General features: G+C 37.7%; 7 protein-coding genes across 16 annotated transcripts; 3 read left to right on the top strand and 4 right to left on the bottom strand.

Annotated features, from left to right (window-relative positions):
* Nucleotides 1-24,357: 24,357 nt before the first annotated feature.
* Nucleotides 24,358-36,154, bottom strand: tm2d1 (TM2 domain containing 1). The gene is made up of 7 exons (XM_082138668.1): nucleotides 35,983-36,154; nucleotides 35,384-35,457; nucleotides 34,182-34,290; nucleotides 33,979-34,070; nucleotides 30,902-30,975; nucleotides 26,870-26,989; nucleotides 24,358-24,747 (listed from the first exon to the last, which is right to left on the bottom strand). Exons 1-6 carry the CDS (start codon nucleotides 36,114-36,116, stop codon nucleotides 26,879-26,881), a joined length of 594 nt encoding a protein of 197 aa, XP_081994794.1. The 5' UTR covers nucleotides 36,117-36,154; the 3' UTR covers nucleotides 24,358-24,747; nucleotides 26,870-26,878.
* On the top strand, nucleotides 36,091-155,432 carry patj (PATJ crumbs cell polarity complex component). 9 transcript variants are annotated; one of them, XM_082138661.1, is made up of 49 exons: nucleotides 36,091-36,185; nucleotides 36,740-36,886; nucleotides 37,504-37,558; nucleotides 37,650-37,828; nucleotides 41,295-41,468; nucleotides 41,734-41,873; nucleotides 42,807-42,987; nucleotides 47,858-47,986; nucleotides 52,602-52,838; nucleotides 54,111-54,213; nucleotides 54,318-54,406; nucleotides 54,682-54,823; nucleotides 56,020-56,151; nucleotides 59,933-60,012; nucleotides 60,419-60,475; nucleotides 61,145-61,279; nucleotides 62,152-62,328; nucleotides 62,485-62,553; nucleotides 62,961-63,188; nucleotides 68,925-69,134; nucleotides 69,458-69,565; nucleotides 71,819-72,103; nucleotides 73,742-73,814; nucleotides 73,895-73,991; nucleotides 75,272-75,349; nucleotides 75,658-75,729; nucleotides 80,660-80,837; nucleotides 81,323-81,433; nucleotides 83,444-83,503; nucleotides 88,943-89,069; nucleotides 119,255-119,451; nucleotides 124,918-125,009; nucleotides 130,130-130,202; nucleotides 130,527-130,628; nucleotides 131,668-131,754; nucleotides 135,119-135,187; nucleotides 135,435-135,561; nucleotides 135,866-135,972; nucleotides 137,401-137,484; nucleotides 138,035-138,228; nucleotides 139,137-139,284; nucleotides 140,805-140,891; nucleotides 141,200-141,323; nucleotides 142,986-143,023; nucleotides 143,108-143,230; nucleotides 143,419-143,523; nucleotides 147,330-147,433; nucleotides 147,537-147,660; nucleotides 153,345-155,432. In XM_082138661.1, the coding sequence occupies exons 3-49, from the start codon at nucleotides 37,537-37,539 to the stop codon at nucleotides 153,489-153,491; spliced, it is 5,805 nt and encodes a 1,934-aa protein (XP_081994787.1). In that variant the 5' UTR covers nucleotides 36,091-36,185; nucleotides 36,740-36,886; nucleotides 37,504-37,536; the 3' UTR covers nucleotides 153,492-155,432. The 9 variants fall into 9 exon arrangements, with proteins under 9 accessions (XP_081994787.1, XP_081994788.1, XP_081994784.1 ...); XM_082138662.1 differs by having other exon boundaries at nucleotides 88,940-89,069; XM_082138658.1 differs by having other exon boundaries at nucleotides 75,272-75,352; nucleotides 88,940-89,069.
* pdzk1ip1 (PDZK1 interacting protein 1) lies at nucleotides 154,761-158,067 on the bottom strand. The gene is made up of 4 exons (XM_082138669.1): nucleotides 157,854-158,067; nucleotides 157,620-157,734; nucleotides 156,749-156,829; nucleotides 154,761-156,492 (listed from the first exon to the last, which is right to left on the bottom strand). The coding sequence occupies exons 1-4, from the start codon at nucleotides 157,918-157,920 to the stop codon at nucleotides 156,420-156,422; spliced, it is 336 nt and encodes a 111-aa protein (XP_081994795.1). The 5' UTR covers nucleotides 157,921-158,067; the 3' UTR covers nucleotides 154,761-156,419.
* Nucleotides 158,068-162,799: 4,732 nt separating this feature from the next.
* tal1 (T-cell acute lymphocytic leukemia 1) lies at nucleotides 162,800-169,691 on the bottom strand. Its single transcript, XM_082138666.1, has 4 exons — nucleotides 168,919-169,691; nucleotides 166,820-167,384; nucleotides 165,695-165,786; nucleotides 162,800-164,509 (listed from the first exon to the last, which is right to left on the bottom strand). Exons 2-4 carry the CDS (start codon nucleotides 167,269-167,271, stop codon nucleotides 164,073-164,075), a joined length of 981 nt encoding a protein of 326 aa, XP_081994792.1. The 5' UTR covers nucleotides 167,272-167,384; nucleotides 168,919-169,691; the 3' UTR covers nucleotides 162,800-164,072.
* Nucleotides 169,692-182,566: 12,875 nt separating this feature from the next.
* Nucleotides 182,567-193,681, top strand: LOC309475780 (uncharacterized protein). 2 transcript variants are annotated; one of them, XM_082138671.1, is made up of 5 exons: nucleotides 182,567-184,272; nucleotides 189,247-189,311; nucleotides 191,704-191,765; nucleotides 191,899-192,059; nucleotides 192,879-193,681. In XM_082138671.1, exons 1-4 carry the CDS (start codon nucleotides 184,217-184,219, stop codon nucleotides 192,034-192,036), a joined length of 321 nt encoding a protein of 106 aa, XP_081994797.1. In that variant the 5' UTR covers nucleotides 182,567-184,216; the 3' UTR covers nucleotides 192,037-192,059; nucleotides 192,879-193,681. The 2 variants fall into 2 exon arrangements, with proteins under 2 accessions (XP_081994797.1, XP_081994796.1); XM_082138670.1 differs by having other exon boundaries at nucleotides 191,899-193,681.
* A 134-nt stretch (nucleotides 193,682-193,815) lies between these two features.
* Nucleotides 193,816-195,472, bottom strand: ier5 (immediate early response 5). Its single transcript, XM_082138667.1, has one exon. The coding sequence runs from the start codon at nucleotides 195,162-195,164 to the stop codon at nucleotides 194,337-194,339; it is 828 nt and encodes a 275-aa protein (XP_081994793.1). The 5' UTR covers nucleotides 195,165-195,472; the 3' UTR covers nucleotides 193,816-194,336.
* Nucleotides 195,473-197,865: 2,393 nt separating this feature from the next.
* stx6 (syntaxin 6) lies at nucleotides 197,866-203,441 on the top strand. Its single transcript, XM_082138003.1, has 8 exons — nucleotides 197,866-198,063; nucleotides 198,817-198,986; nucleotides 199,072-199,166; nucleotides 199,325-199,387; nucleotides 199,475-199,603; nucleotides 199,727-199,833; nucleotides 200,366-200,460; nucleotides 200,943-203,441. Exons 1-8 carry the CDS (start codon nucleotides 198,029-198,031, stop codon nucleotides 201,017-201,019), a joined length of 771 nt encoding a protein of 256 aa, XP_081994129.1. The 5' UTR covers nucleotides 197,866-198,028; the 3' UTR covers nucleotides 201,020-203,441.
* Nucleotides 203,442-204,880: the final 1,439 nt, after the last annotated feature.

Below are 204,880 nucleotides of genomic sequence, written 5' to 3'. Positions count from 1 at the left end.
TATCAGGGTAATATTCAATCATGAGACATTTTAAAATGTAAAAAGCCAAAAACACAACTAAATCAAGTATACGCCCATTCACTGCTCTGGAAAACTACAGGTTTGACTACAGGTAGACTGCTACTTTTTTATTATGCTTAATGCTTAGCAAACCCATATTTCACTCTGGGGTTCGATTGGCCCTATTAAATCAAAAATGGTCTGCAGAACGGGGCCCGATGAGGACCTTAAAGGGCCTGGGATGACATAAACATGTCAGCTTCATCATACCATGTATTTAACCCCATCATGCATCAGTGGCAGGTGGCTTAACTGCACCGAACGGTATCATCACAAGGTGCTAAATCTCGCTAAAGTGGAGGCTAACTGGAAACGAGCCTGCTTTCTGATAGCATAGCAGTGTAATCCGCATGAGAACTATGCACTGACGACACGCTAATCTAATCAGAGTCTGGTAATTGCACCTTTGCCTTCCTCTTTTTTTAAAAACTTGTATCGAAATCAAAGGAATAATGAAACTTAAAGCAAACCAGCATTTTACCTGATGTATTTAAAAAGATCAAATGTAGTGCCTGTGACAAACTATTATATCGCTCTCTGAATATCAAACCAGTTAACAGTTTGTAATAATTTCAGTTTTCTTGACACCAGTAGCCTTTTCTGATTATAGCTGTTCAGTAACCACACACTATAAACTGCATGCGCCTCCATAACCAACTGATATAAACATGACTCGATGATCTAACCCAGCTCTGCTACCAGTCGTCTTCTCAAAACTTCATGTTCCAAACCAGTTCGTCCTGTAGTATTATTGCATAATGAAGTCAAGGAAGTGATGTACACCTACTAAAATTTGGCGTCCACCTAAATTCTAGGTTTTCCAGGTCCATGTCCTGCTGTAGCCCTCAGTGTATCCATTATCTCCAACAACAATCATGAAGGTCTGTGTTTCCTGGGGTTCCCACACTCGACAATCGATACTTGCTGTAGGTGCAATTCACAACGTCTCTCAAGTTCTGGAGTTAAAAACGAAAGACTCTTTGGTGGGGATGAGAATCGTTAAGAGTTGAATGATCCCGACTACTTAATGGTTCCTTTAATGATTCTTCTAGTAAATAGTAAAATATTTGCCATTCATTCTACCCAACAATACTTAATAAAAATGAGGTAAAACATTCAATTCATTTTGTTTTTTTTTATAAAATATTAGACAAAATGCATGTGTATCTTTAACAACAATCTCGTGAACAATCAGTCAGCAACTACCGATTTAATTATCACAGTTGTAAACTGTATGTTTCATTCATTGAATCGTTTGTTCGCGAATCAGAGTAGCCTACACTATTTGTGATGTTTTTGGTTCACAAAAAAAGAACCATTTCATTTGACGAATTCTTTAGGGAATTGGACTACACTGACGTCGAGCTGTATGATTTCGATCTACTAAAAATATGTGACTCAAAGAGTCATTCATTCATTCAACAATCAGAGTACACTATTTGTGCAGTTTTCGATTCACTAAAAATAATCGAAAGTCATTCTTTCGGGAATCGGACTACACTGCACTGTTAAAAGTGATCAGTTGACTTAACTTAAAAAAAGGTGAGGAAACCCATTGCCTAAAAAAATTAAGTAATAAACTTAATGCATAATTGAAAAAATTAAGTTATGTGAACTTGACAATTCCACATAACTTAATCTTTTCAATTACGCATGGTTTATTTACTTAATATTTTTAAGGCAACAAGTTTCTTCGCTTTTTTTAAGTTAAGTCAACTGATCTCTTTTTATAGTGTGTTTGAGCTGTAAAGACTAAAAAGAACCACGCATTTGACAGTCTAACTCACTCTGGCCCTCGAGATCCACTTGGTTGGAGAGTTTACCCCCAACCATGATTAAACTCAACTGCCTGCAACTTTCTAGTAATCGTGAAGACCTTGATTCGCTTGTTTGATGAGCGTTGGAGCAAAACTCTCCAGGAAAGTGGATCTCGAGGGCCAGAGTTGAGAACTCCTGGTTTGTGTATTGTTGCAGAAGCCTACCGCTGAATAAGTAGTGCAGAAACTGTCCAAGTATGTCAGCAGAAGAATTCACATGCGAGAACCATTACCGGGAACCGATTGAGTTTAGGAAGGTCCTTTAAAAGAGACATTTGACTTGGAGAAAACTAAAGGGTAGGGTTCAAACTTCAGGGAGAGTGTTGAGATTTGAAAATCACACGAAATGTGAGCATAGTTTGTGTATCTACAACATCCAGGGCCATCAAATCCAACCCCTAGGACATGAGGTCTTAGTTGTCAATAATGGTTATGAACGATTAAAGCGTTTTCTCTTTGTTGGTATTGATTATCAAATACCTTAAGGTGTTTTTGAATTGTAAAACCACATTTTTGGAAACGGATGTGCTGTGTGTGTATAGTCCGAGGACTAACGCTTCTGAACGTGTCGGATTCTGTTCAAAATTAACCAGCACTGCGGCCCTAATCGTAAAGAAGACAATCCCGGTGGTTATTGTGAAAGATTACACATAAATCACTGATGTAATGTTACCAGACCCCTTCAACCAGCTCCATCTCTCCAAATCTTCCATGTCCATCATCATCATCCTTCGTATATCCAACCCGACCTCATGAGAAAAAAACGTGACTATTTTACGAAGTGGCGATGTTGTATCAATTCGTACGATTTGATTCGTACAAAAACGCATGATTTGTTTCGTGTGAAAATGTACGATTTTTGGGAACAATTAAGAAGGTCCACCCCTAAACCTAAACGCCAGTGGGGGGCAAGCATATCGTACAAAAACGTACGAATAACATGAATTACCCACCAAATTCGCCAAAGCGTAAATTAGTTACAAACTGCCATGAGAATGTTGGTATATCTCATACAGCTCCATCTCACACCGCAGAATCACCGTGTACGTACTACGTTTTAGATACAATCTAAAGTAAAATGTAAAAAATAAATAAAACCTTGTGCCTCTAATACATTTCCTGAAGAAAAATTCACGTTGTATTGGTACCAGCTCCATTAACTAGTTCCATGGAGCTTCTGTATTTGAACTGTGAATAATTTTGTTTGCTTTTGGGTTCTTTCTCTGAACTTTTCTCCTTGTTTTCTGTGTGTAGTGCCATGCCTCTTTCTCTTGGAGCCATTAGTGTCCACCTCCATCGACTCAATTACTAAAAGCAAGATGTGCATTTCCTATGCAACGACAAATGAGAGAAGAAAAAAAAAACTGAAATAAAAGACGCTAATGCTGTACACCTCCATGTCTGGTTTCATTTCTTCGCAGGTTCCAACCCATCGCCGTCAAAACCGCCTTATACGAGGGATCCAGAATGAGTTACTGATGTGGATGGTTTGATGAGTACAAAGTGTGCAGTGTGTTGGGAGGCTTTAAGAGATGTTGTGTGTAATCCAGGCACTTTGTGGTTAGTTTGCTGATGCCAGCTGTCTGAGCGCAGATGGAGGCCTGGGCCGCACTGCCGGCGTTCTCTCTCAGATGCCGGTGTCTCGTGTTCATGCCTCGTTTGATGTTGAAGTGCCCCGTGGCCTGCTCTCCGAGAGTTGGTTACGGCTTGAGGAAGTGGAATGAAAGCACACTCAGCACAGGAGCTCATCGATACCTCGAGAATGTGTGGAAATAAATGCCTCAATAACATCAACAGATTACCAGAGGTTTTAATGAGGAAGTGATGTAAACGTTTATACTGAGAGCATTTAGCACAAATGAACTCTTGCAAATGGCTGTGGTGCAAAACAAGCTGTCACTGTGTTGTTATCTATTGGTGGTCATTAGTATACACATATATAAAGGTAAAAAAAAGTATTTAAAATAAATTTTTACAGTATTTATTTTGATTACTATATTACTATATTATTTATTATTATCAGTGTGGTTAATGTTAACTAAAACTAAATATACTAACTAAATAGCTGAAATAAAATAAAAATGTTGCCTTGGCCACTAACTTAAGTTTACGTTGAAGTACTATAATTAAAACAAAAACTGAAATAAAAAAATAAAGCCATATAGAAAAACTAATAAAAATGACAAAAACACATAACATAATTATTACAATATAATTGTAAATGAACATGGACAATTTAAAATAAAAGCTTATTTTAAATATGAATAAAAACATTAGTAAGTAAATAATATGAATAATATTTTTTTTTAATTTAAACTGCATTTAATTATGGTTTTAAGAAAAATACCAATTGATTCATAAAATACAGCTTTGAGTCGAAAAGGTTTAAGTTTGAAACACATTTTTGTCATTTTGCAACTAAAATATTAGAGTATCAACTAATATTCTATGCTATTTAACTGGCTAAAATGAATGACATGATGAAATATTCATTCATTTTAAAGGACATATTCCTTTAAACTAAAATAAAACTATGACTAGGATACTAAATTGTGCAAAAAAATTAACACTGCACACACTGTTTCAAATCAGGCGTGGTGTAAACATTATTTTAAAGTGGATATGGCAACAACAACAACAACAAAAAAAGTTTTGCTTCCTAAAAAATAATGCTATTCTGTTCTCTACATGGCTCAGATCTCTCCTTCAAAATAGGTGTAAGGCTTTTCTTTCCTGGTTTATTATCCAATGCGTGTCACTGGTGTCAGAAATGTAACTGCATACTTCTCAACAAGTCGCACGGTTTCATTCATGTCTAGTACAAACGGATTACGAGTTATGCAAAAAGTTTAGTAATAGTGATGCTATTGCTATCCTTAGCAAACACCACTGATATCAAGCACTGTCTCGGTTTTAAAAACACACTGTAAGAACAGCTTACTGTATGCTTACTGTATGTAAGAACGAAATATAATGGCGCCTGAGGAGAGTTTGATTACTACTGTCTTCAGAGTTTAAAGAGTTTCCCGCTCTTTTACGGCACAGCTGACGCATGACTGACGTGAACTGACTTTGGTTTGCGGTCACGAGCGCCTTAATCTGATCAATGCAGGTTCACCCCGGCAGACTTCCACCTCAGCAGAGCTGCTGACCGTTCCTCTACCTCTCCCTCGCTTTCCCTGAGAAGTGGTGTGACAGTGAACTTGGATTCCCTCAGGGGAACGGTGCAAGCGAAGGATTGGGTTACAGGGCGAGAGACAATCCCGAGACGAAACCGCAAGAGCCCCGTGAATAATGCACAAGCAACACGGGGCTTCGGGTTTCCTCGCCGGGATCGGCCCGTCTGCATTCGTCCTGCCCGCCGTGCGAGACGCGCACACACCTAATCTCCCAAGGGGCCAAAGGTTAGGAGGTCAAGGCCTTCGGTGAGAAAGTCACTGCTACATGAACACCTCAGGTGAACACACATGTACGTAATCACTCTCTAGCATGCATACTTGAATTACACTCTGACAGGCCAGACATACGCCTCAACTAGAATGTATCACTGACATTTTTTTTATTAATTTAGAGTGTTTTACCATGGTGTGATGAACTATGAAATATTGTATACTACTCTGTCATACTATAAATTACATAAACACACACTTATGAACTGTAAATACTGTTCTGGCAACCTTGTTCTCCTCACACGAATGCAGGTCAGCTGATTATGACAATGATAAGAGAATGCACATCATATAAATTATCGGCTATTATGCAATAAAACAAGCCAGAGCCGGCCCTACCTAATAACTAATGAATTTTTCAAAGATATTGTTGAAATGGCTGCTGTGTCAGTGAGGTAATGAACATGACTCAAAGAATCATTCATTCAATCGATTCGTTCAAAACATTCATTTAGAAATGAAACCAGTTGCTGTCTTTATCGGTGAGTCATTGAATCATTCATCAAATTATTCGCTCAAAATACTCATTAAGTGAGGAACAATCACATTGGCTTTGTTAGGAGTGATTAATCAAATCATTTATCAAACAATTTGTTCAAAAACACTGATTCAATCAGAAAAGATACAAGTGTCAGTCTTTATGAAGGAGTAATTGAATCATTCACTCAACCGATTCATCCAAAAGCATTGATTCAATCATGACCGAAAAAACACCACCACTTTATGTTGCTTGGAGATAAAAGGGATTATGATATACATTTTATATAATATAAATATTATATATTAGGCCTAGTTAGAATTTGTTAAGCGTTATAATGTAATTAGTAATGTAATGTATTAAATGATAAAATCTAGCGTGGAGTCCATGAGTTTACGAAGGTTAAAAAAGTCCTGCAATAAAACGAAATGATATTCTTAATTAATAATTTTATAAATATATTAATGTTAATTAATTATTAAATTTAAAGTTTATTAAAAAACTTATTGTAATGTTGAAATATTAATAATGAAAATTGTATATATAAACTTTATGAATGAATTGACTATGTTTCCTTTCCTCTCTCCTCCTCTCATATTTCGCAGGGTGTGCAGCCCAGCGCCTCATTAAAACCATAGATCATAAATTGAACACTGACTTAGAGGGGCTAATCTGGGATTTAGAAGCCATTCAGTGAAAAAAGATAATTAATTTCACTCACATTCGTCGACCACATACTGGGCGAAGAGCTTAGTGAAGATGCACATGAATTAGAGCAAGCCTTTAGAAAGTTCTAGGTAATCCCATGCAAAATGACTTTAGGAACGGTGTTGTTGACATGGTTGACTGCGGCCTCCGAGCAGGACCGCTTCACACACATTAATGCAGTGAAGGAACTGAACGCAGCGTAAAAGAGGAATTCTGAAAAAAATAACAATCTACTGCCCCATGCTAAGCTGAAACTACATCCGTAACAATCATGAACAAGCAGCAATGTTTTCAGTGAGCACACTGGTAGGCGGAAAAAACACTGATTATAGCATTTATAGCAACAATGAACAAAATGTGATGGAACATATCATTTTGCAACAATGCGAAATCATACAGTCATATAATTTTGTCTTTTATGGCACTATATTCTTAAGGAATATGAGGGCTGATGAGAGCCGACACTCACTGTTTGCCGATATTTTGTAAGACATTTATATTTTATAATATATATATATATGTATATATATATATATAGGCTATATATATATATATATATATATATATATATATATAATTAAAGTTAATGTATTTAAATGCTCTTCAAACAATCAGTGTTGGGTAAAGTAATCAGATTACTTTTTTCAAGTACGAGTAAAGTATTGCACTACTTTAAATTAACAAAAAAATATCTGAGTAACTTTTTGTTTGACTTTTTTCCCACATGTATCGACTGACAGCGTTTTGTCTCCATGTTGAGAGAAATAGTGAGTAAGCGCAGAGGCTTTGTGTGTGAACATGATGCTTATTGTAGTTCTAGACTAAAAATGTGACCCTGGATCACAAAACCAGTCTTATGTTGCACGGGTATATTTGTGGCAATAGCCAACAAAACATTGTATGGGTCAAAATTATAGATTTTTCTTTTATGCCAAAAATCATTAGGATATTAAGTAAAGATCATGTTCCATGAAGATATTTTGTAAATTTCCCACCTTAAATATATAAAACATTTATTTTTGTGAATGGATGCAGCAATATCGCCAATAGAAATGGACAACTTTAAAGGCGATTTTCTCAATATTTCGATTTTTCTGTACCCTCAGATTCCAGATTTTCAAATAGTTGTATCTCTGCCAAATATTGTCCTATCCTAACAAACCATACATAAATGGAAAGATTATGTATTCAGCTTTCAGATGATGTATAAATCTCAATTTAAAAAAAATTACCCATAAGACTGGTTTTGTGGTCCAGGGTCACTAATGTGAATATGCATTTACTCATCTCACTTGAACAAAAAAAGATTTGGTATTCTTCAAAATGAATAAAAACAGTGAAACAAAAACTCAAAATATTACGCAAACCTGCAATAATGAAATGCTAAATAACAAAAATATACTTCATGTATTTAATCTCACTTTATTAACCAATGTCTTTGCTGCTTACCTTTAATGATCCAATTCAACCATATTAAAAAGCAAAAATGACTTTAGATAAACATCAAATGTTTCTTTTTTTTTTCATTGCTGAAGAACTTTCTTCTCCTGCGCCCCTATTCTTCTGTGATCCAGAATGACAGCACAGCTGAAAGGTTTGTTTGCCTTATTCATGTCACTTTCGGTGTGAAAGGGCCTTTTCGTTTAGCCAAAAATAGAACTTTTGTTATTTTTTGTTATTAAAAGACCAACAACTGATTCCATTACAAGGTTTTTTTTAGGGAGTAACGCAATTGTAACTCATTGCTTTAAATAGTTACATTAAGAAGCAAAATGCTTATAACGTAGTGGGCTATGTGCTTTTAGAAAATGTTTTGTTGCTTGGCTGGTTAAAAGAAATGATCATTTCTTTTCATATCATTAAAGTGCCCAATTATGTCTTGTAAAATCTCGGAAGTCAATGTACTTTTAATACTTAAAAATAAATGCCAAAACACAATAATAGCCTAGTCTATCTCATTGGGTGTGACATTAAAAATCTGGTCTCAGTTTAGTAGCCTGTTGATGACACAAATACTCATCCCTTGGATGTTCTAGAACATGTGATCACCGAAGTTCTGATTGCACATGTAATCAGAAAAGAGGGACACTTGATGTTTGCGTTTCCACAAACCATCCGCGTGAACTCCAGCGTGTCGTCATCCTGAAATCCAAAACAGATGTCACCTCATGACTGGATGAACTGTTTATAGCGATAGCGACCGAAACATATTCAAACAAGTACATTATTCACACAGACAGAAAATGGAGTTCTGAAGTTTAAATAAATACATCAGGAAAAGGGGAGTTTGAGATTTGGCAAAAAAAGCAAATCCGAAGGGAGTCAAAGGCAGTCCAAGCTTATTTTTCTTAATTTGTTTGGTTAAAGTTCACTATGGCGTTATATAAGATGGTTAAGTTAATTTAAGTCATGTGGGATTCGGTGTCTAAAAAGTATTAATCATTGGCGGCAAAGCAACAATTACACCTGTGCCTTTTGTGTTCAGCACACAAATGAAAGCTCCTGTCCCAAGTCCGTACTGCGTGTCCGGGATTACCGTGGCTCGTTAATCAAAGGGCTCCCGGCAGGACGGGGCAGGCCTCTCTCCGTGGCAGAGAAAAGTTCGCCCTGGGTGATAGCAAGCCTATTATCATATTATCGCCTCAGGCACTGCTATTAAACTGGAAATTGCAGACCAGGTTTTTTTTTTTTAAAAAGGGACATTCATGTGGAGATCAGTGGAACAGCTTGTAGCCACTTCAGGCCTCTCTTGTCCACGATTTCCTCTGTTTTGTCTACTCTTTCTCTGCTTTGCCGTCGCTTGGTTTGACTGTTTTTGATTTTTGATTTTTGCTGTCTCTATCTTTGATTTTCTTGAACTCTCAACGTCAGTGTCTTCGGCTCGTGTCAAGCCTGTCAATTGGAAGAATTAGATGTGCTGTCTGGCATAACATCGGGTCAGCGGTCTGGCCAAATCCTAAAATAAATCAGTGCTTCTGCCATTACAGTCTCTCCAACTGTCTCGTATCCAAGTCAAAAGCAGTAAACTCTCAGCCGAAAAGTGCACAAGAACTGAATTCACGTACGCTACGAGGTAACATATTTTATTGTTAAATTTTGACAAAATACTCCACTGACTAAATTAATAATAGCCATATGAGAAAAAAAACAAAAAAAAACACTCAGTGACTGATTTTGAATCTCACAGTTAGTTGCTGTAGGTTTTGATTCACTAAGAAGAACTGGCTCATTAGAGTCATTTGCTTGGGAATCGCACTAAACTGCTTTTAAATAAAAACGTTCTTAATTGGCATCAATGAGGAACCATTTCTTAATTTTACAAAACATTCTTTGTTCTTCACACTAAGAAAAAAAATCTTTATTTTTAATTGGTTGTGCTGCATGTTTTTGATTTGTTAAATAGAACTGGCTCATTTGAGTCATTCATTCAACTTTGAACTGCACTGTATTACGCTGTATGTTTTTGATTCACGGCAAAAAAAGAAGAAGAAGAAGAACCGATTCATTAGAGTCGTTCGAGAATTGGATTAAACTGTTTGGACTGTTTGTTGTTGGATGAATGCAAAAAGAATAGACTCATTCGTTCTGGAATAATGCTACACTGGTCGCGTTGTATGTTCTTGATTGATTGCAGAAAGAACCAGTTCAGAGCTTGTTTTTAATTCAACACAAAAGAACTGGTTCATTAGAGTCATTCTAGAACTGGCACATTAGAGTCATTTGAGAATTGACTCTACTGTTTGCACTGTTTGTTGTTGGATGAATGCAAAAAGAATAGACTCATTTGTTCTGGAATAATGCTACACTGGTTGCGCTGTATGTTTTTGATTCATTGCAAAAAGAATCAGTTCAGAGCTGGTTGTTCATTCAAAAACAAAGAACTGATTCATTAGAGTCATTCTAGAACTGGCTCATTAGAGTCATTCTAGAACTGATTTATTAGAGTCATTTGTTCGGAATCCCGCTACGCTGCTTGCGCTGCATGTTTTTACCCTCCCTAAAAAGAACTGGCCCTAGATTTAGCGTTTTTTTTTCTGAACGAATAGAGGAAGGAAACTAGGCCTATGTCAAAGCATTTTGGTATGATGTACAGAAGAATGCATGTCAAAGAATGTTTAGCAGAATCAAACCTTTATCTAATTTCTTCTCAGATAAAACTTTCAAAGTTCAACCTCAAATCGATATTACATATATATTCATTTATATATCTGCTATTCACGCTGGGGTACTTTATTTAATATAATAATGACTAGCGGCCATATCACACAGGCCATACTCCTTTGCCAAATGGCTAGCTTTTGGCTTTCTAAGTCTCTCATTGGATAAATTACCCAGTTTCTGGTCAGTGTATCACACATTACTTGAATAATACCCCTCAGAGGAGTCCATATCGAGTCCAGCCCACTAATGTGATACATGAATAGGCATGGAGGCATCCACACCTCCCCTGGCCACAGCTAAAGCGGAGGTAACAAAGCCCAGGGTGATGGAGGGCCCAAACCACGCCTGGCCCCATAACGAGCGGGTAATTAGCGAGCGGGATTACAGCCCTGCCGTCCACTGAGAAATTAGCATTAATCAAAGAGTTGGTCAGGAGGAGAGAAGTATTGGTCACACCGGGGTCTGATGGTCCTGCTGGACACTGAATGGCAATGAGTTGCCTAAGGCACGGACGCAGCACGAGACCCTTTAATTGCCACCAGTGTTTTAGAACCGGGGCGACAATCAATGGCTTCCCATTGCTTAATGGGGCTGGGATGGCGAGAAAGGGGAAAGTGTGAATGCTGGCAGGTGCTGAGGCCCAGCAAATGGACTTCGGGGAAACATGATCTCACTCAGCTCTCCATGTGCTGTGCGTTTGGTGAATAATGTGGTCGGTTATTGCGTGAAGTTTATATTTGAGGCCTGACCTTGGCTGGAACCTCTCAGTGATTATTATTCTGTCTCATGCTTACTTTTGGCACGTAACAAAATACATCTGTAAGTTGACATGCTGAAAAGTCCCTTCAAAGTGTCCTTATGTAAACCCATTGGTGATGGTAATCCATGTGGTGATTTCCGTCCACGTTTGTTGGCGTGTTTTAGCATCTGTGTTATGAATCAACACAGCAATTACTGTAAGCCTTTGTCGCTTTGCAAACTATAAATGTGTAGTCATTTTAACAAAATGTGGTGAAATTTCACAGGTAAAATGGTCCTTTGTTTATTGTCAATAGTGTAGCGATGCATAAGCTCACACAGAAGTCACAACTTTCTACTGGTTAAACGCATGACCAACTTTGTGAAATAAGTGTGGGGAAATATTTCATCCCGTTTGTATGAATTCCTATTGAAATGACCAGATTTCGGCTGCAAAATTCGCCAAACATCGGTGACCACTGTTTAAAATAAAGTCATAATGTATGGAATATTGCAGTATTTAATCTAATTGATATATTCATGCACATCATCATTTCTTTTAATATTTAATCAGAAGAAGTTACCCTATTGCAATGGCATCTCTTCTCTGATGACATGTTTACTGGCTCAAGGGCGGGACAACCTGTCACTCACATGAGATCGACCAATAGAAAACCCCCAATGATCCAACCATCCAATAAATTCTCAAAGGACAAAATCAAGTTCCGCCCTACATTTTTTTTCTTGTTCGAGAAGCCGTTTACTTATACATCACAATAGGGAAGAAATTTTGTTTAATGCCAATTTTAAAAACATGTTCAACTGCATTTGCTTGCAGGATACGTTAGTTCCTTCATTTGCTTTGCCTTTAAAAACAATTCAGCCATAGCGACGTTCTTTCACTATAATTGAACTGCGCTGCCTGTGCTAAAAATTAAATGCGTGTTTCATGTTTCACGCTAACGACGGACAACTGAACACAACAGAATCCCTCAAAAAACTCACACCAGCCTGAGCCACCACAGTCCAGCGTACATCTGACAGTTTGTGTATGTGGGTTTTCCTTGATTTATAGGTGGATGACCCACACAACGTCAATTTCGCTGAAGCGCTGTATATTTATGCATGCTTTTAAAAACCCAACCCAGCTGGCCGGTAATTATGTCGACTTTGGGTGATATTCTAGTGAGAAGGGATCCCTGCTGCGGTCAGCCTGGATCCAACCTGAATCCAGTCCACTGTAAACACAGCAGAAGAGCACAGAGACATCTCTCTGTCTACTCTCTTACACTACATCTTGAGCTAGATTAAAGGATAACACACAAAATATGCCTGCTATCTGAGATATATAGGCCTTCTGAGAAAATAAACCTGTCCCTGTAGAACAAAAAGTCAAGGTTTTACATGTTAGCATGACTCTGTTCGCCCCAGCTAGTTGATAATGTAACTAAACAGCCGTGAAAAACATATTTTTCCATTTAGAAGTAGGCTAGTTGTATATAATATGGATGTTAGATATAGCCGAGCAACTCTCAGATGAATGGGAATGCTAACAGATAGCTTGCTTCAGTGATATAGACCGCATTGCTGTGATTTTTTAAAAATCCTGTCAGAAAACTAGCCAATAGAAACATTCTCTGCCTGTCAATCATTTTGTGCTTTCTAGATCACTGACATCAGCAGGGGCCAGACGTCCTATGTCTTAAGAAGTAAAACTAGCAGTTAGTTATCAAATTAGACCAATCTACGTGTTTATGTAACTACCTTAAAAAAGTTACAGTCTTAAAGAAAAATGTATGACTTACTTCTAAGACTAGTCTTAGCAGTTTATGCAACCGGCCCCAGGTCGAGCCTGCATCCATTTGCATCGAGCCTGAATGATGTCTTTTTTAAAACAAAGGGTTAGCAGTTCACTTTATTTATTTATGTTACGTCACAAAAGCCAGTATATTGCAAAATAGTGTGTTCTTAAGTTTACAGAGGATTGTATTCATAGTATCTGCATTGCAGCCTGTTAACGCACCGCTAACATTAAAGAGGCTTTATTCTTTACCTTTTTGTATTATCATTTTATGGAAGGTTGTTTCCATCACGGAATAAAAAAAAAGGTAACTGCATCTTTTATCTCAAACTTCATCTTGCAAAAAAAGTCAGAATTGTAAGATTAAGAAGCTTTTTATTCTGTGGCAGAAACTAATAAGATTCCATATTACCCGTTGCTGAATTCGGAACTACACTGTGAAAAACACTGTGTTGCTGCCTTAAATTAAGTACAATCAACTTGGATGTTTAAGTCGTTTCGACTTAAATTACATTAAACTGACTTAAAAAATTTGGTGAATCTTGAATAACGTATAAAAAAGTTATTTTGATGAGATAAAACAATGTCAAAACATATGTTGTCATAACTTATAGATCATATCATTTTTTACAGTGTAGCATACTACTCTTACCATATCTTTCTATGGCAGGAATAGAATTCCAAATTCCAAAATTAGCAAGGTTTGCTTCTGTCACCTAATGAAATTTAGGTGATTTTAGCTGTCTGCTAAACTTCCTGTCCTCTCTTACTGCTTTTTTTTTTTTTTTTTTTTTTGCAGTCTCACGGATCCCTCTCAGTGAACAAAACCTGAGACATTGCAGCAAAATCCCAAAACTCAGCACAGTCCACATCAGCAGTATCCCGAACAGGATCTTCCTATCTGAGGGTGCGACGCACAGCGGTGGAGGACACCAAGCAGGTGTGTGTGTGTGTGTGTGTGTGCGCGTGTCCCTCCGGTCAGGCATCATTAACTCTCCCAGTGGCCTTGGCTCTTAACCCTCCCCCATGCCTGGGGCCAGGACTGTGACGGCACCCTGACAGCGGGTGCATGGTGTCGGGGCCGAGCCCTCATGGTTTGTGTGTGCCGTTCACGCTCCACTGATGCACTGCGGCCTGACAAATGAGAGCCCTACCCGTCTCTCCATATCTCGCCCCCATCCCACCACCCGTTTGCATTCTTAGCCCGATTGAGTTACGCCACCGATGAGCAGTCAATAGAGTCAGTGTTCGGCGCTTTTGTGCAGTATCATTCCAGTTGGAGATAGTGTGTGTGAGCGTGCTTGTCGTATACCAAGTGCATCCTTTTTAGTCCGTAGGCTTTTGCCATTGTGCCCTTAATTGTTCAAATGGAGGATGTTGTTATATGAGGTGTCTCATATATTGGACTTGTCTTCCTCCATAAATCCTTTTTGGGTGACATACGACGGGACGCTGGAACAAAGCAGGACTGCGGCCAAGAGACCTCTTACTTTTGACAAAGTGTAGAAACACCGCCTCCTATAGGTCAAATGAAGAGCAGTACTTCAGCCTGCTCAAGCATCTTGTGACAATGCTGTTATAGCAATAAATAAAATAATGCAAATACATGAAAATATAATAAATTAGATATAATATAAAGATATAAATGATCTAAAGAGGGTTGATAAAAAAGCATTCTGTTATGACAAATTACATGTAATTAAATGAAAAAATATCTAAAACATTATGATTTGTGATATATATATGTATGTCACTGTAAAAAAAAGTTGCTGCCTTAAATTTTTAAGTACAATCAACTTGGATGTTTAAGTCATTTCAACTTAAATTACATTAAACTGACTTGAGTTGAATCATGTATAAGATAAAAGAAAAAGAAAAATGGCTTAACTTATTTTGATCAGTTAAAGCAATGTAAAAACATGCTGTCATAACTTATTGATCATATTTTATATATATTTATATATATGATGAATGATGGCTCAAATCATTATTTTATTTTATTTGATCCTTTTCTAAGAATTCAGACACGCGATTTTTCGACTGGCAGACAATCAAATTGATGAACATTCCCAAGATTTACTTTGAAAGATAGAAACTGAGCCAAATTTAGAGGCCAAAATATCATAGAGATACATTTGTGGGCTCTTTTGACTTGAGCCAGTATAGCAAGGCATCTTTTACACAAGAACTATTCAGAAAAAAAGTAAGAAAACTCTGCTTTTCTCATCAACAAATCTCATGAAATGAAACAACTGAACTCTCTATCTTTTTCTGAGGCTACAATAAGAGTGAACTGGTTTTTGAGTGGTCTCCAACTGTTTCCTGATAGCTTTGTTGGACGCGCACAAACCTGTGTTTAACGCCTCTTCACCGGCCAAGCGATCTTCGCAGTGAGCCTACTGTGATCCCCGGGACACATTTGAGCATTTATCTTATTAACAGGAGCCATTCACATCTCTTCAGCCTTACTCATTGTTTCTTGTCTCTTCATTGCATTTCATCAGATGGATGCCAAATGCTGTAAAGCACAAACCATTAGTGTTTGAAATGATCCAGGATAGTGACTCACCGGCCTCAGTGTGAGTTGCATCCATGAGGACGGATATATGAGAGAGATTACCACACATACAAACTCACAAACTTGAAACCTGCGTGGAAACTCACTGACTGGCTGGGCAGCGAGAGGAAGAGGTGTTGCTGAACAGGTGCTGTTCATTTCACGCAGACTGCCCTGTTTTAAGTGGATTGGCAGACACGGAGCGGATTACATCCAACAGCCCGATAAGACTCTTTCCTCGTTGAGTTGAGTCAGGGTCTTACATGTGGGCTTTCTCTGTGTGCGTGTACGGAGTCCTCGTGCTGAGCCATTACGGTTATGGCTGTATGGCTGATTATGCTCAGACATTATTCTGAGACTGTACAGCCAAGATACAGGCAGTTCACATGACATATCACCACAATGACAGCAGTGAGCTGCGGTGTCACCATATAACACAGTTTTACACTATAAATGAGTAGATATTTACATTTTTTGCACATGTAAAAGATGCCGGCATGATGCTAGCGGGGTTTCTATGACATTTGTAATGTGCTTAAATAAAAAGAAGACATTGAATATATATACAAATTTTTTACATTTTTAAATATTAATGTAATAATAATTTTAAAAAGTATTACATTTATAATTAAAATGTATTTATAATATATTCAGAATATAATAATTATAAATATATATATAAAACATTAAAGTAAATTATCAATATTAAAAGTTAATATTTAATATTGACTTGAGTGAATTGCCAGAAGCAAATAGGAAATTAAAAATGCGAAATGTAAAAGAACCCTTACCCTAAATTTTTTCATTTTTAATGTTCTAAATATTATATTTTATTTTATTTTTTTAATGAAGTGTTTGTGTCAACATTTATAATATTTTAAAAATTGTAATATAATTATAAAATAAAAAAATAAAAAAAATAAAATAAAAATATTACAAAGATATTTAAATAATATTATTAATATTATAATTTTTAAACAAATATATTTAGACTACTTTAGTGAATCTCCACAAGTAAAAAGGTCATTAAAATGCAAACCTTAAAATAAATAATGGCCAGTCAAACTAACACTCACACAAACCCTTTTTACAATTTTTAGTGTTCTAATGGTTGTATAATATTTTATTTAAATATATATAAAAAAATAGTAATATAATAATTGTACAAATTATAATAAAAAATATTTCTTATTTTATTGAATATTTAAAATAAATGCTAAATTATGTAAATACTTTATTATGATAATTATAATATTTCATATTATTATAACTTAAAAATATCTATATTTGTCAGGTTGCAGGAAATTAACAAAAGCAAACAAATAATACAAATATATACAATAGAAATAATGACCAGTCAAGTTTAACACTCACACAAACTTATTTTATTTTATTTTTTTATTAAGAAATCGTTTAATAAATTGGTAACACTTTACAATAATGTTGAATTTTTTAACATTAATTATCAACATTAGTTAACAATCTAACAATGAACAATACTTCAAGCATTTATCAGTTTTAGGTCGTTTTAATCCATTTTTAAGATATTTTTAAGATAAAAATGTGTGTGTCACAAACACACACACTCTCAAACCTTCTGGAACACACAAGCTCTCCAAATGCCAGGCGGTGCCCGTCCATCCTGGCAGGGAAGCCGAGCATCAGCTGAGAAACTCACGGCTGAGCCAGCGTGAGAATATTGGACAGGCTTATCGGGTGACACGCCAGCACCAAACGTGAAAATTAAAATAAAGGATTAGAGGAGGGGGGTTGGAAAGGTCTGGCCTCCATATTTATTTATTTCTCAAACACCATTTCATGAAGCCTGTCACCTTATCATTAATTCCTCTTGACACTTTCGGTTCCAAGCGACACAACTGTAATTTCATGGGCTCATGTAACCTGGGTGGGCATGCTGGGATGGTGGAGGTGGGTGTGCTTGTGAAAGAAGGTCTTCCTCTGCCAATATCATAGTGAGTGGGCATCACTTTCACTAATAGACACGCGTTCGTGACGACAACATGAGTGTTTTTCAATTAAAAAATGTAAACTTTTAGTCGTTTCAAAGGTTTTAAAGCCTACTGTACATGAAACCATTTATCTGTCATAATCTGAGTGAAACAGTATATTCAGGAGAAATATATATACTGTAAGGCGAGACTTTATTGGACTTATATTCGCAACTGTGTGTGTTCTTGTGGTGCCATCAGCCAATCAGCATTGTCACGGCGGCTTTTTCCTGCGGACATAGAGAGATTAGTCACATGACATTGATTACGCTTTGATAAAAGATCACAAAGGCAAACATTTTTCTCTCTAGAATAACGTGCACTAATGAATCATACACAATAAGACCAGGAACTGAATTAAGAAAATAAATAGGGTCGTTTTTGATTTCATATTGACTTTTGGGATGACCAATGTAGTCTGGATGAGGTCTCGGGATATTCATCTTGGGTAAGTAGATTACTCTAAATATTAGATTGCATTCACATCACAGTTTAGTTTGAAATAAATGTTAGAAGCTGCTAAGTCTTACAAAAAATACTGGTGGTACCATGGTAATACCATCATACTTATATATGTATATTAGTGCTGTCAATTGATTTAAAAACATTAACTAGATTAATAAAAAATTAAAATGATTAAAAAATTTTTTTTAAAACAACGTTTTTAATATATTTATAATGTAATAATTTCACAGTTAATCTCTAAATTAGTGTAGAACCAACATAAAGATGGTATATTTTAAATTCTTGTTTAATGGCATCTTTTTATGAAGGCCAGTATCACTGATATTAACACAGCTACTGATGTCTCTATGAAAATTATTCACAATTGCAGCTCAATTATTATTGGTGCTCAATTATTAATAATGGTTCTTAATATCAATGTTATGTTGAAGAAAAAAAACTGAAAAAGCAATATTGCGGTACCATTCAGCAATGGTACCAGATGGTAATACTATGGTACTATGACATTTTTGGTTCTTTTTTGTAAGGAACTATAGTGCTACCTTTGTTCTGTGCCCAAATAAAACCTACTTTTAGTACTTTTTTCATAAGCATAGAAACCTAATACAATCAGATCATGACTTAAACTCAAAAGCAATCTGAATGTAAATCTAGCAGCAATGAGACATGACAGCACCGCCACAGCGCTCACAACACGCCTGACTCCAAAATCACCACGACCTTGACCTGCATCCCACAGGACTGATCAGAGTGATTTTTGAAACGTGTGGAAAGATAGAAAACGAGAAAGAAGGAGACGCTGGACTCCAGCACAGGAAGCTATTTATCATAACATGCTAGGGAGATATTGGCTTCATACTGAACCAATTAGGGCTGGGGCCTGTTTCATCATACTTCATAACCTGGGCTGTGGGGTTTTGGAGCGTGGTGCGGCACAGTAATTGAATTTTGATTAAACACACATGACGCGTGACCCTGAAAAGCTATAGTGAGCGCCGGACCAGAGTTTGCGCGAGATCTCCCAGCCAAGAACTTTGCAAAAAAACAGGATGTACTTTAGAAGAAAAGGGTAAAGGTGGGGGGGAGATGTATAAAATGTTTGCAAAATCAGGGACAGCTGGCGAACAAAGATTTCTCTATTCTGCCGTGGCGTCTCCGTCAGCAAGGATGAGCTCTGCCCGTGCCGCCGGGGTGTTTGACTCTGAGGTGAGACGGCGCGGTACTCCAGCGCCATGAATCTTCCCCGTCGTCGTGCTGCGTCCACAGCTTTATTGCAGTGGAGCTGCGCGGGTGACGGGAGACGATGACTGACTGTATTTCTGCTGAGTCATAGACTGCGTCGAGAGCCTCGGCACGGTACTCGATTTGTTTCAAGCAGGCTAACCCAAACACACACACACACACACAAGCAGATTAGCTTACAAGACTACGCTTGGATTGAAGGTCATACAAACGCACACACACACTTCATAAACAGTGACGATTGAGAATCTGACCAGTTAGTGTGTGTGACTTGCACTTGTTTTTGCACAACAAACAATGCGGTAGCACTTTATTTTACAGTCCTGTTTCGCATGAGCATACTAAGTACTTATTGCAGTTTTAATTGGTAATAACTAGGTACTAACCCTAAACCCTACATTACTCTGTACTTTTGTGGGTAAGTAAGTACACTGTAAGCACATCGAAAGTGCACATACTGTAAAATAAAGAGCAACGAACAATGTTTTGAGACTGTTTTGACACCATCACACCGTCCAAATAAGGCAGATGTCGCCGTAATGCAAGAGGTCATGACTCATGAGCGCAATTTGACACCGTTGAAGAAGAAACTCATTTTAACTGATTGCTTTTGCTCTCATGAGAAATTCCACCTCATGTTTTTCATTTTCTTCTTGGATTCCTGTTGCCGCCTTTAGAGCAAAAAATAAAACATTTAATTTTGAGATGAAGTTTAAAATAAGAAATGAAGTCACATTGGGGGAATATAAAGTCACAAATGTGAGGTATAAATGAACAATTACGAGAAGTGTTTTAGAAATTACTAAAAAAGTTGCAGTTACGAGAAGTAGCCTACAGTAGTTTCAATTTTGGAATATAAAGATGAAATTATGAGAAAAGTGTCACTTGAGAGAAATAGTTGTAATTTTGATAAAGTTTAAAATAAGAGGAGTCAGAATTGTGACAAAGTGACAAATGTGAGGTATAAATTCACAATTATGAGAATAAAGTCACAGTTGTGAGGAAAAAAGATACAATTTGGAGAAAAAGTCATGAATGAGAGAAATAATTGCACATTTGTGGGATATAAATTAGAAATTTCTAGGAAGTGTTGCAATTCGCAATTACGAGAAAAATAAATTAGAAATGATAAAAAAAAGTACAAGTTAAGAGAAATATAGTAGTTGCTATATTTGGGTCGCAAAGTCAAAATTGTTAAAAAAAAGTAGCAACTGAAAGAAACAGTTGCAATTTTGAAAGATATCTTTGAAAGAGTCACATTGGTGAGAAATTAAGTTGCAATTATGAGAAATAAAGTATACATTACGGGAAAAAGTAGCAATTACACACAATTAGTGTACTTGTGAGATTTAAAGTTGCAATTTAAAAAATAAGTTTTTAGCAATTAACAATACCAAAAAATTAAATAATTTTTAACTGAGTCAGAAACAGGCTTTGACTTCAGTATTAACACGTGCAAAGCTTTGATCAGAAAGCATTTATCAAGGAGGCCAGAAATTGGCGGTGTAACAGAGCCCCGTTACAGAAGGAACTGGTTCATCATTTTCTTTACAGGCTGTCGAGAGTGACAAGGACAGCTTGCTTGGCACAGTGTCAACGAGAAATGCTTGTCAATATCACGAGTGTATGAACGCTTCTGCACTGCATCTGCACTTCAATGCACCACACTTTTAGAGACGAGAGAGAGAGAGAGATTTCATGACTGTTGAATTCTGGGAAGGGAGCAGAGATGTTGCTCTCACAGTGGGATTTCGCAGCTGTGGACCTGTCTACTTCCTATCATGTCAAACACACAGCCTTAAGTCTAGTGGCCCCAAAACATATTTGGACACTGAAGTCACATTTAAAAATGTCTGACTATTATTAAATTTAATCAACTAGTGTCAATTTTTAACTTAAGTGTGGCTAAAGTGTCTAGAAACCTTTTGGGGCCGTCGAATGACCTCACAACCTTCCATTAGGCTTATGCAAAACGTTAAGGCCCCATGATCTCAGCCGTTTCCTGTTAGCACTGCTTAGTCTTGTCTTGCATATCAGACGCTTTAGGTGGACAGAGGGCAATGACTCAGTTCAGCCTGAGGCCTTTGACATTTCAAGGACATCCATGTGAAGCAAATCTGCCCAACACTCATAAAAACACTTTAGTCATGTCTGAAGTTGTGTAAATAGTATTGTCGGCCATTTTGTAGTGATGTTTAATTTGTAAATTAACAACTACATTTTCCAAACTATTCATTATTTTATACCTACAATGCACTCTGATTTGTAGTTAGCTTGCTGAACAATCCAAGGGGGAGAAGGCTGCTTGTTACGAGTCCGCACTTTTGTGACGTAATGCCGCTTTGACTTTTGGCCAGTCGTGGCCTAATGGTTAGAGAGTCAGACTGGTAACGTGAAAGTTGCGGGTTTGATTCTCAATACTGGTAGGAAATGACTGAGATGCCCTTGAGCAAGGCACCGAAACCCCAATTGCTCCCCGGGCGCCACAGCAAAATGGCTGCCCTTTTCTTCACTTTCACTAGCAGTCTTGCAGTGCTCGCTTCATGTTCGGGTGGTGAATATCACCCGCAAAGGGGGCGCTGGCGCTCACAAGCACCCTTCTGAAACCTATAATGACAAAAGGGGGTTTGTCCAAATACCCACACTTGTCTACTTACATGACGTATTTACTGTATTTTTTTTGCAGAAGTGCTCAAGACTGCAAGTGTGTGTAGAACTTTTGATTACCCGATGGGACACAATTATAGTGTTGTAAAAATGCAAGTGTTTACAGAGTTTCATTTTGATTTTCAATACTTTGCATTTTAAAATAAACTTCCAAATGTCTGTTCAGTAGTCCCTATGTTGCAGACAACACTATTTAGTAATTGTGGTGCTTCTAATAAAGTGATAAAAAGCCGGTACAAATGTACAGAATATACACTCATCTTTGCACCAATAAAATGTGCAACACGTTGTTTTACAAAGCGAGTAAACCGTGAGTTTCTGAACATGATGCATGATGGGATATGCTTAGTGTGCATTAAGGTCACTGAGCTTTGGCGCTTTTAAGACCTGGGACAGTCTTGCGCACGTGTATGTGCTCTCAAGTGGCCAAAACCGTAAGTGTGGGTATTTGGACAAGCCCGGGACACCCTATGGTCTAATGGACTTCACAATTGAGCAGTGGCCATTGTGTCCATCTTTCTTGACTAATTTCCTGAGGAAGTATAATTGTAAACCAAAATGATTTTACACCGAGTAAACTATAATTTCGTGAATGATTCAAATATTCGGTCACCTATATAAATCACCTTATTTTCCAAAGCAAGGTACATATATAGAGCACTTTCCAGTGCATATTTACATCAGCCACCAAATTCACTCACTCGTTTTCATTCCATCCTTATAGCGACACGCACCATATAGGAAATTAGTGATAGAGTAATTGATTCTGGACCCATTTCCCACCTGATGCAGCTGCAAAAGGAATCAATGTGGTCTGCAATGCAGGATTATTTGACCCCTCCTTTGGGAGTTTGTTGTTTTTGGAAGGGTAAATGAAAGGGAGCACCCCACGCTGCCTCCAAACTGTTTCCTCCTCTTAATTTTTCTCCATCTCAAAGGGCCCTAAAGCGGGAGAGGGAGAGATGGAGGTTGCACCTATAAAACACCAGGGCCGGATGAGGAATGGCCTCCTCCGCACTGAGGGAGGGTGCAGTCCCAGAGCTGCTGCTCTCTCTTGTGGGAAGTGCACTATAAATCTCTGGTCTCTTATCCGGCTGGTCTATTGATAAGCCCTGCACTGCTGGAGAACAAGAAAAGACCTCGAGAGGAGAAGAGAAAAGATGTAAAAGAAAGGGACGGAGGGGGTTAGGAAAACATCTTGCACAGTAATCCCTTTTTTCATTTATATTAAAAAGTTTGGGATCAAAGTTATCTTATTCTCCTTTTTAGGGAGACATTTAACAACACTGACAGCAATATGACATGCTATACTTAATCTAAACAAATTATCAGTGCATTATTATTATTGCACATTCTTATGGTCAAGGATTAGTTCAAATCCCTAACCCCAAGTAGAAAACTTCAGGACTTAACTCAAACTGTTAGTGCTACGCACATGAATGATACTTCAAATCGAACCATGCAATTGCTTTTCAAAGCAACTGAACATCTTAAAACCAAGCGAAACCATGCTGTCCAGACTATTGTTTCATGGAGATTTATAGAGATGCCTAAAGCAGGCTCAGGAGAGCTTAGGCAGAGTCCCAAAGCAGCACTGGTCACCCGTCATCCCGGAGGCTGGGGAACGGGCTAAATATGTTTTTACATATCCAAGCAGAGTCGTACGTGTTGTAGCAAGGACACTGCAGCTCATAAGGAAGCATGCTCATACGCACGTGCGCGCACACACATTGGCGTAGTCGGGCCTGCTCCGCAATCACTTCAGTGTGATGAAGAGCCTCTACAGGAGTCTGTATTAATGGCAATGTGACGGACTGAGGCAGGGCAGACAAGCAGAAGCACTCGAGTGAAATTGAAGGAGCACTTGACATTGGTCTGACACAGATTGTTTGAAGATCAGAAGGGATAACGACGGGCCACTTTTACAAGACGGCTGAAAAGTGTAACCACCCAATATTGTATGATACCTAACAATCAGAGATTATTTTGACCGATACAGATATTATTTTTAATATTATGGCCAATACAAATATGATGTCTGACACTAAAATAAATAAATACATTTACAAATAAAGTGTGTTTTTATATCGGCCAATTTGGCCCAATGACATAAAATAATATCCGCTAATATTGGCCGGATCCAATATTGAAACCGATAAGTTGCACATCTCTACTAACAAAGCAAAGTACAAAACATGTCAGCACTGAAAGTGATATTAAAACTTTATTTACAGTGTTTAAATAACATCAAAACATCACACAATGTCCAACGATGTGAAGCTAGTGTGGGCACGGAATGAAAAGAAACAAATGATGGACTACATTCCTGCAACATGACTCAAAGGAAGAGATTGATGATTGATGGGAGGGAGAGAGAGCGAAAGAGCAAGGTTCCGAGCAGAGCTTGGAGCAGTGGGACCAACGCAGCTCAGCACATACATGAGCTGTATTTGCATGGACTAGTCTTTCCCAGAGCGTAGTTTGGCATATCCATGTGTCTTTGTGTTTGGAAACGGCAAAGGCATATCCAAAGAAAAGATGGCATTTACATAACACGATCCTGTACATTTGGTGAGTCATCTCATTGGGATCCACCTGAAACGGCAGAATGGAAAGAGTTAGTTCTGTTTGGGAGCAGGTCCAGGACAACACAAGCAGAAGATAAATCAGTCTCTTCCCACACTGAAGACGACACATGTGGCAGGGAACGTTTCCAATGCTGAAATGGATCAGTATCATTTTTCCTATACGAGGAAGAACATCATTTGGGTTTCTGGATTCATTCCAGTGCTGATGTAAACATGGGAAACTATGTATAAGGTTGAAACAGAAAAACAGAAAAAGGATTAAGAAAGTTGTTGGTTCTAGTACATTTATTGGAGGTTTTCATGCCCTGTAGATTTTCAGGTTTTTTTGTTGTTTTTTTTACCTTTAGGAGGTACTACTCTAAGGTACTAATTTTGCACCTTTTAGGGGCAGATAAGGTACTTTAAGTGTACTACCCCAGTGACAATCTTACTTTTTTTTTCAGTGTACAAGGACTGCATTTGACTGGATGTATTAACATGTGAGCAACACAGGATATTTGTCTTAATCTGGGTGTAGATCATCATAATATGAGTTGTTCAGTCTAGATCTAGGTGTAGATCATCATAATCTGGGTGGTGTGGTCTAGACTAGCCCTAAATAATCTACATCTGAAGTACTTTATCTAGATCTACCTTGGGATCTTCCGGGCTGTTTTTTCTTGTTATAGCAATTGATCTAATGTTAGATCAACTAGTGTGGATCAGGCTGCAAGGCAATAGCAGGGATGATGGTGTGAGGTGATGGCATGATATTTTTAAGTCAAACACAGATAAACCTGGTCAGTGACAGTTCTCCACTGAAAATGCATCTGCATTTGCCTGGAAATCCAGACCTAAATCTAAAAGATTAATGGTCTGGCGTCGACTAATGAAATCGGCCAGCTCGAGGGGCGGCACCAAACATGCATTTGAAAATCTCACTGAACGCAATTGGATAACACTACGACCAATCACAACAATAAACCCCATACGCTTAGCTACCAGCGGAGCTAACTGGTAGATTATACTCTTACCGTATCCGGTCGGCAAAACAGCAAAAACGTCCTTCTTGCAAAGGAACAATTCGAGCGGCGTCTTCTGTTCCTGTTTTAGATAAAAAGCCAAGTCTTACTCGTTCATTGTAGCGGCCAAAGCCGTTTCAAACAACTGGTATTCATCCATAGCCATCTTGCAATGTTTACTAATGACTTCGACGTCACAGCGCTGTCGTCATCTCGCCTCTGGCCCACCTATATCAGATAACCCGATGTGATTGGTGCAGCTCAGATCGAGGGGCATATTTAATGAGCATCATTATTCGACACCAGAGTAACTCGCTGAGCAAATTCAACTTGTGCTCTCGCGAGAACTCTGGATTTCCAGGGTACCTCTGCATTCAGTCTAGACTTGCTTCGTAAAACTGTCCTAAGGAGATAGAAGAAAGACTAGGAGATGTGGCAAATGAATGATGTGGGATTGAGACCTTGTATCTTCGGAGGCTTATGCTGGAACAATGTAAACACAGGAGAACAAGTAATGGTCTCCACATGGGTCCCATTCCACATAACACCCCTGTCACCGCCATTACCCCTGCTGCACCTAATGTTAACCAGAGAACCGCACTGGCAGGAAACAGAAACAGATAGGGGAAAGACACAGATATAAGTAATCGTCTAGAACGCGGCCACTATTTTCTTTTGGATATGGGGATGTCTGCAAGAGCGTGTGTGTGTGGGATACCAGGACAAAATTCAACAGATGCAGCCCTGGTGCCAGCCATAATAAGTGCAATCTCACGACCGTTTTCCCAACGTCCTCTCGGCACGTTTGACATTTAATCGCTCTCTCCCTAGAGCAGGGAGCCCCTTCTGGGGAACAAGAGAGTGAGGGGTGGTGGACGGGGGCTTAGATCAAGCTGAAGGTGTCCTTGGTCTGCCAGTTTGCTTTGATACCTCAGGAGGTCACTTGAGATCACCATTGACCTTGAGTCAGCGCATTATTAAGAAGTCTTTGAAGAACTTTCAAAATATGCCACTTACCCATACGCCCCTTTTTCTGTTCTCTCAACACTGCTGTATGACAAAGTTCATAACCCTCCTGTCCAACCCTGGATAGATACGTTTTTACAGCTTTGACAAATAGATCCTCACCTGGTGTCTTCACGGAGAGAGCTGCGTTCTTCTGTAGGTCTCATTTGTTATCGAAAGACGGGTGAGGCGTGCCCCGTAGTAGTCCACGATGTAATCCGACCCGTCTGATGGACCCACAATCTATGCCAGAGCAAACAAAATGAGTCTCGAATGTCAAAACGGCGTAGGGAGACATACATAACAATGTAATCTTTCACCAGACAATTACATGATTCCACATTACACAATGATGAATACCAGGTGGGCTGGTTGGGTCTATCGTCCTCCTCAGATGGCTCATGCTCATGCAATTGAATTATAAGACAGTAATGCCGAATTGGAAGCAATTTAAGTTTAACCCCAGGCAGTGCTGTAATTGAGGTTGCTTTCTGAGTCCTAGTGAGGAGGAGTGTCCCAAAGGACAGTCCCCAGATCAGAGTTTCAGCAATGAGCCTAGAGCCCAAACTGGGGCCCGTGCCAGTTCTGAGATCAGCTTCTATACGAGCAACATGCTTGGACTGACGCACAAAGACAGTGTAATGGCTTCCTGCAGGCGTGCGTGCCCAACACCTGGCTATGCCGGCTCTGCTCCGCTCCACTCTGGGACGGGATGATAATGAGAACACACATCTGGTGGAGGGAGAAAAGCCCCACCAAACACAGACACTGTGTTCTACCATATCAAGATTAGCACTCATCTGGCAGTGGCCCAATACAAGCTATTTCCTCTCGCAATGGTATCGGCCGAGAGTTGTCTAGATCGGTGTGGTGGTCGACTAGAGTTTCTTGAATACACACGTTCATCTTCTCTCATTCCATTAACATTCGATCCATCAAACTCGATTGATTCCTCCACTCTAAAACATTAAGTTTCACTGTGCCGTTGTATTGCATCACTATAGGCCGAATTGTGGCACGACTCGCAGGAAGGAATATTGATGAATATACATTACAGTAACATGTCCCAGGTGTTTATTTATAAGTTCTCAAAGATGCATTTACCGAACGACACCGCTTTTAGTGAAGGTAGTTTGGTGTATAAAATATGGGGTTTTAGAAAGGAGCGGTGAGCGCAAATGGGGTCTCGAGGGAAGGGGATACTCTTTATCAAAAGTGTCACAATTTAAAAACGAAGAGGCACGACAGTCGACAGCTAATTGAGAATGTTAGCGCGTGACAGCTTTGGCTGCCAGAGGCACTTCTTAAAAGCATTGCTCTCCCAGGGCCTTCAATAAGACATTAAGAGAACAATAAACACTGCAGTGGCCCTGTTAATCAAAGCCGCCACGGCCATTTAAAAAAATAAAGGCTTGGTTTATTTATCCACTGCGGCTAGGAAAGAGCGGGCGTTTCTGAGGAGGAACGCAAAACAACTGAGGGAGTCATGATAAACCAGCAGAAGCATGAAATTGTCAATGAATGGACAGGTATTGTTTTAAAGCAGTGCGCTGCAAGCGACTACGAATAATCAAACTAGGTACAGAGGACTTGAGGCACACAGTGTTTATGGAAGTCAGTAAATTTGAAAGAGATTGAAAGGCCAGAACTTTTAAAGCTTATAAATGACAAAAGGTCTTGATAGATATCACATTCTTCAGATAAACTACGAATAAGGTATCGTAACACGCTGTCCTGTCCTGTTGAAACATGTTGGAAAACATCAAGTCATTGTTCCCCCAGCGTTTAGTAGTTCAGACACACATTTTTTTTGTTTTCACTAGCAGCAGGGGACGCAAACATTTCCAACATATGACGTAGCAGCCGAAGGATTTCTAAAGTACGTGTAATAATTATTCCTGGAGCCATCTTTCAACATGCATAAGAGCTTGCCATAAATATCTGTCATTGGTGGCATGTGGAAGTGGCAGCGGTGAGCAAACATCTCTCTTGTATAGCTTCATTCAGGCCTGTGAGGCCTAATGAGAGTGGAGAGGGTGAGGTTAGGCCTAACAAGATGACAAATGGAGCGTCTTTTTTCTCCTGTCAGGTGTAGGGGGCCTTTAATGGAGGTTAGGGGAGTCCTGTGGGAGTGTGCAGCTTGGGACATGAGGAGGAGGAGGCGAAAACAAACGAGGCTCTCATTAGCTCCTTTCACAGTGCTGGAGCCACCGGAGGAGAGACACAGGTGCCACTGAATACAAACACAAGCATTCAAGTACAAGTCCGTGCTGAGTCTCTGCAGCTCATTTACAGGATTGTGGGTAAAGTGCCTTCCCTGGTTACTGCTCTAATATGCTAAATGTAAGGTAGTATTCATTTAGCAGACGCTTTTAAGCCTTGCCAATTTAAACATTCAAGCAGAAAAAGATGCTAAAGATAACTCGCTAAGTTTTGTGTGCGCAAACTTGACATCCAAAGCCACGTCTGACAGCACGTGACGTGAATACAGAATTGTGCTCCCTTTCACGTTTTTCAATTTCACACAATATTATGTCAAAATGCTCATCTTGGTGAGTATTCTAGTAAACAGTCGGTTGCGTCTTAAGTGAACGTAAACTGTTGAGAAAGAAAATACATTTGTACAGTATCAGCATATTGGATCTGTGCATAATGTCTTAAAAGTGACAGCATCATAATATTCCTGCTGCTGTCTTTGTTTTTAATGTTAATCAAACAACAGATTAACTGCAAGAAAAAAATTAAATAAATCACCCAATGCTCTTGACTGAATAACTTTTGTAACTTTAATAAGGATTCTATATATCCATATTTAATTATACAGTGAATACTATGCAGTGTTATTTTACATTTGATTGCTTTATTCAATTTCTGTACATAATCTGCCTAATCTGTATCTATCTACTGTTAGATCTACCTGAAAACCCTACAAAAACAGTTTATTTAATTTGTGTTCTATTGTGTTTATTTGTGCTATTGCTAGTAGTTTGATTATTTGATCTAATTTTCTTAGACTATTCACTTGACTTTAATAGTATTTGAAATGTATATTATATATTATAGTAAAAAAATTGTATTCTTGATTACTAGCCTTAAAGGAACACTCCACCGTTTTTTTAAATAGGGCTTATTCACCTTCTTTCCTACATTTAGATAGGTGGGCAAATGCATTTTTGTCTCAGTGCATGCATTGTTTTAGTTTGACAGGGTCGGCGTGAGCTTAGCTTAGCATAATGAATGGAATCCTTTGTTGCCAGCTAGCATGTCCTGAATAAAAGTAAAAAAAAAAAAAAAAAAAACGTACCTAATTCACAACAAGTACAAATAGCGATGAAGATTAACACTAGGCGATTTCCTAGGCAGATATTGACTTATATATTAAGGACTATATTAGGGGGAAGCACAGGCGAAGCACTGCTACTAGGGCGTGATATCTCTGCGCCCAAGTAGCAGTGCTTCGCCTGTGCTTCCCCCTAATATAGTCCCAAATCAAAATCTGCATAGGAAATCGCCTAGTGTTAATCTGCATCGCTATTTGTACTCGTTGTGAATACGCAGGCCACAAGAAGTAATTAGGTGGGGTTTTTTTTTTTTTTATCACTTTTACTCATGACATGCTAGCTGGCAACAAAGGATTCCATTCATTATGCTAAGCTAAGCTAGCGCCAACCCTGTCAAACTAAAACAATGCATGCACTGAGACAAAAATGCATTTGGCCACCTATCTAAATGTAGGAAAGAAGGTGAATAAGCCCTATTTCAAAAAACGGTGGAGTGTTCCTTTAAATGACTAGCCAATGTCTGTAGAGGGTTGCTTTAAGACAAATATAATACTTTTCAAAATAAATTATTTATAAATAATAACATTTGTTTTTTCAAATATAAACCTTACGTGTCTTGACAGTTTTTGTTAGAACCAACTAGATCTGACACAACATTTACAAACCTTAAATACTTTTTTCTGCCCACAGCGAAAGCAAAATACAGTGTGAAAATCGCAGCCAATAAAAACAAAAACCCTAATAACTATTAAATTAGGTATAAGTAACCAAAAATTAAAAAGAATAAAAATGGATCAACTTGCACCAAAAAGAATGCAGAAGGAAAAGTAAACAAGTATAAAAGGGCCAAAACCTGGAAATTAAAGTCTCTTACCTGCATGGATATCAACATGAAGTCCACTAAGCTTCCAATTCCACAGAACCCCACTGTGCAGAATTTCAGCAGGCCTGGGAATAAACAAAGAGTGATCCACACGTTAACCAAGAACACACTGAAAAGCTTCCCATCATAACCACTTTGTGTCCAAAAACACTTTCTCTCTGGCTTCTCTGTATGACCACAAAGAAAAACAATTTTGAGGGCAAAGCTATTTAACGTGCACCTATGAAAATGTTTGTTTTTCATTCTTGCATTAGTGCAGGCTGTTTTTGAAGTTTTTAAGCCACTGTGCAAGGCTGTAAGGTCAACTTATAATAATCAGCCAATTCATAGAACTGAATTTTGTGCATTAGAGACTTACCTGCCTTCCAGCAAATAGGTAGGACTGCCAATTAATATTCATGAGCCAAGTTAAAATGTATAATGCCCACACATAATTGGCACAAAATAAACAATTATGGTTTAAATTTAAGTAGTACTTTGGATGTCCATTGAGTGATCATTTGAAACACCATCAGGAGCCCATGAGATCTGCAGTCAATTAAAAAAAAAAACCTTCCATCCTGCGATTCAAACATAATTGCTGCTAATCATCCCTAATATTACTTATAATTGGTCATTGAGGGGTTTAGGCATGTTGATTCCAGGACGGCTATCAAAGAAGCCACCTGCAGAATGTCTTCTCAACAAGTCCAGGCCTTCCTTTGAGGCACACCTGGTCTGGACTGACCCCAGAGCTGCTGGGCTATTACGCTCTCAATGAACAAGACTATACAACTGACTCCAGCGCGGTGTGAGTCTGCCTTTCACAAACTCCTGCGCTCCTCGCACAAAGAAGCCAGGAACAAGGGGGACCTTCAAAGGCCCAGGGTCTTTTGTCCTAACGCAGGTGCTTAATTGATCAGGAAGTCCTTAAAACGTGGAGAAAGGCAGAAAGACGGAGCTTCCCGCTGTATCCAGCCTAACCTTGGGATTTAGATGTGCGACTTGAACTCATCTGCATGCGATGACAATAATTGCTCCATGGGATAGATAGACTAACACCATGAGATCTGATGGCAAAGAGAACTGTTTTAGTTAATTAGCTGTCGCGTGCAGACTTGTTTTGTTAAAACAGTTGGCACCAAAAAAAAACGAAAGAGCAAGGTGCTCAAAAAAGGGTCATTGATGGATTTTCACATGTTCTGAAAAGCAGAACATGCAAGGACTGATAATGTTGGCCTCACATGTGAACAGCATGTACCTTTTCTTAAAAGTGGGAAAACTTGTTTCATGACTTTGGTGATTTTTGTCTCAGGAGTTTATTTTCAAAATATGCGTAGATATGTTGGGGATGGTTTATATTGTGGTTAAAGTTTAAAAAAAATTAAGATAATTGCACATTTTTATTTCACAATTCTGACTTTTTTTCTCTCATAATTGCGAGAAATAAACTCGCAATTGCAAGAAAAAAAGTCATAATTGCGAGATATAAAACCACAATTCTGACATGTTTTCTGAGAATTGTGAGATATAAACTCGCAATTGTGAGCTATAAAGTCCAATTCTGAGGAAAAATAAAGACTTTTTTCTCTGAATCTTGCAATTCTGACTTTATATCACGCAATTCTTATGTAAACCCGCAATTGCAAGAAAAAAAGTCCGAATTGAGAGATAAAGTCGCAATTATCCTTTTTATTTGCGGAAACAAGCTGTCTCTCTAAATTCATAAGCATTTTTTATTTTATATTGCTTAAAGATATAAACCAGTTTTTTTTTTTTTTTTTTTTTTTGCATTTAGACATTAATTTCATGACAATTAAACATTTCCCCCCTAAAATTCTCTCCAAATTTATGACCAGATGCTTTAGTTTTTTTTTCTTTCCGTAAACTGAATCTCATAAATGTAAATGTAGTCATTATTTATTGCACTGTAGTAAAATTCTAATTTGCCCTGCTAAGTCTACCAAACAGATCAGTGTTGTAATCATTATCTAAAACTATTAAAACATTTTTGTTAACTGAAATAAAATAGAATATAAATAAATAAAAATGATTTTTTTTTTGCCTTGGCGACTAAGTAAAATAAAATAAAAATACTACTAACACCAAACACTAATAAAAAATAAAAAATAAAATAAAAAGTTAACTAAAATGAAAATGAAAAATATAAAAGCTAATTCAAAATATTAATAAAAATTATAATAGGATACTGTATAAATAAAATAACACTGAAACAGATTAAATTTTTAATGAATTTTGAAGAAATATTGTGTAAAATAAGTGCTAACTTAAAGTCTGTAATTTTGTCTACATCTTATTTGCTATCATTAAACTGTGTAAAAAAAAAAATATTCAAGATTATATCTGCCACCCTAGTCTATAGATTTCATTACCAGGATTGGCCTTTAAAAACACATATTAGTCGACCACTAATCTGTAATCATATTGGCTACTGGCTATAAATACCATCTTCCTATTATTATCGGTATCAAATCAGATTTCCAGATGACCATGTCTATATATATGCCTCTTCAAATCAATATTAGAGCAAGAAAAAGATCAAGATCGGTGCAAGAAAATCAGTCCGTGTGATTCTCACTCAGAGAACATCTGGCGAAAAGGTGTGTCCTTGGAAAGGAGGCAAGAGATGATGTCAACAGCAGAACATCCAGGACTGATTCTGTCTGTTCTGAAGGTCTCTTGTGTTACAGCGCAGCACTCGCACTAGAGATGTGCCTGATAATGGCTTCAAAATGAATAACTGCAGAATAATAGAAAAAAAATTGGCCTGACAGTCACTCCTCCTGTTTGCTGGATAACAGGTGAGCCAGGGGAAAGCTCGATATTATTCATAAACAATACAGATATAAATCATTTTGAGATTGTTACTGATACAGAACAGATAAAAAAATATATGCTCTGCTGCACACTCCTATTTTCATGAGTTACTGAAGGGTAAATGGGTGCCAGAAAGAGGTGATTTCGGGGCAACGGCACACAGCCAAAGAGAAAAACATGCAATGTTGGATCCATAGCCTAGTGACCCACACATTTAGCCAAGTTCGATTTAGCCGACAGTAGTTTCTTACCTAAGGCAGGGTATCCCAAGTAGAACCGATCCGCCCCGATCCATCCCAGGAAGAGTGACAGAGCAACAGCCACTTTGTATGAGTAACCACTCCTAATGCAAGACAAAACAATAGATGTTAACAGATTATTTACTCACAAAAAAAAAAAAAAGTAAATACATTCTTAATGTAAGGCCATGTCATGAAGGTAAAGTTTGACTTACACATTTCGACATGGGACGCTTTTGTTGAACCCAACCTCTTCACCGCTGAATTTGAACTGTGTTCCATTTGACAGCCGACAGCTGATGTTTGGAGCGGGAAGGCATTCCACTGAAATGACAACACAGCCTTAGATTCCTCATTTAATATATCACAAGTCATAACTGGTATCAGGCATATTCTGGCAATTATAGAGACATTTATTTTTTATTATAATAATACTATATATATAGTATAATATATTAGACATTATTACAATTAAATGATATATATATATATATATATATATACACACAGTATACAGTATATATATATCATATCAGTATATATATATATATATATATATCATTTAATAATATAAGTTATTTATATTACATTATATATTAATATATAATACATTATAATTGTAATATATTATTTATAAAATGTATATTAAATGCTACATTGATGTATATAAAATATTATACACTTTTTGTAATACAATATATATTACGTTATGTAATTATATAATAATCATAATATATTATTTATCAAATATATATTTGCATCAAAAATACATACACACATAACATTATACATTACATATAATATGTATGATACGTTGTTTATATATTATCTTTATACATTATATTATACTCTACACTGTTATATACAGTATATTAATATATTATGTATGTTACAATAAATTATGAATAATACATTTTTCATATTATACATTACATATAATGCATAAAATAGGCTACTAAAATAAAAATATTTATTATACATTATTTAATACTTTGTTTATATACTATCTTTACTAGATATATACTCTACACTTTTATGTGTATTTTTGTGTCTATAACAACTTTTATGTGTATTTTTATTTGTATGGTGTGTATGAATATTTTGTCTAATTATTTTTTAATGTATCAGGTTTTTGCGAAATGCTGACTATGGAGTCCATTACAAATTTCCCTATCAGGGACAATAAAGTATATTTCATTTCATATACATAATACATATAATACATTATGCATAATTGATTGTAATATGTACATAATATATTTCATCGATTTTATATATATATATATATATATATATATAACATAAATGTAATATATTATGTATATATTACAATCAATTATGCATAATAAATATTTCATTATAATATGTCGAAGAACGTAGAAGCATTTTAAATAGTGAAACATAAAAGCAGACTCACCCCAGGCCAACCGGTCCTTGCAGTTTTCTGGTTCTTGAGTTGCATCATCTATTTTGGGTTCTTTACACAGATACCTAAGCACTGTTAAGGTGGAATCAAATGGTATTTAAAGCAACATTACTGATGCTGATTTCAATTCTAGTCACCTTTATCTAGTGCTCTACACAATACAGATTATTTCAAAGCAGCTTCACAATAATAAACAGGAAAACAGCAATCAATAATCGAATATGAGTGACATGAGCCATCATAGATCATGTCGTCCATTATTATGTCCGTTTAACATATAGACACAGATTGTAATTAATTTACGCTTATGTATAATAAAAACACATCTGAAATATTCCAAAAGGTCTAACAAAGCAAACAGATATATGCTATGTAGGTCATAAATAACGATCTATATAACTCTATACACTATTAAATCACAGATCTAAACACAAAATCGTATTCACTGTACCGTAATTATGTAAAATAATGATTTATATGTAAAATTAGCACATTTATGTTATGAACAACCATCAATTGCAGCCACAATGCTATCTAGCAGGCTACTAATTCACCGATCCCAATATATTAAGGCGATTTTCAAAGGATATTGTCCCAAATGCAGTTTATCACAGTTGTCCACATCACTCCCCAGGCTGTGGATGACAGTCAGGCAGAAGGCGAAGATAATCAGCGGCCGTGTTGATGAACGAAAGCGCATCAAACTCTTCCAGTGTAACGCCATGTTGAACGGTCACGTGACTGCTGGGGCTCTTAAAGAAACAGTGCACAAGATTCGCCGCGCACATAGCACGTAAGTCTCTCAGAATTCTCTTATTTAACGCCTTTAACTTTATACATATACTTAGTAAAGCCGGATTGGTCTGTATAGCAAGTTTGCACGCAAAACCAAGTATCGGTTAAACTTATTCACGGTGTTTAATGGTAATAATCAACTTTATAACCGGCTAACAGCGCTAGCCTGTGTCACAATAATAGGGTTTTGTATTGGGAAGCAGGAGCATGTTTGTGTATTATGTTGTATGTCATTCTTTTCAAGTTATGGTTAATATTTTAAAACAAAGCTCTTTTCGATTGATAGAATGATTCTTTAACGTATTATTTACACTGTCACGAAGTTTTCAGCACTGATTTCAGTGATGACTCAGTGTTTTACGCCTATGCACCTGTTTGATTCCGTTTATATCATTTATATTTTATGATATAATTTAAATAATGATTGAATTATAGAGTTGACGTATAAACACATATTTACCCTTCAGTTACATAATGGTTTCGTTGTTATCTTGTGTTTAACTTAAATAAAGTTCACTGAAACTTGAATGATCACGCACTTCCTGGTTTCAGGTGAGGCTCGCGCAGGTGTAAACAGACACACGTACAGACAAAACAGCCCTAAACAACACTTGAAATGCTGGATTGTGTTTTATGAGAGAGTCTAAGTCGACAGAGATATAGGTGAACCTCAAGAGCAAGTGTATATGGACATTGTAGGTAAGTAAGGGTAAATACTCCCACTTTTGCTTTGATGGCTGCTCACGTGAACAGAAACTGCTGTCTGATAGTATAAGGATATTGTTATTATAGCTTATAGAGTCTTAGATTAATAAGATGCCTTGATTTATCTTTGATCATATGAAAATAAACACATTATATCAGCATACATTTCGAATGAGAACCATTCCAGGGTTCCCACTATTATAGAAAGTGAAAAATGTGAAAATCAACATTTAAAATAAAAAAATAATAAAAAATTCAGTAGTGTATACATTTTTTAGCTATGCTAAATTATTTATACACACACCAGTCCTGTCAAACTTATATTATATATATATATATATATATATAAATATATAAATTCCACATACACACACGTATACAGTATATCTTTGTAAGATGTGATTACATGTTATTAATAGATTTGACTGCATTAATATATATATATATATATATATGTCTACATAACAAATTTGATAATTTACAGTGTTTGATCAGTCTTATCCATTAAATTATGATTATGATCATTATTATATTTGTGCAAGGACATAGACATTTAAGATCAAACTGAAGCTCAAAAATGTACAAATATCCATTTTCATCCACTTTCACAGATCAATCTGCACTGAATTATCGAGAGAACGACAATGTATGAGAACTTACCGACAGGTATCAGTAAATGTAATTTTCATCCACGTAAGCATGCTCTGTGTTTAATCCTTCTTTGCATGGTTAATATCTTGACTGTGTGTGTTCTCAGTGTCTGCTTCCGAGCGGCAGCAGGTGCTCCAGGCCTTGGAAAGGCTGCAGTCCAAGCTGGTGCAGAGAGAAGAGTGGACCCACAGCGACAGGCTCGGCACGCTGAAGGAAGCCCTGCAGAGCCCTCTGTTCGGCCACATCCTCACCCTGCAACACTCCGTCAAACAGCTGAAAGACCAGGTCAGACTTGCACAACATGCATTAGCGTATAAACCTTCAAAGACACTCCTACTGTGAGCTCCAAGGCCACAAACTACTTGTATATTTGTGTCTGTATATTTGCCGTTTAAAAGAACTACTGGCAAGATTTCAGTGGTGTTAAGTATTTGAGTAAGGCCCTGTCCTACATGGAGCCCTAAGCCCTTGTGATCTTCCTCTGAGTCCGCATTTCCGTAACATAATGTCGAGCATGTGGGCTTTGCAAAAGTGTGCATCGAGGGCACATATCAGCACCCTTCTGAAAGATGAAATGACAAATGGGACACCTTACATGTGCAAGTGCACATGAAGTGTACCAATTGAGACTGGAATTAGTAACTGTACATAAGTATCTTTTTGGCTACTTTGTAGTTTTACCGAGTATTATTAGCAATACTCTGCAAGTATATGTACTCTTTACTCCAAAACATTTGTAATGAGTAATGCGATTAGTTACATTTTGCATGGCACTTAACTTTTTCTGCAGCAGTTTATTTCTGCTACAAAACAAGCGCCATCTACAGGGCAGTGAAGGTACTACATCTTGTGCGTTTTGCCCTTACCCAAACTTGTCAACAAGGCATTAGCAGGTTGTTGTGAATCACAGGCGTTGCATATATGAGATGAGGATATAAGAGTTTTCCTTTCAGACGCAATATTTATGGGAGGAGAGTATGTAAATAAATCACGCAACGTGATTTACTAAGGATTGCGATAGTCAATTTACTCATTTTGCGCTTGACATGCTTCGCTAGTTGCTGTAGAAGGCACCGCAGAGGACGAATTTTCTCCACTCGTGTTCATTTAGGGGCCGTTTACACGACTCCGTTTCCTACTAAAAACGGAAAACAGTTTTGACGGTTCATTTACACGACAAACTTTTAAAAACGTGTTTCAAAGTGCAAGTTTTTTTTAAACGATACTGTTATCGTCTCTGAAAACTACAAAAACGTGAATTCGTGAAAACGGTGACGTCATGTGTATTGCGTGTTTAGTCTATAGGTGCATGCGTTTCATTATAAAGTGACATCGCCAACTACTGGCCTGGCAGCAGAATACAGCATCTCAGTTGTTTTCGCGGATCCGTGTGAACCGTGATTGTTTTGGCAATGTTGTCGTCTGTCTGCGAAACTTCAAAAACGCAAAGGACTTGCGACAAGATGTTTTCTGAACATATCGTCGTCTGAGCCATGTTATTTTTTTTTATTTGCTGTGTTTATTGTTTGTAGATCACATTCACCTGATTATAAACAGCTCTGCTTGTTTGTGACCCTATGCTATTTTGCGCTGTTCTTGGTAGATTCTGTTGCGTCTTCGTTCTTCATTTTGCGCATCAGTATTATTGATGAAAGTGATAAGCAGTCCTCATGTTTCAGTTCATCAAAATTGTAAAAATATCAGTATTAATGTGTATTCATGATGCCAAATCAGGCTAAAATCACATTATTTAGTTAGACTCAAACAACTTTTAAAATCGAACATGTTTATTTTGCATCCATCCCAGAATGCAGGCCGGTGACCATGTGTTTCTTTACCGCATACTCGGCATGCTGAAAGTCCCTCGTCCCTATTTGTATTCAGTCTGAGTTTTTATTGACACAAGAAACCTCTTTACAATAAACAATCCGCACACCAAATTAAGATAATGGCAATAACGGAAGCTCGCCTTCATATTCTAAGTGCTGGGAAGGTCAGACGTGCGCCTATGAATGCGTCAGGTGAAAAACCTATCAAGTATGTCGAGGCGGGCAACAGTCGGAGTTTCTATCAAGCCTTAATATCCACTGTCTCAGTTTGAGTAACTGCCTTGTCGGAGATGTATCGATGAAATAGGCTGGAACCTGCTCTGTCAGCCCGGACTAAATAAGCACAAGACTGATAAGTTCCCACAGTAAGAGTCTAAAGGTCATTAATACATTACCTGTTGGGGACTAGCGAATACTGCAGAGGAATCTATTGATTTTTCCACCTTTTATTTTTTCCTTCCTTTTCTCTGCCTGTAGGACATGGTTGCTCCTTTGTGGGTTGTTATCTTTGGGATGAACAGTAATATATATATGTGTGTGTATATATATAATATGAAACATTTAAGTATTTATTACAACTCATCCATTAATAAAAATAATTATTATTATTAATAGTAATTTAATTGTGCCTGTTTATGAATTTGTTTGAAATATATTTTTATAATAACAATACAACTGTAATTATTGCTACTATTATTATATTTGCATTATTTTATTTTTAGTAGTATTTTTCAAATGTATTTCAAACAAATGTGTTTATTCTTTATCTTTTTCTATTTCTTTCTTCTCTTTTTCTTTCTCTCTTTCTTTCTTTTTCTCTTTTTCTCTTTTTCTTTCTCTCTTTCTTTTTTTCTTTCTTTCTTTTTCTCTTTTTCTTTCTTTCTTTTTCTCTTTTTCTTTCTTTCTTTTTCTCTTTCTTTCTCCTTTTCTCTTTCTCTTTCTTTCTTTCTTTTCTCTTTCTTTCTTTCTCTTTCTTTCTTTTTCTTTCTTTCTTTCTTTCTTTCTTTCTTTCTTTCTTTCTTTCTTTCTTTCTTTCTTTCTTTTTTTCTTTTTCTCTTTCTTTCTTTCTTTCTTTCTTTCTTTCTTTCTTTCTTTCTTTCTTTCTTTCTTTCTTTCTTTTTCTCTTTCTTTCTTTCTTTCTTTCTTTCTTTTTCTCTTTCTTTCTTTCTTTCTTTCTTTCTTTCTTTTTCTTTTTCTTTCTTTCTCTTCTTTTTCTTTCTTTCTTTCTTTCTTTCTTTTTCTCTTTCTTTCTTTCTTTCTTTCTTTTTCTTTTTCTTTCTTTCTCTTCTTTTTCTTTCTTTCTTTTTCTTTCTTTATCTTCTTTTTCTTTCTTTCTTTCTTTCTTTCTTTCTTTTTCTCTCTTTCTTTCTTTCTTTTTCTCTTTCTTTTTCTTTCTTTCTTTTTCTTTCTTTCTTTCTTTCTTTCTTTCTTTCTTTCTTTTTCTCTTTCTTTTTCTTTCTTTCACTTCTTTTTCTTTCTTTCTTTCTTTCTTTCTTTTTCTTTCTTTTTCTTTCTTTCACTTCTTTTTCTTTCTTTCTTTCTTTCTTTCTTTCTTTCTTTCTTTCTTTCTTTCTTTCTTTCTTTCTTTCTAAGGACCTCCACTAAACAGATGTTTTGAGACAAATTCATAAATGGGCAAAATTTATATTTGTCTACATAGCTATATTTGCATTATTATTTTATTATCAGTAGAAGTAGTAGTATTTTTCAAATATATTTCAAACAAATTCGTTAATGGAACAATTGTTTTAAAAATGATTATTATTAATTTTAAAGAATTTTTTTTTAATTTGATTTGTTTTATTATTATTATTAATAATGGACAATAATAACACTTAATGGATAACAATAACACTTGTAGTTGTGGAAATATTATTCTTTTCCATATATCTTTGGATCTGACTGTGTGCTCTGCTTTGCAGTTAAACAGCTTGCCTCCGGACACATGCAGTGAGTTCAGTTTCTCCAGAAAGGGGCAGCTGATCGTCAGTGCCAGCCGTCCGTCCAGTAGCCTGGGATCAGTGGTGTCCAATGGAACAGCTTCAACTAACGCCTCTTCTGAGCAGCTTCAGAGATGGATGCATGCAGCAGCAAAGGTGGACATGCAGCAGCGATATCTTTTGTGTCATTTTTCTCTGCAGAAACATTGTTTTTGTTGAAAATGCACTGCTTCTAAAATCAACTACTTCCCTACTCTATAGTATGCGAAAAACAGTACGACAAAAGAGTACTATGTGTGAATACATAGTAGTAGTACACAGTAGGTGAAAAGTCCCCAGATGACCTACTTCTTCCGCTCAGGTTCTGCCAGTTAGTATGGATGGTGCATTCTCATCTGTATTAATTTGGTCTTTAAAGCAGGGCCGGAGGACGGAGCTCATCAGCTTGCAGAAGCCGTTATCTGGAGGTCTGGGTTTCAGTGTGGTGGGCCTGAGACCAGAGGGGGTGGGCGGCCATGGCGTGTTCGTCAGACAGGTGCAACCAGGGAGTGTCGCAGACAGGTGAGACCTCTCTCCTTTATTCATATATCATAAAATATATTTTATGTTGTTTTAGATAATTTTCTATTTAGCTCCTCCTTTTTGCAATTGCAACGAATTGTTTTGTCTTAAAATCTGCTTAATTAGAAGGCATAGATGCATGCATTTTTTAAATTAGTTTTGTAAAACTAATAAAATATAAATTGTGCCTAATTATGAATTAGCATGATAATAATAAATGTATTTATTTACTTATTTTAATTTAGATGAGATGGATAATAATAAGATTGATTAATTGATTGACTGGATTAATTGGATGACGGATAAAATAATAATATAAATAAAATAATAAACTTTTTACTTTATGGCATAAGTTGGATAATGGATGATAATAATAATAATACTCCTATTGATGTAATTGGTATTTATTTATTAATTAAAATAAATTAAATGGAAAATAATAATATTATGGATAATAATAATATGGAGATGATAGTAATAATAATAACAGTTATAATAATAAAAACATTCATAATAATCATCAACATCATAAAAACATTTTAAAATAGTTAATAAATAATAATAATAAATAATATACTTTTTAATTTTATGGGATGACTTGGATAATGGAAGAAAATAATATTAAAAAAATTATTATAATAATAGTACTCCTTATTGATGTTATTGTTTTTTATTTATTTATTAAATTAATTAAATGGTTAGTAATAACAGTATGGTTATGATATAGAGATGATAATAATAATAAAAGTTATAATAACAAAGATAATAACACTAATAATAATAATCATCATCATATAAATATTTAAAAATATTTACTTATTTACTATTTAAATCGGTTAATGTAAAATAATAAATAAAGTAGTAATTGTTTTTTTATTTTTTATTACTGGTATTTTGACTGGCAAGTTAAACTGTGATAATTCTTATCTCCAGGGATGGAAGACTGCAGGAGAACGATCAGATTCTTGCGATTAATGGGATTCCTCTGGATCAGAGCGTGACGCAGCAGCAGGCCATCGCTCTCCTCCAGCAACAGAGAGACCGAGTGGAGCTGGTGGTGGCCAGAGACGCCGCGGCCAAACCCCTACTCTCCACATCTGGACCCGTTCAGACGGTACGTCCACATATTTAACTATGACTAGTATCTCTCATAGTTCTTCAGCGGTTGTGGAAGCTACTTTGAAATTAGCTTGCCAAATTTCTAATCAAATATGGCATCTATGGCACTTGCTTGTTGTCAAATATGTTATCAAATGCCATTGTCTCATGACTGAGACTCAGTCTCATGACTCAGTCTCATGACTGAACATCATGGTGTCAAACCGTCACCATATTTGATTAAAAATCTCCAAATTGTGGCCTGTGATCACTTCAAACTATCATTAACTTGGAAAAACTTCAGCATTTGGGCTTGAAACGACGACTTGGAAACATACTTTAAGTATTAGCAGTAAATCATTTAGTTTCTTTTGGTAAGATTTCAGATACATTTTCAAAAGCATTCATGAGGTGCAGATGTCATTTTTGGCTTTAGCATGGTTTTCATGTCACCTATTTAATATTTCCTGAGGCCTAACAAACTGAGCTTAGTTTATATTGGTGATGGTTTAATTTCGACCAGTTGCACGAACATATACAGATTATCAAATCCAGCGGCAGAATGTATAACAAATTGCTTAAGCATTTTGATTTAACCTGCCTGAGGTATAAACAGCAATTCGGCCTAAGCTAAGAGCCTATTTATTTGTCCTGTTCCCATTATTACAATGTGATCCTCAGGAAAATAAAGCCCTTAAAACATCCTGTTATAACCGGAGCGTCTCTAAACCAAAGACAGAAGAATAACGAACTGCATAAACTTTCTCGGGTTCATCCGAAAAGACCTTTCTATCATTGAAAGGAATAAACTGGGAAGAGGAGAAAATGAGACTGGAAAAGACCAACAGCCAGTAGATGAACTGCATTAACCTAAGCCTTCAACAATAAACACAACGCTTCCCTCTCGTCTACTTTAATTAAGTACCTCAAACTTCTCAAATTAACGGCGAATGCACACAAAGCGAGTTCCTCATGCTGGAAAAAATCACATTAGTTTTGATTTGGTCTTTGCGTTGCAAGCCAGGTTGTGTATTTCTGCTCTGTCGATGCTTATTTTTTCAATTTGAAATGTTTAATATCCTTAATTCAAGGCCATGTTCTGCATATCGAAACCAGACTTTGGTTTAATTCATGTGCTGTTTCACTCGGGATTGTGTTTAATGGAGCAAAAGTCTGGTTTTCATCTGTCACCAGATGTCAACAAGTAGTCTGTGTCGCTGAACTTGTTTATAAGTCAGATTGAGTGTCTGTTTGTTGTTTGTTGCGATAAAAATAAAATAGGCTTTATCACAAACATGACTCGACACCGTAAAGGCAGAAGGCAATGGAGGGTGCAGGAAGCATTGCAAAGATGTGATATTGGTGATTTTGGTGGTTACAATGTTTTAGTTTTTTCCCTTTTGGGTGAATGGCCAGGTAATGCTTCGACTCAAATTCAAAAAGTTTTTCATAAAGGAAACAAACCCCTATTTTTTTCATAATAATAATAATAATGAAATATATACTTATGTATATATTTTTTAACATTTTGCATATATTTATAATACATTACATATATATGTATTTATTTATAATTGTGATTGATTATTATCATAGTCTTATCATGTAAATTAAGATTTTGAACTGATTGTCACTCCAAATTTATTTATATAATTTATACATATTCATAGTATTATACACATTTAATTTACACTATTCAGTTTACATTTTCAAACATTCCTTTTGCCATTAATTGTAAATAGAATTGACCAATTTACTACTATGACATTATTTTTTAAAGCACTTTGCAATATTTTTATACAAGTGCCTAAAACATTTCACAGTACTGTAGCTTTGCAGGATGGTTTCTTCAAGTGTCTTGGAGATGTTGCCGCAGTTTTTCTGGATGTAGTCTGTCAGTTTTAGGTGTCTTGGACATTTTCATGAGATTCACTCTTTTCTATCATGTAAAATTTAAACCCTTGTTAAGTAAAACTCCAAACGCGTATTTTGTTATTACGTTTAAATACCTGTCAATCTGAAACTTGAGTATTGCTAATGTCAATCATCATATGTCGGCTTAAAAGCTTAGCAATGAAGACGTCACTCCGAAAGCATGTATAATGTCCTCTCGCTAACCCCGTATTCAAACAGACCCCCACCTTCCTTTCCATTTCAATCTATTCTCTTATCGTTTAAAGCTGAGAAAATATTTATCTGTTTAAGATTGCTCAGACCCCAAGGGACCACTGCTCCGTTCCTTAAATGGAGGAGAGCAGGAGCAAATGAAGCAGAGGTATATTTTTCCTCACTTCCCCTACCCTTCTATCTCTCTGTAGACACAGACATCCGAAGGCCTTGAAAATATCTTGAATCCTAATTTTACTCTATTGGAAAGTTTCATGGAGGCCAGACTTGTGATACTCTGCTCTGGGATTCCCACTACTGGAGAAATAACATCCAAGCCTTTTCCCAACGGAGATGTTTTCCGGCTTTCTCATTATAGGTCGCTAACGTATAGATGTTTATGTAAGCTTTGTCCCTGAAGGAAATACGGCTGTTTGTGGAAAGAAATGTAGCTGTATTTCTTATGTTTGGGACATCAGTGGGGAACTTATTCAAATTTGCTGTTTTAATTCTGCAACAGATTTACTATATGATTGTCTGGTCTGTTCTTAGGGACTAGCTCAAAGTAGTATAATTTAAAGAGATAGTTCACCCAAAAATTTTATTTATCATTTACTCACCCTCAAGTTGTTCCAAACTTGTATGAATTTCTTTCTTCTGTTGAACACAAAAGAAGATATTTTGAAGAATTCTGGTAACCAGAGAGTTGACGGTAGCCATTGATTTTCATATATATATATATTTTTTCCTACTGTGGAAGTCAATGGCTAACATCAACTGTCTGCTTTCATACAGGGTTGGAACAATGTAAGGGTGAGTAAATGATGACCGAATTAAAATTTTTGGGTGAACTAACCCTTTAAGTTGCATAATTGCAAGACATATGCTTTAATCATGAATGTCTGGTCATGGACATTCATTGGTCAGAAAGGGTTGAAAACATACTATTTGCCCCAAAAAAGGTGCATACCCATTTTCAACTTTATAACAAATAGATGTTATGCCAACTTCTGCCTGAAGGAAATACGGCTGTTTGTTTTAGCTGTATTTCTTATGTTTGGGTCATCAGTGTGGAATCAGTTCGTCGTCGGTTAGGAACCTGGGTGTGCTCTTTGATACCAATCTAAGTCACGTTTCTAGTATCTTTAAAACCGCATTCTTCCATCTTAAAAATATATCTAAATTACGACATATGCTTTCAATGTCAAATGCGGAACAATTAGTTAATGCGTTCATGATATCAAGGCTAGATTATTGTAATGCTATTATGGGTGGTTGCCCCGCACGCTTAATAAACAAACTACAGCTGGTCCAAAACGCTGCAGCTCGGGTTCTTACCAGAACCAGGAAGTATGACCATATTAGCCCGGTTCTGTCAACACTGCATGGGCTCCCTTTTAAACTATTAATTGTATACATTTTAAAATATTGCTGATTACTTACAAAGCACTAAATGGTTTAGCTCCCCATTACTTGAGCGAGCTCTTAACACATTATAGTCCTTCACGTCTATTGCGATCATAAAATTCCGGCCAGTTGATAATACCTAGAATATCAAAATCGACTGCTGGCGGTAGATCCTTTTCCTATTTAGCACCAAAACTTTGAAAAAGTCTTCCTAACATTGCCCGGGAAGCAGACACACTCTGTCAGTTTGATAACGTTTTTCAAAGATTTTCAACGCTTGCACCTTGGAACCTTTTTCCAAGTTTGCGTTCTCAAGCCGCCAGGCACTGTTGTTGTGCAGATTAGCGGGCTGGAGCGCTTTAAGGGTTTTCTGTTAGAACCGGTGTCGTGTAAGCGGCCCCTAAGTTAATAACCAATGATCTTTGCAACAGAAGTCAATCAATCAAAACTAACTTTAGCTGGACAATAACTTTATTCTAGAGCTGCTGTAAAGCCAAAACAATCTCTGTTAGTTTAATTTTCTATTATCACTGTAAAGCTGCTTTGAAACAATCTATATTGTTAAAATTTGCTATATAAATGAAGGTGACTTGACTTGGAACATATTAAAATTTGCTGTTTTAATCCTGCAATAGACTTACTTGGAAATTGCCAGGTGTGTTCTGAGGAAAGCTTATGTAATATTTTCCCCCTGAATTAATGTGTGTAAAGAAAGCAAATTCGGTCAAACTTGTTTTCTTGTTCACCTTCCTCCAAACCATTCTCCACTGAACTTAAAAGAGGTGAATTTTAACCAGAGTGAGTTCAAGTCTCTGAAAAGTCAGAAAGGGACTTCTTATCTCCGAAATGGTTTTTTTTCTCCTCACCGCGGGATGAGCGCTAGTCTAAAGCTTTGTTTCGAAAGAGCGACTGAGCGAACGGCAGAGGAGGGGTTTCATTAGATAGTGAGAAAATTGCAGAGGTAGTCAGACGGCAGATAACGGCCTGGTAATAAGAGAACAGAAATGTACTGATTGCAGGTCCTTTATATGAGCCCAAGGAGACTTGGGTGATTAGGAGCACGGCTGACGTGAGATCACAAAGACTCTCGTGGGCTTTCCTGACCCTGACATTGATCAGCCACTGCAGGATCACACCGTTAACACGTTCATTAGCATTTTGTGCCCTATTACGACTCCGCCGCAGGATGTAGTCACAGGTCTTGGGTCGGCAATCGCTCCATATTTGGACAATCAAAGGTGATTGAATGGATCTTTATTCTTTAAGTAGACGGTTTTGTGGCTCAAAGTAAATTATGACTGATGCTCACTGACCTCTAAATGTGTCAGACAAGACAATGGATTGAAGACTGTCCCCTGTGTGTGTCTTTGCAGGATCAGTGGGGACACGTGGAGGAGATCGAGCTGGTGAACGATGGAACCGGCCTGGGATTTGGTATTGTTGGAGCCAAGGGAACCGGAATGGTGGTCAGGACCGTGGTGCCAGACAGTGTGGCCCATAAGGTTTGTCTTTGCGCATCCTACGCGTTTATTCAATGCATTTTGGGGAAAATATGGGTAATTTCTGAACCGTTAAGTTGTGTTAATATTTATGATTTATGATTTTTTCCCCCTCAGATCTTAGAAATGATTTATGTTGATTTGAGCAATTTGTTCTTACATCAAACTGAATGGGTCTCATTGACTCATTGAACCCTCTTTTGGTCATGAATAAATCATGTTGATTAATATCAAGAATGTTCTTTTTTAGAATAGCAATGTCTGATTTGTGAATTAATCGTTGTGTTGAGTCAACTATTTTTAATGAATCAGGTGAACTAATTTACAAAACCGGACTGAGCCAACAACTTACTGAACTCATTCTTTTGATTAATCTTATTTTGATTTATGAACTAATTGTGCAGAGCAACATGAATTAGTTGTAAATCAGTCTCACAGACAAAAACTTTCTCTCTTTCTCTGAACAATTTGTTCATGAATTTTACTGAATTGTTTTAACTTTTAGATGTGACTGAAAAACTCATGGTAAATGATTTGTTAACTAAATTGACTAAATCAGTTTTCGGTGAAACAAAACTTTCAGAAATGTTCATTAATCTGTGTTAAAAATTATTCCTTTGAATCCTTTTGTATTTTTGCCAAGGAATCCTATTTACTCACACACATTTGCTGGCCACTTTATTAACATCTGTTCCAACTGCATGTTGACGCAAATATCTAATCAGCCAATCACATGGCAGCAACTCAGTGCATTTGGGCATGTTGTCCCATCTGCTGAAGAAGTTCAAACTGAGCATCAGAATGGGGAAGAAAGGTGATTTAAGTGATTTTGAATGTGGCGTGGTTGTTGGTGCTAGATGAGCTGGTCTGAGTATTTTAGAAACTGCTGATCTACTGGGATTTTCACACACAGCCATCTCTAGGGTTTAGAGAGAATGGCCAGGAATAGAGAAAATATCCAGTGAGCGGTAGTTCTGTGGGTGAAAATGCCTTGTTGATGCCAGAGGAGAATGGCCGGACTGGTTCAAGCTGATAGAAAGGCAACAGTAACTCAAATGACCACTCATTACAACCGAGGTCTGCAGAAGAGCATCTCTAAACAAACTGTACGTCCAATCTTGAAGCAGATGAGCTACAGCAGCAGAAGACACACCGGTGACACTCCTGTCAGATAAGAACAGGAAATTGAGGCTACAATGTGCACTGGCTCACCAAAATTGGACTGTAGAAGATTGGAAAAAAGGTTGCCTGTTCTGATGAGTCTCAATATCTGCTGCAACATTCAGATGGTCGGGTCAGATTTTGGTGTAAACAACATGAAAGCATGGATCCATCCTGCCTAGTATCAACAGTTCAGGCTGCTGCTGCTGTAATGGTGTGGGGGATATATTTTCTTGGCACACTTAGTACCAACTGAGCATTGTTTTTAAAAGCCTCAGCCGACTGTAGTAGCCTACAGTATTGTTTCTGACCATGTCTATCCCTTAATGACCACAGTGGACCCATCTTCTGATGGTTAATTCCAGCAGGATAATATACCATGTTACAAAGCTCAAATCATCTCATAATGGTTTCTTGATTGTGACAATGAGTTCACCATATCAAAGACTATAGATATAGAAAGACTGTTCACTCCTATTACATATTAATGGGAGAAACTGCAACTCGCAATATTGTGAAAAACGTCCTGCCTTCTAAGTAAAAGAGCCAATTGCTGATTGGTAAAGTCATTGTTTCATTGCAGCTGCCGTTCGAAGCTCCGGTTCCCATAGAAACCTGAAACTCGTGCTTAGGACTGCACATGCGCATTGGCTGATCTAACCTGAAATTTAAGCTTTTTTTAGCGTTATTTGAGCATAAAAAACAACATTTTAGGGACAGTTCATGTCAGATTTTGTTGTTGATTTGAAAATTGTGAGTTTGGCAAGCAGTTTTTGAGCAGACAGTTTTCCCCCATTCAAATAGATAGGACTTGGTCTTGGATGCCAAAATAGCTTTCTGAAGGCGTTGCAAATATGGCCGCTGATTGAACAGACTTTTCTTGAAAGGGACTTTGACCATACTCAAATGTCCTCCACAGTCATCAGATCTCAATCCAATAGAGCACCTTTGGGATGTGCTGGAACGGGAGATTCATGCCATGGATGTGCAGCCGAAAAATCTGCAGCAACTGTGTGATGCTATCATTCCAGTATGTTTCCAGCATGCCATGTAGAATTAGGGCAGTTCTGAAGGCAAAACCCCGAACAGAGTGTTTTTTCTTTGTCAGTTTGGTATGTTATAAATGTTTAACTAAATGTCAACATTAGGGGAACAGTTACACGATACAAGAGCGAAACTTCTTAAGGTAGGATGCGTACAGTATGTGTTTGCAGCAATTCCATTTAGAAGACTTTTTTTCTGTCCGTTTCTTCTATAAAACCTTTGAAGTGGGAACTTGAAAAGCAGATTGTTCAATACACACCTACTGATGTCAGCTTTACTCTCTTCAATGCTTAGCCAGGAGGGACAGAGACTGGAAAACAACCTGTCCTGGTTTAGACCCCTCACACACACACACACTCACACACACATATACACACACCTCCTCTTCTCTCCCACCCAGTGTCCACAGCTCAGGCAACAAACCCCTTCTTGTTCAAAAGGCACATTGCTTGCATTTCACACATCAGTGGATCTTATGCTCCAAAAAAGCTGTCAAAATCAGGGCTTTGTTATCCCTGGCGTTTCCCATTTCAACCTTTAATGGCTGCGGTGGGCTTCAATGCACCCCCGCTGTCCCCAGCACAGTGGCAGGAACAAGCTGCCGAGATTTTCCCTGAACAAGTTGATGTATCAAACGCCTTTCATGTCTCGCGCTTCACAAAGACGGCTGTTCTCCTCTCCGCGCTTTGTGTAATCACTCTTTAGTCCTCCCCTTCCTCTCGCCGTTCATTTGGCCCGTCTGCCAGAGTCCTAGAAAGAAGAATACGTCTCACAGCTCAAGCGGACCGGAAAGGGCCGTTAGGAAAGGCCACGTAAGAGTGACACGGTTATTGTGGATGTTAGACTTTTGGCTCCTGCACCTGTGGATGATTGAAACAAATTAGGTTGTAAATGTGAGATTTGGCTCAGGCCTGCGTTTGGGAGGTAAATTATACTTTGGGGTCGGTGAAAATGACATAATATGGACTCCAATTGTTAACTGGTAAAATGGGTTTATGTCTATGCTGGTACCTGACAAGTTTGTGCCATATGTGTCATGGATGGTAGTATTTCTATATAATAACAATAGAAAAATTCAATATACAGTTAGAACTGTAAATATTACTTTGTTAAACATATTATTTTATTAAACATTTAGATACAATTTAGTTTAATATAATTACATTTTAATAAAATTGAAATATAGAGACATTTAATTTTATTATTTTATATATTCTTTTTTAAATTTATTATTTTTAACAATATACAGTCATGTGAAATAGAAAGTACACCCTGATTGAGTTCTATGGTTTTACGTATTAGGACAATAAGAAATCGTCTGGTCTTTTGTAGGTCATAAAATAAGGTGAAGAACAACACATGACATATTACACCGTGTCATTATTTATTTAACACAAATAAGGCCAAAATGGACAAGCCATGAGTGACAAACTAAGTCCACCCTATGATTCAATTGCCTGTAGAACCACCTTTAGCAGCAATAACTTGAAGTAATCATTTTCTGTAAGACTTTATCAGTTTCTCACATCGTTGTGGAGGAATTTTGGCCCGCTTTTCTTTACAACGTTGCTTCAGTTCATTGAGTTTTGTGGGAATCTGTTCATGCACAGCTCTCTTAACGTCCCGCCACCGCATTTCAGTCGGGTTGAGGTCTGGACTTTGATTGGGCCAGTGAAACACCTTGATTTTTTTTTTTCAGCCATTCTGTTATAGATTTGCTGGTGTGCTTGTGATCATTGTCCTGTTGCATGGCCCAGTATCGGCCAAGCTTTAGCTGTCGGACAGATGGCTTCACTTTTGACTAGATAAGACTTGACTCTGGAATACAGAGGAGTTAATGGTCAACTCAATGACTGCAAGGTGCTCAGGTCCTATGGCTGCAAAACAAGCCAGAAATCATCAACTCTCCTTCAGTGTGATGGACAGTTAGTATGAGGTGTTTGTGCTGCTATGCTGTTTGGTTCTCCCCACATGTGGCGCTGCGCATTATGGCCAGACATCTCCACTTTGGCCTCATCTGTTCAAAGTACTGTGTTCCAGAAGTCTTGAGTTTGTTCAGATGCAACTTTGCAAACCTAAGCCGTGCTGCCATGTTATTTTTAAAGAGAAGAAGCTTTCTCCTGGCAATCCTTCCAAACATATCATGCATAGTCTTTTTCTAATTTTACTGCCATGAACTTTAACATTTAACATGCTAACTGAGGCTTGTAGAGTCTGAGGTGTAGTTTTTGGGTGTTTTGCGATAATGGGAATTATAATCTGGATGCTTTACAATATTGTCTTTTTTACATGATAGTAATTTGGGGAGAGGGTGCACTCAGTTATTTTTAATTTTTTTGGATGGATGGATAGATTCACCTCATGTATGATGACTTCAACTTCCTCCTCCATTCCTCTCATTTACCCCTCCCAGGACGGGAGGCTGAGAACAGGGGACTACATCCTGCGGATCGGTGAGACGCACACTCGAGGTCTGGCCAGTGAGCAGGTGGTGAAGGTGCTGCAGTCCTGCGGTAGCCATGTGCGGATGCTGGTCGCACGAGACCCGCTGGAGGAAGCCCAGCCTCCACCTCCACCTGCCCCTGCCACAGCTCCCATCACCTCCCTGCCACCTCTACCTCCCGTGCCAGCCCGCAGGGGCAGCAAAACGGTACGAATACACCAGCTTTAAAATTACTCAGGGAATGGTTGATTGATTGTTATTATGATGATTAGCTTTACCATGCAATGTCACATAATACCAATCTTTATACTAAATATTTTAATATTGAATTATAGACTCTCACAAAACTATCATATTTTACCCCATGACCAATATATTTAAAAATAATAATAATGTTTTCAACTTACTTTTTTTTTTATCACAACATTTTTTTATTATCAGTTAAGCACCTTTAAACCTACATTCTTATTGCTGTAATGCAAATAAAATACAATTTAAATATTTCATAATAAATATACAGGTATTTAAATTACATTTTATTAAATTAGTTTTACCACATGTACTTTTTTTTTAATAAAATGTATAAAAAAAAAAAAAACATTATACTACAATAATAAAAATCATCATTAAGAGATATGAGAATCTATATAGAATATTCAGTAAAATAATCATTGAAATAATGTTCAAGTAAAATATCCAGATGTATTACTGCAGTGAGAAATTGAAGGACAACATGCTTTTTTTAATTAAAATAATGTTAGAGCAAAAAAAAGATAACGGATGGATGGATGGCTGGATGGATAGATAGAAAAATATTTTTTTAAGGTTTTATTCTCTATTCTGTCACCTGATGGAGTTTTGGTTCCTTGCCACTGTCACCTTTGGCTTTTGGCTTGCTTAGACACTTAATATTCAACAATATTATTGATCTGCCTCCATTGACACCATTATATAATAACTGAACTGAGCTGGACGATGACATCACGGTTTTCTCCACAGCGGCTATGTATATAAATGAACTAAATTAATAACTTTTTTACAACAGAAATGAAACATCACTGAACTTGCTTAAGCTGGACTGTGACACAATTTTTTTCTAGATCTTTATTTTCCTGTCATCTCTGTAAAGCTGCTTTGAAACAATCTGTATTGTAAAAAGTGCTATATAAATAAACATGGATGGATGGATGGATGGATGGATGGATGGATGGATGGATGGATGGATGGATGGATGGATGGATGGATGGATGGATGGATGGATGGATGGATGGATGGATGGATGGGTGGATGGATGGATAGATAGGATTCCCGATGGATAGATAGATGGATAGATTCCCATTAGATTGGAAAAACAAACTTATTGAAAGAGCGGGTACAAATTTGGCTGAACATGTTTTCATAAGATTCACCTCATAAATGTACAATGTTTATAAACTGTTTCTACACATAGTGTCAGTTTCTGATCTGTTATTTATGCAGCCGAATTTGGAGGGATACGAAATCCACGAAGTTGCTTTAAAAAAGAAGGAGGGCCAGAGCCTTGGGATCTCTATAATCGGATACAACGCTTTGACCACTGAGGGTAAGAAACATATTTTGCCTTGTTTTTTTCCCAGAAACCCAACTACTAATCAGTTTGCTGTTAATTATTATTTACTCGCATCTCTCGTCTCTGTTGCATGTCAGATGCGGTGGGGGTCTTCGTGAAGAACGTGGTTCCAGGCAGCGCCGCTGAGCAGAGCGGGAAAATCCATGTCCACGACAGGATAATAGCAGTGGGTTCTTAATCACTTTTTAATGAGCTCTACCTTAATTAGCCCCGTGTCCGTACGAGCGCTCTGACAGAACAGGACGCCAACTAAGCGAGACGTCTCTTTCATCTTGCATCGATTCACAGTTTAATAAGAGCGGGTTTGAGCGTAGACGTGGTCAGCTGTCATGCTCTCCCCAGCCTCACGCTAGGCTAATCAGTCCCGGTGAGGCGAATTGGAGAGCCCGGTTAGCTGGGCCTACAGTGACTTCTTGATTGTCTTTGTGTCTGTGTGCACAGTTGGATGGCGTGAACCTTCAGGGATTCACCAACCAGGAAGTCCTGGAGGTAATGAAGCGGACAGGCGATATCGTACACCTTACCCTCATTAGGAAGATCATCTCACCCAAGAGAACGGGCGTAGAGAAATCGCTAGATAAAGGTAAAGTGACATGTTTGGAATTTGGATCAGATCTGTACATCGGGGGAAAAAAAGTTAATTATTTTATCAAATTTTACATTTAGTTGTAACATATTTAGTTAATTGAAGAAAACAAATAATATGTGAAATTATTGGCCTTTCAAACTGCATCAAATCTGGAAGTTCAAACAAATATTTCTATTATATTTAAATTTTAATAAACACGTTCTGTTCATTTATAAGAAAACAAATAATATGTAAAGTTATTGGAGTTTCAGATTGCATCAAACACAAATATTTATATTTAATATTAAATATTTAAATTTCACTTTTATGCATTCCGTAAATTTTTTTGAAATAATGTTAAATTATTGGGCTTTCAAATTGCATAAAAACAGGACATTTTTATTTAAATCTGCATAAATTCAATAATAATAACTTTCCCTACATTATCAATTTCTTTAAAAAATTTACAAATAAAAATGAATATTCAATTTTATATTAAATGTATATTTAATATATATATTTGAGATTTAGAATATTAATTATACAAATTTATTAAATGTTTTATTTTATTATTATTTTTATAAATGATTCATTTCGTTCCTAAAGTAAAGAAAATAAATAGTATTTGTAATTACTGGGCTGTCACACACACACACACACACACACACACACACACACACACACACACACACACACACACACACACACACACACACACACACACTCATAAATTACAAAAAGTATTTAGCTCTTTAAATGTCATGCCTTCTTGACTCTTACAGCACCACGAGTCCAGATATCTTCCACAGGTTATTTTGCACAATGTTTAATCAGGAAAACCACAGGCCTGTGTGGTAAAACCCTGTAAAATAGTTCTATGGGAGCTCGTCTCATGAACAGGATACAGGAAAAATCTGCCCACGGTGCTCAGTCAGGACAGACATGCTGTTGACATGTGTGAGCGTGTTTGAGTTTCCATCAAAGAGCTTTTATTACTGTAAAAATAAAACTTTAGGCCTACCTAACATTATTGCTTTAGCTGTGTCAAATCTGACCGTTTTTATGATCTTCAGTAGTCTTGGATTGACTTTACAATTTGATATTTTTTATATGCATTTGAATTTTTATAAATTGCTGTTATAGTCTGGTTACAAATATGATTCAGAATTAAATGTACATGTTTATATACTTGCATGTCTGTGCGTACACAGTCCAGAGAGAGTCGTCGCGTGTGTCTCTGAAGAGATCGTCTGAGATCAAGGCGCGTTCGGATCAGAGGGGCTCTGTGGTGGAGTCGATGGACCCTGCTCTGAGTGGGATCAAACAACAGCTGCAGGAGAAGAGTGAGTCCGTTCACACACATACAGGTGCTCAACAATACTGGGCGGTATCGCAGATGGCAAATGATATAAACCCAGCCTGACAGCAGTTGTTCCGCTCTCGTAAAGACATCCTTAACTTTGTTTTGATTGGCTTAGTGGTTTACACTGAAATGTTGGGTGCTCATGCACTAATTAAAGGCCTGTTCACACCAAGAACAGTCACTAAGATAACAATAACCAGGGCTGCACATAAACGGTGCGTATGCCTGGTAAAAATAAACAATGCTCATCAGAAACAGGGACACGGACACGTTTACTTACTGGAGTAGGATTTTTCTCCATCTCTGGTAAGATAGCAATCATGATAACAAGTGTGTTCATTAATTATTAGGTGCGCAACGGATCGCAGTTGATCCGTGATCCGTACGGACCAGGCCCCACGGTTCAGCACGCGTGATTTGCGGATTAACTGTTAAGTTTAACTATCATAGAGTGAAAGTTTATCATTTGGATGTGTTTTGTCTCACCAATTTACACATTCAAACGATTTTAAACGCAGAAGGTGAAAATCGGGACTCTCGAGCTGTTATCTGTGTTAGAGAGCGAGAGAGAGGCACTTTCAGACAGTGCACGAACACCGAATTGATTCCTCTTTACTTGCACTTGAACGAACACATACACAATAATGTCAAAATACCCGTCTCGACAAGTATTCTCTCGGTTATGTGAAAAGTGAACAGTTGGGAAAGAAACCGGATGTGTGTCAGTATATGATTGTCCCGTGCATTCAGTCTTAAAGTGACAGCAGCCTAATATTCCTACTGTTGTCTTTGTCATTAATGTAAAAAATAAATAAAAATTCAAATCATCATCATCATCTACCATATTCGAGAGAAAAAAAGATTGTAAGGAGAGCAGTCAGGAGGAAATTGATGACGACAGCTTGTAGGATAAGTGTGCCGCGTAAAGTGTGAGTACCCAGCAGCATCTCCAGGTGCTCCCTTGAGAACCAGACCAAAAAAGTTATGTTCTGACTATAACTCTATATATGAGTTCCCACCATTAGGATTTTACATCACGTACACTGTATTCTAAAAAAACGTAGTATGCTTTGGGCTTTAGACTGAGGAATCCGGTCCGGCTGCGCTCCCCTCTGGATGGGGGTCAGATTCAGGCCAGCTTATACACCGAGCTTAGCAGGCATTGTTTCAGCCTTGCTAGTCGGCAGATATAAATATGGCGATAGGCGTACTGGAAGCGGAAGAGCAGGCCTTGGCTGAGGCCGAAGCAGCCCGGAGCTCTAGTTACATTCTGCCCTAATTAATCCGGACAAGACCCGGTACCTGCCAAACTCCTAAATAAAGCGTTCTGTTGCACTGGGCCAATGCATGCCCGGGATAACAATGATTGGTTGTCAGGGACTCATTTCCCAAAGCTGGAATCATAGCACGTGTAAAATGATAGCCGCCCTCTAGTCAAAACACACACCGCTTTAATCATGCTTTCACCTCCAACTTTTTTTCCCCTGTGGTCTTAGAAATTGTACTGCCATGTGAGCGTGTAGATGTTTAAATATTTTCTTTATGGATAGTGCTTGACTGTTTTGGTACATTGATGTGTCATTTGATAAGAGTGAACTGAGAGGTTTCGCTAAATTTCATTTTAAAGATAACTACCCTGGAAGTGCCATTAAATGTGTTTCTTTTGTGTCCTGTAAAGTTGAAAATCTCTGGAAACAGATGTGTTTCAGCCCTACTATTAAAAAAAAAAAGTGGACAACACGGACTAGTTGCTGCCGGGTTTTCTGCACTTTTTCCAAGTTCTGTCACACCAGTATTTTCGACCCATTAAAATCAATCGAACGTTGACACAGAAGAACTCTCAATCAGAGAGATGGTTGACAATCGGTCCATGTTGGTATAATTATAGTCCACAGTTGCTCCAGAAATGCCCACAGCAGTTAAAAACCATAGGAAGTACTATGTAAAACCTAATTTACTCAACTTTTGTGGGTCTGTAGTAACTTTTCCCATGTGATGCCCTCTATTGAATGTTGAGTGACGTTTGGATAGGCGGTGGACATTCTTTCTCAGTGTCAGCAGAGTTTTTCCTGATACATAAACATAACAAGCCATTGGCGTGATCAACATTTCCCCTGTTCTCCATATTTTCCATTGTGCCGCACCTGGGCTGCAGATGTTGGCTGGGGTTTGACGTCCCACGTGTAGAAGCGATGCATTGCTGTATTAATGTACTCAAACATTTGTGATGAATGGTGTTGCAAGTGAGGCGTTAGAAATGCTAATTTAATCAGGTCTGCATCCATTGCTCTCACTCACTCACTCACTGACTTTACTTTTTAATGTAACAAGCATTTTTTTGTTTTGTTGCTTTTTGTACAAGTGGTCAGTAAAAGGAGCTTATTTTTCATACATTTTATATGAGGCTTTCCATTTTTTGTTTTTAATAAAATATAAAGTTTGGGGTCGGTACAATTTTTTTTAAACAAGAAATATATATTTTTATTCAGCAAGGGTGCATCAAATTGATCAAAAGTGACAGAAAATATTTTTTTATATTTACGAAACACTTGTAATTCAAATAAACGCTGTTTATTTTTTTATTCCCATTCTTTAAAGAATTCTAAAAAGCAGCAAAAACTATTTTCAGCATTAATGATAACAAGAAATGTTTCTTGAGCACCAAATCAACATATTATAATGATTTCTGAAGGATCATGTGACACTGAAGACTGGATTAATGATGCTAAAAAAGTTGCCATCACAGAATAAATTTCATTTTAAAAAATATATTCAAATAGAAAACAGTGGCTACAATATATTTCACATTATTATTGTTTTTGATCTAATAAGTGCGGCCTTGGTGAGCACAAGAGACTTTCAAAAACATTAATAAACCTTACCGACCCAAAACATTTGAACGATTATATATATATATATATATATATATATATATATATATATATATATAATTTTAATTTTAATTTTTTTATTGTTTAAATTACAGCTAAATATTGTTTTTGGTAATTAAAATGTAATCATTTTAAAGCATTAGTTTTTACTTTGATGAAATGAATATCAGTTATGATATTGAATATCAGTCATTATGATGTATGCTTTTAATCTGTAGCATACAACTAAAAAGATTAACAACAGGCCAAAATCTAAATTTTAAGGTGGTATACTGATAATTGATGCTTTTGAAACGAGCTTCTTTTCATCTTAGCTAAGTTTTATCAACATATTTAATAGGTCTCACAAAAAAAAACATGGGATTTGTGTCTATTATTATTATTATTATTATTTTATTTTTTTTATAAAGTGGGACACCAAATTGTACCTGATTCATGGCAAGTAGTACCTGGTAAATTTACAGCTTAGACTACAGAAGAACATCTTTGTTTTCTTACCGAGAGCACATTTTCTCTGAAATCCCACACTACACTCACCCCATATCATAGTTAAGGGTCACAAGTGCTCATAATAGCTGTTCCACCCATTTACTTGCCTCCATTGCCCTTTGGGCTTTCAGCCGATATTGTTCCCTGGCGTCCCGTTGTCGTTTTCTGCAGTATCACTGCTGACTCTTCTCTCAACTCTTGCCCTCGGCGCACTCTCAGCCCTCTGATTATATTCATCCGTCAACCTGACATCAATCCCATGCTAGTATGCGGCACCTGACATTAATGTCATACGTTTCCACTCACTCTGTCACGGACAGTGGGCACCCAAATGGCGGTAATTGACTTTAAACGCTGCTCTCATTATTGTGTGTGTTGTAGTGCAAGAGCCGGCCCCGCTGACGGAGATGGAGCTTCGTGCTAAATGGGAGCAGGCGCTTGGTCCGCATTACGATGTTATGGTAAGCAAAAGCGAAAGGGAAGTAATGTTAACAGATGCTAAGTGCGGCTCTCAATTAAACATGAAGCAAACTGCACATCAGCAAGAACCGCCGGCACTTACGCATGCTGTGATAAGAGATGTTCGATCGACCAGCTAAATCTGGCCGTAGATTGCCTCAGTTGACTCTGGATTTGAGTTCATGTGCTGACATACTGTTGTTTGGGTTTATTTACCATAAAGGGAGTGTGTTGACCGCAACAGGTTACCACTATGGAGTTTTTTTTTTTTTAGGATTTAGTTTTTTTGTTTTGAGTTTTAGTTTTTTGAGGTTTTATTTATTTATTTTTAAATGTGTTTATATACATATAGATATATACATTTATTTGTTATACTGTTTTATATGTATTCTGTTTTATTTTTTACAGGTTGTACAGCTTGACCCTGTCATAGAAGATGATATTGAGCTACAGAAGTACTCCAAGGTAACGTGGAAACAGCAGTCACAATTTATGATTCATTCATTTGTTCATTCAGCACTATAGTAGGGCTGGGCGATCTATCAAATATTCATAATATATAGTGGAGATGGAAGCAAGTTAGTCGCACGCAATCCTTCTTTGTCTCATGACTTGCAAGCATGAGAGCATTACAATATTAGATTTCTTTTTTTTAGCTCCTCACAAGTTAAGTTCAATTCATTTCCATTAATCAATTTGTTTCAATGGATCTGTTCATAACCCTGAACAATTTGTATGCATGATCACACAAAGAGATAACCCTGAACAATTTGTATGCATGATCACACAAAAAGGTCTGTTGAAGTCCTCACCTTGCTTTTAATATTTTATGTTTTAGTAAAAATATACGTAGGTAAATTCAGCTATACAACCATGGCTGTTTGGTTGTAATGATGATTCCTTCTAAAGGGTTCGTTCACCCAAAAATGAAAATTCTGTCATTAATTACTCACCCTCATGTTGTTCCAAACCCGTAAGACCTTCGTTCATCTTCGGAACACAAATGAAGATATTTTTTATGAAATCTGAGAGTTTTCTGTCCCTCCATTGAAATATCAAGATATATATTTAATCTACACCACACTCTGTAGTGACCCGCAACGTTTGCGTAATTGTGAAATTATGTTTCTACAGCTTCTCCCAATACACACAATGCGCTTGGGCGTGGAACTAGATTCTTTTGATGGACACCACTACATTTCTACAGTGGCTCCTGAGGGCCCTGTGGCAAAACATGGGCTACTTCGACCTGAGGATGAACTTCTGGAGGTAAAGTAATATTAAAGCGCATTACCCAGCATCTACACTGGCGACGTGGGTCTTCCCTGCACCCTCTCTGTTTGGCATTATGGTTAGGTGGGCTCCCAGTGTTTGGCCAGCCTGCAGTTTTGCTTTTGGCTTGCTTTGGTGAGCCTCTTCTCAGTTGCCTTAATAACACTGACCTTTGCATCCTGCCAGCACCAAGCCTCCAGGAAGGCTTGCTGCTGCTGGCTCATAGATGTTCTGGCAGGAGGGCTCCTGAGTCTGACCGAGGCCATCTGCATGACTGTCCCCTGCCCTAACCTCCCCACTGGCCTTGCTTCCTGCCCCCTTCCCTCTAAACTTCCCCCTCCCACCTGGTCTGGCGGCCGAAGGCCGGATGGATGGTTAAAGTAGGGGAGATTTGCAGGGCTGCAGGGGAAGTGGCTTATAAGATGTGGCGTACCTCAAGGATCCATCCTGGGGCTAATGCATTTGTTGAGGAACCTTTTATGAAAATCCCAAATTTCAGTGGAACCAGTATCCTAATATACTTTTCTCGGTCTTGCTAGATGCTTGCAAGCCCAATGGTGCAGCAGTGGTGTTGGTGTGTGTGTGTGTGTGTAAGGGAAAGCATGTGTGGAGCCTATGGCTTCCCCCTGGTTTGGGCAGATGGCACAGTGCCGCCCCCACTAGCCATAGCAGCTCCAGGCTTGCCCACTCCATGAAATGCCAATCAAAGATGACCAGTGGATGTCACAGAGACTATTTTTGTATTAACTATTATAAATGACCATATTTTTAGTACCCCTACTGACTGATCTGGGAAACTGTGCAGTGTTACATATTCTTTATGTTTGTAAGTGAATTTTCTCCCAATAAAATGTGTATTGTATTTGCAGGTGAATGGCGTGCAGTTGTATGGGAAGTCTAGGCGAGAGGCTGTTGCGTTCCTCAGAGAGGTTCCTCCTCCATTTACTTTGGTTTGCTGCAGACGTCTCGCTGAAGAGGGCAGCGAATACCAACCTGAATCTGAAGAGTGGCACTCATCCAGCCCCTCAGCCAGCCTACAGGAGCAGGTAATAGAAACATTCATGCACAGGGTCCAAAATTAACACTCAACAACTGCCAAATATTAGTAAAAATTGACTTTGGGAAGTTACTCGGAATTGACCAATACTTTAAAAAGAACTGCAAAATAATAAATGCTTGCTAATTTTGTATTAATTTTACAGATTGAGAATAACCTCTCCATGTTGGCCAAAGATACAAGTCTACGCAACAGCATAAGGGAAGACTTACAGGTTTGTCCATATCCTCTAATAAAACATTACTACTCTATTTTAGCTCAGTAGTTCTCTATTTTTTTTTTTTGCTTCAGGATCTATATTTTACATTGGATATCATGTGGCACCAAAATTGTTTATCATACAAAAGTAAAAATATATATTTTTTTACATCAAACTAGGTTAAAAATGTAATAAATTATATTATATAATTAATGATATTTATAATTTTTATCTCTGTAAGCTCATTTACAAAATGAAGAAAAATTGTAACATGATCAACTTGTTTTTTTATAGTTTGTTTGATTTGAGCATTTGATTGTTTAATTGATCTCATCAGAACAGACCTGCAACCCATTTTTGGGTCACGACCCACCAATTGAGAACCCCTACTAGCTCAATATGATTTGTGTTTTTCTTTTCAGGACCGTCAGGCATTTGCAATGGAGCAAGAGGTTGAAGATGAAGGAGAGCCTACAGAGTCAAGCGGCCCTGAGAGAGAGCAGATGGATGAGGAGAAGGATGATGAAGAAAAAGAAGAAGAGGAGGAGGAGGAGGATGAAGGGGAAATGGCTCTATGGTCTCCGAATGTGCTGGTGCTAGAACTAGAGAAAGGAGAGCGAGGTCTTGGCTTCAGCATACTAGACTATCAGGTGGGGAATTACCTCATTTCTTTTTACTCCTAAATTAATACATAAATGCAGTAAATACAAGACTAATCACAATTCAGTATGCAAACAGATATAAGAAAGCGGTTCAATCACAACTCAATTTACAAATATCATGGTAATGTCTTTATGATCCGTTACATTTTAAATGTTGAACATATTGATAGAATGTAACGGATCATGAAGAATTAAGTAAAAGGGAGATTTTTAAACTAACTCTAGTCAAATTTGCAAAACACAACAACAAAAATGGATTACATATTAAGGCTGAAAATATCTTAGAAACCTCTTGATTGCTTGGAAACCTTATGTTAAGTAGTTTAGAGTAAATTAATGGCGGAAGTTTTATACGTCTGCAGTTTAGAAAACACCCTGACCATAATGTTTAATGAATACTGCTGCCTTGCGAAAACTGTAATATATAACAAATATCAGACCATAAAATGTTACATTTTGTTCAAAAACAGTACCATTGATCCATATTTTGGACAAAATCAGCTTTCCTTTAAGCAGGAGGAAAAAGGAGACCGGACTCAATGAATCCCCCTTGACTTTACTAAAGTGTGATCACAGGAAACTTGCATTGATGTCACAAGTCTTTGGACACTGAACAAAAGAAAACAGTGAAACCTTTCTGACTACGGCCGCTGTTTATCTGGCCTCGTGCCAACCGTCAAACCCTTTGCTCTGCTCACTTAGTACGTAAAGCTGCTTTCCTCCTTCCTTCATTAGCCCTCTAATCAGGGTTAGTACATAACTGCACGTTGATCCTGAATCAGAAGTGATCATGTAATGAGGCCACTTAGAATGCAGAACCTCTCCCGCAGACCTGCTCTCCACCGCTCCTGTGGGACGCCTCGTGTTTTATATTATCCAGCCATGGGTTCCAATTGATTTCATGCAGGGAAATGGTATTGGCAGGAGAAAAGCATGCCCATTCTTTTGCAACTTCATCAGGACTATAATAAATGGCTGCCGCATCATGGCGAAAGTGAACGGGGGGATCATGTTTTAATGGTAAGGTATGCTTCTTTCCTCGTCAGAGGCTGCCATGAATGATGGGGGCCGTGGCGACATGGACCGAATTACATTGCCGCTTAATAGCGATAACCTGAGCAGTGATCCCTTAAATTCTTCCTTTCTCTTCATCTCTCTGGTAAATGAAGGAATGAAAATGGAGGAGGGAGGAGGGAACTAGGGACAGTGTCCATAGGCTCTGAGCTAGAAAAAAATATGTTTTGCTGACTCAAAGTCCTTTGTTTTCTTTTTTATTGCTATTACGAGATTGTATGAGGCTACGCTGGGGTTTTTTGTTTGTTTTTGCAGCATGAACAAGTACAAACGAATTGCATCGATACCACATCGATGATCTGAATTTGAGATGATCTCATCCCCACCAAGGCGAGAAGAGAAGAAATTCACAGTCCTGCAACTTGAATCATAGATCATTGTCATGAAGAGTCTGAAGTACTAAAGCTTACTTTGCAGATCTTCTGGAGGAGTTGCTGGTGCATCCTGGGGTTTATTGGAAGCCATATTGACCTGTGCAGCTCCCCCTCGGTCGAACTCACCGTCTTCGTGCTCTGCACCAGCTGAGCCCCCTCCACCTAGCCCCGTATGTTTGCTTATCTGCACCGAAACGAACGCTTTTCAACCCGAGGGCCTCATGCATGATGGGTGGGAATTGATTCAGAGGAGGAGGGGGTGTAGGCACTTGCAGAGTTGTGAAAGAAGTGTTAAAATGTCCATAAATGTATGAGCTGTAAGGAATTGCCAGAAATACTAAAGCGCAACTCCCACAATGCAATGATGGGTATGGTCTTCTACGGTCTTCTAATGGAGAAGGAATCTCTCAACCTTTCGTCTTGAGTTCTTTTCTGTTTCCCGCGGCAGACGAGCCAGGGTCTCTCCAGTCTGCAAAGGGGGAAATTGATTTTGCCGTTCTCTCCAGTAAGAGGCCTAAGTTGATAAGGCCGCGTCGAGACCTGCAGACATGCTTGGAGCCTTCGAGAACCTTCAGTCTCCCCCTCTTTCTACCGCCCTCTTTCTACTCTTCTCATCTCAACCGCTAATATTACCCCCAAAGCAAGGAGACCTTGTAACCGCAGCTAGATTGATGGGAGCCCACGGTCACACTGACAGCTGGAAACCAGGGAGTTTTTCTTCCCTAAATGACACCCCTGACTGCGTGAGTGACGTGAAGTGGCGACGACAAAACCATTTGGAGTCATGGCTCGGTTTTTTGCTCTGGGATCTCGAAGTAAGAAGCACTGCGTGGCAACATGAGAAGGACCCCACTGGTCGTCCTAGCCATCCTGGTAATGGAGATTAATGAAGGTCATCTTGATCTGAAGAGTCTTGAAAGTCAACTGATCTGAAGAATTGAGCTGTGACGGTTTTGTTTTAAGCGGGATTACAACATGGCCATTTAAAAGTCATTACTAAAAGTTCTGACTAACAATTGAATTTGTCTATGAAGTCATGGTGCTGCCAGGCTGAACTGAAGTATTATTGAGCAGCTTTTCTGCAAAGGGATCAGGATAGATGTAGCTTATGTGAAGCTAAATGTTATGTTAAGCTAAATGTAGCTTAACATAACCCTCTGTTTGGGCAGCATGTCGGCCCTACAACAGCTTCAAAAAGGAAAATGTCTCTGTTCACAAAAATAATAAACTTGAAGTGTAAAATAATAGCATGAAGAACATGCAGAATTTGAGCTGCAACATGTTCTCAGAAGGGTCTTGCGCCTGCAGATGCCATTTTGCAAGTGGGCTGTAAACTCTCTCTCTGCAAAACAAGTTTATTTGTTACGTAGGTTGTGAATGCTTGGCTCCAATAATAATGTCCAAGGAGAAGAGATCTGAGAGAATGCATTTTTGAATCATTTTCGATGGTTCAAAGAGCCTAACCTGCACATCAATACAGCATTTAGTCTCATCCAGTGAATGTTTTAAAGGAGAGTCATAAATCATCCCGGTGTGTTATTATTTATTTATCGTTGTTTATTTATTCTGTGGCCCGAAGCTGCAGAAACTGACCAAGGGCTGTTTTATTACCCTTGCAGGAAAATAAGCTACCAAATCGACTGCAGACACCATCCTAAATGTTAATATGTTGAAGAAGAATATGCATTATGATTTTCAGCCATGAAAAATGTATGTAACATCATGTTGTTTCTCAACGGTGTCTTCCAATATTAGGATCCGATTTGTAGCAGATCCAAGGGAGATTTGTTTGGATTTACTGCCATTGTCATTTCTGCACCGTCTATGCCACCTGTTCCTAAGTCAAACAGCTGTAAGTTTTATAATAAACAACGGCTGATGCATTGTTCCTCCTCCTCGTGTGACTCTTTACATGACTAGCATCAAGACTTCAATGCACCGCGCAATATTAACGTCATAGCTAGTAGCGAGAAAACGGTAAGTGAACAAATGTCAAAACAAATAAAGTGGATAACATTTTGCCATGCATTTCTTTTTCCTTTGAATGTCATGGTATATTTTGAATTGGAACAGCAAAAAGTTGAAATTGTCTGAACTTGGAGCTTCGTGTTACAGTGTTTGACCTTTGTTTGCCATGCAACCTGAGGTAATGCTGTAGCTTAACTCGTCACTTTGTAGAATTATTTGCATTGGAAAACATTGATGTGAGTCATTTAAAATGGCCTTATACCTAACCAAAGTTATTTAAATTTTTTAACAAAAGTAACATGAAGCGAGGCAAACATACTTAAGCAGACTATTCTTGTGGGATAGTTTCGAGGAATTGATGTGATTGTGCAATTTGCTTGTCCGTGGAAGTGGCATCCTTTCTCCTCTCAAGGCAACTATGGTCAGAACAACCAAAAAAAGAGAAAAAGCAAGAAACCGACGTCCTGGTGTTCCTGGTATTCTGTTCAGCAAGATTGAAGGTGAGTCGGAGCGAAACAGATGACTTGGCCTGCCGTTGATTCCTGCAAAACAGCAGATTTACTGTCCGCCTGACACCACACTGAAGAATTTCAATCCGTTTGACAAGCAGGGCCAGCAAAGGGAACGCTTGGAGGAGACGGTAGTAAACCTAAGCCAGCAAGAAATATGGGAGATCCATTCTGGGCAGCCAATGCTAATGCCCATCTGTTAGCTAGCGGAGAGTTTCGACCATTATTAAGGTTATGTAGACCACAGGAAAACATCATGATGGAACTGTTACCGTTGCCATGAACTCATTTAATCCAATTCTGACTGGCTTTTTTTAGCTGCCGATGGTTGTGTGGAAATGTTGTAATGTGCAACACCAGCCAGGAACTTCTGGGATTTTTGTTTTCTTTGGATCCTGCGATGTTCCTCACACCTGTAGCATGGAAGACAGCTACTCTCCCAATAAGCCATGTACTGTACACCATCTAAATCATATGAACACTCGGATGGAAATGCAAATAAGAAATGGAGCAACCTAGCTCTTTCTTTCCATCTCTCATGCAAACATTCATACTGATCACCGTCTTTATTCCGTAGCAAGGTGACGTATTGTCGTATTAGGAGCCCCCTGTGCTAGCTAGTTCCTCTTGGCTTTTTTTTTTCCCATATAAAAGCTGCTCTACTGACATCACTGGCCATGTGGGATGAGAGCAGGGCTTGGAAAGCAAAGCATGCTTGGCTGGAACCCGGCAGCCGGACAATGCAGCCTGTGTCCTCCTAAAGCGCCAGCTGGAGTGGAACTTCAAATCCTCTCTCCAACTTTTTCCTGTCTTTTTTTCCCCCCTCATTCTTTCCCTTCTAGCAGGCCTCAGTTCCTCCAGCTCTGAAATTGCTTTTCTCTTCTCGTCTGCTTACCGTACAGCAGTGGCTCACTGGGTAATCAGGAGGCAGTAATTGCTGGGCTTGCTGACCCACTTTTTATGTTTGGGCTGGGTGAAGATTCCTGGTCCACTGTCCGCAGTTTCGCTCGGGGGCTCCACTGAAGTTCATTGTTAAAAATCCTTGTCAGTAATATGTTATCTCCGTGGTCTGAGGGGTCTTTGTGATCTGAACCTGTCTTTTGTGGTCCTGTCCGAAGATGGGGTCAACTGCAGAACAGATTCATGTTAAAATCTGCAAAATTGCAAAGATTGGGTGTTCGGCCGGTCTTTTGACATGGTTGGTCGTAAATGTTCATGGGCAGATAGATGAGATTACTAATGACTGCGCGCCCGCTTCAGTTTTTACTCTCAAATAACTACTTGTTAATCACTTTTATATTGTCATACGCCACATAAAAGCCGCCCATATGGGTCATGAAATATATTGTTGGAGACATCAAATCGGTTGAATTGCAGTTTTATGGCAGAGCTCCCCAGAGATGTGATTGATACTGTGGCACTTGGGTTGTTGGAGTGGGAAGTTGGCCTCATTTGGCCTTCCAGCAAGTTTGTCATGCTCTTTTGCAAGTAGATTTTAATGCGTGGATCCCAGAGTCATTTCTGTTATGAAGTCATTTCAAATTAGTTCAAAAGGTACTTTCTAACTTGAATGACCACAGGAATGAAGGCTGCTTGTTTGCAATCTTCTATTCTCTGCTTACTTTGGTTCAGTTTGAAATGTTTGTGTTAAGTTTTAAACAAATAAATGAAACTTCAAAAGGCAGTCGTTATGATCTGCTTTTTGATGTGACTGTGACGTATAGGTTAAATCACGGTCACTATTGCTCCACTCTGCTCATGTTTTTTCTGTTTGCTATGGTCTGCATTGCCCTCTGCAGGACCCTCTGGATGTTGCACGCTCTGTGATCGTCATCCGCTCTGTGGTTCCTGGAGGGGTAGCTGACAATCACGGTGGGCTTTTCCCGGGTGACCAGCTGGTTTTCGTCAATGACACCTATCTAGACACATGCTCTCTGGCCCAGGCTGTAGAGGTTCTCAAATCTGCTCCACCTGGGATAGTCTACCTTGGAATCAGGAAACCCCTGGCGGTATGTAATTATGGCCCCATAATATTAACGTTCAGTGCTGGAGGTGTTTATTTGGGTAAATATTTGAGATTGGTGGGTATTTCAACCAAGCTCTCAAACTAGTCCACCACAATGTGACTATATCTCACAGTATGACTTTATTTCTTATTTTAATCTTCCTCACAATTATCCACTTAATTTTTTTCTTGATGCAGCTTGCCAAACAAGATTGTTTGGCTTGTAGCTAAATAGTTAACTCCTACTAGTGGCAAAAGGCTACATGTGATATGTCCGTATATTTTGTATTGATTTTTTGCATTCTTTTGTTTCTATGAACTATACAGACAGAGGACAGAGGTAGTGAGCAGCTGTCCTCTTGGCCTGTAGAGGGCGCCGATGAGCAACCAGCGGCAAAGCAGGTCATCAGCCACACTCTCCCATCTATGCCAGAGGTATTCAGAATACGCCTTTACTTAAATTATTTTGCAAGCAGTTAATCATTTTATTCAGCAAGAATTCATTAAATTGATTGAAAGTGTCAGTAAAGATTTATATTTCAAATAAAGGCTGTTTTTTTTTTTTTTATCAAATCATCAAAAATTGCTGACAGTTTCCACAAAATATTAGATTGGTTTCTGAAGGGTCATGTGACACTGGAGTAATTATGTTGAAAATTCAGCTTTGCTGAATAAATGGCATTTTAAAATATATGAAAATAGAACGTTATTTAAAATTGTTATATTGCACAATATTAATGTTTTTACTGTATTTTTGATAAAAAAAATGCAGCCCTGGTGAGCATAAGAAACTTTTGAACCGTAGTGTTATATATATATATATATGTGTGTGTGTGTGTATATATATATATATATATATCATATTTATTGTAAAGCAGATTCGCCATATATAGATTGGTCTGAACAAAAAAAAAGTGTGAATTTTTTTAAACAAAAATGCAAGTAAATTTAGTTACATTAGCAGAAGTTAATAAAATAAAGTTAGACTAAATGTTTTGTTGTTGGTCCTTGGCATGAAAAAAGTTTAAGACCCCTGCTCTAAACATCTGCAAACAGGCTAATGTCCATCAATATGTAGGAAGGAAACCCAACTACAGTTGTGATTTAACAAAGAGAGCATGCACTGAAGCAAGAAAGAAAAAGAGTGTGAGGAAAAAGAGGAGCAAATGAGCGAGCCTCCTGAGAGGGATCTTTTTGGAGGTGATGCATGACCCCCTCTATGGGCCTTTGAAATGTACCGTATTATCCTTGAATTTTAGCAAAGATGTAATTGAGGCGGCCGAGTCAAGTGCTGCCGTAAATCTACTCAAAACGAGACTAATTGCACCATTAAGATTTTAGACTCTGCACATTTTTCATGGCAAATTGGTTCTGCTCTCCGCAAGGGTGGGGGGGATGAGTGAGAAAGGAGCTGAGTCGGCTTGTTGGAGCGTCGCGGGGGAAAAGTGCGCTTTCAGCTCTTATGATCCGTAAGTGTGTGGAAGAGGGAGAGGAGGACAAGCTCCGGCACCCTGTTGCAGGGATAGAAAGAGCTGCTTTGTATGCGGCAGACAGACAGGAGGTGAGATGTCTCTACCTTACACGCCCCCTCCAACATCAGACGTTTCTGTTAGCGGATGATTTAGGGGGGAAGAATGTTAAAAGGGGTATAAAGTAGCATAGGGTTTCGTTATCAAGAGTTTCTTTATGGGGGAATCAACTCAGAAACTGAAACCAAGTCGGATAGATTTTGACTGAGTTTGGTAAAACTCTTGGGCCTTGTTTTGACTAAAGATGATGTTTTTGAGCACTATTGATATTAACATTTTAGCTTGTATTTGATTTATCTCACCTTGTGGTTCAAGATTTAGGTTGGTAGGTGGGAGGTTACAGGTTTAAATCCCACAAGAATTTGTAGTAAACCTCTTGGACCTTGTTTTGACTACAGATGACATTTTTAAGCAATGTAGATGTAAATATGAACTTTTTAAATTGTATTTGGTTGATATGGCCTTGTGGTTCAAGATTTAGGTTGGTTGGCAGAAGGTTGTAGGTTCAAATCCCACAAGAATTTGTAGTAAACCTCTTGGGCCTTGTTTTGACCAAAGATGATGTTTTTAAGCAATATAAATAAAAATATGAAAATCTTTACTTGTATTTGATAAATTTTGCCTTGTGGTTCAAGATTTTGATTGGTCAGAAGAAGTTTGCAAGTTCAAATCCCACAAAAATCGGTTAATAAACTATTATCAGTGTGCTGTTAAAGGGATTTTTTACCCAAAAATTAACCCAACCAGAGACCATTACAAAGTCAGACTGGGTCTAGTAAAACTTTATAATAAATGTTTTGACTAAAGATTCTTTTTCTTTTTTACCACTATTGATATAAATATGAACATTTTAGCTTGATGAATTGGTCACCAGAAGGTTCAAATCCCACAAAATTTGGCGGTAAAAGCCATAGTTCAGCCAAAAATCTAATCCTCTCATCATTCACTCACCCTCATGTCATTCCAAACCTTTATGTCGTTCTTTTGTGGAACACAAAAGTAGATGTTTAGCAGAATATTTACACTGCTCTTTTTCTGTCTAATAATGCTCGAAAAATACACCATAAAAGTGGTTCATACGACTCTCTTGATGTGTTCTTAGCTTTGTGTGAAAAACAGATGGAATTTTAAATTGAAAAGTCATGTTCTTTGTGTGTAGGACTTTGGAAATGACTCTGTCTTATCTGACGACCTGGACGAGGAGCCCGAGCTAATCCTTGACGCCGAGCCACGCTATGCCTCTCCCCTCACCACTGACCTCCTGCCCGGCCTGGAGCGAGAGATGGCTGTGGATGAAGATGATGAAGAGCAGGAGATGGACACCATGAAGGATCAAGGGAGCGCTAGTCTGCCTTCATACCTCAGCGAGAAGACTCGTTCCTGGGAAAAACCAGCGACTTCCAACCTCTTCCAGTTCAATGCTCAAGCTGATTCGCAAGAACAGGTGATGCATAATGATACTCCGATGCCAAATATGATTTTGTAGGTTTTAAAGCCATACAAAGTGTTAAAATACCTTTTGGCTTACATTTTTCATTTTCATAACTGTAACACTGGGGGCTGAAATGACCTGGCCTACTTCTAGACTTTCATTAGATTTTCTTTTACATTTATGCATTTGGCAGACGCTTTTACCCAAAGCGACTTACATTGCATTTCAAGGTACACATTTACATTCTTATCAGTTCTTGCTTTCCCTGGGAATCGAACCCATGACCTTGGCGTTGCAAGCGCCAACGCTTAACTGTTTAATAAATACAGTAAATAAACCGCGTTACTAACAGCGTTATTTTTTTTCAGTTACGAGTAATCAAACGAATTACTGTTTCCTCTGTTACAACGCCGTTACTGTTACTGACAATAAAATGCGGCGTTACTATAATTGATCTCACTGAAGCGGTTTTCATCCGAGTAGGCTCTCTCTCAGCCATAGGGCCTGCAGAGTTTTTTCTCTGGTGTGTGTGTGTTTATGAGGCGCTGGACTGGACAAAAGAGAGGCGAACGCCGTGAGCAACAGTGCACAAGAGAAGGCAGAGTGTGTCCGAGCATAATATAGTTTGTTTATAAATAAATTACACATTTCAGCATTAGAATAATCTCTGTAGCATATTGGTATCATCTGCAACGTTTAAATTAGTTTACATGGTTATAAAATGAAACTCCAAAATAACCTGCAGGGAATGTTCATAGAAAACATCTTTGTTTGACCGGTTGTGAACACGTGCGGCAAACACGACTAGAATTTGGCTTAAATAACCTCTGATGATGACTTTCTCTGTAGGTTATAAAAATAAAACCCAAAAATGTTATATTTTATTATTATTATTTATGTTGGTACATTGTTCAGTATTATATTTAGAGCACTTTTTGTTAAACTGTTTACTTTTGTGAGGAAGAAAATACTTCAAGTAGGCTATACAGTATGTCGACCAGTTGTAAAGGTGTGTGTGTGTGTGTGTGTGTGTGTGTTTTATCATTTTAATTTGCATTAAAAAGAGTGTATGTGTATGTATATGTTTTATTTCTATTTATTTATTGGTACATTTCTTAAGAAGCATAATTTATTTTTAGACTTATTTGTTGGCCAGTTGTGGTCTGTGCAATACATATGAAAAGTTCTAAACCATCTATTGTGTTTTGTTGTTCCACTATAGTAATGATAATATTTTAATATTAAAGTTAATAGGTGTCTCTTACATTAAAATAGTATAGATTAGTGTACAATGTTTTATAATAATAATTTATTCTATTTAGTGTCCATTTCATTCATTTAACATATTTAATATTGGGAGTATCCAAGTTATTTTACATATTTAAACTCTTTTTTTCTTTTTTTTTCTTCTTTTTTTTTAAGTAACGGAATAGTTACTTTCCCTGGTAATTAGTTACTTTTGTAATGATGTAACTCAGTTACTTTTTATGAGAAGTAACTAGTAACTATAACTAATTACTTTTTTAAAGTAACTTACCCAACACTGGTCATCAAGTTCACAGCATTAGATTTTTTATTTATTTTATTTTTATTTAAGATCAAATCCCACAAGAATACGTGATTGAAACTCTTGTGTTGTTGCTGCCACAGTTCCCTGCGGTGAACGATGATCTTTCCACAAGCTTTGAGAAGATTCAGTTGCAGCTCTCACAAATTCCCCTCGGTGAGTGTTTGTCTTTAAAACAAGGTTTATTTAAATAAGTACAGTTCGGTACAGTTTGATATTTATACGTCTGTTCTCAGGTCAGCCTGCCTCATGGTTGGAGGCAGCGGACAGCGAGGCAGACTCTGACTCCAGAAACGAAGGCTCAGAACTTACCTTGACCGACACGGACACTGAGTGAGTCTCCAGCTGTAATAAATACACACCCCAACTATATCCATCACTTAACTAACTTCTGTTTACAAACAAAATTACCATGTTGTCATTGGTTTATTTTTGAGAGTACAGATGCATATAGCAGGTAATAACATTTTAAAAACATATCTCTACTAGCTAATACACACCTTAAAGTCATTAAATACGTTTTTTGTAGTACCTGTGTTCATAAAGATTGATGCCTTGTGAGGAATTGTAATTACCATGTTTTCTAATAGAGCCATAATGCCACCTGCTGGACAAATGTGCAGCTTTAATTCTTAGGACAGTTAAAAGACTACATTTTTAAAGATGTAAAAATAAGATACTCAAATTATTTTGAGTGTTTAAGAGTACTTTGAGAGAACAAAAATTTGTGGTGTTAATCAGAAATGAGAGATTTATGCTTTTTTATATGGTACAAGTATTAGAAAATGATCATGTTTATCTTAGATTATCACAATTAACTCTTTTTTTTTTAAATAATTGAGCTACCACTGCGTTATAACCCAGGTGTGGTAGAGAAATTGAAGAAAAGTGAGAAACGGATATAAAATGCCGTTTTGAGTCACACAATGAATGGTGTCAAATTGGTGTGAAACGCAGCTGAGACTCGGCCAGCTGTTAATGGTGTGTGTGTGTGTGTGTGTGTGTGTGTGTGTCCTTTTGGTTTGTACACATACAAGATGTTTTTTAAAATTAATAGCCAATTAATGATTGTATTTACTATGCACACAGTATTGATGTTTAGACTGTAAAAAAAAAGATTATATTATTAAATTAAATGAATATAATGACCAAATATATTACGCAACATCATTAATCATAACTAAAAATAATAATTTTATACTATTATTATTGTTGTTCACATTCTAGCTTTGTTTTTCAGTATGTAGCTCAGTTGACCTTAATAGAGACAGGAAGTGATGCGTTGATTTAATTTTTTGTATCAGAGATTTTAAGTCAAACAAGCCTGTAGGATGACTGAATTCTTTATTTGTTATTAATCCAATTCAAATCATACTTTATGCTTTCCTGCTTTTACACTGAAATTCATTTGTTGAATTCATCAGATTAAATATTTCAAAAATAGTGTCGCTTGCTTTTTGTGAACTGTCAAGACAGATCTGAGATGATTAAAGTCGGAATCTTACACACATTTTATCTGAACTTGATGAGTTTGATTCAGTCTATTATGACTCTGTGACTGTTATGCATCTATAACATGTTATGCATCTATAACTTACTGTCTTGCTCTGCAGATCTGCGCAGCGGACTTCTTCTCGCAGCAGGAAGAGAAGAAACCAGGGCGCTGCCGGTCCAATCAGAGGAGGCCACAGGTAGCAGTTAACTTTTTGGCGTTACTGATCATTAATACTGAGAATTTGATGGTACACTGTAAAAATGTAGCTGCAATTCTTAACTTAAAATTTGTTGAGAGAACTTAAATAACCAACTAAACTAAAGTTAACTAAACTTAATATTTTAAGTCAAGCACAAACAAGTACTTTTTTAAGTTGAAACAACAAATTACTTCTTATTCAAATGTTGAATTTTAAGTTGTGATAATCACAGCAATCATTTTTTACAGTGTAATTTAAGAATTTTGGTTACTATTCTAACTGTACAGTAAATCTATTGTCCGCAGTGATCTTCCAGAAAGAGAGGAGGGAGAAGGTGAGGAGACGCCGGCGTTCAGTCACTGGGGTCCCCCACGCAGGTAAAACACACTAAATACACTGAAGTTGTGTGTGGTTCAAGAGATTTCAATAGAAAGGTGGAAGTAACAAAAAATGAAAAAGTATTGACATAAATAATTGACACCTTCGTAAAATAAAACAAATTTATATATTTATAATAAATTTAAAGTAAAAAATACATAAAAATATAAAATGTATTATTTAATTAAATTCACATTTATTTGTATAGCGCTTTTCACATCGTTTCAAAGCAGCTTTACAGAAAATGCAAGATATTTGGCATACATAAAGATCAAAGTAACAAACATTTTATTTTATTCTATTCTATATACACATACATATATAGAAAGAGAGATAAGCTAATACTACTATTATTATTATTATTATGATAAATGTTGTTTTTGACAACCACCTTCTATACTTAATAATATATATATTTTTTATGTTCTATCTCTGTATCAGAGTTTCCGCTAGAAAAAAATGGTGCCGGTCAAAGTGACCGGCAGAGATTTCGTTTTCCGGACATTTTGATGATATGCCGGTCAAATATTGCCTCTTAATTAGTCAAGTTGAGGAAAACTGGAGGCAGGCTATGTAACTTAAAAAAATTACATAATCAGGCCATATAGAAAGCAACATGTTTATTAGCCTAACTTTCAAATAGACGGAAAAAAAACATGAACGTCCGATTGGCGTCAATCAACGCCAATTGTTTTTACTATGGTTTCACATTCTTAAGCCTGGAACACACCAAGCCGACGGTCGGCCGTCGGGCAGTTTCCGTGCGTCGGCCGACTAAATCTTCTCAGTGTGTTCCGCACCGTCGGCTGAAATTGGTCCTCGTCGGCTTTGTAACGGCCGATTCGACATGTTGAATCGGCGTCGGGCCGTCGGTGAAAGAGGGAACTCTGATTGGCTGTTCAGCCCATATAGAGAATAATAGCAAAATAGCGGGCAAAGTCAAAACGGTACAGATAGAAGGCTGTTCTAATGATATGTCATCTTATCTGAGTGTTCCTTGGCGAATATTTCAATATTAACACGAGAGGAGTGGAATAAAGACAGTGTTTAGCAGGATTGATATTCAAAACGGTAAGCACGCACTGCTTTGTTTACGGTTTGTGTAACTGCAGCCGGCAGCGCCGGTTTCCCTTTTTGAATGACGAATATAGACGAATATATCTGCAGAAATAGACAGCTGTCTCATTTACACGCAGGCGCAGAACGCGCATTCTAGCTGACAGTCGGCTGTAGTTCTCTCGGTGTGTTCAAGTGCAGCTTTTTACCCCGACGCGAGGCGACAACACAGTCGGCTTTCATCAGTGCTAGTTCGTCTGCGTCGGCTTGGTGTGTTCCAGGCTATAGTTTAACAAACCAATCCCCCTTCCCCACATAAAATATCTGAATATCTCGCGGTGTAAATAGTAGGGGTGGCACGGTTCACAAAACCCACGGTTCGGTTCGTATCACGGTTTTTGGGTCACGGTTTTCGGTTCTGTACGGTTCTTGTTGTTGTTTTTTCTTTTAATCTTTAACACTCCAAAAATTTACTTCAGCATATGATATATAGCTGAATTATCTAATTATTAATTAATTTATTTCATAAATGGGGTGTGTTTGCAAAACGCAGCTTCTCATTTCCCGTGCGCTGTGTCGGACAGTTATTTGTCACCACTTTTTGCCAGGGTTGATATTATGTCCCAGCACGGATGTACCAATACAAATAAATAAAACATTTCCAGTTAACTAGCAAAGTATTCGTTTCGTTCGTTTGTTAAATAAGAAGCAATCTAGCGCTGAAATGTGTTTTTTTTAATCAAGTGATCAAAGTGCTCGTTGCCGTTGCGATCAGTGGCGCTGATACAGTGTTCTCGTGGCTCGCGCACACACCGCAGCGGCCGCACATTCTTCACTCAGACGCGCGCTTCAGTCCGTTGAGGAGACTCTAGGCTACTCTATTCGTTCCGATGAAATCACAAAACAAAATTCATACAAATCTGTCCCTGCTTGATATACAACCGCTGATAAACATAATCGGTTTTGATGAAAAAGAAAAATATATACGAGTGCAGATTAGAACTCAGAACCTTTGACACGCTTGGCAAGTTCTGCCACTGGACCATTAAAGTACATACCGGTACGTGGAACAGTCGATCTATGTAGCCTATTTATTCACGTGAAAAAAACAACATATAGCCTAGTGGAGTTGATCTCATTAAATGTCTAGTAAACCCAGTGTACTATTTAAATCGATTGCTGGACATTGTAATGTTATTCTACATTTGTCTGATTTATGATTTAGCATTGTATTAGCAGTAGCACGGGCACAAGGCTACATTGCGCATGCGTCGAACCGTGCGAACCGCGCGACGCACACACGCACCGAACCGAGACAAGCGAACCGAACGGTTCGGATGTTTTTTCATGTACCGTGCCACCCCTAGTAAATAGCCGCATTTCCATTACAGATTTGCGCAAATGTTTTGCGCTATTATCTAAATATCGATAAAAAACTATTGCGAAATGACGGCGTTTCCATTAACAGATGTTATATGCGACTAAAACGTCCTTTTTTCTCTCACGATAAGTCATTTTAAAAATCACGGCAACAGACGTTGGTTTATATAATATCACAGCCACCGCATTAGACATTATTATTATGATTAATGGAAGGAGACGTGGCGTGTGTTATCCAAGCATTAATGGCAGAGAAAGACCCTTGTACTGCGAACGACACATAAGGAGTTTCTGGGTGTTTCGCCCTCATTTCTGCTCCGAGGTTTTGATTGTGGCATTTATTTGAGATTTAGAATCCAGTATTCCTATAGGCTAATTATTGTTTCTTTTATGAATTTAATAAAGAACTCTGTCTCGTATTCTGTCCAAACGATCCATGTAGGCTACTTTTGTCCATTCGTTTTTCCTTTTTTAACCCGTAATTGAAAAACGAAAAATGAACGGTTGTCTTTTTAAAACGCAAAGTTGAACACCAAAATTTTTATTTGAACTGGCTACACAAACTGCTGCGCAAAAAAGTAAATACCGACGCATTTTCTGATTTTTGTTTATGACTTTTTGCCCCTTTATTAAACATTTAAAATATTCACAAATTAATATGGAAAACATGTCGATTTTACTGGTTTTCAAAGGCCAAATTAGAACCTGGAATTGATGTTTTTCCTGCAGTGCTGAATGAGAAGAGCCATTAATATTATGAATAAACTATTGTTTTCTAAGTGTTGGCTAAAATCACATCTCCATCTCCGCTGTTAAGCAGATGCGCTTTTAGAGAGAAATGCACCTTTCATACGGATTAGGTACATAATCAGAAGGTATTAGCTTTCGATTCGAATTTGTTCATTTTAAAGTGGACATTTCAAGCTTTAGCCTACATAGGCTATATTTTGTTTCAGTTCTCACGCTCCAGTTTATGGAGATCATGAAAGTGCGTCTGATTGTTTTATTTTATTTTACAAAAGCACAACGTTTTCTTGTTATTGTGAGTTTACACAAATAAAAGTAGTTGAGAATAATGTATTATTATTTTTCTGTATGACCAGAAATGATAGAGTATTTTAAGTTGTTTCCACTGTTAATAGGAAAATGCAAGTGGTCACGCCCGCGCCTCCGTGCCATGCAGTGCGCGCTCCACACTCAGCTTTGTTCCTTTTTTGCATAAAAGCGTCTTCTAAATATAGCTTATTAAATGTTATAATATAATAAAATAATATAAAATTATTATTATTTGCGTAGCTATACATGGACCTCAAACACACCGCGTCTTCTAAGTCAGGTGACTGCAAATGCGCAAAAACTGTTTCCATTGCAGTTTTGCGAAATATTCCTTTTTCGAATTGCCTGAAAAACCACCTCATGCGGAGCATAAAAACGTTCTTGCGATAAACGGGAGTTTTTGCGAAATTAACGTGTTTCCATTGTGCGTATTTTTAATTCGCAATTTCAATTTGCGCAATTTGAAGGGTAGCCTAATGGAAACGCGGCTAGTGTCTCTCCACAACTTGCAATGCGCATAAGCCACGTAAACTTGTTCTCCGCAAGGCGACTTCGCTGCTTCGTCTTGATCCGATTCTGCTTTTTCTCCGGTGGTGGTGGAGCTGTCTGGACATCTGAGGCTTCAGGCGTTCCTGATTCACCATCGTCCGTCGCGTCTGGCCTCTGAAAAAAGCTTTTACGGCTAGTCTGCCTGGGCCTGGCCATATTTGAAACGTCTCACTCATTCGTTCGTTGTTTAGGTCTATATTACAGCCGTTTTAGGCGTGCGCTTTATTTGAAATGCAGCATGCGATGTTGTTTAATAACTTTCAAACGGTAGAGCCTGTTCCTTTATAATATAGCCAAAGGTTGGTGTATTTTTGTTTTATACATTTTAGGCTTATTCTCAAATTCAGATTGTGTTAGGGGGGCGGGATTATTAGGTAATTTTAATCGGACAATTTGACCGGAGAGATTTAATTTTGTCGGACATTTAATTTTTTTTCCGGCCAATGTCCGGCAATTACCGGACAACGGAAACCCTGCTCTGTATACGTTGCTCAGTTGACTGTAATAGAGACAGGAAGTGATGATTTAATGTTTTTGTATCACAGATAATAAATCTAACAAGCCTCATTAATAAGAAGTATATTATATTATTTTATTTTTTACTATAGTAGGCTATATCATTAAATATATACACTACCAGTTAAAAGTAAAGACATCATCAAAGGATCCTGAAAAAATGGTTCCACAGCAAAACTGTTTTTAGAAGTATCTCTGGAGTAATGATGCTGAAAATTCAGCTTTGCATCACAGGAATGAATTACATTTTAAAATATGTTCAAATAGCAAACCATTTCACACCATTACTTTCTTAACTGAATTTTGGATCAAATAAATGCAGTCTTGGTGAGCAGAAGAGTCTTTCAAAAACACTTATTTTTTGGGTCTCAGAGTGGAGGTACGGCTAGAGACGCAGGAGTCTCTGGGTATCAGCATAGTGGGCGGACGCACCGTTATAAAGAGGCTGAAGAACGGAGAGGAGCTGAAGGGCATTTTCATCAAACAGGTGCTGCCAGAAAGCCCAGCTGGACGCACGGGTGCCCTTAAAACAGGAGACAAGATCTTACAGGTCTGAGAAACACACACACATGCATGTTCAGATGCATTTGCTGTTGCTTATTAGTACACCACTACACCCATTAATATTATGGTCTTTTCTGCTTCCTAACCAATTTAAAGGGGTCATATTCTTTGTTTTGTAGCATTTTTATTCATCCCTGAATCTGTAATTAAGTTTTTCTTTACTGTTTTTGCTACTGTACGTTTAAGACAATATATAAATGACATATTTTATTATTGGCTAATGTCTTTGCATATAAAAACGACTGGCTTAATTCACTGTCATTCAGTTTTCAGCAACTTGACACTCCCAGATGAACACACATGTTGATATGTAAATGTGGGCGGGCTTATTTGCACATGGTTCTGACATCGTAACCTGTTTTTTGCTAAATAATCGTTTTCAAATGCATGTCCCCTTTAAATTCTCTATCTCTCTCTCTCTCTCTCCTCCCTCTTGTCCTTTGTCCTTCCGTCATCCTGTGTGATAAATAGGTTTCTGGAGTGGATTTGCAGAACGCCAGCCATGAGGAGGCAGTACAGGCTATCAAAGCGGCGTCCGCTCCCGTAGTCTTCGTCGTTCAGAGCCTGTGCTCCACTCCACGGGTAAACCTGCCATTTCATTTAAAATGCCATCATCTTCTCCTGCCACTGTGCACCTCAGATATGACCCCCCTGTCCATGCCTGAGTGCTCTCATTCTTGAAAATGGGGCCAATTCATTTCCAGTTCAACAATAATAATTCCACTCAGTCGCTTCTGAAGTCACTGGTAAATGACGCCGCACTCTTGGGCCACTTCCTCCCGCAGCTCTGCTGTTAAAGGTCTAGCATTCTTTCGATTGCTTTTAGTCCCCTGTTGTTTTCCATAATGTGCCTCTATTTTGAAGTAAACATTGTTCTTGCATCCTTTAACTGTGTCATCCAAGTTTTGTAACATATGTGCCCTTTACTTTGCATAAGGGGAAAAAAGCACAATGAAAACACAAATAAATGTTATAGTTGTGGCCACACACATATTACTGCTCATCACTATTGTTTCCTCATGCAGATGTGCATTATTTCCTGTTATCTCTGCTCTTTCATTGTTAATAAAAATGGAACCTTATTATTATAATAATAATAATAATAATAGAAGTATATATATTTTAATATTGAATTTAATATGCATACATTTAATGATATTATAGTTTATATTATAATAATTTATGACATTTAGATAGTACAGTAATATTTAGATATTGTAATACAATTATTTTCATAAATAATGCATGTAATAATTATAATAAATAATCATATGCATTTATGTATTTTATTAATAAGTACTCAAATTACTGAAACTAAACTTTTCTAAATAGTGTAAATAGAGTTCTAGATATCAAAATAGTAATATGTAGATATTGTGATAAAATTGTATATAAATATGTAATATTTCTAATATAAAATGTGTATATATATTGCGTGTAGTAATTATATTATATTTAATTGTGTATATATTTGATGTTATAATTAATATAATTGTAACATTTAGAGATTGTAATAATTAAAATAAATATTTATGCATTTACTAATAGTATAGTTATGAATAGTAATAGTAATTACTATTAACACACACACAGAACCTTATTCTACACACACATATGCAAATGTTTTCTCAAATTACTGGAAATTCACAATATATTGCTTAACACAAACTGTTTATTATCCATTGACAAAGTCCTTAATAATTTTAAACATTTTTATATAGTTTTGTCTAATTAGCAATATTTAAATAATGTAAAAGAATTTTATAAATAATACATGTAATAATTATAATAAATATGTATTTATTTATCTATAGTAATTATAAATATATAAAATGCATATGCAGTTGAGAATTTCACAAATGTGTTTGTCATTTATTTATTTATTTATATTATTTATTTTACGTAATATTTACTCAATGAATTACTTAATTAAATTGTTTAATACTTAGTAACTTAATTAAATTGTTTATTATCCATTGGCAAAGTCATAGGCTATTTAGCTGCCGATTACCTGGCCTGGCCAATATGTTTATCTGTTAAAAAATCTAAATAATATTCAAATAATAATAAGTAGGAAGTGCGGTTGAAATGTGAGGGGGAACATATGTATTACTAAAGACAATGTATGATTTTTTGTATCACAATATTGTGGTCAGAGAGCAGCGTATGGGCCTCTAGCAGCATCCTTATTGAGGATCTGTGTGATGTGAGGGAAGAAGCTCTTCCTGAACCGGTCTGTGTTGACCCTCGAGCACAATCGAGCAGAGCTGTTGTTTCATACAGTACAACTTAATGATTTTTATGACCTTAGTTGGAATGCCCTGTAGGTTGGGTACTTCAGCCTAAGCAACCATACAAGCACAGGATCTTGTGGTGCTGTTCCCATGTGCTAATCCCTCCTGATTGGATGACTTCAACAGTAATGGTGACACTAAGGGGATGTCAGTGAATGATGTCTTTCTCTGTCTGAGATAATTGATTTCGTTCTCTCTCAGCCCCAAACTGGGAACGCACAAATCTCTTGAGCTGATGTGTCCGTGTTCGTTATCCGTGAGGTTGACTTTCTTCGTGTGTGTGTGTGTGTGTTCGCAGCCTGCTTCAGTGACGGCCCCCAGCATTAGACAGCATAAGGCTAAGAGGAAAGCCGCCCAGGTGAGTACAAACCTGCGCTCTGCTAAGCAAACCTCTTGAGTTGTGGCTCTTTCACCTTTTCAACAAATCCTGCAAGAAAATATATGTGCTGGCAGGTATTGCAAATAGTGCTGTAAATTTTGTGCATGTAATTATTAAAAAATTATGAGATGACAAGATAAAAATGAATGCAATTAATCTTGTTAGTCCTATTATTTATTTGTATTTATTTTACACATTTATTTGAGTATTTTAGATTTTTCACGCAAACAAACAGAACAACGATAATTATGATGAAAAAGAAAGATAATTATTTAAAAAAATAAAAAATACAATAACCTATGACAAAGCAACAGAACATTGAGGGACAAATGCATACAAAGACAAATTATCCTTGACTGGACAGGTAATGCTTAAGCAGGATACAAATTCGTAAAAGTCACTTAATCCTATGAATATATAGCCTATTAAAATAAAATATTTACTACCGTACGATATATAAATTGCATTATCCTGACTATTGTCAGCTGTCTAATAAAACTTAAGGCACAACATTAAATACATGAATACAGATTACACTCCATTACTAATAACTTTGGCATTAACAGGGGTCATAGGCTATGAATACACTTGTTAGTCCTATTATTTTAATCAATATAATATAATATAATATAATATTTATTTATTTATTTTTGAAAAATGGATGGATTTATTTGATCAAATGATTTTATCATACATTTAGTGCATGTAATAAGTTGAACGCAATTAATCTTGCTACAATTGTTTTAATCAAATTTTAATTGTATGTATATATTACAGACACATTATATTTTAATGTATGCATTTATTTAATAAAAATACATAAAGTAATAATGTGAAATATTATTTATATTTAAAATATCTGCTTTCTATTTCAATAGATTTTAAAATATAATTTAGTCTTGTGATGACAAAGCAAAATTTTCATTATCCATTATTAATAACTGAGCACCAATAATAATTGATAATAATGTAACACATTATTGATGTATGAGTATGATTTTTGTAGGATCATGACACTGAAGACTGGAGTAATGACATCACAGGAATAAATGACATTAATATATATATATATATATATATATATATATTCAAACAGAAAACAATATTTAACTGTATTTTTGATTAAATATATGCAGCCTCGGTGACCAAAAGAGACTTTAATGATTCCAAACTTTTGACCGGTAGTCTGTTTGTGTATATATCATTTTTTTTGTTCCAAAACATATTTTGTATAACATTTTTTTTTTTTTTTTTAATCTTGAATATTGAAAATACTTATCTAAAGTCTAAAAGGCAAGGGCCTTTTAGAAAAGTGAATGCTGTTATTTTGCTTCTTTAAAATTTGAATATATATTTTTTCTGAATGATATCAGAATAAAAAAAAATTTCCCAGGTTTAATTAAGATTTTGAATGCCTTTTAGTGTGTTCTCAGACTCAGATTTTATATCTGAATATAATATTTTCAGTCTGTGCTAGAGCTCAAATCGGCCGCATTCACTGCAATATGATTCTCACTGGAACTGCATTGTCCGTAATGATCCGTAATTACGTCCCAGTTGCCTGTAATGATCACACTCTGAGTCTCTGTGCAAAGAAGCTGAATGCTGTATTTATTATGTGTCTGTTTCAAGATGTCTCTGTGTCCACTAATGTAAATGTCTAAGGCTGGTTTCCACTCACATCAAAGCACAACCCATCACAATCTGTTATAACCCTCGCCACATCCCAGAATCAAGAGAAATAATGAAAGAAAAGAGGACAAATACGCGCAAGCAAGCAAGCAAGCCCATGTTTCTGAGAAATGGTGTCTCTTCCCGGGAGACCTGCAGAAGAATCCCGATTTGAAATCTTCTAGATACCTCTGGAGTCGCAGTGTTTTGATTAAAACAGTTTTTTCTAGCAATTAATTTGAAATTACAGTAATTTGCCTAATTGCTCCTTCATCCATTAGTTGCATTCGGCTCCCGAGGCTACGTGATTATTCACCACAATCAGAATATGGGGCCCTCTAATTACACCCTGCAAATTTAATTAACTTTTCAGCTCATATCTGAAGGAAAACTCTCGCTGCTTTCTATTTCTAAAGCTGTTTTCCATAAGAAAATGTAAATTTAGATTAAAAAAATTAACTGCTAGAGAATAAATAGAAGAGTTACCTATAAGAGTATGTTATAAACAAAGATTTTACCATATATTGTGCGCAAAATAGTTTTTTGCCGACATAGCAAAATTAGCCTCGGTTGCTAATACCTGTATTCACAGCTCTTGCACACATTAGCGGTCTTTCTCCCTCGATATCATTCTTCCATCATTCATTAGCTATTAATCAGCAGTAAGCGTGGCTCTCAGGAGCAGTGAAACATTATGGCATCCTTCTGCAAGCGCTGCTAATAGCTGATTAATGCTAATAGATCGGTTAGAGGCGGCTTATGTGAGCTACTATAGCTGCAGCTCTATTGAGCGATGGTTAGCCTTGATTAGACTCTGTTGTCACTGGTAAATGTGTTATTATTTTGCATGTACTGTATGTACAACATTTTGTATATCAGGAGGGTCCACGGATCTCAGCAAACAGCCCGATTTTTGCAAGTGGTGCTCACTGCAGAGCCAAATGACATCCTGCTCCCCCTCTCAGGATGTCATGGGTTGCGCTTGACCTAGTCCACTTGTTAAGTGATGGTCAGATTCCCTATATTCATTGTAAAGCCAAGCTTCTAAGTTTTTTGTGTTAGTTAAGCAAGTGGTTGTTAAGTAACATGATAACTTAGCGCCCCCTGCTTCGGATTTAAGAGGTTAACGATTAATCGATTAATTGATTGGTAATGTAAACAACAATGGAATATGGGAATTAATGTTAATTGATATCCCTAATAGAGAGTGCTAAAAATCGCATAGCAACATGCTAAAAACACCATAGAAACCGGTGACGTGCTAAAAACTACTCTGAACATCCTATAAATCTCATCGAGAAATGCAAAAAATGTTAAAAACCACTCAAACCGTTCTTGAAATCGCATTGACATGCAAAAAATTACTCAGAACTAGGGGTTTCATCGACTAGCCGACTAGTCGACTGTCACAACCACTAGTCGGCGCTGTCGGCCCTAATCGACTAGTCGGAAAACAAAATGGCGTCAGGCGCTGAGGTACCTATGCGTCCAAAACGGTCAAGGTCATGGAGTGCAGTGTCGCATTTGGTGCAATATAGATGGACACGCAAAACGGGACACATTCAGAATTAATAAACATTTAGTAAACTACAGAACAGCGCGAGTGGGAAATGCCGCACCTCACACGGGCGGGGCTACGAGAACGGACACTGCACTGGTGATATAAAACGCACACACACAGGTCTGTTAACTTAAGCGATACTTTTAAGGTTGTCTAATATTTTTCTGACTAACAAATTACTGACACAGTAGGCTAAAGGGTAGATTTAAAAAAAGAAAAACAAAATTTAAATAAAGAAAAAACAAAATTTAAATAAAGAAAAAACAAAATTTAGGCTAAATAAAACAAATGAAATTTAAATTAAGAAAAAACGAAATTTAAATAAAGAAAAAACGAAATTTAAAAAAGAAAAACGAAATTTAAATAAAGAAAAAACGAAATTTAAATAAAGAAAAACGAAATTAAGTTAAATTAAAAACGAGATTAATTTAAATTAAAAACGAGATTAATTTAGATTGATTATAACGGGTAAAAAGACTAATACATTTTGTTTCTATTATTCTATTTTCCACAATGTCAAAGCAACGCAGCTTAACCGAAAACACAAGCTCAGGCATGCACTTCGGTCCATACAAACTCCGCTGTTCTGCACTCTAGCGGTTCGAGCCGCGCCTGAATCGCGTGTCTCACGCAGGCAGTGTGCAAACTCCGACCTGTTAAGCTGAGACGCTCACGCCACGCAGCCAGTGTGTCGCAGGTGATACAAAAATATAGTGGTTCAGTATAACCTACATCAAACTTGTATCGGCCTATATGCTTAAATGATATTTGCTTAAAGATGCAATGAAAAACGCACAGTTAAAACTATATGCAAAAAATATGTCGTGATGTTGACAATGTTATTGTCTGAGGCTAGCCATGTGGCAATGTTTATCTGCAACGTTCGCTGATGCGCGTGGTGTGGCAGTTCATAACAAGAATGTTTTAATTACAAGAATGTTTTAAATGAATGCTGCTGTTTTTGTATTAACACAAGAATAACTGATGAATTTATTTATTATGTTATTTCTGAATTTCAAACATACATTTCCAATAATTCACCAGAACTCCATCCTCTGTCTTCCTTAACAATGCTCAATGCGTTAATGCGTCAATTTAATGAATAAATAATTTAACGACTAGTCGACTAGTCGTCGACTGTTATGCAAAACTAGTCGACTAGCAAAAATCAGTAGTTGTGAAACCCCTACTCAGAACATCCTATAAATCTCATCGAGAAATGCTAAAAATTCTAAAACCACTCAGAACATTCTTGAAATCGCATCGAGACCTGCAAAAAATGACTCAGAACATCCTATAAATCGCATAGAGAAATGCTAAAAATCTCTCTGAACCCCCTACAAAACCCATAGCGACTACTTTAGCAATAACAAAACCCTTCAAAAACCTTCTTACAACACCCTAGCAACTATATATCAATGTATAGCATCACATCTGTTCACAAGAATGGACCATTGACCAATGAACTTGGGGGTCCATTAAAACCACAATCAGTAAATAGTTTGTTGAGAATCTATAGACCAGTGTTAGTTGAAGTGCCTCATATTGAGATGTTGATGATAACTTCATCGGTGGCTTTCCACATATGGTTCCCATGTCCATCTCCTGAGGCTTTTCTCTGACAATAGCAGTTTTACGAGACTACTTCTTGTAATAGCCCATGCCTAATTTCTACTCCCTGCCATTTACAGCTTTCTTCATGCTCTTATCATCGTTCTCTCTTATTCATGCTTTGTTGGGGTTTCTAAGTGGGTTTGCTCTGCCTTTTGAGTAATAGTTCACCCAAAATTGAATAGGAAAGCTTCATAGAAATAGCGTTAAAGGGATCCATATGACTTATGCACTATATTCAAAGTCTTCTGAAGTAGCTTTGTGGGAGAAACAGACCCAAACTGAAGTCCTTATTTAAGAACTGAATCAGTCTGATTTGTGAACGTATCATTAGATGGGTTTTGTGAACAGGATTTAATTGAAACGGTCTGATGAAGGATTCCTTTTCTATTTTTGGTGAACTATCCCTATAAATCATTGTATCTTTCTCCATCCAGAGTTTTCCCAGTATCATTCATTCATATTCATCATCTGTCACTGTTTATTTGTCAGCCTGTGTCCTTTGTAGTGTCTTTCCACAGTCTGTTGCATTACTCTCTCTCTCTCACAGTCTCTTTGCTTTTCTCTTCAAGCAGAAAGCAGGACAGACCGGCGTCCCTCCGCCCATGCGCCTCCCCCCGCCCTACAGACCCCCCAGCCTAGTGCAGGAGGAGGAGCAGGAGGAGGAAGAGGAAGAGAGGGAGGATGAAGAGCAGGCTAAAGGTGAGAGTCTGCTGATCGCGCCAATAAATGCAACTGAACTCAATGGCTGTGATCGAAATCGCGTACTATCATACTAGTCTAGTATTTCTCTAGCATATAGTATGGAGAGTCAGCAGAGTTTCTGTATGCATGGAATACCTGATTAACCTAATATTGGGACTGTTATTTGATTAATTTTGTAATTATCATTGTCATAATTATTCTTAATAATTATTATTATTAATTAGCAATAATTATTAATAATAACATTAAATAAGAATAACAAAAATGCTTGAGTAATTTGATAATAAATAAGATTGATATTTAATTGAATAAAATTATGATTATTAATAAATATTTCCTTAAATTGACTTATTAATTACAAAGAAAATATGTTGTTCAAATATGTGTATTCATGGAATACAGTGTGCATTACGGCTGTCGATTTTGTATGTGTTTTAGTATACTTAATTATATCAAAATTATTATTATTATTATTATTATTATTATTTTATTAGTAGTAGTAGAAGTAGATGATTCACTGAAGAAGGCTGATTGCCGAAACATTTGATCTTGATATATTTAGTTGCATAATAAAACTAATAATTATTTATCAAATTTATTAAATAAATAGATATTGAATAAAATAGTTAATACATTTATATTTTCTCAAATTATATGCATTATTAATAACAGTAATAAAGAAGAATAAATAATAGTTTAGTAAATACATATTGGATTAAATACTTTTTATTCATAATAAACAAATATTTGCTTAAATTGACAGCCCTATCAATTACAAAGAAAATAGGTTCAGATATGTGTGTTCATGGAATACAGTCAAACAATATTGAATGTTTATTTTAGTATACTTGTATCAAAATTATTATTTTATTATTAGTTGTAATAGTATTTTTATTATTAAATATATAAAAATAAGAATAATAATGGTTAATTAAATGGATATTGAATTGAATAAAAATAAATATTTTCTTAAATTATTTTCATTATTAATAGTAATAGTTTATTTAAAATAAATAGTTTAATAAATACATATTGGATTGAATACAATCATTAATAATAAACACATATTTGCTTGAATTGTCATCATTCACAAATGTCATCATTTGTGATTTAAATATCAATTAATTTTATTTAATAAACATATGTAATTAGGGCCCAAGCACCAATGGTGCATTTATTATTTGTAATTTTATTTCTATATTTAAAAAAAAAATCAATTGACAGCCCTACACGTTATACAGTCATACAAATAATTACAAAAAAAAAGATGTATTGTGCATTATACAACAGAGCACTTCACTGAATAATCTATCCCACAATGCAATGTATTATAGACGACAAGGAGAAATTTATTTCCATTATGATAACTGGGCTGGACCTGCTGAATTAAATATACAGCATGGTCAGGTCATGTGGCTACTATATTCTGTGTGAACCATTCATCATTGTGCATATTGCTCAATATGCAGTAAGCACTACACTATTATTCTATTCCGAACATTGCCAGTGTCTTAGGAAGTGACATGCAGAAACATTATCTTTAAAAAAGAACTGTAGCCACCATGAGGCGTTGTCATCACAGCATTGCAGTAGCAGATCTCATTCCCTGAGACTGAGCTGGCAGACTTTCTCAGCGTCACACCGCAGCTCTAATCTCTTTCCAGTTTGATGGTCCTCAATATGCCGTTCGGGCAGTGCGGCGTCTCCAAATCTCTTTTTCATCATTGTCCGCCACCGGTCCTTTGACTGGCTCTGTTCCCGGATCCCATCCGGCGAGCCATTCTTGTAAAATCTTGTAGTGTGAAATTGAGTCTGTGTTGAGGTGTGCTGTGTTTAGGAGATGCCGAGTAGGATAGGTCCAGTTGAAAGTGGTGTAGTGGTTGGAAGATTGGAAACTGAAACGAGGTGGGTTTGAACCTTACAAGGGGAAATACTGTAGATGACCTTCAGTATTGTCCATGACTTAGACACGTTAACTTAGGTTAGGGTTGCCGACCTTCACGTGTAGAGGATTCATTCCATATGAAAATAGAATTGCTAGTTAAATCCATACAGGATGTAGTTTGCCAAGTATTTTTGCATCTTGCTATAAATACTGAATCGTTCTTCGCTGTTTGGATGCGTTTCATTTGAGTTTCACATTGTGTTGTGAAAGTGTCAATGTTAAAAATCAGCATGAAAAACAAGTGTGATTTGTGTATTAGGAAATTAAAATTAAAACATTTTTTTGTAGCAGTGTAGCATTTAGCTTCTCCATTTGTGCAACATTGTATCTTTAGTGCATGGAAATTGTTCGTAATGTGATTTTTAAATTTAAGTCAACATCTTGAGGATATGAAATATGAACTTGGAACTTAACCTCTTGAATTAGACACTTGTTTTTGTTATTGTGTGCAGCGTCAGCGAGGCTAAATGAAAAGTTTGGCAAAATCTACTTCTCAAGCTGTTACTTGCTAGTTTCAGCTCATCATTTCCCACATTCTCCACGATTCAGACAACAATGTGATGGCTAATGCATACAAAGCTGCAGGCATACAATGTGACTGTGTAGCATTTAGCTCCTTTTAGCATTTAGCTTCTCTGTTCTTCAGTTAAATTGTTCTTATAGTGATTTTAAAGTAAAAGTCAACATCCTGAGGCTCTAAAATATTGGATCTTGAATTAGACACTTTGTTTTTGTTGTTCTGTCCAACTTTTGTGTAGGCTATAACTAGCAACCATTTAGCCAAAAAGGTTGATGTAAAGTACTCCTCCTTAAGCAGCTATTTGCTAATTTCAGCTCATCATTTCCCACGATCTCCACAGTTCGGACGACAAAGTGATGGAACATGCATAAAAGCTGCAGGCAACCACTGTGACTACTAGCATTTAGCTTCTGATAGCTTCTGTTAGCGTTTAGCTTCTGCATTTTATGCAGAATACTGTATCTTTAATTCAGTTGTTCTTACAATGTGATTTTTAATTGATAAAAGTCTTTAAAATATGAGCTCTTGAAGTAGACGCTTATGTTTTTGTTGTTGTTGTCTCAACTTCTTGTACGTAACGCTATCATTTAGCTAACACGGCAAAATTTTGACAAAGTACTACTTCTTAAGCTGCTACTTGCTCATTATTATTCCCCGATTCAGACAATATTGTAGATGATAAACACCTCTCATGGCTCTAGTCACTTTGGATCAGCTCAGTAACTTCTTTCTATCTGTGGCATGAACCATTCTGCCTGTGAAGCTTGTCTTCTGGTGTGGTGGTTTTGATGTGCGCATATGTTTGTCTACCTTCCCATCTGTCAGTGATAAATTACTTTAGGTTACCTCATCTAAAGCACTTGCTTCTGTAAATCCAATCAAAGAATTTTTGATGGAAGTCAATACTTGAGCTTTGCTGAAGCCCTCAACATGCTGAACTGCTTAAGTTAGAGGGGTTTTTCTTTTTCCACTCCAGCGCGTTGAGGACAACCTAGTCAGCAGTTTCGCGTAATCCCTCGACATTAGAAAACGTCTGCTCCCGGATTAAGATAAGCGTAATATCGTGTCGGATTTATTGAATGTTGAATAAACACAATCTAAAAACTTTGCCTAAAACTTGTCGCAATAGGATTACAGGGCGTTTGCCTTGCAATGTAGGACGTGCGATAAGACGACCTTTTATGTCAGGATTTGCTGATGCGCATTCATTTTGTATTTTAAATTGCACACTATTACCAAACAGTTATTGCTTAACTCATATTTGCTCTCCTAAGAATCTCTGTATGCAATTACGATATTCTGGCATATTGTATTCTGGACGTAGCGCCACGTCTGCATCAGATTTATACACGTTCAAGAATGAATGAATGCCGCCATCTGTTCGAATCTGTGGCGAAGGCAGGGGAGAAAGCTGTCCATTGTTTGAGATTGAAACAGGGACCTTGAAGCAGCTATTTATCTCAGTTCAGAGCATCAGTCAGCCTGATGAATTATAAGAGACTCGCAAGATGGTCAATGGAAACACCACAATGAAGCCAAAAGGCCCATTTTCTGTTCAGATCCATCTTCGGTAACATCAGTTTTAACAGTTGCCCTGAAGAAATGGTTTTGTTTTGTGGTCTGGGATCCTCTTGTCTACATCCATCATCTGGACTTGATGCATCACACTTGGTGAAATCACATCCATGGGCCATCTAATACATATTGCACTTTTCGAGGCATTTAGTAGTTGTAGGTCATTGGAAAAAGTTGATGTTCGTTATTTTAGATGGTATTTTATATCACAAAAAGATACTTCCTATCCAGAATGAGCTCCAGTGTGGACCAGACTGTGTGCTGATTGTCAAAATCTGGCACGCTGAGACCACGTCCACATCGTTTACTGGGCTGAAAAACAGGAGGTGTCTGCAGGGCGTCTTTCTAACTTGGCAGACGGTATCTCATGAGGTATCTTGGGAGATAATATCTCCTTTAAAAGTGACTGGGTGAAAGATATACCATCAGTGCTCAAAGGAAAATACAGCAGACTCTCCATTTAATGCCAGTGAATCCTTTTTTCCTCTCTAACCCTTGTTGTTTAGCAGTTGTTTTTGTTTTTGCTTTTGTTAAAAGATAGTATTATTGAAATAGTTTATCGTGAATCTTTTTTTCACTTCTCATCTTTGATATTGTTCATCCGGGTTATATGTTTCATCAACAATAATGAAGACAAATCTTGTTGCGTTATTTTTGTCTTGTCTTTACTATCATTCATTTAAAAAACCCTCTCAGAAATCCTCTCTGCCATGACACCTTATGTTAACAAAAAAAATTCAATTATTAAATTAGTATTTGTGCATATTTAATGCACAATTTTATTTATATATGTGTATATATATATATAATTCTATCTATCAATCTGTCTGTCTGTAACTCTGTCTGTCTGTCTTCTATTATCTATCATCTGTCTGTCTCTTTCCATCTAGTTTAGTGTATATAATTTAAAGTATATTTCTGTCAAAAAACTGCCAAAATGAAAAAAGTCTGTCACCTGCATACAAAACATCAGGTATTACAACAGTTTAAGCCCGCTCTTTATGAGAAGATAATGAGGGCGAGCAAGACCAAAAGCCCTCACCCTGTTGATTTTATCGCCAACTTTCCTCATGTTCTTCTCAGTCTCTGATCAGTCCGGTTTTTCTCCTGTGGTGTGCTTGTGTGCATGTATGAGTGGCCACTGCAGTCACTTCCTCTCCCTGCCTACTGTAATTACTGCTGCATGATTAATAACTCCAGTGATTCCAGGAGTTTGGCAGGCTGTCCGTTCCTCCTGCGAGGATGTTATCACGCACGCGCACTCGTCTGTATGTGTGAGGCCTGTGTCGAGCGTGTCCAGGGACGGCACGTCAGTGGTTTAGAGCACTGGATTCAAATGAACTGCTGCCAAAAAGCAGCTAACTATACAAGCATCACTGTCAGAGCTGGCGTCCTCCCTCTGCACCTCTATAGCTGAATCATTTCCTCTTCACAGGGACCTCTCCTGTACTCTTACCTTACTTTGGCAGAAATTTGACCATGATGACATCACTTCTTGAGTTTTTTTTCCCTCTTAAACCATGATATTTCCCTGGCACGTGTCAAAAATATGTAATAGCAGTGCTATATTTTGATTCTATTTTCTGTTCTTTTGATGATTAGCTGTCTATAATGGAATGTGTCTGTGAAAGAAGGGTTTCAAGATCGCCTCATCAGATTTCATGGAATTGCTCAAACTGGCCCTGAATATTTCATTGGCTGCTCCAGTTTTCACGTCCAGTAGAAATCAGTCAACCTCTCTGAAGTCTGCATAGCGCTTTGCCAAATCTATAAATCCTCCATGAGAAAAGTTGGAATCGTGCTCCCAACGAGTTTTTTCTTTTCTCAAAGCTGAACTGAAAAATTTCACTGCGGCAAAAATGCTTTGTCAGTACACAGATGTTAGAAGCTCAAACCGCACAAATAAATCAACTCTTAGATCTGCTTTACTGCTTTATGTTGACCACTGATAGATTTGTTTTAGCCAGGCCAGTAATTCGATATAATCTGCACCAACCTATTAATTTGTTGAATTAATATATTTATTAATTATAATTATGTTAGTTTTATTCAGCATTTAAGAATTTTCAAATGCGGATTTTGTTTTTCTTTGAATACAATTAAATACACTTTTTAGATTTTCATTCATATTACTATTAGTATTAAAATGTACATTTCAAGTTATTTATATTGTATCAATTAGCATTTTAAAAATAAGTTTATAATTTAATTTATAATAATATTTTCATTCAGCATCACAGCTAAGCTATATATGTGTATGTGTGTATATATATGTGTGTATATATAGATATAGATAAAGATATATATATAGATATAGATGTGTATATGAAGAGTTCAGATGCAAAAGCCTCTAAGTGCCATCTGAAATTTTCTTCTAGAATGATCTTTTTTATAAAGCTTGTTTGATTCAACAAGGTGCTGAAAGCATTCTTTAGAAATGTTGGCCCATATTGATAGGATAGCATCTTGCAGTTGATGGAGATTTGTGGGATGCACATCCAGGGCACGAAGCTCCCGTTCCACCACATCCCAAAGATGCTCTATTGGGTTGAGATCTGGTGACTGTGGGGGCCATTTTAGTACAGTGAACTCATTGTCATGTTCAAGAAACCAATTTGAAATGATTCTAGCTTTGTGACATGGTGCATTATCCTGCTGGAAGTAGCCATCAGAGGATGGGTACATGGTGGTCATAAAGGGATGGACATGGTCAGAAACAATGCTCAGGTAGGCCGTGGCATTTAAACGATGCCCAATTGGCACTAAGGGGCCTAAAGTGTGCCAAGAAAACATCCCCCACACCATTACACCACCACCACCAGCCTGCACAGTGGTAACAAGGCATGATGGATCCATGTTCTCATTCTGTTTACGCCAAATTCTGACTCTGCCATCTGAATGTCTCAACAGAAATCGAGACTCATCAGACCAGGCAACTTTTTTCCAGTCTTCAACTGTCCAATTTTGGTGAGCTCGTGCAAATTGTAGCCTCTTTTTCCTATTTGTAGTGGAGATGAGTGGTACCCGGTGGGGTCTTCTGCTGTTGTAGCCCATCCGCCTCAAGGTTGTGCATGTTGTGGCTTCACAAATGCTTTGCTGCATACCTCGGTTGTAACGAGTGGTTATTTCAGTCAAAGTTGCTCTTCTATCAGCTTGAATCAGTCGGCCCATTCTCCTCTGACCTCTAGCATCAACGAGGCATTTTCGCCCACAGGACTGCCGCATACTGGATGTTTTTCCCTTTTCACACCATTCTTTGTAAACCCTAGAAATGGTTGTGCGTGAAAATCCCAGTAACTGAGCAGATTGTGAAATACTCAGACCGGCCCGTCTGGCACCAACAACCATGCCACGCTCAAAATTGCTTAAATCACCTTTCTTTCCCAATCTGACATTCAGTTTGGAGTTCAGGAGATTGTCTTGACCAGGACCACACCCCTAAATGCATTGAAGCAACTGCCATGTGATTGGTTGATTAGATAATTGCATTAATGAGAAATTGAACCGGTGTTCCTAATAATCCTTTAGGTGAGTGTATATATACACATATACACACACAGTATATTTTGGAATAATTTATCATTTATTTTTATTTATTTGTAATAGTAATACTTTTATTATTGTTGTTGTTATTATTTTAAAATGCCGATTTCTCTTTTACCAGCACCGTTAAAAACACTTTTTAGATGCATTTCATTAATATTCTGCTTTTCATACTACTAATATATTTTCAGGTCGTTTCTTCTTGTGTCTGAGCGGTGAATGAAAGACTTTTATTAGAGTCAAATGCTTCACTTAGTATTCCTGGGTTTTTTTGTGGGGTTTTTTTGTGAAGGAATGTGACTCATCGCTCTGGTAAATTGGTGAGCCGCCTCAATCTTCTTCAGACCGGCCTTAATTAAGAGCCATAATGAAGCAGAGCTAATGAGAAGTATTCTCTGCAGTGTTGCTGTCAGTGTTATCTCTTCATATATGGAATTAAACAAGAACGAGCGCTGAGTAATCAAGGAAACCTAACATTTACGGGTGAAGTGTTCAGTTTTGTCTTCTTCTACTTAAATATCAATGGCTGTTTTTTAATCTCTCTTTCTCCCTCTCTTCGTCGTCTCATTCTTCTCGCCTTCCCTGGTTTTCTTGGTTCCAGACTGTGAGTGGCCCTTCTTCAGTGGGTGTTTAGTGGTGGAGGGTTCGGTTAAAATGCACCGAACATCATTATTCATCAGACAGTCGCTGAATGCTTTTGACAGCGTATGTACATATATTAAAGGCAGAATGCCTTACCTCAGCAGTCGCTTTCTGCAAAGGTGGTATTTTATGTCTCTAAAGCAGTTTGATGAGCAGGACAGCATTAGAGTATCTAGTAGTCTCTAGGTGGGGGAATCGGCAGCTGTTTCATGATATAATCGCAATGCATCACAATATCATAATTGGCTCGCAACTGATACCAAATGCAGGTGAGAGATCCGTGGGATCAGTTAATATCTATTATAATTATCTATAACATCTATGCAGTTGTCCTGAATATAGAAACATTGAGAGTATATTCACAGCCACTGTTTTCAATAAGGTGTCCATGAAAGTACTGCAGAGAATGCTGCGGAGGATTTTGTTACCTTTTTTTTTATGACATTTCTGACTTGAATGATCTGATAAGTTTAAAATTAAATGCTGGATTACGTTATTTCATTTACGTTTTATATTAAATATTTTACAACAAATAATTGTTTTATGAAATTTAATTTATATTAAAATTTCTTAAATTGTATATTAAACAAAATAATTGAATATATAATGTATTAGGAGCATTGTTGTATTACATTTTAAATAAAATGTTATTACTTTGTAAATTAAATATTAAATTATATTAGATTTTTATAAAATTAGGGTTTAAAAAATATATATTAAATTGCATCTTATATTACAATTTATTATTTTTTATGAAATATAAAAAGTTATATTGCATTGTTTTATCACTTTTTCTATTAAATATTAAATACAATTCTTTTATTAATTTTCATTTTGTATTTTATTTTATTGTATATTAAATTAAAATAATAAAAAATAATTGTAATTAAATATATGATGAATTATAACATTTTATTTTATTTAAATACCCTTATATTACATTATAAGTTAAATGTTTAATTTACATAAATTACATTATTTTTATTACATTCCATATTAAATATTATAAATCCGATTATTTATTAAATAAATCTATATAATATAAATCAAATATTTGTGTTAAATACATAATGTATTATAGAAACACATTTGAAAGAAATATTGCAAAAAAATAATTACGATAAATATTTATATTTAAGTATATCATAAATTATTTTATTGGCGCTTTATGGTCGACCTTAAGTGCTATAGTTTAGGCAATTTTTTATTGTTGTTTGTTTTTTTAACGTAAAAATATAAAACGTTTTCTGAGGGTTATGTTTAGAGGTAGGGTTAGAGCAGGGTTCCTCAAACTCGGTCCTGGAGGGCCGCTGTCCTGCACAGTTTAGCTCCGACACTGATCAAACACACCTAGTTGTGAGTTTCTAGTGATCCTGAAGACATTGATTAGCTTGCTCAGGTGTGTTTGATCAGTGTTGGAGCTAAACTCTGCAGGACAGTCTCCAGGACCGAGATTGAGGAACCCTGGGTTAGAGGATAGCATATACAGTTTGTACAGTAAAAAAAATCATTATGTCTATGGAAAGTCATAGAACAAATGTGTACACACATGTATATATTTGCATTATTTCTGCACTCTGCCACCTGGCTCACTAGATACTCACATTGGCCAATGAAGAACCCATATCGGTCCACTACTAATGTGTCGAAAATACACCATACATGCAGCTAGCCATAAGCCCTGACAGAACGCATTAGACATATAGTGAAAATAATATGTGTGTTTTTGTTTTGCAGGCTAGAGAAGCTGACTGTTGTATGGCCAGGGATTCTCCAATAGTAATCTGTATTCTCATCACGAGAGCTGAGGGATTAAAAAAAAGGGTCAAGGACTCCTCTTTTCTGTCGTTTCCTCGTTGCTTCTGTTCTTTGGGAGCTGGTGAGAGTTGATATGTCTTTAATGGGCCGAGAGTGTGGTCGCAAGGTGGTTGTATGCTTTCTTGCTTGGTGATCAAGGTTGGTTGCATCACGTTTATAGTGCGTGATGAGCGGTTCTTGGTGTGGCTTCTTTGGTTTTCGGTTGTGTCTTGCTGTCTTCTCGTTTGGCTCAGGTTGGTCTCTTCATGTTCAGAGCTTTGCGGTTTCTCTTGATTGATTGATCTTCATCCGTACACTTGTTCATACCCTGCTGAAAAGATCAGCTTGGATCAGCTGGTCACTTAAGCTAGTTAAGAAGCTCAGAAGGGACATCAAAACACCAGTGCTGGTCATTTCAACAGGGACTTTTATCTGGAATTATCCTTTATATAAAACAGCAAAAATAATCAGTATTTTTTATTTACTTATCCAATGTTTCCATCAAATTACCTCAATGGAATTGGACAAACTTCCTTTGTTTTCTCTTTTCTCAGTTTAACTTTGTTTTGAAGTAAAAAAAAAAAAAGTATTTATTCATTTTTGTATCATTTGTGGAAATCAGCAGAAATACTGGTATAGATTTAGGAATTTCTTCAATTTAAAGAAGTTATAACTCTATGGAATTGGGCAACATTTCTATTTATTCCTGTTTTTAAGAATGCAATTTATTGAATAAAATTAAGTACATTTAATAATATTTTCCATTGTAATGTTTTAAAGTACAATCATTTATTTTCAAATATTAAAGAATTATTTTTTTTCATATGTTCATTGCATGTTTGCAAAGCGCTGATTGTAATAAACCATTTTACCTCACATCAGCTTGTGTTTAAAAGTTCTTCATGAGTAAGCGATGTGGTCTCTTTCCCTTTCAAAGTCTACCTTTTTGTGTTCCAGACACGTTGGTTCTCATGCGGGAGAGGCTGGTTTGAATCCAGCCTGCGTCCCGTCCCGTCCCATCCCAGTCTCTTTCAATAACAAGTGTTCGTCGTTTCACTTTCCAAACACCTGCTTGAGAATGCCAACCACACCGCTAAATCTTTCCCTTCAAGGTGACATATGAGTGACAGGCCTTTTCCCAATGCGATTTTTGGTTTAGCAGGACGCCGTGTCACAGGAGCGAGATAGGGGAAGTAAGAAAGAGGACTGGCAGGAACCTCTAAAGAGTTCCATATGAGAGGCGGCGCTCAGTGTGCTCGAGTTTACACAGGGGACTCTCACACACACAAAGGCCCTGTCAATCATATCCCATCCATCATTTATACAAAACATCTCTGCTTAGAAATACAAAAGATATGGTTTCATTTTCAGAAGCCATCCACCGTCAGGCGGTCAAAACATTCAGTTTCTTTAATACAATTTAAGGTTTTTAATAATTATATTATTAATTTAATATAACTTGAACAAGTTAAATTCAATCTACCGCACTTGTGATCATTTTGATTACCACAGAAATTAGGTTTGATTTGTTCTTTAGTTTAAAAAGGAAAAACGGTTACAAAGATCACTAGGTTCACTAGACCTAGAACGCAATCTTTACATTGCAATTTTTTTTTTAAATATACGTTTTCATATTTACATTTATTTATGATTCATTATATAATTATATTTCAATAATGTAAATGCTTTAGCAAGAAATATTTTTATATTTAAACTAAATAAATGACATTTATTTGAAGTTTTTTTTACTGTAATTGTGATTATATTTATTTATTGATTGACTGATTGATTACCATAGAAAATAATTTATTTTTAAGTAAGAACCAAAAAAGTAACAATAATTGCGATTTCAGGATGGCACTAAAAGTTGTAACTTTTTGTAACTTTTAGTTGTAACCAGCTAAAACAGTAGCAGAAATTATGATTTAGACAACTTTTCATCTCAAATAATGTTTTATTGATGTATTCATTCATAATTAAATCTTAGTATTAATTAATTAATTAATTAATGTAAGTGCATCAACAAACCTTTTTTTAAATTTAAACTGAATAAAAAAAGATGGTTCGTGTTTTTAATTAACACAGAAAATAATTTCAACTTCACTTTGATTTAAAAATAAAATAAAAACGGCTTCGCAGTTTTAGGATGGCACTAAAACTAAACAGTTGCAAAAATTATGAATTAAACTGATTCTCTTCTCAATGTTTAATTGGTTTATTAATTTCATAGTTGTATTTATTTAGTATACAATTGTAATTAATGTAAGTGCTTTACAAATGTGCATTACTGTAATCTTTTCTTCTTTTTTTTGGTTCAAAATAATTTTCTGTGGTGATTCTGTTGTTTGAGCTTTAACTTTGTATTGAACCCATAACATTCCTTTGAACTGATTCGGTTGCCCTTTAGCTATTCTGTGAAGAGTCCACTGATACTGCGAGCCAATGATTCTGCTGGAAGCGAAACGAGATTATTATGACCGCTCAACCTTTGTCTTGTAGATCGAGTGCCTCCTTAGAAGCAGTGGCACATAAAGAGATGTGTCAAGAACGCCTTTTGTGATGCAGTGCCGTTCCTGCTGCTCTCTGGGCAGAAGAAAACGCTCCTCGATCCATCAGCGCTGGCTCAGAGCCGGCCCTCGTTTATCTGGAGCGGGACATACTGATCTGGGACCAGAGATAGGGTCGTAATTACCACTGTCTTCTCCCTAATGCCAGAGTTATGAGCCTGCTCCAGTCAGCCATTAATATCGCAGACACACACTCACTTATGCGCACCCTTCAGTGTGCCGCCCAAAGCCACGCCGCTGCCAGCAGTGTGAATACTAACCCTGAAAGCTCTGGCTGAGTCCCAGTTACTTGATTCTTTGTCGAAACCATGCTGATACTGCAGATACGTTGAGCTGTGGTGCTATTTTTGGAATCCAGGGTTCGAGTCCGGCTCTCTGTTGGTATGATTTCCTGTCCCTAGTGTTTAACTGTTTGTTCAATTATAAAAGAATACTAGCAATACTAGGGGTTCTTATCTTTTATCCTCTTGGTTTGTTGTTTCTCCGCTGTTTCTGTGGCCAGCGCTGTCTGTGTAGTTTGGTATTTAGGACAGTTTCCTCCAAGCGAGTGGGTCAAGGTCAGTTATTCCAGTGTTTTGGAGTGAAACCCCAGCGCTGTTTATAGGAGCAGTCTCTGGCGCTGTCCCAGTTTCCTCGTCTCGCTCCCAACACACACTTACCTTTGCAAAGATTTGGGTCTTTCTCTCTAGCTGTCAACAAAGACACTCTGCTTAGCCTTATCTGCATTGGTAAGATTTGTTCATTGTTCTCCAATTTTTTTATTATTATAATTGTTTGTTAAATATGTAGTCACTTACAATCAGAAATATATATATATTACAACTTTTTTGAGTGTTTGGATTGGTTTGGTTTAGTTTTGTTTTGTTTCGATAAGCCACAATGACATGATGTAGCAACTACCACTGGGAGATTTTATTTTATTTCCACAACCACACAATTTTATGGGATGAAATGTGACACTTCAGTGTGTATGAGGACAGTATGCAATCAGTTCTCTCTTTTTATCTCTAATGGTTGTGTTTGGGTGCCTGATGTGCACACACATTTACGACTCCCGCTGTGTTCTGTTTGCCCGCATTTAAAATAATAGTGTATACAACATAAAACAGCTCCTGGTGATTTGATTGTCCTTGTGTAAAGAACACCCCACCCCACCCCCCCAAGCGGCCTAGTTTAAAGAACAAAGCTTCTGTATTCTTTAAAACCCTAATTAAAGGCCAGAACTGCACTTTTCTCCCTTACGGCGCTATGAAATTCCCCATCTGCATGAAAACAAAGTAACCAAAGGCTGGAGGAAAACTTTCTCTCAAGCATTGTTCTATTTCTCGATTTGTCTTCCAGCTTCCCCACAGATAGTGAAATGTAGGCGGCATCAAATGCAGCCTTGAGTAATCAAAGGCGTATTCAGAAGGTCATGATGGTTTTTTTAAAGGGATAGTTTATCCAAAAATGTATAATCTGTCCACCCTCTTTTTTTTTTTATAACAGTGAAAGTCAATGGTACCCAAAGTTGTTTTGGACCCCATTGACTTCTATTGAATGGATGAAAACCGTCCTTATCTTATTTTGTGTTCGGCAAAGAAAAGGAAAGTCATACAGATTTGGAACAACATGAGGGTGATTAAATGATAACAGAATTTTCATCTTTGAGACAATTTTTCGTGTTTTCACTCTGATCTTGTCTGCCATGTGTTCAGAAGGAGCTTCACGCAGAGTTGAGTGAGCTGCCTCTGTCTCGGTGGTAATGAATCAACCACACTCATTCAGTTAAACACCCACTCTCTTTCTCAGTTTCAACTCCCTATCTTCTACCGCTTAAGCCTGATCTGTCCGTTTAATTCACTTGTTTACCCCTCCCATCCCGCTCTGCTGTCGGTGTCTGCGTCATGATAAACGGAGCCTTGATCTCTTTCCACGGTCACCGTTTGGCGTCAGCAGGGATGTCTTGATGCTTGAGTCTCTGACTAATGTGATTTTTCAATCCTGCAAATGGTATCGAAGGCATCGTAATGGTCCCAACGAGGTTTAACAATTACCTTTACGTTGCTATCCATCAATGAAAAACAAACCTGTGGCGTGTAAGTAATTTGTAATGGTGACCAATATGCCAATACATGTTGTTGCAGCTGCAGGTCTCTGAAGTATTTATGAAGCAGATTGCCCCTGGCGTACCGATTGTAGGGTTTTGCAATCTTTCTGGATTGAGCAGTTTGTCCTGTTTGTCCTTCATCACAGTTGTCGTTTAGCTTTAATATAATATTCAATTTGAAAGCGATATCAGTATGCTGCTTAGATTTCGGTTAGACTATGATTTGCATTTTAAAGATATTTTGACTAGATGTCTTTTTTTTATTTTCTTTTTTTTAACAATAATAACACTGTCCTGAATTTTTTTTTTTTTCACAAAAACTCTCAGGCATAGCATCATGAGAGTTGATTGTTGAAAAAAAGCCTATACTCTCTCATTCCACACTGCAGGCTGGCTACAATCTAAGGTTGTTTGCTGCAAACTTCAAAGGTCAACAAGCTATATTCTTATAGTTTGTGTTTGACTTGAGGTTGCCCACCCCCGATGTAGGAGGAAAATCGCTCATGTACTTGTTGGGCACAGTTTCATGCTCTCAGTTGTTGAAACTACGCTTTGGTGCAGGTGTAATGGACTTGAAAACCAGACCACTCTGCCGTGATTGGGTATTCAGACACTTGTTTCCTCTTGAATGCCCAGCTAATTTAGTACAGAGAGGAACAGGCACTGAAAGCGATTTGAAATCAAGTCTCATCGAGAAAGAACTTCCCTGAAAAGAGCATGCTGCCTCATGCAGTAAACAAAACATTGGCTAATCTTTAACATACGGATGTGGTTTTGCAATTCAAAATTTGTCAATGAGATGTACTGCCCAATGCAGACAAACATGTTTGTCGCTGTCTGCCAGTTCTATTTGCCCCAGAGAGTGAGAGTGATGCATATTAGACACGCTATAAGAGAGCGAAGCCGCTTTCCCCTCTGAACTTGAATTGGCAATTGGCAAGTCTTATTTTGCAACAAATTGTCCTCCGCTGACTCAACCCTCCAGCTGTTCACATGTGGAATAGAATAATAACGCTCCAGCAGCGGCATTAACTGGAGTGCTTGAGTGTGTGTGTGTGTGTGTGTGTGTGTGTGTGTGTGTGTGTGATGGCAGGAGCATTAGGAAAATGGCAAGGATTGGCAAGCAGCACTTTGATCAATATGCTATTATGTGCAGAAAACGCAAGAGGGCCGAGGATCGACCCCTGACTCCCACCCCTCTCAATTGTGCATGGAATTCGAATAAATGATGTTGTACAGGAATTTGCAATTAGTCACCACTTTCCTCGCACTATGCATTTGCATACCATGTGTCTCGACTTTTAATGACCACACACACATTGCATAATTTATTCGCAAAGTCAGGAAAGGTTAGCCGGATCATGACATGGAGGAGACAATTTAGGGTAATTATTAAATCTAATGCAGGTTTATCTTCCCTTTATTTGTATGTACAGAAAGGTTTCAGGGAGAAAATGACAAGGGAAGGGGAGGGTTAGAGACGCTGAAGCATGTAAGAGTGAGTGTGATACTGAGCGCGCACACACACACACAACGCTGCTCTCTTCACCGCTCGGTGTTTTCAGAAAGAGCGCCCACGCCGGCTTGCACAACACCATGACTTCTCACCTCCGGTCAGTCTGGTTAACGGCAGCACATCGCTGACGGACACACAGGGTTGTATGGATACCGTAAGCTCTGGTGTGGAGGTGTTCTAAAGGATGGATCATGGTGCCAGGTCAGTGTCCGATTCGTCCTGCGCTGCTGTGTGACAGTAGGGACGGTATGTGTGGCAGTGTTTAACCTCTGTGTTTTGCATGCACCTGTGTGTGTGTGTTTTCATGCTCGCTAATGCACAGCAGGGCTTAAGTCAGAAGGGAGCAGCGCACAAACGGGATAATTCAGACTCTGTCAGTTTTTGCAGCACATACACTTTGTGCTCTCGGTTGGGATTTGTATAAAGTGTCTATGCAGTTTTACAAAGCAAAAACCTTGAGATAAGGTGACTCTCTCATCCTCTCTCTCTCTTCCTGTTTCTCTTTATACCTGTCTCTTGCTCTCCCTATTTATCTCTTTTTGTGTGCTTGTCCTTCTATCTTCATACAACATTTCATGTTTCTTTTTCTGCCTGTCTGTCTCTCCCTCTCTATCTCTCACTCTTCCTGTCTCTCTCTCTCTTTACCTCTCTTGCTCTCGCTATTTATCTCTTTTTGTGTGCTTGTCCTTCTATCTTCATACAACATTTCATGTTTCTCTTTCTGCCTGTCTTGTCTCTCCCTCTCTATCTCTCACTCTTCCTGTCTCTCTCTCTTTACCTCTCTTGCTCTCGCTATTTGTCTCTTCTTGTGCCTGTCTGTCTCTCTCTCCACCTCTCAATCTCCCTCTACCTGTCTCTCTCTAACCTGTCTCCCCCTCTTCTTGCATATCTCTCTGCCTTTCTCAATTCTCTTTCTCTCTCTGCCCCTCTCTCTCTGCTAATCTGAGGGCTAGTCTGCATACACAATGTGTCTCTCTCCCCCTGCCTGTCTGTCTGCCTTTCTTTCTGTGCCAGTCTTTCTCTCTCTGCCTGTCTCTCTTTTTCTGTTCTGTGCCTGTCTCTCTCCCTCTGCAAATCTCTTTCTCCCTCTGCCTGAACCTCTACTGCTTCCTGTCTCTCTCTCTCTCTCTCTCTCTCTCTCTCTCTCTCTCTCTCTCTCTCTCTCTGTTGAATAGGGCAATGTGTAAAACACACTGTCCTATCAGTTTCAGAAATCTTTACATAGCTTTTTCTCAAAGTAAACACCTTGAGCAAAGGTCTCTCTCTCTTACATGCTCATTTTTTGCTCAATCTTTTCTTTCTGTACCTCAAAGTACTAAAATTCATTCAGTGCTACACTATTGGCTATTGTTTCTAGCTGCATACTCATGAAAGTGTCGTTTTGAAATATGAGTGTGCCATGATTGAGATATTGACCCATCCCTCGCTCTCGCTCTCTCTGTAATCGTTATGTTGAAGTGGTTGTCTTGTGATATTAGAGCTTCAGTTGTAAATGCTCATTGCACTATGTGTGACTCATATATTTGACACATAAAATACTTTAGAATTCAGGAATGAGCTCAATAAAGCAACATGCACAAAAGTATGTGTGCATGCAAGACCAAATGTCTCCACTAGGATAGGTAAAAGCTGAAAGCCTGTACATTGGGGGGGGACCAGCCCCAGCTTAAATAGCATGGAGTACTAAATGTTTTAATGTAAATATGGAAATGCAGAAAGGTCTGTGTGTGCTTTTAAAGTAGGGTAGGGTAAAGAAAAACAAACGTTCATGTGTGTGAGGGCTGTGTGTAAATCAATCCTACACCGCACTTTAAGAGTCAACTTGTATGTTTACATTTATTTGGTTCATCATTCAAACCAAACCTATAATCAAGCAGTGTGTGACAGTTTGAAGATCGATTGTGTCTTAAGTGCTCTGCCCATTTAAGATCTTAAATTAGCCACACAGTGTCTCTCCCTACGGCTCTGTTACATAAACCTGGCTGTCTTGAGGCATCAAGGTATCACAAAAACTTATAACTTACCAATTTAATGCGCTACATGGTCAGCAACTCGACATGGGAGACTCTACTCAATTGATATGATGTTAGCATGTCGCTAAGCTAATGCTGTGATACTCTACACATAAAAATCCATAGCACACATTAATATTACGCTTATTAATCAAATAAACCACTAAACAAATAACGTTTTATTGATACTTTAAGTATTGAGTGAAATTTAAGTAGTTATAATTAACAATTCTCTCACTTTGTCTCTGTGATGCTCACCTGATACATGTGGTGCTACCTTAATGGTACCTTAAGTATGTTGCTTGCTTTTTGAAATGGCCTTCTTGCCCTTAAAATGCTGCCTCTGTAGACTGCTCACTAGAGCGATCCTGCCATGATGCAGCAGTTGGTCTCTCAGGTCTCGCACAGACTGATCATCTGCTTTCCCCTCTTGAGCCATTTATCGAAACATCATCTAACCCAGCCGTCACAAGATTCTGAAGTGTTCATCTCATCTGGTGCAGCGCTGAGAGCTTTAGCTGCTTAATAAAGATAAAGTGTGATGTTTTACTAAATTAATGTCATCTTTAGCAGCTTTGTACTTTTCACCGGCTAAGTGTTAAGTAAACTCTCGTAAGATGTCTATTTAGTAAAAGGGGCAGTTAAAAATAGTTTCAGCTTCTTTGATTTTTGATGTTTTGTTGCAGAACGTAGCTTTGAATTTGCTACAGTATTTGCTTGTCAGTTAAAGGGATACTTCACCTCTGGAAAGATGAATGTGTATTTAAAATAGGTCATTTATGTAGAAGAATTGTGAAATTATTTTTGAATTTGGAGCTTTCTAGACTGAGAAAAGCCAGAAAATGTATTTTTGGCTTATGTGGATGAAAGACAACAACTCCCAGAATGCACTTGCTTCGCTGCCCTAGGAGGCCACTCCCAAGCCACGCCTACCGGTAAGAGAGCGCAGTTGAAAACAACAAGGCTATGCTACTAGTGAGACTCTGACGAGTTTGCCCGGGATTTCTAGATCGCCCACAATGTCCGCGATTCGGCTTTTGCGATCTACAGTCGCCATTCATTATGTTTACTGTGGCGAGCAGGACGAGGCTGACGGCCGCGGGAGAACGGCGCGAGGCCAGTGGCGTCATCACTGAGACGCATCGGTCTCGTATCTCTCACGGAGGAGCGGGAATTTTCTTAGCAATGTTAAAACGCACATCGACCGATCACTTGTTTAGCGTTCATGTAAACACTACATTCAGATTCACCAATCGGAATGAATTCAGTTAGATTGAAACAAAAGGTGTGCATGTAAACAATGAATGGCGACTGCAGAAAGCAAAAGCCGAATCCCGGACATGTTGGACGATCTCGACGGCCGGACATGTCCGGGAAAAAGAGGATGGTAACCCCTACTACTCAGCTTTCTCCTACTACTCCGCTTTCTCCACAGAACAAGAGCCTGTTAGCTTAGCTTCCAAAGAAAGACAGCTGATACTGTGTACATTCTGTGAGTGAGATCCCACCCTCTATGGGCGGGTTGAAAACATGCGGGACAGCCCCATCTACTGGCTGTAGTCTTTAGCCTCTGGCCAAAAAATCCTCAGATGACGCAAAATGACGATTTTTGCGTCATCGGAGGATTTTTTCCAGACAAAAAATACATAAATCTCTCATCTCAGGGGGATATGAGGGTGGAAAGCACGGTAATTCGAAAATACTACAGGTTTTCTACTAATACAAAGCTTAATGCTAAATCCTGAAGTATCCCTTTAAGGATAGTATTGGGGGAATGGGCATTCTCATTCTAGAGAGCATATGATTGGACAAAAATCTGTGTGAAATGCAGGATGAGTCATCAATTATTTTGGTCTGTTTTGCCTGAAGAGAATGTAAATTTGAAATGCGTATTTGATAAAAGTGACTTTAGCCAACTTTTAGAAGTACATTAGCACATAGATAGCTCAAAGTTAGTAGAGATGGCCTACAAACAAGTCCAGGTCTGGTTTCATTAAGTCAGAATTGTTGATGTTTTTATTCTCAGACTTGGGAAAAGTGCTGGTTTGTTGATTGTGTAGTAGAGGTAAGTGTTTAGGAGTGTGTGTGCGCACTGATTTGACTGCTGATATGAACACTGCAGTGAACCGATAGACAGTGACCAGTACAATGTGTGTGTGTGAACAAGCGAGGCTGCAGAAAGAACAAAACACACTGCAGTGATGGTGCACGCACGCACACACACGCTGCGAGCATTGACAGACGAAAATGCTCTATTTATGAAAGTGCTTTCTAAGAGTGTGTGGTGCTGCAGGCACAGTGCAGAGATTTCACACACATCAAGAATTGCCGTATAGACAGAAAGGGCTTTAACCACAGCCAGCCACCTGAGGAACTAGACTTTCTCTCTTGCTTTTTCCATCAGCTCCTTTTCCCTTTATCCATGTTACCCGTCCTCCTCTCATTTCCATCATTTCCATGTTTCTTCTGTTTTTGTCCTCTTTGGTCACAGTAAAAAGAATAGTTCACCAATATATAGAAAAATATCAAATTATTTTGCATAATTATTAATGTATTTTTGTATAAAACTTTTCACTGAAAATGGTTGACTGACCATGAGCTGGTAAAATGGCTGAAGATATTTTTCATTCTCTTTGTGAGAAATCTAGAAATCTCTGAATCAAGCATTACAACCTTGAGAGAGAGAGAGAGCTGATTATTTTTATTGCAGAAAAGTGAAAGGTTACACTGCATGAAAACTGCAGTGGGGACATCAGCAACTCTGCAGAAATGGTTTGTCTCTTTGATCACGCAGGACTAGATTTATTCAAATCTGTACAAGTTTTTATGTGTTGTTGTTTCAGCATCTGGTAGCTGAGCCAATCACAGGCTTTCCTTACACCTATAAGGTCATTTAACCAGTCGCAAGCTTTCTTACTCTATATCAGTTACTATAGGAGAAGTGTGTAGCTTCTGTGCTAGTCTTACCAAACCCAATTCATCGTTTTCAGTCATGTGACCGGCGTGGAGCCCTGGTGGGCAAAACATCCACAGAACTGCAGCATTGGTTTGTTTTAAGTCACACATATTTACTATAGATCACCTCTCAAAAGAAGAGAAACAGAAATATCTGCAGGTTTTGGGCACTTGTGATTCATACAGCACCTTCTGCAGTATTTTAATCACTTAAACCAGCAGGGCATTCTAAAACGCCTATAACGTGAAAAACACTTAAAGTACTTTAATATGCTAAAACGGTGTAATCATCAAAAGATAAAATTCAGTGCACACCTTATTGATTATGCATACTGCATGCGAGCAGATAGATAATAGTTGTTTTCTTTATAATGGTTTTCTATGGAAAAACGCTTAACGAGAAACTGCGTGTTGCATTTATATTCTGGGTTCATCTGCTCACAGGTCTGAAGTATGCATCATTAATAAAGGAGTATATTGATTTTGTATCTCTAGTATTGTCTTACTACATTGGTTCTTATGTACAATCCTGGTAAAACTGGCGGGCAATGGAGGAAAGCCTTGTTTTACCCTCCAGGTGGGCGTTTCTTTAAGGATGTGACTTAACGTGAAAACTATAAATTGCAAACTTACTGTTTTCAAACAAGTTTCCATTCTCTCATTGGTCTGAAAGACAAACAGCCCCACCCCAAACTCACTTCATTGGTTGAACCTTTGTTGCTATGCCAGGCTGGTCAGAATTCTCAAACAAACAGAGCAATGATTTAACAAACAGAACCACAGTGTTTTAACTTTCAGAAGCATCAGCCTCCACATGGTTTGCTCTGCATATAAAGTATTTTAACATACAGAAAATGTACACAAATTACACACATCCAATCAGAGTCAATCACGTTTCCAATACAACGTTGACTTTTTCATAAAGGTGCCTCACACACATCTGCATCATGTCCCCTTACTCAGGGACGGCCAATCAGATTATCCCACCTCCCTCCAGCAGAATTCAATCTAAAGAGACAAATATTGAATTATCCCAAGCAGCACCTGCACGTCCCTCTTGATTATAACCGTCCACACATCCGGCCCTGCCTTATCAACATCAAAGACCGAGCTTACCTGTTCACCAGACCCATTTGGCTCTCGGTTTGAATAATTAATGGTGATAATTATTATTTTTCAGCCTAAGATGTTTGTAGTATTAGACTTCAAAGGCAGCGCAGCCCCTCCATTTGCGTCACGCTGTTTAATTACCTCTGCGTGGCCTTGTCATTCATCTCCGTCCATTCATAACGCAGCCTTGATGGAGCCGAATGAAAATCCCTTGAGAACAGACCCTTCCCCTGTATTGGGGCACAATATGCAACAAGCTTTAGCTCGTAACATGCTGTTTGGGGATCAGGAGAACCTTTTATTATACATAAGAGGCTGTTTGTGTGTTTAGTACAGAGCAGGCCGTTTTAAAAGCGCAGGCTACTGTTTACACACTTGTGTGCCAGCAATGGCATTGAGAGAAGACAATGAGGGTGCCAGATTTGTTGTTTATTTAATAATATTAATTTATTATAATTATTGTAAAACACATTTTTTAAATAAATGTACCTTTTTGTTTTGCATCCATCACTTTAAAAATATGAATGGAAAAATTATTTATTAATTATTTTTTATTTAATTTATTAGGGCCTGAGCACCGGTGCTAAAGCCCTATTGTTTTTGGCATGTTTTTTCACTATTATTATTATTTATTTATTTTCCTCCTTTAGAGAATTCACCTGTTTTTGAGGCCTTTGCCATGCTCGAAAACTTATGAAACTTTGCAGACACAACAGACCTGCAAAAAATATAAAAGTTTTGTAGTGCTTGGGTATAGTCGAGGTGCTCTATAGCGCTCCCAAGTGCAGGCTGTGGTCAGGATGAAGTTTCTCCGATGTGCATGAAATTTGGTGTGGTCATTGATGATGGAGGAGGACAAAGTTCACTTGGTTTTATCTGACCCCACCCAACAGGAAGTCAGCCATCTTGGATGGAATGTGCAATTTTTACAGTACATTCCGCACTGTTTTGATGGTCTTACCATGGCTAAATATTCATGAAAGTGAACAGATACATTTGTTTTAGTACATCTTTTGATTTGAAACTGCAATTCTGGAGAGGCATGCCTTATCGGCTCCACAGCGCCCCCTAGTTCAAAAATGCATATTTGGTCCCTTTGAAACACTCAAACTCACAATATCTTGCACACTCATTGAAGCTTAGCAACATTTAGCAATTCTTTGGTCATTTCTTTTGGGTGTGGCCAATGGACTCCTTTATTTATTGCTGTGGTTGCCACAGATTTTGTCTGATATTCACAAATTTTGGTAGAGACATTGTCCTCAACATGACAAACATATATATTTTTTTATTTTCAAATAAGTATTTAATCAGTATTTTAGTATTTAATTATTTAAATATTTTATTATTTTAAGTTATTATATTAATTTAAAAAATAGAAATTTAGATGTTTATCTACTATTCAAGCCAAGCGTAACTATGTTGAAATCAATATATCTACCTTTTTTTAACATGAAATAAAATGGCTCGAATTGCCCACCCGAAGTGTGCGCAGGTGTTTTTGCTTAGTGTATTTGGCTGGGTAAATTCTTGAAGGGAATATTAATAAAAATAATACTATAAATAGGTGTATGTTTGTGCAATGGAAAGAGACACAGAAGGGGAGGAAGCGCTCAGAGCAAGGGGACATGTCAGAGACTATTATCATACAGTCAAACTCCCGAGGGGGTGTGAGGTATTGCTTTGTTCTTCATGTAACAGATACTTTGTTTTTATTTATTTATTTTTAAATTTACGAGACCTCTTTGTGGTGGAGGCATTGCACAGTTATTAAGATCTGGGATAACTGTAGGTTGTAGAATCAAACCTCTCATGAGACCACTGTGTCCCTGAGCAAAGACAACTGACCACAAGGTTTCTGTATAAGGAACGAAATAAGTGAAAATATTTACTGTGTTTTAAGTATTTTAGTATTTTTCTTATTTAAATGTATTTAATTTTTTCACGCTCATGTGACATTGCAGTTCTTCATCATCATGAAAGTTGATTATTTGCATGCGTTTTAAAGCCATATCAGTCTAAACTTCTGATAGTTCGTTTTCTGAGCGCACACATCCCAAGCACGGGCACAGAAAGCTGTCTGTCAGACGGCAAAAAGTTTGAAACCACCTGTACAAGGCTACATCATCCTTCCCTGCTGTATGATTGAACATGAAAATCAAATATTTCCCAGCCTCTCCTCCATGTTTTACCCTTCCCACAGCGCAGCTCATCAGCCTCAATCCTCAGCGCTCTCTAATTAAACTAGCAGCAGCTGGCCCGCCTCCCCTACAGATGTGTTTGGTTTCACTTCACACGTCTTTAGCTATCAGAACAATAATGTGCCAGTCAAGAGGAGCTGAAAAGTTGGCATGTGTCAGACAAAAACATACCTCTGAACGTCCTTGAAGGGTTTCTTCCACCCAGAGTTCACAAGCGAGTGAACAGCGCTCAGAGTTTTGCAGCTCATCAGCGATCCTTTGAGAGGGATGGGAGTTAACAACTGTTATGATCTGTGCGGATGCAGCCACGCAGTATATAGCCTTGGTTTGAGCAAGCAGATCGATTTGAATGCATCAGCCGTGAAAGAGGAAAGTAAGGAGTGCTGTGATCTCCCGAGGCCTTGATGAAAGACTAGCGTAGTCAGATGTGAAGGTAGAACATGTAGATGCAGTAGTGTGCTGTCCTGGTATCACACTAGAATGAGCAGAGAGAGACAGTTTAAGATGTAGTTCGTTCCACTTGTGGGGTGAAGCGAAGATGTTCTCCGTTTAGACTAAACTCCTTGTATCAATCCTTGTACTCTGAATAACTAGTCTGTATTAGACAGCTTTACTATATTGTAGCTACAGTATTGGTTATTGGACAAAAAACTACATGCAAGCAGTGGTTCCCATGCGTAATTTCACATGCACACTTTTCATATAATATAATATAATATAATATTAGTTATGTTTATCATTCAAAGATTATATTTTGGTGCTTGAGTTGTATATTTGTCATTAAAACGTTTTATGATGCCAAGTAGCGTATGTAAAAATACGCTAAATAATGTCAAATAAAAGCTGAAACATTCAGCCATTACAAAGACTTTTTCGGCCATTACAAATACTGGTTATCATACAGATTTTTTTTTATTTAGTTAAAAAATTGAATTACCTTTGCAGTCATCTACTACCGCTTTCTTAAAGTTTGTCTTTAAATAAAAAAAAAAAATTATTTTCAATATCTTTAGAATATTTATTTGTCAAAAAAATGATTGGTTATTGACTATATTGTGATTTCATAACTGTTAAATGTCAAGATTTTCTCAATGCACTTTAGAGTGTCTCACTTATATTTATGCATTTCTGTCTTGTACTTTTCTAAAGCATCTGCTAAATTAATAATTGAAGGTTGGGAACCACTGATATGTAGAATTAACACAGTACAGGTACCACAGTAAATAAAAAATCACATTTTAGTGTCATACATGTTGTCCACGCCATAAAAAGGGTCCTTTTTGAACAAATAGCACAATAGGGAGCAACTTTGCTATTGAATTTCTGTGCTGTATTTGTGCAGTGGAGTAAAACTGTTGAATAAGGCCATGTTCCCTTCTCATTATTGTAGTTTATGCACACCGTCTGGCACACAAAGTCCTTGAGCTTATGCCAATCTCTGGCACAACTTCTCCCTCAGTGTGGATGGAGGGCGACCTGTAGTGAGGGTCCGGAAAATGATGAAGGGTCAGTATTAGTAAAACGATCTCCGTTTTTCTTCCCTTTCTCTGAATGATGCGTTGATGGGTTATCAGATGCAAATATATTTACTATATGATATAAAATTTAGATGTTGCTTGCAGAGAATTGAGTTCTTTTTTTCCGAATACACCGATACTTATGAACAGCTGCCAATGAAGTTAATGCTTTTTTCCAGCATATAGGTGTAGTTACAGTGCCAAAACTAGGCAAACGTTGACCCTTTGGTCTCCACAAGTCATTTCTGCGTGCCAATTGGCTGTCTGACCTCTAATAACTAGGCAGTGCTACACGCGTGAGCTGCTATGTGTTTCATAATGTGATCAAGGATGGGTTCGCTGCACACCTCTCAATCAGGATGAAAGTCTTGAAGGTGACTCGTCTTTCGCCTGAGGCGTTAAACTGAGGTCTTGACTCTCTGTGGTCATTAAAAATCCCAGGATGTCCTTCGAAAAAGAGTTGGGGTTTAACCCCGGCATCCTGGCCAAATTTGCCAGTTGGCATTTGTCCATCATCATGGCCTCCTAATCATCATCATAAATACTGTTTGGCTTCATTACTCTCTTCTCTCCACCAATAAGCCTGTGAGTGGTTGGTAGGGCTGGACCCGAATATTCGTTCGGTGGGTTGTTATTCGATTTGAAATTTTTGCACACCTGGCATCCCCCACAAAATTGTTCTCATTCGCGCTTAAATATGTTTAACACTATCAAATCTGGTGAAATACAATACTGTAATACGTTTTTCTTTATTTAAATTTTGTTTTTCTTTATTTAAATCTACCCTTTACTGTGTCAGTAATTTGTTAGTCAGAAAAATATTAGATTACCTTAAAAGTGTTGCTTAAGTTAACAGACCTGTGTGTGTGCGTTTTATATCACTAGTGCAGTGTCCATTCTCGGAGCATATAAGCCCTGCCCGTGTGAGGTGCGCCGCTTCCCGCTCGCGCTGTTCTGTAGTTTATTAAAAGTTTATTCATTCTGAATGTGTTGCGTGTCCGTCTATATTGCACCAAATGCGACACTGCACTCCCTTGTGAAGTCGATTGGATGAACGGTTCTCGAAATAATCAAACTGCAAACGGACAGACAGACACATAGAGAATACTGCCTTAATTTGAAGAATATGTTCTGCACCCTCTCTCCGAAGCTTCGAATATTCGATGTTCTTTACTACCGAAGCTTCGAAGCTCAAAAAATGGTATTCGGACCAGCCCTAGTGGTTGGTGTTCTTATGCAATATGGCTGCCGTCGCATCATCCAGGTGCATGCTGCACATTTGTGGTGGTTGAGGCGATTCCACCTTTCCATATGAAAAGATATACGAGATATACGAGAGACGAGAGATGACTACTGTGAAAAGAGAGGGATGTTGTACAAGGAAAAATTACAGCAAAAACTAGGAACGAAATCTCCTCAAGAACCATGAATAATAATTATTATTATTATTATTAATCATGGTTCTTGAGAAGATTTCGTTCCTTCTATTAGATGGTGCGGCTGCCTTAAGGTCATTCAAATGTTAGTACAGTATTTGCTATCATGTTAATAGTTTTTGCTGTAATTTTTCCTTGTACAACATCCCTCTCTTTTCACAGTAGTCATCTCTCGTTGCGGTTTTGAATAACCCAGCATCGATCTTTCATGTCTTCATGCTGACGCAGCATTATAAGCCTCTTACTTGAGTGTCTATGATCAGCTGAGTGAACTGAAGCAACATGTATGGGTCAATAAAAGGACAGGGATTATCCTAATGCATAATGCATTTTTTTGAATTATCATGCTGTCTAGGGTGCCAATGAATGACATCCTAGATGCTAAGCTCATGACTTTTAAAATCAACTGGTCTGATTTGAAAAGTGCTTACACTATATTATGAACAATAATTTGGATTTCTGTGTGAATGCGTATATGGAGGTGTTACCCACTCCTGATCATACAGATTGAAATTTGTCTTGTTAGAATAAAATGTTGTATTAAAGCAGAATCCTTTATACTCAAAGTGGAAATATTAAGACTAAACTAACAATTGATGATCTAGTAATAATTGCTGATCCACTGAAAATCCACAAAAATCCCTGGTGCCAAATGTAGGAATTAAGCTATGAAATAGAATATAAAGTTATTAAAGTAATGAAGTTAATTTGAGCACTTGAATTGGTCGGAAAGAATGATTGCTTATTTAGATCAGTACAATGTCATATTTTATGTCGCAAATAAGTAAATTAATGTGCTTGACCTGCTCTCCAGATCAATACATCACATATATATTTGTAAAAATGTGACTTATACGTAAGCTATATATTCGCCCTTTCTCAGTGTCACAACCCTTTCTCTGAACCCTAGTTTTTAAAGCAAAGTAACAGGCTTTGTGCTAGGGTAAGTTTATTCTTAATTGTTCCTCTAAATGCATCAACAAGAATATTTTTTTAGAGCCCCCAAAAAAAGCATAAACCAACAGCAATATCCGACTAACACTTTTCCTGTTTTGCAGATGAGGCGTAAAAATATCTTTTAATGGACTGAAGCAGTTATGAGACACAGACAGAGCCTCTCTATTTTGACCTCACTTACATCTCTCACTTTATCTCTCCTCTTTTTGCTCACACAGGAGGTGTGACACACTCACTTCATCTATTTGCCGAAGTTTTATGTCACTGCTTCTGACCCTGAAGCTTTTAATTAGGCCTCTCACATGGTAGCAGGGCTCTCTTAACGCACCCCCAAAGAGCTAAACCGCTGTGTAAAGGAAACAGGGATGAGCTTTCATATAAATGCGAAAGGTCACGGATCCCCTCACGTACATGCGACAGCTGTGGTTTTAATCAGAATGGCTGCCGTGCTGCTTTAAAGAGCTACGGTTAGTGTCGCGTGGGATTTATTGAAGTTTGAAAGTGAATGAAAAAGTTGTTAAAAGTACGAAACATCTTCTCTGACCATCTGCCAATGTCCTCATTTTGTTTAGGTATCTAAAACCAGCAAACAAATTGCCAGGTTTTCTTTGATTCCGTATTGCGAAGTTCCCTCATGGTTTCTCATCAGTCAAGTCCTAATTGATGGTCCGCCGTGGTTTAAAAGTGCCAGCGAATCATCTCCGTCTGAAGTGTTTTGTGCCCACCAGCGGCACCTACAGTGAATTTTGATAGCACGAAAACTGAAGAACCCTCAAAAAATCTCTCCATCCATTGAAGTCTTTTGAGATTCATGAGAAGCAGCTGGCTTGGAAGATTATCAAATGTTCCCGGTGCTCAAGAGTCAAGTCACTACTTTCCCTTAAAGTCCCGGCTCAGCCCCCATTTCCATAACAGTCATATAATGCAGACTTTTGAGATGTGAGACGAGTAAAAGCAAAGTGAGACGATCACTTTGTCCCTTTTGCAGGAAGTGCCGCAGGATAACCAAGGCCTAGTTTTGATAGGAGCTTGTGTTAGGTCAGCTAAGGGTCGCTTTGTCCATATTAATATGCTGCAGTTTGAAGACGCACGCGTCGATTAAATGCTGCAGGTCTTTCTCCCAACTGTTTACCATCGTGTGAACATGAATCAATTACATGAGCTCTGTAAGTCAAGATGTAATATCACCTGAGCCTTGAGCTGTAAAAGATTCATTTCTGTTCTCCACTCAACCTGGAAAATCTCTAGTGCCGCATTTCTTTTTTTCTTTTCTTTTTTCATTCTTGTCAGAGAGAATTTAAATGAGTCTAGTCAACCTTAGCAATCAAAAGGGCTCTTGAAATTCCCATCCATGTGATGCTCCCACCTTCAGCAGATGCTCTAAAGTTTCGAAGAAATAGAGACGTGTCTGCATTCAACATGATCCCACGGTTGGCGGCAGTTTACTGCGTGCATTATTTGCGATCAGGAGGAAGCAGTAAATTCACATTAGGTTAGAATAAATAGATTTAGATTGGACTTAAATTCAATAGCACTGCATCTGGTGACATAACGTGTAATTGGACGCCACACTAGGCTGAGTTCCCGGATGAGATACCGAGGACGTTCTCGAAATGAAAAAGGGCCTGCTCTTCAAGCCTTGGGGCTTTTCAGATTGAATGTCAATACTGTTTTCTATACTCTGCCTGATGGACTGAATAGACGCTCATGTAAACAATACCTTTATCTTTGTCCTCTAGGAAAATAATTGCTTTTATTTCCAGCCCTATTCCCTATCTGACGTGTCCTCTTTTGCTTTAGAGGTGATCAGGCAGAGGTATGCGGACCTGCCAGGAGAGCTGCTGATCGTGGATCTGGAGAAAGACCGGAACGGCTTGGGCCTCAGCCTGGCCGGGAACAGGGATCGTTCCTGTATGAGCATCTTTGTGGTGGGGATCAGCACCGGAGGGCCGGCCAGCCACGACGGACGCATCAAAGTGGGCGACGAGCTGTTAGAGGTGAAACTCACACACACACAGTCAAGTGTTTGTAGTGGTGGGTGTTGAATTGCAAGGGTGGAGCTTAGAGAAGGTGAACATCTTCAGCTTTCCGACAAACTTCCGAACAGTATTTCTTTATCGAAGCAGAATTTTTTTTTTTACATTATTTGTTCATTAGCAGTTATTATAATTGATATTAATTGGTATTAATGAGTAGCCAATAAAAATTATGTGTGTGTGTGTGTGTGTGTGTGTGTATGTGTATATATTTAACTATTAAACTAATATTAAACTACTCATTAATATTAAATTATTATTTTTAATCTATTAACATTATGAATAAATTGTTCTAAAAGTAATATATCATTTAATATACAATTACTATTTCTTCAATATTTATAATTAGTATTAATAAGTGACATGCAATAATTAATTAATATAAACGATTAATTATTTGTATTGCAAAATATATTTATTTAAACATATATTAAATTAAAACAAACTGTCCCTACCAATTTTTTTTAACAAAATGACTCTAACCTATGGTGAGGTCCCGGTGAGGAATTATGGGTCAGGGCTCAGGATTTAGAAGCTATCTATCCCTCTCTCTTTCATTTTTTTTCTTTCTCTAGGTAATAGCCTTTTCCTGTTGAGCCCCTTGTAATCCAAGGGGAAAATGGCGGTTCCCATCAATTTCTTTCTCATTCTGGTGTAATATTGAATGAAGCATGGGTCGTCTAGGTCCGTCTCATACAGGCAAAATCACTTTGAAACTTGAGGGACATGGTGGCCAGGCTCACTGTTCTGGATGTGGACCTTTATCTCTTTCCCTACCTGTTTATACCTGTGCCTGAGCCATTTATGTGCAAACGAGAAGTGCAAGGTTTTGCCTCAGATGGCCGGATGAATTTCAAATGCAGCCACCTGCCCTCAGTTTCACTATCTCTGTCTGCTCTTGCTTATCACTTTCTCTGCCGTCTCCTCCTGCTCGCTTTATCTCTCTCAGCTCCTTCCAACGCCAGAATCTCACCACAAGACACAATTCATTGCAAAAGTTGAAACGGCAATGTAACAAGACTGATAACGTCTGTTCACTTTTAAGTTTTTGTACATTCACATTTTTATGTTTTTATTCATGTTTAAATTAGAATTGAATTGGCCACACCCCACAGGAAGATACATTTGGAATTTAAATGACAAGAAGCAATTTTTCTTTCATTTAAAATAGTGCATTTTTGTAACTCAATAAAAAAATATTTAAAATAAATCTTGATAACTATATTAATTATTTATGAATAGAATAGAATAGAATCGTGCATTTATATAGCGCTTTCACATGTACGACTGTACACCCAAAGCGCTTTACAATCATATCAGGGGATCTCTCCTCAACCACCACCAGTGTGCAGCATCCACTTGGATGATGCGACGGCAGCCACAGTACAACGGCGCCAGTGCGCTCACCACACATCAGCTATAGGTGGAGAGAGGAGAGAGAGTGATAGAGCCAATTCAATGTAAGGGGATTATTAGGAGGCCATGATTGAAGGGCCAATGGGTGGAATGTGGCCAGGACACCGGGGCTACACCCCTACTCTTTACGAGAAATGCCATGGGATTTTTAATGACCACAGAGAGTCAGGACCTCGGTTTAACATCTCATCCGAAGGACGGTGCTCTTTGACAGTATAGTGTCCCCGTCACTACACTAGGGTGTTAGGACCCACACAGACCACAGGGTGAGCACCCCCTGCTGGCCTCACTAACACCTCTTCCTGGGCATTATGAAAAATAAATTAAATCCAAACTTATGCAGGTTATTAATGATATCATCTAATATTTCTGGAAATAGCCTACATGTTGTGTGTATTATAGTATTATTATGGGTAATTCATATTTAAAGGTGCATTGTGTAATATTTAGGAGGATATGTTGATAGAAATACAATATCATACATAACTATGTTTTCAGTGGTGTAAAAAGACCTTACTTAATGAACCGTTATGTTTTTATTATCTTAGAATGAGCCATTTCTATCTACATACACGGCGGGTCCCCTTACATTGAAATGTTTCTACAGTTGTAAAAATGTTTACAAACGGACAAATGCGTTTCGTCACTATGTTGTTCTTCGTGGAAAGAAGCTAGCTAAAGTCAGTGAATAAAAAACTGACACAATGATGTACAAGTAACAATAATATTTGCAATAACATATTGTTTTACTGAATAATTAAGTAAACCTAATTTCTTAATTAATCTTTGTAAATAAACCTTGTTTAACTGGCTACTCTCTGCTGTCTCAGATGACGACATCTTTTCCTGTCGGCCACCGTAACTTCTGTTTGTTGTAATTCGCAACCTTACCACTAGATGTCGCTAAGAATTACACAGTGCACCTTTAACAAGGAAATAAATAAAATCTAGCCTACAATTTCAGTTGACAATCAAATGACTCTGAAACCTGTTTGCTTCTTCAAACTACATTCAATTTAGTGTCATTGAGATAATATTATAGTTTTTATTAATATTTTGAATTTTTTTTATATTTCCATTTTCTTTTTTTATTTCAGTTAAAGTATTAGTCAGTTTTGTCATTTTTATAAGTTTTGGTTTTTTATTAATTTTTTGTTTAGTTTTAGTTATTTTAGTATATCAAGTTTAACAAAAAAAAGGAGAAATGTTGCTTTGACAACAAGCTGAAATAAAATAAGTACTAAAAAAAAAAAAAAATTTAACAATTTTTGGTAACACTTTATTTTAAAGTGACAGTGACACGTTACTACTTATTTACTATTAATTATGCATAATTACAAGTAACTAACCCTAAACCAAACCCTAACCATAACTCTATGGTAAGTACAAGTAGTTAATTAAAATACTTATTTGAGTTAGTAAAATGTAACTACGTCACCTTAAAATAAAGTGTAACCAAATGTTTTTGTTTGTTTTAGTTTCAGTTAAATATAATAACTCTAATTCAGAAAGCCATTCACAATTCATTTCTGAATGAACTCGACTGGTCCTCCGTATTGCTGTGTCCCACAATATATTGCCCAATCTTTTTCCCATCCAGATGGCATTTTGGTTTCCACATTAGTTTCCTCCTCGGAATTACCTATCGATTTAGCAGTTCTGTCGACATGTACGAATGCCGCATTTTGCTGTGGAATTTGAGGCTCAGCACAGCCGAGGCTCAGAGCCGTTGCTCGCTGACCTTTGTCTAATATCTATCTCCATTAGATGTGAACGCGCTGTGGCATTAGTCACGATCCACTAGTGCTCCAGCTAATGATTCTGTCACAGGTGATTGGAGACACAAGTCAACCGGTCTCAAATACGTGTTCACAAACTCAGATGCGGTTAGTTGTAACCAGCTCACAGTGTGTCCTGTTGAACTTACAAATCTTGCAAAGGAAACTCTCATTAAAGTGCCATCACTGTGAAAAATTATGATCAATAAGTTACGACAACGTATATTTTTTACATTGCTTTAACTTATTTTTCATGGATGTTTAAGTAATTTCAACTTAAATTGCATTAAACTGACTAAAAAATTATAAGTTGATTGTACTTAAAGCTACACTGTGTGATATTTTCCCCCTTCTAGCGGTGAAATTGTATATGACTACCCAGTGAATATTAGTTTCTGTTCCTTTCAATTTCGAGGGCGTTTTAACTCCTACGGTGGCCGTATTATTTCAAGATTAACATGGCTTCCAGTTCGACTTCGTCCAATTGCGCCTTTAAAACTATCACCTGTGATCCGTCGCAGCACAGATTTATGTTACAAGGTAAACAATACTTTTTCACCATTGACATGAGGAAAAGTAACGCAAGTTATACTAGAGGTCGTTCTGGCGTTATGCACAACCATGCTATGGTTAGACAAGCAACTATAAAACTTCGAATTTACACAAATAGGCTGGATTACCTGTCGAGAAGAAAGCAGGCAACTTCGGCGTCCGTTTTAAAATCTTTGCTCCTCGAACTCTTTCCATCGGGGAAAGGTTACTCCAATATTGACTTTGGTCTTGCTGATTTGCCTGTCGCACTGACGTTTTAATTCTCTCTTTCGCTTCCTTGGCGACTCTGCTTCATGTCCTCGAAAATAGGTGTGATCCTCCATCAGCAATCTTTCAAATCTGCCGGCAGTCGCGAGTAATCTCCCCCTCGCATTCGTCTCTTGTGTCACTGAGTGTAAAGCGCGAAAGGCGAAGCTTGAATTTACAGGTATGTCCCTCTTTGGCTAATGTAGTTTTAAGATGGAGGGGCAACATGGCGACCGGCATTCGAACCATAGACAGTATATAAACTGGACACAGCGACCCCATTGGATTCAACGGAGACAAGTGAAGTCAATTAGAAGCACTTACTTCCTGATGGTCGAGCGTACTGCGCAGACTCAAACTGAGCTTGACGACGTAGATGTGACGTGAGCAACCCGTCTGTCTTCTAGTAGCTGTGCCAAGAGAAATCTGAATCATTCCCTTCCGAATCTTGCAGAGACGGAGAGTGTGAGTAGGAGGTGTCCGTGAGCTAGGAGCAGGAGCAACTTTTGCTAGGTATTCTGATTAATTACTTTGTCATTTTGCCTCCACGTCCCCCCGATTGCGCGTGAGCTTCTCCTTCTGTCCATACGGTAATTCTCTACTGTGCGACGCAATCGTTAGCCTATTTTTACAAAAACTGCTTCTACGGGGCCATAACATAAGATACAAGGTAATGGAGCCTTTTATACATTTTCGTGTTTCTTTAGAAATAAATAATGGACAAATGGAGTCTTTAAACGCCTCAGATGTAAAGTTATTCGCTGTCAAAGTGACGCCAAAATGAATGGGAGTCAATGGGATGCTAACAGCAGGTGATGGTCCGCTAGCCAATGGCGGCGCCCGGGGAAACTTCAAAATAATATGAAACCCTGCCCCCCTGATTCGAACCCCTCACCCGTATGTACTTTCAATGGCAGATTATAAACTTACGAGAATACTTTATTACTTGAAATAAGTAAATATACATTAATGAGCACATATGTTTTTGAAAGAACTAAGTGTTTTTTGCTAAGAATCAACTAAAAAAATTACACAGTGTAGCTTTAAAAAATTTAAGGCAGCAACTTTTTTTGTGATGTGGTTCTATCGCATGACTTTCCTTGGAAGAAAAGAAGTATGTGTACCTTTTCGATTTACCTAGATTACTGCATATAAGTTGGTCATGAAATGTGATCAAACTTACAAACATTGCTAAAGAAACTCTTGCTAAAGAAGAAACAAAGTACCATGATATTATCACAGTTTTTTTTTAGGTATGTGGTTCAATTGTAATACCATCACATACGTTTTCCTCCATTTCCGTGAACCCTTTCAATTTACGTAGATTACTGTACATAAATTGGTCATGAAATGTGATAAACCTACAATATAAACATCATGTTACTGTTTTCACTGACAAATCATGGTTTTGTCTGATTTGTTGTGCTTCCATCAGATAAACAACCAGGTGTTGTACGGCAGGAGCCACCAGAACGCATCAGCCATAATAAAAAGCGCCGCGTCAAAGGTGAAACTCGTCCTGGTCAGGTGAGAAACCCTCAGAGACGACCCTCAGCCTGCTGTTTTTCCACACTACCATCTGTTAATTTGTTAAAATGACTCATTTCAGCTTTGGTATGAATTCTTTAACTCATTAAAAATAATGAGTTTATGAATTTATTACAATGTGTTCGTTTTTACCTCTGGAATATTGAAATGTGTTTCATAATATTGTAATCAATGATTAATTCATTCACAGCTCTAACATTTATAACAAGCTCAAAATGCATTGCATTATTGTCACTGTCTTGAGCTTGAAACATGTTCACAGAAACTGATATTCTTTCCTCCTCACAATTACTCAAATCAAGCAATCCCACTCGCCCACAGCTTTATCATCTGATATCGACAAGTAGATTGCTTTTTTTCTGACCAAACTCGTTGATCGTGCTGAAAACCCAAGGCACCATGGCTAATTAGGATCATAAAGCAGGCAATGGCAGTCTGTGTAGGATTTAAACAATCTGAGTCAGTGCCAGTACTTTCACATCTGTAATGAACGTGTGAAATCCATTTCTATGTGTGATAAGATGTTGATGCAGTTATGTCTGTATATTGGCTGGTGCCAAATAACATGGACATGTTGGAGACAAAAAAAATTCAGATTAATATTTCAGATTACATTTATATGAATATATGGAAAGTGTATATTTAAGGTACTGAAACTAGTTGCCAATTTCCCCCAAGTTTCTCAGTTTCAGCTTTGTTCACTTGTTCCTGCACTGTAACAAATAATTTTTTAAGGGTTCCAATATTCCCTGCATATTCCAGTCTCAGAATTAATAAACAATTTTATATATATATATATATATATTTATTTTATTTTATTTTTTTATTAATGATAATTATTATAATAATATAATAAATGTTTCATGTTCTTTTTTTTCTTTGGGTTTGGCTTTTTTGTTTTATTTTTTGTTTTTGTATGGTTTGGTTTCGAATTTTTGGGGGTTTGGTCATTTTTGTTTCGGTTTAATTCTGGGGGGTTTTTTTTGTTTTTGATTTAGTTTGGTCATTTTTGTTTTGGTTTGGTTTTAAATTTTTGTTTTGTTTAGTTTGGTGTGGGCGTTTTGTTTTTTGTTTGGTTTGGTCATTTTTGTTTTGTTTGATTTGGGTTGGTTTTTGTTTTGTTTAGTTTGGTAAAAAAAAAACTTTTTTTCTTTTGGTTTTAGTTGTTTTTGTTTTTATTTTTTATTTAGTTTAGTATAGTTTTTTATTTTGGTTTGGTTTAGTTTGGTCATTTTGTTTTGTTTTGTTTTGTTTGGTCATTTTGTTAAGGCGCAGTAACATGATGATGTGACTACCAATGGCAGTGGCAACGACAAAGTTTGCAAGATCTGCCACGATACAGTTGGATACGATTATTTTATCATATTATTTATCTATTTTTATTTATTTTAATAGCTGAGAATGTCATTATATCACGTTATATCTGTCTTTTGTCACTTCCTAAGTACCGAATAAAACGCATGCTTGTTTCTGTGTATTGGCAAGCCTTACAAGAGCAAGGACATGTGACATTGATACAGTTGATATAAAAAGACATATATAACGTGATATAATGACATTCTCAGCTATTAAAATGTGATACTTGATGGCATTTTGATAGCAGTGTTTCTGGAGACATGTCATACCATCCAGAGAATGAGGAATGATATGGTGTAATAGACTGGATCTGCTATCACCATATAACATTGATAGCAAAGAGATATTTTGAAATGCAATACAGCGTAAAAACAACACAGCCCTTCAGTCCATCATGAACGAAAGCTGATTCTGTCATTACAGGCATAATCAGAGACTTATCATCTGTTTCTGTTCATATATTGTGTTTTCATATGAGTATTTTTTAGCTTGACCTTTATTTGCCAGGTTGTTTTGTCAGGTTTTGCTGATAATGGCTGTGTAATGACACTAATATCTCTTCGCTATCTACAGCTCATCATCAGTCAAAGAAATGTGACAGCTCAATTTAAGGCTATCAAAACAAATGTTGACGTGCCACTGAATATTAATAGATTGGCTTTAATAATGCACAGTTTGCATTGCCATCAGTCCAGTGGGTGGGATTTGAGAGGATTTTTGTCATTTAGACTGTTCTGAAAGCCATTGTAAGTTATTTGTTTGGGTCAAAAGTCATTCGTCAACACATGACGGAATGTCATGGAGAAAAACATGTTGCCTTGGCAACATAACTGGGCAGTGGTAAAGACTGAAACATGTCCACCTGTGACGTGAATGGCAAAGTGTCACAGTGTCATTGTGGATGGTTACCAAGTTCTTTAGCAAAGGGATTTTGGAACTGAATGAAGTCAGGACTAGTTTCCAAATTTGGTGTTATTTGGAAATAATGTAAGAACTTATGAAACAATCCATTTTGATCATTGGCATCGAACTTACCTTGACAAAAACAGAAATTGGAAACCGGGCGTTTAGTGTACAGAGACAATAACTAGGGCTGTGACGGTATGGGATTTTTTCTTACCGCGGTAAAGAAACAACAAATCTCGCGGTTTGGCGGTTAACAGAATTTCGTTCTGTATTGACAGGTGCAATATTTGAAAATCGATCATTTTTTTTTTATTACATTTATATCTGCATTTATGTCAAAACCTAAACTTTCAAACATCAAAATGTAATTTATTAATATGCATTCATGTCAAAATGACATACAAACATCTTTTCCTATTCTATTTTGCCAGGAAACAGGAAAAATAGGCGTCGGTTCTATTTCTTGCATGCACGCGTTTTCCGCGCGGCTCGTGCAGCAACTGAGACGCGCGTCTCACGCAGGCAGTGTGCAAGCTCTAACCTGTTAACATGAGAGCCGAAATAAAAACGGACACGCCACGCAGCCTGGTGTGTCGCCGACCTAGGTAGGTGTGCTGCACTTAAGTCCAGCAAACGCCACAGGATGACTAATTTTTCTAAGATGTGGTCTTAAGTTAGTGGTATTTCCTCGCGAGACGGATACTTTTGTGCGACAAATACGGCATATTGCCTTGTCCAAATTCACCGGCTTCCCCTTAATTGTCACCTGCCTCAAAGGCGACACAGTATTTGGCTTAGATTCGTGGCTATTTTTTGAATAATGTCATTCGGCTAGCGCCGTCAACTGTTATTGCCTATACTACATAAGAGAGATTGCTACTTGCAATTAAAATCTAACTCCAACTGTTTACGTTATGCTTGTCTTTTATGCCTGTGTTTGTTTGTATTTAATTGAACATTATCTGTAAACATCACAAGTACTGAAACCTAGCAGTTAATTAATAATAATCAGACACACACAAAAAATAAATCCCCCATGGACTGTCCCTCCCTTGCGCAGGAAGCGTTTTTTTTTTCTCCAGAAGCCCTTGAACATGGGACTCGCAGAATACAGTAAATTATAAGCAAATATTAATGTGTTTATAGTTCATATCACACACCATATGCACTCCTGTAACTTTCAGCAAAAAAAAAAGGTGCGGTGATGACCTCACACCGCGGTAGGCATCTCATTAACGCGATATTGCGGTGATGCGGTTATCGTCACATCCCTAACAATAACGCCAAGGTGAACAGAAGGAGGGATGTAGCGAGCGATATTTCTCATCAACCTAAGATCTTGAGGAAGAGGCTCAGAGGATTTATAGTGCAACATCTCAATTCATCTGCCCCATCAGTCCTTATCGATCTGACTGTAGAAAACTGCCAAGAGACATATGTGGGAACATGAGAAGTAGAAAGCGAGCAAGACCAATTTTGTCGTCATCGACAGGATGGGATAAATTCTTCTTTGACAAAAAAAATAATTATCTTTAAAATTCGATCACAAATAAGATAAAAGTAAAAATAAAACTTGTAACACTCTACAATGAGGTTTCATTAGTTAACATGAATTAAGAATGAACAATACTTCTGCAGCATTTATTAATCTTAGTTAATGTTAATCTCAACATTTACTCATACATTATTCAAATCAAACGTATTTGTGAAGTAAGGGGTAATGTGCATCCAGCCGGTTGTTCTCTCAACATAAACCCCGTCAGGGTGATGAGGACCCCACATAAGTAAATAATTAGACTCAAAATATTGATCTGAGTTGAAATATTTTATTAGGTCTTTAAACGCAAAGCTTCCGCGGAGAGCAGTTACAACGGGGCAAGTTCAAACTAGACGGACATTTAAGAGATATGGTATACAGTCATACCACTTATTACAGAGCATTTCCCCACATAAATAATTATGGAGATTAAACTGTTTTAAAATCGTACCTGTTTGTATCTTATAATCCAACAGTGTACAAAACAACAGTCACAAAATGGCAGCAGCTGTGTTTGTATGAAACAAAAGAGAGCGAGTTGGCATAATTAAATAACTGTACACAAAATATTGATTCGACTGAGTTTTAATAATTTATTAGCAATGTATTGTTCCTAGCAATGTATTGCGCTGCTGACTTCAGTAACCCTGATGAGCCTGCGTTATCTGCTTTGAGAGGTTGTTATCTGGGAATAACATACCGCTGGATGGCGCGATTGACCAATCACAATCAAGTATTCCACAGAGCTGTGTAATAACATTAGTTAATGCACTGTGAACTAACATGAACAAACAACTTTATTTTTATTAACAAATATAAACAAAGATTAATAAATACTGTAACAAATGTTTCTCACATTGTTAGTTCATGTTAGTTAATAACTAATGTTAACAAATGAGACCTTATTGTGAAGCGTTACCATAAAACTAAAATACAGTACCTGTCAAAAGTTTGGAAACATAAAAAAAATTTTTTTGAAAGAAACCTCTTGTATTACAATAGAAAGCAGATGTTTTGAATTGTAACAATATTTCACAATATTACTGTTGACTATTTTTTATCAAATAAATGCATACTTGATGAGCAGAAGAGACTTCTTTCAAAAACATAAAATCATAACGTTTTCAAACTTTTGACAGGTACTGTATATAAAAATTGTAAAAAAAAAAAAAATGTAAATGTCTATTATATATTTTATTTTATGAATATTTTTGTAAATAATTTGTGAAAAGTTGTGCAAATACTTTATACCTCAGCTGATATACCTAAACTTTAGATTTTTTTTTCTGTCTGTTGATAGGAATGAAGATGCTCTCAATCAAATGGCTGTCGCTCCTTTTCCTTCCCAGCCTTCCTCATTCTACTCCAGTGAGGTACAATACATTATAAATAGACACCAGTTAAACATGACTTTTTCTTAGGCTTGATCATCAATGGAACAGAACAGATTTTCTTATTTATTTAGATATTCAATGTCTCCAAAAACTGCAGTCAATTCGGTAAAGTGTTATAAAATGTTCCTTTGACTCTTCTCACATCTTAGATTGTTGGATGTCCTTGATGTAGGTAATGGCTCAGATCTAAAACATTTGACATTGATGTTAGTATCAGTATTTAAAGAGTATCTTCTCTGTAAGTCTGTTTTTTGTCCTAACCACGTCAAGCAACGAGTTTTATTATTTAAACTGTTGTTTCAGACCATTCAAAATGCGCCAGCTGTTCCAGTTGTAACAGAGAAGCCACAGTTACCCGAAAGCCTCCCTCTGAGCATAAGCCCACCGAAATCGCTTATAATCAAGGTGAGTCCTCGACAAATCAACACCCTCAATCTTTTGTGTAAAGGTCAGAGGCCATGAATTAACTCTAAACCCCTCCTTTCTGAGAGCCTACTCTTCTCAGATTGGTCAGAAGGCCCCATTTTTTGTGATTGGTCTGTTGGTCGGAAATGACATGTACATTACCATATCTGAATTTCAGCTCTGGAGGCTTGATACAAACAGTAACGATAGCGTAGGTTTTACATCATCCATCTGATCCTTATCCTTTGGAAGTGCATGCAGTGTGGATTTGCTCTCGCAGTGCAGAAAACAGCGTCTTCTCAATGTAGACAACAAGAACCTACAGTGTTTGAGGGCGAGTCAAATTAGACGTTATTCATGGTTAGCCAATGAAAATCATAGGTGGGCATTATGCAAAAATGTTAGAAACCTATGTAGAGGAAGTAAGAGTGGAATTATTGACGTCTCGTTTCAGGCAGTTCAGAATCTGTTCTTTCTTTTGGGGGACAATAACTTTTATCTTTGAAACTTTGCAGACCTTTTACATTCACAAACAGCTCTTTAACACACTACATGAAAGATAATATCCGAAAAAGCATAATAGGGGCATATAGTCTCATATGGAGTCCAATAAAATTGTAGTGAATAAAATAAAAGTCTTATATAACGGTTTTATTGCAGTCTGCCATGCTTTTAAGCCAGTGTTTCTGACTTTTCAAAAGATATGATGCAAGTACATGGCAACCTATTGCCATCATTATAAAAACAATAATGACGGTTGACTCAGCGTTTTACAAGTCTATCCCATCTCCCCTCATTGTCAGTCTGAGCTCTAACCAGCTATTGCAGACTTAAATGCGGATTTGTTCCGGTAAACAAACAGTCGAACCCACCTCGGGGACGCTTGGCTCTAAACAGCAGCTCATTGTCATCTAGCTGCCTCTAGCTTTCCTCTGTCCTAGATGGAGGCAGCGACTGCAGTTTTGCCCTAGTTGAAGCTCTGTGGGGAGCATCTAGGCCTGACACTTTGTTTTACCTGTTTGCTTGACTCCTCATACAGGATGAACTCAGCGTGGCACCGACCGCGAGCCCCACGCAGGGAGATGAGACACAGAATAGTCTCAGAGATGGAGAGTCATCCTTAAAGGTGAGGAACCGGTTAGATCTCAACCAGATAATCAGAATGGGATACTATCTTACTTTTACTATTTTGACAAAATGTATAATGTGCTCAGTATACTATGCCAATTTTCTGTATGCATTAAAATCCCAGATTTATTTATTTATCTATTTTTTTTAAATGTATAATTTATCATATTTATTTATATGTGTATATATTAGGGCTGTCAATCGATTAAACAATTTAAACGCGATTAATCGCATGATTGTCATGAGTTAACTCGCGATTAATCGCAATTCATCGCACATTTTTTATTTGTTCTAAATGTACCTTAAATGAAAACTTTTCGAGTTTGTAATACTCTAAATCAACATGGGCATGGATAAATATGGATGCTTTATGCAAATGTATGTTTATTATTGAAACCATAGTCAACATAGAGCATGAAGACGAGACATGTTTCAAAGGTCATAGATGTTTTTCAAAGAACTTGTTCATGTCTATTAGACACATGTAGAAAGAACAAAGAAATACCAGATTCCCATTATTCTCTTTCTTTGCACTGAGCAATTTACTAACACAAACATGTTTAGATTTTTGCATGACAGGGCAGCTCTTCTGAAAATGCTAAGTGTACATTTATTATTTATTATTACATTAGTTTGTCTCTCTCTGTGCCCATTTTAATGAAGCTAAATTCTGAATAAAACTGTTTTCATTGGTATATTTTACTGTTTGTTTTTTCAAACAACGGAATGAATATGAAATAGTGACTGAAACGCGACCCATTAAGACATAACCAGCTCTCCCTTCCAAGACGTTAATCTGCACAAAAATCCTGATAATCGAGCCGTCGTCTGGTGAAATCAAATACACATAAGATAAAGACAATATTTGTGTTGTGATTTCGGCTATACTTGCATGTAAAATTAGAGAAGCAACATAATATCTGTGTTTAACTGAATTAAAGCGCTGCTCCTCTCTGCCTCGCACGAGAGAGAGAGAGAGAGAGAGAGAGAGGTGCGCGCGGGCTGAGAGAGCAGTACCGGCGATTCTCAGAAACGAAATAAGGTTTGGGCGCTCTTTTGAAGGGAAAAAATCGCTAAAGGGGTCTGCAATGTCGCTAAGTTGGCAACACTGTGTATCTCCATTTCTCCAACTAGGGGTTGGGCCACGGATCAAACAGAAAATACGCGCTGCGTTAATCGCCCGTTAAAAAAAATTTGTGCCGTTAATATGATTTTGCGTTAACGCGTTATTAACGCGCTAACTTTGACAGCACTAGTATATATATATATATATATATATATATATATATATATATATATATATATGACCTAAAATTAACATTTGCCAAGCGCCAAATTACTTGAATACTACACTGAGCTCTCTTTCACGTCATCTTGCACTCGAGCGGCCAAATTCACACAAAATTATGTAAGAAAATAGCGGGTATCCTAGTAAACATAGTCGTTTATGTCTTAAATGAACGTAAACCGTTGAGAAAGTAAATGCATGTGTACAGTATCAGTGTATTAGATCAGTGGTTCCCAACCTTTTTTTGTCTGAGACCCCCTTTTTCCCAAGAAAAAATTTTAGGGCCCCCCTTCACATTTAATGATATTTTCGCTCTTGTAAGCTTGCAGCAAGGATGACAAAAATGTTGTTTTCAAACAAACGGTATGTTTACTATAAACAGATATGTTTATGCACAAATAATAGCCTATAATATTGAAAATACAATAACAAAAACATTAGTAGGCCCTTTGTAATTTAAAAATGTAAGCCTAGGAGTAGCCTATAAATTTGCCCTATTTTAAATGCAATAACAAAAATATCAGTATTCACACTTGTGTGTAGGTAAAAAAAGAATGAATATAGGCTATTACTAAATGACTTCTGTCTGGGGCCTCAATACTTGTATGTTATTTGTGAGGCTTTATCAATGTGAGGCTTTATTTTTTAGGCTTTTGGCGCTATAGCGAGCGATAACAAACATGCGTTTAATAACAGAATAATGCGTCTTTCGGAAGAACATTGTAGCCGGAACTACTTCTCTCTCTGTGTACGCGTCTATGACGAGTCACGCAGGTACTGGGCTACTCCGCAGCGGCAGCGATCCGAACCAGGGTAAAATAGTCCCAATGTAATCACTTATAGGTGTACCATAGTGGTTCAGGATAAGACAAAAACACGGTTTGGAAAATGGATTCATGATGAACTCGCTCATTATATACATTTTGAACAGAAAAAAGTTAAGGACTTTTATTTAATACAAATTGCTCCAAACTTTTCAAAATATGACGCGACCCCCCACAGAGCTCGCTGAGGCCCCCTTGTGGGCCGCGACCCCCCTGTTGGGAACCGATGTATTAGATTAGTGCATTCGGTCTTAAAGTGACAGCATCCTAATATTCCTGCTGCTGTCTGTGTTTTTAATGTTAATCAAACAACAAAGGACAAAGAAAAAATGATCTTGTCTGAATAACTTTTGTACATTTTAATAAGGATTAATTAATAAGGATGCTTAATTTATACAGTGAAGACTTTGCAGTGTTACTTTGCTTTTCTTTTATTAAATTTCTGTACCTGAAAACTCCTGTCAGACCTACCTGAAAAACCTGAACATTTATTAATTAACCACAGTTTATTTCATTTGTATCTTTGTTATATTGTATTTATCTGTGCTTTTGCTTATAATTTGATTATCTATTCTTATTTAAATACTGACTGTTTACTTGTCTTTAATAATATTTTAAATTCATATTAGTCAGGCTAGTAGTTTTAGCTGTGGTATTGAAATTGCAAGAGAGAATTGTGAATTTTAACTGGTATCTAAAATGTTGTTGTCATAACTGCCATGTGGCCGGTACATTATCACACCAGCCATTGGCAGGTGTGGCAAAAAGTAATTTTAGTCTACAACTATAATATTTTATATATATATATATATATATATATATATATATATATATATAATTAAAAAAAACTTTTTTTATATATATTTTTTTTCTTTTGTCTTAATTATAAAAAAATAAAAAAAAATCATTTATATCATTAAATTAAATTACATTTTGAATGTCAGATTTTCACTTTGGCCTTTGAACGCCTTTGAACGCCTTTGTATTAATGGAAAATGGGGGGATGCAAAATAAACACATTCATATCCAAGATAACAGACAGGTTAAACACGCAACATAGTGAAGTCATTAGAAAAATGTTTAGCGTACTATTGTTTAAGAAACTTATTGTATTGCTAATAATGCATTTCCATCGTTTACTCGGGTATCAAAAGGTGCCATGAATGTTTCATAATCGTTCCATTAAATGTTGGTTGTGTAGCCTGTTATACTGAGTGATAAAACTAATTAAGGTCTATTAATCATTTCAGAAGCTAAAATCCACAGAGAAAATATTGGAGTCTCCAAGTGAGCAGCCGCCCAAGCCTCATGTGGAGCAGGTGTGTTTGTTTATTTACCTGTGTGTTCGTTCAACACAAAACTGCATTTGCAACACATTTAACTTTTTTTTATGATTTGTATGAAAGCTGGATGAGATTCTTTCTTCTCAAAACGTGTGCCAAGACATGAAAGCTCTGCCCAGACGAAACAAGGCATCCATATGGAACACTGTTAGGAAACATTCTAACCTCTGTCTCTCTCTCTCTGTGTTCCTGCCGACTGGTCCTTGTCCTGGACCGTCCTCAGATCACCAGTCTTCCAAAAATCCAGAGGAATTCCACCAAGCCCTCAGCAGGTTCTCTGGAGGTCACGTCCTCCGTATCATCCGTGCCAGTCTCCGGAACCAGCCCTGACTTTGAGGACTCCAGCAAAGGTGAAACACGCCGAGCGTCACAAATAGTATTGAAAACATGTTGTGTTGTTACGTTAATTATGTTTTTATGGCCTTTTTTAATTTTGTGCTTCAATCTGTGGTGCCTGAATCCATGTTAAGGTAAATATGAAATGAAAACAACAGCACTGCCGTGTGGATTCGCCTCGGCCTCTTTGATCACTGGCAGTTGTTGTTTTTCCAAAGAGGAATTGATTTTCTTTTTCGCTTTGAGCATTGAGCATTTTTAAAGCACAGAACATGAAGCAGTTACATCATCATCTTTATCTCTCTTTCTCTGTTTCAGACCCTGCCACGTGTCCCATAGTTCCAGGACAAGAGACGGTTATTGAGATTTCTAAAGGCCGGTCTGGACTGGGTCTTAGTATAGTCGGCGGCAAAGATACCCAGCTGGTACGGTATCAGAAGGAAAATGTTTAAACTGCTTTCAAAATATAAATTTTTGTTTTTGTGTGTATGTATCTTTATTTTTTATTTATTTTTTATTGTTTTGGTGGCTTGTTTTTTCTTTTGTATTTGTTTTTTCTATTTTGTTTTTTTCCTTTTGCATTTGTTTTGTCTTTTGTATTTGTTTTTTCTATTTTGTTTGTTTTTTCTTTTGTATTTGTTTTGTTTTTTGTTTATACCTGTTGTCTTTTTGTGCTTTTATTTTGTCTTTTGTTTTGTTTTTCTGGTTTATTTTTGTTTTTTGTCTTGTTTTTAGTATTTCTTTTTAGTTTTTTCTGTATTTTTTGTTTAACATTTCTGTTTAGTTTTTTTCTGTATAGCATAAAAAGCGACTGAAATTGCATACAGCCCCTTTAATTGATGGACATGCATCAAGAAATCAATCTGAGATCAATACAACATAGATTTTTTTTTTTTTTTTTTTTTTTTTTTTTTTTTACCTAGATTTTGGGCTGTACACCCAGGGTGGCGTGTTCAAAATGTCTCGAGACACTTTTTATGGTCCAGGCTTGTCGCTTGTTATCCTTAAAGAAAACTAGCTGAAAATACCAATAACAATTCGATTTTGGTAGTTTTCTGATAGAATGATGCATTTGCTATTGTGAACAGTATTGTATGCTTAGACAGAAAACAAAAATATATATATATTATGAACCCTAGATTATCTGTTAATTGGTTTGTTCAACTGCCGATACAGCCGTCTGCGGGCACAGCTTCCATGTGGGTCTGGTCAAAGTATCAGGAGGGTGTGTGTTTGTGACCGGTCTCATTCTCTCCGGTGGGCTGCATCAGAACAGGCAGGTCACAGCGGGAGCTTTTCGTCTGCCCTGACTTTCTCCGCAGCGCCTCAGGCTTTTATCAGCAAACTGCCACATCCCCATCATAATTCTGCAGCGCTCCTGCTCTGTGGGGTAGTTTAGCTGTCAAAGGCTTCCATGAGTCAACAAAACCAGCCCTCGAGCTCCACGGGTTTTCAGCAGGAAAAAAATCTGTTTTTATAAAAAAGGATTTTATAGGTGATTGGGAGCAGAAATCACACCCCCCTCACACACCATACCACTTTCTTTGTACTGTGGAGATGAGGAGGAGATGCTTTGCCGGTTGCTCTTTTCCATTAAATTGCAATAGATAGTGATTGAAGCTTTCAAGCTTAAAAAAATGAATCTAAAATCCATGTCTCATTCGCTATATTACAAGTCTTCTGAATTTTGTGCAACGAATGGACTAAATTTTTACTGCCAAAAATATTAGTATACTAGTGGTATATTAGAAATATTACTGATAATCTGTGAACTGTCCCTTTAAGAAAGATGTGATAGGAACCCGTCGTTTCTTTATTTTATTTTTTTTAACCAATTTCTCTCATCTTTTCAGGATGCCATAGTGATTCATGAAGTGTATGAGGAGGGGGCAGCAGCGCGGGACGGTCGACTCTGGGCCGGAGATCAGATTCTCGAGGTTTGCTTATGCTAGTGAGAGTGTGTTGCAAGTTTGCCTAGTGGGACGCCCCTCTGTAATGTCACTGACAGCTGGTCTGCCTTGAGCAAAATGGAAATTTGATGTTGGTTCGAGGCTTGGTGTCTAGGAACGTTTGCAATAATTAGATCTGTGGTTAACTTAGACAATAGCGCCATCATCTGGACATGCTGAATAGCACACAACTATACTTAGTATTGTTTTACAAGTGTTATTATATACAGGCTACTTTTATAGTGTTTATTAATATTTTGAATTCGTTTTTTATTTGTATATTTTCAGATTTAATTTAAATTTAAATGTAAGTTTTAAATAACTATAAATATTATATTAAGTAATTATATATAGCTTAAATTTGATTGCGGTTTTAGTCATTTTAGTACTTAAACATTTATTTCAGTTACTTGTCAATGCAACATTTGAGCATGCTGTACACAATACTACATCCCACAATGCAATGTGCTCAACTTGGTCTTCCATTTCTATATGATTCTGATTAAACCAGAAATAACCAGATATCTGCCCCCTGCAGGTAAATGGAGTGGACCTGCGCAGCGTCGCTCATGAAGATGCAATCGCTGCTCTGCGGCAAACACCGTCGAAAGTGCGGTTGACTGTCCTGCGTGACGAGGCGCAATACAGGGACGAGGAGAACCTCGACTTGTTCCAGGTTGAACTCCAGAAGAGAACTGGCCGAGGCCTGGGCCTGAGCATCGTCGGGAAGAGGTGAGGACGCACTTGTTTTTCTTATGACAGGATCAAATTAACAATACAATAATAATTTAAAATGAAATAAAATAAAATGCACAGTATAATAATATTTTTTTATTAAAAAATAATAATACAATGCACAATACAATAATTTTCTATAATAAAAAAAATCACAATATTATAATAATATCCAAATAATATATTAAATGCACAATACAATTATAATTTTAAAGTGAAATAATAGTACAATAATACTTTTTACATAAAATAAAACAAAATGCACAATGGAATAATTTTCTAATAAAATTAAATGCACAATAGAATTTTCAAATAATACAATAAAATAAAATGCACAATACAATTATAATTTTCAAATAAAATAGTAGGAAGAAATGCATAATACAATAATACTTTTAAAAGAAATAAAACAAAATGCACTATGCAATCATTTTTACAATAAAATAATAAAATGCATAATACTACTGACCCCCCAACATGACATGCAGGGAAAAAAATATGTATATTATATTCCCATCACTTACTAATACGTTAGCAATGTTTTACTAATTTAAGTTTTAAGTAAATTATGCACACAATATAATAATTTGTTCCCTAGATTTACTAAATCGTGGCCATGCTGTTCTAATTTGTTCCCTTGTTTAAGTTAAATTAAAATGAGGGAACAAATTAGTTCAGTGTGGCCATGATTTACTAAAACGAAGAAGCGAATTATTAAATCGTAGGAACAAATTCTTAATTTGTGGCCATGATATATATATATATATATATATATAAAATTTCCCGCATGTCACGTGCATGGCTCCGTACAATACAATAATAACTTTAAAAAATATTAAATAATTAAACAACAAGAATGGGTGTCTCCTTAAACTTCCTCTTTCTCCTTTCCTCTCTCTCTTCAGAAATGGTAAAGGTGTGTTCATCTCAGATGTGGTGAAGGGTGGAGCGGCTGATCTGGACGGCAGACTGATGCAGGGTGATCAGATCCTGTCTGTGGATGGAGAGGACATGAGACAGGCCTCACAGGAGACCGTCGCTGCCATTCTCAAGGTGAGCTCTGCCTGAATACTAAAACCCAAAGCCCAAAAACTGATTACATGAGCAGATTTAGTTGGAGCGGCAGCTGCGTGATGCTGCCACTAGGTGTCGCTGTTTGATTGTGTATTTGAAGGTCGTTGAGGTCTGTGCTGTTTATAAACAATGTCTGAATTCTTATTTAAACATTTTGTTTTACAGCAATCACAGTAATGTGTGCAAAGAGGTTTTATCGCAAAAACGTTTATTTCTCTTAAAAGAGCTTGAAGCTGTCATGGTTTCCGAAGTGTTACGTTAAGAACATAACACATAATTCATTTCAAGTGATAAAAAAACGGTATTTTATGTATCTTACATTTATAATGGTCAGGGTAGACACCATATAGATCTAGAGTCAGCTTACAGGTCAAATTAAATGTGGCATCTACCCCACCTATTTCATTTGTTTAGATGTGGTTCAGACGCGTGCGTGTCCAGACTAAAACACATTTCATTTAACGGTATTGTAGTCTTTTTTCTTTTCTTTTTTTTCAGTTTAAACCGTAGCATCAGATTAGTTAATAGCAGTTTTTGCAATGGGCAGCTTAGATATCAGCATATCAGTTTTCCCCAACAATGTGCTTGAAAGTGATATTAAACAATATCCAGCCCAACCTCTCTCTAAGTTTTGAGACATTGAAATTGAAGTGTAAACCAACAGTTAAGGGCCTTTTACTTGGTTCACTCCAGCGTTCCCCAGTGATTTGAACTGATGGAAATCCATCGTCAAGCAACAGCATTACCTCCAAATTGCAAAAAAAAAACATTTTCTTATCTGTAAAATGATCTTGTTTATCTGTAAATTAAAAAAAAAAATTCTTAAATTAATGTTTAATTGAACAACAAAATTGTGTTTTCACGTTTTGTTTGGTTTATGTAAAAATACACACACACACACTATATATATATATATATATATATATATATATATACATACACTATAAATACTTTTGGCAAAAGGTGTCGCTAATAGAGCCCCCCTTCCCGGCACGTTTCTAAGGCTTTGCCCATTCTACTGGCCAACAACTCTGATGTGTGTCGAGATTAAAATATATATATATTATATATATATATATATATATATATATATATATATAATACATTGTAAAATTGCCCATTTGTGATGCCATTTACAACACTTTGGGAGTCGCATTTGGGTGTGTGAAAAGGCCTCAACAATAATGTTGTTCCGAACAGGACAAAAATAGTGTCTATTATTGTTGGAGTTGGTGGAATTGTGGGAAATATTGGCCTGAATGAGGTTGCATTGAGCCCGTGTTATTTGCTTGTAACCCTCCCTGTGGAGTTCAGCTCGATGGGGTTGGCTTGAGTCAAGCTCTCTAGACGAGATGTTGTGTTGTGGCATCAGGTCTCTGCATGTATGTGAAGGTTCTCGAAAGTATGTGAAAGTGTGTTTGAGAGGATATGAGCAAGAAGACAGGCCACAATGCCAAACATGTCTGTGCGTCAACGTGTGTGCTGCTGTGATCCTGCAGTGCGCCAGGGGCAAGGTGCTGTTGGAACTGGGCCGACTGAAGGCTGCCTCCTGGATCTCTTCCAGACGCACGTCCCAGGGAAGTCAGGTGTGTAGCCCGCGTCCGACACCTTGTCGGGCTTCCCTGCCACGTCTTATAAACCAGGAGTCCAGCATGCCGAACTCTAACCCAATCGATAGTGCATGATAGCGGACGGGCCAACCAGCGGTGTATTGCTGTGGGCATGCGTGTGTGTGTTACTCATCCATATTGCCTGAAAAAGCAAAGGGAGTCTGTGTCTGCACATCAGCATGCACTCACATGTCACTAACCGAGACGTATGAATGTGCGATGACATAAGTATGTTCTATATTTGTGTATGGGATAGCACCTTCAGCTAACTCTTTCTCCTTTAGATGAGCCACGTGAGCGCCAACAGCAGCACCCCAACCCCCACGCCCCCTGCTGTGGCCCCTGTCCCTTCTCAAACCCTCAACAACAACAGCCGAAATATCAGCGAGCCCAACAATAAAAGCACAGGTACTTCTCGCACCACATTAGCACTGAAAGTACCAGGAAACAGCCATAAAACCGCTATAAATCAGCCTTAAAACAACACGTTTCTTATCTGTCGACAGCTCGCGCTGGTGCTTAGAGAGTGCCTCTATAAACAGTTAAGAGCGTGCTTGTGATTTGTTCTCTTGTGTTGTTTGAATGGAAATGGTTTATTCTATTCTATAGTCTATTTAAAGTAAAGTTGCAGTCACATTTACCGTTGTTCAGCGTGAAATTTCAAAGGTGAAATGCTGTCATGTCATTAGACATCCATGTGTTTGGGAATTTTGCGTGAGGGGGAAAGATTTCCCCACGCAGTAGAAAGCTGCTTTATTTGAAAGTAACTTCTTTGTGAGCTGTGCTTCATACATCACTATTGACAATTCGCTAATGTGATCGCACCTTAAGTCATTTTTTAGCAACTACTTTTATTGCCATCGAGCGGTAGCTCATGGGTCACTTGTTGTGGGGTTCAGTCTGGGAATAGTTATATAATGCAGATAAATACATAACACTTTTACCTGTTGCTGGAACTGGTACAGATTTACAAAGTAGGTATAGTTGACTCTGATAAACACAAAATGGCTGAAAAAACTGGTAATCTGTCAGATATATTGGTATGCACACAACTGCATAGGTCGCCTTTTCAAACACTTCTTAACTTTTGGTTTCATTACTAATTTTAAATCCTTACGGATTCAGGTTCAGGTGCCAAAATAATCACATGTAACATACAAATCAACCAATTTCTGGCTACAACAGTGCCCTTTGTATAAAAACATACTTAATGAAAGTACGCAAATCAGGGGCGAATGTTTCGCCGATGTATTTTAAACCTGTGGTCCCATTTAACATGGTTTTTGGGGTTATTGTGGCAGTGACGTAAGCCCCTTTCACACAGCGCTTTGAACCCGGCAAATTGCCAGAGCGCCTTCTGTGTGAACGCAAACTCGACCCGGGATTTATGCCGGGATCGATGCCGGGTCGGGACCTAGTAACATTGCCGTGTTCAGTCCCGGAACGCGCGCTGTGTGAACAAAAGCCGTAATAATGCCGTGTCGTAGTGATGACGCTGAAGCCGGACTCGTTCTCCAGCTGTGAAACGGTACGTAATGCGCAAGTTTATGATCGAATCAGAGAAACAAATGCACAGGCGTGGTTTCTCGAGAGAGAGATCGCAGCTCATAAGCAAACTTAAGACGCTGCTGAGATTACAAGTCACATCAATGTCACGTGTCTTTACGGCATTTTTACGGGTTGTGTGTGAACGCACTCTCTGATTCCGGAAAATCACTGGCAGTGTGAATGAACCAAAATCAAACGAACCCGGGTCAAATCCCGGGTCACTTTATCCGTGTATTTTCCGGAATCTCTGTGTGAAAGGGGCTTAACTGACACACATCAGCCAAGTAGATTTAGTTATGGTCAGACCCAAAATGAATGGATTTTGGCCAATTTATCTGGATATATTGTCTCTCTAGTTCCAACCTACATGACCAATGCATGAGCTTTACCACTGTTGTGTTCCTCAGTAAAATTCTTAGCTCATAATAGTTACATTTCTAATTAACGAAATTGGATTAAAACATTTCAATCTCTTGAAGGTTTGTTTTCTGAAAGTTAGTGTCTGATATTTTATCTCTCCAGGGATAGAGCCAGGCGTTCGGACAGTGGAGATCACACGGGTAAGATTGTTTGCCTCTGTATATAGTGCTCAGGAGTTTAATTTTTAGTGCGCCCTCAGCAGTGACTTTGTCTCGCTTTCTCAGGGTCCCACCGACGCTTTGGGTGTCAGTATAGCGGGTGGTAAGGGCAGTCCGCTGGGCGACATCCCCATCTTCATCGCCATGATCCAGGCCAATGGCGTGGCTGCCAAGACGCATCGCCTCAAAGTACATCATCCTTTATTTTCCCGTTCCTTTCTGTTGCTCACTCTCCACATTAGTCTTGTGTAAATCAGGCTGAGAGTTGTTGATTAAGCATTATACAGTGGTTTGGGTGTGAAGGGCACTGCTGGGGATTGGGTTTGTATCCATGTGAATGAATTTCAAGCATTTTTCCTTTAATGTACCCCTCTTAGGTAGGTGACAGGATTGTGAGCATCAATTCTCAGTCTCTGGATGGCTTGACTCACGGAGACGTCGTAAATATACTGAAGAATGCCTACGGCACCATCGTCCTCCAGGTAAACGTTGCACTCAATAATACTGTTTGTTCATTAAATGTCTCAAACTTTCTGATGTTAACTCTTCACGTTTATTTGCAGTGGCTTAGTTAATGATGTAGACCATGGGAAACAAATCGACCAATTTCTGGCAAAGTACTTTAGGGCCAAAAACAGGCACTGCTGTTTCGGCAAGAGCATGGGTCCATTGTACGTACTTAACGTGCATTTCTTGCGTTACTGTTGCGGTAACTTATTTGAACTAATTTGCTCAGCAAGATTTTCTTCAAATTGTTGTCTGATATGACAGTTTAGAATATTGTGTTTGTACTTCCGTTTTTGCGGTAGCTCTGTATATTTCCATGACATCACTGTCGAAGTGTTATTAACTGATGAAGTGATTTTACTTATTGTAGAGTTAACGAAAGTTATCATGAGTATTGTAATGTTTGAAGCGGATGGCAGAATAAATGTCTGTAGACCGGGAAGATTTTAAAATGAGCGGCTCATTCATAAATCTGTAAGATCTTACCTTCATGCTGTGGAAATGCAAACCGGAAGACAGAACACAACGAGCGCAGAGCTGAAAAGGGGCGGGGCTACATATGGTCTATAGCGCCCCCTTGTGTTGCGTTTTAAATAATTTGATTTGTGGAACTTAGTTTGATTTGCTAGAAGTTTACGTACTGACTTTGACTCTTCTTCTAAACAGTTTTTGATAAGCTAGTTTAACGAAGTGCCAAGGCTGCCAGTCGTGCACCCACAATTCAAATTAGCTACAGCGTTCTCGCTCGCTGACTAGCTAATGAGGGAACTCACATTAGGTAATGTGATTTGAAGACAGTGTACTTGTTAACAGGATCACGGCAGACAGTCCGTGGGTTGAAGTCGAGCTTTAAAGAAGCCGCTGGCGCTGAACAGACCCTCCGACCCGTCTGGTGTGGTGCGCGATATCCCCCACATTTATTTCAAATGTTTTAGGAGTTGTTTGGTGGGTTTCTTCTTAATCCCCTGAAATTTCCCATAACCCACCGCCAGTTTGATAATAGCGCCTTAAGTTTGTATGTGGAGTTCGTATATGAGAACTGTTAGCATTGTTGGTAGATATCAGATACCATGGTACAGAAAAATTGCTCATCTAAGAATACCATGGTATTACCAGGTACTTTTTTTGTAAGTGGTGTATTGTAGCATTTTTGCATGTAGTATCAGTGATGTGTGTATACACGCTTGTATTGTGTGCTGTTATTGCTATGCAGAGCCGCCGTGTGTATATGCTCTGTACGGTTATCAGTGTGTGTTAGCGGAGTCGGTGCATCGAAGGACAGTGTGCTGTGTATATGTGTGAGTGTGTGTTTGTTTGGACTCATGGTTGTGTGTGTGTGTGTGTGTGTGTGTGAGAGTGGTTGGTGCTGTGTCACTGGGCTGTTATCAGCCGTGTGCAGCTGTGCGGCGGTTGCACGCGGGTTGCCAGATAATCCCAGTTCTTTATGCAAATGTGCCGTTATCTGCGCGGTTCCAGGAGGAATGCACAGGGCTTTTAAACAGGGGAGCCCAGCCTGCAAAGCCCTGATTACAGCAGCTCAGAGAGCAATTATTGTTTAGCTCTCTCTCTCTCTCTCTCTCTCACACACATACACACTCACTCTCTCTCGCTCGCTCATTCATTCCCTCTTCACTCGTTTGAGAGAGCATTTCTCTCTCTCTCTCTCTCTCTCTCTCTCTCTCTCTCTCTCTCTCTCTCTCTCTCTCTCTCTCTCTCTCTCTCTCTCTCTGCTATATGTTTAATTGGACACATGTAATGCCCTATGCTATTACTCATGTCACAGAAATCAGACAATTTGATTCCTTTTTGTTGTTTTATAGCATTTTTAGCCCCTGCAAAGCCATTCTGGAAGTTTAATGTTGCACCCTACTGAAGTATTTATCTTTCACAAACTCTCCCGAATTAGCTATGTTTCCATCCAAAGTTGTGAATTTAACTTGTGTGAAAAATGGGAATATCGCATAAAACATTTGCGAATAAAGCAGCGTTTCCATCCACTGAGTTGAAGAGAACAAAATCGTTACTTCCTGATAAACTGGCGCTAAATATCACTAAGAAAAGTTGGAGAAGCCACTGTATATAATAATTTTTGTATATAATAAAGTAGTTGCGTTTAGACGAAACACAATAAACGCATTTCGGAGGAAGATGCCTGCTGTTTGTATCGTAGGTTAAAATTATATATAAATATTATTTATTTATTTATTTTTTCTTCTTTTTTTAATCTATCGACTAAAACGCATCTTAATACCAGGTGTAAACAGGGCCACTGAAGCCCACTTACAACTCGAAGCATAGCAACATGCTGAAAACCACTTCAACTGCATAGCAACACCTTAGTATCAACACAGCAAAATGTGCTAAAAACTACCCAAAACCCCCTTGTAACAGCATTGCGACACTTTAGCAGTGGCATAGCAGTGTGTTAAAATACCTCATAAAACCCAGCAAATGCATAGCAATGTGTTAAAAAACACTCAAACCTCATAGGAACCACATTGCAACTTATCCGCTGGATCAAACAAGTGTGAGAAAACTACTCAGACCCCCAAAGCAACAGCATAGCAACACCTTAGCAGCAGCATAGCAACACACAGCATAGTAACGTAGTAAATACTGCTTAGAACACTTTGAAATGTCATTGCATTGCAGTGCCATGGCATCCACTCAGAACACCATAGCAACACCCTGGCAAACACCCAGAATGACATCTACCAACTATATAGCAACAGCCCTGGTATTAATTACAGGATTTGTAAAAAAACAAAAAAAAAAAACGCCATTTATCAGTCATTTATAGGCTATTTACCCTGACACCCTAGCAACCACCTAAAACACCCTAGCAACCACCTAAAACACCCTAGCAACGTGGCAGAGAGTTTTGTATGGACAATAACTACTGTCTTTCTTTTTTATCGCTCTTTCTTTCTTTTTCCCGCTATTTTTTGTCTTTTTTTAACCACTTATTTTTTTCTTGCTCGTGTTTGTTTTTTATCATTCTTTTTTCTTTATTCTTTTTTAATCTTTTTTCCTCTTATCTCACACTTTTTTTCTAGCTCTTTCTTTTATTGTCACTTGTTTTTTTCTTGCTCTTTTTCGTTTTTTGTTTTTCTCACTTTCTTTTTACCAATCTCTTTTTTCATCCTTTTCTTGCTCTTTTATCTCTTTCTTTCTGTCTTTCTGCTTCTTTCTGTCTTTCTTTCACTTCTGTCTTTCATTTCTTTCTTTCTCTTTTCTCTTTTTTTTCTCTTTTTTTTCTCTTATTTCTTTCCGTCTTTCTCTTTCTGTCAGTAGGTGTATGTGAGATGGCAACTGTGATGACTTGGGAGTGTTTCTCTCCTGTTTTTGACTTGTTTATTAATTAGCTTTTGTTTTGTTGTGTATTTTACTTTTAATTGCCTTGCCGTTAATTAAATATGCAAATGAATATACCACTGCCCTCATAGCAAGCCCAGAGTTTAATGGAAGAGGAAAATGTAAATGAAACATGACAGAAAAAGGCATTTTTGATTCTGATGAAGGAGACAGAGGTTTGATGAACAGCGCCCAAGCGATCATTCGCCAACAGTCGCCAAGAAGAACATTAAAGGGCTGTTAGGATGCATTTCAGTGCCAAAACACACACAACATAAAGAGCAGTTTTCTGTTATCTACAGGCAGACAGTCATTTGTGAAAACACACACACACGTCTGAATGAAAGAAAACACCTCCAGTGGGTTTCAGAACATTAAGTCATTAATCGAATTGTAATGTTTGACGGAGTCCGTCTGTGATTGACAGGTGGTGGCTGACACCAACATCAGTGCCATAGCCAGTCAGGTGGAGAGTCTGTCCAGTAGCTCCACCCCCAGCACCAACCCAGAGGTCCGGCCGGTGGAACCAGAGTGAGTGACATCACCGTCCAGCAGTCACATGACAACAAGACTTTACACATTCTGTTACAGTAGTCTCAGCTGATTTTGTCCTGTGTTTGCGTGATATTAACAGGACGCCCAAGCCAAAGACCATCACTCTGGAGAAGGGCTCAGAGGGGCTGGGCTTCAGTATCGTTGGCGGCTTTGGGAGTCCACATGGAGATCTTCCCATCTACGTTAAAACAGTCTTCAGCAAGGTAATTCTTAGGATCATCAAGTTCTGTCTTCATTCCAGATGAAATTAAACTAAACGTACTTGGACACCTGACATCGGCCACTACTACAAATTCATATCAGAGCCATGGCTTAGTGGGAAACACATGTGCTCTGATAAATTGAGATGTGTTGCTCATGTGGGCAACAACATTTTAAATCCAGCTCGCAACATCCTATTTATCCCATTCTCCCATCCTGTCTCTTCAATTTCTAGTTATACTCAATAAGATTTTTGACAGTTTTGGCCAGTTAAGTTTATTTGACATTTTAAAGGACCATCGTGACTTGAATTTGCGGAATAGAACATTTAATCATTTGTGCTGTTTTTTATTTTTAGTATAATTGTGTAAACTACAAATGTATTATTTTGAATATATATATATATATATATAAAATAAGATAGATAGATAGATAGATATAACTAAATTTATATTGCTTAAACCGCTACAATATGTATATATTGTTTATTATATATATATATATATAGTAGCTGCTTAAACAATATTAATTGTAGCAGTGTTGTTATTGTTTACTGAATCATTTTCATTAATTGAAATGAAGCTGAAATAAAACAAAATATAAATATTAGATGAAAACCTGAAACTGAACATTTGAAATGACAGAAATAATACATTTAAGTTGAAGTACTAAAATGATAAAAACTGAAATAAAAATAAATAAATTACAGTTTAATAGAAATAATTACAAAAAAACAATGAAAATGACTAAATTAAATCAGAAAATATTAAATAAATTACATAATAGTATATAAATAATACTAAAAGAGCACTGGAATGTAGTATATGTTTAAGCAATATAAATTAAGTAATATTGCTTTTTTATTACAGGCTTATAAAATAAAAACATTTGCAGACACTTGCATACAGTGGCGGTTCTAGAGGGGGGGCCGGGGGGGCCAGTGCCCCCGTGTCACCAAGCTTGGCCCCCCCTCTGGCCCCCCTAAATTTGGAATCGTAAAATCACACCAAACAACTGCGCATTTTATCAGTTGCGGCGCCTTCATCTATAGGCTACACTGCAGCACGACGTATATTCACATCAAATGTTAACGCAGAGTAACGGGACACTGCAGTTCACAAAAGTTCATTATTTGCATGTGCTTTAAAGCCTTGCCGGTTAAACATGTCATTCGCTGCTGATGCGCTGTTCAAATATGCGCTTTACTGAGCGCGTACACTCGACGCGCACATGCACTTAAAGCCTGTTACTGGACTAAGTTATCTTTTGAGTCTTATATTGCGCTAATACTGTCAAATACAGACAATGTTTACACAAACAAAGTTGGTTATGTCTAAAGTGAAAGCAAACAGAGAAAATTAATTAAAAGCTGCTTGTCATATGCGTGTATATTAGACGCGTCGCGTGCAGTTCTTAAAGAGACAGTAGCCCTAATAATAAACATGCTGCCGCTTGTCCTTAACCCTTGTGCATTGTTCAAATTTACAACCTTTCGTTATGTTCGTGGCTGAAAACAGCCACTACTTTAAACTGCTGTAAAAATGTATCAGATAAATATTTTTTTCAATTTTTTTTGCATAAATCTATTAATCAACCTCAGTCCTGCTCAAAAATACTAAATGTTTAAAAAAAAATCAGGATTTTAACTCTTTAATTGCCAAATTCGTAAATGATGTCACTGATTTGGGGAAAAAAACACACAAAATGACTCATTTTCAATATAAAATGTGATTGTGGACTGGATTTTTTTTTACCTTTTATCACAGTCTTGGACATGTCAAAGATTAGAAACAACATTGGTTTTGATGCATTGTTAGTTTTTGTGCAGCATCAGATTTTAACTTTTTCTCCCTCATTTACTGTTCGTGGCTGTTTTTGCCCCATTGACTTCCATTATAACCACATTTTTTGATTGCAAAGCCATGACACCATATAATCATGCATTTTTTATTGTTGGTGGTTTTCCCTGTTGGGAAGAGGTAAAATTTGTAATTTTTACTGTTGATAACCAGGTGGAACCATTAACCCTTTAGATAGGCCTGTGCAAAAAAAAAGCTTAGTTTCTGGCTTTTACATGGAGTTATATGGAGTTTATAAGGAGTATAATAGCATGAAAAAGTAAGTGTGTGTGTGTGTGTGTGTGTGTGTGTGTGTGTGTGTGTGTGTGTGTGTGTGCGTGTGTGTGTGAACTCACCTTGATGCGTCTGAGAAAATCAAAATATGCACCTCAGCTCTCAGATCTACATGGAGTAAACAAAAACAAAGTAAGTGTATTTATGCATCTGCTCCCTTTTGATGGTGAGAAATGCAGACTAAACAAAAACAAAGCAAGTGGATTTAAACGCGTACATGCAAGCCTGCTGGTCATTTGATGGTGAGAAGAGCAGCAAGCAACATGAGAAAGGGCTTGACTTGTAGTGAAGTTTTAGAGATGATTATGCCGCCTGACCCCTCCAGCGAGCTGCAGGATGTATCGTCTTCTCCCTCTGACACCACAGACTCAGGAGAGTCAGATCCTGATTTGGATGTGGCACCCTCATCATCCTCTCTAGCTTCCTCTGAAGGCGAGGAGGATTCGGAGGATCCTGGATCTGGCTGGATTGGGAGAAACGGCGAAGTGTGGTTTTCCACCAACGCGGAGACAACTCCCTTTCTTCAGCCTGCCAGAGGCGTGACTCCAGGGCCGACGCGCTATGCCATCACAAGGCATAGTCATACATGTTTGTATGACTGTACAAACATGTATGTGTTGACGCAAGTCATGCTGACAATGAGGTCAATCATCTCCTCCGTAAAAAACAGATTGAACACGGAATCCATGTTCTGGACCCTTGCGAAGGCATAGCGCGTCGGCCCTGGAGTCACGCCTCTGGCAGGCTGAAGAAAGGGAGTTGTCTCCGCGTTGGTGGAAAACCACACTTCGCCGTTTCTCCCAATCCACCCAGATTCAGGATCCTCCGAATCCTCCTCGCCTTCAGTGGAAGCTAGAGAGGATGATGAGGGTGCCACATCCAAATCAGGATCTGACTCTCCTGAGTCTGTGGTGTCAGAGGGAGAAGACGATACATCCTGCAGCTCGCTGGAAGGGTCAGGCTGCATAATCATCTCTAAAACTTCACTACAAGTCAAGCCCTTTCTCATGTTGCTGGCTGCTCTTCTCACCATCAAATGACTAGCAGGCTTGCATGCACGCGTTTAAATCCACTTGCTTTGTTTTTGTTTAGTCTGCATTTCTCACCATCAAAAGGGAGCAGATGCATAAATACACTTACTTTGTTTTTGTTTACTCCATGTAGATCTGAGAGCTGAGGTGTATATTTTGATTTTCTCAGATGCATCAAGGTGAGTTCACACACACACACACACACACACACACACACTCACACACACACACACACACACACACACACACACACACACACACACACACACACTTTATTATGCTATTATACTCCTTATAAACTCCATATAACTCCATGTAAAAGCCAGAAACTAAGCTTTTTTTTGCACAGGCCTATCTAAAGGGTTAATGGTTCCACCTGGTTATCAACAGTAAAAATTACAAATTTTACCTCTTCCCAACAGGGAAAACCACCAACAATAAAAAATGCATGATTATATGGTGTCATGGCTTTGCAATCAAAAAATGTGGTTATAATGGAAGTCAATGGGGCAAAAACAGCCACGAACAGTAAATGAGGGAGAAAAAGTTAAAATCTGATGCTGCACAAAAACTAACAATGCATCAAAACCAATGTTGTTTCTAATCTTTGACATGTCCAAGACTGTGATAAAAGGTAAAAAAAAATCCAGTCCACAATCACATTTTATATTGAAAATGAGTCATTTTGTGTGTTTTTTTCCCCTAATCAGTGACATCATTTACGAATTTGGCAATTAAAGAGTTAAAATCCTGAATTTTTTTTAAACATTTAGTATTTTTGAGCAGGACTGAGATTGATTAATAGATTCATGCAAAAAAAATTGAAAAAAATATTTATCTGATACATTTTTACAGCAGTTTAAAGTAGTGGCTGTTTTCAGCCACGAACATAACGAAAGGGTAGTAAATTTGCCCACAGTGTACTGTTGAGTTTTTGAAAAATTTCACAGCATTTTCCCAAAATATGTGTCAAAATAAGATTTGTCACCAAAAATCATTCCATTTGCTGAAACACAGAAAAAGTTATGGCCAAATTTAGACTCAAAAATACCCCATAGTGGATGAAAACATCCCCAAAAGCACATAAGGGTTAAAGAGATCGTTCACCCAAAACCAAACAGTTGCTGGTCCCCATTGACTTCCATACATAGTAGGAAAAAAATATACTATGGAAGTCACAGGGGTACATCAACTGTTTGGTTACTCACATTCTTTCAAATAACGTTTATTTTCAACAGAAGAAAGAAACTTATTCAGGTTTAAAACAACTTGAGAGTAAATTATGACTTTTTGGGGGGAGAACTATCCCTTTAATGTTAATAAAACAACAAAACACACAGAGGAAATCATTCACTGCTCTTGACTGAGAACTTTAAGTCTGTTGTGTTTTATTTTCATATGTGTTCATTTAATTACTTTCTTCAATTCTACTGTTAAATACACCTATAGCTGAAAAAATAAAGCACTGTTTATTTCATTTGTATATTAAGTTGTGTATGTGTAATATGTATCTCTGTTCTTAATTTTTATAACAAAGAAAATAGTGACAAAGATTTTTATTTTCACCACTTTGGCCTAAATGTCTGCCATTCTTTTTTATTTTATATTTTGTTACCTATATTTTGTTACCTATAAGGCTTTGCTTTTAAAATAGGGACATTAGTTTGGCTGTAATGCTCAATCACATGCAAAATAGTAAAACCAACATGAAATAAGAATCGTGATAAAATCGTGATTTTCCTGAAAAAAATAAATAAATTGTGATATGATATTATTGCCATATCGCCCACCCCAGGTGTAAAAAAAGGTGCCTAGATGTGCTTAGATGCTAAAAATGTGTTATTATTGATAATTATATCACACTACAATTAAACATAATGAAACATTCATTTGAATTGAAATTGTTTTATTAGCTTAGCTAATATAATTTATTAGCTTTTTCTAGAGATTGCAGTCATGCATGACATGGTGAAAAATGACTTGAAATAATACTGAAAATAGGTTAAGATGAATGTTAAAGGTGTGCCCCCTAAAAGCACAAGTGGCCCCTGCCTGGCCCCCCCAGTTACTGTGGTCTAGAACCGCCACTGCTTGCATATTTTTCTGTGATGTGTTCAGAACCCTGCACCGGTAATGTCTGTACAATATTTAAAGGTGAGTGTTGCGCTGTGGCCACCAGGGAGCAGCACAGAGCTCGGTTTCACACAAACATATCCAGAGATAAGACACTTCATATTCTCCTAGAAACAATGCATGTTTTGTGTTTACCTGATATGATTTTTCTAATGACTCTACCAACCTCTCTGGAGGTCTGTGAATGCCGTGCAGGGGTCCTTGGACATATGAAACATTTTATATATATATATATATATATATATGTGTGTGTGTGTGTAATTTAAATATTGTTTTTAATATTTTGGTACATTTAATGATCTGTTAAGCATTATTGAAAATAATAATGGTCAGTTGTGGTCATTTAATTCTGTAAATGAATAAATAATCCTGTTGTCCTCCTACCTGCAGGGGGCAGCGGCAGTGGACGGGCGTCTGAAGCGTGGAGACCAGCTGCTGTCGGTCAACGGAGAGAGTCTAGAGGGCGTCACACACGAGCAGGCCGTGGCCATACTGAAGAAGCAGCGGGGAAGCGTCACGCTCTCTGTGCTCTCCTAACAAACACTACATCTACTGAAAAACACACATTCCTTTCACACATCTTAAAGAGACTCTTTGTGTCAGCAACGGCTGTTATCCGGCCACTTTACTTCCTGATATGGAGAATGTTTGCACTCAATCGTTTAAACTGCGCCTGTTACTGTTTGTGCACCTGCTATCGAAATCGATTAGAAAAATATTCATAAAGGGAATTTATTGTATCGTCTTTGTCTTAGTCATGGACCTGTAGCCTCTCCACTGGTGAATGTGAGCGGTGAATTATGGGACGATATTACAGATGATTATTTTGATGAAATGAGTGCTGGTAACTCAAGACCAGGAGGAAAAATTACAGTGGTAGACACACTAACACACACTTTATTAGTGATATCATTTCAGTGCACATATGACAACTTTTAGTGTGGTTGTCCTGATTTTGTTTCGTGTAGTTAAAATGAATATGTACTCGACAAACCCGCCTTATTTTCAAGAAATCAGATGGATTTTTCCATTAAATGTAGAGATGAATTTATGAACGAGCGTTAATAAGGGACGATAGACGTGCCTTGAAACAGGCAGATCATACTGTGTTGGGATGTTTTGTTTAGCTAGTATTAGATATTAGTATCATTTCAATCAAATTCTTTACATTGCAGGGTAGTTTTGTGAGTATTTCAAAAACTGGTATGACTGACTTCTGTGCAGCTTAAAATTAGATATTTTGCAGAATGTTCACGCTGCTCTTTGCCATACAATGAAAGTGGATGGGGACTGGAAGTTTTGAGCTTCAAAAATGACTAAAATAACCATTGAAGTATCTCAAAAGTTGACTCGTGCGCTACAGTTCAACTCTTTGGAAGTCCTATGCTTGCTTTTTGAGAGGAATAGACTGACATTTTGCTTTTTGAGAGGAATAGACTGACATTTTTTTTTTTCAGTTTCAATTTCAGACACTTTTGCACACAAAGCTATTATTGTAAGTCGATTTTCACTTACAATCTTTCCTGAAACTAACATTTCAAACAGTTCTTCACATAAAGCTATTACATGGCTTCAACATTTTTGTCCTTTTTGGAGCGTGACTGTCCCAGTCCCCATTCACTTTCATTGTATGGAAAAAAGCAGCTTTAGCATTCTTCAAAATATGTCCTTTTAGCTCCCACAGAAGAAAGTAAGCCATTCGGGGTTTGGAATGACACAAATAATGACAATTTTAATTTTTGGGAGAGCTAGTCCACTGTATCATGTTGCTATTGTGTATCGAGATTTCAAAAATGACAGAAATCCTTATGAATAACATAGTTTTTTATTACGTTTTTGTAATTCCATTTGTAATTCAATTGCACACCTTTGTCATTTCATTGTAAATATGTAATTTATTTCCTTTTTAGGGTGTTTTTGCATCACTTTTGTCTTCATGAAGATGTCTCGCGTATCCTAGTTTGACACCGTGTGTGTCTGTGTGTCACAATATGAGGATATCCTGTGTCAGTCTCTGTCCTAGAGGAAGTGTAGCAGGCTCTTGAGAGACTATCAGACCTCTCCAGGTTGTAGACAGCGTATGGAAGCCTCGTCCAGACCGTCTCCTCCACTAGGATTTCGTAAGCATACTATGCCTCTTGAATTCTTGTGCCATGTGGACAGTGTGTTCTGAACTGTCCAGCGCTGCGTCCCTTTAAAAAGATTGCCTGTCTTCCCCTTTATCCTTCAAGAAAATGCAACACCCCAGTCTGCTACCTTCCACTAGATCTTTACATTTGGGCTTGAATCATATGATTCTTCAACTCGCACTCAGATGACTCAGCGGTCGAGGTTAACGCTGTAGTAACACCGTTATATCGGCCATTTTTCTGTCAGTGTAATGTTTTTAAAGTCCAAAGAAACCTTTTAGTTGAATTCATACATAAGATACAGATCGAAGTCTGAAATAAAGCTGATTTATTAACATTTACAAAAGTGGTCATTATGGTCTGTGGCTTTATTTTGGACAAGTAGAATTTATCTAAAGTGTCAGAAAATAAAGTTATTTAAATTTTAAACATATTTTGACTTCTAAATTATGATGTCTGTGGGAAAAAGTTATAAAGAGAAATCTATGCCTGTTTCAGATCTTTACCTGTAAAATTATTATTATTAGGTTTTATTTGAATTTTTAAGGTACGAAAAACCTTGACACCATTTCTGAATTAATTTACTACTATTTAAATGTTTGGGGTCAGTAAGATTTTTTTTTTTTCTTTGAAAGAAATAATTTTATTGAAAAAGGATGCATTAAATTGATCAAAAGTGACAGTAAAGACGTATAATGTTACAAAAGATTTCTATTCCAAATAAATGCTGTTCTTTCTTTTCATCAAAAAGTGTCGTGGTTTCCACAAAACTTTTTTTAAACATTAATAGAAAATGTTTCTTGAGCAGCAAATTATCATATTGGAATGATTTCTGAAGGATCATGTGACACTGAAGACTGGAGTAATGATGCTGAAAATAAATTGCATTTTAAAATATATTCAAATAGAAAGCTGATGTTTTAAATTGTAGTAATATTTCACAATATTACTGTTTTTACTGTATTTTTTTATCAATAATTGCAGCCTTGGTGAGCAGAAGACACGTACTTCAAAAACATTAAAATTCCTACCCTCCAAAACGTCCAAAAAGTATATTGATTTTTAATTATTTTTTAAAGAGGCTTGCACAACAAATATCTGTAAGAATAATTAATTGTCTAATTAAATAATGTAAAAAATTGGTACATCAACAAATGCCCTTTAGAATGAACTAGTTAATGTATAGTGGATTTTTTCTAAAGAAATCTACAAAAATCACTGCTAAACTTTCATACAAGAAAGAGCTGTGTCAGCTATTAAAATGATAACTTATTACAACAGAACACAAGGTTAACATGGTGTGCTGACTCTGCTAATTGTGGACATTTCCTTTAAATTACATTGCGGTCACTTTTTCGTCAGTTTGGTGAACGATCACGCTCTCATATACGTTAGGGTCGTCGCTGCTCCTGAAAAACAAGTGCCAATTCCAGTGTTAATAGCATTTTAAAGGGAATATTCACTCGTTTTCCATTCATTTTAATCATTAACATTATATTAACATAATCAGATGAGGCGTTTCTTCAGGTTGAACATGATTTCAGGCCATATAAACAGTTCTCATGAGCAGTATCAGTAATGATAGTATATCTGTTTTCCCCAGGAATGTCTATTTATAGTATTGAATTACTCTGAGCTTTATTACGGCTGTATTGGTATTATTACCTGACTGCGTCAAGACTGGTTTCATAGGTTGATGATCCATTGGTCATGGCGTATTCATTGGGTACGACTGCTTCTGATTTGCTTTAGTCAAAAAGAAAAACAGATTAAAATGTGGCGTTTACACACACCAGATTTGGAAACTAGTTGCTAAATATAATTGTGTATTATGTGTACCAGCCTATATAGATCAATAAACATTAATTACTTTATAATAACTTTCATTTAAAACATATTATTAATGAGAAAAGTTCAGGAATATACACTTTTAAAAAATAGGTTCTTTATTGGCTTTTATGGTTCCACGAAGAACCTTTATCATCCATAGAAACCTTTCATTGCACAAAAGGAAAAGGGTTCTTTAGATCATTAAAATGTTCTTCACACCAAGACAAAAATGGTTATTTTAAAAACTGTTTCTGGAAAGGTTCTTCGGGGAACCCAAAATCACTGTGATCAATATGTTGACAAGTTGATCAATTGACAATATGATGACAACATATGTTTTTACATTGTTTTAACTCATCAAAATAAGTTGAGCAATTTTCAATTGATACTAGATTCAACTCATTTTAAGTCAGTTTAATGTAATTTAAGTTGAAATGACTTAAACAGACAAGTTGATTGTACTTAAAACTTTAAGGCACCCAAAAATGAAATTTCTGGCAATATAGGCTACGCATAATGATTGACTTTCCTATGCAAAATATATAGGCCTATATTTATATTTTAAAAAAGAAAGTCATACAGGTTTGGAACGAACTTATGGTGAATAAATTGACAGAACTGTCATTTTTAGGAAAACTCTGTACCCTTAATATTAAAAATGCTACTGATTTCAGCATGGCCTTGAAATATAGACGCAATAGATTACCTTGGAGTTTCACACCATGCTTTGTTTACAAGGAAGGCGATGAAGATGAGAAAGAGGAACACCGCAACGGCAATGATTCCTGTAAGCCAGTTGGGCAGAGTTTGCTCTGCTTTCTCTAAAAGAGACATGATAAAACTGTATGTTAAAATATCAAAACTATTGAAAACCTCACTTTAAATGCTTGATGCTTTTTTTCTAGATTTCCCTCCAAAAAGAAATGTGTAAAGGCTGTACCTGCTTGAGCCGCAGCTAGTCCCAGTGTGAGCAGAAGCCAGTGAAGCACAGCGACTGGTTTCCCCATGTTTATTCCTCTTTAGATTCGCAAAAATGTGTTTGAATATGAAACGCTCAGACCTGAATCCCTGCTTTTCTCGAACCAGGAAACAGTTAACTGAAATTCAATGGAAGAAAAAGACAACACCCAGTGGTCCATCCAGGTCGAGTCAATCATTTACCCAGTGCATCGCAAAGGGATAACAGAGATGTGACGAGTGCATGTGAATATGATCATCCGATTCAACTGTTATCAGTCATATCTGATATCAACTACATAAATGTTCATGGCTTCCATAAATACTGCTGTTTTTGTTCTCAAGATGACGGTAGAGTTGTTAATCCAGTGGAGGAAGTCCTATCCCACCATGCAGATTTAAGAAATGAAGACGCTTCATAAGCCGCTAATGTGAGTCTTTAGATTCCCGCGATTATGGAATTTGTCTGGTTAGCATTCCACGGTTTTCAATTAGTAACAGATCATTGAAGACACATTAAACCCACCAGTGCCACTTTGCTCCTGTGGAAGTTACAGTTTAGCTATAGAGTAAAACAAGCAAGCTTTAGAATTGACTCTGATCTGTGTTTTGACCACTGTACTTCAATTTTTGTCCGGAGTTAATTATTCCACATTTAGCATAACATTAATGTTTATCTCAGGACATTTTTAGGTTTTCATCCCTGAGAAGCGTTCCTGCAAGGTGAACGGAGGATGGTGTACACCAAGGTCATTGGTTTGATTCTCGGAAAATGCATGAACTGATAAAACTTTGAATTGTAAGTAAATTCACATGCATAAATGCAAGTATTACTGTGAACTCTTTAAAATAAAGGTTCTTTATTGGCATCTATGGTTACATGAAGAACCTTTAACATCCATGGAAACTTTACGTTCCACAAAAGGTTCTTTATAGTGGAAAAAGGTCCTTTAAAAGTCTAAGAATGGTTTTCACTGAAAGGCTCTTTGAGGAACCAAAAATGTTACTTCCATGGCAACGCTGCGAAAATTCAATTGTGGAGTGTATACCACACACTGAACACATTTTACACAATGCACTTTAAGTCGTTTTAGATAAAATCATGTGCCAAATACATATAAGAACTACTTCTTAAAGTCAGGTGCACATTATGAATGTTTGACTGTATGATGTGATCACAGTGTGAAAGCACATGCATATTGTGCCAAATCAATCGTTTTTGTACGATATATATATTATAGCCAATACTTTGGTCCCAACCATCCCCGGAAGATCTACACCAGGGGTGTCAAACTCAGGGTACGTTTACACAACAATGTACTAAAAACTGAAACGTTTTTTCTTTGCATTTTTCGCATACTGACATTGTCAAAATGATCCCGTTCACACGGATCCCAAAAACGACTAAAAATGCTGTATTCATGCCAGGCCAGTAGTTGGCGATGTCACTTTGTAAAGAAACACTTCGCCCCTACAGACTGAAATCGTGATACATATGCACATGACGTCACAGTTTTTTTTCACAAATTCGCATTTTTGTAGTTTACACAGATACGATAACGGTATCGTTTTCAAAAACGTGCACGTGTAAACCCGTTTTCAAAAGCTTGCGTTTTTAGGCCCTCCGAAACACTGTCGTCGTGTAAATGAACACATGAAAAGTTTTACGTTTTTAGTTGAAAACGGTGTCGTGTAAACGGCCTCTCGGTTTCTGGAGGGCCACTGTCCTGCAGAGTTTAGCTCCAACCCTAATTAAACACACCTGAACCTGCTAATTAAGCTCTTCCGGATTACTAGAAACTTCCAGGGAGGTGTTTTGGAGCTAGACTCTGCCGGACAGTGGCTAAGGTTCATCGCAAAGGTTAGGTCAGTGGTTCCCAATCCTGGTCCTGGGGACCCACAGCTCTGCACAGTTTGCATGTCTCCCTCATTTAACACACCTGATTCAGATCATCATCTCGTTAGGAAAGAGCTCTGAACTGAACTGGGTGTGTCAGATAAAGGAAACATACAAACTGTGCAGAGCTGTGGGTCCCCAGGACCAGGATTGGGAACCACTGGGTTAGGTGAACACGTCAGACTAAGCCATCAAAGACACAGCAAAAATCTTTTACGACCCCCAAGATTTGTCTCGAGCAGCAAAATTATACAGTGTTAACTCGGCTTTGGGACAGGCGTACACAGTGCAAGTTCCGACAATCAGGAAGTCATGAGCCCTTACGCACATTACGAGTCATTTTACGTCATAATTGCACAGAATCAGTGATGCACGTCACAACCGTACAACCTGAAATATTGTAGCTCGTTTGACGTTGTTTACAAATTACCGCAAAAGTTGTTTGTCAGCCTCTTGAACGATGCAAACCGTAAAGACAGAAGAGGCATTTCTCTCGATGAAAAAGACCTGTCGGCACGACAAAAAGTGTTTTATAGAGCCTTAAATAATTCACTCAAGACAACACATCGTTGTTAAACACCTCGCTTGACTATCCAACAACAAGTTGATGAATGACTAGTTTGTTTGAACTTGAGGGCATTGCAGACCATCTTCGTCCTCTCTTATTAAACCACAATAGATGAGCGCACATGAAGAGAGCGCTCTTGAGGTGAAGAGTGACAGAGCAAATGATTAACAGACCACAACAGAGAAAAAGAGGTGGAGTTGGATGAAGAGCACGATCCGCCCCTCAGGACTCAAGGGACACATGAGCGTCTCTCAGCCCAGAGGAAATTAGCACTGCTTGAAATGCGCACTGCCCTCTCATTAACACCTCGTATAAAAATACCGGCCCGCTCCCCAAGGGAGCCACTTCTGCCGATGGTGTGGAAGATAGCCATGAGAGACCACAGTGGAGACTCTTTCCACTGGCCCGTCCTGCCTCTGAGAACCAGACCTTCGGGAGGTTCACTGGGACGTCCTTGTCCCAGAAGGAGGGGCGTCTTAATTGAATACTCTCTCCCCTTGTCTAGTTATCTCAGGGTAATGGTGGTCTTTATCAGTCGGTAAGCATGTCCTTTTGTTGTGATGGGGCTCTTTTGAGATCCATCCAGGTTGAAGCTCTGGAGCCCCTGTTTGGGGCCACTGGTGGGAAAAAGGCGGATAGCGACTACACCGCAGTTAATTAAAAAGGGAAAAGATGGCTTCAAAAATCCCTGATTGAATCCGTACAACCAGCCCACCATTTCAAGAGTGAGCGCATTGGCATTTGAGATGAATGAAGGGACTTAATAGAATTACAGTGTTTTGATGGTGTGTTTAATCTCTGCTGGGATACACCGTACACACCCTGTGGATCATGTGGCTTTAGTATTCATGGGAAGCGGACACCATTGAAGATCTTACTAATCTTCAATGGACAAATAAAACTCTAATTGAGCAGCAGAACTTGATATTGAGACCACGGTTTAATTGTTTATAGTGAGATTTACCTAATGAGATCAATGAAATATGTTTGTGTTGCGTCTACATTTTTTGATTCAGACCTGTAATGTAACTTAAGTCTTACTGAAATGACAATTTTGTCATCATTTACTCAACTTTGACTTTATTTATTCTGTGAAACAAATGTTATTTTCCAGATTGTATTGGCTGCTCTTTTCCATTCAGTGATAATTATATAAACATGAAGCTCCCAAATTACAAAAAAAAATCACATTAACAAGTGGATTATTATGGATAATATTTATTGCGATTTTTTTTGTTTTTAAAAAATTATTTATAAATATGATTATAAATACTACAATAATATTGTAAATACATTTTATTTAAAAAATATATTATTATATAATGTTATACATTTGAATATTTATTGATATTAACATTGTGGTTTTTCGTGACGTTTTTTGTAAAATCACCATAATTAAATATTATGATGATTTTTGGTTTTGGTTCACAATTACTTACATTTTTTTAAATTATCAAGTACAATTCAAAATATATATTTTTCTTTTCTTTCTTTCTTTCTTTCTTTCTTTCTTTATTTATCACCATTTATTTATTTATTTATCACCATAAATGAGTAAATGATTTTTGGAGCTCAATGTATACACATACTTAGACCAACAGTTTAGAACAAAATTAGTAAATGACCACATTTTCTTGTGAGTAGTTAAGCTATTCATGTTAAATACTGTAAAAGTCTTGAAATATGATCAATATTTCTCTCACTCAGAGCCAATTTTCCATCCTCATACGGAAAGGCCACAATACTGAGATTGTAAACGGTGTATTTGTGATGGCACACCTCCTCTTGATATTACACTCATTTAATGGCATAAAAGATCTATTTCTTTTGTCTAAATGTCTCTCATGTCCTTTAGCTGATAGGATGGAAAGCGTTTGACAAGGTCGTGCACGTATGTGGGTGTGGGTGTGGATCAGTGATCGGTCTGGGAACTGCCCTTGGATCAGTATTTCACAGTCCCTGCAGGCCCCATGGGGCTAGTAGACCCACCAATGACTTTTTCATTGGCTTTGATTCTTATCAGCCTTTCACACTCATATTCCCAGGGTTTAGACACCTTGCTATGACCCTGACTGTCCTTACACCCTCAAAATCTTAAAACAAGATAGACCTTTTCTGTGTTTCTGACGTATTAAGCACGTACAGTATATGTCTTAGACGGAATCTAAAGGTATTTCATGTTATCACATCCCGCTGTATTGTATGTCGGGGATTTAACATTTTGTTCCTTTCATAAAAATACGTTGTATCTAAGTCCCTTCAATGCAAGATTTTTTTTCTATTTAATCCCTGTGTTTTTGACAAAACGCTCCACTTGATATTTTTTTCCTTCTCTACCTTTATAGTTGTCATGACAACAGAAACGGCTATTATATTTCAGACATTTATATGACCGAACAAATACTCATGATATCTGAACTGAATCGTCTATTACATTCAGCATTTTTCATAACAACAGCACACATTTTCAGGTTTGTGTTTTTTATTTTTGTGGGTTTTTATATAAAATTTGTGAGATATAACATTGCATATATTCATAGATAGATTTTCACCTTACAACAAAGGTCTTTCTACTAAATATCACATTAAAATAACCATTTTTTGTTTGTTTGCTCATTTAATACCCAATAAAAGACTTAAAGGTACCAAGACTGGTTACTCAATCCTCTGCTAAAAAGCAGATCAAGTTCATACAAGTCAAATAAAGTGACAGAACGTTACTCAATGAATGCGTCATTGCGAGATGGTCGGGTTGGAGGGGTGTTTTAGCCAAAGAAACGAGTGAATGAAGGAGAGATGGAGATGTGAATTAATGGTGTACCATGATCACAATGCAAAAGAACAGTCTAAAGGAACAAGGGTCATCATTACAGACACACAACATTATCCCGGTTTATCTACACATTCTTGTACCTCCTCCACCATTGTTCTCGAATGATTGTGTTTTGAAACATTATACCGAAAAACCATTTACAAAATGGCGATACTTTTTTCCCCAAATAGCATTGTTGCTATTGCCAATGACGCTAATAATACTTTAAGGTCATATTCCATTGAAATTCCCAGTATGTACACATTTGTCTCAAAGATGCTGCACAAAGCCGGGTCATCATTTACTCACCCTCAATTCGCTCTAAACCTGTAGGACTTTCATCTTCAGTGGAAACAGAAAAGAAGATATTTTGAAGAATGTTTTATCCATACTGTGAAAGTCAATGGGGTCCAAAAACCAAAAAAAATTGGACCCCATTGACTTTTATTGTATGGTTCTTAGAATTCTTCTTTTGGGCTTCACTTTTTCTGGTTTTGGAATGACATGAGGGTTTGTAAGTGATGCCAGAATTGTCAATTTTTTTGGTGAACTATTCCTTTTCTAGGACTTGACTTCTCCAAATGCTCTTTTTTGTTGTAAAAGTCCAGCTGTTTCCAATGACCTCCTTCCCAGCGGTGTACCTGATGAGGTGTGGGTACCATTCAATCTTCTGTTTTCTTATCGTTTTCAGGTGGCGATCCTGTCTAAACAACCAAGTGTGGACTAAAAGTCTACCTGACATTTTCCCCCGTACCAGCGTCTCACCACGGAGGGCACCTTAGCATCGAAGCGTGAAGAGAAGAGCTTAAAAGAAAGTCTTACGTAAGAATATGCTTGCACACGACATACGCTAGTTGAGGTCCATGAAGCACTGCGCCCTCTCAAACCTGGGGCTCCAGAAGTCAGTCCGTCGACACCAACTCAGTCATCGCTGGGTGTTTCCGTCCAGCGGGAGGCTGGAATGATGCAGTCCCTTCGCCGAAGACCTGGACTCCACCGACGAGTCCTGGTCCTCGGTAAAGCTCTCCGGGCTGACGTCCCCGTCCAGCAGGCTCCCGCAGCTTGAGTTCGGGCTCAGCATCTCCTGGAGGAGGTCGTCCCGAACTAGGGTTGCATCTCGGTTGGCCCGGGCGGAGGCATCGCCGCCCACCACGTCGTCCTGGTCATTGAGGAGCTTGGCAAGGAAGTTGATGTACTTCATGGCCAGGCGGAGGATCTCGTTCTTGCTGAGTTTCTTGTCGGGAGGGTGTGTGGGGATGAGCTTGCGCAGCTCGGCGAAGGCACCGTTCACGTTCTGCTGCCGCCAGCGCTCGCGGCTGTTCGTGAAAATCCGTCGCACAACTTTGGGCTGCGAACCTGTACCTGTGAAAGCAGAGAAAGTAGAGTTAGGTTCAATTCCCTTCCAAACATTTTGAGTGTCAAAATACGCGTTTAGAGGTCGAGTCATAACAAATCAGCAGCGTTTAACAACACAGTTGAGTGCTTTAACAGTGGTTTCCTTGTGAACACACCTAAGGTGTTCACTCACTTCTCACTGATAGATTAGCTCTTTATCTCCCCCTATTTAGCCAAGAATTAATTAACCTTTCTATTATCTATGGCATTTTACATTCAATTATTCAGGGCCATTTCTCTTCCTAGACAGCTCTTTTGGAACAAGGCTATCAATGCTTCACTTTGCCTGATGCACCAGTGACTTCATATAATTACACTTATTTAAATGGATTCCCAACATCTTGAGTTAAGGAATAATTTAAAGCATTTTTCGCTATTGTCTTAAAGAGGCAGCGAAGGCAGCGTTACCTTTGATGCTCTTCTATATCATCTAAGAGCATATTGTGTCATGCATACCACGTTTCCGTCTCATTAGAATCCCACATCTCAGTCTCAGCACTCGCAGCCAAACACATTGACTCGTATTTGCATTTTTATAGGCAACTCGCAGCTATCTCTCGTGCACATACACTGATTTTTTTTTTTAGGGGGGGTTGGTTCCTATTGGCAACTGTAACCATTTATTTCTCTCGCTTTTTTTTATTTCTGTCTTCTGTCTTTGTTTGACAATAATATTTTGTTCTCTGGTTATTTTAAGAGGAAATGCATTTTCATGCGATCCAGTATGATGCAACGATATTGGTGACATTTATGTTAATTGTGGCTTTAGAATAAAAAATATTTATTTTACATATCTTTAATTTGGATGTGCAACTAAAGTGGCATTCCTTGCTAAAAAAATTATTATATTAAAGTGCATGAATATTTGCATTAATTTTTTTCAGAAAATTAATTAATAAATAAAATAATTATACGACAAAGTAACTGTACTGATAAGTAGCCTATATCAAGACAATCTGAAGTTATTTTGATTGTTTTTTGCAACCCAAAAAAACCCTACATATTTTATTTTACCAAATGGTGCCTGATGTCATTTAAAATGGCCGAGAATGATACTGAGATGATGGAGGGAAATTATAAATGAAAAGAAAAAGAGAAAAGCACAGCCAAAGAGTGGCTTACCATACTTAGAAAGATCTAAAATGGTCCTACCATCGCTGATTTCAACCTCATACGGTACAGGTCTGCGTTTCACTCGATTGCTGGGATACATCCCATACTGTTCCACTTCTCCAGCAAAACCACTGAGGAGAAACAGGCACACAACTCAGTACGGGTGATTCAAGCTTATTAAAATATGAAAAATGGTCCTAAAATGCAGTTTATTCATATACTTCAAATGTCATTAAACAGAGTAAAATAGAATAGAAAGCACTCAAGTACTTCAAGCTTGTATATATTTTTTTTTTTTATGCATTTTAATGCATTAAATAATGGTCCACAAATGCAGTTTATACATATTTTATACTTCAAATGTCATTAAACAGAACAGAATAGAATAGAATAGAATCAAATAGAATAGAAAGCACACAAATACTTCAACTGTACAGAAAAAAAGCTTGAAAATATAAAATACATTTGAATACATTAAATAATGGTCCTAAAATGCAGTTTGTTCATATTTACATAGTTAAAATGTCATTAAACAGAATAGAATAGAATAGAATAGAAAGCAATTAAATTGTACAGAAAAAGCTTGAAAAAGATATAAAAATACATTTTAATGCATTAAATTGATTTTGAACATATTCAATTGCTGATGGAGAAAACGAAGTACTTCCATATTTAATATAGATGTAGAATATATAGAATAGAATAGAAACGGAAACGAATAACTAATATATTATATAACATTGCATTGTCAAATAAGGAGAAAACGAACTCTGATAAACGAAATACTAAGAAAATGATTACTCTATATTTTTTTACAAATATTTTATTTATATAGGCCCTAATTATTTATTTTATGCATTATAAATGTCTCGGGGTAATTCGATATATATTTTAATAGGTTGAATTGCATCAGAACTTTAGATTCTGATGGCATCATAGCATATGCTACCGATCATTTCATGCATCATAAAATAAATCATATTATTCAGGCTAGAGCAAGAACATGTTAAAAACGAGAAATTAAAGATCTTTGCAACAAACAAAAACGAGCATGCACAAAAAGACTAAATCCACATTCAAATGCATGCATTATTTTTTTTCCATCTTTAAGTTTATGCATTCGTTTCATATCCTACTTTGCGTGATGCGTAAAAGTGATGTTACCTGTTAATAGTGGCGAGCGGTTGCGTCATGTTGCTGTAGAGCATCGCTCGTGCCGGGAGAGGGAAAGCGGGCGGACTCAACTGCACCATTCGAGTGTCGATCAGCGGGTCTCTGGGAGGCAGCGGCAGTGGGATCGGTGGTCTGCACAGCTCGGTGGTCTGCACCTTATGGTTGATGTCTGCCTTGAGCTCTCTGCCTTTTATATCCGCGCTCCCTCCTCTCCTGGACAGCTCGATCACCGCCACTTCCTTTTTTAGCTCGGTGGCGTGGTGAGTCGTTTCCTTGGCAACTCCATTAAGGACGCGGCGCTCCTCGGGGAGGTGATGCTCCCCTGTCTCTGCCTTCGTGCCTTCCTGTTTCCCGCATGCGTCCCCCTCCTCGGGCGGGGGGGAACCGCAGCCCTCCGTGCTCGGGCTGAGCGGAAATTGCTCGGATTTCAGTTTTTCCATCATCCTTAAGTCCAGCTCCAGAAAAAAAAATCCAAACGCTTATAATTAGTGGTATCCAAAGGAAATTGTAATTCCCAACCAATCCAGCGCCTGTTCAGCTTCTCATCGGAGGTCACCTGTGAAAGCACACACCTTTATGCACACTGATTGAGCGCCAGCGTTATTACGCGCGTCCTCGCTGCGCGCGTGACTGGAAACATTGACAGTACAGTAGGCTAATGCAGCTCTATGACAGCACGTGTCATGTGTGTCTCACACACAACTGCTGTATCCATGCAAAGGCCTGTGCCATCCATTCTATGAGGATAGACAAGCAGGTTTGCCTAAACGCTCAAATATCTTTTAGGTTAGTGTCTTTTTTCCCTTGACTTGACCTTGGCCTGTAGCCTATATATCATCATTCTGCTCATGGCATCTGGAGATAAGCGTGTCATACCGGTGTCTTCGTTGGAAAAGAGCTTATCTTCTGCAAACATTGTTCGACATTTATTTAACGGAAAATAATCTGCATAATTATTAGAGGACGAATTCAATAACACCTTTCCAGATTAGCATATTTAATCATATTACATTTTAAATGACAAACATTCATATTATTGTTATTATTTTAACATTAGGCTACTCGTTATATAATTCATCTATTTTAGCATGATTATCAATATGGAATCATATTAGCGTCAATAATTTGTTTACGTCTTTTCTGAACCTAAAACGAAGATATTTACGTGAGTAATTGCGTCTATTTTTGAACCTTTTATTATTATTGCATGGATTTAATGTTATAAATATTTAAATAGTGAATGTATATGAACTTTTTCGTTGACGGTTTGTTTATAATGGCATTTGTTTGTTAAAATCTGTTGCAATATTTTTGTGCATGTTAATGGTATCTTGTAATGTTTTCTTTCTCCAGTGGCATCTATGACTCTTAATAATCTATTGCTTATTTTGTGTGTAAATATAGACTACAAGATGGCTAAATATTAATACGTCATTCCCAGTTTACACACTCTTCTACATTTAGCTACGTCTTTCTGTTTCCGCCGTATAGATATAGTTTATATGCTAATGTATTTTATCGTATTTATATAATGTATTCAAAAACTCAGAGTGATTTAACAAAACAAGCTGATTACAGCATTAATAACCGACCAGATATGACGAAAAAAACGTTACGTGTACGGTGTCAAATAGACTAATAATTCGGCAACAAACTTTAAAAAAACAAATAATTCATATTTACCATTTAGGAACTAACTCGACCAAAATGTCAGCTTTAGTTTAATAAATGGGATATCGATGAGATTAGTTCATTTATTGGTGGAGTTATGGTGGCTATTATTTTTAAGCACTAAACGGAAAAGAGGAAAATAGCAGCCGTGAGGAAAATCGAATCGAAATGAATCGAATTTCTTAACTTTAGATGAAAAGATCATGTCCTAAACGCCCTTTAATTATAAAATAAATGCCAAATCGATATCTGCATTCTGCAGGCTCAAGGGCCTATTTGCTCCAAGACCGAATACAGCCAAATATAAATGATATAAATCATACCTGAGCTTATATTAATCATCTGGCGTCGATAGAAAGCCTAATTATGACCTGCGTTAGTATCAAATGAGCGCAGAAACACCAATATTCGCCTCTTACCGTCGTCGGGCGGTGGATGTTAGTGTGTGCATGGAGCCATTTTGTGGAGGGTCATCCATGTCTGAGGTTTTAGATGCACTGAAGTGCTGTGTGGAACTGGAAGTGAGGTCTATATAATTCCACATCACGTCCAGCGCGCGCTTCTCAGTATGGGGAGCGGAACACGGGCGCAATGTGGCCAGGCGAGATAAGAGCGCAGTGGCGGCCACTGCGCGCTCGATAAGCCCCTAAACCCATTATTTATGAAATGATTCATTATTATTTTGCTTTTTATCGAGGGCAAATGCGAAGAGAAAAATATAGACTTATATTGTGAATGGATATGCATAAAAAATAACTCAGCAGATTGAGGAGGGGGGAAAAAAACGAATGCGTAATATTGTTGAACTGCTTCAGGGGCTCAATCAGAAATTAATTATGCGGCCAATAGTAACACATTTTCAGTGATATCGGCTAGGGATGTATAGGCTTGAAAAGTACCATTAGCGGCTGTTTGTTTTTACACATTTCAGCGTTTTCGGGCGTTTAGAATCAACTGGAAATCGTGTAGCGGCAGCCTATGACCCTCCCTCACTGAGTAAAACATGTTTATGAAGGTAGACACACGAAATGAACTAGCCTAACTGTTGTGAATACTGCACAGACATCATTGCTGTTTTTAATTATTATTTCAGGTGGCGTTCGATTTAATTCTTCACATGTATTTGGTCTCATTTACCTGTTTTAAAGTACACATTTTCTTTATAGAACAGTATAAATAAATGTATTTATTAAGCATGCACAATATATCATTATGGACAGTCAGCATTATATTAATATCTACTTGGTCGATATTGTAAGCAGATTCTGATATTTGAATTTTAGGCTCTTGAAATAATTCTATTTTACTACTGTGTAGATTTACAATGTTTATTGAACTTAAAGCATGTTCACATTTTAAACAGGAGTTTTAAACACTTAACGTGTATTTATATACAATTGCATATATTTATATTAAAACATGGTTAAACACTAAGCTTTTAACTGCCTTGACCACAAATTATTGGTAAGGAAATTAGCTCGATTTCTGTAAATACACTACTTAAAAAGCCATTGCTGTCTCAGACAAATATCAAAGACATAAGTTTTTGGCAGAATATAGGAAGTTGGGAATATGGGAATATGGGAAGTTGCATGGTGATGCTCCAGATGTCTTCGAAAATCTGCTGAGAAATATAATAATATGTGGGGAGCCTTAAAGCTGCTGGTATTGGTGAGCTTCATCACTGTGAAAAGTCATTTAATGCTTTGGAGTACAGGAGAATATTCAATAGCTTGCATTCCACAAATAAAAAGTTGTTATCTGAGGAATGATCAGATGTTATTGTTCAACAAGACAATCTCTTGCCCAAATTGCAAAGACAACCAATAAGTGTCTTGAGAACAAGATCATCAGGCTTATGTTTTAGCCTGGTCAGTGTCCAAATTTGAACCCTATAGTGAATAGGTCATCAACATTGAGAAACAACACTCTTCTTCCTGTAAAAAGCTGTCTGCAAGTGTGGAGCATATAGCCTATACTTTACTTTATCTACAGTATTTGTGCAATTCTTGCTAATTTCCTGACCAGTGATTTAAATTATTTTTTAGATTAGGACCATTCAATATTTTGCCATTTTTGGCTTGGCCCTTTTTTTCTTTTTTTTCTTCTCTTTTCTTTTTTTTTTCCTGGAGTGTGTAGCCTAATAATTATATTTTATATCATTACACAAATTTTTTCGTTTTATGTGTTGTTATATATATATATATATATATATATATATATATATATATATATATATATATATATATATATATATATATATAATATTGGCCATAACAGATGAATTAGTATGGGCCAAAATGTCAAATTGGTGCATCCGAATACAATTAATATAACAATAGACTATATAGCTTGACGACTTATATATTTGTAGATATTCAGGAAGAAATTCGAGAGAAAATATACACGTTCCAATTTTGTCAATCAAATGTTTTTCTCTGTAGCTATGTGCAAATGTTTGAGTGTACTGAAGATGTTATGATGATGAAGATAAAGCCCATTAGTTCGTCATCATCGTTGTCAACACATTTCTACTTCAATATTAACACAGATAACTGTAACTGTCAACATTGGAGAGGGGGGTGTCAGGTATAGAGGAGAAGGCAGTTGATAATAGGCTATATATCTTCATGAATGAATGTATGAAATACACGCAGGGAAATCAGTTCCATCATCTGAGAGCCTTTGATCTTGGGCCTTTGTTAGTTCATTGCCACGGATTTTGAGTGATTTGGGAAGGATGCCCTGCGAGACTCGCCAGAATTTGGTGTAAACCTCAAAGGACCACCTTGCGGAGAGCGATAAGACGGTATCAGTGAGCCAGCGACCCCGGGTTCATCCATCAGACATGGATGAGAGCCACTGGATGTAGCTAGTGCTGTTCGGCAGACACTACCACCATGACGAGCTTTCCCACACATTTCCTCAACCCAATATAAATCTGCTCTATATTTACTCGCATTATTTCAGGTTAATAATATAAACACCCAGCCCGACAACATTAAATGGACCTTTTCGAGATGCAGACTATAACCATCTCATGATGGGCTCAAATTGACCCTTTACACTCGAGGTAAATTCTCATTGAGTTCTTCAAACTTGTAAACAACTAGAAATGTTCGGCTCTCTGAAATGCTATCGAATTTTTCCTCATTTCCCCATAAACAGGAAAGGGGTTGTTCTGTTCCACGCGCGTGTTGTTTCCAGACTCGTGATCCGATGCTGATCTTCATTACCTGTCACGATTCTCAGTGCAAGGACGAACTAGTCGTGAACGCGCTGATGTCACGACCAGCTTCCTGCAAGCCTCCCTGAAGAACGGGTGAGTTATGGGTGTTTCATTGCAGCACTGCGCGAATCACGATGTGAAATTGTTAATCACCACCACATCCACAACAACAAAATGTTTCGAAATTTTTATTTCAATTTACACAAATAGCCTACTTAAACAGTTACAAATCGTTTTTACGTAGGCCTAACCAAAAAATCACATTAGTTTGAGTTAGAACTAACCATAAGCTAGTTGTCGCCTGAGGTAAACATAGCAACTATTTGGTGAGAGCGACAAAACATATAAGTTAGGCTAGTGTTAATAATGCTATCACTATATAGATAGCTATTAGGCTAGCTAGGCTATTTGCACACAACCAAATATCCTAAATATAGGCTAGTCTAAAACGACTGGTTGATGGTAGGCTGAGTGAAATGTCCAAGGGACACACACACAAATGTTTTCCTCAGACAAATGTCCAACTGATTGTGCGCCGAAAATTGCGGACATTAATAACTGAAGATCATTATTCGCCAACTCTGAATAAATAACCTATTAAAAATAGTCTATTAGCCGCAGTCGTAGATAAATATTGTATTTTACTTTGGAAAAAACACAAGTTTAGCCTATTTATTTGGAAATAAATAAATAAATGGGGGGAACGACATTAATGGACATTAGTTTTTAACAGAACACAGACAGACCTCGGCTACAACACATAGGCCTAAAACTAGGTAGACCTAAGGCTACAAAAAAAAAAGATAATATATATACATATGTGTGTGTGTGTGTGTGCGTGAGAGAGAGAGAGAGATTCAGTAGCCTAAAAAGAACTGGCACTAATGAGTCGGAGTAGGCTGCCACTGGTTGCCTTTTGATTTTGATTCACTATAAAGAATCGGCTCATAAGAATCATTAGTTCAGGAATCGGACTACCACTAGTCGCTCTGTATGTTTTTGACTCACTGAAAATAACATGCTCATAAGAATCATTTGTTCAGGAATCGGACTAGGCCTATTCCAGACCAGACTATACAATGATAGCGGCAAATGTTGTTGGCTAAATCCAGATTACATTCATAGGCTACTTCATAGAAAATACCTTTTTTCTTTTTTTAGCGGTCGCGAAGTAATTACTTATTTAAAATAAGTAGCCTACCTACTCAAGAGAGAATGCGATTTCGGAAGCAGCCTTTATTCACTATAAAGAACCGGCTAGTTCATTCAAAACTATGTTTTTATTTTTATTTTTGTATTTTTACCAAACTTAAAAACAGAGGGATGTTTACAATTATAAATACGCCCTCTAATGGAGGAATTTGATATTGACTGCATCATGAATTCTCAGAAAGTGTGTCTGCAAATGTTCTCGATGCTGCATCGCCCCCTTATGGTTAGACCCTGTATGACATACACTCTTTACTTAGCCTGTGTAGAAAATAATGAAGTACTGAAATGATGCCCATGTTACTGGATATCATTTATGTAAAGAAAACTGGAAAAAGGTTAAAGGCATAGTTCACTCATTTCTTTCTTCTGCTGAACACCAAAGAAGAAATTTTAAAGAATGTTGTTAACCACACAGTTGATGGACCCCATTGACTTCCATAATATATATTTTTCCTACTTTGGTAGTCAATCGCTACCGTCAACTGTTTGGTTACTGAACTTCTTCAAAATATCTTCTTTTGTGTTCATCTAAAGAAAATAATTCATACAGGTTTGGAACAACTTGAGGGTGAGTAAATGATGATAGAACTTTCATTTTTGAGTGAACTATCCCTTTAAAGACATTCTCTTCTTTTCTTTTTTTCTTTTTTTACATTACAGGTCAGACTCCATCTGTTTTATAAAGTAGTTTTATTTATATGCTACTATTGGCCATTTAAGACTTGATGGTATAATATTACCACACAGAGATGAAAACTGTGAGCTTATTCTGTACAAATAATAATAAAAAAATCGAATGAAGTCCACCCGGGAAAATCAAAGCTATTAACAATTCAGTCAGTCACAGAGCTGCTAGGATTAAGTCAAATTAGTTCTTTGGTAGATACAGTAAGTGTTTTTAGAACAGTAGATCTTTGTGTTTATATAACACGTGATCAATAATCTGTGCATGTTTTGTGTCTCACAGGTACCCAAAATGTCCACTAGATGGAGCTATTCACTAAGCTCCTCCTGCATTTGTGTCCCGTCTTCAGTCCGTATAAGGTCATGCAGTTTGTCTTCACTAAAGAGAGGAGCTTTATGGAAAGTTGTTTTCACAAGGAAGACATTCTTTCCACTTAAACCAGGTCACGCCACCCCTCTTTTGACATATTTGGCTTGTGCAACCTACTTGTAGGATTATGAACAAAGTAAGATTATGGACCGTCATATAAGACTTACATTAAGTCTAACTATTGACAGATTTTCATAAAAAATGAAATCCCCAAGTGCAGCATTGGCAAATACTGCTTGATTTGTGTATGACACACACAAGACTTGAAGAAATATAAGTTATATAATCTGTAGCCGGTCCAGTGCTCTAAAACAGTGTTCTTTTGTATCTCCGAAGGTTTTTGCACCAAAGGGCGTCTGCTGAATCTCTCGTTACAGAGTCAGCAGAATTAGTTGCGTTTGATGTGGCTATTGTAAACCGTACTACAGTATACCACAGCTGGCACAGTGTAAGTGACACATCGTCATAGAGTAAGAGTGAAGAAGAAATGAGGTCATGAATAAACAGAAGTGAATGGGGTCAGTGTGCTGTTTTCTCCTCAGGTCCTAGTACAGAGTATTTCTTCAGAGCCTGGCTTGGCAAGAGGTTGAGGGTGTGTTCCTGCCGTTGTGCTTGATTCACAGCTGTAATTCACAACATTATCCGCACAAAATATTTGTAGCCATATACCTGGTATTACCAGATGGTGTCAGGTTTTAGTACTGGATGATTACCACATTCATACACGGATATTTATATCCCTTACAAAAGAGTAATGCAACTGTATCATGGTAATTTTATAGTAAACCAGGGCACTTATTTTTGTACTGATATTTAAATGCTATTCCAATAATACCACCATGATACATGCCCTAAATATTTTAGTTTACTTCATCAGTTACTTCAACAAAACATGCCATTAACATGGTAATTGCCCCCCAAAAAATTATGTGCATTACCCCTGCAAAATGTATGTTTTTGTGGGACGTTGTACTAGCACGGTATTTTGGACATGTACCACGGTAGTACCATGGAATATCATATAAAAACAATACAAAAATGTCAGTGTCATAATATATTTCAAAGTATACTATATACTATACCAGCACTGTACCATAGTTCCACCACAGTACACTTTTGTAAGGGTACTATGGTGTCATGCCCATTGAATCCATAGTTTTACAATGGTACAAGTCCAAAAAATATCATGTTACGTATCCATGAATCCACAGTTATGGTAAATGTAAGGAATAAATGTACTATGGTACAAACATAGACATTTTAGATAAACAGAACTGCATGACACAGGTCCAAAAAACACAAAAAATACCAAGGTAAAAGTCATGTGAAATAAACAAAATCACGTTTGGTCTGTAGAAATTTCCCCTTGCAACCGCAGAAATCCTAAGACTGTTTACGTCAAACATGCCATGCTGTGCACTCTCCGCATTCCAGGTATTGTGGGTCATTATGGAGCATAATTGTGTGCTGGGGGTTTAAGTGTAGGAGGTAAATAACGAAGGATGAGATCATAAGCGAGAGGAGTGTGTGTCGTGGCTACAGATGTGCGCTATCGCTCTCTCTCTAGCTCTTATCTCTGCAGGTTGAGAGTGTGATTCATCCATCAGCTCGGCGGGCGGCTCGGTCTGCTGTTTCTCAGCTCTATAAATACACAGCCCACGCTAAATTTGATGCTGAGGGGGCGCTGCTGTCCAAGTACAGTTACTTCACAAGGGGTGTGCATGTGGGTCTTTCACCTTTCCACGTCAATCTCTGAATCACCAGCCAGGTCACAGCATTCTTTTTTTATCACTGCGCATCCTGGTGCATTTTCTTGGAGCGGACTGGCGTGCAGAATCCAGTCTATTTAAAACACAAGGTTGAGTGGCTCTGCGTGGGGGAGGCGGATGTGTCACATTGCTTTATGTTCATAGATGATCTGCCATATTAGCATGCCTGCTACCCAGACAGACTCTGATTATGTTTTGGCTGGAGGCGTGATGAAATCACGTGTGTTGGTCTGTGCACGCAAATGTGTGTCTGAGTGCGCGCATCTCAGGTGTTGAACCTTGACCTCCGGGGGGTCCTCGGGCTCCTGGTCATGGTGAAATTAAGGGACTGTCTGGTAGGAGGGGTCTGTCTGGGGAGAGATTGATTTGAAGTGATGCTGTTTTGACCGCTGTATAGTTAGCCTGGAGGGAGTGGTTTTTGGACACACTTATAATGAGGGACATGTCTTCTACCTGGCAGACATGCTAATGCAGATCACGTTAGCTATCATTACCATAAGAAGGACAAAAGCAAAAGGAGCCGTTGTCATCGACCGCACATTTCTTTTTGGCACACAACATTTGTGACTTCATTGGCAACTGCTCCATTTTTGAAGCAGGAACGTCCAGAATCACATTTGTTTTATGTTCCTGTAACTCAACTGGTAGAGCTCGTTCCAAACAGCACTTGGGTTTGATTCCCAGGGAATGCACCATCATAAAATATATACGCTAAACCTGCATATAGTGTCAACCAAATGCACAAACTTGAGCATTTCATGTTTTTGACTCTTGCAGTGACATCTGACGTTTGATCCGCCCCAGAGTCGTGCCTGTACTCAGGGCACTTTAAGCTATCACGTTCAGACAAAGCATTCTGGGCAGCGCTAGGTGTAAAGAGATTATATACCGTATGTGTTTTATCCTCCTCGTGAATGTGACTGTCTTTGAACAATAAGGCAGCTTGCTGGCAGGAGGTTGCCCCTCTTTGCCCCCGGGGTGTATGTGGGGGTTGGGAAAAGCTGTTGGGAGTTTAAAAAAAAAAAACGAGGAGGTGGCGGCGGAAGGGGGGGCGACCATGCTGTTTGTGTATTGTGTCATGACAGAGGTGGTGTGTGACATGAAGGGGTAAAAAAAAAAAAAAGGAGTCCTAGAAGGCGTAAGTGGGGAGTGGGGGTTGCTGAAGAACCTCCGGCAGGAATGTGTTTACCTCACACGCCCTGCCCCCACTCATCCGTGACCCCCATCACAGTTCCCAGGATGGGGTCCTGATTTGGGGGATGTGTCCCCTTTGTCTCGAGGTTTTTGTCGCTCTCATTACCATTTGACTCCTTAAGGGGTTTCGAAGCGAATGGAGTTAAAGTTTGGTTCCCCCTGAACAAGCAGTCCACAGCATTCCCAACCAATCAGTCCATGCGGAAAAACATGTCATCTGAGGACATTTGTCTGTGGCTAATTGACGTAAATTTTACACATTTATGATTTTTTTGCCCCTCCTCTATAGGATTCTGACATCCGTTGAGATGTGTCATTAGCTTGAGTCACATTTCTGATGCACCCACGTGAATCCTCGGTTTCCTCTTGGGATGAATTTACCAGCTTCCACTTTTTTCCCCTCAGAGAGGAAGAGCAGTCTGTGGGCTAATATCTGGTGTACCTCAGGGCTCACACTAACCCTCAGAGTAATTGAAATAATAGCGCACGCTGCCTGGAGCACCCGGAGTGATTACACTGTTTGGGTTGCTAATTCCACTTTCCCCCTCGCACAACTACAAACGCAGTAATGCATCGGCCCGCCTCAGTACTCTTGTTTGTTGTTGTTCCGCAGCTTGACGACTGCGATCTCTTCCACCCCCCGGGGAGACTGTGGTGTTCTTGTCTGCTAAATATCTCCAAATGACCACAGTGGTACAATGGCTCCTTATCTTGAGAAGGTTTTAAATCATTGTTGAGAAAAGTTGCTGGCTAAAGGAACTACTGTCTTTTAAGGATACAACGTTGGTTGCATCGTAGCATGTTTTGCTAACTTTATTAGCTAGATTATCTACAAATTTATTTAGTAAATCTTAGAAGTTTGTTGAAATTCAGCCTAACTAGTTATCTAGTCCTTTCAATGCTATCTGAAGGGCTAGCTTTAAAATTAGTTTTAGTTAGCGATCCAATACTGCTAGTTTATTAATTAAATCATCATTGTTCTGTAAAAGTACTTAGCTCTGATTGTTTATTTTTACTTTTAGCTAGTTACTCCTCAACATTGCTCTAATACTATGTTTGGCTAACATTTTTAGCAAGGAAACCTGCTCAAAACTTGTGGTGGAACCTAAACAATCACTTGACGATAATGACATGACATGATTTGCTACTGATGAGATGTTAGAAGGGCGGCACCCAGGATACAGGTCAAGCCACATGACCGTAAAGTGAGCTCACCTCTCACAATTATGTGCTTTGTGCTCGTTCAACCAGTTTGGAGTGTAACACCTCAGGAACACACCTTTGCCTCAGGCTCTTGTCTGTCTCCACATCCAGTTGTCAACAAGCTCGTCCTTTCTCTCTTAAGCAAGGTTGTGGAGGAGTGACGATTGTTTTGACGTTAGGTTACAGACTTGGTAACATCTTTTTATTGATAGCAAGTAGTGGGAGGGGAGCTATTATGTAAATGCTAATGTTGATAGTTTGTGTTTCTACTGTGTTTCTGGGAGACACACGTCAATTTTGAGGTGTGTAATTCAGGAGTCCGGATCGCTGTTGTGCCTCCGGCTAGAACCAATGCAACACACGCTTGTGATGCACAGCAATGACATTAAAACATCCTTGCTCTTACATCCTAATGCTGTTTCTCTCTCGCTGCTCTGATTACGAAAATAGCAACCGCCATACAGGGCCAACAGCTTCACACACACACGCACTGAAACTGAATGAAGCAAAATAAACACACTCAGCTGTTCACTGCACTGGACAGTGTGAGGCTCAGGGAGGTTTCGTGTCACTCCCTTCCAAACATTGCCCCACTTCTGTCCTGGTTATGCAATTTCAAGGGTAATAATATAGGACAGAGTGTCCTCGCCGCTCCGGACTTATGAACCAAAAGATAGGAAGGGTGATAAAGAGAGAGATTGAAAGGAAGTATGTATCTCTGTCTGTCTGTCTGTCTGTCGTTCTATCTCTATCTGTCTGTCTATTTGTCTGTCGTTCTATCTCTATCTGTCTGTCTATCTATTTATCTGTGTCTATTTATTTATCTGTCTCTCTGTCTATCTGTCTGTCATTCTATTTATCTGTGTCTATTTATTTATCTGTCTCTCTGTCTATCTGTCTGTCATTCTATTTATCTGTCTATTTATTTATCTGTCTCTCTGTCTATCTGTCTGTCATTCTATTTATCTATCTATCTGTCTATCTGTCTGTCATTCTATTTATCTATCTATCTGTCTGTCTGTCGTTCTATCTGTCTGTCTGTCTGTCTGTCTGTCGTTCTATCTGTCTGTCATTCTATTTATCTATCTATCTGTCTGTCGTTCTATCTATCTGTCTGTCTGTCTGTCTGTCTGTCTATCTATCTGTCTGTCATTCTATTTATCTATCTATCTGTCTGTCTGTCTATCTATCTATCTGTCTGTCATTCTATTTATCTATCAATCTATCTATCTATCTGTCTGTCATTCTATCTGTCGTTCTATCTATCTATCTATCTGTCTATCTATGTCTGTCGTTCTATCTATCTGTCTGTCGTTCTATCTGTCTGTCGTTCTATCTTTCTGTCGTTCTATCTGTCTATCTGTCTGTCGTTCTATCGGTCTATCTGTCTGTCGTTGTATCTATCTGTCTGTCTGTCATTCTATCCGTCTGTCATTCTATTTATCTATCTATCTGTCTGTCGTTGTATCTATCTGTCTGTCTGTCATTCTATCCGTCTGTCATTCTATTTATCTATCTATCTGTCTGTCATTCTATTTATCTGTCTATCTGTTTGTCGTTCTATCTGTCTATCTGTCTGTCGTTCTATCTATCTTTCTGTCTGTCGTTCTATCGGTCTATCTGTCTGTCGTTCTATCTATCTGTCTGTCTGTCGTTCTATCCGTCTGTCATTCTATTTATCTATCTATCTGTCTGTCATTCTATCTATCTATCTTTCTATCTATCTGTCTGTCTATCTATCCATCTGTCTGTCTGTCTATCTATCTGTCTGTCATTCTATTTATCTATCTGTCTGTCTGTCGTTCTATCTGTCTGTCATTCTATTTATCTATCAATCTATCTATCTATCTATCTGTCTATCTATCTGTCTGTCATTCTATCTGTCTGTCTGTCGTTCTATCTATCTATCTATCTGTATATCTATGTCTGTCGTTCTATCTGTCTATAGTCTGTCGTTCTATCTATCTATCTGTCTGTCGTTCTATCTGTCTATCTGTCTGTCGTTCTATCTATCTTTCTGTCTGTCGTTCTATCGGTCTGTCTGTCATTCTATTTATCTATCTGTCTGTCTGTCGTTCTATCTGTCTGTCATTCTATTTATCTATCAATCTATCTGTCTATCTGTCTGTCTATCTATCTGTCTGTTGTTCTATCTGTCTGTCATTCTATTTATCTATCAATCTATCTGTCTATCTGTCTGTCTGTCTATCTATCTGTCTGTTGTTCTATCTGTCTATCTGTCTGTCGTTCTAACTGTCTATCTGTCTGTCGTTCTATCTATCTTTCTGTCTGTCTGTCGTTCTATCTGTCTATCTTTCTGTCATTCTATCTGTCTATCTGTCTGTCGTTCTATCTATCTTTCTGTCTGTCGTTCTATCGGTCTGTCTGTCATTCTATTTATCTATCTATCTGTCTGTCTGTTGTTCTATCTGTCTGTCATTCTATTTATCTATCAATCTATCTGTCTATCTATCTGTCTATCTATCTGTCTGTCGTTCTAGCTGTCTATCTGTCTGTCGTTCTATCTGTCTATCTGTCTGTCGTTCTATCTGTCTGTCTGTCGTTCTATCTGTCTGTCGTTCTATCTATCTTTCTGTCTGTCGTTCTATCTGTCTGTCGTTCTATCTGTCTATCTTTCTGTCATTCTATCTGTCTATCTGTCTGTCATTCTATTTATCTATCTATCTGTCTATCTATCTATCTTTCTGTCCGTCTATCTATCTGTCTGTCATTCTATTTATCTATCTATCTGTCTATCTATCTATCTTTCTGTCCGTCTATCTATCTGTCTGTCATTCTATTTATCTATCTATCTGTCTGTCTGTCGTTCTATCTGTCTGTCATTCTATTTATCTATCAATCTATCTGTCTATCTATCTGTCTGTCGTTCTATCTGTCTATCTGTCTGTCGTTCTATCTGTCTGTCTGTCGTTCTATCTGTCTGTCGTTCTATCTATCTTTCTGTCTGTCGTTCTATCTGTCTATCTTTCTGTCATTCTATCTGTCTATCTGTCTGTCGTTCTATCTATCTTTCTGTCTGTCGTTCTATCGGTCTATCTGTCTGTCGTTCTATCTATCTTTCTGTCTGTCGTTCTATCTGTCTGTCTATCTGTCTGTTGTTCTATTTATCTATCTTTCTATCTGTCTGTCTGTCCATCTGTCTGTCGTTCTATTTATCTATCTATCTGTCTATCTATCTATCTTTCTGTCTGTCGTTCTATCTGTCTGTCATTCTATTTATCTATCTGCCTATCTGTCTGTCTGTCGTTCTGTCTGTCTGTCATTCTATCTATCTATCTTTTTTCTATCTATCTGTCTTTCTGTCGTTCTATCTGTCTATCTACCCATCTCTGTCATTCTGTCTATCTGTCTGTCGTTCTATCTATCTGTCTGTTGTTCTATTTATCTGTCTGTCTCTCTGTTACACACACTCATATTTTGCTACTGTTCTGGACAGATCGAATTAAATCGGGCACCCAAGGATGTTTTTCATATATACAGTAGCACCACCCCTCCTCCACGCCACACAAAGACACAAACAAAAACATGCGTTTCCAACACCCTCACCCTTCTCACGCACATATACGCAAACAAACAAACGAATACACACACACTCAGGCCAGATTTGCAGCTGATGTCAAACAAGGCCAGCAGCCCCTCCCCCCAACAACAGCCCCCACTACAGATTCACTGAAGTCATGCTGGGACAGCATCTGCTGTCACCAATACCTCCACCCCCCCATTCCTTCCAAATCTCCCCTTCTGCTCCGACATCCCCCTTCCACCACCTTTTGTTTCCGCTCCACACACACACAAGATATCTGGCCTTTTATTGCCCAATGTGTCCTCTATACACACTGTCATTTTTCTAAACATTCTTATTAGCCATAGCAGCACTGCATACCCCTACAGAGTAAACTGTGCTGAAACCATGGTACATGACCTGTCAGATAGTAATGCCATAGTACTTTTTATATACCATGGTTTTTACATTAGTGTTCAAAAACACAGTACCATGGTACTTCAATATGTAATCTGGTACTGAATGATTACCATATTATTTACCATGCTATGTACATGGCACTTCAATACCTTAGTACCACGCCTAACACACCCCATTGTAGTATTATAGTAGAATCTTAAGCACTTAATTGAAAAAACGACCATTCTACTACCATGGTATTTTGGACATGATTCCATGGTACTATTATGGTATTTGGGAAATGTACTGGTATTTTAGACATGTACCATGGTATTACCATGGTATTTTGGACATGTACCACGGTATTTTAGACATGGTACTATCATGGTAGTTTAAACATGCACCATGGATGTATTATGGTAATCTAAGTTAGAAGTACCATAATACATGGCTTTTAGTACCAAGCTATATTTTAAAGTGCCATGTTGATACCATAAATCTACCATAGTACCGCCACAGTACTTTCTGTTAGAGATCGCCATGGTACCATGTCCAAAATACAATGGTATCGTTAAAATATCATGATAATATTATATGATTTTGTTAATGAGTTCAAAAAATACCATGCTATTACTATCCAAAAACCATGGTACTATCTCCATAGTATCATGTCCAAAAAAATATGGTCCAATCTTAGTGCTTTTTTTTGTTAATGACTTAAAAAAATACCTTGGTATTACCATAGTACCATGTCCAAAAACATGGCAATGTAATGTTTGTTTAGTGTATGTTATCACATGTCAAAGAAGGGCATCACTCTTTTCTACTGTACTCAGCTGTACTGTGTTCCCGGCCCGGCACACAACTCTATTTTTAAAGTGGCACCATCAGCCCCAGTGGGTGGCCCAGGATTTCCTAATTGTGATCAACTTTCAGCCTGAGCTCTTGCTGGAAGGTTCCACTCTCTGGCTCAGTCTGGGTCTTGCGTATAAAATCCGCTAGTCTCCTTAGGCATCTGTTGACTTGGCATGTAGCAGGAAATCGCAGCGAGCAGGGCTGCGTAGCCGTAATCTGCTGGCCTCCTGCGGGTCACTAGAGCAGGAGGCTAATGAACTGGATTGTGTGACCCGCTGGACTGCCAAGCACTGTGGGAAACGTATTTAAGAGGGGTTAAAGTCAATGTTGGCTATTACGTCTATGTCATCATACGTAAATGCTGCATGTCTTGGACACATGTTCCATCTTGTTCAGATGTGAAAACGTGTATGAGAAATGACATTAACTCCTCAACGGTTCTTTGATAGTTTAGATGGGGTAGTTCAAGGGCGGCGCTCGTTCTGAGCAGGTGTTGAATGAGATAAGAACATTTTGGTCTACGACAGAAGAAAGAGACGACGTAGTGTCCCCTCTTTAGTGTCTTTTTTTTTCTCTTTCATAATATGTTAAAGGAAAATTTGGCTTTTTTTTTTTACCCACCCTCATGTTGTTCATTCTTCACAGCAGGGGATATTCTTCTTCCGCTCTTCTACATAAAATGAAAGCGAATGAGAACAGGTGCTTTACAGCTCAAAAAAATGACAAAAAGCACAATAAATGTACTGCAAAAATAGTCTGCATGATTCATATTCATATTCATAACCTACTCAACCCGCTCAGAGCAAGATTCAAACAAGTGTCTCCAGCATGGGAGGTGGGCGCACTAATAAGGATGCAAAAAGACCACAGCCTCTAGGGTCTGTTGCTAGTGACCCTCTTGAGACCAGGGGAGTGAGTTTTACTCACACAGCTCTTACTAGCTGGCCTCCGTTACACTCACTCTCCTAAACCCCACTCTCATCCGGGTCACGGCACCAATGTAACCCCTCCGGTTCTACTCGACCCGCTCAGAGCAAGATTCAAACCAGTGTCTCCAGCATGGGAGGTGGGCGTGCTAACAAGGACTCTAAAGACCGCAGTCTCTAGGGTCTATCGCTAGTGACCCTCTTGAGGCCAGGGGAGTGAGTTTTACTCGCACAGCTCTTACTAGCTGACACATATATCAAGGAAACATCTGAGGTGTTATCTCCTGAAAATACAGTGGCCGCCTGCATTGACTTTCATTGTACGGAAAAGAGCAGTGTGAACATTCTCCTAAATGTCTGTTTCTGTGTCCCACAGATCAAAGAAACTCATACTGGTTTGGATTTTAAGGTACTTTGAAAAGGTGACCAAATCTTTATTTTGGGGTAAACTATCCCTTTAAAAGGATTCTTCACTGGTTTCTTAAATTACCTTAGGTTCACCAAAGACCCTCCTCCGCATTTTTGCTATATAGGGTTCTTAGGTTGAGTTAAATGTTTTTCTGTTTTTAGAACAAACATTCTTGATGTTACATCAAAGTTTTTATTTATTTAAAAAAACTAGAGAAATGTTTCTGATGTGACTTTTGTCTGTAAAACTCTTTCTGGTACTAATCTAACCTTTTATCAAGATCACATTGTTTCTCCTGTGTTTGCTTCACTTTAGAAACAGTTGCCAAGTCAGAAGCAAAAACTGTCTGCTCCCGAATGAGTCCAAACATTTGAGTTTCCTCAGTGGCAGGCCAGAGAGAGAAAAAGGTGTCCTTTATATTCTCACTGTTTCCATACGGCATATGGTCTTATAATAGGTGGAGCGGCTCGGTGCCTGGACGGAGATCACTTTACTAAATTGTTGCTAAGCACTACAGTACAATGTTTTCTTTGTATTGACAAAGAGTACTGATAGTTTTCATTACTACATCCCAAAAAGAGTTGACCACATTTCGACCAACAACCAAAGTTTCATAAAAGTAGTGAGTATATGATGGGCACCATTTTTGTTCATAAAGTTCGGATAGGTATGTTTTCATGAATGGGACGAACTACTGTAAAACTATGCATAGTGTTCGAGCGAGCTCCTTTGTGTTTATTGTTGTGGCAGCTGCTGTTGGTTACTAAGCCACTTTGACTCTCCAGCGCAAAGCTTGTTTTGTCTCCCTGGTAACTTTTGCCACACAAAAACACTTACTGTTGCGTCAAAACCAAGAAAACCGGCGGTTCTGACCTTGATTTTTGGACTTGTTTAGATATAGATGATTATGTGATGTCATTACAACCCAGAGACAAAGTTCCCATCAAGGAATATTTATGATATTCATTACTAGGGACTAAGGACAAATAGAACTGTAGACGTAAGATTTAGTCACTGAACAACAACAAAAATCACCTCTATTTAGTGAACTATTGTGTGAGTCATGGTAAGCAAATAAAAAGTCCTCTGAAGAAAATTTCCCTTTAACTCTAAACTGAACTTTGACCATTTCAAGGAACTAACACAGTGAGAAAACTACGAAGGTATTTTTGCTCAAGCAAAAAAAAATTTTATACTTCCTCTTTTTTTTGTGGTCAGGGCTAAAAAAAGAGCTTTTAAAGCGAACATAAAGATTTTATTGTTACAAACGTTTTGCAGTGCCAATTAGCCAAATTCTAACTTGATCAAATCAAACATTTGTTCTATACCTCAACCCTAAATATTGAATCATTCCTAAATGGCCAAAAATAAGGTAAATGCAACTCGATATCTCACAATTGTGACTGTATTTCTCCCAGTTGTGACAATATCTTGTAACTGTTACTTTGTCTCACAATATTACTTTATTTCTTATTTACTTTTTCTCACAAGTATCGTTTTCTTTTACTCTCAATTGAAGAGACGGTGCAACACTCAATCTTGAAGAAAAAAGTTTAGACTCTGAGTTTACTCTCAGGCAGAAATGGTTTTCCCAGCACATAGTTTTAAACTTGCTCCTTAGCAACCACATAGCAACACTCTAACAACTGCATAAAAACTACATAGAAACAAGCTACAACCAGAACACCTTAGAAATTGCACAGTAATGCCCTGGCAAACTGCCAGGACACCCTAGCATCAACACTCTAGAAACTACACCTTGGATGTAGTAGAACATGCTGAAACCGCACATGACACTTTAGTGTTTTAAAAGTTTTAGTGTCTAGTCAAAACTTTCAGGACACCTTAGCAACTGCATAGAAATGTTTTGGCAACCACCCTGAACACCCTAGCAACACCCTGTCAACCACTTAGATTAATAGCGGCAATTTTTTTTTACGTGGGCAACAAAGTAGTTGTTCTCTATAAAAACAAAAAAATCTAGTTTAAAATCTCTGAAAACAACATTAGTGGCCATTCAGAAGGAATCAAGCCTCGTTCAGACTGCCAGTCCAAATCCAATTTTTGTGCATAGTCAATTGAAATCCGATCAGATTTAGCAAGTGTGAACAGCAAAAAATCAAATGTAGTAGTTTTTTTTTTACAAATCTGTGCATTTCTGGAAATCCGTTTCAGTCTGACTGCTCTGGGGTGTGTTTCCCGTACAACGGCGTAACTCGCTGCTTAACTACCATAGTACGACGCATCGCTGAAAAAATCAACTAGCTAGTCACAACTGTTTCCCCAAACCATAATGTCGCAAATTGGTCGTTCAACCATATTGGTTAATGATGTCACGCAGGTGAGGGGGTAATAACTACTTTTAATTAATCTGTTTGAGATCGAATTAATGCTAGATGTTTTGCTATAAATTACGGACATTGCATCTGAGGACTATTTCTCATTTTTCTCAGTTATTTTGCTTTATTTCCAGATTCAATCATAGACTCGTTCTTGCGTAGTAGAGCACGTTCGCACATGCGCACTATTCGACGGTGTTTTAAATCTCTCTTGACAAACTAAAAGACGTAAATGAGGTCGGATGTATTCTAAATAAAAGAAATAGATTGTACTGAATGTCAGCTTGCTTATTTGGCTCAAGATAAGGATTTATTGAGTCCACATGTCATGCAAACAAGAAACTATGCTTCTAACCACAGGTCGTTCCAACCACACAACTTCATTAGAACTATGGTTTTGGGAAACACTGACTCGTTGAACTATGCTGATAATGACGTAACTAGCGACCATAGTTGGCTAACAATGCTTTTGGGAAACGAACCCCAGATCGGATTTTGCGTGGTTTATGTGAATTTCTCACGCCACGTAAACCCTAAACTTCAGACATTGTTATAGGAAACATTCTGAAAGTCGGTGCAGAAACAAGGCTGTATTGTTGTAAGGTGCCGAACAAGCAGAAAACGACAATATAACGGAGACATGTTTTGAAACCGGCAGAGACGACGGCAAACGGCACGGAATAAAGCCGCTCATACCCAGCCTCTTACGGTTCTGCCACTGCCTCATAAAGACGAAGTAGTCTAGCGCTGTAAATAAGACGACATCTGTATTGCAAACCCCTCCATGTTGCAGTTGTTATTGTTTTTGGCATATGCCTACCAACACAACGTCATTACCGTTGAAACCAATGCAGATATTCCGTAAACCAAAAGAGCTGCATGGACACACAAATCGGATCTGTACAGTTGCGATACACAGTGTGGACAGTCAATAATTGTAGATCAGATTCCAATCTGATATACAAATAATCGGATTTGGACAGACAGTGTGAACGTACAGTGGGGAGAACAAGTATTTGATACACTGCCGATTTTGCAGGTTTTCCCACTTACAAAGCATGTAGAAGTCTGTAATTTTTATCATAGGTACTCTTCAACTGTGAGTGACAGAATCTAAAACAAAAATCCAGAAAATCACATTGTATGATTTTTAAGTAATTAATTTGCATTTTATTGCATGACATAAGTATTTGATACATCAGAAAAGCAGAACTTAATATTTGGTACAGAAACCATCATACGATGGCATAGATCATACGTTTCCTGTAGTTCTTGACCAGGTTTGCACACGCTGCAGCAGGGATTTTGGCCCACTCCTCCATATAGACCTTCTCCAGATCCTTCAGGTTTCGGGGCTGTCGCTGGGCAATACGGACTTTCAGCTCCCTCCAAAGATTTTCTATTGGGTTCAGGTCTGGAGACTGGCTAGGCCACTCCAAGACCTTGAGATGCTTCTTACGGAGCCACTCCTTAGTTGCCCTGGCTGTGTGTTTTGGGTCGTTGTCATGCTGGACAACCCAGCTACGACCCATCTTCCATTCTCTTACTGAGGGAAGGAGGTTGTTGGCCAAGATCTCGCGATACATGGCCCCATCCATCCTCCCCTCAATACGGTGCAGTCGTCCTGTCCCCTTTGCAGAAAAGCACCCCCAAAGAATGATGTTTCCACCTCCATGCTTCACGTTTGGGATGGTGTTCTTGGGGTTGTACTCATCCTTCTTCTTCCTCCAAACACGGCGAGTGGAGTTTAGACCAAAAAGCTCTATTTTTGTCTCATCAGACCACATGACCTTCTCCCATTCCTCCTCTGGATCATCCAGATGGTCATTGGCAAACTTCAGACGGGCCTGGACATGCGCTGGCTTGAACAGGGGGACCTTGCGTGTGCTGCAGGATTTTAATCCATGACGGCGTAGTGTGTTACTAATGGTTTTCTTTGAGACTGTGGTCCCAGCTCTCTCCAGCTCATTGACCAGGTCCTGCCGTGTAGTTCTGTGCTGATCCCTCACCTTCCTCATGATCATTGATGCCCCACGAGGTGAGATCTTGCATGGTGCCCCAGACCGAGGGATATTGACCGTCATCTTGAACTTCTTCCATTTTCTAATAATTGCGCCAACAGTTGTTGCCTTCTCACCAAGCTGCTTGCCTATTGTCCTGTAGCCCATCCCAGCCTTGTGCAGGTCTACAATTTTATCCCTGATGTACTTACACAGCTCTCTGGTCTTGGCCATTGTGGAGAGGTTGGAGTCTGTTTGATTGAGTGTGTGGACAGATGTCTTTTATAAAGGTAACAAGTTCAAACAGGTGCAGTTAATACAGTTAATGAGTGGAGAACAGGAGGGCTGCTTAAAGAAAAACTTAACAGGTCTGTGAGAGCCGGAATTCTTACTGGTTGGTAGGTGATCAAATACTTATGTCATGCAATAAAATGCAAATTAATTATTTAAAAATCATACAATGTGTTTTTCTGGATTTTTGAAGTGTACCTATGATAAAAATTACAGACTTCTACATGCTTTGTAAGTGGGAAAACCTGCAAAATCGGCAGTCTATCAAATACTTGTTCTCCCCACTGTAGCTTTTAGTGCGTGTGTTAATGTTTGACTAACGTGAAATTTCTCACTATTTTCAGATCTGTCTACGGCACGGCTCCTGTTGGCACATATGACCCTCCTGTAACGACAAAGCATGAGAAAGGTACACCAGCCTTCTTTCTCATAGCGGCCATCTGTCTGCTCTAATTGCCCCAAGCTTCCTTTGCTCTCAACATGCCCCAGCTTGTAACGTTTGAGGAGACAACTAAACGTTTAGGCCTGTTGTCATTGCAAAAGCCTCGCATATCAGTTCCATGACTGTTTGCTATCCGAGTCTATAAAGCTTTTGGGAACTGCAATTAAACTCGACCCCACGCCCAACAGGAAACATACATCAATGTGACGTTTTGCACGTGTAGTTCGTCTCTGGTCTTCTGGCCCGGTCCTTCAAGGTGGACCCTCCCCCCAACTCTACGACAACACCCCCTTCCTTCACCATCCCAGGCTGCTCCTGTTTCAGGAAGCCCGGCCCTGTCACTGATCCCATGCTGGCATTTTTCCCAGGATACCCCTCCCCCGGTCCCATTTTCCCTCCAACAACCTCCTCCTCCAATCCTCGGCACCCTCCCCCACCCAAATCCTTTTCCCCTCCTGTCCTCTGCCAGTTTCCCAAGATAAACAAAGACTTCAGTTTGTCTGGGCTCCGGCAGGGGTCAAATGGAATGAATAGCGGGGCCATAGCGAGGGCTCTTTCTCTCTCCCCTTCTTGAAAAGATCACTGCCGAATTGTCTTTGTGATTGTGCTCCTGCGGGGGGGGGGGGAAGGGCGTTGAGTCATTGTAGACCAGTTTCAAAGTTCTAACTGCTTGGCGGTTACGACTTTCAGTTCCCTGTTTGGTTTTATTGCACACTAGAGTAGTAGTTTCCCTGTTTGTTTTGCAGTCTCACATAAACAGCCTAATCTGAGATAATCCGTATGACGTGGTGCCATATTTTGACATTACTCACCAATAAAGAAAATACAATATGCACAGATTTCGTATTTATTTTCTTTGAAACAGGAAGCACCTCTGATCTTTTGGCGGATTACAGATGGTTTGCTAGTGTTTTGAAGGCTTCTGATTAGGTTCTGTAATTCCTGCACACACAAAGCTGATTTGAATGGCCGATGACTCCTTTAAAGCTGTCGCATGAATATGGGAAAGTTCACGTATTGGTTTGTGAGATTATTCTCACACTTGTTGCCCAACCCCCTCAGATTGTTTTGGAGGAATACTGTTTGAATACCTTTGTTTACTCTAGGTGGATGAGTAGCATTCTGGTGACTGATGAGATCATTGACGAAATGCTTCGTGGGACAATGTGTCAATGCGGAGATATCCATCTTGCTGAATGAGTGGTCAAAAGTTTTCCTGACTTTCTGTTTGCTTCGAACAAAAGAACTGATGGAGTAGATCTTGTCTCTACTTGTATCCAGACGGGTGTTTTGTTCAGGCATCTTTCTGCCCTGCTCTGTGGGACTGACCATGTTAGACAGGGACACGGCATGGCTCTTAGCACACAATAAATCACCTATACACCTAAAACAGTCCCTGACATCTTATCTTTATTGCTTGATTAAGTCTCTTTTTGCTGTTCAGAGCTATTATAAGAGCTTTGCTAATTAGCTATTTGAGTATCACTTTTAATATTGCTAAAACTTTCGATAGGGATTTGACGCCAAGTATTGAATTAAATGTTCTTACTGTTGATTTTTGCTTGGCCAATGATAAATTAGATTTTAAAAAGTCCTATAGATTTATATTTAAGTGGGGGTATGATATCAATGGACTAAAATATCATAAAGTGTCTTTACATGGTTTGTCATAGACTTTAGTCAAGTTGTCTAAGAATTCATGACCCAATGTGCAATCAAATATTTGTGCATCAAATAGGTGCGGTCACATTTACCAGTGTTCAGCAAATTTTTGGGGGCAAAATCCAGTCATTTCAATCCACTCAGTCTGGAATTGCATGCAGATTTCGCAACAAGTTCAATGAATTTACTAGGTTGACCAACAGAAAGTTGCTTGGTTTGCAAGTGTCTTCATGTGAGTGGTGCTTCAGGCAACCCTATACTTGATAATGGTTCTTTTATGCCTGCAGAATTTCGCTAATCTGACCGCACTTTTAGTACGAAAACTGCAAAAACTGGATCACTATGATTTCAGTTGAACATTGAGCATTTACATGACATTTTAAAAAGAAAAATTATTGTTTTTGTCCAATTGAAATATAACTTTTATAGTGCAAATAACTTGGCCTAGTAAGTAACCACCCATAGCATCCGAGCAATAGCATAACAACAGTTCAGAACACTCAAAAATCGTGTTGTTGCATTGTCATTTTGCAGGAGTCTGATTTGCCACGCCATTACCTGATAATTTACCAAAACTTTAATCAGATCAACGTTCCCGCTAACATTCCAGACCCACATGCTCTCCTACTGCATATCGGCAGGAAACGTTTTCACAACTTTGCTCTTTTCCTCCCACCCCCACCCCCTTTCCTTCCAGGACAGAGGAATGCAGGAGCGAGAGGCCAGTCAGGAGAGGACAGCTGGATGTGTTTAAGCATGGTTTGTGAAACAGCCAGTGATGTTGCATCACATGCGACAAACATTTTTAGATCTATACATTGATTTTGGATCGGACTTCAGGTAAAAGTCTTCACCAAAGTCAGTGATAACTTCAGGTATTACGTTATTAAAGGGACTGCAGAAATTTGAGGAAAAGTGCACTGCAGCCAAGAGGTACATGTCAGGCCACGCCCTCGTCATCTGCTCCAGCTCTGTTGCTGTTCTGTGCTGGTGTGGTCAGCTGACTTGGCCGTGGCCGGGATTTGAATGACCCACATTTCTCAAACGAGCAGGGTGAGAGAGCAGCTTTACTCTTGCCTTCTGGTCTTTCTCAAGGGAATGTATCTATCTATAGCTACCCATGTCTGTGTGAAAGAATGCGGCCACACCGGGCACCAAGCTGGTTCTGCTGGTAACGTCAGCTTTCGACATAGAGAAATGTTTGTTTTTTTACACACACACACACACACACACATATATATATATATATACACACATATTACTCACACTTTAAAAAGCTGAGCACACTGTTAAAAACCGTAAGGAGCTTTTTCTACCTGATCTGACCTTTACAAATCACTTCCCCCCCACACCTTTTCACCAGTGAATTTTCCTGTTTTCTAGTTATTTGATTACTGAGGAAGGCTTTTAAAATGATTTTTATCAGAGGTTCAGTTTTAAAATATTATATATTATCGTTGTAATTATTATATTTTATATGCTAAATTATACGTTTATAGACTTTTCCAGCCATGGAAATCCCAATTTTAAAATGTAATGATATTTCCATGACCCAAAAGCTTTTTAACCTAATGTAGTTCAGTCATATTTATGATTCCTTTATTTTATTCTAGATAAACTGACTTTTTCTGTACATATTCACATTCCAATTCCACTTATCACAATCACTGCACTCTTTCCCAGTGAATTAAATACATTTCTCCATAATTACTCGTACAAAAATGAAACACTTCTTGAGCATGAAGTCCTTTCCTCGTTGTAAATTATGAATCATATCTCCTCTATTAATAATGCAAGACTGCTCAAGTGATGTTGCTCCATGAAAAGAAGTTTAGACATCAGTGATTCTATCATGACTGTACTCTCTTGTAGGAAAAGGCATGTCAAGTTGAATAGCCTGGGACCAAAGACAGGCCCTGCGAGAAGAGACAGCAGTCTGCGCTGAAACTGAGCCCTGCATACCACACATGCTTTAGGGGCACAATAGCTCTCTTTACAACATGCAGTAAAAATTGCCTGGAAGAATTCAATGGAACAGCAGCTGAGCATTCTTGTTCTTCTCAAAGTTGTCGGATCACTTTGGACTAGCTAAATAGTTTTGTTTGAGGAAGCTGCATTTTAAATATATAAATACCCTAAATTGTACATCATTGACTCCTATATTCAGGATCAAGTGTGAAGAACATGTTCTTCACATACTTGATTCTGAATATAGGAGTCAATAATGTGCAATTTAGGGTTAGTGTTTGAATATAATCATTAAGTACAATCAACTTGGATGTTTAAGTCATTTCAACTTAAATTACATACTAACTTAAAATGAGTTGAATCTTGTGTAACTTATAAAAAAAAGTTTTAAAATTGCTTCACTTATTTTGATGAGTTAAAGCAATGTAAAAACATGTTGTCATAACTTATTGATCATATCATTTTTTACAGTACATGGTTCTCACACCTTTTGACCAGTTAATTTCTGGGAGTTAAATTTCCATGTGTGATTTATAGAATAGTTTTGTTATATATTATATAAAATACATATTTATATAATTTAGAGACTGCATTCAGATTGAAATGTTTGATAATGAAATGTTAAATTATTATATAGGATATATTCACATTTACTATTTAGAATCAGTAATATCCATTAATTACTGCAAATCACAATTTTAAAGTTCTGTCGCTGTTGGAACCTTGGAATTTTTATGTTGAAAACATCTTATATAATTTGCATAAAGGTAGATGAGGTGTCATGTGACAAGTCACGTTCTCAACTTTTCCACTCATGAACAGAAAGGACAGAAACAATGTGTCATTTCACATTTTTTAATACGTGAGCACCACGTAAATTGTCATGATACCAAAATACATAGATTCAGAATGCGACATGGTAAGCAATATATACACACACTCAAATATTACATTATGTACAGGTCTTTATAAAACAAAGACATTAAAACAGTGGCCTAAACCTCGTACAGTCAAGTTTGGTGTGGTCGACCCTGAATCGGTTCGGTGACAATGTAATATTGACCTTCATGACACGTTTGCATATGTTGTAATACCCCTTGCTCACATGGCTTTTTTTGAATTGTCTGAATAAGAGAGTTCAACACTTCAAGAACTGTAATCCCAAGAAGTAGCACCAGCATTCAAATAGTTCCTTCACTAGAAAGGCATGCCCGGACATCTCACAGGCCAAACTGAGCTTGTACTTTGGTAGCACCACTCATGCTTGCTGGGAAGTCCCACACTACCATGTTGAGCCCAGGCCTGACCACGTGTTACCAATGCACGCAGGGCAACCCGGATAAGAAGTATAGTACAATACAGTTAGAAAGCGACTATCGCTGTACTCCAAGGGTTAAGGTTCTTCAACATTTGGTCGCAGCAGATTTGACCACTTTCTTCAGCCTCAGCCTCAGGTTTAGCGCTGTCCTTGCTGAGAAGTCCTGAGAAACTGGAACCAAATATCGTTATGAGGTTGGACACGTTACTTGTGTCCATTTCCTCGCCTTCCTCGTCCTCTTTAACGTTTGAGGAAGCGACTTTGGTCCTTTTTAGAGGCGAATCGTCTCTTTCCGACTCCTCCGCGCTTCTTTTCCTGTTTGAACAAACGTGCGCTTTGGGTGGTTGGTGTGATTCCCCGTTCTCTACAGGCGTTGACTGACGTTCTGCTACTGTAGTGTCTGAGGGACTCTCCTTGGGTTCGTTAATGGTTTCCGGTGGGGTTTCAGATGAAACGTTACCAACAGAGTCCAACGAAGAGTTTTGGTTTTGCTCTTGTTGTAAAGTGGAAGTACAATCCGCCTGGTTTGATTTCACCTCGTCGTCGTTTTCGCGATATTCCCGCTCTTTCTCACTCGCCTCGGGTTGCTTATTTGGTTGAGGTTCCTCTGGGCTTTCACATTCCGTTGTAGAGGGAGGGAATTTCTCCCGCTCTGAATCCATAATGTCCCATTCGTTCCCTTCGCGTTCGCCTTGAGCGTTCAGGCACGCGCCGCTGTAGTAGTCGCTCAGATAGACCTGACGTGCGCTGCGAAGGACCAGCGATACCAGGAGGTTTTTGTGCAATTTAATGCCGCCACGTTGAATGCGTGAGTTGTAGATTTTCCCCAAGGAAATACTCATAATCCGGTGGGCTTCCACTTTGTATTCCATGGCTAGAGTCGAAACGCCGAAGTTCACACACGGTACAAAGTTCGCCAAGCGTTTCACGTTTGATTTCCTCTCTGGATTCTCCTCAAAACGTTACTGTGAATTGGCCAGCGACGCAGAAACACGTTAATTAGATAACGTACAAGAACTTCCCCCTCTTGTAGATCAGATTGTCCCTTGTTTTGTTGACAAAAGCCTCATTCTTCACAAAATGCAATATCGGTTTTATTGGCCGAGTGTAGGAGATTTCATTACCTCACACATTCTCTTCTGCACCCAACAATGATCTAGGGAGGAATGAGACCGTTTCTATTTTTAACTCGGTTTTATACTTCAGCGTCAGCGACTACACTAGCCAATCACATCTCGAGTTGAGTTCTGCCACCGTTGTGAATCACACCCCGCCAAATAGGCGGTGACCAATGGGAGAGCGCTTTGGCGATGAGTCATATTTAAATACTAACGTGGGAGAACTGTTTAAAGGGAAAGAAATGTTTTCAAGCTAGAACAGACAGATATTTTTATAATTCGTTATGTGTATTCAGCTGTTTTGACATATAGTTAAGCTCGTCTATATTTAAAACACAATGACTCTATCGTAAGTAAATAGAATCAAATAACAAGCCAAAATCGACATGTAATCGAAAGTAAAACATGTTTTTACATGTCACTGGGCTTTTTCGCGGTAGGATCATTATGTCATACATTTAGTTTCTAAATACATCTTTTTAGAACTATACATGCATGTATTGTATTATTACAGTTTCCACATAGCATCAGTTCTGGTTTTATAAGAAAAAGGGTTACTTCCCCTTTAATTTTTTCAACTGACTTCCTCGACTGATGTAATGGTTTGTCTGCTACAGTCGTGTCACATGACTCTATTGTGCAAATCCATTGCGGTGTCTGAGCAAATGTGAATGGAGCTGTTAGTGGGGGGAAGGGCAATGTTTTGTTTGAAGAAACAGTTAGCTGCTACTCATGAACTACAATGAACGCACTGCAGATTTGATCCTGCTGATAATGCTTCCTAATGGCCATGCTTTCATTAGGCTATATATGTACATTTTAATTATAGGCCTAATCCTCGTGCGTTGGTTTGTGAGTTTCCCTGCATTAAGATGTGGGTCATAAACAAACCTGACAGGAAGAGCGGGCTATGACGTAAGACACTTACAGAGGTCGTTTATCTAAATATAAACGATCACAGCCATGGCTCCCGCACAATATCTTTGTGAAATCCTTGGTTAGATTAAGAATGTATCTTTGATAGACACGAATATAAAAAGGCTTATATATTGTCAACTATAAATCAGCATCCAGCTCTGTTTTGCTGTTAATGGATTGCAGTTCAAGGTATAGGTCACCCAAAAAATACTTTTTTTGTCATTATTTACTCACCCTCAAGTTGCTCCAAATCTTACTTGTCAACAGTTTCTTTCTTCTGTTGAACACAAAATAAGATATTTTGAAGAATGTTGGTAATGTTATGTTTTTGTGTTCAACAGAAGAAAGAAATCATACAGGTGTAGAAAAACAATCCTTTTTGGGGTGAACTATCCTTTTAATACAGGTATACAATCCATATATGCTATCATGCATATTATCTCACATATTCCTTATTCTTCATTCAGGTCCTCATGTTGATGGGAAACTGGCAACTAAATAAAACCAGACTTGATTAATAATTTATGCAGCTTTACTTACTAAAGGCGAGCTGAAGTGTTTCCAGCTGGTTTGCTGGTTTTACATCATACACAATGTCCTCTTACCAGTGGACAGCACTAGCACTGGTGTAGATAGTCAACTAATGAGAATGCAGTGTTCTGATGAATAATGTATGAAGCATGATGCTTTAGGAGGCAGACAAGGTACACAGCTACAATGATTAATAGAAACCAGTGGCAAACTCATAGTTACTATTACTGTGGTTTCAGATTATATTAATGTATTTTAATTTTTTATATTTTCTGAGAACAGACCTGAGGTGTTTAATTAATGCAGTGTATCAAAGTAAACCTAGAGTTTATGTAAATAAAAGAACATTAGTGGAATCACAGTACAGTATGGTATCAGATGGTATACCTTGTTACTTTCATATGGTACCATGTAATAAAATGTTTAAAATTGAGCAATTGTTGGACATGTACCATGGTCCTATCATGGTATTTATATATATATATATATGTATATATATATATAAAGAGTAAGAATGATTACAAAGTTAATACCATAGTACATCAATTTCAGTACCACAGTATACTTCAACCACCCATCAGGAATCATCACAATACTATGGTACTACCAATAATAATAATATTATTGTTATCACTATGTATAATGACATAATTTGTATAATAGTTAAATAGTAGTGAAGTGGTGGTAATAGTAAAATTACAATATAGTATTGTAATATTTAATAATAAAAAATACAGCAACATCGTCCGGGATATAACGTAAGAGGTGTTGAAGTATTTAACTACAACATATTATTGATACAGCGGTATCTGAATTAAACCATTTTTGCTCATAATTTAAAATACGGTGCTATACACATTTGAACCATATCCGTGCATTCTGGAGCAATATTGCTTTGTTCTTTTACGGCAACAACAAACCAAAACAGCCCACGCAGAAAAAAAAAAAGAGCACGCTGGTGTTTATTTACCGGGAGGCTCGTGTGCGCGCGCGCGTGTCTAGACGCTCAAGCACCCGGATGTGATTCCGCCGAGCAATGGCGGCTGAGCGGATCCGGGCTCCGTCCCGCATGTAAACAACACATTGAGCGACCTCCTTTGTTAAAGAAAATCAGCCGCGGTCAGGAGCATGAAATTTTCGCTCAAGAATCGACTCATCTGAGCACCAAAATGTCGATGGAAGATCCGTTTTTCGTGGTGAAAGGGTGAGTTTATGGCTTAGATCGGTTACTGTGGGACTAGAATATCATATATCGAGTTCGGAGAAATCGGATTATTAACTCAAAGGGTTTTTCTATGGTTAAACTTTTCTGTTCACAAATTATATTATAGCGCGTACATACTTTAGCAGGTCATAATACCGCTTAAAACAGCTGTTTTAGTAAGATCGTTATCTTGTTGTCATGGCAACCGTAAATATCGATTTCTCTCCACTATTATATCATGCCGTTAGATCGATATCTCAATTGTTTTCCTATTAAGTGGTATTGGTGTATGTTAGCAAACATCTGCTCTTTGCTATATTACACTTACAAAAATGTACCGTGTTAATACCACGTTTTTTGGAAATGTATCATGGTTTAATTGGAAGTACCTTGGATATATATCAGACTACCATGCTATTTCCATGTGATACCGCCCAAAATTTGGAATTATCATGGTATGATACCCCAAAATTACTTTATAACACTATGTTTGTGTTTACGTGTCAAACAGAATATTGGCATTGTCAATGTTCAAATAATGATGGGTTCCTCACTTACATTTTATAGTTTTTTTATTATTTTTTATTACACAACACTAGGTTGACCAAAGTGCTGTGCATAAAGTTAAAATAATGTAAATAAAATAAACAAGATATAAAAATGTACAAAAACAATATAATAAAACAATTCGAATGAAACTTTTAACCCACCATAATTTGTAACGAAGTGTTTTGATTGATTGCTTTTCCTTAGAGAGGTGCAGAAGGCTGTGAACACGGCTCAAGGGCTTCATCAGAGATGGATGGAGTTGCTACAGGACCCGGGTGGAGCCAGCAAGGAGGAGGTGGACTGGACCACCAATGAGCTGAGGAACAGTTTGAGGTCCATCGAATGGGACTTGGAGGACTTGGATGAGACTATCAATATCCTTTTGTTTCTGGTAGCCTATGTGGACTTGATGTTCTTCTGGCTTTTATATGTTGGTTGTAGCCTTAACCTATTCTTCAAGTATTGTGGAGGCCAATCCAAAGAAGTTCAATCTTGATGCGGTGGAGCTGGCCAAGAGGAAAGCCTTCATCACTAGCACAAGGCAAACAGTCAGAGTGAGTAGATTTATTGATATTGTTATAGTTGAGGTGTGGACTGCTATATTTAGAACTATTTTTAAAACCATATCTTTGCCGTTATAGCGTGTGACAGGCCTTTACACACATCTGCACCTGTGGTAGATGAATATCTCTAATGGATTTTCATTTTACAGGAGATGAAAGACCACATGACTAGTCCGATGGCCGTTACAGTGTCCGAGAGGAAAACTCGACAGGTTTGTACTTAAGCTATGGAAGCAAGTGTCAGATTATGATTTTCCAGATTGTATATCACCTCATGACTATTGATGTTCTTATGTTAGACTTTAATGGGCGATGGTGGGTCTCGTGGCCCAATCTGGCAACCCAGTGCTGATAAATACACTAGACTGGACAAGGAGCTGCAGACGGCAAACTCCCAATTCATAGATGAACAACAGACCCAGCAATATGTATGTCAATATATGCATCATACCACAATTAACAGGTGATTATCATATGATTAGCATATTCTACAGTATTTATGAGCACTTATCAGGGCAATGTGTTATTTTTTGTGTGTGTGTACATGGCAGCTAATAGCAGAACAGCAGGATGAGCATTTAGAGTTAGTTTCGGGGACTATTGGCGTCTTGAAGAACATGTCTCAAAGGATCGGCCAAGAGCTGGATGAGCAAGCTGTGTAAGTCTCACACACACGCACGTGCACAACAGTTCTGGTTCTCGAATATGATTGGCTGAGAGCCTTTTCCAGCAATGCAATATTCTACTATTATCACATGGAAACTGTTTCACAATTTGTATCACTCCGCTTGTTTCTGCTGGATCTATTCTGGCAGCATTTCTCACAACGAGCGTCAATGGCGGAAGAGCAAACACACTACTTTTGTCTACTTATGTAATAAATAATATATATATGTATTCTGTTATATTTAATTTTTCAATATTTTGAACATTTATATATCAAATTAATATAATTATATTTATTTGAAATATATCTAAACTTATTTTAAATATATTTAACATTTATATTTATGAATAATTATTATATTTGATCAATTTCTTTATTTCTTCATCAATTACAAAATCCGAACACAAAGTTGTACATGTACTCCTGGCCCAAATCCTGACAGTTTGTGTGGTCTGTGTGGGGGAGTTAACCGACCTTTAAACTTCCTGAATCGATTCTGACTGTGTGTCTGGCCTATTTGCAGAATGCTGGATGACTTTTCTCATGAGGTGGACAGCACTCAATCCAGGCTGGATAATGTCATGAAGAAACTGGCTAAAGTTTCTCACATGACCAGCGGTGAGTAAAACTGCAGCGGAAGAGCAGCAGACATGCTTCAGTTACTGTCTCGCACGGTTCAAGTCATTCTCAGAACGCTGAAACCTCTCATTTTAACATTTGACACCCTATCTGACACATAACGTTTATGCGTTTCGTCTGTACATTCAAATTTGTTCTGAAATTACTGTTTTTATGTTGATCCAAAAGCAAAACGTAGTCATGATTCGTAAAGTTAGCACTGTTTCAAAAGAAATCCATCATGTGTTTGAACTTCCTGTTGCAGTTAAAATGTGATTGGCTGCAGTGACCTTTATATAGCAAAGCATTAACAGGAAGTCAGACTTCCGGACCTTTTCAAAGGAAGCATTTTGTCGAGAGGCCAAGAATTAAATCTGAACATCTCCTGATCGTTCTGGGAACGTTTAGTTGTTCTTTCACCATAAAACCTCTAGCTCTTGATAACCTAAATATGAGTGTGTTAACTCATTATATTCTTGCAGATCGAAGACAGTGGTGTGCTATTGGCATTCTGCTGGCCGTCCTGTTTGTGGTGATCATCCTCTTCATGGTTCTTTGAACAGCTCTCCACTACAGCTCTCCCGTCTGGGTACGCGTTCGGAAGGGAGAGAACGAACAACAAAACCCTTTCGTCTCTATCTCTATTCCATCATACGGTAGAACGCTGCTCCTCTTTTGCTTGTAAGCAGCCCAGACTGAAAACAAACACTAAGCACAGGCTGTTTTGTTTTTTTTTTCTGTTTTTTTTCTGCAAACGCATTCCGGTTTAGGCGATAATACGGTCTGAATCATTTCGTACGAGATGTCGTAATCCAGGGTAAATCACTTCTTTCAGAAGGACCATGACTTTTAAGACTTAAGCAGCTAAAAGAATTAATAACTATCTATTTTTTTCTAGTGCTACTAGAAAATATTGCCTACATTATTTCCCATGCACTGCTTTAACAGTCAAGTTTAGTCCACTAAATGTTCAGCACTAACTACAAAGCTACTAAAACACTGGAGTTTAACAAACCAGATCCTGTTTAACCAGGTATGTTACTGATCATACTAATGCCAGTTAGTTGTTTACTGTCTACGTGTTTTATTTCTGTGTGCGTGGTTTACTTTATTTTTTACATTAATCACTTACTAGTGAGATTTATTCACATGCACTGCGCTTTGCCTCTTGAAAACGGATGGAATCGTGTTTTTAATGGCAGTCTCCGAATAGGTTAGCAATTGAAATATGAACCTGATTTACTCAATTCTTTAGTGAGCATTAAATGTGTGAATTGCGTGACAATTGGTTATTAATCTGTAGAAAGTCCGAAAAAGAATTACTTCAGATGGACGTGAAGTTTTGGACCAAATGCTGTTTTAGTATAAAAAGCTAAATTTGACAACTAATGGTTAAGTACTTAAAGGTTCACCCGAAAATGAAAATTCTATCATCGGTCACTTACCCTTTGTTGTACAAATTCGTTTTTTTGTTCTGCTGAACACAAAAGAAGATATTTTGAAGAATGTCGGTATCCAGACAGTAGATGGATCCCATTGACTACCATTGTATTTTTTTTTTACCTATTGTGGAAGTCAATCACTACCATCAACAGTTTAATTACCGACATTCTTCAAAATATCTTCTTTTGTGTTCAGCAGAAGAGAGACACTCATACAGGTTTTGAACTTGAGGGTGAGTAAATTATGATAGAATTTTCATTCTTGGGTGATAAGTATTAACTACCTTTAACTATGAGGTATAAGTCACTATCTAGCCAGTGCCTTAGCACAGCCGAGGGTGAAGTTACATTTCATTTTAGGATGCCGGGCACTCGTGACAACTTTAGGTTTCACAATATTCACCATTCATATTTTCGCAAATTGTCAGTTTGCGGTGTATTTCTATTGCTAACTCAGATGGAAATGTATGAAGCAGCGGTCATTTATGTGAAAATCATTGTATTTGTTTTCTTTTGACGGCACAACACTACATATTCTGTGTAAAACTTTTATCCTGCTGAGTATTTGTATCGTTTTCGTTTTGTTTGTATTTTGTTTCAATGATCTCGGGTGAATCACACATAGAAATGTTATATTTAACCCCAAAATCAAAAGGAAAAAAATGTGAAATGAAATTTTGCATAAGAAAATTAATACCTTTTTGCATTATTCTATGACATTATTGTCATGCTAATTGCACACGTTCGTCATTACTGTAATGCGAAAAAACAACAGCATTATTTTAATTTAACATAGGAATAAAACTAATCTTGTCTGGACAAGATTAGTCAATTAACAACATCAAATATTGTCTTGATGTTTATTTTTTCTTATTTAATATATTTTTTTACATTATGGTAATGAGAATTGGTAATTGGCCATGAAAAGCTTAATTTTAATGAAAATAATGTCATTATGTGGAAAAAAAAATGTATGCTAAAAATAGGCTTAATTTTCTTAAAAGTCAAAATATGTCTGTTATGTTTTTTTAATGTGAAATATGACCTGGACGTGTTTTTGAACAATCACGCCACTTTAGTTTTTCAAAAGCTAGAGGAGAAATACAAAAATTGACAGTGTTTTTATCTCTTCAACATCTCTGTTGGCCCCTATAATAGTGTTACGGCTGATTCTTACTGCCCTCGGTCACATGATGCAGTACGTCAGCTCTGATTGGTTCGAAGTATGAATGAATTGATTATGCAATTTTACGATACAAATAAAGAAATCTACAGTTGCACAGTTATGTCACTGTATTTGTGTCGCAGTGACAGAGTGGAGAGATCAAGGTAGTGAACGGGCTCATAAACGCTGTTCTTCCTGATTGTGTGAATTTCGATTGTACGTGTTTGTTTGCGGTGTTTGTTTGCTCCGGAAGAGAATGCAAGTATTTTTTTTACCCCTCATTGTATCTCCACAACCCTCAGAAAACTGTCAAACCACCCCTCAGTTTGTCACTGTGTGAAAGTATGAGCTCCATTAAAATAATCATTGCAAAATTGTGTGTTGGATTGAATTCATGTTGATGAGTGGATATAAAAGTAATTTTATAAACAAATTAAAAATCAACAATCAGATATTTTTTATGTCTATCTATATACTGTGTATGTGTGTGTATATATATATATATATATATATATGTTATAAAAAAACGAATAAATTATTTGTAATTATGTAATTAATATATTATATTTAATATTTAAAAAAATATATGCACATGTACATAATTTAATTTGTATTCATTTATATTTTATTTTTATAAATATATATCTTTTTATTGATTTATTTATAAGAAATATAAAGTATAGTATAAAAAGTTGATTAATTTGTTTTTGTTTTGTATAATCTGATGGAAGAGAGACGTAGAGCGTGAAACATTCCTCTGAATGAGGTTGTATTTTTCTACTGGTTGCGGTTGTAATCTGAAGAAGGTGACGTGCTCAGATCAGCAGTATTGATTATTGTGTTGATGGTGACGTCGTGTGAGCGGTGCTCTATTGATCCACTAATCCCGTTCCATAGAGGCCAGAGAGGGGCCATTCACCCTGATCTCATGACAGGTGGCGTCTTTCTCCTCTGCCTCCCCTTCCTCCCTCTTTTGTCTGGCCCAGTAATGATTAGAGATCAACACCTGAGTCCCACAGTATTGAGCCTCCGAAGAGCCAAACCTGCATGACTGTAACTGACAGGGGTTTTATTCAACGCTCCCTTACAATGAGGTATTTTAGAGTTCATGTTTATAGGGATACTAAATTTGTGGACCAGATTGAGAAATATGACTTATTTTATTCATGTTATGAATATTAAGATATTTATATTTTACATTTTAATATATATATACACACACACGTATACATATATACACACATATATACATATATATATAAAATATAAATATCTTCATATTCATAATATGAACAAAATAAGTAATTTTTATACATATATATATGTATTTATATGTATGTGCTGTCCAATCAATTAATCGTGACTAATCACATCTGACATTAAAGTTTTTGTTTACATATGTGTGTGTGTGTGTGTGAATATATATATATATATATAAATGTCTGTGTACACATACACACAGACATAATAAATATAATAAATAGTATGTAAAAACTTTTGTTAGATGCGATTAATCGATTTGACAACACTAACATTTATATATATATATACACACACACACACACACACACACACACATCTAGTTATGAATATATTAGCATTATACTAAAATAAAATATTACAATCAAAAATATTGTATGCATATAGCATTATTTGATACTATTATGTGTTAAATATGTACTACCCATTTATAATAATTATATGTAAATAAAAATGTTTTCGTGTGTGTATATTGTACATTGTATTTGATATTACAGCATTAGTATTTTTGCATATTATATATACTATAATAACATGTTTCTATGTATTTTTT

This window comes from Leuciscus leuciscus (genome assembly GCF_965113295.1).
Source record: "Leuciscus leuciscus genome assembly, chromosome: 15".
Lineage (NCBI taxonomy): Eukaryota > Metazoa > Chordata > Actinopteri > Cypriniformes > Leuciscidae > Leuciscus > Leuciscus leuciscus.
Note: the sequence above shows the minus strand (reverse complement) of the source record. Positions and strands in the feature narration are given on the sequence as shown.

What these genes read in the sequence shown, in the direction of transcription:
- tm2d1 (XM_082138668.1), bottom strand. Translation starts at nt 36,116, where the DNA reads ATGGCGTTACACTGGAAGAGTTTGATGCGCTTTCGTTCATCAACACGG. An exon ending in CTTGGGATACCCTGCCTTAG is followed by an intron (nt 30,976 to 33,978) that starts GTAAGAAACTAC and finishes GTTTATTCCCAG; the next exon opens with GCCTGCTGAAATTCTGCACA. An exon ending in TCATGTTGATATCCATGCAG is followed by an intron (nt 26,990 to 30,901) that starts GTAAGAGACTTT and finishes GCTCTGGCATAG; the next exon opens with ATTGTGGGTCCATCAGACGG.
- patj (XM_082138654.1), top strand. Translation starts at nt 37,537, where the DNA reads ATGTATGAGAACTTACCGACAG. An exon ending in TCAGCATACTAGACTATCAG is followed by an intron (nt 63,189 to 68,924) that starts GTGGGGAATTAC and finishes TGCCCTCTGCAG; the next exon opens with GACCCTCTGGATGTTGCACG. An exon ending in CCTCATTCTACTCCAGTGAG is followed by an intron (nt 130,203 to 130,526) that starts GTACAATACATT and finishes CTGTTGTTTCAG; the next exon opens with ACCATTCAAAATGCGCCAGC.
- pdzk1ip1 (XM_082138669.1), bottom strand. Translation starts at nt 157,920, where the DNA reads ATGGGGAAACCAGTCGCTGTGCTTCACTGGCTTCTGCTCACACTGGGA. An exon ending in ACTAGCTGCGGCTCAAGCAG is followed by an intron (nt 157,735 to 157,853) that starts GTACAGCCTTTA and finishes TGTCTCTTTTAG; the next exon opens with AGAAAGCAGAGCAAACTCTG. An exon ending in ACCAGTCTTGACGCAGTCAG is followed by an intron (nt 156,493 to 156,748) that starts GTAATAATACCA and finishes CTTGTTTTTCAG; the next exon opens with GAGCAGCGACGACCCTAACG.
- tal1 (XM_082138666.1), bottom strand. Translation starts at nt 167,271, where the DNA reads ATGATGGAAAAACTGAAATCCGAGCAATTTCCGCTCAGCCCGAGCACG. An exon ending in CCGCTCGCCACTATTAACAG is followed by an intron (nt 165,787 to 166,819) that starts GTAACATCACTT and finishes GTTTCTCCTCAG; the next exon opens with TGGTTTTGCTGGAGAAGTGG. An exon ending in TGAGGTTGAAATCAGCGATG is followed by an intron (nt 164,510 to 165,694) that starts GTAGGACCATTT and finishes CTGCTTTCACAG; the next exon opens with GTACAGGTTCGCAGCCCAAA.
- LOC309475780 (XM_082138671.1), top strand. Translation starts at nt 184,217, where the DNA reads ATGTCTGTTTCTGTGTCCCACAGATCAAAGAAACTCATACTGGTTTGG. An exon ending in ATACTGGTTTGGATTTTAAG is followed by an intron (nt 184,273 to 189,246) that starts GTACTTTGAAAA and finishes CACTATTTTCAG; the next exon opens with ATCTGTCTACGGCACGGCTC. An exon ending in AACGACAAAGCATGAGAAAG is followed by an intron (nt 189,312 to 191,703) that starts GTACACCAGCCT and finishes CTTTCCTTCCAG; the next exon opens with GACAGAGGAATGCAGGAGCG.
- ier5 (XM_082138667.1), bottom strand. Translation starts at nt 195,164, where the DNA reads ATGGAATACAAAGTGGAAGCCCACCGGATTATGAGTATTTCCTTGGGG.
- stx6 (XM_082138003.1), top strand. Translation starts at nt 198,029, where the DNA reads ATGTCGATGGAAGATCCGTTTTTCGTGGTGAAAGG. An exon ending in CCGAGAGGAAAACTCGACAG is followed by an intron (nt 199,388 to 199,474) that starts GTTTGTACTTAA and finishes TTCTTATGTTAG; the next exon opens with ACTTTAATGGGCGATGGTGG. An exon ending in GAGCTGGATGAGCAAGCTGT is followed by an intron (nt 199,834 to 200,365) that starts GTAAGTCTCACA and finishes GCCTATTTGCAG; the next exon opens with AATGCTGGATGACTTTTCTC.